The sequence below is a fragment of the Eschrichtius robustus genome, chromosome 14 (assembly GCF_028021215.1).
Source record: "Eschrichtius robustus isolate mEscRob2 chromosome 14, mEscRob2.pri, whole genome shotgun sequence".
Classification (NCBI taxonomy): domain Eukaryota; kingdom Metazoa; phylum Chordata; class Mammalia; order Artiodactyla; family Eschrichtiidae; genus Eschrichtius; species Eschrichtius robustus.
In genome coordinates, this window is record NC_090837.1 from 53,784,484 (window position 1) to 54,072,841 (window position 288,358).

Below are 288,358 nucleotides of genomic sequence, written 5' to 3' on the forward strand. Positions count from 1 at the left end.
ATTTTAACCACTATTTTTCCTGAAACTTTTTATTTTTTAAGTCAATTTCATTGTTTCATGTGTTTTCCTGGCTTTGTTCAATGACTTATAATTCTTTTTAAATATTATTTTGACACTATTGGTCTCTAGGCATCTTTTAAGTTAGCCTTTATTTCTGGGTCAATTTTTTTCCTTCTATTTCTTTTCTGAGTTCAACTGACTGTTTTTTCATTTCTTTCTCCTGCAGCTCTTTTTTTTTTTTTCCCTTTGGCTAATTTTTGTTCTTCAATTTGAATTTCTGATTCAAAGCAATTTCTCTCTCCCAAAATGTTTGCTTGAGCACATAACTTAATTTGAGTGTTGTCTTATGATTTCTTGTGATATATAGCTGTTTGTTCATGGAGACTTTCATCACTTGAGGTGTATTAAATCTCATTTTCTGATTTTTTAAATAATAATTCTACATGGCTTTATTAACTTCCTTTTCCTGTTCATTTATTTAGTATTAAAGTAGTTTAGAGGATTCCTTATTTTTGTTTGTTTGTTTGTTCAACTCTATCAAAGTCCATATTCTTTAATGGATTTCTGTGTGTGTATGTGTGTGTGTGTGTGTGGTGGGGGTGATGTGTGTGTCCTCTGATTTTATTTTATTTTATTTTATTTGGTTCTCTTGGTCTTACACGACCCTGAATTTCCCTTTTTTACATATTTTATTCTTCACCACTCAATTTCCAAAGTTACTCTCTCTTTCTGCTTGTTTTTAATCCCCCAGAAGTTAAGTATGTTGGACTGTAACTCAAGTCATATGCATTTTTAAGTCTCTTTCACAAAGACTGTTAGACCGTGTTCTGGTCTACCACAATTCTTTTTAATGTTTATTATTTTTACACATAGCATAGACTTAAGCTTTCTTGCATTGCTTTTATGTCAACATTATTCCCATGATTAGCTCTCTGTTCTCCTTTCCCCACAATTTTGCTGACCTGCACTCACTTGCCAAAAAAACCTTGCAGTAGGAAGTGAATGTGAGAGATTTTTTGCTGAGATTTGTTGCATTAAAAAAAAATAGTTATTTTGAAGTTAAGGTATTCTACATCTTCAAATTATCCTGAAGGTTTAAGGTTTTTCTGTATTGTTTTCAGCTATCCAGATTTCTCAAGTTATTAATTGGAAGGAAGTTTTGTCTTTGTATTCTCAAGGGTTCAGAAACACTACATTCCTTTGAGGCAGGCTTCTGTTTCTGCTTCCTTTGTGACAGTCATATCTCTATGCAGTCCTCTGAGTGTCCCGGTTGCCTTTCATGGGTGCCAGAGCTATCAATTTATGATGGAAGAGAGGACTCTGTCCCTAGAGATAGTGTGTGGCTTGATCTGCTCTTCCCTTTCCCAATGGCTTGTTTCAAAAGGTTTCATTGAATTTCTTTCATGTTGTGCTGCTTGGTTGTACAAAATATCGGCAACGTTTTATAGTAAGTAGCAAATAATTGTGTGCTTTGGTATTCATTGTATTACCATTAATCGTCATAAATTCACTGAGTGTATTCACACAAATAAGGAAGGTAATTCCAAAGACAGTTTTTTCATGAAACTTCGAATTTATTAATGTGTTTTCACCTTTAAAGACACATGCAAGGAGTTAAATCATGTTTTTCAATATCACCAACATCAAAAAGGCTTTTTGGAGTCTGTCAGTACACAGTTCTGCAAAGACCCATCTTTAGCAATTATAAAGGATGGGAAATTCACCTTTGGCACTCTCTTACTCCTTTATTTTGGAATCACTGGCATATCCCAAATTCTCATTCTGAACCACTTCTGATTATCCAGATTCACTGACCATCTTTGCCAACCGTTATGTTTAGGTGTGTACTCTATATTTCTCTCTCTTTTTAAAAACTTTAACATCAAACAAAAAACATTAATACCTCTTGGGGACATTCGTATGATTTTTTTTTTAACATCTTTATTGGAGTGTAATTGGATTCCAATGGTGTGTTAGTTTCTGCTGTATAACAAAGTGAATAAGCTATACATATACATATATCCCCATATCTCCTCCCTCTTGCGTCTCCCTCCTATCCTCCCTATCCCACCCCTCTAGGTGGACACAAAGCACCAAACTGATTTCCCTGAGCTATGTGGCTGCGTCCCAGTAGCTATATTAGAAAATACTTTGTCTTAACCCAAAACAAGTGCTAACAGTAGAAATTTGGGCACTCTTGTAAAATAATTGAGGGACTTTTATAAGAACACTTCAGTTCATTTCATTTGAAAAACTCTCTCTTTTACTCTTTATTTTTAGAAATATATCTTTAGAAACAGGAAACCTTCAAAGCCTGGTTTCACCATGTAGTATCTGTGTGTCTTTGACAAGGAAACTAACTTCTGAGCCTCATTGCCACTTCTATAAAATGAGAAGTAATATTGTCCTCTTGATGGATCATGTTGAGGTTAGGGCAAAGAGGATGTGACATTTTAAATTCTGATCCTCATCTTTAAAATAAGGATAAGATCAACGATGATTTGATGATCAAGTGAAAATGCATATGCAAAGCACCCTAAATTACTTGGCACATGAAAGCAACCCTATAAATGTTAGTTCTCCTTCCTTCCTTACTGATGGCCTATCCAACCAAATATTTTGAAACCAAGAGGCAATCCTAATTGGAAATGCATATATTTGATGTTTCAGGTATGTGTTTACTGGCATGTGTGTTTACTATAAAGGTAGAGGAGAAACCAGGACAGACAGTGGCTTCTTAAGGGGAATTTGCTCTTTTCTATTCCTACATGAATTCTCAGAGAGGAGATGGAATGCTGGAAGTAGAACACATAGAAATGGACCACAGAGCTTGGGCAGCACTGCAAACCCTTGATGATATCTGTTACATATGGCAAGGAAGGAATGGGATAAAATATTACTTGTGCCACTCTACCTAAACTTTCTTCAGTTGCTAAGTTGACTGAAGATCAGTTTCCCTCCACCCAGTGGAATCCTTCCACTGACGTCTCACCATGTAGATCATTCTTGTTTTTAGATTCTCTGTTGGTGGTTCAGCCTTCCATTGTGCTAATGTCTTCTTTACTATATATTTTAACACCTGGTGTGAGTTCTACCTTTTGGAGCCAAAATCAATCAATCAATCAATCATACAGCATTGCTCAGATGTTTTAGGGCAGGCATGCTGAAGGTCCAGTACACCATGTTCTACTGATACATCCAGGATTCCTCCATTCTTTTCTCACATCATAACATCATGCCATTTCATTTGTCCCTCTGTTTTTTCAGCTCTTCATCCTGCCTATACAATGGAACTGTCAGTTGAAATTTATGCTCCAAATATGCTCTGCCCAACAGACAAAGCAGTGTTTGGACTAATCAAGTCCATTATCTCTTAAACAGATATAACCTGAAAGCACTCTTGCTTTCTGGCAGATACAATAAGCATCAGTCAAGGAAATCCCCAAAACATATTTTATGTAAGTTGTTAAGTTTCCTCAAACCCATGCTTGCTGTCCAGACTGTCATTTCTACTTGATAAATATCATCTTATTAATTTGCTCCCATATTTTCAAATTTCATTTCATCATCCACCAATCGACTATCCTTCCTAGCTTCATATTAAATGCAAACTTTTTTTAAAGTTCCATTGATTTATTAAAAATATTTATTGAACAACTAATCTTAATAGATATCATAGTTAATAAGATGTTCATAGCTTCTATTTTCAAAAAGATTATATGCTACTGATGGATACATATGGGTTAATAAGCTAGACTTTTTTTTAATCTCTTAAGTGCTATACAGGGGAATTATATATCTGCTCTTCAAACAGGAAAGAAAGACACTTAAGGAGAGAGGGAATACTAAATACTGGTCTTTTACAAATGTTAATTTCTTGATTAAGGTGTGTGTAGTATCATTTGTAGGAAAGTGACTCATATAGAAAATACATACCTAAGTATTTAGGAGTAATGGAGCATCATACCTATAACATACTCTCACTTGGTTGAAAAATGACAATAATGTATACATATATGTACATATAAAGAGAACAATTAGAAAAAAATTACCAGTTGTGGAAGCTGGGATAAGAGTAGTTTTTCTTGCAGCATATCTGGTATGTTCTTGTTAATAAGTTTGAAATTATTTCAAAATAAGGGGTTAAATAAAAGATGGATAGTTGTTAGTCAGAGATGGGAAATGGAATTATGGTAGCATGCTGTGGCACACTTCATAGAGTCAAATGTCAAGAGCCCTGTGCTATTAAGCACACTTTTCATTGGATATTGATTTATATCACATATACATTACATTGTTCAAACAAAGGGAATCCTATGCCTGTGGGAATGTTAAAAGATTACGCTTCTTGATTTTTTTTAAGATAAAATGAGACAGTAACATGCTAGTACTTATATAGATGGAGAAATTGGTAAAGATCTAAAGTCAGTATTTCGGAACTCAGCTTTGAGGAGGAAGGTGGCCTTTCCTCTTCTAACATTGCAAAAATATAAAATCTCTCCTTCTCCCACTACCAACTTTAAATCCATTTCTCATAGGAGTCACAGAATGCTTAGTCATGCTCAGTCAGATCATCGGATGAATTGGCATGTTTCATTAGATGAAATAATTTTCAGGACACTTTTACAAAGTTGGAAACTTTGAAAGGTGTCTTAGAGTTTCTTGTCCTTCCAGTTTCCAATCCATTCTAACAAATAGACATCTGCACAAGGCATAAACTCTGGAGAGGGTAAAGTCGCCTGTGTTATTCTTATAGCTCCTACCCCAACACCTATGACCTCATGAAGCTGTAATGAATTCAGAATAAGGAGACACAGAGCCTAGGATTGATGTCATCAATGACTGTTTGGGTGACTATGTAAATCACTTCTCCTCTCAAAAGCTTTAGCTTCCCATCTGTAAAAGGAGGGTACTGAACTTGATTTTCCATCTCTGACATTTTATGGTTCTATGAGCATTTAGTGTTGTTGAATCCTTCTTGTTATGACAGTAATTAGTGGTTCCTTTCTGGATTACTTGGAGCATTTTTGAAAGGTTTATAGCTTATTCCTGATGTAGATAAATGTTTTTAGAATATTTGGTTTTGCCTTTCATGAATAAAAAGGTGATTGAACAAAGCATGCATTTATCATTCCATTTATTGCCCTGAAACAACAAGTGTAATTTATAAACCAATAATACTTTAGGGAGTGTTATACACGTGTATGAAAAGAATGTCTTAAATTAATGGGAGGCCAAGAAGACACTAATCCAGCATCCCCTGGAGGAGGAGGTAGGAACTCAACCAGAAAGGAAACTTAGATACATTTTATTAGATAATATAGGTGGTATTACTTTTACGGGAACACTAACAAAAGGAGAAAAAAGATCAATGACTCTGGGTTGGCCTCCTCCCTGTTTTCAAAGATGGATGAGAATGAGAGGGTCAGGCTATCATAATAGGTTCCAAGTGGAACCTGCAAATGCTGGAATATATACTAAAGGACACATCTAAAAGTCTAAAAATATTCACTCTTTATAAGCCATCCACAGAAACATGATTGATTTTGTTGTTGTTGTTAAGTTTAAGAAATTCCTGGTAAAGCTATAAGAATTAGTGAAAATCAGAAGAGCCTCACTTTACAACGACCATGACCCACAAGGGAGAACATCCTTTTAGAATTAATGGAATTAATGAGAACTATTTGATAACTGTTGTCTGTGATTATTAAATGGTTTACTTTGTAAACTTGTTATTTAGTGTGTAGCATCAGTAAAAGTGATTTCTTATTCAGAATGCCCTTCATTCTCACGTTGCACTAGCAAATCTCCAACATCTCACTCAAATGTGATTCATACTCCAAATTCCTTGCATTCTTAGTCTCAGTCACATAATTTTCCATGTTTATAGTCATAGCTAGAACTCAATTGTCTCTTACCTCTCTTATTTATCTAACATATAGCTAAAAATCTAAGAGGACACAAAATTAAATTTCTGAGGAAATAAAATAAATAGATGTCAGTAAGTTCATGCACTAAAGCTTTTATAAATGGTACAAAAGAGAACTATGTTATGATGTTTTGTAGGACCAATTTACTCTTAATTTACAAAACATACTAATGAGTTTGTAAAGATTAAATGAGTTAAAGTACATAAGGCACTTAGAAATTGCCTGGTACATAGTAAGCATTAAATAATAATAATTATTATTTATTTTCCATGCCAATAAAATCCTAACAATAACAAACTGAAAGGGAGAGAGGTGCTGCTATGAGTGGATACACTCAAAATTGAGATCAGTGACACTGTCAAGTAATGGAAAGAGCTAGCAACACAATCAAAATCAGACATAACAACTCAAAACAAAGCCATAATTATTCATTTGGTATAGATCCAAACACATCTCAGCAGGATCAGAGGCATCACTGTTATAGTACATTCCAGTAATAATAGCTATTAAAAACAATAACTTTGAGTCATCAGGAACAGTTGAAATAATATTCAATATCATCTGTCTAAGAAAGCATGCAAATCTGTAATAAAAATTTATAGACTCCTATCCAAGCCGGTTATGATATTAATGTTAACGTTTCACCAATAAATCCTCTGTAATCTAGAAAACCTACTTTCTAGACTTTTTGAATAATGTATATCTAGAGAGTAAAGGCTTATGTCAATTATGTTCATTAATCTTAGTAGTTTCTGGACATAGGTTTAGCTGCTCAAGGAGACATCCTATTTCTCAAGGACAAAAAGAGTATTTTTCTCAAAGTGCATGACATAAGAATGGGTATTTAATTGACATTTATTTCATATGTAACAAAATGGTGGATTCCTTTTTACATGTTTGGTGGTTGGAGACCATATTTAGGCTAAGAAAGAAAAGTATGTTCAGCATTCAATTCCTCTCTTTCTGTTTGCTGCAATAAAAACATCTCTTAGCTTCAGTTCACAAGAAGCAATGCCCAGAAGGGAATTCTAGTGAAAGAGTTTTGTTAAGAGTGGAATCTAAGATGAGGGCTATAAGACAAAGGATAGAGGAGGGGAAGAAAGCTAAGCAGGGATGCTCCTTTAGTGGAGATTGGCTCCAGCTTGATTCATGGCAAACCCTGGAACGTGACTGGCACCACAGAGTTGGTGCAGGAGAACTGGTTTATTCTGCCACCATGTCAGTAGGTCATTGTCTATTGAATGCAGCCTGGTGAGAGTGGAATTGGAGGATTACATCCAGATAAGGTTCCCAGGTGAGAAGTGGCTCCCGTTCAGTAGAGAGGCAAGTTAAAAAAAAAAAAAAAAAAAAAGGTGGAAGTTATGAGCAGTTACCAGTAGATACCACGGTTACTGGGAGATGAATATACTGAGAGATGAGTGTACTGTCAGTAAAGGAAATTTTGGTGGCGTAAAAACAGCAAATACTAAAATCCTCCTCTTGGATCACTCAGATTCACTTACTTCTCACGTTGAGTTCACATCAGCCAGGAAAACCTAATTCATGATTCTGATTGTTCATAATTTCAGAGAAAGATTTGCTGCTGTTGCTGGTTCTGAGCTCTAACAACGTCATCTTTTTTGCCCATCTAGACTCCGCACATCCTCAACCAGCACTTCTACTGGGCCAGGTGGGTTGTCTGGTGGGGCGATTCAGACCCTTACCCTAGAAGGATGTGACCCCCTGATACCTTGCCTTTCTCATGTTACAGTACCTATCCATTTATAGTGACAGGCACAGAGTACTGAAATACTGTCCAGTGGATCACTTGCATGCCATGCATGCTTCTCTTTTTCCCTTTATGCAGCAGCAGCCCACCCCCTCATGATGATTGGAGTCAAGTATTCCTTTTTATGCTTGCTGGTCTACTGACAGGAGAACAGTGGGCTTGAGATAACCACAGCTTTAAATTTAGTAATATTCTTAGTGCATTTCCTGATGGAAACACCTTGCCTTTGGACCCCAGGGCCCACTGTGGCACGGACTGAAAGCCCAATTTCCCAAAGTGGGTCACTGAAGGTCATATGAAGCAGCAGCACCTTACTTTCTCCCCTTGAATTCCAGACCAATACATTCCTCTATCAGGGACATAGTATTGTATAATTGCCATTGGTTTAAAGTGTATCCTGGAATATAATCTAATTTAAAAATAGGCAGAGAACCCAAATAGAAAGGTTTCCAAAGAAGACATACAGTTGGGCAACAGGCACATGAAAAGATGCTCAATGTGACTAATCATCAGGAAAATGAACATCAAAATCACAATATAACCTCACAACTGTTAAAATAGCTATTAACAAAAAGACAAGAAATAGCAAGTGTTGGCAAGGATGTGGGAACACTTATGTATTGTTGGTGGGAATGTAAGTTGGTACAGCCACTATGGATATGGAGATTCCTCAAAAAATTAAGAATAGAACTACCACACGAACCAAGAATTCCACTTCTGGGTATTTATTTAAAGAAAACAAAATTTGGAAAGATATATGCTCCTCAATGTTCATCACAACAATATTTATAATAGCAAAAATATGGAAGCAACCTAACTGCCTATTGACAGATAAATATATAAAGAAAATGCAAATATATATCTATATCTATCTATATCTATATCTATCTATCTATCTATCTATCTATCTATCTATCTATCTATCTATATCTCTTACGTCAAAACCTGAACAAACTTTTTGGCCAACCCAATATATATATGTGTGTGTGTGTGTGTGTGTGTGTGTGTATAAAATGTAATAATACTCACCATAAAAAAGAATGAAATCTTTCCATTTGTGACAATATGGATGGACCTAAAGGGTATTATGCTAAGTGAAATAAGTCAGACAAAGAAAGAGAAATATTGTATATTTTCGCTTATATGTGGAATTTAAAAAACAAAACAAATGGACAAATATGATAAAAGAGAAACAGACTCACAGATATCAGTTGCCAAAGGGAAAGGGTTTAGGGGGATGGGTGAAATAAGTGAAGGAGATTAAGAGGTTCAAACTACCAGTTATAAATTAAGTCACGGGGATGTGAGGTACAGCACAAGGAATATAGTCAATATTATTATAATAACTTTGTATCATGCATAATCTATAAAAATATCAACTCACTTGTGAAACTACACTTGAAACTAATACTATATTGTAAGTCAACCGTACTTCAATAAAAATAAATACATAAATAAATACATGCTCAGTTTCTATCAGGACACAGATACATACAAAGAACTGTTTTTCTAATGGTGTATAGCTCTCTGCTGCTGGTGGCATGGCTTTGATTCAGAATCCAAAGTTTTTCCTGTGATTCTATTTTTGGAGCTTGCCAGAGGCTTAACCAGGCATATTTCTCGACTGTGTATACCTCTAGTCATATGGGTCCTTCTGGCTATGGGTCATGTGGCTCAAGTGACAAATCTTTACAAAGTCTGGATCTACTACACAATTCTCTCTCACTCTCTACTCTGCTCAAGACTGGCAACCTTCCATGCAACTCACTAACAAGATCAGAGCAGGATACCAAGTGTGAAATGTGCTGCTTCCAGAACTCAAAGAGGACTGCCAAATATTGTGCTTATTTCTTGGTGGTAGAAGGTGCAAGTTGAAAGGTGCCAATACTTTGGAAGGGATGCTACAACATGTCCAATATTACTGCACCCCTAAACATGTCATTGATACATCAGGCCTCTCGGTAGGTTTTAGGTCCCACCATGTGGAATACATATGCTTTTTCAAAAAACTTAGCATATTTACTGTTTCATGCTCTTCTGGTTTAATTGACATTGTGTCATCGATACAGTGGACTACTGCATTGTTCTCCAGAAGGTCCAGACAGTCAAGTTCCCTCAGACTGTAAAAGAGAGCAGGACCATTTATATAGCTTTGGGGCAAAGTACACTATTGCCTTTCCCATCTGATTAGAAGCTTCTTCTTATCCTCTTCTGATGAGTATTGAAAAGAACAAAGTCATTATATTTCACTAGCCATCTTTGTAGAGACATTTGGTCCCATGTTGAGGCAAGGGCTAGACTTTGGTACTCCATTCACTTAGACATTGACTGCTGGTTGTACAGAGAAAAGTGAGTGTAACCTCTGAGACAAGGTGGCTCCCATTTAGACAAGGACACTTTCTAAGAGAAGGAGTAGTAGTGAGTTATTACCACAGAATATGGCAAGGGTACTAACAAGACCTACTACAATGTAGATACAGTAGTGGAAACATATGGTCTTCCATAGAGTTTTGGAGGCATTCCTTGAAAGTTGCTTTGGAGTATGCTCAAAGAAAGATTAAGTGAACATTAGAACCTGAAAAACCTCATACTCATTTTAGATTAGCACTTGCAGATTAATATGAAGCAGATAAATATGATTTGTAAAGTATTTACTAAAAGATCAATCAGTGTTACTAATAATTCATCTATTTTCTAGTTTTCATAGTTTTGATTTTTCATATGTAAAAAATACACAATTGTGCAGATACCAAAAATTGTTCATTCAACAAAAGTTTTTTGAGTACTTCCTATGTGACAAACACTGGTTTAGAGCTGAATTCTTAATCAATTTTCCCTTAATCATTTAGAAAATATGTTGACATTTAATAGTTATTTCTATGCATCATAAACAGTAAGTTATTTTAAAAATAATAAATGTCATAATTTTTATAATTTTTACTTTAGTATGAAAGTTTTATCTTGCAGTATATAGTGAGCTCTTTTAGACCTATCAGAGTAACAATCCTACAGGTATTCTAGTATAGTGGTTTCAACTCTCTTAAAGCACTTTGGCACTTGAGTTCACTAAATATGAATTAAGTACTTATTATATGGACCTCATGTCTTCAGCATTATGGGGGTTATAATCTAGTGATCTTATGGGAATTTAACATAACCAATGCAAAAGAGAATTAGGAAAAAATTAAGCATTTTCTGGGAAATTTGTGCGTGTGTGTATGTTAAAACTCAAAATACACTGTCATTAGTATGTATCTGCAAGCCTTAGGACATAGTAGATTTGTTGTTTAGGGATAGAACATAGAAATATTTGATATAATATCAAGGAGTTACTTAAAAACTATAATTTTTAACTTTTTTTTTTTTTGGATTGAGAAAAACAAAGCTCTCTCTTTGTTTTTTTTTTTTTTTTCCCCAGGAGTTTGTGTTATGCTGTTCCATTTTCAAACGTTGTACATAGGTTAGGCCACAGAAGAGGTAGCCCTCACTTGAAAGAAAAGCTGAATATATAAGTAGTATAATTATACATGTTGACTGAAACCAGACTCCAAAAAAATTACTGTGCAGTAAATATGTGTTTTAATTACATGAACCAAATATACTAGCCATAAGCCAAACCCTATATTTTTCGTATTAAGAATGTAGGTGAAGCAGGTGTTCTATAGTGTAGGGAGGGGTGGGGGCCCATCTGAGGAACACTGATGCAGACTGTCAAAGAAAAATGGGTTGTGAAGAAAATAAAAGAGACTTTAATGAGGTATTAAGGTCTAAATGGCATCAATGCTGACAGAATCCTGTCAGAGAAAGGTTTCAGTGGGCCTGAAAACATGGCAAGAAGTGATGGGCTTAAGCACATTTTTGTCTTCGGTAAAACTGCTATTAGAGTGGGACTTTTATTATTTTGTTGGGTGTTTGATCATCTCATTTCTATTATATATTTCTTCTTAACCAGATCATATATTTATCTATTCATGTATTACGAATGTTCTAATTCTTATGTTTAAATATATGTTAGAGAGGACAAATAGTTAGAATTTATATAGTCATATTTCATGTATAAATAGTCCATCATAGTTTGTATCTACTGGAAAAAATAAGCCTCTTCTATGTAAATCTAGCTCTCCAAGTTCTAGGCCACTCAGTACCATGTACTAGGACTCCAGGAATTAAGATTGCCACTGTGGCAGTAGAAACGCCAAGGAGCTGGTAATATTCTTGGAATCACAACAAAGACCCAGTATGGAAACATCACAAGCAGTGCCTGGGATGAGATTTACAAACAAAGAGTTTTGGAATTCAAGGTCCAAATACAAGTCCATGCAATGAGTGGTCACGATCTACAGCAGGCAGACTGTGTGGGTCCAGGACACCTGGGAGGAAATGCCAGGCACCTGGGCAGGAAAGGGACACAGGAGGAAAGCTTTGCTCCCTCCCACTCTTATGAGGGCTGGCCCAGCCACAGAGTCTGCTTCCTTGTAGAAGACTCTACCTTGGCTTTCATAGGTGTTTGACCCTTGGCAGATTTTAGAATTTCTCACAAGTGGTTCTGTATAAGGAAATTTTAAAAAGATAATGCTTCACTTCCTGTGTTCACCAAGTGAGTTAACTTTTTCATTAAGAGAAGTATAGTGACCTAATTTTTCATCTGTAAAGTACAGGTTTGCCTTGAACATTACTCAAAATGAGCATAATCCACCTTTGCTCAGAAAAAAAAAAACTGTGGGAATTTTAGTTATATAATATTATAAAATCATTAATGTGGCAACACCAAGTGTTAGTATGTGAGAATTCAGAGTAAGTGGAACTGTCAAACACTGATGGATGCATGCAAAATGGGTACAACCATTCTGGAAAAAAAAAATTTTCAGTGTTGTGATAGTACTTGTATGTGTCAACTTGACTGGGCTAAAGGATGCCCAGATAGCTAGTAAATATTATTTCTGGATGTGTCTGTGAGGATGATTCCAGAAGATATTAGCATTTGAATTGGTGAACTAAGTAAAAATATGGCCCTCCCCAGTGTGGATAGGCATCATCGAACCTGTTGAGGGCATGAGTGGATCAAAAAGGAAGAGGAAGTGTAAATTCTCTCTTTCTGTTTGAGTTGGGGCATCCATTCATTTTCTCTTACTCTTGGACATTGGTGGTCTTGGCTCTTGGGCCTTTGGACCAAGACTTACAGCACCATCCATACACCCCCACACCTCACACATCTCAGTTCTCAGGGCTTTGGACTAGGACTGAGTTTTACCACCACTGGCTTTCCTCCTTCTCCACCTTACAGATGGAATATCTTGGGACTAATCTTCCATAATCACATGAGCCAATTTCTGTAATTAATATATCTCTAGATAGATAGATAGACAATAGATAGATAATAGATAGATCGATACATAGATAGATAGATAAGTAAATAAATAGATATATATAGATAAACTATTATATATCAATAGTATATACAATTGACCCTTGAACAACATGGGGTGTTAGGGGCACTGACTGACCCCTGTCTTCCACTGCACACAGTTGAAAATCCTTGTATAACTTTACAGTTGGTCCGCCATATCCATGGTTCCACATCCGTGGATTCAACCAACCTTGAATTGTGTATCACTGTAGTACATATTTATTGAAAAAAAATATGGATATAAGTGGATTTGCACAGTTCAAACCCATGTTGTTCAAGGGTCAACTGTATACATTGATTTTTTTTCTCTAGTGAGTCCTAACAGAATGGCTAACAGAGTTAAACATATACTTATTCTATCTCTCAGAAATTTCTCTTATGGGTATTTATCCTATAGAACTGTGTATATGTTTCTACAAAAATGTTTCTATCAGTACAAGAATGTTCACAGCAGCACTACTCATAATATCCCCAAATGGAAACAACCCAAATGTTTACAAGGAGGGTTGAATAAACAAAATATGATGCATCTTACTATATAAAACTATGCAGTAATTAAAATGAAAAAAAACACTGATACATATAGTCATATAGATGAAGCTTAAAAATATTATGTTGAACAAAAGAATCCAGATACAAAAGATGATATACTGTAGGATCAATTTATTTATGTTCAAGAACTGACAACACCCTGTATAGTGATGGAAAGTAGAATAGTGATGATCTGGGAGTGGGTATAGATGAGGAAGGGGTATGCAGGAAGTTCCTGGGGAGCTGAGAATGTTCTATATCTCCATTTGGATGGTGGTTCTAATATTTATTTTGGCACGTCGTTGTGTGCAACAAATTATTCCTTAATGTAAACAAAATCATGCCTGCTTCCTTTGTCAGAGAAATCCACAGATCCTCAGTTCTTGGTTACCTCTCTTTTAGAGCAATTGTAGTAGGGTGATAGGGTAAGGAAAGGTGACATTTTAATACATGATAGATGTTTCTCAATGCCTTTGCCATCTCTCCTTTGCTATTTCATGATAGGCTTTCCATTTTCTTTATAATTTCAGGGCTCCTTTGAGGTTGTGGGTCTCAGGGTAACTAGTCTGTCTAGTTCAGGCTAAGGGTGTCAGGAGGTGTTTCAGACTGAAGGATTCATTCTCTTTTACATGGATTTGTCAAGGAAGGCTGTATGGACTGATGGAATGAGCCATACCGATACACAATGGTAAATATGGACCCCAAGGAGAGCTGTTACTTCCTTCAGGCTCATCTAAGCAGGTCTGAGGTAATTGCACCTCCCCAGTTTGATGTGTCTCGAGCAACCTGCATCCTCCATGGTCCTGCCACTGGGGTTTTGGATGATTTTCCTTTAACTGAAGTATAACCTACACACAGTAAGTGTACAGATCTTAAGTGCATAGCTAGAGGAATTTTCACTTATGTATATAACTGTGTAACCACCAGTCAGATCAAAACCTAGAACATCTAGAAATCCTCAGAAAATTCCCTTATTCTCCTTCCCAATCAGTGTCCTTCCTCTAAGGTAACCACTATTTTGACTTTTATCATCATAGATTAGTTTTGCTTTTGTCCTTGAATTTCTTATAAATGGTATTGTTCAGTATGTAATTGTTTGCCTCTGACTTTTTTTGAGATTTATCTATGTGCTTATGTGTATCAATAGTTTGTTCGTTTTTATTGCTGTGTAGCATTCCATTTTTAAAATATACCACAATCTGTTTCTCCAAAGACCTGTTTTATGTTTTATCTAGGATCGGCTATTACAAATAGTGCTTCAGTGAACATTCCTGCAAGTATCCAAATATTTCCAGATGGATTGCTTCCTTTTTAATATTGCTTTTCCTGCCCCTCTGATGATCTCTACCCCACACATCACACAATTGTTTTGTTCACGTTGCTCTCACATTCACTGATTCATTCATATTATCCTCCATTTATTTAGCTGTTTTATAAATATTTATGGGCACTTCTGTGTGTCTAGAACTCTGCTGGACACTGGAGATTCAAAATGAACATGTTACAACACACAGAGAATGCAAAATCTGGCAGGAAAACTGGACATGAAAACATATCTTACAAATATGTTACTATAAGAGTTACTAGGTAAGACTAAGATCGAGTATGTAGAATGGGGGAAAGAGTGGAAGGAATAGGGTGCAGGTCCTAGTTCTGAATCAGAGAAGACTCCACAGAGAGGGTAGAAGGAGGCAGAGATATTCCTTTTAGAGTTTCCACACAGAGGTGTGGAGACTGCTTAGCAAACAGCTTCATCCCCAGGAGCTCTCATCTTGCAGGTCAGAAACTACATTTTAAACAAAGAGATTTAGATGCAGGTGGCTGAGTACCATACACTGAAGCCAGCTTATGCCTTTATTCTCCATATCAACAACAGGATTTAATGTACAAAGTTAAGGACATGCAATAAAATCTTATAAAATCATGTTTAAATTCTTCTTTTAAATTGTATTTTTTTAGCATAAGCTTGGATTTGTAAACAAAATCTTCATATAAGAATGTATTTTCTATTTGACCCAAGTGTGTGAGTTAGAGCCAGTGCTGAGGGAACCTCTGTATTTAAATTTCATTACATAGAAATGCTCAGCCACCCATACTAAGGGATACAGGAAGAAAGGGACTGGGTGATTCTCAGTTTTCTACAAACATAGCCAGAGAAAAACTCTAAACTGACTTTCTGATGGGAGAGTAAACTTTGTTGTATAACTCCAATGTCAAAGAAAACAAAGCAACATGCATTTCTGTCTTTTTCTGATATTTTCACATGTAGGAAGAACAGCAAAGCTAAGACCAGTAAATAGAATTAATACATTGTTTTCCACTCTCCATGCTACCTCACTAATAAAAATTTTCTTCAGTTGATGGGATGAGGAAGTTAATTTCAGATCCAAGAATACAGACCTAGTCTATATTTGGGAAGAAAGACTTGGGACTACATTTTCTAGAGCAAGTGTTCTCGAAGAGTGACCCAGGCCAGCGACATTGTCATTGCCTGGATTCTTGTCAGAAACTCTAAGTGGAACACAGAACTCTGTTTTAAAAAGCTCTGCTAAAGTTTATGACCCAGTAAATCCAGTGCTATTACTAGTAATAGAGTATGAGTCCATAAAGGACACAAGGTGGTGTTGATTCCAAACAAGGGAACATGGGTGAAAATTAAACGTTTACTTTTGAAGGCATGAAATGGGAGGTACAAAAATAAATAAATAAATAAATAAATAAATAAATAAATAAATAAATAACTGCAAGTGACAGAAAACAAGATCAACAGAAAATTGTTATCTATATACTTTCTTCAAAGTTTTGTTTCCAAAAGCATCTAGCCCAATTAATGCTTGTATCTTGTTGGTGTTTTAATTAAAATAAAGTCAATTTTTATTACAAAATAAAGTATGTCCTCTATCTCAAATACATGATAGAAGACTACATTTTTTGGTAAGCCCTCAGAGTTCCTTCTCTTCTTATTTTCAAAATTGTATTTATACTTACTTATCAAATTAGCATAATCAGAAATGAAACAGTCCCTATTTCTCTTACTTAGGCATCCTTGCCCTTCCTCCTGCCCACTGCCTTATCTCACAATTAGCATGCACTGCAATTTCTGTCTGCAAATATTGTATCAAAATGATTGTTTTTCACATTAGTATCTTTCCTCCATAGGTATAATGCTTGAATTTCATGATAGTTACTTAGATTTAAATCCATGATGAGATGGTTTCAGTTCTTCCTGCTGGCCTCCTCTTACACAACCTCTTCAGTAGTTAGTTTTCTATGTTGAGTAATTGCTTGTGACTAAAATTTGTCTGTTCTCTCTCTCTCTTTTTTTCTTTTGAGGGGACAGGAAGGGGAATAAGAGTTTTTTAAGAAGTGTGTCTGAGGAGACTTTCAAGATGGAAGAGGAGTAAGACATGGACATCACCTTCCTCTCCACAAATACATCAGAAATACATCTACATGTGGAACAACTCCTGCAGAACACCTACTGAGTGCTGGCAGAAGACCTCAGACTTCCCAAAAGGCAAGAAACTCCCCACTTACCTGGGTAGGGCAAAAGAAAAAAGAAAAAAAACAAGACAAAAGAATAAGAATGGGACCTGCACCCCTGGGAGGGAGCTGTGAAGAAGAAAAATTTTCCACACAGTAGGAAACCCTTCACTGGTGGAGACAGGGGGTGAGTAGAGGGAAAGCTTTGGAGCCACAGAGGGGAGAGCAGCAAGAGGGATGCAGATGGCAAAGCAGAGAGATTCCCATACAGAGGATCGGTGCTGACCAGCACTCACCAGCCCGAGAGGCTTGTCAACTCACCCGCCAGGGCAGGTGGGGGCTGGGAGCTAGGGCTCGAGCTTTGGAGGTCAGATCCCATGCAGAGGACTGAGGTTGGCTGTGTGAACACAGCCTGAAGGGGGCTAGTGTGCCACAGCTAGCCTGGAAGGAGCCCAGGAAAAGGTCTGGACATGCCTAAGAGGCAAGAGACCATTGTTTCAGGGTGCGCGGGGAGAGGGGATTCAGAACACTGCCTAAACGAGTTCCAGAGACAGGTGCAAGTCGTGGCTATCAGCGCAGACGCCAGAGAGGGGAATGAAATGCTAAGGCTGCTGCTGCAGCCACCCAGAAGCCTGTGTGCAAGCACAGGTCACTATCCACACTGACCCTCCCAGGACCCTGTGCAACCCACCACTGCCCGGGTCCCATGATCCAGGGACAACTTCCCTGGGAGAACACATGGCGTGCCTCAGGCTGCTGCAACATCATGCCGGCCTCTGACGCCACAGACTCACCACGCATTCCGTAACTCTCTTGCCCACCCCCCTGCCTGAGTGAGCCAGAACCCCCTAATCAGCTGCTACTTTAACCCTGTCCTGTCCGAGTGAAGAACAGACACCCTCAGGTGACCTACACACAGAGGCAGGGCCAAATCCAAAGCTGAAACTGAAGAGCTGGGCGAAGAAAGAAGAAAAAGGGAAATTGCTCCCAGCAGCCTCAGGAGCAGCGGATAATAGCTCCAGAATCAACTGGATGTATCCTGCTTCTGTGGAATACGTGAATAGACAACAAATCATCCCAAAATTGAGGCAGTGGACTTTGGGAGCAACTGTAGACTTGGGGTTTGTTTTCTGCATCTAATTTGTTCCTGGCTTTATGTTTATCTTAGTTTAGTATTTAGAGTTTATTATCATTGATAGATTTGTTTATTGATTTGGTTGCTCTCTTCCTCCTTTCTTTTTTTTTTTTTTTTAATAGACGTATATTTTTTATTCCTTTTTCTCTTTTTGTGAGTGTGTATGTGTATGTTTTTTGTGTGATTTTGTCTGTATAACTTTGCTTTAACATTTCTCCTAGGGTTCTGTCTGTAAGTTTTGATTTTTTTGTGTGTAGTTTTTAGTACTTGTTATCATTGGTGGATTTGTGTTTTGGTTTGGCTGCTCTCTTCTTTCTTTCTTTTTTTTTTAATTATTAAAAAAAATTTTAATAACTATTATTTATATTTTATTTTAATTATTTTATTTTAATTTATTTTTTTCCTTTCTTTCTTTTATTTTCTCCATTTTCTTCTAAGCTGTGCGGCTGACAGGGTCTTGGTGCTCCGGCCAGGTGTCAGACCTGTGCCTCTGAGGTGGGAGAGCCAAGTTCAGGACATTGGTCCACCAGAGACCTCCTGGCTCCACATTATAACAAATGGTAATAGCTCTCCCAGAGATCTCTAAATCAATGCTAAGACCCAGCTCCACTCAACGACCAGCAAGCTACAGTGCTGTACATCCTATGCCAAACAACTAGTAAAACAGGAACACACCCTCACCCATTAGCAGAAAGGCTGCCTAAAATCATAAAAAGGTCACAGACACACCAAAACACAACACTGGACATGGTCCTTCCCACCAGAAAGACAAGATCCAGCCTCATCTACCAGAAAACAGGCACTAGTCCCCTCCACTAACAAGCCTAAACAACTCACTGAACAAACCTAAGCCACTGGGGAACGACACCAAAAATAATGGGAACTACGGACTTGCAGTCTGCAAAAAGGAGAGCCCAAACATAGTAAGTTAAGTGAAATTAGAAGACAGAAATATGCAGCAGAGGAAGGAGCAAAGTAAAAACCCACCAGACCAAAAAAATGAAAAGGAAATTGGCAACCTACCTGAAAAAGAATTCAGAGTAATGACAGTAAAGATGATCAAAATCTTTGAAACAGAATGGAGAAAATACAAGAAATGTTTAACAATCACCTTGAAGAATTAAAGACAAAACAAACAATGATGAACAACACAGTAAATGAAATTAAAAATTCTCTAGAAGGAATCAATAGCAGAATAATGGAGGCAGAAGAATGACCTGGAAGATAAAATAGTGGAAATAACTACTGCAGAGCAGAATAAAGAAAAAAAAAAGAATGCAAAGAATTGAGGACAGTCTTAGAGACCTCTGAGACAACATTAAACACACCAACAAAATGGGACCTAATGAAACTTAAAAGCTTTTGCACAGCAAAGGAAACCATAAACAAGACCAAAAGACAACCCTCAGAATGGGAGAAAATATTTGCAAATGAAGCAACTGACAAAGGATTAATCTCCAAGATTTACAAACAGCTCATGCAGCTCAATAACCAAAAAAACAAACAACCCAATCCAAAAATGGGCAGAAGACCTAAATAGACATTTCTCCAAAGAAGATATACAGATGGCCTACAGACACATGAAAGAATGCTCAACATCATTAATCATTAGAGAAATGCAAATCAAAACTACAATGAGATATCATCTCACACCGGTCAGAATGGCCATCATCAAAAAATCTAGAAACAATAAATGCTGGAGAGGGTGTGGAGAAAAGGGAACCCTCTTACACTGTCGGTGGGAATGTAAATTGATACAGCCACTATGGAGAACAGTATGGAGGTTCCTTAAAAAACTAAAAATAGAACTACCATATGACCCAGCAATCCCACTACTGGGCATATACGCTGAGAAAACCATAATTCAAAACGAGTCATGTACCAAAATGTTCATTGCAGCTCTATTTACAATAGCCAGGATATGGAAGCAACCTAAGTGTCCATCACCAGATGAATGGATATAGAAGATGTGGCACATATATACAATGGAATATTACTCAGCCATAAAAAGAAATGAAATGGAGGTATTTGTAGTGAGGTGGATGAAGTTAGAGTCTGTCATACAGAGTGAAGTAAGTCAGAAAGAGAAAAACAAATACAGTATGCTAACACATGTATATGGAATCTAAGAAAAAAAAAAAAAAAGGTAATGAAGAACCTAGTGACAAGACGGGAATAAAGACACAGACCTACTAGAGAATGGACTTGAGGATATGGGGAGGGGGAGGGGTGAGATGTGATAGGGTGAGAGAGTGGCATGGACATATATACACTACCAAATGTAAAATAGATAGCTAGTGGGAAGCAGCCGCATAGCACAGGGAGATCAACTCGGTGCTTTGTGACCACCTAGAGGGGTGGGATAGGGAGGGTGAGAGGGAGGGAGATGCAAGAGGGAAGAGATATGGGAACATATGTATATGCATAACTGATTCACTTTGTTATAAAGCAGAAACTAACAAACACAACATTGTAAAGCAATTATACTCCAATAAAGATGTTAAAAAAAAAAAAAAAAACCTTCATTCGAATTATAGGGGTCCCAGAAGAAGAAGAGGAAAAGAAAGGGACTGAAAAAAATATTTGAAGAGATTATAGATGAAAACTTCCCTAATATGGGAAAGGAAATAGTCAATCAACTCCAGGAAGCACAGCGAGTCCCATACAGCATAAATCCAAGGAGAAAGCTGCCAAGACATATATTAATCAAACTATCAAAAATTAAACACTAAGAAAAATATTAAAAGCAGCATGAGGAAAACAAGAAATAATGTACAAGGGAATCCCCTTAAGATTAACAGCTGATCTTTCAGCAGAAACTCTGCAAACCAGGAGGGAGTGGCAAGACATATTTAAAGTGATGAAAGGGGAAAACCTACAACTAAGATTACTCTACCAAACAAGGATCTCATTCAGATTTGACAGAAGAATAAAATCTTTACAGACAAGCAAAAGCTAAGAGAATGCAGCACCACCAAACAACCTTTACAACAAATGCTATGGAAACTTCTCTCGGAATGAAACACAAGAGAAGGAAAAGACCTACAATAACAAACTTAAAACAATTAAGAAAATGGTAATAGGAACATACATATTGATAATTACCTTAAATATAAATGGATTAAAAGCTCCAACGAAATGACATAGACTGGCTGAATGTATACAAAAACAAGACCTGCATACATGCTGTCTACAAGAGACCCACCTCAAACCTAAGAACACATACAGACTGAAAGGGAGGGGTTGGAAAAAGATATTCTTTCCAAAAAGAAATCAAAAGAAAGCTGGAGTAGCAATTCTCATATCAGACAAAATAGACTTTAAAACAAAGACTATTACAAGAGACAAAGAAGGACACTACATAATAATCAAGTGATCAATACAAGAAGAAGATATAACAACTGTAAATATTTATGCACCCAGCATAGGAGCACCTCAATACATAAGGCAAATGCTAACAGCCATAAAAGGGGAAATCGACAGTTACATAATCATAGTAGGGAAATTTAACACCCCACTTTCACCAATGGACAGATCATCCAAAATGAAAATAAATGAGGAAACACAAGCTTTAAAAGATACATTAAACAAGATGGACTTCATATTTATAGGACATTCCATCCAAAAGCAACAGAATGCACTTCCTTCTCAAGTGCTCATGGAACATTCTCCAGGATAGATCATATCTTGGGTCGCAAATCAAGCCTAGGTAAATGTAAGAAAGTAGAAATCATATCAAGTATCTTTCCGAATGCAATGCTATGAGACTAGATATCAGTTACAGGAAAAAATCTGTAAAAAATACAAACACATTGAGGCTAAACAAAACACTACTAAATAACTAAGAGATCACTGAAGAAATCAAAGAGGAAATCAAAAATCACATAGAAAACGAATGACAATGAAAACATGATGACCCAATACCAATGGAATGCAGCAAAAGCAGTTCTAAGAGGGAAGTTTTTAGCAATAAAATCCTACCTAAAGAAACAAGAAACATCTCAAATAAACAACTTAATTTACCCCTAAAATAATTATAGAAAGAAGAACAAAAAAACCCCAATGTTAGCAGAAGGAAAGAAATCATAAATATCAGAACAGAAATAAATGAAAAAGAAATGAAGGAAACAATAGCAAAGATCAATAAAACTAAAGCTGGTTCTTTACAAAGATAAACAAGATTGATAAACCATTAGCCAGACTCATCAAGAAAAAAAAGGAGTATATATAAATCCATGAAACTCGCTCACTTCGTCCCAGTTTATGCTTCCCCCTCCCTGTGTCCTCAAGTCCATTCTCTACATCTTATATATACTACCAAATGTAAAATAGCAAGCTATTGGTAAGAAGCCACATCACACAGGGAGATCAGCTTGGTGCTTTGTGTCCACATAGAGTGGTGGGATAGGGAGGGTGGAAAGAAAACTCAAGAGGGAGGGGATAAGGTGATATATGTGTACATATAACTGATTCACTTTGTGGTACAGCAGAAAGTAACACACCATTGTAAAGCAAATTTACTCCAATGAAGATGTTAAAAAAAAAAAAAAAAACTTAGTTGAGTCTACGGTGTATTACTGTATAAAATTCATCAAGCTGTATATTTTGAACTCCTGCAACTGATTGTAAGCAAATTAAACATGAATTTCAAAAGAAAAAAAAAAAGAAAAAAAAAGGGAGAAGGCTCAAATCAATAGAATTTGAAATGAAAAAGGAGAAGTAACAACTGACACTGCAGAAATATAAAGGATTATGAGAGATTATTACAAGCAACTATATACCAATAAAATGGACAACCTGGAAGAAATGGACAAACTCTTAGAAAAGCACAACCTTCCAAGACTGAAGCAGGAAGAGATAGAAAATATAAACGGACCAATCACAAGCAGTGAAAATGAAAATGTGATTAAGAAGCTTCAAATAAAAAAAAGCCCAGGTCCAGAGGGCTTCACAGGCGAATTCTATCAAACATTTAGAGAAGAGCTAACACCTATCCTTCTCAAACTCTTCCAAAATATAGCAAAAGGGGGAACACCCCAAAACTCATTCCACAAGGCCACTATAATCCTGATACCAAAACCAGAGAAACAAGTAACAGGAAAAGAAAACTACAGGCCAATATCACTGATGGACATAGATGCAAAAATCCTCAACCAAATACTAGGTAACAGAATCCAACAGCACACTAAAAGGATCATACACCATGATCAAGTGGGGTTTATCCCAGGAATGCAAGGATTCTTCAATATACACAAATCAATCAATGTGATAAGCCATATTAACAAATTGAAGGAGAAAAAACATGATCATCTCAATAGATACAGGAAAAGCTTTCTACAAAATTCAACACCCATTTATGATAAAACCCTTCCAGAAAGTAGGCATAGAGGAAACTTACCTCAACATAGTAAAGGCCATGTATGACAAGCCCACAGCCAACATCGTTCTCAAAGGTGAAAAACTGAAACCATTTCCACTAAGATCAGGAACAAGACAAGGTTGTCCACTCTCACCACTGTTATTCAGCATGGTTTTGGAAGTTTTAGCCACAGCTATCAGAGAAGGAAAAGAAATAAAAGGAATCCAAATCAGAAAGGAAGAAGTAATACTGTCACTGTTAGCAGATGACATGATACTATACATAGAGAATCCTGAAGACGCTACCAGAAAACTGCTAGAGCTAACCAATGAATTTGGTAAAATCACAGGATACAAAATTAATGCACAGAAATCTCTTGCATTCCTAGACAGATACAACAAAAATCTGAAAGAGAAATTAAGGAAACACTCCCATTTACCATTACAACAAAAAGAATGAAATACCTAGGGATAAACCTACCTAGGCAGACAAAAGACCTGTAGGCAGAAAACTATAAGACACTGATGAAAGAAATTAAAGATGACACAAACAGATGGAGAGATATACCATGTTCTTAGATTGGAAGAATCAACTTTGTGAAAATGACTATACTATACTACCTAAAGCAATCTACAGAATCAATGCAATCTCTATCAAACTACCAATGGCATTTTTCACAGAACTAGAACAAAAAAATTCACAATTTGTATGGAAACACAAAAGACCTTGAATAGCCCAAGCAATCATGAGAAAGAAAAACGGAGCTGGAGGAATCAGGCTCCCTGACTTCAGACTATGCTACAAAGGTACAGTAAGCAAGACAGTATGGTACTGGCACAAAAACAGAAATATAGATCAATGAAACAGGATAGACAGCCCAGAGATAAACCCACGCATATATGGTCACCTTATCTTTGATAAAGAAGGCAAAATATACAATGGAGAAAAGACAGCCTTCTCAATAAGTGGCCAGCCTTTTCAAAAACTGGACAGCTACATGGAAAAGAATGAAATTAGAACACTCCTTAACACCATACACAAAAATAAACTCAAAATAGATTAAAGACCTAAATGTAAGGCCAGACACTATAAAACTCTTAGAGGAAATCATAGGCAGAACCCTCTATTACATAAATCACAGCAAGATCCTTTTTGACCCACCTCCTAGAGAAATGGAAATAAAAACAAAAATAAATGAATGTGACCTAATGAAGCTTAAAAGTTTTTGCACAGCAAAGGAAAGCATAATCAAGGTGAAAAGACACCTCTCAGAATGGGAGAACATATTTGCAAATGAAGCAACTGACAAAGGCTTATCCTCCAGAATTTACAAGCAACTTCATGCAGCTCAGTATCACAAAAACAAACAACCCACTCTAAAAATGGGCAGAAGACCTAAATAAACATTTCTCCAAAGAAGATATACAGATTGGCAACAAACACATGAAAGAATGTTAAACATCACTAATCATTAGAGAAATGGAAATCAAAACTACCATGTGGTATCACCTCACACCAGTCAGAATGGCCATCATCAAAAAGTCTACAAACAATAAATGCTGAAGAGGGTGTGGAGAAAAGGAAGCCCTGTTGCATTGTTGGTGGGAATGTAAAATTGTTACAGCCACTATGGAGAATTGTATGTACATTCCTTAGAAACCTAAAACTAGAACTACCATACGACCCAGCAATCCCACTACTGGGCATTTTCCTTGAGAAAACCATAATTCAAAAGGAGTCATGTACCACAATGTTCATTGCAGCTCTATTTACAATAGCCAGGACATGGAAGCAACTTACGTGCCCATCGTCAGATGAATGGATAAAGAAGATGTGGCACATATATGCAATGGAATATTACTTAGCCATAAAAAGAAATGAAATTGAGTTTTTTGTAGTGATATGGATGGACCTAGAGACTGTCATGCAGAGTGAAGTAAGTTAGAAAGAGAAAATCAAATACCATATGCTAACACATGTATATGGAATCTTAAAAAAAAAAAAAAAAAAAAAAGGTTGTTCTGAAGAACCTACGGGCAGGACAGGAATAAAGACGCAGATGTAGAAAATGGACTTGAGCACATGGGGAGTGGGAAGGGTAAGCTGGGAAGATGTAAGAGAGTGATATGGACTTATATATACTACCAAATATAAAATAGATAGCTAGAGGGAAGCAGCCGCATAGTACAGGGAGATCAGCTTCGTGCTTTGTGACCACCTAGAGGAGTGGGATAGGGAGGGTGGGAGGGAGACGCAAGAGGGAGGAGATATGGGAATTTATGTATATGTATAGATGATTCACTTTGTTATAAACAGAAACTAACACACCATTGTAAAGCAATTATACTCCAATAAAGATGTTAAAAAAATAATTCCAACTCTTCCAACATAAATTTGAAAAAATAAATAAATAAATAAATAAATAAATAAACCACAAAAAGATGCCTGGCTTTCCCTCAGGTCACACTGTGATCGACTAAGTGGCACCTGTAACGAGGGACAACCCAGGTCAGACTTCACAGTGTTCGTGTTGCTCCCTTTACTACAATTAAAAATTATTCTACAAAGCTATGAAAGGCTATGGGAGACTGTAAAATGTGTTGGAGGACAAGAAAAAAAGTGTGTCTGTGTGACATGCTTCCAGATACTTTCTATCCTGAGCATATCTGTTGCTTTCAACCTAATATTCAAAATTTTGCACTTTAGATTTCTCTCTCTTTCCATATACGTATGTACGTAAGTATAAATCTATTTATCATCTATCATCTCTCTATCCACATACAGATAATTGGTAATTATATGCTATTCTATTGTTTACCAAATGTAAGTTTGTGTGCCCTATGCACAGTGAGACCAAACAAAGGGAAACTTGGAATTTAGAGCAAAGAAAACTTTATTGCAGGGCCAAGCAAAGAGAACGGATGGCTTGTGCTCCAAAAAAGTTCGCCAAAGGGTTTCAGCAAAACATTTTTAAAAGCAAGACAGAGGAGGAGGGCTGTAAGGTATGGGTATGTGATCAGCTCGTGCCTAATTCTCTGACTGGTTGATGCTGCGATAACAAGGTCGTTAACATTATCAATCCTTAGGTGCCAGAGGTCTGGGGGTTACTGCTCATGATCATTAGGTACTTAATTTTTTTCCATTTGGTGGTGAGTTTTAGCATAAAAAAAACTCGGGAAATGTGCATGAGATACTCTTGTCTGGGTACTGCAGAGAGGAACTCCAGCAGAGTATACAGAGCAAGTATCTGTCGCTAGAAGGACCAATAGGGTCCTGCTCGTTTACACTATGTCCTCATTATTAAACTGTACCTTTTTCCTGCTAAATTGTGAAGACCATGAGGTCAGGTAATGAGCCAGTTTTCACAGAAACTCCTCAAAGATTTCATCAACAAAGAGGAACAAAGACATTGACAGCAGGAAGGGGGCATGCAGCTCAGGAAGATGGAAGATATCGGACATGTTTCTTCACCAATGGAAATTTACTTTATCAGTAAAATAAGAGGCAAAGAGGAAATCACCTGTGTGATTTAGGGGAGAAGTATTGAAAATGAGTAAGAAAAAGGTGTGAATTAGCTGATAGGGGGGAATGGAGCACTGTTTCTTCTATACAATGAGATCTGCTTGATGTTAGTCTTCGCTGATTGACCTCAGCTTAACTAGAAGTTTTCCTTCAGCCACACTACTGCTTTCCTGGAGAGGAGAGGAGTTGGATTAAGCCAGGGTTGGGGTTGGGTCAGGAGATTATGACAGAGCAAGAAGGGATAAGGAAGTCAGGAATATGCAAGGAGTGATTATAACAATGTGCCCCTGGAATCAAGCTATAGAAGGGAGGAAGTGATAGAGAAAAAAGTAGTAGGTGCAAGAGGAAAAAAGTATCATTGGTTTTGAATTATTTGAATTATTTATAGTTGCAGGGAGAGTACTTGTGAAGTGAGCTGGGGAGATAGAAGGTGGTAAACAGAGGGATACAACACTGGAGAGTAGGACTGTGGATGAGGGTTGGGGAGGTGAGAGGGAGAAAATCACTGAGGGAGTGGAGTACTCAAAGAACAGAGAGGGTGAGAGAGTGCAGTCCATTCTTACAGCTTCATCTGTTGCTCTAGAGCTTTAACCAATCTCTTTTTTCCAAATGACACCTCTCTGTCTTTCTAGCACCTTGTGCCTCTGATACCTGGCTATGAACCTCACTCAATGTCTGGCTTTGGCAGCCAGCCCTGAACATCTCAGTGGAATGACCACTTTGCTCCTGTTGGTGGTCTTTTCTGACAAGCTCCCTAAGTCCTCAGTTAACTCCAAGATCAACCTCCAGGGACATTCAAGAACTTCTGGATCCTGTTGAAATATCCTTGGAATCTGCCATTGCTCTACTTAATTTTAAATGATCCCTCTGCAAAAGCGCCAGGCCATATAGAAGCCCCAAGGCTGACTGAGCTCTAGATGACATGCAGAGGAAACCTGTCTATCTTGGGCATTCTCCTCATCCCATCTAACACAGCTTCGTGAGAAGTCTCTAGGACCTGGGTCTCTGGGCCTACTTCTTGGTATATTAAAGGAGAAGAAAACAAATTTTGTTAATCCTTTAATCTTTCATAAAACCTTGCTTTAAAGATTATCTTTCATAAAGGAAGGTAAAAAAGTCATTCTTGAGAGAAAGCTTATTTATGGGATTCTTTGTCTTCTGGGAAATCACACCCACATTTTCCTAGTTCCATTAATCTTGAAGCTAAGTCTTAGAGATAAATAGAAATTAAAGGGTAAATTAAAATCCATTGGAGAATATTGACAAAACACTACCCTGTTTTATTAATTTTGAGACACCTTGGCATAATGGAAAGTGAACTGATGTCAAAATACATGAATGTTAGCTGGACTAAGAGAGTGACTTTCTGTGTGACCTTGAGTAATTGACTTCATTTCTCCCAGGTGCAGGTTCCTCATCTGGAAAATGAAGGTGTTGGCCTAGGTGAACTCTAAGGGACCTTCCAGCTCCTACAATCTAAACCCTCAAATAAGGCTCAGAGGCAAAGGTAATATCATGATCCATTGGTAAGTCAGGTTTTAAAAATATTTTCACTAATCTTAGCTTTTCTGTTATTCAAGGTCATTGGACAAAGAACACAATGTTCGTAAGACTTTTATGTTTTAGTTGCTCCAAAGAGAAGAGTAGATACATGTCTAATGGTTATTATTGATTCTGAAATAATATAGTCAAAAGCAAAATATGGCTAGAGTTCTTCAATGAAATATTGATAAATTGGCCTTTATTTATGCCCCCTTAATAATGGACACTAATTTGGATGAATCAAACAAATCTGAGCAGAAAAAAAGTAAAATATTTGGAGAGATCTTCTCTTACTATTTCTTAATTTTCTCCTTTCATCAACATATGATGCCAGACTAGAAACAAACAACTTATTTTTTCTTTTTTGTTCTTTGCAAAACAATGAAATGAACTTCTTCCATGCATCTAATTGTGCACTGACTCCATCTGCTGCATTAACAAAATCTTCAAGTAAGGCACTTATCTGTATAACTGTATACTGCAGCACATGGAAAATAATTCTCCATGATCAAAATGATACAAAGGAGAAACAAAGGAATTGAGATGCAATATCTGAGTTCCATTCAACCTTTGCCAACAGTAACTGTGTACTTAGGCAATTCACTCTAGGCCTTGGGTTCCTCCTGTGAGATTAACAAAGTCTGACTACAGTCCTTTCCCATGATATTTTATTATAGCAGCTCTAGCAGACTAATACAATGCCTAAGTCCTACGTGGGTGCAATTGTTATGTCATTTCTAAGGTCCCTATGGATTTGTGTTCTCTTATTATTTAGCAGAGTTTGTTCTGCTTGTGTCCAAAATTTTAACTGGCATTTAATTTCAGGAAAAGAGAGGTGGTAAATTAAGCTCAACTAGAAGGAGAATATAACCTGGAAGAGTTAAAAAAAAAAAAAAAGTCCACTCTTTTCCTGACCAAGTACCACTGAGATTAGGAAGAAACAATTAGGAATAGGTGTGGTCAGGTATGAACCCTAACCTTCCTGCTTAGGAGCTTTGAGATGAAAAGTGGGAGGATATGTGTTACTTAGGTAGAGGGAAAACACCTAAGACCGAGAAGATTTTAACTAAATTCTTTTAAGAACTTTAAGAGGAACCACCAGATAGGAACCTCCAGAACCAACATAAGACATTCATAATGCAATCAGGAGGATGAAATTGTGTGGACAGGGAGTGAGTAGCTAGTTTGCACCCTTGTCCTGCCCCAGCTCCCATGTAACATTCACACTAACTTGTAAGACAATGGTTAGGTCATAGGACCTTTTGTAGGGGTGGGGTGGGAAGAAGGATACTCAGGGAGACAAGATGAGGACAGGGGTGGGTGCCCCTGCAGCCTCTGGGTGGTCTGAGCTCTGACATGAAGGAATATTACAGGAGATTAGAAGATCTGAACACCAGCAAATGGCAAGGAGAAGCTATGTTAGCTGGAAAGAATTGCTGGTCCTTATTGGAACAAGAATGACAGAGCCAAAATATGTCATGTTTTGGTGTCTGCAAAGGCACAAGCAGAACCCACAGAAGTTGGGCTTCTCCCCACCAAGACCATGTGGCTTTATGCACATCTTCCCAGGCTCCACAGGAAAAGAACTGAGGCAGGGCTCTGAAAGATGTGGAATCCATCCAGAAACTGCTTTGCCTAAAGAGACTCCTAAAATTATGGAGTGGTGTTAAAATACTCAGATTCAAATAAACATTGTCCCCTCCCCCACCTCACCAGATGAGTGGGCTGACTGAGGAGGAGCACCACTGCAGTTTTAGAGGAAGTGAGGTGATGTATAGTCTTTGACTCTTCAGAGTCGTAGTGTGGTTGTCTTTGCAGATATGTGCCTATTTTATCACAGTACATCCAAATCTTCAGGCTGTTTCATGCTCATAATAGCACTTAGGGACTGATTTGTTTACACCTCTATTACAGGTTATGGAAAGACAAAAGGAAAGTGGGAGGTTGGAGTATCATGCCCATTTTTCAGGTAGGGACACAGAGACTTGATGAGTTTCTATAATCTACTCATGTTAACCCAGCTAGTAAGTAGTGAATTTGCAATGTGTGTTCATGTGGTAAGAATATCTATGGCAACACTGAGCACAGTTCCTGGACCAGGGCAAGCTCTCAGTACATGTGGGCTTCATCCAACTTCACCCCTAAGGTTTGGGTAATTCCATGCTGGTGACAATTTAATACAATTGTAATAGGTGAAATGCTCCCCAGAACCTGGTGGTGAACCCAGTTTAAGGCCGTGGCATCTGTAAGAAGAATAATGACACTCCACCTTTCCATTTTATGGAGATGTTATAGGAACAAAAGGATAAGACCAAGAATGTTAAACTATTTTAAACATAAAACACTTCAGAAATTATTGCTAATCATCAAGCTTTAATCATTTTACATTTAAACATCAGTTTTATTACATCATACATAAATCTAGATTTTCTTTTTCCTTTTCTTTCTTTTTTTTTTTTTTTTTTTTTTGCTTATTGTAGAACACACTGGCAATTTAGATAAAATTTAAAATTCTTCCCTTCATGCACATTTTGGCCAAGGTGAAGTCTATATGTTCATATATCAAATAGCTGGCTATATGTGCATGTAATTTTAGGGACCCTTAGAATGTTCTGTTTCTCCCCAAAGGTTTATATCCATTGATGCCTGATGTTCCTACAATTAAATATTTTCCTTTTATGATAAATACTCTGTCTATAAATTTGACTACCTAGAGTAGTCAAATTTATAGACAAAAAGTAGATTATTGCTAGAGGCTAAGAAAAGGGGGGAATGGGAAGTTATAGTTTAATGGGTACAGAGTTTCAGTTTTGAAAAATGGAAAGACTTCTGGAGATGGATAGTGGTGACGTTTGCACAACAATGTGAATGTACTTAATACTACTGAGCTGCACACTTAAAAATGCTCAAGATGGCAAGAAAAAAAAAAAAAAGTCATCCGAATTGCAAAGGCGGAAGTAAAACTGACACTATTTGCAGATGACACAATATTATATACAGAAAAACCTAGACTCCAAAAAACTGTTAAAACTAATAAAAAAATTCAGTAATGTTGCAGGATACAAAATCAATACACAAAAAAATCTGTTGTATTTCTATAAATTAATAATGAGTTAACAGAAAGAAAAATTAGTAAAATAATCTCATTAACAATTGCATCAAAAGAATAAAACACCTAGGAATAAATTTAATCAAGGAAGTGAAAGACCTGTGCATGGAAAACTAGAAGATATTGATAAAAGAAATCAGACACAAATAAATGAAAAGATATTCCGTGCTCATGATTAGAAGAATCATTGCTGTTAAAATGGCCATTCTACCTAAAGCAATCTACAGATTCAGTGCAATCCCTATCAAAATTTTAACTGGCATTTTTAATATAAATAGAACAAATATTTATTTGGCATTTTTCAAATAAATAGAACAAATAATCCTAAAACTTGTATGGAACCACAAAAGACCCCAAATAACCAAAGCAGTCCTGAGAAAAAAATAGCTGGAGGCATCATGCTCCCTGATTTCAAACTATATTACAAAACTATAGTAATTAAAACAGTAAGATATTGGCATAAATATAGACACATAAATCAATGGAACAAAATAGAGAGCCTCAAAATATTCCCATGCATATATGGTCAATTAATATATGACAAAGAAGCCAAGAAGTACAATGGATAAAGGACAGTCTCTTAAATACATGGTGTTGGGAAAACTGGACAGTCACACACAAAGGAATGAAACTGGACCACTATCTTACACATTACAAAAAATTAACTCAAAATGGATTAAAGACTTGAATGTAAGACCTAAAACCATAAAGTCCTAGAAGAAAACAGACAGTACACTCCTTGACATAGGTCTTGGTAATGATTTTTTTTTTAAACACAAATAAATACGTGGGACCATATCATACTAAAATGCTTCTGCACAGCAAAAGAAATTATCAACAAAATTTAAAGGCAACCTACTGAATGGGAGAAAATATTTGCAAATCATATATCTGATAAGGAGCTAATATCCAAAATACATAAAGAACTTACACAACTCAATAGCAAAAAAACAAACAAAAAAGAAACAAAAAAAAACAATCATTAAAAGATGGGCAGAAGATCTGAATATACATTTTTCCAAAGAAGACATAGAGGTGGGCAGTAGGTACATGAAAAGATGTTCAACATCACTAATCATCAGGGAAATGCAAATCAAAACCATAATGAGGTATCACTTCACACCTATTATCAAAAAGACAACAAATAACAAGTGTTCGTGAGGACGTGGAGAAAAGGGAACAATTTTGCACTGTTGGTGGGAATGAAAATTGGTTCAGGCACTATGGAAAACAGTATGGAGGTTCCTCAAAAAATTAAAAATACAATTACATCAATTCCACTTCTGGGTATATATTCAAATAAAATGAAAGCACTAACTCAAAAAGACATATGCACCCCAATGTTCATTGCAACATTATTTACAATAGCCAGGATATGGAAACAACCTAAGTGTCCATTCGTGGATAAATAAAGACATTGTTTTATATATATATATATATATATATACACACACACACATATATACATATATAAAAACATATATATGTGTACATATGTGTATATATAATGTACATATAATGTATATACATGTAATTATATAATTCAGTCATAAAAAGAGTGAAATCTTGTCATTTGTGATAATGTAGATGGATCTCAAGGGCATTATGCTAAATGAAATAAGTCAGGCAGAGAAAGACAAATACTGTATGATCTCTCATATGTGGAATCTGAAAAATAAAAAAAAAAAAACAACACAAAAATCAAAATCTCATAGATACAGAGAACAGATTAGTGGTTGCCAGAGACAGAAAGGGGGTGGGTGGGAGAAATGGGCAAAAGGGTCATACACTTATTAAATAGAAAAAACCCAACCCTCCACAACCACCTGATTTGAGTGTGCTGTATTTTCTCTGATAACATGAGATTTTAATAGTGTTCAAAAATGCTCTAACTAAATACGAATACTTTTAGTATTATAGAAGTATTATAAAAGTAACACTCAGGACTTCCCTGGTGGCACAGTGGTTAAGAATCCGCCTGCCAATGCAGGGGACATGGGTTCCATCCCTGGTCCAGGAAGATCCCACATGCCACGGAGTAACTAAGCCCACAACTACTGAGCCTGTGCTCTAGAGCCCATGAACAACAACAACTGAGCCCACGTGCCAAAATTACTGAAGCCCGCACGCCTAGAGCCCATGCTCCACAAAAAGAGAAGCCACTGCAGTGAGGAGCCCGCGCACCACAACAAAGAGTAGGCCCTGCTCGCGGCAACTAGAGAAAGCCCGTGTGCAGCAAAGACCCAATGCAGCCAAAAATAAATACATAAATAAATAAATTTAAAAAACAAAAAAAACATGTTTTTTAAAAAAAGTAATACCCAATTACTGCAGAAAATAGAAAACAAAGAAATGAGCAAAAATAAGAAAATCAGTTAATCAATCATATATTATACACCTAGAACCCTTATCAGTATTTTAAGATAAATGTTATTTATTAAACTATAACATCTATAAATAAAAGGAGAAAAAAAGGAATAATTACAAATTCATATATCCATAATCAAGAGATAGAAAACTGGTCTCCAGGGGCTGGAGATTTGGGGAAATGGGAAGAGATTGCTAAAAGGGTAAAACCTTTCAGCTATAAGACGTATAAGGTCTGAGGATTCAATGTTAAACATGATGAATATAGTTGACAACACTGTACTGAATAGTTGAAATTTGCTAAGAGAGTAGAACTTAAGTGTTCTCACCAAAAATGTATATATATGGTTGACGAGTAGGGTTGTGAGATATTTACGGTATGCATAGTGGTGATGTGATGTATGTAAGTATTGTAAAAGGATTTCTTACAGATGTGTTAATTAAGTATATGAGAAGAATCCTTTCACAATGTATATGTGTATTGGGTTGTTGCAATGTACACTTTGAATGTCTTACAATTCTATTTGTTGTTTAAAATAATGGTTAAAACAGTAAGTTTTATGTTATGTATTGTATTTACTTTATGTATGTATGTATGTATTTGGCCACAATTAAACATTTAAAAAGTTTTCTTTTGCCTTTTTCCCTTGCATTCTTGGAGCAGTGACATTTAGGTCTTATCAATCATTCACAACCTACATGTATGAATATAACCTTACACTGGGGCTGAAGAACCCAGGAGGTATTTATTGTATTTTCAGGGGGATGGAGGATGAGGTAAAGGGGAAAGACTTGAAGAAGGAGGAGAAAGGAGATTGGAGAATGTCACACAGAGGGAGAGAGGATATAGGACTGGGAAGCTCATGGCTGATCTGATTTTGTTACATTCACTCAACAAATACTTATTGCACATTTCAGATGTGCTGGGCACTCTTCTAGGCACTAGAAAAACACCAGTGAGTAAAACAGACATACATTCCTGCCTTGAGGAGCTTAGGTTCTACTAAGGGGAGACTGACAGAAGCAGGAGGATCTAGGTAGTGTGTTGAAGGTGATGAGAGAAGAAAAAGAGAAAGATAAGGAAGGAAGGTAGCACAGAGTGTGGTCAATGCAATCCCAAATAGAGAGGTCAGAGTAAGCCTCCCTGAGAAGGCAACATCTGGTTGAAGAACTGTGGAGAGTTTTTCTTATATTAGGTAAATTACTAAAATCAGGAGAATTGTCTATGGGATGAGGTTTAGCTATATTGTATCAGAGACTAACCCTGGTATTCATTTAAAACAACAGTAATATTACCACTCATCATTTATCCTGGGGAACCGGCAAGCTTTTCCACAAAGAGGTGTTAGTACTTCAAGTATGTTTACCTGGAGCCCACGAGCAGGGATTAGGCACTGGACTTCCAGGTCTTTCCCTCCAGAGCTGAAAAACTAAATCAGCAGAGGGAAAAAGGATGACCAGCCTCACTACTGCTTTGTGCAAGGTGCTGTTGTCAGACTTTAAAAATTAAAAGAAAATAAAAGCAAAGACAAATAATAGGGTGTCTAGCTGGTTAGGTGTCTGACACATTTGTCTGGGGCAGTGCTTTTCCTGCAGACAGACACTACGTGCAATTTTGTCTCAAGAGACATGGCCACGGGAACCCAGATGGCTGTGAACTGGGGACCCTGCAGCTTCAGGGCCTCAGTAGACAAAAGGCAGAATGGGTTTGGAGGGCGGCAGTGGGTGCAGATGAGCTCTGCTGCAGGCACAGGAGCCCAGGGTGGTGTCTGCCATCAGCCCCAAGCCTGGAAGTCTGCAGAGGACACAGGACAGAGCAGGGGGCCCAGCTGTGGCAGCAGCTGAAGGGGGCCGCCTCATGACCAGCAGCTCACAGAAGAGGTGCTCTCTCCACCAGCCTGTTGCCCGTTCTGGGCTCCTCATTACTAGCCACAAACAAACGAGAAATCAATATCCACATTAGCTTCATGCCACTGGAGTTCTGGAAAGCAATTTGGTTCCAGGAAATCTAAATGGTTTTGTGGCTGTGGGTGTCAGTTACAGAGTCATTGTAGAAAAAGACTAAGAGTGCAAGGGGTGGGTACTGATCAAATAAAGTCCAGGGGAATAAGAGTACCCAGTAAAGCAAATGTCAGCTTTATGTCAGTGTGGAAATGTGGGCCCTGAGCCTGCTTAGCTGTAAGAACTCAAGGGGGCTGCATTGAGACATGGACTTACAGGGGGAGGTGGGCTCGGACCAGAACAAGAGGGTCTGGCTGAAGTGTAGCATAGAGAATGAGGATTCCAGAGAAGGGGTGGGGAACAGAGGATGAGGGGCCAAAAATGAGAGAGAGAGAGTAGAGAGAGTGAGTGAGAGAAAGAAAGATTTTTATATTCTCAAAATTAGGAAAAATCAGAAATGACACTCCCCAAATTTTTCATAATGGTTCATTTTGGGGGTTGAGAGATTAGATGGACTGAAGGAAAATTTTTCATTTCTTACTTTATACAGTTCTAAAGGTAGTAGGAATGTGGGTAATTTTTGTTCAGTGTTTTTCATTGAAAGAAATGCACACATATAAACACATACGCACATACATATATACATACCTACATCTTCCTAATCATTAAATGGTGTGTTAGTTACATTCCTCAAATTTTAGCTAAAGGAGGCCTATACTTGTAGCTCAAAGTTTCGTTCCTATTTGTAAATCAAGCTTATCTCTCTCTCCAAATAAACACTATTAGAGGCATTTAACTGGCACGGGAAGGGTAGAATAGTAACAGGGTCAGAGGAGGCATCTAGGATCCTGTGCAATGCAGGAAGCAGAGAAGCCGTCAGGAAGGGAGAGACAGGAAGAGAGCAGAGAAGGAGAGAGAGTTAGGAGCACCTGAGACCAACGTGATTTTCTTCTCCACTCTTTTGAAGCCTAGTCACAGCTGCTAAAGACCAGTAACCCAACCTGAGGATAGAACGTGATGGCTTGTCTGGCTCCCACAGACCCATGTCCATCACTTAAAATGGCTTGTGGTGAGAGCCAAGTGGAGTTACCCAGTGAACACAGGGCTCCATAAACTTATCTTTATCGATCACCTAGTGTGTGCTTATTTCAGTGCAAGGCACTGCCTGGAAGTAAAAATAATAAAGAAGGAAATCCTTTCTCTTGTAGTTTCTTTATAAAAGGCATCCACATAGTATAACCGATGTCATGTTAGTAACTTGAAATCAGCCATAGTGGGAATGTTTATACCATGGAAATCGGCAAATACTACAAATCAGGGCTCCCAGACATAAGAAAGTTATAGAAAGTGTTAATAATACAGACTGAACTTAAAAGTATGTCATGTCTATAGCCATTACACTGTGAATAGCACAAAGAAATTGAGGAAACACTTCCAGTATTTTAAAACGATTATCTGAACAAAGAAGTCACTCACAACTCATCGACAAGCACATGAAGATCCATCATACGTCTTAGATGTTTCACCATTGTCCGACTTAATCATTACTGTAAAACAAGAGTGGCAAATTACAGCCTCTAGGCCAAATCCAGGCTGCCTCCATTTTTGGTACAGCCTGAGAATAATAATGGTTTTTATATTTTTAAGTAGTTGAAAATAAAGAAAAAACAAAAGGAATATTTCATGACACATGAAAATTACAGGAAGTTGAAAGTATCCTTACGTGAGGTTTTATTGGAACACCACTGTGTTCGTTTGTTTACATATTGTCTATGACTGCTTTCATGTTCAGTGGCAGAGTAGAGTAGTTGTGACAGGGACTGTGCCCAGCAAAGCTTAAAATATTTACCGTCTGGCTCTTTACAGAAAAAGTTTGCCAACCACTGCTATAAAATGAAAATATCAACCAAAATTCAAGTCAGAACTACATTTAGAGTCAGTTCTTAAACATTTACCGGGACACCACTGGGCCAGATGGTCAACAATCTGAGGATAGTAACACAGGTCTTAGGGGGAGCAGGGAGGAGAGAAGCATGCATGCTGATCGCAGGAACACCGGCCTCTCCTCCTATTTGGTACCAGCTGATGGCACCATCTTCCTCTCACCACCCTACACAACTCCACTTACCCTATTCCCCAAGCAGCACACGAAACCCCCAAGGCTTGGAGCCCGAAGTGCTCACTCATTGACTCAACATCAGGGATAAAGAGGCTGCAATCACTAAGCTCTTCTACCATGACTGGTAAGCACATCTGGATGGAAAGATTTGTTCCCATTTTTGTTCCATATTCCAAACGAAGGTGCTTTTTAGCTAGCAGAGGACTTAATATCCTGCTTCTCCATGTAACGATTTTCATCACTTATGCTTCTATTTTTCTTGGATTAATGATGACCACATTTGAACAGGAAAATGGGTAACCAATTAGCTTGAATTCTTTACAGTCAGGACTTGCTATGTGTCTAGATACACCTTTCTTAATCTTCCCTTTGAAACATGTTTTCTCATTTAGGCCAGAAGTAAATAGTACAAGTAACAGGGTTGTTTTCTCCCCCTTCTTCTTTTCTCTCCTTGAAAAATAATGCTGAAGGAATTGTTTTGCCATTGAAAATTAATGTAACCTATTATGTCCAGGAAATTTCTTCAATATATTACTTGCCAAGCCCCTTGGCCGTTGTGAAGAAAATAATTTTAATTCATCTCATTTTTCACCATTGAGTCAATGATTGTTTAACCCAAAATGCCATAGTGACTAAGTGCTCAAACCCCATGGTCTTTGGCTATTTTGAGGGGACTCAGCTATTACATCCACCAACCTGGGCCTTCGAAGCACCAAAATTGTCATATTAAAAGTGCTGCTGTCAACTTGCTTTTGCTTTTATTGTTTTTAATGTCTGCTTTTCCATTTTCTCTGCTATTTATAATGTTCTCTTTAAAAGTTCAAAAATAACATCTCTCTCCTTAGCCTGTTTGTTATTTTCCATTAGTGAGTGTTTCTTTTCCAGCTTCCGGCACCTTTCCCAGGGCACAGAGCAATGTCATCAGCTCGGATGAACTGACTGTTGTGACTATGATCCCCGGTGTGATTCCTATGCAGTTTTACCCAGGAGGACCAGGCCAGCAACCCAAAAGAATACAGAGCAATGGTGATCAAAAGAAAAGTCTGAATCATCCATAAGCATTGCTAGAAGATTCCACATCAAATAAAGTCCACTGTAATTTTCAGATCTTAAGGTGATACTACCGCATACTTATCTTTTCCATATTTAACTTCCTAGAGAAAAACAAATTTGCTATCACCTTACATTTTGTATCAGAGATTTTTTCTTCTTTGTGCTTTCCTGCCCATATTGTAGCAATAAGATTAAGACTCATTCTAGGTTCCTCAGAAAGCAGAGCCTGAGCCAAAGGCATGTGTGTGATGATGCTATATGGGGAGTATAGACCCAGGGAATAGAACGAAGGGATCAGGGCTAATAGAAGTAAGACACGGATAGAAAGAGTCAAATGTCAGGATGCATTATGAGATGGCCACAAATGTAGGTAACTGTTGGCTCAGTTCTATGAAGGTGTGTTTCAGGACTAACTCTTCGGGGTCAGAGATGGGGAAGAATTTTCTACGAGTCCCTAAACTTTTTTGGTCATAGTTCACTCCATGGGTTGTTAACCTAAATGCCCTGAACATCTGGGATATGCTTGCCTAGACTGCAAGCTGGGTGGATTCCTGTGGCTTCTAACACCATGTCCGGGTCCTGAGATACAGGCCTGAAGTCGGGTGATCAGATTGTATTAGCAGGAAACTTCTTGGAGCCAGTGGAACTGGCCACTGTAGTCGTGGATGGAGAAAAGAGATGCATGAGGCTGAGAGATTCTAAAATGGCGAATTAGAGGCATCTGATATAAGTACTTAAATTCAGGGCAGGTGTTTGTAGCCACATTTTATAAAGGAGAGACAGAGTTGCAGAGGATTGAAGCTGCTTGTCCGGAGACATGGTTATTGAGGGTTTACTGGCTCTAGCCTGTTCACGTTACATTAGGCTATAATGTGAGTCAGCAACTGTGCTTGATGGTGCCAGATCCCAAGCTTTTCCCTCCAACCTACAAAACGTTCCAGAACTGGGAGGAAGATCTTCCTCTGTCATTCTGAAAGCGAAGAGGAACTTTGTCTCCAAGTCACCCAAAGGCTACATGTGTTGGCCACAGCCTAGACAGGAATAAATCTATGCATCTATTATTCAAGATTCTTCTTAAACAATAAGAAATGAAGAAGTTTCTGTGGTTGGTTTGGAAAAGGTCATTTGCTCATTAAAGCCACTGGGGCACTACTGATAAATTGCTACTTGATTTCTGTACAATGTTTCTTTGTAGCTCAAATCTGCTTATAAGACTTTAAAAGGCCCATTTTATTCACTGGAAATGGATATTCAATCAGCCAACATTTTGTCAAGTACACTCTGTAGTGAAGGTATTAAGATGGGTGCTCTGGAAAATAACACGATACTAAAGCACAATCTTTCCCTTGGAGGGTTTTTAATCTAATGAGAAAACAAGGAACATAAAGCAGGACTGTTATTGACTGTAAGAAGTACTCTTGGTTGAGGTACAGAACTTGAATAGAGAGTAACTGACTCACACTCAAGAGTATAAAAGAAAGTTTGAGAAGAATATGACGTGTAAATCTGAACTTGAAGGATTAGTAGGTTTTCACCAGTAAGGGGGTGGTGAGGGATTAATATCACCCAAAACAAGGAGCTCTGGAACTGCATAAAAATATCTATCTAATGACAGATTAGAATATGGGGTGGCTGCAGAGGTAAAACAAAAAAGACTTATAAAGGGGAAAAAATAGCAAAAAAAAAAGCAAGTTGGAAGGTTTTTCTTGGATCAACCCAAGGAAAGCTTAAATGCCTGTTTGGTTTTGTTTGTTTGTTTTCTGTTATCATTGTCCAAAGCAAAACTTGGATTTTATATCGTTGAAAATGGGACAGGAATTATTCATGACATTTTAGAATGAGAGTAGGGGGAGGGTGTGAAAGATATCACCCAAGTACTTTTGTCTGATGCCTTTTAACCAACACAGGCTCTGAGAGGTAAAGCACATGGGAATGCGTCTAACTTCCTCCCAATCACCGGGAACATCTTACTCCGGGTTCCTTGTCCCCAAACCAGCATAGGTGCACCAGCTCCTTTCCATTAAACTTGACACTTCCTGCAGGGATGACTGGGTGACTCTCTCCTGGGCAGTAAGAACCCAAGGACCAGCCCTTTTTCTTAGCAATTTATGGAAAAAAGCCCAATTCAAACATAGATTTCCATACCCACTGCAGGTCTTTCCCATTTCACCATGAGAACTTGTGAACTGCTTTACCTCTGCCTGCTGTTGGGATTTTATCCCAAGGCAACCAGGCAAGCAGGTTGACCTATCCCTGCAGGGAGAGCTCTTTGCATGGACCACAGGAAAAAAAAAAAAAAAAAAAAAAAAGTTCTGCAAAATTTTATTAAAAATACAGCAAATGCTACAATCTTTTAAACTCATGAAAATGCTCACACCTGTAGGAACCTCAGCCAGCGCTAGTTTGCTATCCAGAGAAAAGTCAAGCCAATTCTTCTGCATATCACTAAGAGTTCCTCTCCCTTCATATTATTGGCCCTGCCATCCTTCTCTGTGTGTCTTTCAAAATTTCCACTTTCTGTGGTTCTTCCTTTCCACATTTTCCCACCTAATTCTCTTGAAATCTCCTTGCTTTGTAAGTAAACATTTCTACATTCTCAGCATCACCACAGAACTTTGCTTCTTCTTACTTCTCATTGTGATGAGATTGTCCCATTAGCTGTAATCTCCAAATATTCCTGGAGGTTCTGTTTCTTTTGCCCAAGGTTTGGGAAATGCTGCTCTGGATGAATCAAACCCCAAGCAGAGACTGTTCACTTTTACCTGCATCACAAGCCCTGCAAGGCCCCATGACAATGTCCTGACAGTATTCTTTTATTCTTATGCAAAACAATTCCTCTTTTGAGACTCCAGCCACATGACTAGCAACTTCTTCAATGTCCTCTGCAAAACTCAGGTATTCGTCAACATTCAGTGAAGACTTTAGAACCTGGTTCCAGGCTTCCTCGATACCCTATCTTATATTAGATTAAAAAATTAAAACACACATGTGGTAGATCCAGTGGATGTCTTTGCCTTCCCAGCTCTTTTTATGTCATAAACTCCAGGGTCCACCACATGAGATACATGTCTGCCTAATCACTCCTTTTAGATAAGCAAGTGTGGGTCATGATTTGTGAATAGTAGTGAGATATTAGTGAGAATCAGAATCTTGGGAAGAAGTTGATCAAAAAGATTAATGATACATGTTGTTTCAAAAACAACAATATGATAAAGTAAAAGAGACTCTTCCTACCCTGATAGTGATGGTTAGACAAAACTAAAAATTCCAGGTGAAACAAGAGAGGGAAAAGCACAACCTGAAAGAATTGTTAGAACTATTAGTGAAGGGACATTGATCCTGCAGCCTTGGGCTGGACTTACCCTTACAGTGTGAAAAGGAAGATGACAGAGACCACTTCAGAAATGTACTCCCACAGCTACACCTGGAACATTACCACTCTGAACAGCTCTGCCCCTGAGTTCTCACAGCCCAAGACTCCAGGTCCTGGTCACAACCCTCCAACTCTCTCTTTTGTCACTTACTCTCACTTTAATAGTGAGAATGAACCCAACCTCAACCCAATCCAAAGTCTCTCCCCAATCCTCATTTCCCCCATTCCTCTGGGCTTTATTTTTCATTTCCTTGCCTGTTAAGCCCAGAAACAATGAGGAATAACTTTAACCCATTTATTGCCAGCCCTTCAAGGGTTTCCTTTTCCTTCTGCAAAATCCAAATCTTGGGTCAATTCAACCATCTGCCTGCATTGGGGCTATTGAGAGCTGCTGAAGGAAACCATATTATTGTTCAAAAATTATAAGACTGTAACGAAGACAATTTGGGAGTGTGGGAGGGGACTATAAGTAAATTAACTACAGGTTACTCAAAGCATTTTCTGTCTCAAGAATCCAAGTTAGCCTCTCTGGGAATAAATACAGTGGAAGCTGGAAGGCAGGAGGTGGGACATGGAAAGTGGGAGGGAAGAGTTAAGAGTCAACAATCAACAACTCTGAGTCATAAAATCAGAAAGGCATTGAACATTTACAAGGAGATCTAGCCCTATAAAGAAAACAATGCCTCTTATTAAGCATATTATCTGCAACAAAGCAAAACAAATTTTCAAACATCTTATTGAAACTGCTGGGAAGGGAAATAATGAAAAGTTTCTATTGAGCAAGGGATAGAGAATGGAAATCAATAATACAGTGCCCATTATTACTAATTTAAGATGTATAGAATGCCACTGATATGACCTTTTATACTGCAATGTTGTTTTTCCTTTGTTATGGGGCAACACAGCACAGCTGGGAAACAGAAGAGCAGGGTGTTTGAAGGCCTGGGCTTTGCAGCTTGGGTTTAACGCTCAGCTCAGCCACTCATTAACTGTGTGAACGCTGGCAGGTTTCTAAATCCCTCTTTACCTAAGTGTTCTCACTTGAGAAGAACTTCTATTATTATTTCTCAGCATTTATATAGAGTTGACTATGAGTCATGTATGGTCTAAGGACTTTTACAAATTTTAACAGATTGAATTCTCAGAGTGGCCCTATTAATTCTATCAATAACTCCACTATTTCACAGATGAGGAAACTGAGGCATAAGAGATGAAATAACTTGCACAAGGTCACACAGCTAGAATGTAGCAGTGTCAAATTCCAAACCCCAGAAGTGTGACTCCAGTCTGCTCTCTGGTCCACCTGCATTCTTGGAGGGGAGGGTGTTACATGAGTTTACTACTCACTGACTGCAATCGGGCAGTGATGTGCCCCTCCCTCGTGCTCTTAACACCTTCAAGAAGGCTAATGAAGAGTGAAAGTTGCTTGCCACAGGCTGCCCTGGGACTCTAAGTGGAACCATCCTGTGATACTCTTCTGAGACATTTATTGGGGACATGACTGTGTGGGGGAGGTTGATGTGGTGGAAGATGTGGTATTATTTCATGTGTGATAAATACTGGACGTAGTTTTCATTGAGAAAAAGGAACAAATAGAGACTGAAGGACTTAACCAAGAGGCTAAGGGAGTAATTAATGGAGAAAAGTCCAGAGGAGGCAGAAAACATTGATGTAAGAATTTTAAAAATTAGGGCTCACCCTGTGGAGGTTTGAGAGCACCAAGGATTTGGAAAAATATAGATAAATTTGGAGAAGAATGGAAGGTAAATGGAATTATTTCACTACAATTGACCTTCATTACTCAGTAAATATTTGTTGAACCAATGAATACCTTTATGTATCTGAAAGGAAAGACTATGTCTTTTAACTTTTCAAGGATCCCGAACATAAATTTGACGCTTAATTAGTACCTTTGAATAAGGCTGCTGCTGCTTCCATAAATGGTCTCAGACTAAACAATTAATTTGGTTGATTCCTCTCAAAACCATACTGACCCACGATCTTTAAATATAGAATAATAGAGCTGGAAGCTATCCCTGGAGACGTCCTAATAAGGTCGGCACAAAAAAAGCAGTTGAGGTGAGGCATTTTGTTTGCAGACTGTTTTGTTTGTTCTGTAGCCTCTTGAGTTGCAAGATTTTAAAAGAGTTTCCACATTTAAAAAATGAAAGATTTCCTATGAAAATCTATACTACCAACCTTGTTGAGATGTTGATTTTTTTTTTTTTTTTTTTTCAGGAAAGGCTGGCCTGCATTCCTGAATGTCAGCAATTAGCTGGAGCTGAGGGGCCACTGCTCTTCCAGACAGGGTGGTTAGTCAGTTCTCAGAGCTCCTTTCAAATTCTACATGCTGCTGCTTGATCATTTCCCCCCTCTGTCCCAACCCTGTAGGCAGGTGAGTTTGTGGCACCCACCAGGAAACTGAGGCCCAGGCAAGTGAATGAAGCCACCCCATGTAATGAAGCTGGAACTCAGGTTTTCCTGCCCCATGTTATTATCACTCTCCACGGTAGCCTCATTACCCAATTTCCTTCTGCAATAAGATCCTAGAGTGGCAATTCTACTGGGCCTGACTGTGACATGGGGAAAGCAACGAAATGCAAACTAATCATAATCTAATAGGAAATCTTTGATTAAACAATGCATTAGTCAGTTCCACACTTAGATTACCATGATCAGTTCTGGTCATCACATTATAAAATAAAATATTGAAGCACTTGACAATGCAAAGAGAAAGAGATGAGCTTGATCTTCTGCTGTGATTATATTGTATTAATGACTTCCTATCATATTACTGGTTTCTGTAGCCTATTAGAGGAAATAAAATGTACTAATATAATGGGAAGGAAGCTAAGAGAGGAGCCATGTTACTTTTCTAGAGATTTTGAAAGGCAATAAAAAGCTCTATCTTTTTTTTTTTTTTTTTTTTTTTTTCTTGAAAAGAAGTAGTGCTTTCCTAGTCAGGGTGAAATGATTTATTAATCAATAAGACTGTAAATTAGGGAATTATTTATTCAACGGACTAGACAAAATTATATCACTCAAAAATTAAGCTGAACGAAAACAAAAACTAATAAAGAAGCTGGCATACTTTACCAATCGGACATTGTACCCAGGGTACAATTTCACACAATGACATAGTGTAGGGAGTAACATAGTTACCGAAGACACTAATTCTCTTCATAAAGAATTATGTTAATGAGCTATTGCAAGGATCCTTGGTATCACTCAAAATTTGCTGCTTTTCCAAGCTCATTGACTGTTGATGGGGTGGTGAAGTTAAAACGAGATTCAGATTCTTAACCCTTAGGTCTTTTGGCACAAAATATGACAAAATGAAGAGCTTTAAGCAAGCACTGGTCATTGGGCAGCTCTGGTATAATTATGCCCAGTTTACATGCTATTCCAAATACCATATTTGAGTTCAGGTCTTTGCAGATGCCAATTATCGATATCGTTAACTCCTCTCAGAGAAAGATGGACGTCATTTCACTTACTTTTGTGTTTCATTCCTGTCCTATCTCTTCCCTATATGTGAGGATATTAATAATTTCCGGTCCTTAAATTAAGTGGTGGGTTTATAAATGTTTATGTCTTATACTTAAAAACACATACAAAAGTTGCATACATACCTTTTATATATCAGGTGATATATAGTGAAACTTGGGGACTTTCAGTTTCAGCTCAGAGATGTAGAGAATGGGAAAGAGCATCACTCTCACACATGAAAAAAGAATAAAGAAAAGATCTGGATGAACTGCAAATGAATGACTTTTCCTAAACTCACCAGAGAACAGAATTCACAGACCAAATGGATATATATTATATAATATATATATATATATATATATATATATATATATATATATATATAATGTTTATGTGTCAGAAACCTCAATAATATTGATATCAATTCTCTCCAAGTCGATCTTTTGATTCAGTATTATCCCAATAAAACTTTCAGTGAGCTTTTCTGTAGAAATTGGAAAGCTGATTCTTAAATTCCTACAGAAATGTAAAAGACCTAGAACAGCCAAAAATATCTTTGAAAAGGAAGAGTACATGAAGATTAACACTACTTGCTTTCACGACTTATTCAAAACTCTAAGAAAGGAATATGATATTCGTACAATGATAGAAAAATAGATCAATGGAATAGAATAGTCAGTTCAGAAATATACCAATATAGAGAAAACTGAATTTCAATAAAAGTGCAAATGAAATTCACAAAGAATGAATGGTCTTTTCGCAAATCAGCCTACAATTGGGTGTCAATATGCAAAGCAAAATAAACTTTGATTCATACCTCCAACAAGACATAAAACTTTTAACTAAAAATAGATCATTGAAATCAATGTAGAACTTAAAATTATACAATGTCTAGATAAAAATTTAGGGCAAAATCTTTGTTACTTTGGTTAGGTGACTGTTTTTTTGATATGACACCTAAAGTAAGATCCATTAAAATAGAAAGATAAACTAGAATTTTTAAAAAAGTTTTTAATCTCTCTAAATATACTGGAAAGAAAACGAAAATCTAAACCACAGATTAGAAGAAAATATTTGTGAGCCATTTACATGAGAAATGATTTTTATCCAGAATGTATAACGAAAACCAAAATTCTCAAATATATATATAATATTTGAACAGACATTTATGATGTATGAGTGGCAAAAAAGCTTATGAAAATGATAAAAACTTCATTAAAAATTTAGCTACAATAAGACATCACTATATATCTGTTAGAATGGCCAGAATGTTGCAAAGACATAGAGAAATTAGAATTCACATACACTGGCCATGGTAATGTAATTTCGTAAAACCACTTTGGAGAGCAGTTAGACAAATTCTTGAAAAGTTAATCATACAAGTATCATATGATCCAGCCATTCTATTCCTAGGTATTTACAAAAGAGAAATGAATACATATGACCATGCAAAGACTTATAACAAGAGTATTCAAAGTAGTTTTATTTGAAATTTATTTGATATAGCCCTAAACTGGAAACAACTCAAATATCCATCAATAATTGAATGTAAAAATAAATTGTAGTATATCTATAAAACAGAATACTACTCAACAATAAAAATGAGTGAACCATTGATATGTGCAGCAAGACTTGATTATTTTCAAAATGATTATGCAAGAGTAAAAGAAGCCAGACCAAAAAGAAAAAAAAAAAAAAAAAAAGAGAGAGAGAGAGAGAACATGCTGTATGATTCAATTTATATAAATTACATAGAATTCAAATTAATCTATACTAACAGAAAGCAGATCAGTGATTGCCTGTGGATGACGGTTGGGAGGAGGGAAGAGTGGAAGTGATAGATTATAAACGGACAAGGGAAGTTTTGAAAGTGATGGATATGTTCATTATCTTGATTGTGGTGATGGTTTCCTAAGTATATACATACTTCAAAATGGTAAATGATATACTTTAAATATATACAGTTTACTCTATATAAATTATACCTCAGTAGTCTATTTTTAAAATTCGTTACCCCTGCTATCTCTGAGGATATCCTAAGAAATGGGAGAAAAATATATTATGTTATATAATATATTTATAAATATTATATATACATATATGTGTATACATATAATAAAGGATGATGATAAGGTTGATAAAAACAGCCTATGTAGGACCATTTGGGATTTGTTATTTGTTCCTGTTTCATTTCAATTCTGCCCTAGTGAGTCATAGCCTTGACACCCATTTTCTTGGAAAAAATAGACTCAGATTCTTCTGCTTTTTAAAGATTCTCTCAAAGTGGATGATATTGAAAGCTCTACCAAATATAAGAACTTATTGAAAGATGTCTGGTAACAGTATTATTGTAAAGGATTATTTTCCTCAGGCCTGCTGATGAAAATGTGGGGTAAGGATTCTTACCAATAACACTGATCATCAATAATAATAAAGTTAATGAGGGTGAGGCTGATAATGTTAATTATGCTTATAATGACAATAATAATAGTTCTAATTTATTGGAAAGCCAGACACTGTTTCTAAGCACTTCAAATATGCCATCTGATTTTTACCTTTATAAAACCTTATGTGATAATCACCATCCCCATTTTCAGATGAACAAATCACAGTACTGAGATTAACATCTTGTTGAGGGACACATGAAGAGTTTTTTGTGTCCTCAATGCCTAGTACATAGCAATTGTGTGTCAGTCAGGATACTGGCAGGAAAGAGATAACATATCCAAAGTGTTTAATTGAAGAAGAACTATTTATAGCCTTGTGGTCCAGGTTAAAGAAATGAACTAAGGAGAGTGGAACTTCTAGAGACTAGAAAATATGGGAAACTATTAGCTATCACAAATCCTGAAGGGGAGAAAGAGTCTTTCCAATGTCTAGAGAAAGCTTGGTGCCATAAGAGAAGGAACAGTTTTCCTCAATTAGGAGATGATTGGAAACACAATGTTCTCAAAATTGAGTTTGTACTTCCAGTGGAGGTGTGGGCAAGTTGACCTAATGTTGGTTAGATCTTCACTGTCATAAACTTCCAATGATTCCTTAGAAATGTTCATGACTTCTATAGAGGCTCAACAAGGTCATTTTCAGAATTAATGTTTAAAATTATTTATGATCCTGAATAAAGCATTTTAATAAAAGTTTAAACAAGGTTATTTGAACATAGATTTAAAGAGTTGAACACAGAATCAAACTTATTCTGTGCATAGCGAAAAGTGGATGGGATATAAAAGCACTTAATTGTGTCTTTAGTACATTTTCAAAAACTTATTTAAATGTCTGTTTGGAAGATATAATGTCAAGAATACATTGCAACCTCTTTCCCTTAGACTGCTTGTCCATTGACTGACTGGAAATGTAGCAATTCAAACCTCAACTATCATGAAAATCTTATGATACTTCATGGACATAACACTAAATTATTGAAATACATTCGAGAATATTTCTCCTTTTACCTGTAGGATAATTTTAGTAAGCTACATGTCTAGTTAGCTGAAATGCCTGAATTTCATTTATAACAATATTTCCATCATTGGTCATGGGCTTCCAGAGACCCAGGATTATGTTGGTTCTCAATTTGGACCCTGCTTTTCTGGGCAGAGATACCTGTGGCAGCTTTGATCACAATGATGTTGTCCTCAATGACCTCACTTCACTAGTGATACCAAATTGCTAATGAGAACAAGTTCAGAGCTTTTACACTCATTTCATCTTCTCTCTGGACTTTGATCATCTTTTTAGCCAAAGAGAACTCTTGGTAATAAGGATGACCATGTGTGAGTATGTATATATACCATTCATCAATGAATTTGTTCAACATGCATTTACTGAGTTTCTATTATTTTCAAGAAGAATTATAACATGGTACATTCACAATGGTGACTGTAGTATTTCATTTTGGAGGAAATTAGCAGTAGCAATATAATTGGAGCAGTGACGGATACCTTTGTGTAGGCTGACTTTTTATGGGGACAACAGAAATTATCCTAATCTCTGGAACAACTACTTTCTATTTATAATTAGCAGCACATCAATTAAGAGTAACTTTCCATTGTGACTTTGTCAATAATGCATTATGTAAAATATAAATAAATTAAAAAAATAATAATGTGGTCTGTATCATAGAGTCCAAGCTTCCCTCTAAGTACAGTTAAGTCAACCATACATCTGGGAAATGCCTGGATTTTCTGTAAACACACATTTTTGTGGGATTACAGTTCTCTTTAAACATCCTCTGTGTGGAAAATTCCCCAGCATGTGAATTTAATTACTAGTGCAATTTAGAGTGCAACATTTTTCTTCATGAAAATTGTGTTTGCAATTTTCCTATCTTTCTTGATGAAATTATGTTGAAAAAAATTAACCATTTCTGTATACCTCATATTCATCATCATAAATATCAGTTTGCTACAATGATCCAATAGAATAATGCTCCCAGTATGTGCTTTCCAAAGAAAAGTTTTAAATTATGTTTTTCCTGCTTCTGTTGTCTTCTCCCGTGCCCTTAGTTCTACTTTTTCTCCCTGTTATGTATCTCTATATGGGCATCCTGCCTGCACCATGTACCTTTTAATACACTCTGAATTTTTGGTGAAATAGAAAAAGCATGAGCTTTGGCATTGAACAGCATGACTGGTAAGAGAATGGCATTGAACAATTTGCTCAAATTCACTGAACTTCACTTTCCTCATTCTTTGAAGTTTCCTAAACTTTTTCACAATGAGCTTATTCATCAGTTAAATAGAGAAAATTATAAAACAAAAACTTATATCACAGGACATTTTTAAGGATAAAATGAGGTAATAAATATAAAGCATTTTACACATGCTTGTGACATGGTAAAAACTTAGTAAATGGTACTTGATATTATCATCACTGAGACAATGGACATAACTTCTTGGTATGTAGTAAGTGCTCAGTAACTATTAGTTCATTTTCTTTTCTCTAAGAAAGAATGGTTTCCCATCTGTGTATGTGGATCAACGTACATGGTCTTTGTGATTCTCTTTTCCTTACTGCTATGGGGCCATCCTTACTTATTTCTGGGTTCAGTTATGCTTCTATAGTTTATATGGCTGGATGTCTTCCTGTAAGGCAATGGTGCTACTATATTTTATAACTAGGGAAACCAAAGAATGTAATTATCTGTCTCACTTTCCACTGCAGGTCAAGATTTAGTTAATTGACTCCAGTTCATTTTGCCCAGGGCATCTCCTCTGAGACAGATACCATGGTCACTAGTATTAGCTGATAGGAACTGTGGTCCTATAGAGAGAAAAGAGGGATGAGACTCTCCCAGTCATAGAATTCCCAGTGACCACGAAACAGCCACTGGCTGGTAATAACTTCCTCTCCCCTCTGACTTGGAATGGATTGCAAGCACTGACCTAGAGGGGAAAGGCTTCATCTCCCAACATCAACCAATCTCATCTCATTGCAAGGGAAAGGCCCCTGGAGACGTGCTCCTATCCATCATGTGGAGAGCTTTGGCCAAAGTGCCCACTACATCACTGGCTTTAATAAAAAGTTGCTGGAGGCTGCAGTACTAGTGACAGATGTGAACTGCAGCATGGCTGGAGACTACGAATTCTCCCAAGGTGGAAGTATACTTGAGGAGGAAGAGGAAGAAAAGGAAAGAGAAGACAAAAAGAGGAGTGAAAAATGATAAGGTAACCACTTCACAATAGCCCTTAAAAGTGAATTTAATAAACTAAAATAGACTCTAAAGGGGAAGCCTTTAGTCTGAAAAGACAAAACCTGAGAAGAGAAATGAAAAACGAGTACAAAAGATATAATAAAGGAAGTAAATCATGAAATCATGAAACTTTTCTATTAAATCCAAGAATGCCAGAATTAAGGGAGCAATAGGTTACCCTAGAAATTTGAAATAAATAAACCCAGAAAAAATTTTGAAAAGAAGTAACCTTATGGAAATCATTATCACACAATTTTATCAATATAAAAATGTAAATATTCCTTAATGAATTTACAGAACTTCAAGGTCATGCACATATTAGGATTTGAAAAAAGTTTTATCAAGGGACTAATGACTCACCGATTAGCCAAACGTCCATAAAAAGTATACCCGTTACTATTTAAAGACTTGGTCATGTCTCAAGGGCTCAGTTTATAATGTTTTGCACCTCAATATTCCATTTTATTTCTGATTTAATCTCACTATATTCAATAATATGAATAACCCAGCAGTTTTCTCATGAAGTATATAAACTTGAAAACTAAGAATTCTTCCTAAGACACATCATGCATGTGTATATGCATGCACATAGATTCAAATAACTATGATGTATCCAAACTAAACACAAATATTGGATGTTATAATAGATGGGTCAGACAGGGCCCAGGATTGCACAGTGCTCAAAATCCTTTCTTTCCTGACACATCCTAAGATGAGAGTGGATCAGCATGGGTGTCAGAGGAGACATGGAAGACCTCAGATCCTGGACCCATGGACGTCCTCATGTAGAATGTTCTCACTGACTGATGGTGAAGTCATCCTCACCACATCCTCACCATACCTCATTTCCTTGAGCAATAATTCCACAGGGTCACTGGGACAAGAATCGTTACCTCTGCTTTTTTTTTTTTTTTTTTTTTCAAACATTTTGTATATACCATGTAGCAGGCAAAAGGGATACAAATAAAATTGTTCACAGTTATATTCTTAGCCCTAGAACTAGCATGGATGTTTTATTAATATGTATTAAATAAATAAAACAAAACCTGACTTTAAATACTATAAAATAATGTGAAATCTGGTTTAATTATAGTTGGTAAAACAATGCAACAAATATGAAAAAAACTTTTTTTTTTTTTTTTCTCTAACCTTTCTAAACTTCCTACTAAAGCCATACCTGCCCCGGTACCCCAAAGAATAACTAACAACTAAATATCTAGTCATGTCTGGTTTAATCAGTCTCTTTCAGATAAGGAAGGTCCAAGAGATAATGGACTTTTGTCTATTTCTTGTTGCAGAGAATGGGGCCTGTTATACTGTAGATGCTTGATACATGTTTCTTGAATGAATGAATTCATCAGTGAATAAATCAATGAATCAATAAATGAATATTAAAAAAAAAACTCAGTTTCTTTGGGAACTAAGCTCAGCTTTTATATATTTTTCTCTTCTTTTCATAACCCTCCCCTAGATGGCATCCAGGTGTATGGGATAGGGGTTCAAGCTTGTGTCGCAAGCGATGAAGTCTGTGCCCCAAACCTGGTCTGTTTGCTCAGTTAAGTAAGAGCTTCCTGATCTTATTTCATTGCTTTGGTGCAGTCTCAGCTCTGTCTTAGATGCAAACCACTCTAATTCCCAGATTAACCTTCACTCATATCCTAGTTCTGGCTACATACCCCTCATTTATGGTAGGTCCATTTTGCTTCTTGCATCAGCATCCTTCCATGTCTACTATAAGATGTGCAGGAAACTATGCATCCCTCTACATCATACTGAAGCCAAGAGAGTTTCAGGACATTAAATACTCCTTTCTCAGCCTAACCATGTTCTGACTACTTTTCATTTGTTGGGGCACTCCTGTACTGGCAAGACTCCTTGCACCATATTTTTCACCCTGAATTCCAAGTGAGGAGTGGGAACATAGCCTCCCCCCTTTCAGCTTTTCTTATAGATGCAAGATAATTGACAAAAAAAGAATCAGTCTCTAAAAGCCTAGCCCATGACAGCCAATTCACTGAAAGAAGAATTTGCCAAAAAGAAGAATTGATTTTAACAAACTATTACACACATATTTTATAATCTTTAACAAAGCTTTTGAATGGTACTTAGTATCTTCTCAAATGTTAAGAATCTTTAACACTCTGTCACCAACCCCTACATTTTTTAATTGAATCATGTTCAACTTAAAAAATTTTGATTCAATTAGATTTAAGTTTACTTAAGTACTTGATTTAAATATGAGTTAATGTTACCATTTAAATTCAAATTAATAAGAATAAATGTTAAAATTGAATTAAATTTAAAATACTTTGTTTCTAGTTAAAAATGGTTGCTGGTTTTTTTTGTTATTAATAAAAATGACAACAGATGAATTAAAAATGATGTAAACCCATATAAAGATGATGTGAGAGGAGATGATAACAGATGAGAGACATCATCAGTTCAAGTTAGGAAGCTGGAATTTGGAGGCTGGGTTGATATTCAGACAAGGTGCTAAAAATCCAGGCATCAGGTGAAAATCTGCTTCTTGAATGATGAAATCTCCCTGGTTTCTTCTTTCACTTGATTCTCAGAGTACTGGCAGACATCATTATCATCTCTTGACCAACATCAGGTATCAAGTTTTCCTCTTTGGAAAAATAAACACAGATACTGCCATTTGTGGGTTTCCAATAAAATGGACCATTTCCTGTCCAATAGCCTTAGAACAAGGCTCACAGTAAACAAAACCTTACCATCACCCCACACAGGACTTCCACAGCTTTTTAAAATCTTGCTCTTAAATATAAATATCTGTGTAAAAATGACATCAGAATTTTTTTTTTTAAAAGCTCTCCAACATAAATGAAAAGGAAAATAATTTAATTAAAAAGAAAATCACTGAGGAGCAATCAGAGTGGAGAAAACTTTCAAATATAAATTAATGTCTTATATGTCCCAGTAAATATCAAACACACCTGAAAAAATAAAGATATTTTTTGGGCGGAAACTTACAAGTTTAAAAAAATTACCTCCTAGAAAGAGGTTACTAGACGGTGTCCTTTTCCAAAATGACTGAGTAAATGAAGAAAGAGACAGACATGTCATCTATGGTAAGAGGATAACTTAGGTGAATGTAGGGAAAGGAATTTTGAACACAAACTTCAGCCCATTTTGGAGCAGAGAGCTCCAGAAGGGACGTTTGCAAGAAAAAAGAAAATAATTCAAAATTTAACTGATTGTTGTATTGACAGAGTAGTTCATGATGGACTCAACCGCCAAAAAATAATAACTATAAATTTTTGATAAAAAAGTGTAAAAAGCTATTTGAAGGTACCAGAGAGAGAATAAAAATAAGCAGAAACTATAGAGAAGTCAGTCCTAGAGAGATGTAAACTGTATCAGCTGAGATCTATTATATATGATGTTTCAACTGAAGGCACTCTCCAGTCCATGAAGGAGGCTTAAAGCTTGAGAAGACAAAGAACAAAGTTCAAAACTGAAAGTGCATCAGGAAAGTGAGAAGGAAATCGAACAGGGAGTCACAGAGAGAGAGGCACTAAATCCTTAGACAGGCCCTTAACTATGCTTATAAAGTGGAATTTCCAGAAAATCCAGCTAAAACTTAATACCTGGATGTTTGAAAGCTAAAAACTGAAACTTCAGCAGTGGCCTTCCACAGAGAGTAAAAATGGTTAAAGTTTGAGTCTAGCCAAGTTAGCTCTCTGAGAGAACAAGCAACACTCCTAAAGATTACAGAATCCAAAGTCTCTAAATATAACATTCATAAGGTCAAGCAGTTAATGAAACATACTGGACATACAAAAAAGAAAGAAAGAAAGAAAAAGAAAGAAAGAAAGAAAGAAAGAAAGAAAGAAAGAAAGAAAGAAAGAAAGAAAGAAAGAAAGAAAGAAAGAAAGAAAGAAAGAAAGGAAGGAAGGAAGAAAGAAAAAGAAAGAAAGAAAGAAAGAAAGAAAGAAAGAAAGAGAAAGAAAGAAAGAAAGAAAGAAAGAAAGAAAGAAAGAAAGAGACACACCCCATAGCACCAAAAAACAAAAAGTAAAAAAAATCCCAGCAAAAATTCTCCCCAGAGTCAGGGACAAAAGCAGTTGATAGAAATTCATCTCAGGATAGCCCATACAAATACTTTATAACACCTATTATAAATATATTCAAGTACTTAAAGTAAAATGGCCTCTTAATAAATGCATAGAAAACCTTGGAAACTATAAAAAAACAACTAAATAAATATTGTAAAGCTGAAAATTACAGTAAGTGAAAGGAAATCTCCAACAGAAGAGCTTAACAACAGATTAAGATTACAGAATAAATGGTCAGTGAAGTTGAAGCTAGATCAAAAAAAAATTATGTAAACCAAATAACATAGAGAAAATTATGATTTATAAATATATGAAATGGGAGTGGAAGCAGGAATGGATGTCCACTTCACCACTCTTATTCAGCATAGTGCTGGAAAGTTATAGCTAGGGCAATGAGAAAAAAGAAAAAAAAAAAGGACTATAACTAACAAAATACCCTTTAGAACTAATAAGCAATTTCATAAAGGTCACAAAATACAAGAAAAACACACAAAAATCAATTGTACTTCTATATACTAGTGATAAACATGTTGATATCAAAATGAAAAACACAGTATCATATACAGTTCTTAAAACAATACTTAGATGTAAATCAAACAAAAGAGGGACAAGACTTATATGTTGAAAACTTAAAAATGTTGATGAAAGAAATAAGAGATCTAAAATGTAGAGACATACCATGTTCATAGTATAGAAGATTCAACATAGAAAAGATACCAATTCTTCCCAAATTGATATACAAGTTTAATGCAATTCCTATCAAAATTCCAGAAAGATTTTTGTAGATGTAGGCAAGATAATTCTAAAATGTATATGGAAAAATGAAACAACTAGAATAGCTAAATCAACTTTGAAAAAGAAGGTTAAATTGGGAGGAATTAGTCTACCCACTTTCAATACTTACTATAGTAATCAAGGCAGTGTCATATTGATAAAGGGACTGACACATTGATCAATGGAACAGAATAGAGAACCCAGAAAAAGACTCACACAAATATGCCAAACTGAATTTTGACAAAGGTGCACATCAATTCAATAAGAAAAGATCGTTTTTTCAACACAATAATGTGTTCATCCCCCTTTTGTTGATATTTCTTTCTAATACAGTGTAGGCTATGTACAAGTTGGCAGTTGAGGAGTCATTGCCAGTGGAGATATTTCCTCAGGTGAAGATTAAAATTAGAAGAGTATAAAATGCCCATAAAATAATCCAGGATTTTGTGCCATGGATCTCTAAACTAAGCTTACATTTAGAGCCTACAGAAGTTAAACCACATCATCAAACAAGTATTTAAAAAGCAATACAAAATTGAAACAAATTAACAAGGCATGAACCTGGATACAAAGTTATAGTGCTTTGGGTTTTGTGAAGACCCAGTTTACTCCATGGCTCATAACTCATTCTCAGCTGTTTACAAACAAAGTTCTCATGACAAAAATCTCATAGTGTGTTTCATTATTTGTAAATGCCACTCCTGATCAAGAAAATTCAATAGTCTTTCATAGCCTTTTTCTAAGATCTAAGTCCTAGTATTCAGTATCCTTTTGTACAAATACCCTGAACTCATGCTTCAACTAAATCTCAGATTACCTTTTTTTTTTCATGGCTCACAAATTCAAATACTTAAAGGGAATAGACAGATAAAATAAGGGCAAGCGGAAATAATTCTGCATCTAGCCCTGATGGGATAACTGATAACATACTAACCCTCCTGCCATGAACAAATATAAAATTGGACGTAATTTATGTCAATAGTTTTCAGGGGGCTTCCCTCGTGGTGCAGTGGTTAAGAATCTGCCTGCCAATGCAGGGGACACGGGTTCGAGCCCTGGTCCGGGAAGATCCCATGTGCCGTGGAGCAGCTAAGCCCGTGTGCCACAACTACTGAGCCTGCACTCTAGAACCTGGGAGCCACAACTCCTGAAACCCGCGTGCCTACAGCCCGTGCTCCACAGCAAGAGAAGCCACTGCAATGAGAAGCCCTAACACCACAACGAAGAGTATTCCCCACTCGCCGCAATTAGAGAAAGCCTGCGTGCAGCAACGAAGACCCAACGCAGCTAAAAATAAAATAAATAAATAAATAAATAAATAAATAAATAAATTTATTTTAAAAAAAAATTAGTTTTCAGGAATTAGACAACAGACAGTACAACTCTAAAATTCCTGAGGGGAAGGAAGCTCACTAGGTTAGCCTCATAATCACTCCAGCTTTCTACCTTGTGAAAATATCCTGACTGTGATACAGGGACCTGCACAGAGTTCATAGGGAGCTGAAGAAGCAAAGACCACAGTTTAAGATTGCTGCAGTAACTAGGTCTGAGGGGCCATGACAAGGGAAAGAAGATAGATGCATGAGGGAGGGCAGACATTTAAGTGGAAGTTCTCTATAAATGTTTGACTGACGGCTGGACTGCACCTCTATAGGGAAGACTATGAGAGAAATTCCAGAGGCTGCTTTGGGTTTAACAGTGAACACAGGTATTTGAAGTCAAGAAATGCTGTCAGAATTAAGTCTGGCTTTTCTAGAATAGAGAAACATTTTTAATATCCTAGGCATCCAGCTGAGAATTGCAAATTCACACCTTAGGAGTAAATTCCATACACTACAGTAGAGCCTATTGTAGACTGTTCTATAGATTAAAACCAAACATAACATGACCCACAGAGGAGATTATTTGAAGGCATTGAGCCAGTAACTGAACTACCTGCTAGAAAAGAACACTTAGGATAAAGAAAACAAAATCGAGAGTCTCTAAATTGCATGTCATGGTATTCAGTATATGACAAAAATTATTAGATATGCAAAGAAACAAGAATATGTGGACTAGAGTTGAGAAAAAAATAAAGGCTGTCAGAGGATACCAATCCCAAGATGTCAGCTATCTCATACCTTGTATTTAGTAGACCATGACTTTAAAGTGTTATTAGAATGAGTATCTAAGACTTAAAGGTAAATTTGGTGATAATGAGTGGATAGACAAAAAATCTTACAAGAGAAATGGCAAATTTAAAAAGAACTACATGATAAAGCACAAAAATTGAAATGAAGAACTTAATCTATGGTATAATAGTTTGAAAATATCATAAAAATCAGCAAACTTAAAGACAGATCAATAGAATTATTCATTCTAAAAGTAAAGAAGAAAATATAAAAAAGTGAACAGAACTTTTTGAATGAGTGGTATATATTAAACAATCTAACATGCAATTGTAATCCCAAAAGGAAAAAAAAGAGAATGGAACAGAAAAAAAAAAAAAAAAAAAAATTATAGCTGAAATATTTCCAAATTTGATAAACATGTTGACTTCCACAACCGAGAGGTGGAGAGAAACCCAATCAGGATAAATGCAAAGAAAAATCACACCTAAGCCCATTATGGTCAAACTGCTGGAAACCAGCAAAAATCTTGACAGTAGGTATAGGGAAAAAAAGACTAATTACCCATAAGGAAAGAAAAAAAAAAAAGAATTCTGTTTTACTTTTTTATCAGAAATATCCAGGACAGCATCAAATAAAATTATATTTTAGAGAGATAAAAAAGAAAAGATAACTGTTCAGCCAGAATTCATTATCAGAAAAAATTGTTTTTAAAAACAAGAGTAAAATAAATATATTTTCAAGAAAAGAAAATCTGGGAAATTTGTTGCCAACTGCCATGCACTGCAGAAAAGGTGATGAATATTCTTTAAGCTGAAGGGAAATGATACCAAATGGAAGCTCTCACCTATAGGGGAAAAAGAAGAACACCAGAAATATGAGGTATGAAAATAGACACAAGTGATTTTCATTTTATTTCTCATAATTTCCTAAAAATACAACTAGTATGTAGACCAAGAATAATAATATTATAAGGTAAGGTTTATAACATGCAGAGGTAAATGAAATGACATCAAGAGCATAAAGAGCTCTTTGTAAAGTGGGGGGTAGGTAAATGGAAACATTTTGTAGTAATATTATTGAATTTGGGACAGGAGATGTCCCAAACGGAAAGTGTAAATTGGGAAGTGTTAAGTATGAAGTGGTACAATATTGACTATAAGTAGTTTTTATAAAATAACAATGCATATTTTTACCACTAGAATTTGGTTAAACAAACTACTGCCCACAGTCCAAGTTTGGCCTGCTTCTGTATGGTCCATGATAAAGGATTATACTATCAAAGTTAGTAAATTGTCAGAAAATAAACCAGCAAATAAACAAAAGACTCATCAGAGGCCATATGCAGTCCCCCAAATACTAAAATATTTACTATCTGACCCTTTGAAGAAAAAGTGTGCCAACTTCTGATCTAGAGTAACCAGTTAAAAATTCAATAGAGGAAAAAATTGAATATTAATACAAAATCAATAAATCATAAAGAATGAACCAAAAGTCAATTAAACAAAAAGAAGTTGGTATATGCAGAACAGATAGACAATAACAACAACAACAACAAAATCCAGAAGTGACAAATTGTCATAAAATCAAACATGTTGACAAGCATGTGAAATGCAACTGTACTAAACACGCTAATGAGAAGGCAGAAATGGTCACATTGGATAGAAATGCAAGACCCAATTACATGCTACCTACAAGAAACCTACTTTAAATGTAAAGCCCCAAATAGGTAAAAGTTAGGCACACATATTGTTAAAAAATAAAAGTTGAAAAAAATATATACAATGCAAATCGTGATCACAATAAAGTTGACATGGCCAAATTAATATCAGACAAAATAAAATAGAAGACAGATTATTAGTAGAGAGAAGGAGGGGATTTCATAATAATAAATGGAACAATTCATTAGAAAAAGGTAGCAATCACAAATGTATATGTACTTAAGAACAAAGCTTCAAAATGTATGAAGCAAAAACTGAGAGAACTAACAGGAGGAACGGTCACAATAATTGAACAGCTTAACACTTCTTCATCAGAAATTAGTAGAAAATACAGACAAAATATCAGTAAGAATATAGGAGATATTAACAATACTTTCAAACAAATTATGCTATTTGAGATTTATAAAACATCAGACACAACTACTACAGAATACATATACTTTTCAAGTGTACAGATAAATTCTCAAGATGTCATAATAGAATAAATAATTCAGCTATGTCGCTCTTTCCCCTGATTTTTTTGGTGGATATTTTCAAATATAGATAAGTGGAAAGAATAGTATAATAAGCCAACATATCTACCAGTTTGATTCTAGTTATTAACACTTGGCCATATTTGTGCTTTTCTCTTTCTCTTTATAAACAATGTTCAGGCATATTTCAGAAATCCTAACATTCTACCAATATATATTTCAGTATGCCTCACTTTCAAAAACTAAAGACAAAGACTTAGAGAACGAACATAAGGTTATCTGGGGGGAAGGATGGGGGAGGAGGGATAGTTAGGGATTGACATGAACACACTGCTATATTTAAAATGGATAACCAACAAGGACCTACTGTATAGCACAGGCAACTCTCTTCAATATTAGGTAACAACCTAAATGGGAAAAGGATTTGAAAAAGAATAGATACATGTCTATGTATAAGTGAATCACTTTGCTGTACACCTGAAACTAACCCAACATTGTTAATCACCTATACTCCAATATAAAATAAAAAAGGTAAAGAAAACAACATCAATAACAACAACAAAAAAAACTGAAGACATTCTCTTAAATAATTATAATACCACAACCACCTAACAAAATTGACAATATCCTCATATAGTCTAATATTCAGTTTGTATTTCAAATTTCTCCCATTGTCCCCCAAATCTTTTTATTTTTTCAGCTGTCTTTCTGAAAAATCAGAACAAATCAAGAGCCATTTGATCATCCAGATTTTAAAAAAGACCATGGTTTACATATATTTAAATCATCTAACATAACCCATTACATATGATATAAAAGAGAATCAAGATGAGACTTGAACCAAAGAGAAAGCAGAATTGATGGAAGGAGAGATAGGACCTAAAGAAGTGTTGATGGACTGTAAGCTTCTACAGGAAGATGCAGTTACCAGAGCCCTAAAATTCACAATTTGAAATAAGTCAACCACAAAACTGGGCTAAGAATAGAATCATTGACAAATAAATATTCCATGAAAGTGCCACCAAGGTTACATGTGTAACTGTTTTTCACTTTATTGTTTAGCATTTGAATCTTTCTGAATGAGGATAGACATTTTTATAGCACTTTCTGCTTAGCATTGGACATCTGAAGTGGCACATAACACACACACAAAAAAACACTTTTGGCTATAAATTGTGACTTGCAAAGCAAAATCTGCATAATAATAAATATCAAGGTTTCTCTCCGCCTGCCCCCATTTTCATTTTTCTATTTTGCTAGTGAAAAAATCAAATCATTCTGGGAATGCATTAGAAGTCAATGACAAAGTAATAGAAAATGCTGACATGTGGAAATCCCTTCAACAGCAAATGAATATAATTTCTAGTTTTCTGAGCCAGTTCTAATTTTAAGTCGGGTCTGGACAAGAGAGCTTCTGAGGACCCATTCTACCTGCAAGAACTTTTGATGTGGAGAAGGTACACTCAAGACGGCTGTTCTCTTACTCTCTGTACATCCCCTGCTTGACCAGTGCCCGCTTCACCTACACCATATGCACATGCCTGAAGTTCCTAAATAATTGCCCCAGGCCCCAGCTAGTGACTGTTCTTATCAAAGGGGCAGTGAGGGGCGTGCCTCTCTACTGGTTACCCTGGTAACTAATGAGCTCACCTGATGTCAATCCCCTTATTACTGCCCTTCCCCCTGTCCTTCCGCTGCACACATGAGGTGTCGTTCCAGAACCTTGCTTCAGATGTGTAAGGTCCCCCATCCATTAAACCATTGATGTCTCTGTTGCTGACTCTGGGCTCTTTCTTCAGTCTTGAAGCTGGACAAGCACAGGGCCTGCAGGCCTGCAGGGTGCAACCCAACAGGTATGAAAGCAGTTACCATGGCAATGATCTTGTTCAGTTTCCTCACTTGGAAATCTTGTCTCAGAGAAGAAAAATGGCAAGATCACATCAACACTTGGGATATAGTATAAATTAATGATTCGCTGATTTATTATGCAGGGCTGTTTTTGGATGCCATTTTTTTTTTTTTTTTTTTTTTTTTGGTTGCACCGTGTCTTAGTTGCAGCAGGCAGGCTCCTTATTTGCAGCTCTTGGCCTCCTTAGTTGCGGCTTGCCAGCTCCTTAGTTGTGGCACACCGGCTCCTTAGTTGTATCATGTGAACTCTTAGTTGCGGCATGCATGTGGGATCTAGTTCCCTGACCAGAGATAGAACCCAGGCCTCCTGCATTGGGAGAGAGGAGTCTTATCTACTGCACCAGCAGGGTTGAAGACAAGAATTGGACTCCAAGGTTGGACAAAGGTGTTGTTAAGCAAGTTCAAACCCAGAGCACTCTACACAAAGAAGCCTGTCAAAAACAAACTAGCTAGTCAACAGACCCAAAGAGTACTAACCTACCTCGTGAAACCGGAGTCACAATAATGACACTTTGACACTGGTGAGTGGGAAAATATAAAACAAGAATCTGTTCCAGCCTTCTGTGTAACCTCAGAGACCCCCAACAAAAACATCTCCTCCTAGGTAGAGAATAAAACTGCTTAAATACCTTGAAGAAGACAAATACCTTAAGAAAGATGGGAATAAGTATCCAGTCATATGTGATGGTAACTTCAGGACTAAACATAAACTTTCTCCAGTTGAATTCTAGGGAGCTGGGAATTGAGGCACAAACACTATTGACCCCAAAGAGACTAGAAAATGGTGTTGAAAGTGTCAGATGAGAAAACCAAAAATCTCAGTCTGCTAAATGTTTTCAAACCAACTTAGACACACAATACTCAGCTTTATTTATGCTGTTTTTGCTTTTGTTAAACAAAACATATATTTCATATGTGCACATTGACAGATGTGTATTGATTCTATTCTTTTTGAATTTTATTTTGTTTTATTTTTTATAAAGAAGGTTCTTATTAGTTATCTATTTTATACATATTAGTGTATATATGTGAATCTCAATCTCCAAATTCATCCCACCATCACCACACTCCCCCCTGCTCCCCCCCTTGGTGTCCATACATTTGTTCTCTATATCTGTGTCTCTACTTCTGCCTTGCAAATCAGTTCATCTGCACCATTTTTCTAGATTCCACATATATGTGTTAATATATTATATATGCTTTTCTCTTCCTGACTTATTTCACTCTGTATGACAATCTCTAGGTCCATCCACATCACCACAAATGACCCATTTTCATTCATTTTTATGGCTGAGTAATATTCCATTGTATATATGTACCACATCTTCTTCACCCATTTGTCTGTCGATGGGCATTTAGGTTGCTTCCATGACTTGGTTATTGCAAATAGTGCTGCAATGAACATGGGGGTGCATGTGTCTTTTTGGATTATGGTTTTCTCTGGGTATATGCTCAGTAGTGGGATTGCTGGGTCATATGGTAATTCTATTTTTAGTTTTTTAAGGCACCTCCTTACTGTTCTCCATAGTGGCTGTATCAATTTACATTCCCACCAACAGTGCAAGAGGGTTTCCTTTACTCCACACCCTCTCCAGCATTTGTTGTTTGTAGATTTTCTGATGATACCCATTCTAACTGGTCTGAGGTGATACCTCACTGAAGTTTTGATTTGAATTTTTCTAATACTTAGTGATGTTGAGCAGCTTTTCATGTTCCTCTTGGCCATCTGTATGTCTTCTTTGGAGAAATGTCTATTAAGGTCCTCTGCCCATTTTTTGATACTTTTTTTTTTTTTTTTTAATATTGAGCTGCATGGGCTGCTTATGTATTTGGGAGATTAATCCTTTGTCCATTGATTCATTTGAAAATATTTTCTCCCGTTCTAATGGTTGTCTTTTTGTCTTGTTTATAGTTTCCTTTGCTGTACAAAACTTTTAAGTTTCATTAGGTCCCATTTGTTTATTTTTGTTTTTACTTATTACTCTAGGAGGTGGGTCAAAAAAGATCTTGCTGTGATTTACATCAAAAAGTGTTCTTCCTATGTTTTCCTCTAAGAGTTTTATAGTGTCCAATCTTGCATTTAGGTCTTAATCATTTTGGAGTTTATTTTTGTGTATGGTATTTGGAAATGTTCTAATTCCATTCCTTTACATGCAGCTGTCCAGTTGTCCCAGCACCACTTACTGAAGACACTATATTTTCTCCATTGTATATCCTTGCCTCTTTTGTCATATATTAGTTGACCACAGGTACGTGGGTTTATCTCTGGGCTTTCTATCCTGTTCCATTGATCTATATTTCTGTTTTTGTGCCAGTACCATATCATCTTGATTACTGTTGCCTTGTAGTATACTCTGAAGTCAGGGAGTCTGATTCCTCCAGCTTTGTTTTTTTCCCTCAAGATTGCTTTAGGCTATTCTGGGTCTTTTGTATTTCCATACAAATTTTAAGATTTTTTTCTAGTTCTGTAAAAAAAGCCATTGGTAATTTGTTAGGTATTGCATTGAATTTTAGATTACTTTTGGTAGTATAGTCATACTCACAATATTGATTCTTCCAATCCAAGAACATGGTATATCTCTTGATCTGTTTGTGTCATCTTTGTTTTCTTTCATCAGTGTCTTATAGTTTTCTGAGTACAGTTCTTTTACCTGCTTTGGTAGGTTTATTCCTAGGTATTTTTTTCTTTTTGTTGCGGTGGTAAATGGGATTGTTTCCTTAATTTCTCTTTCTATATTTCATTGTTAGTGTATAGAAATGCAAGAGATTTCTGTGCATTAATTTTGTATCCTGCAAATCTACCTGCAGATTCATTTATCAATGAATCAATAATTCATTGATTAGCTCTAGTTTTCTGGTGGAATCTTTAGGATCATCTATGTATACTATCATGTCATCTGAAAACAGTGAGAGTATTACTTCTTTTCCAATTTGTATTCCTTTTATTTCTTTTTCTTCAATGATTGCTGTGGCAAGGACTTCCAAAACTATGTTGAATAAGAGTGGCGAGAGTGGACATCCTTGTCTTGTTTATGATCATAGGGGAAATGCTTTCAGTTTTTCACCATTGAGAATGATGTTTGCTGTGGGTGTGTGGTATATGGCCTTTATTATGCTGAGGTAGGTTCCCTCAATGCTCACTTTCTGGAAAATTTTTATCATAAATGGGTGTTGAATTTTGTCAAGAGCTTTTTCTGCATCTATTGAGATGATCATATGGTTTTTCTTCCTCAATATGTTAATTTGGTGTATCACATTGATTGATTTGCGTATATCAAAGAATCCTTGCATCCCTGGGATAATCCCACTTGATCATGGTGTATGATCCTTTTAATGTGTTGTTGGATTCTGTTTGCTAGTATTTTGTTGAGGATTTCTGCCTCTATGTTTATAAGTGATATTGGCCTGTAGTTTTCGTTTTTTGTGGCATCTTTTTCTCATTTTGGTATCAGGGTGCTGGTGGCCTCATAGAATGAGTTTGGGAGTGTTCCTACCTCTGCAAATTTTTGGAAGAGTTTGAGAAAGATGGGTGTTAGCTCTTCTCTAAATGTTTGATAGAATTCACCTGTGGAGCCATCTGGTCCTGGACTTGTGTTTGTTGGAAGATTTTTAATCACAGTTTCAATCTCATTTCTTGTGATTGGTCTGTTTATATCGTCTATTTCTTCCTGGTTCAGTCTTGGAAGTTTCTACCTTTCTACGAATTTGTCCATTGCTACCGGGTTGTCCGTTTTATTGGCATAGAGTTGCTTGTAGTAGTCTCTTATGATGCTTTGAATTTCTGCAGTGATCATTGTAACTTCTCCTTTTTCATTTCTAATTTTATTGATTTGAGTCCTCTCCCTCTTTTTCTTGATGAGTCTGGCTAAAGATTTATCAATTTTGTTTATCTTCTCAAAGAACCAGCTTTTAGTTTTATTGATCTTTGCTACTGTTTTCTTTGTTTCTATTTCATTTATTTATGCTGTGATTTTTATTTCTTTCCTTCTACTAACTTTGGGTTTTATTTGTTCTTCTTTCTCTAGTTCCTTTAGGTATAAGGTTAGATTGTTTATTTGAGATTTTTCTTGTTTCTTGCGGTACGACTGTATTGCTATAAACTTCCCTCTTAGAAATGCTCTTGGGGGACTGGGCAAGATGGTGGAAGAGTAAGAGGTGGGGATCACCTTCCTTCCCACAGATACATTAGAAATACATCTACATGTGGAACTGCTCCTACAGAACACCCACTGAACGCTGGCAAAAGACGTCAGACCCCCCAAAGGCAAGAAATTCCCCATGTACTTCGTACTTCGGTAGGGCAAAAGAAAAAAGAAATAACAGAGACAAAAGAATAGGGATGGGACCTGCACCAGTGGGAGGGAGCTGTGAAGGAGGAAAGGTTTCCACACAATAGGAAGCCCCTTTGCGGGTGGAGACTGCGAGTGGCAGAGGGGGAAAGCTTCCAATCCATGGAGGAGAGCACAGCCACAGGGGTGCAGAGGGCAAAGTGGAGAGATTCCCACACAGAGGATCAGTGCCGAGCAGCACTCACCAGCCCAAGAGGCTTGTCTGCTCACCCGCTGGGAAGGGCGGGGTCTGGGAGCTGAGGCTCGGACTTCAGTCAGATCTCAGGGAGAGGACTGGGGTTGGCGGTGTGAACACAACCTTAAAGGGTTCGTGCACCACGGCTAGCCGGGAGGGAGTCACGGAAAAGTCAGCAGCTGCTGAAGAAGCAAGAGACTTTTTCTTGCCTCTTGTTTCACGGTGCACAAGGAGAGGGGATTCAGAGCGCCCCCTAAATGAGCTCCAGAGATGGGCGCGAGCCGCGGCTATCAGTGTGGACCCCAGAGATGGGCATGAGATGCTAAGGCTGCTGCTGTTGTCACCAAGAAGCCTGTGAGTGAGCACAGGTCACTATCCGCACCTCCCCTCCTGGGAGCCTGTGCAGCCTGCCACTGCCAGGGTCTTGTGAGCCAGGGACAACTTCCCTGGGAGAACGCATGTTGCGCCTCAGGCTGCAGCAACGTCACGCTGGCTTCTGCCGCCACAGGCTCACTTGACATCTGTACCCCTGCCTCCCCCTGGCCTGAGTGAGCCAGAGCCCCCGAAGCAGCTGCTCCTTTAACCCCGTCCTGTCTGGGCGGGGAATAGACGCCCTCAGGCGACCTACACGCAGAGGTGGGTCCAAATCAAAGCTGAACCACAGGAGATGTACAAAGAAGAGAAAGGGAAATTTCTCCCAGCAGCCTCAGAAGCAGTGGATTAAAGCTCCACAAACAACTTGATGTACCTGCATCTGTTGAATAACTGAATAGACAATGAATCATCCCAAATTCAGGAGGTGGACTTTGGGAGCAGGGTATATTAATTTTTCCCCTTTTCCTTTTTTTGTGAGTGTATATGTGCATGCTTCTGGGTGAGATTTTGTCTGTATAGCTTTGTTTTCAACATTTGTCCTAGTGTTCGGTAGTCTGCATTTTTTTTTTTTTACTTAAAAAACTTTTTTTCTTAATAAATTTTTTCATAATAATTTTTCCTTTATTTTTTATTTTAAAAAATTAAAAAAAATTTATTAATAATTTTTTTCTTATTTTTTATTATAATAGCTTTATTTTATTTTATTTTATCCTCTTTCTTTCTTTCTATTTTTTCTCCCTTTTGTTCTGAGCCGTGTGTATGAAAGTCTCTTGGTGCTCCAGCCAGGCATCAGGGCTGTGCCTCTGAGGTGGGAGAGCCAACTTCACGACACTGGTCAACGAGAGACCCCCCAGCTCCATGTAATACCAAATGGCAAAAATCTCTCAGAGATCTCCATCTCAACATCAAGACCCAGCTTCACTCAATGACCAGCACGCTACAGTGCTGGACACCCTATGCCAAAAAACTAGCAAGACAGGAACACAGCCCCATCCATTAGCAGAGAGGCTGCCTAAAATCATAATAAGGCCACAGACACCCCAAAACACACCACCAGACGTGGGCATGCCCAACAGAAAGACAAGATCTAGCCTCATCCACCAGAACACAGGCACTAGTCCCCTCCACCAGGAAGCTTACACAAGCCACTTAAACCAACGTTAGCCACTGGGGACAGATACCCAAAACAACAGGAACTATGAACCTGCAGCCTGTGAAAAGGAGACCCCAAACACAGTAAGATAAGCAAAATAAGAAGACAGAAAAACACACAGCAGATGAAGTAGCAGGGTCAAAACACACCAGACCTAACAAATGAAGAGGAAATAGGCAGTCTACCTGAAAAAAAATTCAGAATAATGATAGTAAAGATGATCGAAAATCTTAGAAATAGAATAGACAAAATGCAAGAAACATTTAACAATGACGTAGAAGAACTAAAGAGGAACCAAGCGACAATGAAAAACACAATAAATGAAATTAAAAATACTCTAGATGGGAACAATAGCAGAATAACTGAGGCAGAAGAATGGGTAAGTGACCTGGAAGATAAAATTGTGGAAATAAGTACTGCAGAGCAGAATAAAGAAAAAATAATGAAAAGAAGTGAGGACAGTCTCAGAGACTTCTGGGACAACATTAAATGCACCAATATTCGAATTATAGGGGTATCAGAAGAAGAGAAAAAGAAAGGGACTGAGAAAATATTTGAAGAGATTATAGTTGAAAACTTCCCTAATATGGGAAAGGAAATAGCTAATCAAGTCCTGGAAGCACAGAGAGTCCCATACAGCATAAATCCAATGAGAAACAAGACAAGACACATATTAAGCAAACTATCAAAAATTATATATAAAGAAAACATATTAAAAGCAGCAAAGGAAAAACAACAAATAACACACAAGGGAATGCCCATAAGGTTAACAGCTGATCTTTCAGCAGAAACTCTTCAAGCCAGAAGGGTGTGGCAGGATATACTTAAAGTGATGAAGGAGAAAAACCTACAACCAAGATTACTCTACCCAGCAAGGATCTCATTCAGATTTGAGGGAGAAATTAAAACTTTACAGAGAAGCAAAAGCTGAGAGAGATCAGCACCACCAAACCAGCTTTACAACAAATGCTAAAGGAACTTCTGTAGGCAAGAAACACAAGAGAAGGAAAAGACCTACAATAACGAACCCAAAACATTTAAGAAAATGGGAATAGGAATATATATATCAAAAATTACCTTAAATGTAAATGGAATAAATGCTCCCACCAAAAGACAAAGACTGGCTGAATGGATGCAAAAACAAGACCCATATATATGCTGTCTACAAGAGACCCACTTCAGACCTAGGGACACATACAGACTGAAAGTGAGGGGATGGAAAAAGGTATTCCATGCAAATGGAAATCAAAAGAAACCTGGGATAGCAATTCCCATATCAGACAAAATAGACTTTAAAATAAAAACTATTACAAGAGAGAAAGAAGGACACTATATAATGATCAAGTGATCGATCCAAGAAGAAGGTGTAACAATTGTAAATATTTATGCACTCAACATAGGAGCATCTCAATACATACGGCAAATACTAACAGCCATAAAAGGGAAAATCGACAGTAACACAATCATAGTAGGGGACTTTAACACCCCACTTTCACCAATGGACAGATCATCCAAAATGAATATAAATAAGGAAACACAAGCTTTAACTGATACATTAAACAAGATGGACTTAATTGATATTTATAGGACATTCCACCCAAAAACAACAGAATACACATTTTTCTTAAGTGCTCATGGAACATTCTCCAGGATAGATCATATCTTGGGTCACAAATCAAGCCTTGGTAAATTTAAGAAAATTGAAATAATATCAAGTATCTTTTCTGACCACAAGGGTATGAGACTAGATATTAATTACAGGAAAAGATCTGTAAAAAACACAAACACATGGAGGCTACACAATACATTACTTAACAACGAAGTGATCACTGAAGAAATCAAAGGGGAAATCAAAAAATACCTAGAAACAAATGACAATGGAGACACGACAACCCAAAACATATGGGATGCAGCAAATCATTTGTAAGAGGGAAGTTTATAGCAATACAAGCCTACATCAATAAACAGGAAACATCTCGAATAAACAACTTAACCTTGCCCATAAAGCAATTAGAGAAAGAAGAAAAAAAAAGCCCCAAAGCTAGCAGAATGAAAGAAATCATAAAGATCAGATCAGAAATAAATGAAAAAGAAACGAAGGAGACAATAGCAAAGATCAATAAAACTAAAAGCTGGTTCTTTGAGAAGATAAACAAAATTGATAAACCATTAGCCAGACTCATCAAGAGAAAAAGGGAGAAGACTCAAATCAGTAGAATTAGAAATGAAAAAGGAGAAGTAACAACTGACACTGCAGAAATACAAACGATCATGAGAGATTACTACAAGCAACTCTATGCCAATAAAATAGAAGAAATGGATAAATTCTTAGAAATGCACAACCTGCCGAGACTGAACCACGAAGAAAGAGAAAATATAAACAGACCAATCACAAGCACTGAAATTGAAATTGTGATTAAAAATCTTCCAACAAACAAAAGCCCAGGGTCAGATGGCTTCACAGGAGAATCCTATGAAACATTTAGAGAAGAGCTAACACTTATCCTTCTCAAACTCTTCCAAAACACTGCACAGGAAGGAACACTCCCCAACTCATTCTACGAGGCCACCATCACCCTGATACCAAAACCAGACAAAGATGTCACAAACAAAGCAAACTATAGGCCAATATCCCTGATGAAGAAAGATGCAAAAATCCTCAACAAAATACTGGCAAACAGAATCCAAAAGCACATTAAAAGGATCATACACCATTATCACGTGAGGTTTATTCCAGAAATGCAAGGATTATTCAACATACGCAAAGCAATCTACATGATACATCATATTAACAAATTGAAGGAGAAAAACCATATGATCATCTCAATAGATGCAGAGAAAGCTTTCGACAAAATTCAACACCCATTTATGATAAAAGCTCTGCAGAAAGTAGGCATAGAGGGAACATTCCTCAACATAATAAAGGCCATATATGACAAACCCACAGCCAACATTGTCCTCAGTGGTGAAAAACTGAAACCATTTCCACTAAGATCAGGAACAAGACATGGTTGCACACTCTCACCACTATTATTCAACATAGTTTTGGAAGTGTTAGCCACAGCAATCAGAGAAGGAAAAGAAATCAAAGGAATCCAAATCGGAAAAGAAGAAGTAAAGATGTCACTCTTTGCAGATGACATTATACTATACATAGAGAATCCTAAAGATGCTACCAGAAAACTACTAGAGCTAATCAAAGAATTTGGTAAAGTAGCAGGATACAAAATTAATGCACAGAAATCTCTTGCATTCCTATACACTAAGGATGAAAAATCTGAAAGTGAAATCAAGAAAACACTCCCGTTTACCATTGCAACAAAAAGAATAAAATATCTAGGAATAAATTTACCTAAGGAGACAAAAGACCTGTATGCAGAAAATTATAAGACACTGATGAAAGAAATTAAAGATGATACAAATAGATGGAGAGATATACCATGTTCTTGGATTGGAAGAATCAACATTGTGAAAATGACCCTACTACCCAAAGCAATCTACAGATTCAATGCAATCCCTATCAAACTACCACTGGCATTTTTTTTTTTTTTTAGAAATTCACGTTCTTGTATTTTATTTATTTATTTATTTATTTATTTATTTATTTATTTATTTATGACTGTGTTGAGTCTTTATTTCTGTGCGAGGGCTTTCTCTAGTTGTGGCAAGTGGGGGCCACTCTTCATCGCAGTGCGCGGGCCTCTCACCATCGCGGCCTCTCTTGTTGCGGAGCGCAGGCTCCAGATGCGCAGGCTCAGTAATTGTGGCTCACGGGTCCAGTTGCTCCGTGGCATGTGGGATCTTCCCAGACCAGGGCTCGAACCCGTTTCCCCTGCATTGGCAGGCAGATTCTCAACCACTGCACCACCAGGGAAGCCCAACCACTGGCATTTTTCATAGAACTAGAACAAAAAATTTCACAATATGTATGGAAACACAAAAGACCCCGAATAGCCAAAAGAATCTTGAGAACGAAAAATGGAGCTGGAGGGATCAGGCTCCCTGACTTCAGACTATACTGCAAAGCTACAGTAATCAAGACGGTTTGGTACTGGCACAAAAACAGAAACACAGATCAACAGAACAGGATAGAAAGCCCAGAGATAAACCCACACACCTATGGTCACCTTATCTTTGATAAAGGAGACAAGAATATACAGTGGAGAAAAGACAGCGTCTTCAGTAAATGGTGTTGGGAAATCTGGACAGGTACATGTAAAAGTATGAAATTAGAACACTCCCTAGCACCATACACAAAAATAAACTCAAAATGGATTAAAGACCTAAATGTAAGGCCAGACACTATCAAACTCTTAGAGGAAAACATAGGCAGAACACTCTATGACATACATCACAGCAAGATTCTTTTTGACCCAGCTCCCAGAGAAATGGAAATAAGAACACAAATAAACAAATGGGACCTAATGAAACTTAAAAGCTTTTGCACAGCAAAGGAAACCATAAACAAGACCAAAAGACAACCCTTAGAATGGGAGAAAATATTTGCAAATGAAGCAACTGACAAAAGATTAATCTCCAAGATTTACAAGCAGCTCATGCAGCTCAATAACAAAAAAACGAACAACCCAATCCAAAAATGGGCAGAAGACCTAAATAGACATTTCTCCAAAGAAGATATACAGATTGCCAACAGACACATGAAAGAATGCTCAACATCATTAATCATTAGAGAAATGCAAATCAAAACTACAATGAGATATCATCTCACACTGGTCAGAATGGCCATCATCAAAAAATCTAGAAACAATAAATGCTGGAGAGGGTGTGGAGAAAAAGGAACCCTCTTGCACTGTTGGTGGGAATGTAAATTGATACAGCCACTATAGAGAACAGCATGGAGGTTCCTTATAAAACCAAAAATAGAACTACCATATGACCCAGCAATCCCACTACTGGGCGTATACCCTGAGAAAACCATAATTCAAAACGAGTCATGTACCAAAATGTTCATTGCAGCTCTATTTACAATAGCCAGGACATGGAAGCAACCTAAGTGTCCATCATTGGAGGAATGGATAAAGAAGAGGTGGCACATATATACAATGGAATATTACTCAGCCATAAAAAGAAACAAAATGGAGGTATTTGTAGTGAGGTGGATGAAGTTAGAGTCTGTCATACAGAGTGAAGTAAGTCAGAAAGAGAAAAACAAATAGGATATGCTGACACATATATGTGGAATCTAAGGGGAAAAAAAAGGCCATGAAGAACCTAGTGGCAAGATGGGAATAAAGACACAGACCTACTAGAGAATGGACTTGAGGATATGGGGAGGGGGAGGGGTGAGATGTGACAGGGTGAGAGAGGGGCATGGACATATATACACTACCAAATGTAAAATAGATAGCTAGTGGGAAGCAGCCGCATAGCACAGGGAGATCAGCTCGGTGCTTTGTGACCACCTAGAGGGGTGGGATAGGGAGCGTGGGAGGGAGGGATACGCAAGAGGGAAGAGATATGAGAACATATGTATATGTATAACTGACTCACTTTGTTATAAAGCAGAAACAAACACACCATTGTAAAGCAATTACACTCCAATAAAGTTGTTAAAAAAAAAAAAAAAGAAATGCTCTTGCTGCATCCCATAGGTTTTGGATCAGTGTGTTTTTGTTGCCATTTGTCTCTAGGTATTTTTCAATTTCCTCTTTGATTTATTCAGTGTTCTCTTCATTATTTAGTAACATATACTTTAGCCTCCATGTGTTTGTGTTTTTTTTTACTTTTTTCCCCCATAATTGATTTCTAATCTCATAGCTTTGTGGTCGGAAAAGATGCTTGATATGATTTCAATTTTCTTAAATTTCCCGAGGCTTTATTTGTGACCTGAGATGTGATCTATCCCGAAGAATGTTCCATGTGCACTTGAGAAGCAAGTGTAATGTTCTGTCTTTGGATGGAATGCCCTATAAATATCAATCAAGTCTAAAGGTTCTACTGTGTCATTTAAAGCTTGTGTTTCTTAATTTTCTGTCTGGATGACCTATCCATTGGTGTAAGTGAGGTGTTAACGTCCCCCACTATTATTGTGTTTCTGTCGAGTTCCTCTTTTATAGCTGTTAGCTTTTGCCTTATACACTGAGGATTCCTATGTTGGATGCATATACATTTATAATTGTTATATCTTCTTCTTGTATTGATCCTTTGATCATTATGTTGTGTCCTCCCTTGGTCCTGTAACATTCTTTAATTTAAAGTCTATTTTTTCTGATATGAGAATTGCTACTCCAGCTTTCTTTTGATTTCCATTTTTATGAAATAACTTTTTCCAGCCCATCAATTTCAGTCTGTATGTGTGCCTAGGTCTGAAGTGGGTCTCTTGTAGACAACATCTATATGGGCCTTTAATCAGCTTGACTGCTGATGGGTGGGGCTGAGTTCCCTCCCTGTTAGTTGTTTGGCCTGAGGCAACCCAGTACTGGAGGCTACAGGCTCTTTTGTGTGGCTAATGGTGGACTCTGACAGGGCTCATGCCAAGGAGTACCTTCTAGAACTTCTGCTACCAATGTCCTTGTCCCTGCCATGAGCCACAGCCACCCTCCACCTCTGCAGGAGACCCTCCAACACTAGCAGGTAGGTCGGGTTCAGTCTCCTATGGGGTCACTGCTCCTTCCCCCTGGCTCTTTATGCACACACTACTTTGTGTGTGCCCTCTAAATGTGGAGTCTCTGTTTCCCCTAGTCCTGTTGAAGTCCTGCAATCAAATCCCACTAGCCTTCAAAGTCTGATGGTCTGAGAATTCCCCCTCCCATTGCTGGACCCCAAGGTTGGGAAGCCTGACTTGGGACTCAGAACCTTCACTCCAGTGGGTGGACTTCTGTGGTATAATTGTTCTCCAGTTTGTGAGTCACCCACCCAGCAGTTATGAGATTTGTTTTTATTGTGATTGCACCCCTCTTACCATCTTATTGCAGCATCTCCTTTGTCTTTGGATGTAGGGTATCTTTTTTGGTGAGTTCCAGTGTCTTCCTGTAGATGATTGTTCAGCAGTTAGTTGTGATTTCGGTGCTCTTGCAAAAGGGAGTGAGCGCATGTCACTCTACTCTGCCATCTTGAACCAATCTCCTGTATTGATTCTCGTCTGTCTTATCAGGCAATCATGCTTTTCTGGATCACAATAAAGTGTGTTTATTTTACGAATAAGAACTGTAATTCACTAAATACCTACTAAAAATCATTCATTTATTAAATCCATTAATTTTACATACAAGAAAACCATTCAGAGCCTGAAACTCACTCATGTAAATTCCCATGCTTAGGTTTCTGTTTCCCACTGCATCACTGATCAATAAGGACAAATTAAAATATAGGACAGTGCATTAATATCAGTGAAAATTTACAAGTGAGAGTAGACAGCATTATATATCTGAGTAATTCCTGTGGGCATCACATTAATAAAATATATTATGTAATTCATGTTCCTTTTTACAAATATTTTTTTATTGAGGTAAAATTTTTTTACACTACCAGGCAGCAACTTTAAGTGTGAAATTCAATGAGTTTTGTTAAATGTATAAATCCATGCAACCACCACCACAATCAAGATAATAGAATACTTCCATCTTGGGCAAATCTTGCTTTGATTCTTAACACAACAGAGTAGTTTAACTTGTTCCTGCTCTTCACATGAATAAAATCACACATATCTATTCTGTTTTGTGTAGCTTCTTTTATTCAACATAATTTATTTAAGATTCATCCATGTTGTTGCAGGTATCAATAGTTTATTTTTCTTTTTTCTGCTGAGCAAATCCATTCATGAAAGCCTCAAATTCATTCATGAAAAAGAAAAAAAATAAGTGTTGTGAGTTAATGAGCTAAATGTCCATCTCGAAAATTAGAAAGAGAATAGGAAAACGACTTACATACATTTGAGCAAAATAGATAATAAAAATAATAACAAATTTATGAAATAGAAAGAAATCATAAAAAGACTGAATTAACAAAGCAAAAGTTGGTTCTTTGCAAAGACATAATTGACAAACTTCAAGGGGAAAAAAAAAGGCATAAAATAAATATCAGGACTGAAAAATTCACCACACATCCTGCTGACTATTAAACAATTAGGAAATTTTTTGAAAAAAAATTATGCCAAAATTCTTAGAAATCCAGTTAAAATGGGACAAATTTCTAGAAAAATAAGCAGCATATCTGAACAAAGAATAGTTATATGAATAGTCCTATGACCATTAAAACAATTGACCCAGTAATTAAAAATATTCTCCCAAAGAAAACTGTTGTCTACATGGCTTCACAAGTAGTTTCTAACAGACTTTTAAGAAAGAATTAATTCCAATTTTGCCTGCATTCTTCAGAATATAGAAAAAAAGGTTACACTTCCCAACAAATTATGTGAGTCTAGCATACCCTTGATAGCAAAACTGGACAGGAACAGTATAAAAGTGGAAAATTATATCAACATAGATGCAAAAATTCTAGGTTCATGTAACAAACTGAGTGTAGCAAGACAAAAATTGATTCTTATCATCACCAAGCTAGGTTTAACCAGGAAGCTAAGTGCGGTTTAACATTAAATAAGCAATCAAAGTTATTCCCTACATTAGCAGTTTATGGGAAAAAAGTAAAATAGCTACCTAAATATGTGAAAAAAATAAGTTTTAAATAAAATTCAATATTCAGTCATGCTTAAAATGCATAGAAAACTAGGACTAGAAGAGAAGGATGGGAACTAACATAATCTATTAACATGTAACCAAAAAAAAAAAAAAAAAATGCCGACTCCATAGTTTCTGGTAAAATGATGAAAGCTTTCCTCTTGAGTTTGAGGTTAAAAAAATCATGTCTATTTCTACCACTTTTATTCAACGCAAGTGTAGGTACACCCTAGCAAATACCTATGGTAGTACATTAGCAGATAGATTAGCTAGATGATGAAAGAAAGAAAAAGAAAGAGAGAAAGAAAGAAAGAAAGAAAGAAAGAAAGAAAGAAAGAAAGAAAGAAAGAAAGAAAGAAAGAAAGGAAGAAAGGAAGGAAGGAAGGAAGGAAGGAAGGAAGGAAGGAAGGAAGGAAGGAAGGAAGAAAGGAAGAAAGAAAGAAAGAAAGAAAGAAAGAAAGAAAGAAAGAAAGAAAGAAAGAAAGAAAGAAAGGAAGGAAGGAAGGAAGGAAGGAAGGAAGAGAGAGAGAAAGATGGTATAAAAATTGGATTCTGGAGTAAGAGGAAAATTGTCATTATTCACAAGGGATATTTATAGATGATATAATGTCATACATAGAAAATTCAAAAGAATCTATAGATGAACTACTGGGATTCATACAATAATATGGCATGGTTGCTACATACAAACTCAAAACACAAAAATCAATTTTATTTCTGAATATCAATGAAAATATTTGGAAAAATAAAATTAAATTGTATCTACTTATCTATATCTATACCTATATTTACATATGCCATTTTTATAGCTTAACAATTTAAATTACCTAGTAATAAGTCTAACAAAATGTGTGCAAGACTTCTCCTGAGAATACCTAAATATGAGATACACTAGCAAAAACCTAAATAAGTGGAGAAATATGATATGACCATGCATTAGAAGACTAATGCTATCCAGATGCTGATTTTCTTTAAATTCAATGCAATTCCTAATCAAAATTCCAATATGACTTTTTTGGAACAGAAAGGATTGATTTTGAAATTCATATGAAAAATGTGAAGGGCCAAGACATTCTGGGAGAATAATGTAGAAAGACTTGATGTATAGTAATTAAGACAGTGTGATATTAGTGTAGAGATAGATAATAGAGTATGCCCAGAAAAGACCCATGCACATATGGATTTTTGATTTTTGACAAAGTGACATGTGAGAACAATAGAAAGAGTAGTATTTTCAGTAAAAGTTGCTAGAAAAATTGAATATTTATATATGAAAAACTCAGAAATTCGATTTCAATTTCACACCAATAAAATATCACTACCTTATGGATTATAGACCTAACCATGGAAGATGTAACAATGAAGCTTTTAGGAAATGTTGTAAGAAATAACATAAGAAAATAAGAAAATAAATGTTCCAGAAAGTAACATAAGATATCTTCATGACTTCAGGATGAAAAAAATTGCATAAACAACATACCAAGAGCACTGAACTTGTAGAAAATTATTAATAAATTTTACTGCATTAAAGTATAGTTTTCCAAAAGGTACCTTTAGAAAGGACAAGCCACATAAATTAAAAGGATATTTACAATACATATAACTTACAAAGGTCTCATTCAAATATAAGAAGAATGCCTTCTTTTTAGGATAAAAAAAGAGATGGACAAACGAATACAAAAATGGGCAAAGACTTGAACAGACACTCTACGAAAGAAAAGATCTATTGATCAATAAATATTTTTAAAGCTGTTTCAACTTAATAATAAGGGAGTTCAATTTAAATCACAGTGAGATAACACTCTCTACCATCCAGATTGGCTACAATGAAGAAGTGTGAAAATGCCAAATGTTGACTAGAATATATTACAATGGGAAAGTCATACTCTGTTGGTAGGAGTGAAAATTACTATAACTTCTTTGGAAAACTATTTGTCAGTATCTATCCTGTGAATGAGTAATTCCACCCATAGGTGTAAACACTAGAATAACATCTATGAATGCACACCATGGTACATAAACAAGAATGTTCATAAAAGCAGTATTTTTTTAAAACAAATGCCTAACTTATGAGACTTAGTTGTGGATTAATTTTGAATATTTATTTATTTTTATATTTATTTTGGCTGCTCTGGGTCTTACTTGTGGCATGCGGGATCTTCGTTGCAGCATTTTTAGTTGCAGCATGTGGGACCTTAGTTGCAGCATGCAGGCTTCTTAGTTGCGGCATGTGAACTCTTAGTTGCAGCATGCATGCAGAATCTAATTCCCCAACCAGGGATTGAACCTGGACCCCCTGTAGTGGGAGCATGGAGTCTTACCCACTGGACCACTGAGGAAGTCCCCATAAGAACAGTATTTTTAACTTGAAGACAACAAAAGTGTTCATCAGTGGTATTATGAATAAATAAATTTGATATATTCATATAATGGAACACTATGCAGCAATAAAAAAGAATAAAGTACAGTTATATACAAGAATGAGTTCTAAAATTGTAATGCTGACTGACAGAAGTTAGACACAATGGAATACTTAACCTCTGAATACTTTTATAAAATACTACGTAAATTGGAAAACTAGACCATGCTTTTTTTTTCATACATGACTAAGTGATTAAAAAACAACAGCAATGAAGTGATTACAGTAAAAATCAGGGTAGTGTTTGTTTCAGGAGTTTTGCTGGCATTGTTTCCTCTCCTGAATTGCAGGGGAAAGGCTTGTTAGAGGAGAATATGCTTATAATATAATAGTGAACTGTACATTTGTGTTGTATGCATACTCTTTTTTATTTCACAACAGAAATAAAGGAATAAAAATACAGGAAACATATGGTATGCTATAGAATGACCTATTCCCATTCAAATAATTAACTGAAAAAAGGCAGCATTTTTTTTTTCTCTAGAACCATTTATCTTATAGCATTATCTTCCTTAATGACTTGAGATAAATGAGGCTCCTCTCTGTTGCATTTTCCTATAAACTATACATTCTTATAGATGTTGGGGAAAGAGAAGGGTTTTCATTTATTCTTGGATTTTATTTGAAAGTTAAGTTGCACATAAAGTAGTCAAGAGACATTTGCAAACTGATCTCAAAAGGTAGGTTATGATTCAGACCCTTGCAGCCTTGATGGTGTGTCTTTAATTAACAAAGCAGAAGCTCTAATGGAGAGGCCTCTGAGTGCCACTGCAGTTAATGGTCTGTTAGCATTTCATTTTAAAGGCCTGGGGATAGAGTGCTTAACCCAAGAAAGGGGGCTTGGAAAACAAATTAGAAAACACCAAATGATTAGGCTCCTTAAAAACAGTTCCATGTAAAACAAAAAATGCAAAATAAAAATAATAAAATAAAGGTTTTCACTTACTTGATTTGCACTAAGAAATACACCATCTTCTCTAATATCATGTTTCCCCCTGCCTAATATGGTCAGTTCTTCTTAAAAATAAAATCTCTAAAACACATCAGTTTCGGTAATACATAGTTATGTCAACACCTGATAATAAACCTCTTTGTATGAATGACATTTAATTTATTTTGAAGATTATTATCATCTTTTTGATCCAATAACATTTTATTACATCTGTATTTCAGTTTGCTCTTCTTTTTCAGTTTTAGAGATTTTAGTGGGTACAAAAAATTAAAGACCAGAAAACATGATTTCAGTGTAGAATAGCCAAGAGCTAAGCAACTTTCTCCAATGGAGTGTAATCAATCAAGAAAAAAGAAAACCTCACCAAAACAAAGATTTTGTTTGTTTGTTTTTTTCCTAGACAAATAGATCTTTCATAAGTGTGCATGTATGTGTGTGTTTAAGGATGAAGTAGCATCCCCAACAATAAGCCACATATTTCTTTAAAATAAAAACAGGGGAAGGGGTGGTGCTTTCCTAGAAAAAAAGTTCAAATTCTTCTCCTATTAAACACAGCTATCATCTAGCAACTACATATACCTGAATGTGTCTTTAGTGATGATACCACATTATGCCTTGGCCTTCTCTCCCTTCTTTAATCAATTGAGATTTAGATCAGCTAACAAGCCTGAAAAGACTGCCTGACAAGTCATTTTGACTCTTAATAATTAGAGGTTTCTCAGGCAATGTGGGTAATGGATGAGCATCTGCAGTCTCTGATTGTTAGTAATCTTTCAATAGAAAGATCTCAATTCTTAATTTTGAATCTCTGGGTTTAGGCCACTGGTACTCCCCATGTTTGCTTTCCATATGACATTCTTTAGTAGTTGGTAGTCTTTCTGAATGCCATAACTTGTCTCATTAAGCAAGAGACAGGACCCAAGAGAAGTTTTGCTTTTTTACTTTGCCTTCCGTAATTTGATGTGATGATCATAGAACTATTTTAGGTGAGTATATATCTGATTATAGACATATAGTAAACACTGCTTCATCCTATTGCCTTCCCCTACATAAATATTCTCTCTGTAGTGCCAAACCAGCTTATTCTATATTTGGTTTTGATAAGAAATACGAATTCCTTTAACGGAACTTTTTTTAGTTGTGTGTTTCATGCCTCACAACTGCACACATGGCGCCTTGCATGCAGCGGAAACTTGATGTCTATATGTTTGGTGTCATTAGATCTTTTCTTTATCACAATCCTATCTAAATAATCCAAAATGCAAGGTTTTGTGTTTTTGCTTGTTTTTTTTTTGTGTGTATTTTTCCCCCATTGGATTTGCTCTTTAGATTTTTTTTTTTTGATACAATGTCTTCTTTTTTCAATAATGTCTTAAGACAAACTGAGTCCTAGAAACTGAAGACTGAGGTACACAAAGACAGGGAGAGAGAGCAAACCATTAACCTTTGAGGCTGCTGTGAAATTTGCATTGTGGGTAGCTGGGGCAGAGGACCCCATGTTGCAGGGTGAAAAGCATTCTTTAGGGCTGAGGTATAAATCTCTAGCCTATGATGTGAAACCTATTGTGAACCCTTTATCATGGAACATCATCACAACACTGGGTGAAAAAACAACATTAAGAAAAAAAATCACAGCAAGGGATGCATATTTACATATTTTAATGAAAATAAATTATCTCTCCTGAAAGTAATTAATTGTCAAATTATTTAATTATGTGACAGTGTAAGGGGGAAACAGTGTTTGAGATTTTTCAGTAAATTCCAGTTTTAAGTAAACAGTTATTTGAGTCTGGGTTCTTTACTAGGCAACTCTTTACTAAAATCTCAGGATGTCAAGCCATTTTTTTCCAGTAGATGCTACACCCAAATGCAGCAATTATGTAATTAGAAAGAAATTGCTCTTGTGGATTTCTTTCAATTTAGAATAGGCATTTGGAAAGTGGTAGAGAAAGGAGATACAATAGAATTCCTGAGAAACATGGGCTTGACTTTGAAAAATTTATTCAAGCAAAAACTCTCATTGATTGCCATGTCAGTTTCTCAGCATGCCTGCAGAAAAATAAACATAGAAAAATAGAATCTAATATTTGGAAGGAAACCTACAGATTATCTAATCCAGCTCCCCACACAATGCAGAACATTTTTCCACTACAAGTCTGTCAGTGGGTCACCAATTTTTACTAACACAAAATGTGTAGTTTAGAATTCACCACCTTATAATTGTTGTGGGAGAGCTCTACCGGTCATGTTCTCCTTAAAATTTTGTCCATCAGATTAATTTCTGCTTTCTCAGAGCACAGGATGTGTCTAATTACTATTCCACCTTTAGTCCATCAAATATTTACACATGTTGTTTATTTTTGCCTTGCATGTCTTTTCTGATTCAGGCTCAACACTCCTGTTACTCTCAAGAACCCCAGATATAGCATGATTTGCCTACCAGCCACTGTTCTGGATGCTCTCATTAAAAGGAGCTTCAGTAGGTGAACATTCCCCTGAAGTTCAGTCTCCTAAACATAACAATATGTTCTAGAGTGGAAGTGGCACTATCATCACAACAGATCGGTTCATCAAGTGCTAAAAAATCAAGAATTCTCTTTCTTGTGCTCCTAAAATACATTTAGAATCAGCAAAGGATACTGATTAACCACAAGGATGCCACAGCCAAACTACTCACATAATCATATCAGTGCTATGACCTCAGACAAATTACTTGACCCCTCTCTGTCCGTTTCCTCATCAGTAAAATCAGAGTAATTATAGTACCTACATTGTAAGTTTGCCATGAAGATTAAATAAATTAATATTTGTAAAGTGCTTAGAAATATGGCTGGCACATAATAAATATTTTGCAAGTGTTTGTTGGTTCCCAAATGTGAGCCTGTACATTGAGGGTAAGGAGAGACAGAAGAAAGAGGCAGACCACACAGATGGGTAGGTGGCAGGTTTAGTAAGCAAGGGACCTTACATATGAGGCTTATCTTAGGCATCACAAGACGAGTAGATCTCAGCACCCACCCACCAGAATCTTAAGACTTTATATAGAAGACTTAACTGAGTCCAGGTTGTCTCAAAAACACGTTACCCTCTTAAGGCTGCATCCTTGAAAATGGTTTCCGCTGTGGGCAGAAATTACATTTCAAGGATGGAGTAGGGGTTGGGAGTGGTGAGGAACCTCCAATTACCTGGTGGTACCTGAGTGCCTCCGATTACTCATGGTCATGTCTTCTTGATGACCTCCTACAAGTGTTCGTTAAATAAATGGCTGAATCTAGGTCTTTACAGATATTAAATTTCTTAAGTTTGCTTTGGATCAGTTGTTGTAGGCTTCAGTTTTTCATACGTATTTGTTTAGTAGAGTGAGCCTTTTTGTCAAAAGAAATATCATGTGTCACCAATGTATAATAAATAAAAGATTTTCTGTGTGGCTGGGGTAAAAGCCCAAATGCCTAGCTGTAGCTGGAGTGAACCTCACTCCATACACACCATGGCAGCCTGGAAGGTATCTATGTAGATGTTGGGTTTTGAAAAAATGATGGAGATAGACTCTTTTAACCTATTGACATATTTTGGTCCTGAAATATTTTTCAATATGTGTAGTGATTGTTCCATTCTCCATAAATTTCATAAGCAGAAAGGTTTTAATTTACCCATAATTACAAAGATATGGTGAAAGAGGATAAGTTCGATGTATAAGACAGTGGCATCCCTGAAGTTTCCTTTCCTGCTGGCCATTAATTAACATTTTCATTTTGTGAATCACATAATACTACTATCATTCAGTTCACCTTCCTGCATTTTTCCCCAAACCATATTTTGACTTTGCCAAATGCCCCAAATCAAGATATATCCTATCTGTAGCACCCCCTGACCTGAATGCTTATTAATCCTCTCAAGAAAAAAAAGTAAAGCTTATAATGTTTTATTTGCACTTAATGCTGTCTCCTAGGAATCATTTCTTTTCTCTGTGCTGAGAACCCTTCTGGTCTTTCACACTTTTAAGAGATTTATCAATGATCTATATTCAAATAGAGAAAAAGGTAATAAATTTGGCATCATTACCTGCTAAAAATTGGCTTTGTAGTCTGAATATCAAGGACTTTTTTGATCTTTGTTTTAAACTGACATATTACCTGATCATCAAAAATTCTTATTGAAAATCAAAAGTGATTATTTAATAATGTTTCTAATTTTTTTCTCCCTAAATTTTAGATATCAAGGCCTGTACTAGTTTCCTAAGACTGCCATAACAAATTATCACAAACTTGATGGTTTAAAATGACACATATTTATTTTCTCACACCCTTGGGGGAAAGAACTTGGAAATCAAGGTGTTGGTGGAATAGAGCTTTCTCATAAGGCCCTAGGGAAGTGCCTGTTCTTTGCTTTTTCCAGCCTCTCGTGGCTCCAGGTCATTCTTAGCTTGTTGATGCGTCTTTCCAATCTCTGCCTTCATTTTCACATGGACTTCTCCTCTTATGTGTCCCTATAAAGACACTTATGGTTGGATTTAGAGCCCACCCAGGCCTAATCCAGGATGATCTTCTTATCTCACAATCCTTAAACTTAATTACATCTGCAAAGACCTCTTTTCCAAATAAGATAACATTCATGGATTCTGAGAATTAGAAAGTTACATATCTTTTTAGAGGCCACATTCAATCCACTACAAGGCCCAAAGACTTAAATTCATATATACTTGTTAATCCCCTTTATTATTTTTTTTTTCTTTTCTATCCAAGAAGGGTGGCTTGTTCAGAAAACAAGGTTGGAAGTTTAGAGAATGAAGATGAAAGTGGTGGTGAGGACATTTGAAACCATAATGGAAATGATGAAGGAAATAAAGCTGTTTCTTTTGGAAAAGAGAAGACTTAAGCAGGGTTGGGGTGGTGGTGTAATAGCTTGTAACAGCAAGGATGGTGTGTGGAAGATGGAATTGACTTCTATGTAGTTCCTAAGGGGTAGAATAAAAATTGATGGTCAGTGGTTACCAGAAGATAGATTATAGGCTCAATTCAAGACAAATGTTTCTAAAACAACTGTCTACAGTTGGGACGGATTGTCTCAAAAGATAGCAAATTACCTATTGCTGAGGTTATCCATATATAGCCACATATAAAAGTTATAAGATTAATTGCAACTTCTAAATGGTTTTTAAAATGATTCTTCTGTGATTTTAAAATCAGAATGCATATTAGAGCCACTGGGAATCTTTTTGAAATTTCACATGTTCTCTAAGTAAGAGTGGGGTCTGATCGTGTGTATTTAATAAGCTTCCCAGATTGATGGGTTCCAAAGTGTGATCCCAAACCAGATTGAGAGGCACTGGTTTATAATATCTTTAAAGTCCCTTCTAACCCTGAGATTTTGATTTCAAGAGATGGAAGGTAAGGACAAAGTATTTAATCAACAACAAATCTAAAATTGAATTGAAAATGTGAACAGAGATTCATGGGCACGATTGCTAGCAAATTCCACAGAGACTATATTGTTCTGTGTATTATTCCTCTAAGCCTGGATAATCATGTTCAATGATGTATATTCACTTTAAGAGGATTTTTCAAGTGTAAAATGTTCCTGAAAGGTTTAAACACCGTGAATGATCCCAAACTCATCGTCATGTCATGGGAGCAGGGGCCACTGAGAATACATCTGCAGAAGGAAAATTTTAAAAAGGGGTAAGTTCTTGGTGATTTGATGTAGATAAGATTGAGGTTATTATAGGAGGACTAACTACCTACTTTGGAGGAAAAAAAGACATTTTGTTATGGGCCAATATATGTGATTAACATCTGGGAAATAAACTTTGAAAAATGAATTTAAGTATTTACAGAAAGGGGAAAAGGAAGAACACAGATTTGAGAATTAGGTTCTGGAAGAATAGCAGGTGCAATCATTATCCTCTCAGTGAACATTTGGATATAGATGTAGCATGTCTATCATGGGGAACAACATGTGTTTGCTATTATGCTACATGTAGAATAACATGCATACTTTGGATGTAGAAAGTCTTTCAACTAGTAAACCAGCACATATTCATTGCATAGATCTTGGGTGAGCAATAATACCTTAAGATTCTTCTGCTTGCAAGGGATGAGAACATTAAAACCTCAAACTGATTTTAAAACAAAAGAAAAGAAAACAATTTATTTATTGATATATTGAGAACACAGCATTTAAGGTTTCAGGAAAAAGTTGATCTGACAGCTAATTGATGATGTACACAAGAAACAGTTTTTTTTGTTTTTGTTTTGTTTTTTGTCTTTGTTTTTCTTTGTTTGTTTTTCAGTCTCTCTGCTCTGATATCCATGGTGCTGGCTTTAGTTCAAGGCTGACACTCCTTGTGGTTGCATCAGAATTTCTTCTACCAAATGAAGCTACTTTCCTTCATGTTCATGTCAGTGGGAGAAAGAATTTGTCTTTCCCTTACTCATCTTAGGTCATGTGTTCATCCCTGAATTGATCACCACATCAAGGATTGGCTAAGGCTAATTAAGGCTAATGCTTGTAGTGAAGAGATGATATCAATCCCTCTCTAACGAACAGAAAAATTCCTTTCTAAAAGTAGAAGAAATGTGTGGATGTCAGGCAGGCAATGGGCAACGGAAAAGGGTCAGGTGAGAATTTGCTGTAAGTTTGGAATTTTTCCTGGAGATACACTATTGATAAGTTTTTGTTTGATTTTTATAAACACAAAGTTGTAAATTATATCTCTACCCATAAAATATTTTGATATTTGTCATCTTATTTTTACTTTCAAAATGAAAATTCAATAGACAAGCCAGAAAACCATTTAATAATTTATCAACATGTGAATTCCCAGAGCATACCTTTTAAACCCAGACATCACAATCTATGTATATGTGTAAAAGAGAATACAGTTTCTTTATAGTTAAAGATAAGGATGGTCACCTCAGAGAAGGTAACATGGAAGGACATCAGATATGAATGTAGGTTCAGACTCCATGTCTAAGCAAATCTGAGCCAAACACACAGCCTTCCTGAATCTTTAATTCACTTGTTCATTTAAATTATGAATTTCAGAAAGTATAACCATTCACTTTCCTCCTTGCCAGTTGAAACCATATGGCTCTTCTTTCAAGTATACCAAAAAAGTTCTTACTATCTTACTTTGGGACCTGAAACCTATTGGCTGGCATCTGAGAACCAAAAAAAAAAAAAAAAAAAAAAAAATGGGGGGCCAGAGGGTTCTGAATAAGAAGAGATGATTGTTGAGTCAGTCTCAGGGCAAGGACTTTCAGTAATACAAAGAATTTTCCCTGCATTACCACTTTTTTTACATTTGGTAGGTAGTCGTACCTACCAAAAAGACAATCAGCCACAACGTGGTTAGCCAGGCTAGCTGATACATTGATCTTCTTTCAAGAGATGGTCTTTACAAACTGGTTTATCTTTTATTTAGAGTGGAAGTTGAATGTTACCCAAAGCAAAGCAAAGCAGGAGATGGCTGCTAGCAGGCCCCACATCATGGGTTCAATCAGCAGAACAGGCTCCTGCAGATAATCAGAGCCACCCACTTTTTTTTTTTAAATTGGGGTATAATAGTTTTAAAATGTTGTGTTAGTTTCTGTTGTACAGTGAAGTGAATCAGCTATATGTATACATGTATCCCCTCCCTCTTGGAGCTCCCTCCCCTATTCCTATCCCACCCATCTAGGTCATCACAGAGCACCAAAGTGAGCTCCCTGCACTATACAGCAGGTTGCCACTAGCTATCTATTTTACATATGGTAGTGCATTTACGTCAAACCTAATCTCCCAATGCATCCCACTCGTGCCTTCCATCCCTGTGTCTACATGTCAGTTCTCTACATCTACCATTCTATTCCTGCCCTGCAAATAGTTTCATCTATAACATCTTTCTAGATTTCACATATATGTGTTAATATATGATATTTGTTTTTCTCTTTCTAAATTACTTCATTCTGTATGACAGACTCTAGGTCCATCCACATCTCTACAAATGACCTAATTTCATTATTTTTTATGGCTGAGTAATATTCCATTATATATATGTACCACATCTTCTTTATCCATTCATCTGTCAATGGACATTTAAGTTGTTTCCATGTCCTGGCTATTGTAAATCGTGCTGCAATGAATACAGAGGTACATGTGTCTTTTTGAATTATGGTTTTCTCAGGGTATATGCCCAGTAGTGGGATTGCTGGGTCATATGGTAGTTCTATATTTAGTTTTTAAAGGAACCTCCATACTGTTCTCCACAGTGGTTGTATCAACTTACATGCAAAAGGGATCCCTTTTCTATGCACTCTCTCCAGTATTTACTGTTCGTATATTTTTTGATGATGGCCATTCTGACCAGTGTGAGGTGATACCTCATTGTAGTTTTGATTTACATTTCTCTAATAATTAGTGCTGTTGAGCATCTTTTCATGTGCCTCTTGGCCATCTGTATGTCTTCTTTGCTGAAATGTCTATTTAGGTCTTCCACCCATTTTTTGATTAGGTGTTTTTTTTTTTTTTTTTTTATATTGAGCTGCATGAGCTGTTTGTATATTTTGGAGATTAATCCACTGTCTGTTGCTTCATTTCCAAACACTTTCTTCTGTTTGACGGTTGTCTTTTCATCTTGTTTATGATTTTCTTTGCTGTGCAAAAGCTTTTAAGTTTCATTAGGTCCCATTAGCTTATTTTTGTTTTTATTTTCATTACTCGAGACGGCGAGTCATAAAATATCTTGCTGTGATTTATATCAAAGAGTGTTTGTCCTATGTTTTCCTCTAAAAGTTTTATAGTGGCTGGTCTTACATTTAGGTTTTTAATCCATTTGGAGTTTATTTTTGTGTATGATGTTAAAAAGTGTTCTAATTTCATTCCTTTACATGTAGCTGTCCAGTTTTCCCAGCAGCATTTATTGAAGAGACTGTCTTTTCTCCATTGTATGTTCTTGACTCCTTTGTCATAAATTATGTGACCATATGTGCATGGGTTTATCTCTGGGCTTTCTTTCCTGTACCATTGATCTATATTTCTGTTTTTGTGCCAGTACCATACTGTCTTGATTACTGTGGCCTTGTAGTATTATTTAAAGTCAGGGAGCCTGATTCCTCCAGCTCCATTTTTCTTTCTCAAGATTGCTTTGGCTATTCGGGGTCTTTTTTGTTTCCATATAAATTGTAAAATTTTTTTATCTAATTCTGTGAAGAATGCCATTTGTAATTTGATAGGGATTGCATTGAACCTGTAGATTGCATTGACTAGTATAAACATTTTCACAATATTGATTCTTCCAATACAGGGCATGGTATATCTCTCGATCTGTTTGTGTCATCTTTGTTTTCTTTCATCAATGTTTTATAGTTTTCCAAGTACAGGTCTTTTGCCTCCTTAGGTAGGTCTATTCCAACGTATTTTATTCTTTTTGTTGCAGTGGTAAATGAGATTGTTTCCTTAATTTCTCTTTCTGATTTTTTGTTTATTAGTTGATAGGAATGCAAGAGATTTCTGTGCATTAATTTTGTATCCTGCAACCTTATCAAATTCATTGATTAGTTCTAGTAGTTTTCTGGTGGCATCTTTAGGATTTTCTATGTATAGTGTCATGTCATCTGCAAACAGAAACAGTTCTACTTCTTCTTTTCCAATTTGTATTATTTTTATTTCTTTTTCTTCTCTGATTGTCAAGCTAGGACTTCCAATACTATGTTGAATAAGATTGGTGAGACTGGACATCTTTGTCTCTTTCCTGATCTTATTTTAAAAGCTTTCAGCTTTGCACCATTGAGAATGATGTTTGCTGTGGGTTTGTCATATACGGCCTTTATTATGTTGAGATAAGTTCCCTCTGTGCCCATTTTCTGTAGAGTTTTTATCATAGTGTTGAATTTTGTGAAAATTTTTTTCTGCATCTATTGATATAATATGGTTTTTATTCCTTAATTGCTTAATATGGTGTATCACATTGATTAATTTGCGTATGTTGAACAATACTTGCATTCCTGGGATAAATCCCACCTGATCATGGTATATGATGCTTTTAACATGTTGTTGGACTCTGTTTGCTAGCATTTTGTTGAGGATTTTTGCATCTATGTTCATCAGTAATATTGGTCTGTAATTTTATTTTTTTGTGATATCTTTTTCTTGTTTTGGTATCAGGGTGATGGTGGTCTCCTAGAATGAATTTGGGAGTGTTCCTCCCTCTGCAATTTTTTGGAAGAGTTTGAGAAGGATAGGTGTTAGCTCTTCTCTAAATGTTTGGTAGAATTCGCCTGTGAAGCCTTCTGGTCCTGGAACTTTGTGTGTTGGAAGATTTTAAATTACAGTTTCAATTTCATTACCTGTGATTGGTCTGTTTATATTTTCTAATTCTTCCTGGTTCCATCTTGGAAAATTGTACCTTTTCAAGAGTTTGTTCATTTCTTCATAGTTGTCCATTTTATTGGCATATAGTTGTTTGTAGTAGTCTCTTGCAGTCCTTTGTATTTCTGTGGTGTCAGTTGTGATTTCTCTTTTTTAATTTCTAATTTTACTGATTTGGGTCCTATCCCTCTTTTTCTTGATGAGTCTGGCTAAAGGTTTATCAATTTTGTTTATCTTCTCAAAGAACCAACTTTTAGTTTTATTGATCTTTGCTATCATTTCCTTCATTTCTTTTTCATTTATTTCAGAATCTTCTCTCTATGATTTCTTTCCTTCTGCTAACCTTGGGTTTTCTCTGTTCTTTTTCTAGTAGCTTTAAGGGTAAGGTTAGATTGTTTATTTGAGATTGTTCTTGCTTCCTGAGATGAGCTTGAATTGCTATAAACTTCCCTAATAGAACTGCTTTTGCTGCATCCCATAGATTTTGGGTCATCATGTTTTCATTGTCATTTGTTTTATGTATTTTTTTATTTCTTCTTTGAGTTTTTCAGTGATCTCTTGGTTATTTTGTAGCACACTGTTTAGCCTCCATCTATCTGTGTTTTTTACAGTTTTCTTCCTGTAATTGATTTCTAATCTCATAGCATTGTGGTCAGAAAACATGCTTGATATGATTTCAATTTTCTTAAATTCTCTAAGTCTTGATTTGTGACCAGAGATGTGATCTATCCTGGAGCATGTCTCATGTGCCCTTGAGAAGAAAGTGTAATCTGCCACTTTCTGGTGGAATGTCCTATAAATATCAATTAAATCTATCTGGTCTATTGTGTCATTTAAAGCTTCTGTTTCCTTATTTATTTTCTGTCCGGATGATCTGTCCATTGGTGTAAGTGAGGTGTTGAAGTCCCCCACTATTATTGTGTTACTGTCAATTTCCTCTTTTATAGCTGTTAGCATTTGTCTTATGTATTGAGGTGCTCCTATGTTGGGTGCATATATATTTATAATTGTTTTATCTTCTTCTTGGATTGATCCCTTGATCATTATGTAGTGTCCTTCCTTGTCTCTTGTAACATTCTTTATTTTAAAGTATATATTACCTGATATGAGTATTGCTACTCCAGCTTTTTTTTGATTTCCTTTTGCATGGAATATCTATTTCCATCCCTACACTTTAGTCGGTATGTGTCTCTAGGTCTGAAGTGAGTCTCTTGTAGACAACATATATACGGGTCTTGTTTTTGTATCCATTCAGCCAGTCTATGTCTTTTGGTTGGAGCATTGAATCCATTTACATTCAAGGTGATTATTGATATGTATGTTCCTATTACCATTTTCTTAATTGTTTTGTGTTTGTTTTTTTGGTTTTATTCTTCTCTCATGTTTCCCGCTTAGAGAAGTTCCTTTAGTATTTGTTGTACAGCTGGTTTGGTGGTGCTGAATTATCTTAGATTTGCTTGTCTGATTTCTCCATTGAATTTGAATGAGATCTTTGCTGGGTAGAGTAATCTTGGTTGTAGGTTTTTCTCTTTCATCCCTTTAAGTATATCCTGCCACTCCCTTCTGGCCTGCAGACTTTCTGCTGAAAAATCAGCTGATAACCTTATGGGGCTTCCTTTGTATGTTATTTTTGCTTTTTCCTTGCTGCTTTTAATATTTTTTTCTTTGAATTTAATTTTTGTTAGTTTGATTAATATGTGTCTTGGTGTGTGTCTCCTAGGGCTTGTCCTGTATGGGACTCTCTGCACTTCCTGGACTTGGGTGACTATTTCCTTTCCCACGTTAGGGAATTTTTCCACTATAATCTCTTCAAATATTTTCTCAGACCCTTTCTTTTTCTCTTCTTCTTCTGGGACCCATATAATTTGAATGTTAGTGCCTTTAATATTGTCCCAGAAGTCTCTTATGCTGTTTTCATTTCTTTTCATTCTTTTTTCTTTATTCTGCTCCTCAGCAGTTATTTCCACCATTGTGTCTTCCAGCTCACTTATTTGTTCTTCTGCCTCAGTTATTCTGTTATTGACTTCTTCTAATGTATTTTTCATTTTAGTAATCGTGTTGTTCATCTCTCTTTGTTCTTTACTTCTTCTAGATCTTTGTTAAACATTTCTTGTATTTTCTCAATCTGTACCTCCATTCCATTTCTGAGATTCTGGATCACCTTTACTATCATTAATCTGAATTCTTTTTCAAGTAGGTTGCCTATTTTCTCCTCATTTATTTGGTCTTGTAAGGTTTTACCTTTCTCATTCATCTGTGACATATTTTTTTCTTGTCCCATTTTTTTTTTTTTTTGATTGGTGGGATTGTGTTCCTGTCCTAATGGTTGTTTGGCCTGAGGCTTCCTGCACTGGAGTTTGTAGGCTGTTGTGTAGAGCTTGGTCCTGGTGCTGAGATGAGGACCTCTGGGAGACCTCACTCTGATGAATATTCCCTGGGTTCTGTGGTTCTATGTTAGTACAGTTGTTCGGACTTGGAGCTCTCACTTCAGGAGCTCAGGCCTCACCAATATCCCACATGCCACGCAGGGTGGCCAAAAAAAAAAAAAAAGAAAAATAAGAAAAAAGGAAAATAGGAGAACAATAACAAAGAGTAAAAATTAAAATAAGATTAGAAAACTAAAAGATATGTTAGAAAGAATAAAAAGTAAAGATATAGATGAAACTACAGTCAGAAGTTAAAACAGACCACAATAATAAAAAAGAGGAGAAAAAAAAAAAAAAGAGCCAGAAAAGGTCTTGGCTGGGGTGGTGGGGCTTAGGCAGGGGTGCGGTTTAGGTGGTGGGTGGGGCCTATGTTAAGGACCCACAGGGCCAGAAAAGTCCCTGGGGGCATGGGGGATGGGGTTAAGGCTCAATGCAGCAGATGGAGCCCAGGAGTGCCTCTAGCCTTGGAGGGCAGAGGACCAGGTCCAGGACCCCAGCAGGCTCACTGGGCCCATGTAGGTGGGGAAATGCTAGGCGTGTTTCCCCCTAATCCTCCAATCCCAAAAGGCCTCTACCCATTGGCCTCTCTTCTTCTTCCCCCCTCCCTCCCTTCTATGCCCCTAGAGTCCATGCTGCTGGATTGGGCCCCTGAAGGCAGGGTACCAGTCCCAGAAGCCCAACAGGCTTCCTGCGGCTGAGTGGACAGAACTAATGCCTGCAGCACCTCCCCTGATCCCCCATCCCTGAAGGGTCCCACCCCATCTTCCTCTCCTCCTCTTTCCCTCTTCCTCACTCCCTCCTATGGCCCTAGGACCAATGTGGCCCAGATGGGGCCTCGGAGGGTGGGGGACCTGGCCTGGGGCCAACTGGGAAGCGGAGAGGCTAGTCACACTCCCTCCTAATCCTCTTAGCTCTTGAGGGTCCCTCCAGTTGTGGGAACCCCTCTCCCCTCCCAGCAATCCTTCAGGGGCACTGGTCCTGTCTGGCCTCCACTTTTCCTCCCCCATGTCCTACCTGGTCCTTCGGGGGGTTCCTCCCAGTCCCTTGGGTGTTGAGGTCCCCTACCAGCATCCAGCTGGTGCCCTAGTTTTGGGGAGACACGAACTCCATGTCATCCCCAACTGCCATCTTGACTTTGCCCACTGGTAAGATGTTTTTGTCATCTCATCTTTTTTAATGGGTGGGGCTGTATTCCTGTCTTACTCATTGTATGGCCTGAGGCATCCAACACAGTTGGGTAGAGCTGGGTCTTGGTGCTGAGATGACCTCCAGGAGGCCTCACTCCGATTAATATTCCCTGGGGTCTGAGGTTCTCTGTTAGTTCAGCAATTTGGACTCAGCGCTCCCATCACAGGATCTCAGGCCCGACCCCTGGCCTGGGAACCAAGACCCCACAAGCTGGGCAGCACAGCAAAAGAAAAGAAAAAAAAGGAGTGGTACAATAATGGAGAATAAATAATAAAATAAAAGTAGAAAGATAAAAATATATTAGGAAAAATAAAAATATAATTGAAACAACTACAAGGTAAAACAGAACCACAACAGAAAAAAGAAAGGAAAAAAAAAAAGGGAAAAGCCAAAAGGAGAAGAAAAATAACAAATTAGAAAAGTAAAAAATTTCTTAGAAAAAATAAAAATTTAAATAAATCAACAACAACAAGGTAAAATAGAACCACAACCTAAAAGAAGAAAGAAAAAAAAAGGCCACAAATGACCTTGGCTGTGGGGGGGTGGAACTTAGGCAGAAGGTGGAACTTAGGCAGGGGTGGGGTTTAGGATGGGGGGTGAGGTCTAGGTTGGGGGTGACATTTAAGCATGGGGTGGGACCTAAGCTTAGGCCCTCTGCAGTGGGGGAATGGCAGCACGGACTGAGGGGGTGTCGGAGTGTGGACTTCCAGAGTTTGGAGGTAAGGGCCTGGGTGAGGGTGTGTGGGCTGGGTTTATGCCCAGCGTGGTTGCAGGGGGTCTTAGAGTGTCATGTGTAAGGCAGGGCCCTGGATGGGGTTGTAGGGGTGGGGCTTAGGCTCTGCACTGCTGCAGGGAGCCTCCGAAGGTGGAGGATGAGGTCCGGGAGCCCAATAGGCTCCCTGGTGCCCAGGTAGGCAAAGGAAGTGCTGGCCAAACTCTCTTACATTCCTCTGCTCTCCTGAGGGTCTCCCCACCTCGCCACTGAACCCCTAACCATGGATGGTCCCCACCGGGTGTGGGAACTCCTCCCCTCCCACAGCTACCCCTCAGGGGCGCCAGTCCCATTTGTCTGGCCTTTACTTTTGCTCCCCCTTCCCTCCCTCCCACTCCCTCAGGACCCATGTGGCTGGAGGGGGCCTCGGTGGGCAGAGGATCTGGTGCGGGATCTCAGCAGGCTCCCCAGGGCCCAAGTGGTCAGGGGAAATGCTGCCCATGCTCCCTTCTGATCCTCTGCCCTCCCAACGGTCCCCCCCTTTCCCCTTCTGGGCATGGGAACACTTCCTCTCCCCCAACTGCCCCTCAGGGGAGCCAGTCATGTCTAACCTCCACTTCTCCTCCCCCCTCACTCCCCACCACATCCTACCCAGTCGCTGGGGGTTCCTCTCGTCCCCTTAGGTGTTCGTGGTCCCCTACCAGTGCCTGGTAGGTGTCCTAGTTGTGTGGAGACATGAACTCCGCATCCTCCTAGTCTGCAATCTTCCAGAGCCACCCACTTTGAAAGGCAGTCTAGACACCTGTAAGTATGAGAGCATGCTACAGAAGGGTCTCCCATTCATCGATACACTCTTAGGCTGCTTTTCAAAGTATCTTTTGGGATTGCATTCAGTCTTTTCCCTGGTAAATATAATTTTCTCTGTTGGTCACATTTATAGTGTTGATTTAGGGTCCTTTTAAACAGGCACTTGGGGCAAATGGCTCAATGACTGGCTCTTTAATCATCTTCTGCAGCTTGCAGTTTTCACCGTGCCTGCCTTGGCTTCCTGCCTTGGCTCTGAAACACATTCCTACTAACGTGAGCATGATTTATAGGTGATCTCTTGTTAATAGGAGAGAGAATGTGATGTAATTGAGAAGACCCTGGACTGAGGGTCAAAGGAGGTCAATTTGCTTCCAAACCTGCTACAAATTAGTTTTGTGGTTGTCAGATCAGGTATGGCACCTACTCTTGGCCTCAGCTTCCTTCTCTGTAAGGTGAGGAGGTTGGATGCGGGTTTAAGTCACCCATGAGCTCTAATTTTCATCTTCCCATTTATTTATGCCACCTCTGCTTATTCATCATGATATTCCCACTCCTATCCAAAGGCCATTCTTTCTCACCTGTTAAAAGAGATAAGGAAAGATTATGAATGCTTCACATCTTCCTACCTAACTCACAGACATTTTGTAAAAATAAGTGGCATATTTTAAAAAAACATATATGCTGAGTGATGAGAGCGAGTGTATGTGTGTTGTTTTTCTGATTATTTTCTTCCCTCTATTATTTCTATTTATTGGTTTTAAACTTGAAAAAAAAGCCTTTCTTTTCAGCAAGTGACCATTCTAAACACTCACATGTTTGTAGCTGCAGAGTTAAGTCCTTTGGTAGCAGGAGCTGAATAATTTGGGCAGAGTATCTGGTGTGACAATACCAATATTATAGCAATAACCACCTGTCAGTCTCAGTTTTAAAGGGAAATCAGTCATATAAAAGTGTTTTTTAAACACTACATTGTTTCTAAAGACAATTGTGAGGTGGTGTTATTAATTTATCTTCATGTGCATTATAATGAATATTCTGTAAAGGTAGGAATTATTATCTGTTCTATTGACTGTTGGGTCCCCAGCCTCTGGAACAGTCCCTGGATCATAGAACGGGTTCTACAAATATTGTTGAATGAAAGATGTCACTCAGTCTAGTTTAGAGAAGAGAATGAAGAGAGAGGTAAGTGGTTGTTAGGTCAGCTATTCTTGACCCCAGACTCCTTGCTCAGCTTTAGAGTGGCCAGGTTGAAGCTTACCTAACTATAACTAACACCTTCAATTATGGTGTACTCTCTGCTCTCTCCAGTTCTGAAATTTGTGTCCTTCCCATCTGCTTCCTCCCTAATGGGATGCCATGAACTTTTCTCCCCCTTTGCTGAATGATGTGCTATCTGATGTTGCTGATATATCAGAGATGTCCTCCATTACCAGCTGTTTACTTAACAAAGGTGCCCTTTGTTAAGAATTAGCAATTTGTGGAAGCATTAGATGAATAGTTGACTATTATAAACCATCAAGCTGACATGGAGTAGGAATGGAATGGAATTGACTTTGGCAAGGCCTAAGGAGAAGTTGGGGTAAGGAGAGGTACTTCTACCTTACTTCATACTAACTCTTCTGAAGACTAGAGACTTTGTTTAGAAAATCATAGGGATGTGGTATTCAGTATTGGGGGCTTAATTTGATCCTCAAGCTTTGAGAGCTCCAATCTGCACTGCACAGGCAGCGCTGTTGAGATAAGAATGTGGGATAGTGTCAAATACAGGTTCTTCCTTTATTTACAAAAATAATCCAGGCTTTTGGTGTTGTGTTTCAACTTTTTGTACTGTTTTTCAGAATCATAATGGATTCTATTAAAGGTATTTAAGGATAATTTAACTGTATATTTCCATCATAAGTCAAATCTCAATCTTCTAATTATGAACATAGTTTATAGTAACTTGTGTCACATACACATTTTTCCAGTACTTGCTCATGTGCCAACCCCTCAGCATTTGCCTCTCTCTGTCTTGTCTCCTTGATAATATTGATGGGTTGCATTTATCTTGACAGACATGAAGGAGAACATCAGCCTGAGTTCCATTCTTGGGTCTAAAATGTCAGACAGGCTCCCCAGCCCCTGAATCCTGACATACAGTGCTCCTACATGATTTCTATTCCTTGAGAGTCCTTCACAGGTAGCCAGGTCTAGAACTGGAGCTCAACTCTACATGCCTCAGCTCTCGTGAAGCCAGTCAGACTCAGCTCATGGCTCTTGGAGCCAGTGTGGTTCACTGGAAATAGGATCTAGTAGAATCCTAGATCTGTTGTTTCTCTACCTTACATTCCACGGCTTCCTCTAAGATTAGAGTCCTCCTGTGAATCCTGGCTGAGGGCTGGATTCTTTAGAATGCCAACCTGTTCCATCCAGCAGGTGGAAGTTCCATCCACTTCCTTGCAGTGAGTTAGGGAGTCAAGTGCTAGAGGTATAAGCCTGCATCCTGGAGCCATATCCATTAGGATTGGATTCTGCTTATCTGTTTCCTCCTGTGAGATCTTGATGAGTTACTCAAGGTCTCTGTCTAATTTCTTCATTTGTAAAATGATATGCTCACAGTCCCTCCTTCATAAATTTGTTGTGAGGGTTAAATGAAGATATCTAACACATGTATGTTGTCTATAGATATTAGTAATAAAACATTTCAGGAAGGAAGAGCTACCTTGTCCAAGGCTAGCAGCAGAAGGGAAATTCGTATAATCCTCGAGGAATATATGCTGGTTGAGGGATAATAAGTGATACATTATTATTTTTTGATGCATTATTTATTAGAGAGAAAGGTCCCCAAAAGGTATCTTCTCAATTACTATTTACTAAGATTGGAATTAACATTCTGCTTAATAGAGACTGTCTATAAGTAGATGGGAGAGCTAGTCTTTTAAACGACATATAATAAAATAAATTTAAGCAATTAAAATCTCCTGAGCATGCTTTAAACCTTTGATGGTTCTGCTATCAGTATATGATGTCCAAGTTACTTTGGGGTCATTATTATGAACATTTCACCCAACACCTTCTTCTACACATGACATGTGCTCAATAAGTATTTGTTGAGAGAGTGGCTAGATATGAATGGACATCAATAATCTTTGCATTATTGTAGATGGGTAAAGTGTTAGTAAAGAGAAAGTCAGATATTTCACTGCCTAGAATATTACCATTAAAAGCTTTTCAATCTCAAAGAATACCTTTTCTTTAGAGATGGTGAAGTGATTGCTTGGCATTACATGGCTGGACAAGGATATTAGGCTGCAAAGTAGGATTGTCAGATAAAATACAGATGCCCACTTAAATTTGAATTTCAGATAAACAATGAATAATTTTCAGGACAAGTATGTATCAATTATTTAATATTTTTTAGGATAAAAATATGTCCCAAATATTGAATATTTTAAACACGAGTATGTCCCAAATATTGAATGGGACATACTTATCTTAAAATGTTATTCATTGTTTATCTAAAAATCAAATTTAACTGAGCAACCTGTATTTTTATTGCTAAGTCTGGCAACCCGACTTCAAATTCCTATTGTTATTCTACACACAATTTCTGTGTGGCCTCCTTCTGTAATCTGATATATTTTGGGAGGTTTAGGGCACGTTGGGCAGCTAATTCTCTGAGATTTCATACCTCCTTCTGCTCCCCATGACTGAGAAAAACAAAATCTCTGCCATGTTTGTCTCCTGTCTTACTCTTCTTCACAGAGCTCTTCTGTTTTCTTAAAAATCTTCGACCCTTCTCCTAAATTCTAGTGCTGCAAGTTCAGTTGTCATCAGGATGACTCACTGTTACCTCAAACTCATCTCATTTGTAAGCCAAACTCTTCTTTTCTACAGTTCTTGTTCCTCCTCTAAGTTCCCTGGTTTTATAATGCAATAACCAATTTCCCAAATATCAGACTTGCAAAACACAGAATGACTGCAATCTCTTCCCACCCCTCCTCACTGCAGCCACATTCAATCAATGTCTTGGTTCTGTCATTCCTTTTCAAAACATTTCCTCAGCCCTTCCTTTACATTGCTAAGGACCCGAGCCTCAGAAGAGGCTCATATCACCTCATTTTCAGACCAAAGTGGCTGTTTCCTGATGGCCTTATCTCTCTCTCCTACAGGCAATTCTGCCAAACACATGCTTAGGTTAATGTCTCTAAAATACAAGACCTTCCAACAAAAGAAAGACAAATATCCCAATAGAAAATGAATAATGTTTATGCACAAACAATTGGAAGTAAAGAAATTACAAATGACTGAGAAATATATGAAAGGATGTTCAAATTCACTAATGATTCAGGCAAATGAAAATTAAACTAATAATGAGATATCATTATATGACCCGAAAAAAGAAATGAAAAGAAAAAAGAAAAAAAGCAGCTAATGCTGAGAAGGATGTAGGAAAAAGTGTCCTTTCATATGCAGCATGTAGAAATGTTGAATGGGTAGTTTTTGAAAGCAATTAGCACAATTCATCAAAACTAAAAATGCATATGTGTTTTGAAACCAGCAATGCCGCTCATAGAAATCTATCCAATATAAAGAGATCCACTAACACTTAAACACATATGCACAAAGGTATTTGCTGCAGAGGGCTTTGAAATAGAAAAGCAATCTAAGAAACAAACAAAAAATCCTTGAGAAAAAGAAATAAGTACCAAGGAATTAGAAATGGTTGAATAACTTATGGTCTATTTACACCATAGACTATTATGCAACCATTAGAAGAATAAATTAGTGTGTTGGCACTATAGGAGTTGATTAAGAGGGATTTCCATGAGTGAGAAAGGATGCAGAAATGTAGATAGATGACACTAATTTATAATAGTGACCCAACCCACTTATGTATTTGTATCTTTATAATGTATACTTGTCTGTATGCACACACATGCACATATACTCATATTCATATGTTCATATGAACATGAAAAACATGGAAAGGTGCATTCACAAAGTTGTTAATATGAGTAACCTTGGGAAGGGAGTCATGGGATCTGATGTGAATTGGCAAGAGCGGGAGAAAATGCCAAACATTAGTTTTGCATCCCCTGCCATAGCTTTTAATGGCCCCCCATTGTCTATAAAATAATAATAAATATTTAGCCTCCACTATCTGACCTCAGTCTGTCTTCCTGGCCTTGCATATTACTGTATCCTGTAAGAACTTTCCATCTCAACCAAAATGATCATTTTTACTGATTTCTCAATTCATCATAGGTTTTCTCCTGGCCCTGTCTTTTACTTAACCCCCATACTCACCCAAATAATTGCCCCCCTTCTTTTCAACTATCCCTTTAAGGGATCCCTCAAATTTCACTTGCTTTATGAAGTTTCCTACTCACTCTGGCCTTCTTTTTTATCCTTTTTGTAATAATCCTACTTCATCTTACACAGTGACCCTTCCTTCAAGATCTTTCTGATCATCCCACCAACTTGCCTGTGCAGAGAGCTTTCCACTGACCACCGAGCCTAGTGGACCTGCTCCAAGACACACCACCAAATGATGGAACCCAACTTTCTGAGCCCAAGGCTGTGTTCTTTTCATTAAACCATGCTTGCTATATTGTCTTCTTTTGTATGTGAAGAATGTCATCTGCTGCCTGTCTTTCAAAGACTGGTATTATCCTATTTTTGGACCTTGCTTTCTGTCTCTCGTTTCCTGATCTCTTAACCTTGCCTTTCTTCAGGAATGTAGTGTAGGCAGTTTACCAGGGCTCCTGTGAATTCTGATCTAGACCCCCAGATAAATTTAGGGGTTAAATATATCTCATTGCCATTAGTGAGGTCCTGTCTTCGGCTAGGCACCAAGCTCAGCACGTTATATGCAATAACAAGGCAAGCAGTGTTTCATGATTAGCCCTTTTACAGATGATATACAAAGATGAGGCAAATAGTTCTGGGTCCCACAGGTGAGTGGCGGAGCCAGAGCTCAGCTTGCAAAACCTGTGTTCCCTTTCACAACCTTCTGTTGGGCAGATCTACCTTCACCTTCAGAATCAGGACCTTGGACAGGGAACACCGGCAGCCTAGCACGAAAGGAAGAGCCATATCCAAGCAAAAGGAACACAGAACTCTTGGCAAATAGAGTCACAGCTGGCAGGAGTCCACACAGGAGCTAGGATGGGAGCCAGGAACCTGGGAATCATTATGGGAGGACTTCCTTTGGTCCTACAGGTGGTGTACTCTACAATTGGTTCAAGACCTACTTGACAATCCCTACATACATTTACCTTGTATGTATTTACCTCTTATCTCTAACTTCTCTTCATGCCTAAATCTTGACACAATCAAATCCGTTTCTGGATGTTACCTCTCCAGTTGCCTCCCAAGTCTAGTTGCTGCCTCCCTGAGTGACAGTAAACTCATCCTGGGAACTTTGAATTAGTTCACATCTGCCTGGTGCTTCAGATGTATTCAAGACTGTCAGCTCATCATTCAGGCAACTGAGTGAAAAATAACACCCTCAACTGGAAGGGGTACATCTCAACATATTTGGAGTGCACCCCTGACTTAACTCCTTTGGAATTTCAGAGAGGAAAACCCACAGTGGAGAGGTCCAGGTTTCCTCTCCCTTTCCCAGTAGGCACAGTCTCCATGAGCTGTGCTATTCACACATGCCCAGCTTGCTGCCATCAGGGATCAAAGGCAGTGTCAAAAGAGGCAGAAATAGCAGAAATCCAACTCTGATGCCTTTGCAACTTGCTGTCATTTAGCATTTCATTTCTACGAATTTCCCAGGGTGCATGAAGTAGTTGTGTGTATTTAAATTTTGACCCTTAGCTGCCATTGTCTCATTCCCTTTCTGAGTATCCAGAGATTCCCACTATTAGTCAAAGGGGATGCACATGGGGTAATAAGAAAGCAATCAACTCTGTAACCTGACCACATTGTCTTAAATAATTTCTGACTCAAAGTGACCATATCTCTACCCTTTTGCTGCCACTCCACTGCACCCTTCTCTCCTCAGCAATTCCTGCTTCCATTCTGGCCTGATGGGGTCAAAATATCATAAAATCACCCATTTAACATGAGTCCAATCCATTTTTTTTCTTGAAATATCAAAGCAGTCAGTGTACACTCAGAAACACTGCATATCAAGAGACTGGTTTCTCCGGTTCTCATTTGAAATTTCTGAGGTTCCTGCAACACTAGCTTAAAGTTTAGTCAGTTTGATGTTATGACTTTGAGTTTGACATTTAAGGCACTATGAAATAAACATCAATACAACGCTGGCTCTTGTTTCATTTGAACTATTCAGCCCTCTAGGGCAGACTTGGGCAAATTCAGAAATTTGAGTTTCACCGATTACTGAACTTTAAAGAAGGACTGAAGTTACGGATTAAGGGAGTCTGACTTTCAAAAAAAATGGCTTCTAACTTAAGTAAACAGCTCAGGCTCCTCATCAGCATTTCCTGAGCCATCTCTGGTTAAAAGTTGGCCCCACTGGAAGTCAGTCTACAGCCTGTCTCTATTCTTCCAGAATTACAGGTTGCCATGGTTACGGTGGCTTCTGGAAATGAACTTCATAATTGCTGCATATTGCATATAAACAGCTGGATTCCCTCTTTCAATTTCACTCTGAAACAATGAAGGCCCAAGAAAATGTCCTTGTATTTGAGTCATTGACATGCTAAAGATCATTATACCAGGAGCAAAGCATCATGGCATAGGGAATCTTGAGGAAATGATAAAATCAAATTCCCCAGATTCTATATATGTAGATGAATGTAAAATGCATATGTGTGATTCCACAGACACGGAATCAGGATACCTGAAAAAGCTGAAAGAATCCTCCCTTTCAAGAACCCATTAATCCAACTCCTGTTTTGCAGGGTTTGAAACAGAAACTCAGAGATTGAGAATTTTCTCTGCAATGTCTCACAGCAAGGCAGGTACAGAATGGGATTTACAGAACAACCTGACACTGTGAATACGGCTCTAGTTTGAGACTCAAAACCTGGGCTTAAGTTCTGGCTCTGCTACCAGTTAGCTGTGTGGCCTCCAAGTGTCATTTAATCTGGCACATCATTTATGTCTGTAAATTAAGGCAGTTGGTTAGAAAGTTTTTGGTGCCTGTCAGTGTTGTCTTTGTTTATCAATAGTGGTGCCTGAGAAGCCATGATTAGGGGCTGTCTCTACCCTAAATACCTACTATACTGGCCCCCATGGGTTCCTAAGATTCTCACACTGTATTTCCCTTAGGGAAACACACTGATTTGATTGTTAAAATCATACTGCTATGAAAGGGGTGCAATCTTAATAACTATCAATACCCTAGTTAATCACATAGAAACATTGAGGATGTGATGCACCAACAGGTAATAAGAAAAGGGGTTCTTTTTGGGGAGGAAGGTTGTTTGAAGGGAACAAATGTCCTGGGGTTTTTTTGGGAACCCAGCTCAACAGTGAGCATTCACCTGGTTGACAGAGTAGAAGGAGGATGCAAAGGGGATGCAAAAAAGAGATGAGCTCTTTCACAAAATTATAGTTTTGTTTTTTTTCCTCTGTGTCTTTCAATCCATTCATGTAGTTGTCTCTCTCTGTGAGAAAACCTCAAAATGGTGCCAAGGAAAGTTACACATAGACTAGCAATGCTGATAAGGTAATAATCAAAAACAAATAAGAACAGTTGACCACACACAGCTCTTAATAGAGAAGTATTTCTCTGTCCTACCTAGAGCTTGCATTGGTAACATCCTAGTTCTTCATGGAAGATCTCAGAGGTAAGCCTCCTTTCTCTCCAGGACTGTGCAGCCTGCCTCTCCCTCAGTCCTGTTAAGGTTTGATATTCCACAAGTTGAGCCATCTTTGGATTACAACCTGTAACAAAGAGAGGATTTTAAGCCTCCTCCTTGGAACTTGACTGACTTTTGAACTGGCCATGGTTTTCTAGGAGTTTTGAAAAGAGCAATATACAAGGCTGTGCAGCAACTGCTCTGGGTGCCTTTGTTCTCTATATAGAGGTCACAAAATACTTATTTTAAGAAAACAACAACAAACAAACAACAAAACAAACACACAAACTAATTTTTAAAAACCCTTCTCTAACTCCCAGGACTACAGCTGGGGCTAAGGAAGACCACTGGCAACCTCTCTACCACTCCTCAGCTGGAAACAATCCTCCTGGTAATCTGTAGACAATTGGGTATAGCCTGATCCACCTTTGATCCCTTCAAAAATGTTGCTTGTACACTGAAGTTCTTCCTAGATCCTTACTTGCTGTAGATCTTGTCCTCTGACTTGTTTTTCCTCTTTCCCCATCTATATGTTTCCTGCTGTCCCTGTCACTGATAATATCTTATCACCATCAAGGTCCCCCCACCCCAAACACCTTGCCTTTCCCCCTGGCCAAATATATCCTCCAAAACACAAGATGTTCTTTGAGTGGAACAACTAGGTCCTTCACATTTTGGGTTTCTTTCAAAGGACATAGCTCTCAATAGCTATTTGTTGATTTTTTTTTTTTTTGATAATTTGATATGCCCTAAAATTTTGATAGCCAGGGTGACTGAATACAAATCACTCATTCATCAATGTTTTGAGTGTCTACTATGTGTTAGAAATTTTCATAAATAATATCTTATTTCTTCAAACTTTTTTTTTTGATTTAGGAACAAAGATAAACCAAAAATGAGACATGAAGAGAAGATGGAAGATTCTGCTAACAGAAGAAGTTTGAATTTCTACCATTATTGTTTTAGACCCCAGGCTTACCAATTCTCTCTATATTTTTATTTCTGTACGTGTGTGGGAAAAGCCAGAGGGAAATTTCTGGGTTCGTTGAGGGAAAAATGGAGGTGTTGGAGATGTTAAAATAAGTTTTTCTGACCTCTATTTCCAAGGACCAAAAAGATATATGGATATAGAGCCTCTGGCTAAAACTGTTTTGCAGAGTTCATTTTAGGAAAATAAAGCTTGCCTCTGTTCAGAGACAAGTGAGAAGATTACTGAGTGGGGGTAGAAGTGGAGAGGAGTAGTATTAGCAGGTAGAACTTTCTGTGGCAGAACTCTGTACTTCCTTGTCTTATGTAATCCTTATCCACTCACCCAGGGCTGTCATTCCTGCCTCCGTGCCCTCAAGAACAAACGCAGCCAGTACAGTGACATTTTAATAATAATACTTTGTACTTATATAGCACCTGTCAGCCAGTGATCTCAAAGTACTTCCCCTGAGATTAACTCATTAATCCTCACAAGGATAAGTGACATTCCCAAGGTCACAGAAAAGTGAACATCAGGGGTGGGTGGAAGCCTTAAGTTCCCTGCTCACATCAAAACCCCAAAGGCTGTCCACCTGCCTGCCTTCCACAGAGTTACCTCTGACATAGCCCAGACTCACAAAGCCATCATGCCTTTGTAATTGCATGCATGGGTCTTCCATGGACAATTTTTGGTTCAATCAGTCTAATAATCAAATCACCTCTGTTTAGAAAACACCCTATCCATAGCTGGAAATGTAAACATTCTTGGGAAGGGGCAGAGAAGGCTGGAATATACCACCTTGTAGAATGTATTACCTTGTATCTTGGATTTGGTGGTTAGCTGCATAAAGCTCACTCAGCCCAGCAGAGCAAAGCAGGTAGGGAAGCCACCTTTGACTAGATCTGCCTAGCAAACAGCTTTATGAGCAGGCTGGCTAATAGTGAGGTTCAGCACTCAAAGTGATTACATCCTCGCTTTCCCATGGAAGTAAATAACAGCCAGTGCCAGGGGCTTAAGCTGGCACAGAAGGGATGCCCAGGGCAATAAGAACACAGAAATACAGAAATAGGAGCTTTGAACAGCTGTTGATCTTTGAACATTGGGACAACCCTGGAAAGAGTCTCTTTCTAGGAGGTGCAACCCAGGTCATCAAGCTGGGGTTCACAGGCTGAACCTCATTCCTACACAATGTCTGGATTACCACATAGGTGCCTGGAACAAAGAGTCATATATAAGAGCCTTGATTGAAGCTCATATTTGCAAGAATTGGGGGATATTGAATTTGAAATTCAAACAAATTGTGAAAGCAAAGGAAAAGAATTGGGAGCATATGTTTTGGCCTGTGTTTTGACAGTTTAGGATCATGGTTGCAGAAAGCTTACCTGAAAATACTAAGGACATCTTCTGGATCATGTTAACAGGGAAAGCGGTTACTGCATGGAAGGTCAGAGCATCTTCAGTATTTTCTGAATCACTGGGGACTGGCTCAAGAACCAATGCAGGAAAACAACTTTAGGTGGGGTGGAAGAAAAGACAGAGGTGGGAGACAGTCTCTCTCAGTCCTGTTGGATGTACAAATGGTATGTCCATGACTAGGTAATTAATACAGAGAAGTAAGTGCCAAGTAAGTGTTTTAAAAATAGGCTAAAATATTTTAGAAGAAATAAAAATCAACCAGAGTTAGTACTATCAGAAAAGTTCCACGGTGTGAGTAAAATTTAAAAAAGGTCCTCAAGACGGGTTGGCTGGATTAGAGGGAGTACACAAGAGTAAAATCATCATAATAATTGCTAAGTATTAAGCCCCTACTATGTGCTAGATACTTTATTATATATTCATTAGCTTCTGAATCCACACAACAACCTAATAAGGAATGAATGATTATACCCAGCTTAAAGTTGAGGAAGCAGCCTCAGAAAAATATTAAATAATTAAGTAAAGGTGACAGATTAAGGAAGCAGCAGAAATAATATTCAAATTCCTCTGTCCAATACCTATCTGGTGATCATGCCCCTATATTGTACCTTGTCTCTCTTACTAGGCAATGCTGCATAAACGTAAGAGGAAGGCCAGGTCCATGGCATGAGGTGGGACCCCTATAGCGGTGATTTATCAGGGACATACAGGAGAATGGAGACAATAAATCTAGAGGTGGGATTCGAGGCTATAGAGTTCACGGCCTTGAATGTCTAACCCAGGAGTTTGGATTCCATCCAGCAGACCTGGGGATCATGGAAATGTTACAAGGAAGGAAGTCTCCAGAGTGTTCTCATAGAAACATTGTATAGGAGCATCATGGACTGTGGCCAGGTAAGGAGAGTGCCCTGTGAGGGGTTATTGTAATTGTTCAGGCCTGGGGTGGCACTGCTCGGACCTTCAAGTACCCTTGGTGAGAAGAGATGGATGGAAGAATAATTTTAAAAGAACACTCAAGAGGATATTGTAGCTGTCAGGAGTCATCCTCTTGGACCAACGGAGGACCAGAATCATGAGAACCTCAAGTTGCCTGACTAGGTCCTTTAAGAGAACAAAGCAGCCTGAACACATGATGCTCAGTTTTCCTCTAGAGGACGTCTGAGAGCAATGACTGCAAGCCCTCCCTTCCTCGTCCTCCTCAGGACCAGACCCCCCCTCTGCGGTCAGGAATAGCTACCTTTATGCAACCATAAACTTCCCTGCTTTTACTTAAACATTAATTTCCTCTACTTAGAAGTTGGTCGATTAGGGAGCTTTAATATCATATTAAGTAGTGATTTGTAATCCAGACATCAGTGACTTCTCATAAAGAAGAGGCTGTAAGACTGCATGACCTCGAGGAATCTGCATGTGTCTGGAAGGACAGATTCAGATCTGAATTGACTGCAGGAGAGAAGGTAGATTTTAGGCAAAGAACTTGAGGTAGAATAGAGCTATGTGACATTTTCTCACCAAGAGACCTGTATACATCAATTGTCCTAATTCTATCTGGAATTGACAGCCCATTCTTTTTTTTTTTTTTTTTTTTTTTTTCATGGACTGTTATCCTGCTTATTTCTGTCCACTCCCTCTCTAGAGAGAGGGCAATATCATATAGAGGGGAACTGGAACTTGCCCACATTTCTGCTCTGTTTTCTCTGGGTTCTTGCAAAATAGAAACAACAAGAGCTGACAGGCTCAGGGGGTGTGTATGTGCTGTGTTCAATTCACTCCCCTCCATAGACCCCTTTGTCACAGGTTTAAACAAAGAACTAGTTAGCCATCATTTGCCAAGCATGGGGGCCATGGTGACTCTATGCCAGAGAAGATTGGGGTGAAGGATCTGTGACAGCTTTAGAGATGGTGGCAGTGATAGAGCCATAGGGCGCCAGTGGAGGGAGTCCATCTGAGTCCATGGTGGCTGTAGAGTTTATGTTGGTGTCCCAGCATGGGTCCAGGAGGAACTTGAACTCTGGGTGTTGAAGTCCTGCAACACCAGGCATTGGAATAACTCAGGAGCCCCACTGGTAATATATTATATTATTATATTGAAAACCTGTCTAGCTGCCAAAAGGTGGAACCTCTTTTTCTTCTTCTATAATCACTGTTCCTCAGTTTTTTCATATAGAATTGGCAAGCAGGTGGGGCAGTGTAAATGTCTGATGAACCACCCTTTATATTTTTCATGAGGAATTACTAGAAATAATGCTCCCCTCAATATAAACTGTCTAACTCCGGATAGACACAAAAGTTAGGAATTTCAAGCAGTTCTCAGGCCAATGGAAGATTAAAGAGGTGAGTGAAACCAGGAAACTCCTGCAAGATCATAGGATGCATGGTGCCAACCTCTGCCCTCTCCTTTCACAAAGAGTGCAGCTGACATTGAGGCTGTGGAGCTGTCACCAAAGCGTGCAATTGTCTCACTACAAGAGAGAGGAGCTGCACCCTGGGAAACTTCCCAGCGCCCCTGAGGCACAGAGACCCAGGATAACAGCGGGAGATGCACCCCCTGCTGGCTTTTATTGCATGCTAATGCAATGAAGCCACCAGTCTAAAGGCTGTCTGTGCATAGAAAAGGGATTTCTTTGTGTCTAGTTGGAAGTCCTTTGAAATTCCAGAGAGTAGAAATGAGTATGAGTGGTGCAGGAGGGAGGGAAAGAGGAGGAGGACATAAAGTAGAAAGGGAGGGTGAATGGGAGAGGGTAAAATAATAATTAGTGAGGGAAAAATGAGAAAAATTCAGAGTGCTGTCTGCTTTAATGAAGTATAACTTAAACAAAATGCAAGGTAAGGGACAAGCAGATACTTTTCATTGCATGTTACCAAAACATATCCCCGAGACGGGGGTTGCACGCAACAGGGAAGCCCAAGGTCACCCAACTTCTGAAGAATGAGAAATTGAGCTCAGGTACATCTCCAGAGTGTGTTTTTCCTTAGGGAAGTGTTGTCACTTACTGTTCTCCTTTCCTCTTTTCCAGAAGGGACAGAATCCTCCTAACGTAATGAGAAAGATTTCTGTGCTCCCTTCAGAATACCTTTCTTTCATAGTTGCGTCTAGTTCCAGGAGTGACTTTGCAGACACTGTTATCAAGTTAGTGGAAAGAACGGAAAAAAAGGAAGAAGGGAAGAGAGGATAAGGAAAAGAAGTAGGAAGAGAGGGATGGAGGGAAGGATGCAAGAGATGGAGGGAGGGAGAGAGGAAGGAAGGGAGAGAGGGAGGGAGGGAGGAAGGGAGGAAGGGAGGGAAGGAGGTAGGAAAGAAGGAGAAATGTCCCCCTCACACATCACATGCCATATGGTAGATGTGGTGCTAGTTCTACTCCTGGCAGTTTTATATAGACATACCTCATCCCCAGATCATACTTAAGCAGAGGCTACAGAGAAAGTTACATAACCTCATCCATGGGAGAGGAGGCTCCATATTTGATCCGTTCATTTTTTCTTTCTCGCTGGTCTTCTCCAGCTCCCAGACCCTGAGGCACACAGCTGGACTATTCTGCACCCCCACCACTGGGTCCTTCATCCCCTCCTCCAGCTGAGCATGGGGCCCTTCAAGCAGGAAGCAGAAGCTACATTACCTCTTTCTTTTGTAACCTCATGGGTAACATGATGAAGTGTTGAGAACACATAAGGTTTTCAATATACATCTGTGGAGTCATCATTTTCTCTAATGTGGATTAAAAAAAAAAACACACAACTCCATGTAATATCTAAGTTTTAGCTCTATCATAAAAAGAAGTGTCCCATTGCATAATCTTTGGAATGATTGGTGAAAAGTGTTCAGTGGCTTTTCACGGTGACATATCCCTCTTGTGTCAAATAGGATCAAAACCATTTGGTATCAGAGGAACAGAGCTGGGGCATGTGTGTAGGGACAGGGAGCCACCAACAAGCCCCTTTTCTCTTCATCAAAAACCCAAGTATATTTCCTGTGAATTCACAAAATCATTTTGCTGTATTTAAAATTCCAAATACTTTTCAAGCACTCACCTGGACCATCCACCTTGATATATGGGCCACAGGAAGGTGAGATATAAAAGAGGTTGATTGGAAACAGCTCTGGGTTGTAAGTTCTGCCACTAGTCTGGCTGTGTGATAGTAGACAAGTGTCATCCCTTATCTGTGCCTCAGTTTCTGTCTGCAAAACAAAGAAGTTGAACTTGAAAGAGGTAAAATCTAATAACTCCCAGCCTTAACAGCCTAGGTTTAAGCCTCTAACCTCACACTAGGAATTCTGTAGGAACTTCACTGCCTGGGCACTCCCAGCAGCTTTATGCATTAGCACCCATGATTTCTCTGACTCTCTTAAAGCTATCTTGTCTTACACAAGATTTTAATCCTAATGTCCAACAAAGTCAAAGAGAGTCAGCTTCTAAAATGAAAAGATTAATGTTGCTATGGATAGGAGAGAAACCAGAGGGAGATTGTTACACGAGCATAAGAATTCTATCTTGTAGGATTTTTTTTTTCTTCACAGCAAATAAGGTTTATGGATTGCAAGGAGGACTCTGTTGCATTAAAATTAGTCTTTTTTACAGTATTTTCCCATTTAAGCCTCACATGGGCAGCCTGCTGGATTGGACCTGGAAAGGCAGACTCACTAGTTTTCAATTTAGTTTGTTAATAGCCTGCCTTTCATAAAAGCATCAGGCACAGTCACACCAATCCCTAGATCAATAAGATGATACAGCAATGCCTCACAGAAATGATATTTTTGAAATAAATATATACCATTTCAGCCAGGCCTGTTTGACATCAAATTTATATACTCAATAAGAAAGCACAATTAATGGTCCAAAACTGTATTTTCCTTCACCTATTTCACATTTCAAGAAGCACAGGATTTCTTAAGAAAAAAATAATAAAAGAAGGAAAGAAAAAGGACAAAAAAAGTATTCCTTTCATAAATGGAATGAAGGTATTAAAAAACAATGCTGGCTTGTTGCTGCCTCCCCTCAGCCCATCTATCTTTCCTCCAATCTCATTTCTCTCTTGGTCCTGGTCTTTGCACAGATGTTTCCTCTTTAGAGAAAATGTCCTTGACGACCCATGTAAAATAGCACCCCTTCCTGCCCCTTTATCCTGCTCTTCATAACATTTCTTACAGTATATATTTATCATCACCCCTCTGCCCAACAAATGTAAGCTCCCTAGGATCAGGAGCTTTGTTCTTTTGTTCAATACTCTAACCCCAGTCCCCAGAAAAGTGCCTGACTTCTGGTAAGTGTCCAAAGGAAATCTGTGAATAAATGAATGAATGAATGGATGGATGGATGAATAACTACCCCATTTCCTCTCCAAGGTGTATGGATCATATCCATACAGTAAAATAGATATAGAGAACATACAAACCTTCCCCTTACTAAACCAATCAATCAGTAAGGGTGTATTATTTTTTATAACATTTCCATCTGGTGTATTGTGTGTGTGTGTGTGTGTGTGTGTGTGTGTGTGTGTTTAGTATGTACACATGTTAGGAGATTATTCTATGTTATTATAAATAATGTAAGATAATAACAAAGCTATACTAATTGGGGAATACTACCAATATTATCGGGCTTACCTGTATCCCTTCTTTGTGTCCCCACTTGCTAAGGAAAACTTTATCCTTACCTTCATAGGTTTTCTATTTTCCTACCCCTTTAATGCTTACATCCATTTATACCAGCCTAAACTGTAGCAAAAGTGGAGGGAAAAAAATGTTATGAAAAGTTGCTATGAGTTACTAGTGGGGAACTCTTTCATGGTCTTTGAAAAATCTAATGAAAGACAGAAACTACATTTTAACTCTTTTAAAATGACTCTTGGTTGCTGAGTTGTGTTTCACTGAGTCCAACACATGTTAAGGCTGTATTGCATGGGACCACAGGCTACACTTGGGTTTGGTTTGATGATCTCTGCATGAGACTTGTACTTGTTAAGGTACCCTCTCCAGCTGTAACTCAGGCAGAATCATCTTCCTAGACTAGTACCAAGAGTGCATTTCATGAGTGCCTAGGCCTATTGTACTTGTATTGTCAAGAAGTTTGAGTTGACCCAACCAAAGTCATCATTGTTTTTGGACTGCAAAAACTAAGGAAAATTACAAAGATTTCAGACTACAATAATAACTGAATTCCAAATTTGGGGAAAAATATGGACAGAAATAAATGTTTTAAGTAAGAATCAACCTTGCATGCTCTTAATCAGATAAAGGTGTTGAAAAATTCCCTTAACAATATTTGAACAGGATATTAAGTATTTTGTTCTAACTTCTACAGACATCTATTTTCTGAAGAAATCAGTCATTTGGGGGCAAAGAGAAGAGAACAGTGTCAAGTTGAATCAGATCCATGAAGAGCTTAACTGGCATGAGCACAGGCTATGAGGGTCTTGGCTCTGTCCTGCCTGAGACTAAAACCAGCATTGGAACTTCTTGTTCAAGCTATTTGATTAAAAAAAAAAAAAAAGAATCTTATGGTATCTGAAGCCTACCTTTCCCATGTGCCCTTTCCACGTACCACCGAGAAGTTACTGTGCTCATAACTGAAGGAAAAGGACTGTTAATCATGTTTAGAGCATGCCACTGAAACAGTAGCAGAATAAACAGCTATAGAGGCTGAAAATCGATGGCATCTAAGGGAGAATTTAAAGGACCAGTATCTGTCTACTTTGTTGCAGGACATTCTGCCAAACTGTGGTGCAAAGAAAATGAAGTATATACGATGGTCTCTTCCTTTCAGCAGAGATAAACTATAGGCAAACAAATGCACCATAAGTCAATGTGGACCACTCAACCAGGATTATGGGAAACCAGGGTGTTTGGTCAAGTAAGCTACAGATAAAGATGCATCTGAGCCAGACTTTGAAATGTGTCATTTCCCCAGGTCTTTATGAGAATAACCACATAAATAGAATAATGCTGATTTTTCTAAACACTGGTTCACCATGGAACATCAGTTTAATTCATTAGTAATCAGTAGTTACTCTCATTGTGTATATATGCTGTGCTAAGCAAGGTATTACATCTAATCATTACAACTTCCCTATAGACGTAATGGGCATTATTATTGCTGTTTTTTTTTTACAGATTAGGAAACTGAGGCATAGGGAGGTTAATAACTTGTTCATAGTCCCAGAGGTTAAGGATCCAAGGCTCCAACCATAGTCTATCTGATGCCAAAGTCATTGGACTCAATCCTGCATTAATAAAAGCTGAATCTCACTGTACATTTGTCATGAGCCAGCAGCCGTTCTAAGCACTGTGTGAGTGCAATTCACTTAACACTTACAACACTGTAGGGAAAATGCAATTATTTCTCATTTTACGTATAAAGAAACAAGAAAAGAGAGATCAAGATATTTGTCCAAAGTCACACAGCTAGAATGTTACAGAGCTGGGATACAACCCTGGTAGTTGATTTGAGAGTCAAGTTCATAAGCCATACACCCTAATGCCTCTCAAGTTTCACATTATGCAAAATGTTCTACATGCATCTACTGTATTCTACCCCACAGTGTGGTTTTAAGGTATGGAGATGGTGTTGACATTTAAACCCTGATTAATCTTTCACCATTCATCTGACTAGTTATTTTAATTTTTACGTACAACCAGAACAAGCTACCTTGACTTGGGAAAGTATACAGAGAATTATCAGAGAGATGTGGAAGGTCCCATTGGCTCAAAAAACTTCTCTACAGATCCCAGTCAGGTTTTTAAATTTCCAATGTGTTGGTGGTAAGAAGAGAGACCTTTATCAGAGGTAAAACTCAGAGTTATGGTTAGATTGAATGACTTTCCTTTGAAAGAATGGACCAGAGGACTGAGCAGTCAGGATGGGTTGAGGAGAATGAGGGACACTAAAGGTAAAATTTGCAATGGGCCGCTTCGGTACTCAGCAGGCAACACTCGGGACACTAAACTCTATGGAAGGAAAGGGCATCTGCAGAAAGAAGAAAGAATCTCTGGTGGGAAAATAGATGGGAAAGGATAGAAATCCTCAATGGTCTCTGCATCATTTCCTGTGATCTGAACTTTGTCTGAGGAAACATGGCCAAGTCCCATAAGGCAATGGAGGAATACCAGCCTCAATGCAGCCACATCCCCATATTTGTAACAGGTACAGACTTAGAGAGAGACCAGTGTTGTGTAAAACATGAGGTTCAGAAAAGAGAATGATATTGGTCAGTATCAATGGCCAATCTTTAGCATGAGGGTAAATCTCTCCTTTCCCTCTGTGTGGGCTTATCTGTTGTAACCGCCTCTCCTCCACATGTACTGCTTAGTCAGGGGATATGACTATGAGGTTACATTTTGTCAATAATGAGTTGAGTGTTTAGGGGAACATACTTTACCTCCTGGGCCATCGTATCTTTACTTGTGTGCTATTGTCATAGCTATTATTAGACAAACATAAATTATGGGTGCCATATATACACAGTGTGCTTTCTACTCTGGCTCAAATAGCACCCTAAGCAACACCATGAGGTGAATATTCTGTTTTCAATATGTATTTTTAATGAGGTATAATTGATTTATATTAGTTGCAGATATACAACATAGTGATTCAGAATTTTTATAGATTATACTCCATTTAAAATGATTATAAAATATTAACTATATTACCTATGCTGTATCATAAATAATTGGAGCTTATTTATTTTATACACAGGAGTTTGACCTCTTCATCTCCTAGCCCTAACTTGTCCTTCCCTTTTCCCTATCCCCATTGGTAACCGCAAGTTTGTTTTCTGTATTTGTGAGACTGTTTCTGCTTTGTTATATTCAGTTGTTTGTTTTATTTTTTAGATCCCACATATAAATGATAATGAACAATATTTGTCTTTTTGTGTCTGACTTATTTCATTAAGCATCATACCCTCCGAGTCCATCCATGTTGTTGCAAATTGCAAGATTTCATTCTTTTCTATGACTGAATAGTATCACATTGTGTATATATGTAGCACATCTTCTTTATCCATTCACCTATCAATGGGCACCTAGGTTGTTTCCATATCCTGGTTATTGTAAATAATGCTGCTATGAACACTGGGGTGCATGTATCTTTTCAAATTAGGGTTTTCATTTTCTTCAGATATATGCCCAGAAGTGGAATTGTGTGATCATATCATAGTTCTATTTTTAGTTTTGTTTGTTTGTTTGTTTGTTTGTTTTTAATGGCTGCATTAGGTCTTAGTTGCAGCATGCAGGACCTTCACTGAGGCATGTGAGATTTTCGTTGCAGCAAGCAGGCTTCTCTCTAGTTGTGGTGTGCAGGTTTTCTCTCTCTAGTTGTGGCACACAGGCTCCAGAGTGTGTGGGCTCTGTAGTTTGCAGCACACGGGCTCTAGTTGAGGTGTGCGAGCTCAGTAGTTGTGGTGCATGGGCTTAGTTGCCCTGAGGCATGTGGGATCTTAATTCCCTAACCAAGGATGGAACCTGCGTCCTCTGCATTAGAAGGCAGATTCATCACCACTGGACTATGAGGGAAGTCCCCTATTTTTAGTTTTTTGAGGAAAGTCCATACTGTTCTCCATAGTGGCTGCACCAACTTACATTCCCACCAACAGCGTACGGGGTTCCCTTTTCTCCACATTCTCACCAACATTTGTTATTTGTGGCCTTTTTGATAATAGCCAATCTCACAGGTGTGAGGCAATATCTCATTATTATTTTGATTTGCCTTTTCCTGATGATTAGTGATGCTGAGCATTCTTTCATGTGCCTCTTGGCCATCTGTATGTCTTCTTTGGAAAAATGTCTCTTCAGGTCTTCTGCCCATTTTTAATTGGGTTGTTTGTTTTTTTGATATGAAGTTGTATGAGCTGTTTATATATTTTTGATATTAACTCATCGGTCATATCATTTTCAAATGTCTTCTTCCATTAAGTAGGTTGTCTTTTCATTTTGTAGATGGTTTCCTTTGCTGTGCAAAGGCTTTTAAGGTTAATTAGGTCCCATTTGTTTATTTTTGCTTTTGTTTCCTTTGCTTTAGGAGACAGATGGAAAAATATTGCTATGATAGACATCAAAGAGTGTTCTGCCTATGTTCTCTTCTAGGAGTTTTATAGTTTCCAGTCTTACATTTAAGTCTTTAATAAATTTTGAATTTATTTGTGTATATCATGTGAGAAATTTTTCTAATGTCATTCTTTTACATGTAACTGTTCAGTTTTCCTAGCATTACTGATTGAAGAGACTGTTTTTTCTCCATTGTACATTCTTTCTTCCTTTGTTGTAGATTAATTGCCCATAAGTATGTGGGTTTATTTCTGGGCTTCCTATTCTGCTCCATTAATCTATGTGTTTGTTTTTGTACCAGTACCATAGTGTATTGATTACTGTACCTTTGTAGTATAATCTGAAGTCAGAGAGCATAATACCTCAAGCTCTGTTTTTTTCTCAAGTTTGCTTTGGGTATTCGGGGTCTTTTGTGTTCTCAAACAAATTTTAGGTTTGTTTGTTCTAGTTCTGTGAAAAATGTCATTAGTATTTTGACAGGTGAAGTGAATGTCCTTAATCCCAATTTATGGGTGAAAAATTGGGCAGTCAGACACCCTGTAACTTAGTAATAGTTAGAAAGCTTGTGGGGACCAAGCCAAGATTTGATCTCAGTTCTGTTTGATTCCAGAAATGATGCATTTCACCACTGCTGCCTTCCTGTTTTCTTATATCATGCCTAATCTTTTGTTATGAAAATAAAAATCTAAATAAATAATTAAACTTTATTCCTTTTCAAAAGAATATTTCAGGCAGCAGTATGCTGGGGACCTCAGGTTTTGATACAGATGGGGAGTCAGAAAGGGTGTCCATCTTATACCTATTAAACAGACTCGAACAATTTCTAGTCCATGGGCCCATATGCCTGACTGTTCTCAACACCCGAAGTTTTGATTGTGTCTCTGATTTTGTTTGCTGATAGTTCAAGTGTGACTACTTTCTGGCCTGGAGATGTGAATGCAAGGATGGTGGAGTGGGTTTAGGGAGAAATGTAATTTAATTTAAATTGTATTTTTGAGCAAACAAGACACTTGGATATCATTCTGTATGTACTGGAATATGCCCCTCAGCATATTCATCCAGGCATACTTAAACCTAAAATTCCCCACATCCTGAGGCTTCACTTGCAGTAAACAGCATTAAAATTTGGATGGAGGATGCAAATCTGAGATTTGTGAGTCCTGAGTTTTTATTGGAAGACAACAGAGGCCACAGATCAATTCAGAATGAATGGCATGTCCTCTGCACGATGATGTCTGTGAACTAGGAAAAAAAAAATCAATAGGTCAGCTCATCCACTGACCACAGAAACTTACCTGCCAACCCATTGCAGTAGACCCAGGAAATGCAGAGAAATCTATAACAAAAAGGAAATATAAAGTAATGCTGGCTTTAATTATGAAAAAGTGTTCAAAATCATGAAATAATGTTGATCACCATTTATTCATAAAAAAGTTGGTCGTGAGTCAGTTTTGTGGACAAGATGCTGAAAATTCAGTCATAAAGACTCTGCATCCATTTCGTCTGTGGAAATAGAGTTTACCAGTGGTTATAGGCCTTTACTCAAAAGCTGCATCTGACATATCTATATTAGGTTTCCTGACTCCTCACCCAATTCAGCCAAATTAACCATCTGTCTTCTTGGATAAGAGGAATCTTCTCAGTAAAGATCATTGTTCCCAAGTCATTTATTCCAAACACAGTCACTTGAAACCAGGGTTTAGTGCAATCACCCTAAAGATTAAGGTTCTTTTTTATGAACACCTAGCACACAGGCCACAGATGCTACAAAGCCTCCAGGGGTTGCACATCATGCTCTCATTGACCTGTACTGTTTTCCTGCAGGCTACTGATATGTGATTTGTGTGAGTTCACACCAGCATGGAAAAGTTAATCCACAAACTGTCCAGCATGGGATTTTTCAGGTTACCGTTTTAGGAAAATGCTGCTTGTTTCATCAAGACTGAAACCTTGCCAAAGTCTCAGCCTCACCACTTTCTTGCTGGTTTCATCATTCAATAGTTCCTGCCAACATCTTTACAATACTTTACCCTCCTCAAATGACTTTATCTAATTCCATCCACAAAATAATCCCTCCCCTCCATTACTATTTTTCTCACTTTAGAGTTGAAGAAACAGATTTAAATATTCAGGAAGTGGTCCAGACAGAAAGATACAGCAGAGTTAAAGTTAAACCAAGATTTCATGGCAGTGGACTCTGTCTTCCATCCTCCCTTACCCCTGCCTGGGGCCCCTGACTTAAACCCGACATCCAGAACTCCCTTCATTTCCATTACTCCTCCCTGTGATATTGCTTCCAGAATGCATTATGCAGGCATTCCCCACTGCCACCCGCCTCCCCGCCCAGTCTTATATGCTTCCCCCTTAGGGCTCTGTTTAAATATATCAACCGACTACTTTCTTTTGGTCTCTACTTCTCAGTGTAGAAGGCTTTTCAACTAACTTTCAGAACCAATAAACAATAATCTCATTCACAGCACAGTGAAACTGATAATATCTGAAAGTATATGACCTTTCAGAATATTTGGATTTTGAGATAAAATTAATTGAAGAGTCCAAGAAATTAATTTCCAATAATGAAATTTTAGACATGATAACTAGATTGGGATTGTTTATTGCTTGACTTTATGCACACCAAGCTTTTTCAAGAACTTACATCTACCAAACCTTTTCTTCAGGTCTACATTTCCTTTAGGGTTATTTTAACTAAAATTGAAGTTGGAAAACTGATTATGGAATGATCTGGTACAAGGAGAAAGAGTGACTTCTGGAAGCATCTTTGACCTCCAAATCTTTCTTACACTACCTATTATACAGCTTAAAATTCCACAGCCATTTATTCCTTTAGGTTATGCATTTCTCTACCCATATATCTCTTTAAAAGTGGAAAACGGTCTGAGGGCAGACTTCATTAAGCTATTTTCAATGTCTAATACTTCGTGGTAAATGAGATAATTAGATACTTTTTTCAATCAGAAGAATAGCCATAGCACATGCCTGACAAATGATAAGTACTCAGTGACTGTAACTATCATCATTTTATTATCAAGTGAATGTGGACAAAGTATCACATCTGCATTTGGGGTCACTATTAATGTAGAGGTATCATTGGATGTGTGTTTCCTTACTGATTAGTGCTTTGTTTGACTGTGTAATCAAGGACAAAATATTTAATAACTCTGAGCCTCAATTTCCCTATTTAAAAATGGCATTCATAATTTCTACCTCATTGGTGATTGTAAAGATTAAGTGAAATGAAAATAAGTGGGTGTAGTGAAGTATACATTGATCTCACATGTAAGGTATCCATTACAAATAAAGGCATCCTCGATGGATGCAACTGTTTTTACACCTGAGTGCCAGAAATAACATAAGCCCAACTTCCCCTGAGCTCCCTGAGCCTTCTGGTCCTATTCAGCCCAGGGGCTCATTGCAAGATCACTGTGCCCAACAGCTTGTCCTGGATGGAGATAGTCCTCAAACTACAGGTTCTGTCAGAGACAGCTAACTTGTAAGGTTCTAGATCTTTCATGGTCAAGATTCAAAAAACACTTTTCGGAAATAATTGGGGGAAGGTGTCTGAGACCTCTATAGGTTGAAGAGACTGATATCTTGGAGTTTTAAAAAATTTGTACATCCTGCCCCCCCATCCCCCCCATCCCCTTTCACAGCATTGCTCAGAGTGGTTCTGTCTCCAGGCCGGCAGATCCAAGACAACATGCCCCATAGACTGCATTCGTCCACACCTTGGGTGAGTAATTGTCAATCTGAGACCCATCTCTGTAGTCTGATTGACATAACTGTGACCAGATCTTAGGCAGCCCCACCTGGAGTCCTTGGTGAGACCTCCAAAGTCATATAAACCCCACCAGGGAGAGGGGCCTTTCAGAAATGTTACTTACACTGTCTCAATGCCATTTCTTTGCTGTGCTGTTATTGATCATTTATAGTTTTAACAAAATTGTTTGTATTTGAGGTATAAATCATGATTTAATATACATATACATAGTGAAATAATTTCTTAGTCAAACTACTTAATATATCTATCTCATCTCATAGTTACCATTTTGTGTGTGTGTGTATGTGTGGTGAGAACACCTGAAATCTATTCTGTTAACAAATTTCCAGGGTTCAATACAATATTAATAACTCTACTCATTGTGCTGTACATTAGATTGCTAGACTTTTTTATCCTATAAAACTGCGACTTTGTAATTTTTGGCCAACATCTCCCCTTTGCTCCACCTCCCTATGTCTGGTAACCACAATTCTACTCTCTGCTTCTATATATGCATCCCCGTAGTGATAAAGTGTGAGAGGCAGCCTTCTAGACATTCTTGAACACTATAAATAGCTGGAAATACCATATTTGGCACTTATTTGGTCACTGAATTGGATAATTGGATAGTCTTGATCTACGTGCATGGTATCTCTACGTAATCTCTTGAGCTAACTTTCTGGGATATTTTAAACTGTTTGCTACAACAAACACATTGGGGTGAACACCTGGGGTAGAATTTCTGTCTCATGTACTTTCCATCAGTGGCATCCACATAATGCTGAATATGGTGTCAGAAATTCGACAGTTGGAACCCCCTTTGTCTATCAAACTATTCCATAATCTGGGGGGTTAATGCTTGATTACCATGGGCTTTATCATGTTTCAATATTTCACTCTGTCCTAATACATGTATTCTGAACAAAGTAACACAAGAGCAACAAAAACAAAATAAAAGTTGAAGTGGATATGTTTGGACCTTAGAGACATGTGTAATGTCCCTGAAACCAGATTCCTACCTAGAATACTGTCTCCATGTGTCAGAATTGAAGCCTCTTTCACTGTTCTGAGAGATACCATGGGAAAAGACCAACTCCAAAGAGTTTTCAAAATTGGTTCCAGTGAAAGTCTACTATTCCATTTAGAGATGGAAAAAAAAATTCCCCAATTTTTGAGTCTTACAAGTACACTAGCAGGAGTGAGGTATCTAGTGGCAATGTGTCTAGAACCTACTTCCCTCTTCAGAATGTGCCTCAGATACTTAAACGAATGTGGGGAACCCTGGTTCCCCTCATCCCAGGGACAAAATGCCAGAAGGAAGTATTTGGGATGTTCTCAACTCTAATAACACCTTCCCTGCCAAGCCGAGAAGGGTCTGAGATGAGCACTTGTAGCCATAAGTGGACAAAAAGTATAATCATACTTTGTGCTTGAGGCCTCTTTCATTTTTCAGGGTTCCAAACTCCCTGCTCTAATATGACATCTCCTTATTTCCATCTACATTCTTCATATCTGGATGCTGCCTTTTTGCCTCACCTCTTGAATAGAACTTTCTTCTGGATTTCTTGATTAGCTTCAGATATCATTATCGCCCCTCCCTGCTGTCACATGGATTGCTCTTGACACTGCACTCCATGTCCATAAACCAGGTTCACTGGTCATCCCTACCTCCAAAAGCCCTCCTACAACCTTAGCCTGAACCAGCTCTCAAGCAGGAGTATTTGGATAATTTTAAGGTAACCACATAACTCCATCTCAAAATCTCATACTCCCTACTCACCATATTCTTAAATGTTTGCTTTTATATTCCTATGACTTTGCCTGAAGTTTCTGATTGCTTTTGAAATAGACACACCCTTGAAGAAGGTAAATTTTACACTTTATCAAACATGTTCATCTCCATACAAATGAAATGTTCACATCTTTTTAAAAGGTGGTAGAAGGGAGAGGTAGGGTAAAAGAATGTGAATCCTAACCTCCAGACTGTAGTTGGGGTAGAAAAACCTGTCTGTGAGGAAGCAATAAAACCTTTGCTCCTGAAGATGTAAGTTGCCACCCTCTCAATGTTGTGAAGTACTGGCCCCAGTGTAGCATTTTTCTCCATGAACTACAACCCGCCTGTAACAAAAGTTTCTGATAGGCACTCACCCCTATTTGGGTCTAGGCTGTAAATATTGTCCCATACCCAAAAACTGATGCCTGAACTTTACAATGCACATATTGAATAAATATATTTTGATAAATAAACTTGCAAGCTGCTATATGCATTGCATGTAAACTTTTTTTAAGCAAAGATTTCAATTTTTAGACTGTAAAATATGATTATTGCTCTATTTATCTTGATGTACCTCTATGAAAATGTGACTGCTGTGATTGGAAAGTCATGCCATATAACTAAAATTAGGTACTTTATTTGGAATTTTAAGATATCTCCTGCCCAATATGTATAACCATAACTACCTTGAAAAATTAGTTGTTTTTTGCATAAATATTTGCAAGTGCTCTGGCTATAATCCTGAAGTGGTTTGTATGCATGGTGAGAGAGGAGGAGCTGGTCACTGATTTAAAAACAGGGTTCAAAAATTCAAGTTAGGATGAGGAGGGGCACCTTCAAGATGGCAGTGGAATAAGACATGGAGATCAACTTCCTCCAGACAAATACAACAAAACTACATCTACATGTGGAACAACTCCTACAGAACACCTACTGAACACTGACAGAAGACCTCACTTCCCAAAAGGGAAGAAGCTCCCCACATACCTGGGTAGGGCAAAAGAAAAAAGGAAAAACAAAGACGAAAGAACAGGGATGGGACCTGTACCTCGTGGAGGGAGCTGTGAAGGAGGAAAACTTTCCACACACTAGGAAGCGCCTTCACTGCTGGAGACAAGGGGTGGTGGAGGGGGAAGCTTCAGAACCATGGAGGAGAGTGCAGCAACAGGTGTGCAAAGGGCAAAGTGGAGAGATTCCCACACAGAGCATTGGTGCCAACCAGCACTCACCAGCCTGAGAGGCTTGTCTGCTCACCCACTGGGGCAGGTGGGGGCTGAGAGCTGAGGTTCGGTCTTTGGAGGTCAGATCCCAGGAATAAGACTGGGGTTGGCTGCGTGAACACAGCCTGAAGGGGGCTAGTGCATCACAGCTAGCTGGAAGGGAGTCTGGGAAAAACTCTGGATCTGTCTATGAGGCAAGAGACCATTGTTTCAGGGTGCATAAGAAGAGGGGATTCAGAGCACTGCCTAAACAAGTTCCAGAGAGGGGCGTGAGCTGCAGTTATCAGTGCAGACACAGAGACGGGCATGAAATGCAAAGGCTGCTGCAACAGACACCAAGAAGCCTGTGTGCAAGCACAGGTCACTATCCGCACCTCCCCTCCAGGGAGCCTGTGCAGCCCGCCACTGCCAGGGTCCTGTGATACAGGGACAATTTCCCTGGGAGAACACATGGCACACTGCAGCCTGTTGCAAAGTCATGCCGGCCTCTGCCACTGCAGGCTTGCCGCACAACTGGTACCCCTCCCTCCCCCTAGCCTGAGTGAGAGAGAGCCCACTACTCAGCTCCTCGTTTAAACTGTCTGGGTGGGGAAGAGTTGCCCTCAGACAACCTACATGCAGAGGTGGGGCCAAATCCAAAGCTGAACCCCAGGAGCTGTGTGAACACAGAAGAGAAAGAGAAATTTCTCCCAGTACCCTCAGGAGCAGAGGATTAAATCTCCACAATCAATTTGATGTACCCTGCCTCTGTGGAATACCTGAATAAACAATGAATCACCCCAAAATTGAGGCAGTGGTCGTTGGGAGCAAATGTAAACTTGGGGTTTGCTTTCTGCATCTAATTTGTTTTTGGCTTTATGTTTTTTGTAGTTTAGTATTTAGAGATTATTATCATTGGTAGATATGTTTATTGATTTGGTAACCCTCTTCCTTTTATATGTATATATATATATATATATATATATATATATATATATATATATATATATAGTTATATATATATAGTTATATATATATATAGTTATATATATATAGTTTATATATATATATATATATATAATTTACTTTTTCTCTGTTTTGAGTGTGTATGTGAATACTTCGTTGTGTGACTTTGTCTGTACAGCTTTGCTTTTGCCATTTGTCCTTGGGTTCTGACTGTCCACTTCTTTTTTTTTTTTTTGCTTTGTTTTGTTTTTAGTATAGAGTTTAGCACTTGTTATCTTTGATAGATTAGTCTTTGGTTGGGTTGCTCTCTTCTTTCTTTCTCTCTTTTTCTTATTACTTTTTAATTTTTTTATATTTAACAATATTTTTTCTATTCTAATAACTTTATTTTATTTATTTCTTTTCTTTCTTTTTTCTCTTTCTTTCTTTCGTTCCTTCTTTTCCTTCTGAGCCATGTGACTGACAAGGTCTTGGTGCTCCAGCTGGGGGTCAGGCCTGAGCCTGTTAGGTGGGAGAGTGGAGTTCAGGACATTGGTTCACCAGAGACTTCACAGCCCCATTTAATATCAAGAGGTGAAAGCTCTCTCAGAAATCTCTATCTTAATGCAAAGACCCAGCTCCACTCAAAGGCCAGCAAGCTACGGTGCTGGACACCCTATGCCAAACAACTAGCAATAAAGGAACACAAAACCACCCATTAGGAGAGAGGCTGCCGAAACTCATAATAAGTTCACAGACATGCCAAAAACACCACCAGACGTGGTCCTGCCCACCAGAAAGACAAGGTCCAACTTCATCCACCGGAACACAAGCACCAGTCCCCTCCACCAGGAAACCTACATAATCCACTGAACCAATCTTACCCACTGAGAGCAGACACCAAAAACAACGGGAACTATGAACCTGCAGCTTGCAAAACAGAGACCCCAAACACAGAAAGTTAAGCAAAATGAGAAGACAGAGAAATACACAGTAGATGAAGGAGCCAGTTAAAAATCCACTAGACGAAACAAATGATGAGGAAATAGCCAGTCTACCTGAAAAACAATTCAGAGAAATGAGAGTAAAGATACCCAAAATCTTGGAAATAGAATGGAGAAAATACAAGAAATATTTAACAAGGACCCAGAAGAACTAAAGAGCAAACAAACAATGATGAACAACATAATAAATGAAATTAAAAATCCTCAAAACATTTAACAAGGACCTAGAAGAACTAAAGATCAAACAAAAAATGATGAACAACACAATAATGAAATTAAAATTCTCTAGAAGGCATTAGTAGCAGAATAATTGAGGCATAAGAATGGATAAGTGACCTGGAAGATAAAATATTGGAAATAACTACCATAGATTAGAAAAATGAAAGAAGAATGAAAAGAATAGAGGACAATCTCAGAAACCTCTGGGACAACATTAAATATGCCACCATTCGAATTACAGGGGTCCCAGAAGAAGAAGAGAGAGAAAAAAAAAAAAAAAAAAAGGAATGAGAAAATATTTGAAGAGATTATAATTGAAAACTTCCTTAATATGGAGAAGGAAAGGGTCAATCAAGTCCAGAAAGTGCAGAGAGTCCCTTACAGGATAAATCAAGGAGAAACATGCCAAGACACATATTAATCAAACTATCAAAAATTAAAGACAAAGAAAAAATATTAAAACAATAAGGGAAAAGCAACTATTAACATACAAGGGACCAGAGGGCAGACAGCAGAAGCAAGAACGACAATCCTGCAGCCTGTGGAACAAAAACCACATTCACAGAAAGATAGAAAAGATGAAAAGGCAGAGCGCTATGTACCAGATGAAGGAACAAGATAAAACCCCAGAAAAACAACTAAATTAAATGGAGATAAACAATCTTCCAGAAAAACAATTCAGAATAATGATAGGGAAGATGATCCAGGACCTCGGAAAAAGAATGGAGTCAAAGATCGAGAAGATGCAAGAAATGTTTAACAAAGATATAGAAGAATAAAAGAACAAAAAAACACAGATGAACAATACGAAAACTGAAATGAAAAATACACTAGAAGGAGTCAATAGCAGAATAACGGAGGCAGAAGAACGGATAAGTGACCTGGAAGACAGAATGGTGGAATTCACTGCTGCAGGGCAGAATAAAGAAAAAAGAATGAAAAGAAATGAAGACAGTCTAAAAGACCGCTGGGAAAACAATAAACTCAACAACATGTGCATTATAGGGGTCCCAGAAGCAGAAGAGAGAGACAAAGGACCAGAGAAAATATTTGAAGAGATGATACTCGAAAATTTCCCTCACTTGGGAAAGGAAATAGCCACCCAAGTCCAGGAAGCGCAGAGAGTTCCATACAGGATAAACCCAAGGAGAAACATGCTGAGACACATAGTAATCAAATAGGCAAAAATTAAAGACAAAGAAAAATTATTGAAAGCAGCAAGGGATAAAATGACAAATAACATACGAGGGAACTCCCATAAGGTTAACAGCTGATTTCTCAGCAGAACCTCTACAAGCCAGAAGGGAGGAGCAGGATATATTTAAAGTGATGAAAGGGAAGAACCTACAACCAAGATACTCTACCCGGCAAGGATCTCATTCAAACTCGATGGAGAAATCAAAAGTTTTTCAGACAAGCAAAAGCTAAGAGAATTCCGGTCCAACAAACCAGCTCTACAACAAATGCTAAAGGAACTTCTCTAGGTGGGAAACACAAGAGAAGAAAAGGACCTACAAAAAAAAAACCCAAACAATTAAGAAAATGGTAGGAGGAACATACGTATTGATAATTCCCTTAAACGTGAATGGATTAAATGTTCCAACCAAAAGACACAGACTGACTGAATGGATACAAAAACAAGACCCATATATATGCTGTCAACAAGAGACCCACTTCAGACCTAGGGACACATACAGACTGAAAGTGAGGGGGTGGAAGAAGATATTCCATTCAAATGGAAATCAAAAGAAAGCTGGAGTAGCAATACTCATATCAGATAAAATAGACTTTAAAATAAAGAATGTTACAAGAGACAGGGAAGGACATTATGTAATGATCAAGGGATCAATCCAAGAAGAAGATATAACAATTATAAATATATATGCACCCAACATAGGAGCAACTCAATATATAAGGCAACTGCTAACAACTCTAAAAGAGGAAATTGACAGTAACACAATAATAGTCGGGGACTTTAACACCTCACTTACACCAATGGACAGATAATACAAACAGAAAATTAATAAGAAAACAGAAACACTAAATGACACAAAAGGCCAGATAGATTTAATTGATATTTATAGGACATTCCATCCCAAAACAGCAGATTACACTTTCTTAATTGCACACGGAACATTCTTCATGATAGATCACATCTTGGGTCACAAATCAAGCCTCAGTAAATTTAAGAAAATTGAAATCATATCAAGCATCTTTTCTAAACACAATGCTATGAGATGAGAAATCAATTACAGGGAAAAAAACGTAAAATACACAAACACATGGAAGCTAAACAATACGTTACTGAATAACCAAGAGATCAGTGAAGAAATCAAAGAGGAAATCAAAAAATACCCTAGAGACAAATGACAATGAAAACACGACCATGCAAAACTGATGGGATGCAGCAAAAGCAGTTCTAAGAGGGAAGATTATAGCAATAAAAGCCTACATCAAGAAACAAGAAAAATCTCAAATTGACAATCTAGGAGGAGCTTCAAGATGGTGGAAGAGTAAGATGCAGAGATCACCTTCCTCCCTACAAATACATCAGAAATACATCTACATGTGGAACAACTCCTACAGAACACCTAATGAACACTGGCAGAAGACCTCAGACCTACCAAAAGGCAAGAAACTCCCCACTTACCAGAGAAGGGTAAAAGAAAGAAGAAAAATCAGAGACAAAGAATAGGGATGGGACCTGCACCAGTGCGAGGGAGCTGTGAAGGAGGAAATGTTTCCACACACTAGGAAGCCCCTTCACAGGTGGAGACTGCTGCTGGCAGACAACAGGAGCTTCAGAGCCATGGAGGAGAGCACAGCATCAGAGGTGCATAGGGCAATGCAGAGAGATTCCTGCATAGAGGATTAGTGCCAACCAGCACTCACCAGCCCGAGAGGCTCCTCTGCTCACACTCCAGGACGGGTGGGGGCTGGGAGCTGAGGCTCGGGCTTAGGTAGGGTCCCAGGGAGAGGACTGGGGTTGGCAGCTTGAACACAGCCTGAAGAGGGCTAGTGCGCCACAGCTAGCTGGGAGGGAGTCCGGGAAAATGTCTGGAGCTACCGAAGAGACAAGAGACATTTTCTTGCCTCTTTGTTCCCTGGTGCACGAGGAGAGGGGATTAAGAGTGCCGCTTAAAGGAGCTCCAGAGACGGGTGTGAGCCACGGCTGTCAGCGAGGACACCAGTGACGGAAATGGGATGCTAAGGCTGCTACTGCAGACACCAAGAATCCTGTGTGCAAGCACAGGTCACTATCCACACCTTCCCTCCCGGGAGCCTGTGCAGCCCGCCATTGCGAGGGTCCCATGATCCAAGGACAACTTCCCTGGGAGAACGCACGGTGGGCCTCAGGCTGGTGCAACTTCACCACAGGCTCGACCCACAATCGTACCCTTCCCTCCCCTCGGCCTGAGTGAGCCAAAACCCCCGAATCAGCTGCTCCTTTAATCCCGTCCTGTCTGAGTGAAGAACAGATGCCCTCAGGTGACCTACACGCAGAGGCGGGTCCAAATCCAAAGCTGAACCCTGGGAGCTGTGCGAACAGAGAAGAGAAAGGGAAATTTCTTCCAGCAGCCTCAGGAGCAGTGGATTGAATCTCCACAATCAACTTGATGTACCCTGTATCTGTGGAATACCTGAATAGACAACGAATCATCCCAAATTGAGGAGGTGGACTTTGGGAGCAACGATATATATATATTTTCCTTTTTTCTCTTTGTGTGATTGTGTATCTGTATGCTTCTATGTGTGATTTTCTCTGTATAGCTTTGCTTTCACCATTTGTCCTAGGGTTCTGTCAGTCTCTTTTTTTTTTTTTTTACTTACTTAAAATTTTTTTTTTCATAAAATTTTTTTTTTATATTTTATGTTAATTATTTTATTTTATTTTACTTTATTTTATCTTCTTCTTTCTTTCTTTCTTTCTTTCCTCTCTTTTATTCTGAGCCATGTGGAGGACAGGTTCTTCGTGCTCCAGCCAGGCGTCAGGGCTGTGCCACTGATGTAGGAGAGCCAAGTTTAGCACACTGGTCCACAAGAGACCTCCCAGCTCCATGTAATATCAAACGGTGAAAATCTCCCAGAGATCTCCATCTCAGTGCCAAGACCCAGCTCCACTCAACGACCAGCAAGCAACAGTACAGGACACCCTATGCCAAACAACTAGCAAGACAGGAACACAACCCCATCCATTAGCACAAAGGCTGCCTAAAATCATAATAAGGCCACAGATACCTAAAAACACACCATCAGATGTGGGATTGCCCACCAGAAAGACAAGATCCAGTGTCATCCACCAGAACACAGACACTAGTCCCCTCCACCAGGAAATCTATACAACCCATTGAACCAAACTTAGTCACTGGGGACAGACACCAAAAACAATGGAAACTACGAACCTGCAGCCTGCAAAAAGGAGATCCCATACATAGTAAGTTAAGCAAAATGTGAAGACAGAGAAACACACAGCAGATGAAGGAGCAAGGCAAAAATCCACCAGATGTAACAAATGAAGAAGAAATAGGCAGTCTACCTGAAAAAGAATTCAGAATAATGACAGTAAAGATGATCCAAAATCCTGGAAATAGAATGGAGAAAATAAAAGAAACGTTTTACAAAGACCTAGAAGAGGTAAAGAGCAAACAAACAGAGATGAACAACACAATAAATGAAATTAAAAATTCTCTACAAGGGACCAATAGCAGAAAAACTGAGGCAGAAGAGTGGATAAGTTACCTGGAAGATAAAATAGTGGAAATAACTACTGTTGACCAGAATAAAGAAAAAAGAAAGAAAAGAACTGAGAACATTCTCAGATACCTCTGGGACAACATTAAATGCTCCAACATTCATGTTATAGGGATCTCAGAAGAAGAAGAGAAAAAGAAAGGGACTGAGAAAATATTTGAAGAGATGATATTTGAAAACTTCCCTAATATGGGAGAGGAAATTCCAGGAAGCACAAAGAGTCCCATAAAGTATAAATCCAAGGAGAAACATGCCAAGACACATATTAATCAAATTCTCAAAAATTAAATACAAAGAACAAATATTAAAAGCAGCAAGGGAAAAACAACAAGTAACACATAAAGGAATCCCCATAAGGGTAACAGCTGATCTTTCAAATGAAACTCTGTAAGTCAGAACGGAGTGCCAGGACATATTTAAAGTGATGAAAGACAAAAACCTACAACCAAGATTACTCTACCCAGCAAGGAAATCATTCAGATTTGATGGAGAAATTAAAAGCTTTACAGACAAGCAAAAGCTAAGAGAATTCAGCACCACAAAACCAGCTTTACAACAAATGCTGAGGGAACTTCTCTAAGCAGGAAACACAAGAGAAGGAAAAGACTTACAATAATAAACCCAAAACAATTACAAAAATGGTAATAGGAACATACATATAGATAACTACCTTAAATGTAAATGGCTTAAATGCTCTAATGAAAAGACGTAGACTGGCTGAATGGATACAAAAACAAGACCCATATATATGCTGTCTACAAGAGACCCACTTCAAACCTAGGGACACATAGAATGAAAGTGAGGGGAAGGAAAAAGATATTCCATGCAAATGGAAATCAGAAGAAAACTACAGTAGCAATTCTCATATCAGAAAAAAAAGACTTTATAACAAAGACTATTACAAGAGGCAAAGAAGGACACTAAATAATGATCAAGGGATCATTCCAAGAAGAAGATATAACAATTTTAAATATTTATGCACCCAACATTGGAGAACCTCAACACATAAGGCAAATACTAAGAGCCATAAAAGGGGAAATCGGCAGTAACACAATCATAGTAGGGGACTTTAACACCGCAGTTTCACCAATGGACAGATCATCCAAAATGAAAATAAATAAGGTAACACAAGCTTTAAATGATACATTGAACAAGATGGACTTAATTGATATTTATAGCACATTCCATCCAAAAACAACAGAATACACATTGCTCTCAAGTGCTCATGGAACATTCTCCAGGATAGATCATACCTTGGGTCATAAAACAAGCTTAAGTAAATTTAAGAAAATTGAAATCAAATCAAATATCTTTTCCAACCACAATGCTATGAGACAAGATAACAATTACAGGAAAAACTCTGTAAGAAATACAAACACATGGAGCCTAAACAACACACTACTCAATAACCAAGAGATCAGTGAAGATATCAAAGAGGAAATCAAAAAATACCTAGAAACAAATGACAATGAAAACACAACGATCCAAAACCTATGGGATGCAGCAATAGAAGTTTAAAAGGGAAGTTTATAGCCATACAAGCCTACCTTAAGAAACAAGAAACATCTCAAACAAACAACCTAAGGGTACATCTAAAGCAAGAAAGAAGAACAAAAAAACCCCAAAGTTAGCAGAAGGAAAGAAATCATAAAGATCAGATCAGAAATAAATGAAAAAGAAATGAAGGAAATGATAGAAAAGATCAATAAAACTAAAAGCTGGTTCGTTGAGAAGATAAACAAAATTGATAAATCATTAGCCAGATTTATCAAGAAAAAAAGGGAGAATACTCAAATCAATAGAATTAGAAATGAAAAACGAGAAGTAACAACTGACACTGCAGAAATACAAAGGATCATGAGAGATTACTACAAGCAAGTATAAGCCAATAAAATGGACAACCAGGAAGAAATGGACAAATTATTAGAAATGCACAACATGCCGAGACTGAACCAGGAAGAAACAGAAAATATGAACAGACCAATCCGAAGCACTGAAATTGAAACTGTGATTAAAAATCTTCCAACAAACAAAAGCCCAGGACCAGATGGCTTCACAGGTGAATTCTATCAAACATTTAGAGAAGAGCTAACACCTATCCTCCTCAAACTTTTCCAGAATATAGCAGAGGGAAGAACATTCCTAAACTCATTCTACGAGGCCACCATCACTGTGATACCAAAAACAGACAAAGATGTCACAAAGAAAGAAAACTACAGGCCAATATCACTGACGAATATAGATGCAAAAATCCTCAACAAAATACTAACAAACAGAATCCAACAGCTCATTAAAAGCATCATACGCCATGATCAAGTGGGATTTATCCCAGGAATGAAAGGATTCTTCAATATATGCAGTCAATCAATGTGATACACAATAGTAACAAATTGAAGGAGGAAAATCATATGATCATCTCAATAGATGCAGAAAAAGCTTTTGAAGAAATTCAACACCAATTGATGATAAACACCTTTCAGAGAGAGGAAGGGACAAGATGGCGGAAGAGTAAGACGTGGAGATCACCTTCCTTCCCACAGATACATTAGAAATACATCTACACATGGAACTGCTCATACATAACACCCACTGAACACTGGTAGAAGACGTCAGACCTCCCAAAAGGCAAGAAACTGCCCATGTACTTGGGTACGGCAAAAGAAAAAAGAAATAACAGAGACAAAAGAATAGGGACGGGACCTGCACCAGTGGGAGGGAGCTGTGAAGGAGGAAAGGTTTCCACACACTAGGCAGCCCCTTCGCAGGCAGAGACTGCGGGTGGCAGAGGGGGGAAGCTTCGGATCCACGGAGGAGAGCACAGCCACAGGGGTGCAGAGGGCAAAGTGGAGAGATTCCCGCACGGAGGATCGGTGCCGAGCAGCACTCACCAGCCTGAGAGGCTTGTCTGCTCACCCACCGGGAAGGGTGGGGGCTGGGAGCTGAGGCTCGGGCTTCAGTCAGATCGCAGGGAGAAGACTGGGGTTGGCAGCGTGAACACAGCCTGAAGGGGATAGCGCACCACAGCTAGCTAGGAGGGAGTCTGGGAAAATGTCTGCAGCTGCCGAAGAGGCAAGAGACTTTTTCTTGCCTCTTTGTTTCACGGTGTGCAAGTAGGGGGGATTCAGAGCACCGCCTAAACAAGCTCCAGAGACGGGCGCGAGCCGCGGCTATCAGCGCAGACCACAGAGACGGGCATGAGACGCTAAGGCTGCTGCTGCTGCCACCAAGAAGCCTGTGTGCGAGCACAGGTCACTATCCATACCACCCCTCCCGGGAGCCTGTGCAGCCCACCACTGCCAGGCTCCCATGATCCATGGACAACTTCCCCGGGAGAACACAGGGACCGCATCAGGCTGGTGCAACTTCATGCTGGCCTCTGCTGCCACAGGCTTGCACCGCATCCGTACCCTTCCTTCCCCGGGGTCTGAGTGAGCCAGAGCCCCCAAAGCAGCTGCTCCTTTAACCCCGTCCTGTGTGAGCGAAGAACAGACGCCCTCAGGTGACCTACACGCAGAGGCGGGTCCAAATGCAAAGCTGAACCCCAGGAGTTGTACGAACAAAGAAGAGAAAGAGAAATTTCTCCCAGCAGCCTCAGAAGCAGCGGATTAAAGCTCCACAAACAACTTGATGTACCTGCATCTGTTGAATACATGAATAAACAACGAGTCATCCCAAATTCAGGAGGTGGACTTTGGGACCAGGATATATTAATTTTTCCCCTTTTCCTCTCTCTGGGAGTGTATATGTGTATGCTTCTGGGTGAGATTTTTTCTGTATAGCTTTGCTTTCACCATTTTTCCTAGTGTTCGGTCTGTCCTTTTTTTTTTTTTTTTTTTGGAAATAAAAATTTTTTTTCTTAATAAATTTCTTCTTAATAATTTTTTTCTTATTATTTATTTTTAAAAATAAAAAAAATTCTTACTATGTTTTTTCTTAATAATTTTTTTCTTATTTTTATTATAAAAAATTAATAAATTTATTTTAAAAAATTAAAAAAATTTTCTTAATAAATTTTTACTTAATAATTTTTTTCTTATTTTTTATTATAATAGTTTATTTTATTTTATTTTATTTTATTTTATCCTATTTCTTTCTTTCTTTCTATTTTTTCTCCCTTTTATTCTGAGCCGTGTTGATGAAAGGCTCTTGGTGTTCCACCCAGGCATCAGGGCTGTGCCTCTGAAGTGGGAGAACCAACTTCAGGACACTGGTCCACAAGAGACCTCCCAGCTCCACGTAATACCAAACGGCAAAAATCTCTCAGAGATCTCCATCTCAACATCAAGACCCAGGTTCACTCAATGACCAGCAAGCTACAGTGCTGGACACCCTATGCCAAACAACTAGCAAGACAGGAACACAGCCCCATTCATTAGCAGAGAGGCTGCCTAAAACCATAATAAGTCCACAGACACCCCAAAACACACCACCACACGTGGAGGTGCCCACCAGAAAGACAAGATCCAGCCTCATCCACCAGAACACAGGCACTAGTCCCCTCCACCAGGAAGCCTACACAACCCACTGAACCAACCTTAGCCACTGGGGACAGATACCAAAAACAACAATAACTACGAACCTGCAACCTGTGAAAAGGAGACCCCAAACACAGTAAGATAAGCAAAATGAGATGACAGAAAAACACACAGCAGATGAAGGAGCAGGGTCAAAACACACCAGACCTAACAAATGAAGAGGAAATAGGGAGTCTGCCTGAAAAAGTATTCAGAATAATGATAGTAAAGGTGATCCAAAATCTTGGAAATAGAATAGACAAAATGCAAGAAACATTTAACAAGGACGTAGAAGAACTAAAGAGGAACCAAGCAACGATGAAAAACACAATAAATGAAATTAAAAATGCTCTAGAAGGGATCAATAGCAGAATAAATGAGGCAGAAGAACGGGTAAGTGACCTGCAAGATAAAATAGTGGAAATAAGTATTTCAGAGCAGAATAAAGAAAAAAGAATGAAAAGAACTGAGGACAGTCTCAGAGACCTCTGGGACAACATTAAATGCGCCAACATTCGAATTATAGGGGTATCAGAAGAAGAAGAGAAAAAGAAAAGGACTGAGAAAATATTTGAAGAGATTATACTTGAAAACTTCCCTAATATGGGAAAGGAAATAGTTAATCAAGTCCTGGAAGCACAGAGAGTCCCATACAGGATAAATCCAAGGAGAAACACGCCAAGACACATATTAATCAAACTGTCAAAAATTAAATATAAAGAAAACATATTAAAAACAGCAAGGGAAAAACAACAAATAACACACAAGGGAATCCCCATAAGGTTAACATCTGAACTTTCAGCAGGAACTCTGCAAGCCAGAAGGGAGTGTCAGGACATACTTAAAGTGATGAAGGAGAAAAACCTACAACCAAAGTTACTCTACCCAGCAAGGATCTCATTCAGATTTGATGGAGAAATTAAAATCTTTACAGACAAGCAAAAGCTGAGAGAGTTCAGCACCACCAAACCAGCTTTACAACAAATGCTAAAGGAACTTCTCTAGGCAAGAAACACAAGAGAAGGAAAACACCTACAGTAACAAACCCAAAACATTTAAGAAAATGGGAATAGGAACATACATATCGATAACTACCTTAAATGTAAATGGAATAAATGCTCCCACCAAAAGACACAGACTGGCTGAATGGATACAAAAACAAGACCTATATATATGCTGTCTACAAGAGACCCACTTCAGACCTAGGGACACATACAGACTGAAAGTGAGGGGATGGAAAAAGATATTCCATGCAAATGGAAATCAAAAGAAAGCTGGAGTAGCAATTCTCATATCATACAAAATAGACTTTAAAATAAAGACTATTACAAGAGACAAAGAAGGACACTATATAATGAACAAGGGATCGATCCAAGAAGAAGGTATAACAATTGTAAATATTTATGCACCCAACATAGGAGCACCTCAATACATAAGGAAAATACTAACAACCATAAAAGGGGAAATCGACAGTATCACAATCATAGTAGGAGAATTTAACATCCCACTTTCACCAATGGACAGATCACCCAAAATGAAAATACATAAGAAAACACAAGCTTTAACTGATACATTAAATAAGATGGACTTAATTGATATATATATAGGACATCCATCCAAAAACAACAGAGTACACATTTTTCTCAAGTGCTCATGGAACATTCTCCAGGATAGATCATATCTTGGGTCACAAATCAAGCCTTGGTAAATTTAAGAATATTGAAATCGTATCAAGTATCTTTTCTGACCACAACGGTATGAGAATAGACATCAATTACAGGAAAAGATCTGTAAAAAATACAAACACATGGAGGCTACACAATACACTACTTAACAACGAAGTGATCACTGAAGAAATCAAAGGGGAAATTAAAAAATACCTAGAAACAAATGGCAATGGAAACATGACGGCTCAAAACCTATGGGATGCAGCAAAAAGCAGTTCTAAGAGGGAAGTTTATAGCAATAGAACCCTACATCAAGAAACAGAAAACATCTCGAATAAACAACTTAACCTTGCCCCTAAAGCAGTTAGAGAAAGAAAAACAAAAATACCCCAAAGCCAGCAGAAGGAAAGAAATCATAAAGATCAGATCAGAAATAAATTAAAAAGAAATGAAGGAGACAATAACAAAGATCAATGAAACTAAAAGCTGGTTCTTTGAGAAGATAAACAAAATTGATAAACCATTAGCCAGACTCATCAAGAGAAAAAGGGAGAAGACTCAAATGAATAGAATTAGAAATGAAAAAGGAGAAGTAACAACTGACACTGCAGAAATACAAACGATCATGAGAGATTACTACAAGCAACTCTATGCGAATAAAATGGACAACCTGGAAGAAATGGACAAATTCTTAGAAATTCACAACTGCTGAGACTGAACCAGGAAGGTATAGAAAATATGAACACACCAATCACAAGCACTGAAATTGAAACTGTGATTAAAAATCTTCCAACAAACCAAAACTCAGGACCAGATGGCTTCACAGGTGAATTCTATCAAACATTTAGAGAAGAGCTAACACCTATCCTTCTCAAACTCTTCCAAAATATTGCAGAGGGAGGAACACTCCCCAACTCATTCTACAAGGCCACCTTCACCCTGATACCAAAAACAAGCAAAGATGTCACAAAGAAAGAAAACTACAGGCGAATATCACTGATGAACATAGATGCAAAAATCCTCAACAAAATACTAGCAAACAGAATCCAACAGCACATTAAAAGGATCATACAACATGATCAAGTGGGGTTTATCCCAGGAATGCAAGGATTCTTCAATATACGTAAATCAATCAACGTGATACACCATATTAATAAACTAAAGGAGAAAAACCATATGATCATCTCAAGAGATGCAGAGGAAGCTTTCGACAAAATTCAACACCCATATATGATAAAAGCTCTGTAGAAAGTAGGCATAGAGGGAACTTTCCTCAACATAATAAAGGCCATATATGACAAACCCACAGCCAACATTGTCCTCAATGGTGAAAAATTGAAACCATTTCCACTAAGACCAGGAACAAGACAAGGTTTCCCACTCTCACCACTATTATTCAACATAGTTTTGGAAGTGTTAGCCACAGCAATCAGAGAAGACAAAGAAATAAAAGGAATCCAAATCGGAAAAGAGGAAGTAAAGCTGTCACTGTTTGCAAATAAAATGATACTATACATAGGGAATCCTAATGATGCTGACAGAAAACTACTAGAGCTAATCAATGAATTTGATAACGTAGCAGAATACAAAATTAATGCACAGAAATCTCTTGCATTCCTGTACACTAATGATGAAAAATCTGAAAGTGAAATTAAGAAAACACTCCCGTTTACCTTTGCAACAGAAAGAATAAAATATTTAGGAATATACGTACCTAAGGAGACAAAAGACCTGTATTCAGAAAATTATAAGACACTGTTGAAAGAAATCAAAGTTGATACAAATAGATGGAGAGATATACCATGTTCTTGAATTGGAAGAATCAACATTGTGAAAATGACTCTACTACCCAAAGCAATCTACAGATTCAATGCAATCCTTATCAAAATACCACTGGCATTTTTCACAGAAGTAGAACAAAAAATTTCACAATTTGTATGGAAACACAAAAGACCCCGAATAGCCAAAGCAATCTTGAGAAAGAAAAATGGAGCTGGAGGAATCAGGCTCCCTGACTTCAGAATATACAACACTACAAAGCTACAGTAATCAAGACAGTTTGGTACTGGCAGAAAAACAGAAACATACATCAATGGAAAAGGATAGAAAGCCCAGAGATAAACCCACTTACATATGGTCAGCTTATCTTTCATAAAGGAGGCAAGATTATACAGTGGAGAAAAGACAGCCTCTTCAATAAGTGATGCTGGGATAACTGGAAAGGTACATGTAAAAGTATGAACTTAGAACACTCCCTAACACCATACACAAAAATAAACTCAAAATGGATTAAAGACCTAAGTGTAAGGCCAGACACTATCAAACTCTTAGAGGAAAACATAGGCAGAACACTCTATGACATAAATCACAGCAAGATCCTTTTTGACCCAGCTCCTAGAGAAATGGAAATAAAAACACAAATAAACAAATGGGACCTAATGAAACTTAAAAGCTTTTGCACAGCAAAGGAAACCATAAACAAGACAAAAAGACAACCCTCAGAATGGGATAAAATATTTGCAAATGAAGCAACTGACAAAGGATAAATCTCCAAGATTTACAAGCAGCTCATGCAGCTCAATAACAAAAGACATATAGCCCAATCCAAAAATGGGCAGAATTCCTAAATAAACATTTCTCCAAAGAAGATATACAGATTGCCAACAAACACATGAAAGAATGCTCAACATCATTAATCATTAGAGAAATGCAAATCAAAACTACAATGAGATACCATCTCACACTGGTCAATATGGCCATCATCAAAAAATCTAGAAACAATAAATGCTGGAGAGTGTGTGGAGAAAAGGGAACACTCTTGCACTGTTGGTGCGAATGTAAATTGACAAAGCCACTATGGAGGACAGTATGGAGGTTCCTTAAAAAACTAAAAATAGAACTACCATAAGACCCAGCAATCCCACTACTGGGCATATACCCTGAGAAAACCATAATTCAAAAAGAGTCATGTACCAAAATGTTCATTGCAGCTCTATTTACAATAGCCAGGACATGGAAGTAACCTAAGTGCCCTTCATCGGATGAATTGATAAAGAAGATGTGGCACATATATACAATGGAATATTACTCAGCCATAAAAAGAAACGAAATGGAGGTATTTGTAGTGAGGTGGATGGAGTTAGTGTTTGTCATACAGAATGAAGTAAGTCAGAAAGAGAAAAACAAATACAGTATGCTAACACATATATATGGAATCTAAGGGGAAAAAAAAGTCATGAAGAACCTAGTGGCAAGAAGGGAATAAAGACACAGACCTACTAGAGAATGGACTTGAAGATATGGGGAGGGGGAAGGGTAAGATGTGACAGGGTGAGAGAGTGGCATGGACATATACACACTACCAAATGTAAAATAGATAGCTAGTAGGGAGCAGTCGCATAGCACAGGGAGATCAGCTCAGTGCTTTGTGACCATCTAGAAGGGTGGGATACGGAGGGAGGGAGGGAGGGAAATTCAAGAGGGAAGAGATATGGGAATATATGTATATGTATAACTGATTCACTTTGTTATAAAGCAGAAACAAACACACCAATGTAAAGCAATTATACTCCAATAAAGATGATAAAAAAAAAAAACCTTCCAGAAAGTAGGCATAGAGGGAACTTTCCTTAACATAATAAAAGCCATATATGACAAACCCACAGAAAACATCGTTCTCAAAGGTGAAAAACTGAAACCATTTGCACTAAGATCAGGAACAAGACAATGTTGCCGACTCTCACCACTATTATTCAGCATAGTTTTGGAAGTGTTAGCCACAGTAATCAGAGAGGAAAAAGAAATTAAAGTAATCCCAATCGGAAAAAGAAGAATTAAAGCTGTCACTGTTTGCAGATGAAATGATACTATACATGGAGAATCCTAAGGATGCTACCAGAAAACTAGTAGAGCTAATCAATGAGTCTGGTAAAGTAGCAGGATACAAAATTGATGCCCAGAAATCTTTTGCATTCTTATACACTAATCATGAAAAATCTAAAAGTGAAATTAAGAAATACTCCCATTTACCATTGCAACAAAAAGAATAAAACATCTAGGAATAAACCTACCTAAGGAGACAAAAGACATGTATGCAGAAAATTATAAGACACTGATGAAAGAAATGACAGATGACACAAATAGTTGGAGAGATGTACCATGTTCTTGGATTGCAAGAATCAACTTTGTGAAATTGACCTTACTACCCAAAGCAATCTACAGATTCAATGCAATCCCTAGCAAACTACCACTGGCATTTTTCACAGAACTAGAACAAAAAATTTCACAATTTGTATGTAAACACAAAAGACCACGAATAGCCAAAGAAATCTTGAGAAAGAAAAACAGAGCTGGAGGAATCAGGATCCCTGACTTCAGATTATACTACAAAGCTACAGTAATCAAGACAATATGGTAGTGACACAAAAACAGAAATATACATCAATGGAATAGGATAGAAAGGCCAGAGGTAATCCCATGCACATATGGTCACCTTATCTTTGATAAAGGAGGCAGGAATATACAGTGGAGAAAAGACAGCCTCTTCTATGTGTGTTGCTGGGATAACTGGACAGCTACATGTAAAACAATCAAATTAGAAGACTCCCTAACACCATACACAAAAGTAAACTCAGAAGGTATTAAAGACCTAAATGTAAGGCCAGACACTATAAAATTCTGAACGGAAAACTTAGGCAGAACACTCTATGAAATAAAGCACAGCAATATACTTTTTGACCCATCCCCTAGAGAAATGAAAATAAAAACACAAATAAACAAATGGGACCTAATGAAACTTCAAAGGCTTTGCACAGCAAAGGAAACCATAAACAAGATGAAAAGACAACCCTCAGAATGAGAGAAAATATTTGTAAATGAAGCAACTGACAAAGGATTAATCTCCAAAATTTACATGCAGCTCATGCAGCTCAATATCAAAAAAACAAACAAGCCAATCCAAAAATAAGCAGAAGGCCTAAATAGACATTTCTCCAAAGAAGATATACAGATTTCCAACAGACACATGAAAGAATCCTCAACATCATTAATCATTAGAGAAATGCAAATCAAAACTACAATGAGATATCATCTCACACCGGTCAGAATGGCCATCATCAAAAAATCTACAAACAATAAATGCTGGAGAGGGTGTGGAAAAAAAGGAACCCTCTTACACTGTTGGTGGGAATGTAAATTGATACAGCCACTATGGAGAACAGTATGGAGGTTCCTTACAAAACTAAAAATAGAACTACCATACGACCCAGCAATCCCACTACTGGGCATATAACCTGAGAAAACCATAATTCAAAAAGAGTCATGTACCAAAATGTTTATTGCAGCTCTATTTACAATAGCCAGGACATGGAAGCAACTTAAGTGTCCATCAACTGATTAATGGATAAAGAAGATGTGGCACATATATACAATGGGATATTACTCAGTCATAAAAAGGAATGAAATTGAGTTATTTGTAGTGAGGTGGATGGACATAGAGAGTGTCATACAGACTGAAGTAAGTCAGAAAGAGAAAAACAAAAACGTATGCTAACACATATATATGGAATCTAAAAAAAAAAATAAAAAGGAAAAATAAAATGGTCAGAAGAACCTAGGGGCAAAACTCGAATAAAGATTCAGACCTACTAGAGAATGGACTTGAGCATACGGGGAGGGGGAAATGGTAGAGAGTGCATACACATATGTACACTACCAAACATAAAATAGATAGCTATTGGGAAGCAGCCGCATAGCACAGGGAGATCAGCTCGGTGCTTTGTGACTACCTAGAGGCGTGTGATAGGGAGGGTGGGAGGGAGATGAAAGAGGGAAGAGATATGGGGACATATGTATATGTATAACTGATTCACTTTGTTATAATGCAGAAACTGACACACCATTGTAAAGCAATTATAGTCTTAGAAAGATGTTAAAATTAAAAAAACTAAAAAAAAAAAAAAATCTAATCTTACACCTAAAGTACCTATAGAAAGAAGGACAAACGAAATCCAAAGTTAGCAGAAGGAAAGAAATCATACAGAACAGAGCAGAAGTAAATGAAATAGAACAAAGAAAACAATAGCAAAGATCAATCAAACTGAAAGCTGGTTCTTTGAGAAGACAAACAAAAGTTATAAACCATTAGCCAGACTCATCAAGAAAAAGAAGGAGAGAACTGAATTCAATAAAATTAGAAATGAAAAAGGAGACATTACAACAGACACTGCAGAATTACAAAGCATCCTAAGAGACTACTACAAGCAACTCTATTCCAATAAAATGGACAACCTGGAAGAATTGGACAAATTCTTAGAAAGGTATAACCTTCCAAGACTGAACCAGGAAGAAATAGAATATATGAACAGACAAATCACAAGTAATGAAAGTGAAACTGTGATTAAAAATCTTACAACAAACAGAAGTCCAGGAAGAGATGGATTCACAGGTGAATTCTTTCAAACATTTAGAGAAGAGCTAACACCCATCTTCTCAAACTCTTCCAAAAAACTGCAGAGGAAGGAACACTCCCAAACTCGTTCTATGAGTCCAGCATAACCCTGAAAGCAAAACCAGACAAAGATACTACAAGAAAAGAAAACTACAGACCAGTATCACTGATGAATATAGATGCAAAAATCCACAACAAAATACTCGCAAACAGAATCCAACAACACATTAAAAGGATCATACACTATGATCAAGTGGGATTTACCACAGAGATGCAAGGATTCTTCAATATATGCAAATCAAACAATGTGATACACCCTATTAAGAAACTGAAAACTGAAAACCATATCATCATCTCAATAGATGCATAAAAAGCTCTTGACAAAATTCAACACCCATTTATGATAAAAACTCTCCAGGACGTGGGCATAGAGGGAATCTACTTCAACATAATAAAGGCCATAAACGAAAAACACACAGAAAACATCATTCTCAATGGTGAAAAACTGAAAGCATTTCCTCTAATATTAGGAACAAGAAAAGCATGTCCACTCCCACCACTATTATTCAACATAGTTTTGGAAGTCTTAGCCATGGCAATCAGAGAAGAAAAAGAAATAAAAGGAATACAAATTGGAAAAGAAGAAGTAAAACTGTCACTGTTTGCAGATGACATAATTCTATACATAGAGAATCCTAAAGATGCCACCAGAAAAATACTAGAGCTAATCAATGAACTTGGTAAAGTTGCAGGATACAAAATCAATGCACAGAAATCTCTTGCATTCCTATACACTAATGATGAAAAATCTGAAAGAGAAATTAAGGAAACACTCTCATTTACCACTGCAACAAAAAGAATAAAATACTTAGGAACAAACCTACCTAGGGAGACAAAAGACCTGTATTCAGAAAAGTATAAGACACTGATGAAAGAAATTAAAGATGATATCAACATATGGAGAGATATACCATGTTTTTGGATTTGGAAGAATCAATATTGTGAAAATGAGTATTCTACCCAAAGCAATCTACAGATTCAGTGCAATCCCTATCAAATTACCAGTACCGTTTTTTATGGAACTAGAACAAAAAATCTTAAAATTTGTATGGAGACACAAAAGAGCCTGAATAGCAAAAGCGGTGTTGAGGGAAAATAATGGAGTTGGAGGAATCAGACTCCCTGACTTCAGACTATACTACAAAGTTACTTTAATCGAGACAATATGGTACTGGCACAAAAACAGAAATATAGATCAATGGAGCAGGATAGAAAGCCCAGACATAAACCCACGCACCTATGGTCAACTAATCTATGAAAAAGGAGGGAAGGATATACAATGGAGAAAAGACAGTCTCTTCAATAATTGGTGCTGGGAAAACTGGACAGCTAAGTGTAAAAGAATGAAATTAGAACATTCCCTAACACCATACACAAAAATAAACTCAAAATGGATTAGAGACCTAATTGTAAGAACAGACACTATAAAGCTCTTACAGGAAAACATAGGAAGAACAGTCTTTGACATAAATCACAGCAAGATCTTTTTTGATCCCCCTCTTAGAGTAATGGAAATAAGAACAAAAATAAACAAATGGAACCTAATGAAAGTTAAAAGCTTTTGCAAAGCAAAGGAAACTGCAAACAAGACGAAAAGACAACCCTTAGAATGGGAGAAAATATTTGCAAATGAATCAAGGGACAAAGGATTCACCTCCAAAATATATAAACAGCTCATACAGCTCAATATTAAAAAAATGAAAATTCAATCAAAGAAAGGGCAGAAGACCTAATTAGACATTTCTCTTAAGAAGACATAAAGATGGCCAAGAAGCACATGAAAAGCTGCTCAACATCAATAATTAATAGAGAAATGCAATTCAAATGTACAATGAGGTATCACCTCACACCATTTAGAATGGGCATCATCAGAAAATGTACAAACAACAAATGCAGGAGAGGGTGTGGGGAAAAGGGAATCCTCCTGCACTGTTCGTGAGCTTATAAATTTATACAGCCCCTATGCAGAACAGTATGGAGGTCCCTTAAAGAACTAAAAATAGAATTACCATATGACCCAGCAATCCCACTACTGGGCATATACCCAGAGAAAACCATAATTCAAAAAGACACATACACCCCAATGTTCATTGCAGCATTATTTGCAATAGCCAGGTCATGGAAACAACCTAATTGTCCATCGAAAGACAAATGGATAAAGAATATGTGGCCCATATATACAATGGAATATTACTCAGCCATAAAAACGAAAGAAATTAGATCCTTTGTTGAGACGTGGATAGATCTAGAGACTATCATACAGAGTGAAGTTAAGCCTGAAAGAGAAAAACAAATATCGTATATTAACACATATATGTGGAAACTAGAAAATGGTACAGATGACCCTGTTCACCGAGTAGAAACTGAGACACAAAAGTAGAGAAAAAAACATATGGACAACAAGGGTGGAAAGCATTGGGAGGTGGAGGTTGTGGTGTGATGATTTGGGAGATTGGGATTGACATGTATACACTGATGTGTATAAAATAGATGACTAATAATAAAAATAAATAAATAAAAAATAAACATTAAAATAAAAAAAAAAATATACAAGGGAAGACCCATAAGGTTAACAGCTGATTTTTCAGCACAGACCCTGCAAGGAAGTAGGGAGTGGCAGGACATATTTAAAGTGATGACAGGGAAAATCCTACAACAAAGATTCCTCTTCCCAGCAAGGATCTCATTCAGATTTGACAGAGAAATTAAAACCTTTAGAGATAAAGAAAAGCTAAGAGAGTTCAGCACCACCAAACCAGCTGCACAACAAATGCTAAAGGGACTTCTCTGGGCAGGAAACACAAGAGAAGGAAAAGACTTACAATAACAAACCCAAAGCAATTAAGAAAATGGTAATAGGAACATACATATCGATAACTACCTTAAATGTTAATGGATTAAATACTCTAACCAAAAGACATAGAATTGCTGAATGGATATAAAAACAAGAGCCATACATATGATGTCTACAAGAGACCCACTTCAGACCTAGGGACACATACAGACTGAAAGTGAGGGGATGGAAAAAGATAATCTATGCAAATGGAAATCAAAAGAAAGCTGGAGTAGCAATTCTCATATCAAAAATGATAAACTTTAAAATAAAGAGTGTTACAAGAGACAAGGAAGGACACTACATAATGATCAAGGGATCAATCGAAGAAGAAGATATAACAATTGTAAATATTTATGCACCCAACATAGGAGCAGCTCAATACATAAGGCAAGTGCTAACAGCCATAAAAGGGGAAATTGACAGTAACACAGTATTAGTGGGGGAATTTAACACCTCATTTTCACCAATGGACAGATCATCCAAAATGAAAATAAAGAAGGAAACACAAGCTTTAAATGGTACATTAAACAAGATGGACTTAATTGTTATTTATAGGACATTCCATCCAAAACAGATGATTACACTTTCTTCTCAAATGCTTATGGAACATTCTCCAGGGTAGACCATATCTTGGTTCACAAATAAAGCCTTGATAAATTTAAGAAAATTGAAATCATATCAAGTATCTTTTCCAAACACAATGCTATGAGGCTAGATATCAATTACAGGAAAAAATCTGTAAAAAAGATAAACACATGGAGGCTAGACAATACACTACTTAATAACCAAGAAATCAGTGAAGAAATCAAAGAGAAAATCAAAAAATACCTAAAGACAAATGACAAAGAAAACATGAACAGCCAAAACCTATGCGAGACAGAAAAAGCAGTTCTAAGAGACGGTTATAGCAGTACAATCCTACCTTCAGAAAAATAAACATCTCAAATAATCCATCTAATATTACACCTAAAGCAATTAACAAAATAAGAATAAAATAACCCAAAGTTAGCAGAAGGAATGAAATCATAAAGATCAGATCAGAAATAAATGAAAAAGAAATGAAGGAAACAATACCAAAGATCAATAAAACTAAAAAATGGTCCTTTGAGAAGATAAAAAAAAAAATTGATAAACAGTTAGCCAGACTCATCAAGAAAAGAAGGGAGAAGACTCAAATCAATAGAATTAGAAATGAAAAAGAAGAAATAACAACTGACACTGAAGAAATACAAAGGATTGTGAGAGATTACTACAAGCAACAATAAGGCAGTAAAATGGACAAACTGGAAGATATCGAAGAATTCTTAGAAAAACACAGCCTTCTGTGACTGAACCAGGAAGAAATAAAAAATGTAAACAGACCAATCACAAGCACTGAAATTGAAACTGTGATTAAAAATCTTCCAACAAACAAAAGCCTAGGATCAGATGGCTTCACAGGCAAATTCTATCAAACATTTAGAGAAGAGCTAACACCGATCCTTCTCAAACTCTTCCAAAATATAGCAGAGAGAGGGACACTCCCCAACTCATTCTACAAGGCCACAATCACCCTGATACCAAAACCAGACAAAGATTTCACCAAGAAAGAAAACTACAGGCCAATATCACTGATGAACATAAATGCAAAATCCTCAACAAAATACTAGCAATCAGAACCCAACAGCACATTAAAAGGATCATACACCATGTTCAAATGGGGTTTATCCCAGGAATGCAAGGATTATTTAATATATGCAAATCAATCTATGTGATAAGCCATATTAACAAATTAAAGGAGAAAACCATATGATCATCTCAATATATGAAGAAAAAGCTTTGGACAAATTCAACACCCGTTTATGAAAACAACCCTGCAGAATGTAGGCATAAAGGGAACTTACCTCAACATAATAAAGGCCATATATGAATAACCCACAGCCCACATCATTCTCAATGGTGAAAAACTGAAACCATTTCCACTAAGATCAGGAACAAGACAAGGTTGCCCACTCTCACCATTATTCAACATATTTTGGAAGTTTTAGCCACAGCAATCAGAGAAGAAAAAGAAATAAATGGAATCCAAATCGGAAAAGAAGAAGTAAAACGGTTACTGTTTGTAGATTACATGATACTCTACATAGAGAATCCTAAAGATACTACCAGAAAACCAGAGCTAATCAATGAATTTGGTAAATAGCAGGATACAAAATTAATGAACAGAAATCTCTTGCCTTCCTATACACTAATGATGAAAAATCTGAAAGAGAAATTAAGGAAACACTCCCATTTACCATTGCAACAAAAAGAATAAAATACCTAGGAATTAACTTACCTAAGGAGACAAAAGTCCTGTATGCAGAAAACTGTACGACACTGATGAAAGAAATTAAAGATAATACAAACAGATGGAGAAATATACCATGTTTTGGATTGCAAGAATCGACATTATGAAAATGACTATACTACCTACAGCAATCTACAGATTCAATGCAATCCCTATGAAACTACCAATGGCATTTTTCACAGAACTAGAATAAAAAATTTCACAATTTGTATGGAAACACAAAAGGCCCCGAATATCCAAAGCAATATTGAGAAAGAAAAACAGAGCTGGAGGATTCAGGCTCCCACACTTCAGATTATACTACAAAGCTACTGTAATCAAGAGCGTATGGTACTGGCACTGAGACATAAATATAGATCAATGGAACAGGATAGAAAGCCCAGAGATAAACCCACACACATATGGTCACCTTATCTTTCTTTGATAAAGGAGGCAAGAGTATACAATGGAGAAAAGACAGCCTCTTCAATAAGTAGTGCTGGGAAAACTGGCAGCTACATATAAGATAATGAAATTAGAACACTCCCTAACACCATACACAAAAATAAACTCAAAATGGATTAAAGACCTAAATATAAGGCCAGACACTATAAAACTCTTAGAGGAAAACATAGGCAGAATACTCCATGACATAAATCACAGCAAGATCCTTTTTGACCCACCTCCTAGAGAAATGGAAATTAAACCAAAAATAAACAAATGGGCCCTAATGAAACTAAAAGCTTTTGCACAGCAAAGGAAACCCTAAACAAGATGAAAGTCAACCCTCAGAATGGGAGAAAATATTTGCAAGTGAAGCAACTGACAAAGGATTAATCTCCAGAATATACAACCAGCACATGGAGCTCAATATCAGAAAAACAAACAACCCAATTAAAAAACGGGCAGAAGACCTAAATAGACATTTCTCCAAAGAAGATATACAGATTGCCAACAAACACATCAAAGGATGCTCAACATGAATAATCATTACAGAAATGAAAATCAAAACTACAATGAGGTACCACCTCACACCGTCCAGAATGCCCATCATCAAAAAATGTACAAATAATAAATTATGGAGAGGGTGTGGAGAAAAGGGAACCCTCTTGCACTGTTGGTGGGAATATAAATTGATGCAGCCACTATGGAGAACAGTATGGATGTTCCTCAAAGTTTAAAAAGAGAACTACCATACAACCCAGAAATCCCACTACAGGGCATATACCCTTAGAAAACCATAATTCAAAGGGCCGTGTACCACAATGTTCATTGCATCTCTGGCTAGGACATGGAAGCAACCTAAGTGTTCATCGACAGATGAATGGATAAAGAAGATGTGGCACATCTATACAATGGAATATTACTCAGCCATAAAAAGAAACGAAATTGCGTTATTTGTAGTGAGGTGGATGGACCTAGGGACTGTTATACAGAGTGAAGTAAGTCAGAAAGAGAAAAACCAATACTGTATGCTAACACATATATATGGATTCCAAAAAACCAAACAAATGAACAAACAAACAAACAGTTTTGAATAACCTAGGGGTAGGACAGGAATAAAGACGCAGACATAGAGAATGGACTTGAGGACACGTGGAGGAGGAAGGATAAGCTGGGACGAAGTGAGAGAGTGGCATGGACTTATATATACTACCAAATATAAAATAGATAGGTAGTGGGAAGCGGCCGCATAGCACAGGGAAATCGCTCAGTGCTTTGTGTCGACCTAGATGGGTGGGATAGAGAGTGTGGGAGGGAGACGCAAGATGGAGGAGATATGGGGGATATATGTATATGTATAGCTGATTAACTTTGTTATACAGCAGAAAGTAACACACCTTTGGAAAGCAATTATACTCCAATAAAGGTGTTTAAAAAAAAAGAAAAAATGGATTTGTGTTGGCCAATGTAGGTCAAGGAAGCTAATAAGGAGAGTCCTGGATGGTATGGAGCAACAATGCCAGCAAACATCAACCACAGTTACCAAGTCTGCCCAGACTATTGGGAAAACAACACAAAGCAAAACAAACAAAAAAACCCTACTTGTATTTTTTAAGTATGATGGAAAAATATATTATTTTTTAAAAAAAAATTTTTTGGCCATGCCACTCAGCTCTCAGGATCTTATTTCTCCCACCAGGGATTGAAACCGGGCCCCAGCAGTGAGAACGCTGAGTCCTAACCACTGCACAGTCAGGGAATTCCCCAAAATTTTTTCTTTAAGGACCAGATTGTAAATATTTTAGGCTTTGCAAGCCAGATCTAATTTTTGTTGCAAATAGTTCTTTTATTTTTCTTGTACTTAAAAAAACAAAAACAAAAATCCACTTTAAAAACCTAAAAGCCATTCTTATCTCATGGGCCATAGTTTGATTACTCTAGCTCTAGAGCAAAGCTTTCAAGCACATTTAAACAGTAGAAAACTTCTATTCAAGAGAGATCTTATGTCAACTGCAGTAATCAAAATCAACCCAAGTGAAATGGCTGGCAGTTTGTTGGTGGTCCCAGGACGCTGACTATTCTGCTTTTTCTTCTAGATTCCAGATATCCCTGGGGTAACTATACAGAGTATAAGAGCTCTTGGGAATACAGCTTAAATAGTTGGATATCTGTGCCACAGAGAATGCCAAGGACTTTCGGCAAAGTAACAAAAAATATGCAATTATCAAAAAAGCTCAGACCTTACATCAACAAGAAAGAAAGAACTTAACAGGTTGACAGTGACCATCTGCACATTTTTCCTATGGTACTACCATGTTCAGTCACCTAAGTAAAAACTTAATTCTTTATCTTTTACCTGCACCATGTCTTGGACAGAAATACCTTTACAATTTACTCGTTTCCTTCCTGCCCCAGTTCTAACAGAGAGAGTGTACTTTTATCTCTTTCCACCAGAATAACTGTGCAAGTCTCTTAACTCGTTCCCTCACATGCTCCTTTTACACTCTCCACTCTCTGGCCTTAGCCAGCCCACCTCAGAGAGGCTAAGTTTTGTAATTACATTGCTTTGATTTTGTCTCTTCATTTTCTCAGTGACCCGAATCCAATTCAATTTATTTAGTCATTGATCAGATATTTATAATGCCCAGTATTCAATGTGCTGGAGACTGCAGGATCCACAGATATATGTTAGAATCTCTGCCTTTTCTTAGAAGAGATAAGACAGTGACAAAATACCTGTGATAGAAGGTGGAATACGACAAGAGTCATTTGAGTAGCATGAGCAAAGTTCAATAAAGTAGCTACAGAAAATTTCTGGCTGGTGAGATTGGGAAAGACTTGAGAAAGCATTTAAGATTTACTAGAAAGTCATTACATGATGAGGAAACTGGTGGGACATTGTGATAGAGAGAAAGGCAAAAGCAGAGGAAGTCAGGTAGGAAATCACACAGATGATTCAGGAAATTATAGTCATATAACTTTAGTAGTTGAGTGATGGAATGAACTTCGAGAATGAGTTAAGCCAAGTTTGTGGAAGGGCTGGATTCTCGACCGTGTTGTTTAAACTGTATTCAGTAGACTTTGGAGGAGAGTTAATGTTTTTTGAAATCCATATGCCCTATGCCCTATTATTAGGTGAACGTATGTTTGGTTTACTTAGCCATGATGTAGTGAAAGGGCTTTACACTGAAAATTAGGGAACTCATAGATTCAAATTTCTGTTATAGCTACTTTTATTTAATCTTTCTAGATTATCAGTAAATCAAAGGGAAATGAAGAAAATGATCCTTTCCATTTATATTTTAAATGTATGTGTGAACAATGAAGTGCTGATGCTATATACAAAGTTAGGAAAGAGTTTTGAAAGGTGGAAAGAAAGGTTGGCTGTGGAACTTCCAAGAACAGATGAGATACAGTGGGGTTTTTTTTGGTAAAATTGGAAAATAAGAAAATATATGTCTTTAACCTTTCAACCTAATATGGCAGATCAAGTTTCCCTGCTCTTCTCACATTAGATCATGAAATCCTTGGGGAAAGAAGAGTATTTTCTTTGATTCCTGTTTGTATTCTAAGCACACAGCAGAAAGCCTGGCTCATAACAACCACTCAGTAAATGTTGCTTGAATGAATGATCCCTACAAACTCCATCACAGCCTCCATTCTAGAGGAAAATCTGTAAGCAAATGCATGTTAATGAATAAATGATTATCCTTATATTAAAATGAATTTCCCATATAAGAAATAAATATGGAATAGACCATTGCCAAAGTCCAGTTTTAATGGCAGCACACATAGAAGAGGAGGAGTATTTAGAAGGGCTTCAAGTTCTCTGCAGCTGAGTTACAATTGACTACTTCCTGCTTTTTCTCCATTTGGGACCCCTAGATTCCTACCTGAAAGCCTAGCTTTTTCAAGTACAACTGTCTTTAACTGAATTTACTCTGTCTTCCTTTGTCATATGGCAAGAAAAGGCCCTATGGAGAACCCCTGAGTGAGTCAGATCCTCTAGATAATCCCAATTTTTTCTAGATTGTGAGGAACACGTTGTGATACCATCCTCCAATGAATGTCACCAAGCTCTAAGTCAGTGCCCTTATTACTTAGGCTCCCTGTCTGAAAAAAAAAAAAAAAAAATACCTATTCTTTCACATGGAAATCCTTCCACAGCTGAACATTCATTTTGCTGTATTGAGCTGTATTTATGTTAAATTCCCTTCCTTCCACATCTAGGAGATTTGACATGCCTTGTGTTCATGGTTTCCAACCTGGCTTCTCTGATTACTTGATCACTGCACGCAGCTTAGACAAAATGAATGCAATTGGTCAAGGTGGTCACATATCTATTTAAAGTTGAGATGTCATGATAGTGCAATTTTAGTTATCTGAGGTATCTGAAATGTCTGTAGTCAAATATATCTTTTGCATTGAAGTTAAGTGTACTAATTTTACTTCCACTTGAGCATGGTACCCATTCTCCACCCTACATTCTGAAACATTCAAAAAAGTTTTGGAGAGAAGACAGCAAGAATACAAAAATTGCAATAAATGCAAATACCATTAGGGATTTAATCCAAATATACCAACCTGTATATGGTGACAAAACATTACCACAACACTGTGAACTAGTGGAAAACCTTGTTTATGTTGCATATTTCACTTACTAAAAAAATATTAAAGAGGTAGACTAACCAGTACTTTTTGTTTGCAGTAACATAAATTCAACTCAAAGAACAACAAGCCAAAGGTTTTGGAAAGTAAACATTGCATCACATAACTGGGAGATACAGTAGAGTGTTGTGTCAGGCCCTGCTGACTAGGTTGCTCAAATAGCATCATCATCCATGTATTCTTCTCCAGTTCTTTGATAACTTCTTTCCACACAATGGACATGATGGTTTTCAGAACCAGATCCCAGCTGAAAGATAACATTTCCTGGATGGGTGTATTCATTTCGTATTGTTGCTATAACAAATTATAATGAACTTGATGACTTAACACAAATTTATTACCTTACGGTTCTGAAGGTCAAACATCTGAAATAGCTCTCCTGGGTCTAAAATCAAGTTGTCTGCCAGGTTTCATTCCTTTTGGGAGACTTTAAGAATTCAATTTCTTGCCTTTTCCTGCTTCTAGAGACTACCTGCATTTGTTGGCTCGTGGACCTACACTCAATCTTCAAAGGTAGCAATCACATCACTCTGTGCTTTCATTGTCACATCCTCTCTAACTTTCCTGCCTCTCTCTTTCATTTATAAGAATGCTTGTGATTACATTAGACCTACACACATAATCGAGGTTAATCTTCCCATCTCCAGATCTTCAACTTAATTCTATCTGCAAAGTCCCTTTTGCCATGTAAGGTAGACTATCCACAGGTTCTGGAGATTGGAATGTGGACATATTTAGGAGGGCATTATTCTGCCTACGATAACAGGTTTGGCAAAAAAAAAAAAAAAAGTCCTTGGAGAGTGGAGAGAGCAAAATGAATAAAGGGAATCAACTCTATGGTGACAGATGGAAACGAAACTTTTGGTGGTGAGCACACTGTAGTGTATACAGAAGTCAAAATATAATGTTGTGCCTATGACATGATATACTGTTATAAACCAATTATGCCTCGATAAATAAATTTTAAAAAAAAGTCTAGGGGGGATTATGAGTAATCGGGCTTCTGTGATGTGCTTATGTCCAACCAATCTCTGTGCCTAGGAGGACTGTATACTCTGATTGGCTAGCCTGAGTCATATGCGACCAAGTCCCATGGTGAGGGTGCAGGGATGATGGTTTTTAGCTTTGATCGTTCTACACGGAATGGTTTCACTGTGGGAAAAAAAGAGAATTTCTTATTAGAGTAGGGCAAATAGATGCTGGAAAAAGAAAACAATCACTGACATCCACTGCACAGGCAGATAAATGGGCATATTTGCCCAGTTCCCAACCCTTGTAAGAAGGATACCATTAAGTTAAGAATTAGCTTAACTTTTAACATTTAAGAATTCTCTTTTTAAAATATAAATATCAAAGTTTGGGTGGGGATAAATATTCATGTTAAGCCACACATCCATGTGAAATCGTGTATCAAAATCTTATTCTTTATGCTGGCATTGGCTAAAGTAATAGTTACTTTGAGGGAGACAGTTAGAATATCTCAAAATGAGAGGTTCCAAAGAAGGCATAAAGGGAAGGTAGAAAACATGGAGTGTGTACTTAGCTCCTCACAACCTGATCATGCGCCAGCTCTGACTCTTCTTTTGCCAACATGTAAACGGACCCTTGGTAAATGCACCCATCTCATAAATGAGGTCTTACCTTCCCCGTTCATCCACTCTCCTATGCCTTCCTTAGCATCTTGCCAATCTCAGAACTCTTCAGAGCGTTTTGTTCAAAACTCCCATCCCTTATTCCTGCAAGATGGCAAGACCTGCTCTGTCCCAGAGCTCCAGAGGAAAAGCAATTGTGCATGGGCAGAGCCACCCCTCCACTGGCAGCCACTCTTCTGCATTTGGGCATTAATTCATAATCAAACATTGATGAATCATGCTATTTTACTGAAAAGCACTGTCCTTAAGTCAACCATCTAATCTAAGGGAAGAAATTAAACTTTAAACCAACATAAACACATTACAAGTCATTAGTGTAATTAAAAAGGAATGTATAATTAAAACATTTGTGTATTTTAGCTCAAATTCATCTGTGGTCGGAAATTTTAATGAACTGTTCATCAAAGAAGTCTCGGGAGTCTGGGGATAAGTTTAGCATAACAAGAAACTGAATGTTTTCTTCCCTCTGTTTCAGAAGCCCCATTCCCTCTGGTTTCTAAAAAGCAACCTGTCATTCGTTCAACCAAACTAATAATGATTCTAAGTGGTTATGATTGCTTCCGTGTTTTAAACTGATGTTATCTTTTTATCCCTTAAGAATCATGTTTTTCATAATTACTTCTCTTTTGTCCTTTCCGTAAGACAAATGATTTTGTAATTAGCGATGAAGGAAGGAGTCGTCACTCAAAGACATCTGTCAAGTTGTCAGGAAGGATGTCTCCCTGTAGCTATATTTAAACTTTCTGTTTAATAGCCTCTTGCTTTATTTCTCCAGAACATCTCTGCAGAATCATGCCCAGGATCCCCTAATGATCAGGTTCTATAAAACATCGACCAATTAGACTGTAAGAAATATCGCCCCCCAGAACGTCCTTCTCCCTCCTAACACTCCCTTCCAGGGTCTCCCCACCCACCCGGACCTTCCCTCCGCACGTTCTGTGGTCTCTAGAGTTAGGCTTTAGCAGGTGAGAAGGTGAAATGGCAGTGTGTCAACAATTAGGCTAACATTTTCCCCAACTTCAGCTTTTCGTTGTAACAATGCTCTACTATGAATGAATGGCAAGCTATTGTGAGAAACAGAATACTTTCCCCTTGGAGGGAGCCCAGCCATACCAGTGCTGTGTATTTCCCGTGCACCCTACAGAAAAATGACGTGCTCGCTCACATCTTTGCTGTTCTTCTGTAGCAAAGAACAGCCTCCCAGTGACTCCTAAAGCCTCATTCCTTAGGAACAGAATCCAGACTGACAGAAATATCCTGTGGAACGCTGAGGACGATGGGGAGCCCATCTTATCATAGGATTCAAGATTACTGCTGATCTCCAATTCCAACGCCATTCTGTCAACAGCTAACACCCTAAATCTCACAGAAATCTCAAGCTGCTCTAATCACTCACTCTCTTTATTTTTCCATAGCCTGTTTAACTCATGACTCTGGTTCTTCATAAGAGAAAGGTAGACACAGGGAGTACTGTGATTGCCCAAGAGCCACATAGAAGTACCAGACAGATCCAGGGACAGCAGAACTTAGTGAACTGCAGTCTGATACTGACTTTTCACCTGGCCCTAGCAGAGACACAGAGACAGCTGAGCACCTTGAGTTCCTTCCATGTCTTAGGAGAAGTCTCGGTATACTTATCCTTCCTTTTGAACATCCTTCCAGTTTCCCCCTCCTTCAAAACACCCATACTCCTGGCTGGGGTCCCAGGGGCCTGTTAAGCTTTCAAATGCCCTGAAAATTATCAAGATAAAGTGGAAAAACTATCGCTTAATGTATTTTTCCTCACAAGGTTAGTTGCATTTAACAGCAAACTCTTGAAGATCAAAAAGGCAATATGAGATTACCAAAAAAAAAGGTATTATGAGGTAGAATTACAGGCTTCAGAGAGATCAGGGTATCAAAGCTTCTGTCTTCTGATAGGGTAGATAGACTGGTCCTGGATCCTTTCTTGTCGCATCCCGTGGTGACTGCTTACTCTTCCTGCCCAAGTGCAGTGCAGGAGCAGAGTGCAAGATGTAGGCAGAAATGTGACACACACAGTGGGTGGGATGCTAAGGACAATAATTTAAATCAGTGTGTTTACTTTTCTGGTTAGTTTCCCAATGGATTCCTCACGGAGTTCATGGATCATGATTATAGTTAAGATGAAATAAAATCATAAAATGTCACTAAGCTTGCAGTTCTCTTTTTCTATTCCAAATGCCACTCCTCCTGTATGGCTATTTCAATGTCACTTCACTCTTGTTTCATCCTTTGTAAAACCATTCTTCACATCAATGTCAGACCTAAATACTAGTTGCAGCATTACCTTGTCTTTCTGCTGTCAAGAGGCTGAAAGGGCTCCCTGACACCTAAGGGTTAATGCATGGCTTCATGTCACCTGCCCTCACCCCATCCATCCTGGATGCTCATCATTTCTCGACAGTGGTCTTTCTGAGCTCATTAAATTGGGCACCTCCCTTTGCTCCATCCACCTCACCTGAATTCCTATTGGCTCAAGTTTGTTGGCACTATTTCAGAAAGTAGAAATATGGAGAAGATCTGAAAATACCATGTAGCTGCCTTCTGGCCCTCATCTCTCCACTTCTGGAGTTCTTTCACATGAGAGAAATAAAACTCTATCTTGTTTAAGCCACTGTTACATCTGTTGTTGATTATCAGCAACTGAATGCAATTCTTAACCAGATTCATGGGAACAACTATTTTTACCTGTAACACGTTTATTACTAATATTGAACAGGTGATACCTGCTTAATTATTTGGTTTACTTATTCATTTGTTTGAGATGTTGCATCGAATATTCTGAAATTCTGAAACTATTTAATTCACGTGATGAAACCATCCTTTGTGCCCTTACTTGGAAGGTACCATCCCTCCAACACCTCCAAGGTTCATCCTCGGGCTCTCCTTCCCCTGCCCCAGCAGTGCCCTACCTGCTAAGTATTTAAAGGGGAAAATCTTACAAACATGCAATCATATCACCTTCCCATGATTTCACTTGCCTCTAGTCAGTAATTAATATAATTTTGTGTGGTTACCAACGCTTTATGTGAACTTGCAAACATATAGAGGCACAGCTTGAGTGCAGAAAGGTAACCCCAAAAAAACTTTTTCTGAAATTTTTTTCAGGCTATAGAAGCTTAAAAGTTGTGGGTGGAATTAATGAGTGAATAACAGAGTCATAGTCAGTAAAAATTCTATATTTAAAAACATAGAACAAGGACAGATAAGACACTGTAAGAGCATGAATAGGTGAAAAGACTGACATGAAGAAGCTCCATAGTTTCACATACGTTTACATGATGTGAACTGAGGATTTTTTAATGTTATGATTAAAATTTAATGATTTTATTTGGAAAAATTATAGTGTCACCTTTGGTCTTTATTACTCTCTTTCATTGAAGCAATATTTATTGGTATGTTGGGGGTTACTAGTATTTGTATTCAAAAAGTTTATGTTTTAGGTGAAAAGAGAAGATATTGAGCATAGACAGAATTGGGGGTGGGGATACCACAAAATAGAGCAAGGATTTTGACCTCCAAGAAAGAGAAGTGATGAGAACAAAGATATCATGATTGCAGGGAGAGGCACATGAAATCTACACCCTAGGGAGAAAGCTGAGAGTTAGAAAAATGTCAGATGAGTTTGTGAGATGTAAGAGAAGTTGCAGACATTCCTCAAAAAATTAAAAATAGATCTAACACACAACCAAGCAATTCCACTTCTGGATACATACCCAAAGGAAATGAAGACAGGAGTTCAGTGAGATATATGCACTCCCATGTTTATTGCAGCATTATTTACAATAGGCAACATAAGGAAACAACCCAAATGCCTACCAATGGATGAATGGATAAAAAAGACATATACACAATGAGATATTATTCAGCCATGAGAAAGGAGTCTATCCTGCCATACAGCACATATCCTGTAATGTGCTCAGGGTCCATCCTGCAATAACATGGATGGACCCTGAGCACATTAAACTAACCAAAATAAGTCAGACAGAGAACTATATGATATTACTTTAATATGGAATCTAAAAAAGTCAAACCTGTAAAAAAAGAAACAAACAAACAGAGAGTAAAACAGTGATCATGAGGGGTGGGAGGATAAGACTGATGATGTTTAAGCATCCAGACTTGTAATGAGTACATAATAAGCCATAGAGATCTAATGTACAGTATATCAAATATAGACAATACTATTGCAATAAGTAAGTAATGTGATAAATATCTTTAGAGCAGCAACAATATCATAATATATAAATGTATCAAAGTAACACACTGTACACCTTAAATTTACAAAATGTTACATGCCAAATTTATCCAATTAAAAAGAGAGAGAGAGTGAAGAAAAGACCCATGCCTCATTTCCCTGCTAGATTCTCAGACTATGTGTCAGTGAGAAAACACTGGAGAGAAATAGCCACAGTCAGCCTCATTGTGACATAGAAGCCAAAGAAAACTTTTCATGACCCAAAAGTGTGGTGTTGGTGTTGCCTATGTGTCACTTGTTTTCAAAGAGGATCATTAAACAAAATGGAAAGACAGGCCAATAGAGGCCAGATCATCTCAGTGGCAACCTATTTGGACCGATGATCAAGGACTAGATGTATCCTTGCCTGTAACACACTGGCACCCTCTTGAACTGAGACAGCCCTTGGGGAAAAGGGAAACTTCATCATCTTCATTTTACAAAAAACAAAGCGGTCCAAATAACTTTCTATACAGGTCCTTTCTCATGTGTAGAAAGGGGAAGACCATGAAGAACAAGGCTATGGAATTCATTTTAGGGATGCCAAAAAATGATAATTTCAAGTAATGCATCCAGCATTGATGTGCAAAAGCCCATCATGAATGATCCTTTAGTTTGGGAATGATCCTTACAAGGCTTTTCTCCTAAGTGAGAACACCTCTGGGGCAAGTAATACATTGTGTAGAACATTTTAATATGAAGATCCTCATTAGGTCACCATTTGGAGAGGCTGGTAAGATTTTAGAAAAAATGAGATTTTAGAAATAGGTAAAGAGATTGAGGCCTTACCCTAAGATGACAGTGGAGTCAATCATACATGATGCTCCTTGTTTATAAGTCCAGAATCAAGGTTAGAATTGCTTTTGCATGTATTTTGTTAACATCTTTGTCCACAGGTCCTACTTATACCTTAGTATCCCCCAATTTCTCCTGCAAAAAGTGAGACCAATGCATTACACACTCACTCACACATTCATTCATGCACTCACACACATATTCCCACTCACACATACACTAAATTTTGTGGTTTCCCCTGGGATTACTAAATGTTAGACTTCAATGAAATGAGTATCCCATGGTTTAGATGCCAGGTCCATAGGCCTTTCGTGATAATCTTATATAATCTTTGATTTTACTGAAGATGATATCATGGACCTATTTGAGATGCTTTATTGTTCATGGCCAGATCAATTACTTTTTAGTATGAGCATAAAAAAGGAAGAGGGAAAAAAAGAAATAAGAAAAAATGAAAAGAAATCTAAAGGTAATCAATAAGACAGTTTTCACATTAAATACAAGAAAAATGTTTCTAACCATTTCAGCTGTTCAACAGAAGTTTTACCTCTCAAATGGGTCAATGTCCTATCATTCTACAAACACTGGTGACATCATAAATGCTCTATTAAAGAGACCCTCTTAAAGATCCTCAGCTGGGTACAAGGACTATGAACTTCTTGGGACTTTTTCTAGCTTCATGATTTTACCCTTCTACTATCCCATGTGAGGAACACTTCCTGATGAAAAGCTTCTGCAGGCATTACCAGCTCTGCCGCTCCCTTGAAATTTACATATTTTCTGGGCATGCATGTTCTCAGGCACACACATTCACACCGAGGCTTTCAAAAATTGTTGATGTTAGCAAGATGGGTATTTAGGTGAACTGCTTCTGTCAGAGTAAATATTTTCAAGATGTCTCCAGTGACCATGTTTTTCACTAGGGTTTCCAGTTACATTTGGTATAATTAATCCTAACATTGTAATCTTATTCAGAAAAATAGAGTATCAGAGGATGCTGGTACATAACTCTTCTGGCTATGAAGATACTACTCCAGAGATTAGGAAGCAAACATGATGGCTACTATTGTCTTTGCAATGACTCTTGAAAATATGTTAATAAATATTGGGTTTCACAATCCCCAGGCAAATAAATATTTAATTATAACAATGGATATTTACCTAAAAAACCTGGATTGAATCTCATGTATTATGATTTGAGAAATTACACATATAATAATTTAACCCTTAAACATCTACCACAATACACTGCATTAGGGTCTGGAATACAACCATTTAAATCCTACCCTGATTTCCAGTTAAACATGGTGAATTAAACGCACACATTTATCTTTTATTCCCTCTTTTTTAAGAAAATAAATTTATTTATTTATTGTTGGCTGTGTTGGGTCTTTGTTGCTGTGTGCAGGCTTTCTCTACCTGCGGTGAGTGGGGACTACTATTTGTTGCGGCGTGTGTGGGCTTCTTATTGAGGTGGCTTCTCTTGTTGCAGAGCACAAGCTCTAGGCATGTGGGCTTCAGTAGCTGTGGCATGCAGCCTCAGTCGATGTGGCTCAGGGGCTCAGTAGACGTGGCTTGCAGGCTCTAGAGTGCAGGCTCAGTAGTTATGGCGCTCAGGTTTAGTTGCTCCGTTGCGTGTGGGATCTTCCTGGACCAGGGCTCTAACCTGTGTCCCCTGCATTGGCAGGCAGATTCCCAACCACTACACCACCGGGGAAGCCACTCTTATTCCCTTTTGAAACTCCTCTATAGTGGGACATCAGAAGAGGCAAATGATAATAATAATATAGAGACAAGAGCTGATGAAAGATGCCAACAAAACTTGAGAAATTGGAATGTAGCCAAGAGTGAATTAACTGTCTGAGCACCTCAGAGGAGCCTGAAAAGTGCGTACTTGCAAAAAAATAGCCAAATATTGGCAAAATGACTCATGGAAGAGACCTGGGAATGTTTAAGATTTAGAGACACCAGCACCTTGGATGAAAGTGCCAGGTAGGACTTAAAATTGGAGGGTAGGTTGGAAGTATTTATAGGAGGAATTACCAACCTAAATGCCAGTCCTTACCTTGTGTAACCAGGAAACTCAGTGTACCAATGGATGCAGAAGACTGGAGGTTTGTTTTCTGGAGCAATGCGACCATAAAATCTTTGCTCTTAGGCAAAGTAGCCTTAGCTAAATGTCAAGGTGAAAGGCCTGTATTAGAAACAGATTATTCATGAAAGCATACTTAGTAAACTAATCATATCCTACCGTACTCTTCCTTATCATCTTCCAGAATGCTGGAAAATTGAGCTTTTGCCTCTCAAGTCAATATCTGAATGACTCAGGAGACAGTCTGGCCGAGATGAACAAGCTGTCACCCCCTGATTAACCTAGAGTGGCACCCACAATTAGACATCCCTGCTCATGAGCACAGAAATCAGATCAGTTTTTAGTGCCTCACTCTTAATTATGAATATATCACAAGTCATCACCAGATGGTTGTAGAAGGCCTCAAAAATAAGGACAAAAGAGAGATAAAAGCAAAGGGATAAAAAAGACCAGAAGAAACAGAGATAGTGTAAGGAGCAAAAGAAAACTTCCAAAATTCTAAAATGTTTCAGAGAAGAGAGTGAAGACATTGAATCTGTGAAATGAAATTGGTTGCTTCACAAAAGGAACATTCCAAGAAAAAGAAAGGGCTTTTGAAAATTAAAAATGTAGAGCAGAATTTTAAAAGTTCAACCCAAGCAAAAGATAAAGAAAACTTTTAAAAAGCAGAACAAGATGACAAAGACAACGTAAAAGAGAGAAGATTTAAAAAGCTAGAACATCTGTAGAAGGTTACAGGGCAAGAGTAAGAGGAGTTAGAGAAATGGAGATGGACAAAACAGAATTATTGTTATTATCATAGAAATAATGCAAGGGGACTCCACAGATCTAAAGGACATATTTCCATATTATAAAAAAAGAGACCACTAAATAACATGTAAAATATCAGCAAAGTATGTCCTTGTGAGCCTCCAGAATTTGGGGGCTAAAGAGAAGATCCTAATTTTCCATAGACAAAAAGGAAGGGATTTGGAAACAGAATCCCATCTCATTTTTTTTTTTTTAATAAATTTATTTATTTTATTTATTTATTTTTGGCTGTTTTGGGTCTTTGTTGTTGCACGTGGGCTTTCTCTAGTTGTGGCGAGCGGGGGCTACTCTTCATTGTAGTGCACGTGCTTCTCATTGCAGTGGCTTCTCTTGTTGTGGACCACGGGTTCGAGGCACGTGGGCTTCAGTAGTTGTGGCTCACGGGCTCTAGAGCACAGGCTCAGTAGTTGTGGCGCACAGGCTTAGTTGCTCCGTGGCATGTGGGAATCTTCCCTGACCAGGGATAGAACCCGTGTCCCCTGCGTTGGCAGGCAGATTCTTAACCACTGCACCACCAGGGAAGCCCCCCATCTCATTTTTAAAGAGGATATATTTAAGAATAAAAGGAAATGGAGAAAATCTTTAAATTCACAAAGATAAACTTCTGATTAGAATTGAATATCTAGCCAAACAATCAAGCATAAGGAAAAATAAAGATGTATTCAGACATTTTGAGTTCTTAAGAATGTATCTACCATTAACTCTTTCAGAAAGCTACTATAAAAGATTTTCAATTTAAACAGGAAAGATGGAGACACATGATTCCAGAAATGGGGCTTCAACAGAGAAAGAGGAAATGGAATTCTCTGAATGATGGTAATGGGAAATCCTAACACCATAGATGTGTCTAGAGTGTACCCAGCCTACACTGAAGCAAGGGCAAGGAGGGATGCAGGATAGATATGTCCAAAGGAAAAAAAGTGAAAAGAAGTGAAACCAATGACACTAGTAACTATATGACACTAGTGATTATATTTAGAGATAAATTTGTGTTCTATCAGAAAGATAGGGGGTTAATTAGAAAACTAAACAAAAAAAAAAAAAATAGAGACAATTATTAACTTCAGAGAAAACAAAAAGTTGGGCAATAATTATGTTGTAATCATGTTCAAGATTACATAGTCCATAGTAATTTTAACAAACTAATTGTATATAAGGGGGCTATGGGGTTACCATCATCCTGCCACATAGAGTTGAAAATACTCTATTCAATCACTTTATGTGTACTGTGCTCTCATTACAAACTGTGTGTGTGTGTGTGTGTGTGTGTGTGTGTGTGTGCGCGCTGCTTGTCTTTCCACCTAAGCCAGGAGCTCTTTGGGAAAAAAAGGGTATCTTCTGTTTCTCTATATCCCCACAGTGGTGGGCTTATGCCTCAGTAAAAAAAAAACAACAACAACAAAAAAAGTAAAACACTGAGCAAATCTTTGCACAACTAACATCTAGGTAGAAGGGGAAAAAAACCTAGAGTTAATACATAAGGGGACCAAATAATCACCACAGACAAGATATTTGCAGTAATAATGTGAGTATGAAAACTGGTTGTTTCCTGGGTTCTAAAAAAGTGCTGGTCATTGTTCTTAAGTGCTTTATATGCTTTAACTCATTTAAGTGTCAAAACAAATTCACAATATGTGAAAATAATCTAGAACAAAAAAAGAGTGGATATATGTATATGTGTAACTGATTCACTTTGCTGGACACATGAAACTAACAAAACACTGTAAATCAACTATACTCCAATAAAAATTTAAAGGAAAAACAAATTTACAAGTTGAATACCATTATGATTTCCATTTTACAGGAGAGAAAACTGAGTCACAGTGAGGTTGAATGTGACAAGGCCAAATGAGACAGGATGTATGCTCCTTCTTGTCCAGCCAGACCATGTGTCTTGAATTTCACTGGTGACACTCTCCAGAATGTTCTTATTTGTCTCCACGTCTGTTTCCACTTCAGAACCTAGACTCTGAGGACAGGCACTTTCTCGCACACTTTCCTTCAACTCAGACATTTCTAAGTGGAGCATCTTGTATGGAGCGAGCACTCAGCACTTACGCATGAGCTGAACAGAAAGCTGTGATGGATGAGGAGGCCTACTGCGTGGCCTCCGATGGAACACAGAATGGCACAGTCATGGGAGATTAGGGCAGACATGGCTCCATATACCACCGACTATTAAATGATCATTAATAACTGTTCCAAAATGCAAATGCTAGTCAAAATGTTTTATGTGATGTAGGAGAAGACATATTTGGAATATTTTAAAACTATTTTCAAATATGAAATCAAAACAGTGTTTATACATATCTTTTTGTATTAATTTGTATTTCTAATACATTATCTTTTGGAGATTTGAATCAGTGTAATTTAGGATGGTTTTAACATATATTTTTATTCTTTTTGATGCAGTGGTAAATGGGATTGTTTTCTTAATTTCTCTTTCTGTTATTTGAAGTAAGTCAGAGAAAGGCAAATAACATATGATATCGCTATATGTGGAATCTAAAAAATGATACAAATGAACTTATTTACAAAACAGAAATAGACTTACAGACATAGAAAAGAAACTTACGGCTCCCAAAGGGGAAGGGGTGGAGGTATAAATTAGGGAGTTTTGGATTAAAATATACACACTACTATATATGGAATAGATAACAAATAAGGATCTACTGTATAGCAGAGGGAACTATATGCAATATTTTGTAATAATCTATAATGGAAAAAACGTTTAAAAAGAATATATATATGTATATATATACACATATATATGTATATGTATAACTGGATCACTTTGCTGTACACCTGAAACCAACACAACATTGTGAATCAACTATATTTCAATAAAATTTTTTAAAAAACATGTATTTTCAAAATAGGTACAACAAATAAGATGGTTTTGGTTAAGTTTCAAAAGATAATATATTGAAGCAAAATGACTTTACTTCAACATTTCACATGATTTTGTTAATTTCTCACTTTGCCACATATGTAAAAAGTTGAGGAAATACAGATTTCTTAAAGAGATGGGCCAGATACTGGTTTTCTTAACTGAAGGCAGCAAAGTGATGCTGCATGGCCAAAATCTCTAGTTTGTTAAATTCTGATTAAATAGTGTTTCTGTTTTTGTTATGTTTTGCTTGTTTTTCTGTATCAGAACTTCACAAGCTTAACCTAAAATGCATGTTTTTATTAATGTCTTTACCAAGCTGGGGGACTTTTGAATCATCGTCTGAGTTTTAGTCCCTCAGGTGTAAGGCATTTCAGTCTGAAAGGACTTCTGAGCCCTACACTGTGTGTGTGTGTTAATTAGAGTTGATTTCCTGATCTTTGCTATCAGTTTCCTCTGCTCTACAATTTGAGATACAGCAAGGCTAAACCAATCCTCAAAGTTCTCTGGAGACCATTTCTAGTTGCATTACTGATTTATTTTCATTTTGACCAGATGGCTCCAGGTTCCTATGACTGTACGGGAGTCCTTTTGATTACCCTATTTATCCCTCCCAGTGCTCAATTTAAGGGTCAAATCTCGTGTAACACATTTGCTAGCAAGATAAACCATTCAAGCCCACTGCTGCTTGGACACCATACTTCTGACATATGCTCTGTGCCTCATTACACACCAAAGTTATTAGATTTAGTACATGTTTTTATAAATTCCATAACAAAAACAGGCAGGGTTTTCATGAGTTTGCTGATTTTTGGAACATTCAGCCAATGGAAGGTCATGAGCCAGTAGAACTTTGCAGAATGGAGGGTGGTCTGTGGGTCCCCCAAGGCTCCCTCACAGAAGCCTTCCTTACGTTTATGGAGGTGGCCATGAAAAAGATGAGCAGAACAATTTTAATGAAACCAATAAAAATGCAAAAGAATATTTAATGTTTAAAGAAACAATAAATCAAAACTGACAACTGAAATGAAATATTTCACCATGAGATTGAGGAAATCAATTCATCCAAAGGGCACACTTGGCTTCTGTTAAAAAAACAAAAACAAAAAACTCCCCATATACTTACACAATAAAAGCTATCATATCAGGCAAAGCTAAATAAGCTATAGTTAATAGATTTTAAAACCTTGAAAAACATGCATGAGGCCAGACAATACAGAGTCTCATTGTATTTGGATGCACATACACACACCACAACATCTATAATCCAAGAAACATAAATTACTATAATTAGGACCCTCTCTAAGTGAGGGTTAGGACATCAAAAATTTTCCATTTTTCAAGATACTCTATGGGCTCAAGATTGCCTAAGTGTCAGATTATTTATTTTGATTACTAAATCATTTTCCTTTAAGACTTCTCATGTAATGAAAAATATAAGTGCATCCTGAAAACAGAAATAGTAACCTTGGCTTCTATCCTCAGGAAGAAAACAAAGAGAATTGTGCTTTAGGCCCATCTCATCAAGCTTATGTAGAGTGACCCTGGGGAAAATTAAATTTAACAAGCAGTATTCCTGTCTCGTAAGGGCTCACAAGTCAATGAGAAATTGTCACCTGCACTAGAACTTATAATACAATGCAGTTTATAGCAAGGGCTATAGCAGAGGTTAAAACGTGCACTAAGAATGAGCCCATGCATCTTAGGATGATTTTAAGAGGAGTTGTGACTTGATATAGACTTTGAAGGATGAGAAAGAAGACAGCAAGTTGATGTAATTTTGGTAACAGAGAAGAGAGTAGAATAATTTCAATAGTGCAATTTGGGTAGTTCTGGTTCAAGATGGTGATATAGCAAGATCCTCACCTCACCTCCTTCCATGGACATACTGAACTTACAGCTATATATGGAACAATTTCCTCTAGGAAAAAAACCCAAAAAACAAAAAACTAAAAACTAAAACCTGGCAGAGGGACCCCTTCATATAGGGCAATCAAAGAGGGTAGGAAAGGCTGAGACAAAATTTGGCTATAAACCTCACCCCCAGCATAGTGGTCCACAATTGAGAGGGAATGCAAAACCTGGAGCCCAAGGGAAAGAAGTGTTTGGTCACTAGACACTCCATCTTTTAAAACTGATACCTGAGAGACAAGTCTCCAAAATATCTAGCTTTGAAAACCAATGGGGCTCATGCCCAAGAGACCAGAGGGGCTGTGGTGAAGTGAGGAATGGCTCATAAAGGTCCTGCACACAGATTCACTTTCTCCAGGGCCCAGTGAAGATGTAGCCCTTTGGAAAGTGCCCAGAATTTATGTGAAAGAGATTTATTTCCTAATTTTGAAGCATTGGTCCAAGGGGTAGGGGCCCACTGAGATATTCTCTGTGGACAAAGGCTGAGGGGTGCCACCATCCTTCTCTACCTCTGCCTTGCTAAAGCCAGCTAACAACTAACATCATGTGTTATTTTCCCCACTTTTTCTTTTTTACTTATTTCCTTTTCTTTCTTTTTTCTCATCAAGTTTCTTTCTCCTTTTCTTTCTCTCTCTCTCTCTTTTTTTTTTGTTTTTGTTTTTGTTTTGTTCTCATCAGGCTCTATGTATGTATTTATACTACCTCTCTCCAAAGTGCCAGTATCTGCTGGAGTGAAGTTTCCACACACATCTGGTGCCCTGTTATTTTACATCTGGTGACCTGGTTTTTATGGCTGCTGTACAAGGGACACCCCAAAATCACCTGGCTTTGGAGGTCAGAAGGACTTGTGTTCCTGAGTCCTGTAGGGCTGCAACACTCAGAGACTCAGTACTTGGCAGACTGCCACTCCCAGGGCACTTCACAAATAGCAGACTAAAACACACACCAGTCTTTCTGTGTCTAGGAGCTTTAGCCTGAGGGGCTAGCTTCTGGTTGGCACACTTATAAGGGTCTACAGAGCTTCTCTCAGGGAATAGAGGACAGTGAATGCAATCTTTGTACTCTCCCTCTACCTCTTTCCAGCTTGCCAGCATCTTCCAGAAAGGAGCTTATAAACTTCTTCAGTGCCCAGATTGCTGCCACTGCTGCCAGGGGACACCTCTACATTGTCTGACTTTGGTGGATAGAGGGGCTTATGGTCCTGGGTTTCACAGGACTGTAACCAATGGAGAAAGAGTTTTTAAACAACTACCACCCTGAAAGCACAGCAAAGGGTAACAGACCCAGAAGCTCAATCTTTCTGTGAAAGAGGTCTAGTAGCTTATAACTATACCTGTAGCCTGAGGGGCTGGCTTCTGATTAAACACACATCTAAGGGCTGACTGTAAACCTTTCCTGAGACCTAGGAGGGCAGGTGCTATATTTGCACTCTCTTTCCGCTGCAGTCCAGAACATAAGTATATCTTGGAGGGGAGCTCCCATATGTGTCTGGTGTCCCCGTTTTTTATATCTGGTGCCCTGGTTTTTATGGTCAACACCTAGAGGATACCCCTTGATTGCCAGGCTCTGGTGGTCAGGGGACTTGAGTTCTACAGGACTGTAATAATTGGAGATACAGTCCTTGGCAGGCCACCAGCCCCAGGGCACTGCACAGGCAGAAGATTCAAGCACATACCCAGTCTTTCTGTGAAAAAGGCTTACTAGCTAGTCCTGGAGTTTTGGACTTAGGGGCAGACATCAGGTTTGGCACACATCTAGAGGTTATGGAGGTGCTCTCAGGGAACATAGGTCAGGAGACCATCTTTGCACTCTCCCTCTGCCTCTCTAGAACTCAGCAGGATCTCTAAGGAATGAACTTATACACTTGCTTGTAGCCCTGATTTTTGTGACTCCTGCCCAAAAGACATCTCCAGATTGCCTGACTCTAGGTGTCAGTGAGGCTTATGCTTGCAGTCCCACAGAACTGTATATATTTGTATTCTTTTAAAGCTTTTGCCTGAGGATCTGATAGATAGATTTTTTTCCAGACAAGCAAAAGCTAAAAGGGTTTGTCACCACTAACCTGACCTTATAAGAAATGTTAAAGGGAATTATTTAAGCTGAAAGGCAGGACGTTAATTAGTAACAGGAAAACATATGAAAGCATAAATCTCATGGTAAATATATAGTAAAGGTAGTGAGTAAAAAATTAAGACCCATCTATATGCTGCTTACAAGAGACACACTTCAGACATAAAACATACACAGACCGAAGGTGAGGTAGTAGAGAAAGTTATTGCATGCAAATTGAAACCAAAAGAAGGCTAGGTAGCTATACTTAGACAAAATAGACTTGAAAACAAAGATTGTAATAAGAGACAAAGAAAAGCATTACATAATGATAAAAGGGCCAATCTAGTAAGAGGATATAACATTTGTAAATGTTTATGCACCCAACATAGGAGCACCTAAATACATTAACCGATCTAAAGAGAGAAAGAGACAGCAATACAATAATAGCAGCTAATACCCCACTTACATCAATGGCTAGATCATTCAGACATAAAATTAATAGGGAAACAACTTAAATGACACATTAGTCAAATGGACTTAACAGATATATACAGAACATTTCATCCAAAAGCAATGAAATACACATTCTTCTCAAGAGCACATGGAACATTCTCCAGGATAGATGATATGTCAGGCCACAAAACACATCTTAATAAATTTAAATGAGTGAAACCACATCAAGCATCTTTTCCAACCACAATGTTATGAAACTAGAAATAATATCAAGAATAAAACTGGAAAATTCACAAATATGTGGAGGTTAAACAACATGCCACTGAACACCCAATGAGTCAACAAAGAAATCAAAGGCAAAATTTAAAAAAAATTGATACAAATGAAAATGGAAATACAGTATACCAAAACTTATGGGATGCAGCAAAAACAGTTCTAAGAGGGAGGTTTATAGTAATAAATGCCTACTTCAAGAAACAAGAAGAATCTTAAATAAACGAGCTAACTTTACATCTCAAGGAACTAGAAAAAGTAGAAGAAGCAAAACCCAAAGTTAGTAGAAGGAAAGAAATAACAGAGATCAGAGTGAAAAAAAAAAATGAACTAGACACTAAAAGGACAATAGAAAAAACCAATAAAACCAAGAATGAGTTATTTGACAAGATAGACAAAATTGACAAAACTTTAGCTAGACTCACTGAAAAAAAAAAAAGAGATAATTCAAATAAATAAAATCAGAAATGAAAAAAGAGTTATTACCTTTGAAGCCACAGAAATACAAAGGATCATAAGAGATGACTATAAATGATTGTATGCCAACAAATTGGACAACCTAAAAAAATGGATAAATTTCTAGAAATATATATTCTTCCAAGACTGAATCATAAATGAATAGAAAATCTCTACTAGTAAGGATATTGAATCAGCAATTTAAAACCTCCTAATAAACAAATGTCCAGGACACACAGCTTCACTGGTGAATTCTACCAACTATTCAAAAAAGAATTCATAACAATCCTTTTCAAACTCTTACAAAAATAGGAGAAGAGGGAACACTTCTAAATGTATTTTATGAGGCCAGCATTACTGTGACACCAAAACTGGACAAGAACACCACGAGAAAAGAAAATTACAGACCAATATCTCTGGTGAATATAGATACAAAAATGCTCAACAAAATATTAGCAAGAAGAATTCAACAATAAATTAAAAGGTTCATATGTCATGATCAAGTGGAATTTATTGCAGGATGTAAGGATGATTCAACAGTCACAAATAAATGTATGTAATAAACTACCTTAACAAAATAAAGGGAAATAAATCATATAATGAGGTCAACAGATGCAGAGAAAGCATTTGACAAAATTCAACATCGATTTTTGATAAAAACTCTCAACAGAGTGGGTATAGAGGGAACATACCTCAACATAATAAAGACCATATATTACAAGCCCACAGGTACATCATAATCAGTGGTAAAAGCTGAAAGCTTTTCCTCTAAGATTAAGAATAAGAAATGGATGCCCACTCTCAACACTTTTATTCAAAATAAATTTGGGAGTGCTGGCCAGAACAATTAGGCAAGAAAAAGAAAGAAAAGGCATCCAAATTGGAAAGAAAGATGTAAAACTGTCACTATTTGCAGATAGCATGATATTATGTGTAGAAAAACCTAAAGACGCTACCAAAAAACTGTTAGAACTAATAAATTCAGTAAAGTTGTTGGATAAAAAATAGAGAAATCTGTTGTATTTATATACATGAATAACAAACTATTAGAAAGAGAAATGTAAAAAAAAAAAAAAAACCTCCCACTTACAACTATATCATAAAAAATCCTAGGAATAAATTTAACTAAGCAGATGAGAGACCTGTACACTGAAAACTATAAGATATTGGTGAAAGAAATTGAAGAAGACACAAATAAATGGAAATATAGTCCATGCTCATGGATTGGAAGAGTTAATATTGTTAAAATATCCCTACTACCCAAAGCAGTCTACAGATTCAATACAATCCTTATCAAAATCAGTCTACAGATTCAATACAATCCTTATCAAAATTCAATGCCTTTTAAAAAATAGAGATAGAAAAAACAATCCTAAAATTTGTATGGAATCACAAAAGACTGCAAATAGCCAAAGCAACCTTGAGAAAGAATAGCAAAGCTAGAGGTCTCATGCTCCGTGATTTCAAATTATATTACAAAGCTATAGTAATCAAAACAGTATTGTATTGGCAAAAAAACAGACACATAGATCAATGGAACAGAACAGAGAGCCCAGATATATAAACCCAGATATATATGGTCAATTAATTTATGACATAGGAACCAAAAACATACAACAGGGAAAAGACAGTTTCTCCCATAAATAGTGTTGAGAAAACTGGACCATCACATGCAAAAGAGTGAAATGACCACTATCTTACAGTAGACACAAAATTACTTCAAAATGGATTAAAGACCTGCCTATAAAACCTGAAGCCATAAAACTCCTAGAAGAAAACATAGGTGGTAAGCTCCCTGACGTAGCTCTTAGCAATTTGTTTTGTTTTGTTTTGTTTTGTTTTTTTTTTGATTTGACATCAAAAGCAAAAACAAAAACAAACAACTGGAACAACATCAAACTAAAAAGCTCTGCACAGAAAAGAAAAGCATCAACAAAATGAAAAGGCAACCTACTGCATAGGAGAAAATATTTGCAAATTATATGTCAGATAAGGAGTTAATATCCAAAATATATAAAGAACTCATGCAACTCCATAGCAAAATAATAATAATAATAATAATAATAAACAAATTTTTTAAAATGGTAGAGGTTCTGAATAGACATTTTTCCAAAGGAGAAGGCCAACCAGTACATTAAAAAATGCTCAATATCACTAATCATCAGGGAAATGCAAGTCAAAAACCATGAGATATCACTTCACACCTCTTAAAATGGCTATTATAAAAAAGACAAGAAATAAAATTGTTGGCAAGGATGTGGAGAAAAGGGAACCCTGTGCATTGCTGGTGAGAATGTAAATTGGTACAGCCACTATGGAAAACAGTATGAATGTTCCTCAAAAAATTAAAAATAGAACTACTATAAGATTCTTCAATCCCACTTCTGGGTATTGTCCAAAGAAAACAAAAATACTAATTTGAAAGATATATGTTCATTGAAGAATTATTTGCAATAGCCAAGAAATGGAAACAACCTAAGTGTCCACTGGCAATGAATGAGTAAAGAAAATGTGGTATGCTTATACAATGGAATATTACTCAGCCATACAAAACAATGAAATCTTACCATTTGTGACAACATGGATGGAACTTGAGGGCATTATGCTAAGTGAAATAATTCAGATAGAGGGAGACAAATACTGTATGATCTCACTTATATGTGTAATTTAAAACAAAACAAAACAAAAACAAGCTCATAGATACAGAGAACAGATTGGTGGTTGCCAGAGGTGGGGAGTGGGGGTTGGGTAAAATGATGAAGGTAATCAAAAGATACAGACTTCACGTTATAAAATAAGTAAGTCATGGGTGTATAATATACAACATGGTGGCTACAGCTAATAATATTGTAGTGCATATTCAAAAGTTGCTAAGAGAGTAAATCTTAACATTTCTTATCATAAGAAAGAAAGTTTATGATTGTGGATGGTGACCAGTGTTAACTAGACTCAAATGGTGATCACTTTGCAATATATACCAATGTCAAATCATTACTTTTTATATACCTGTAATTAATATAATTTCAATTGTATCTCGATTAAAAAATAAAATTAAAAAACAGTGCAATGGGATAAATATAGAAGAAAGTTAGTGCAAGGAATATATGAGAGACAGAGAATGTGTATGCAGGAGGTGATGTGCAAACATAGAGGATAGAGGAGTATGATCCACAATAGATAATAACAGAACAAATGAAAATGGCTTTATATGGGCTGCTCAGTCTTGTCACTATGCCAGGTGGTTGTTATACATTTTCACATTTAATCTTTTTTGCAGCTCTTCATGGCAAGTATTAACTTCTTTTTAAGATGAAGATACTGAGGTACTGCAATGTTATATTTGTTGCTCAATGTCCCAGAGTTTGTGAGTGGCAAAGCCAAGATTCCAAACTTCTGTGTGACTCTGTGACAGGGGACACTGCAGAACTGTGTACTGGTGCCAGATAGGAACTAGTAGGAAGCTTCTGACTGACCAGGCAGCTCATCCACTGCTTACTGTGCTACTCCCCACTCAAGAATTCTCTCTCATCCCCCCACCTGCAATGCCCTTGTGCTCATCCCCAAACCGTTCAGTACTACTGTTACCATAACACCACCATGATGCATCCAACCTTCAGTGACTGACTTAACTATAGTAATTTCAGTTCCAGTTCAATACTCCATCACTTCCTTGGATTATTCTGGGAAAGTTGTTTCATGTGTGTGCAATATTTTTCCACCTCCCCTTTTTTAATCTTCCACAGAATTAACTCCTCTGTGCTAATCAATGGATCGATTATGTTTTTCCTTAAGATTCTACTCAGCCCCACACCAAATGCGTGCCCAACTCTGTGTTGAGTGCAACCAATTCCTGGAACACAGGTTTCTGCATGTGAGCCAGATGTGGATCCTGGAATATATAAAACCTCAATTATTTCTCACAGGTGTGACCTAGGAGATGTTGGAGAATCTGACCAGAGTCATACAATGTCAGTGCTGAGAAGGGAGGGTTAAGATTTGAGCATGAGTTTGTCATTCTCTAGAACAAAGATCTTCTCCTGTGTGGTCCTGTCTCACTTGGTATCTGTTTCCACTAGATCACTACTCTAATAGGCTTTTCTTGAACCTTGTGAACTTTCCTTAATGTCTGTACAAATAAGTGAGCATTTCTTTCAATGGTCTTTAATTTAAGTGCATAAAGAGGCACTGATTTCAGGATAACACGAACTGAACACTGACATGGATGACACTCAATTCTATCAAATACTTGAAATGAGGGGGGACCATATACATAAATGTTGTAAATGCCTGATGCACTTTGCTTCATAAAAACAAATTTTAACCATTTTATAGTACACTTTTCAAGAGTATACATATTTTGCATTTTAATAGCAGTTGTAGAATATACTTGAAAATAAATTTTTATAGACACCAATTTTTGCACTGTGAAGCAATATGTTTGTTCATTGTTTTTTGGGTTTTTTTTTTGGTTTGTTTCTTCCTTCAGTTACATGTCAGCTGTCACATACCCTTCTGTCATCAGACATATATCTAAGAGCCCACTTCTAGGTCACTGCTTCTAATTCCTGTGGGAAGAGATGTTAGAAAAGCAGGCTTGTTAATGAAATCACAATGCCTGAATGAGGCCCAGGGGGATAAAATGTATAGGTTTAGTGCTTGGGATTTGTCACAGCTGTTTTAGGAGCTTAAAGCCTTTTTATGACATCTTCTTTGTCCAAGTCTTTGATTCAGTTTGCTGCATCTGATAGCTTGGATAGATATTATGGCAAATATAAATTCTGTGTAGAATCTCTTGCAAGGTCTTTGTTTAGAGACCGCAAAAAAGGGACACACAATGATTTTGATTCTTAAACCCATAAACTAATTCTGGAGAGAAAAAACACATTATAGATACATTACCCATGAAGCAGGTAAGCATCAAAAAAGATGTTATGACAAAATAAATATGGAACCAATGTTCCTTTGAAGAAGAGACAGGTATGGTCTGGAACAGACACTCGCTGCTGGGCAAAACTGTAGGGAAGTCACACACAGCGTGGTTAATAAGTCAGATGGGTTTGCTTTCTAACCAGCAGGAGATGCAATGATTTATTTCCTAGCAAGGGAGAAGGTTAGGTTTTCGATTCACTGGGTCTTCAGTGCACAGAGTTCCCTGGTGTCCACGTGGACTCAGAATGTCTTTTGGATTCTTATCAGCTGCTCCTAATTTCGACCCGTGACTGTCAGCTTTTTCATAGAACAAGGGTCTCTCTGAAGTCACTCCTTATGCAGTTTTGTGAAAAAATTGGACAGCTTAGACACACACAAATAGGGGAGGAATAAAGAGAAAGAGAGAGAGGGAGATGAGAAAGTGCGTAGATTTTATTTTTCTGCAGTTAGTCTTTATTTTCTAAATAACCTTGTACTCCTTTTCAATTTCCCCTCAGAACCGTTTTTCCTCTGCTCGCTCCCTTTTTCTTCATTATTTTAATGGCTACATCTTTGCTCTGATGTGTCAATGGGAGTGGAAAATCCTGTGAAGCCCGGGCTTAATGAAACGCCAGCTGGAACAGAGGGATAAAGTTTCTTTGGAACAGCTTCAAAGGGATGCAGGCTGGCGAGCTCTGGGACAATGGCGCCTGGGCCTGAGGACAGGGACAGCCGGGCCAGCTGGCCCAGCCTGGCCCTAACGAGGCGTGAAGGGATGAGGACCCACGTCACTAAGCAGTGGGGGGTTCAGGATGAGGGATTTAAAATGTACACACACACACACACACACATACACACAGGTTGTGTCCTTATATTTCACAAGAAATGGTGTTCTCAGGAAATGAGGGGCCAAAATGTGACTCCTGTGGGGAGAAGCTCAAAAGCTAATTTTGCTCAAAAGCTTTGGCTTTCTGAATGCTGCCAGGCACCTCCCCTTTCCACCCCCACCCCCACCCCCACCCCCATTTTGGCATAAATTTTACATTTCTTTTTGTAAGATAATTACCACGGAAATCTTAGTTTTGATAGAACTTGAGAAAGATTTATGAAAACTCATTGGTCATTTCTGGTCAGGTGGCATTTCTTTTTTTCTTTTTCGTGAACATAGCAGGTAAAGTGACTTGGAAATAGGCTATAAATCTAGAAAGCTCAAATGTCACATCTGGTTGTCGGCCCCATTTAGATCTTGGCTTCTGGAGGACCTTGTACTTTGAATGGCATCAAATATTATCAGCTGCAGTTTTCACTTTGCAAGTGATGTTTAGGAAACAACAAGGGACCTTAGCCTCTACCTGGTTTATTTATGTGTATTAATATGCTTTGTATAAAACCTACTGCCTCACCTCTGGTATTTTGCTATTGAGGATACTTGATCAATTATATCGACCCTCTCCTTTTATTAAGTTAACTTTCAGAATTCTTAAAACTGTGGAGATGGGTGGTTAGGTCTTTGCAAACTGAGTCCTTCAAAAGCTGAGATACTTCAAGTCCAGAACAAACTTAGAAAATATCATTTCACCCATTTCTCTTGCTTATGAGAACTGACAAACAGGATTTGAGATGTTTTATGTTCCAAACAACAAATATTTATGGAGAAATCAAGCTTTATATAGTCCCTCCTCCTCATGGCCTAGAAAAAATGAAATATGATGGGCCTTTGTTCAGTTCAGTTCCATACACAGATATAAAGCACCCACCATTTGCAGCTATTGAGCTACCCGACAAGGAATAAACCCTTCTAGAAGATTGCCCGGCCTTCAGGAGACTTTCCTATGGGCAAGAGAAACAGGGTCTACATATGAACTTGCATTTTTGTTGGCCAAAAACAACAGAATAGCAGAAATTTCATATGGTCAAATCTAATATTAGGATAAATTCTAAAAAAAGAAATGTAGTTGATCCTTGAATGACACAGGTTTGAACTGTGCATATACACTTACACATGGATTTTTTTTCAGTAGTAAATACTACAGTACTGCACCATCCACAGTTGGTTAACTAGGAGGATGCAGAACCTCTGATATGGAGGAACCATGGATACTGAGGGCAGACTGTAAATGTATACTCAGATTTTCAACAGTGTGGGGATTAGTGTCCCTAAACTGCACATTGTGCAAGGGTCAGCTGTATGTATAGAATTATGTAGACTTTGGCCAAGACTTTCTAAAGGAGATGACATTTGAGGTTGATTGGTATATAGAGAGGAAAGTGTATTCCAGAGGAAATTAAATAAACAAAAGCCTAAAGGCAAGAAGTGACCCAGTCGGTGAGGAGAACTACAAAAAAAAAAAAAAAAACAACAGTATAATGGTTTAAAATAATTCGAGGAGGCAGAGTGTCTGGGGATGATGACAGAGAGGTCAGCAGGCCAAGAGCAAGGAGGATTTTGAGTGTCTGGCTTGGGCTTGATTCTGTAGGTGGTGGGGAAGCAAGGGAGCATTTTGATGACTGGAGGGATCAGCTAAGTAGAGCATGTTGGAGACATGATTCTGGCTCATCTGTGGATGATAGATTTGCAGGGGGTGGTCATCCTCCATTTACTCCCTTTCACACACACATTCTCTGTACTTCTGTGTCCTGCACTGACCACTATGGCTTGTACAGCCCAGGCCCCTTGTCATCTCAATGTCAGTAGGGGCTCATCAGTGGAAGACATTGGCAAGAGACTGAGATCAGAGGGAGGGGTAGTTTGTTTTATTTATACCACCCAGTCTCTCTACACGTTCCCACACATTTATCAGTGTTTGTACTCCTCTAAGGACATGGCAACTATCAGGCAGCCCCTCTTCTATGGAGCCAGCTTTTTGGCATGAGACTCCTTCAGGGGTGGTCTTGACTTTCTGCTCTTGCTAGTTTGGGTCTTTCACTGAGTCTTTTTGGCTTTGTTAGCCAATTCCTCACCTCTGAGAATGGTCTCTTTATTAAACTCCCTTAAAATAAAACCTTGAGCTTAGCAACTCAGTTTTCGCCAGAACTTTGATAGAAGGTCAACAATGGAGACAGCAACTTTAATTGGGAGAAAGGTATGATAGTCCAATGTAGAAAAATGGGGGGCTAGAATGTACCATATGCATTCTAGAAGAATGTGGGATGTAAAAATTAGTGACTGATTAGAATAGTTATTCTAAGACCTATCAATAGGAGGTCAAATTTTAGAAGGTCAGTACAAAGAGGTCTCAAGGGGCAGAGGTCTATGCTCAAGAAGTCACAGGGCAGGGGCTATAGTGCCAAGGTAAGTGTCGATCCTAAGGCAGGAATAGTTTGGTTCTAGTCTTGTCTACTTCAAAGACTTACAGTGCTGAGTATTATAAAGCACTAAACTTGGGTGAAGTCTAACATATAATTGTAATAATTACTGAATATTCTTTGGGTATTTTTATGCCTAGATTAGTTTTGCTCATACATAGAAGTAAATCAGAGGCCTGCAAGTGGACAAGAGATGGTATAATTCTGAACTCTGTTTTAACTAGAGCCATTCTTTCATTTAAGACCTTATTTCTCTTCAAAATGCTCAGTCATGTATCTCTGTCTACCCATTCGCAACACTTCTGTTATTTGCCCTTTAGGAGCAGAAAATAACACCAACTATCCTATACCATTTTGTCATTGTCGCTGAAGCAGCATTGACTTCTAGTGGCATCTATGGGGTGGATGCTTCTCCTGAGTGATCGTGATGAAGCCATTTGGCAATGCACCTAGGAGGAAACAGGTTGGTCCAAGACAAAAATCAAACAGAAAAATTAGAGGTAAATATTCGAATATAGCTCTCATCCAACTCTTCTTTTATTTATTTATTTATTTATTATTAACATCTTTATTGGAATATAATTGCTTTACAGTGGTGTGTTGTTTTGCTGTATAACAAAGTGAATCAGCTACATGTATACATATATCCCCATATCCCTTCCCTCTTGCATCTCCCTCCCACCCTCCCTGTCCTACCCCTCTAGATGGTCACAAAGCACCGAGCTGATCTCCCTGTGCTATGCAGCTGCTTCCCACTAGCTATCTATTTTACATTTGGGAGTGTATATATGTCCATGCCGCTCTCTCACTTCGTCTCAGGTTATCCTTCCCCCTCCCTGTGTCCTCAAGTCCATTCTCTACATCTGTGTCTTTATTCGTGTCCTGCCCGTAGGTTCTTCAGAACCATTTTTGCTTTAGATTCCATATCTATGTGTTAGCATATGGTATTTGTTTTTCTGTTTCAGACTTAATTCACTCAGTATGACAGTCTCTAAGTCCATTCACCTCACTACAAATAACTCAATTTATTTTCTATTTATGGCTGAGTAATATTCCATTGTATATATGTGCCATATCCTCTTTATCCATTCATCTGTCAATGGACACTTAGGTTGCTTGCATGTCCTGGATATTGTAAACAGACAGGCAATGAACATTGTGGTACATGACACTTTTTGAATTATGGTTTTCTCACGGTATATGCCCAGTAGTGGGATTGCTGGGCCATATTGTAGTTCTGTTTTTAGCTTTTTAAGGAACCTCCATACTGTTCTCCCTAGTGGGTGCATCTATTTACATTCCCACCAACAGTGCAAGAGGGTTCCCTTTTCTCCACACCCTCTCCAGGATTTATTGTTTGTAGACCTTTTGATGATCGCCATTCTGACTGGTGTGAGGTGATACCTCATTGTAGTTTTGATTTGCATTTCTCTAATGATTAGTGATCTTGGGCATCCTTTCATGTGTTTGTTGACAATCTGTATATCTTCTTTGGAGAAATGTCTATTGAGGTCTTCTGCCCATTTTTGGATTGGGTTCTTTGTTGTTTTGATATTGAGCTACATGAGCTGCTTGTATATCTTGGAGATTAATCCTTTGTCAGTTGCTTCGTTTGCAAATGTTTTCTCCCATTCTGAGGGTTGTCTTTTCATCTTGTTTATAGTTTCCTTTGCTGTGCAAAAGCTTTTAAGTTTCATTAGGTCCCATTGGTTTATTTTTGTTTTTATTCCCATTTCTCTAGGAGGTGGGTCAAAAAGGATCTTGCTGTGATTTATGTCATAGAGTGCTCTACCTATGTTTTCCTCTAACAGTTTTACAGTGTCTGGCCTTACATTCATGTCTTTAATCCATTTTGAGTTTATTTTTGTGTATGGTGTTAGGGAGTGTTCTAATTTCATTATTTTACAGATAGCTGTCCAGTTTTCCAAGCACCACTTATTAAAGAGGCTGCCTTTTCTCCATTGTATATTCTTGCCTCCTTTATCAAAGATAAGGTGACCATATGTGTGTGGATTTATCTCTGGGCTTTCTATCCTGTTCCATTGATCTATATGTCTGCTTTTGTTCCAACACCATACTCTCTTGATTACTGTAGCTTTGTAATATAGTCTGAACCCGGGAACCTGATTCCTCCACCTCCATTTTTCTTTCTCAAGACTGCTTTGGCTCTTCCAGGTCCTTTGTATTTCCATACAAATTGTGAAAATTTTTGTTCTAGTTCTGTGAAAAATGCCATTGGTAGTTTGATAGCTATTACATTGAATCCGTAGATTGCTTTGGGTAGTGTAGTCATTTTCAGAATGTTGATTCTCCCAATGCAAGAACATAGTATATCTCTCCATGTGTTTGTATCATCTTTAATTTCTTTCATCAGTGTCTTATAGTTTTCTGCATACAGGCCTTTGTCTCCTTGGTAGATTTATTCATAGGTATTTTATTCTTTTTGCTGCAATGGTAAATGAGAGCGTTTCCTTAATTTCTCTTCCAGAATTTTCATCACATTAGTGTACAGGAATGCAAGAGATTTCTGTGCATTAATTTTGTATTCTGCTACTTTACCAAATTCATTGATTAGTTCTAGTAGTTTTCTCATTGCATTTTTAGGATTCTCTATGTATAGTATCATGCCATCTGCAAACAGCGACAGTTTTACTTCCTCTTTTCTGATTTGGATTCCTTTTATTTCTTTTTCTTCTCTGAATGCTTTGGCTAAAATGATGTTGGCTGTGGGTTGGTCATATATGGCCTTTATTATGTTGAGGTAAGTTTCCTCTCTGCATACTTTCTGGAGGTTTTTTTATCATAAATGGGTGTTGAATTTTATCAAAAGCTTTTTCTGCATCTATTGAGATGATCATTGATTTTTATCCTTCAGTTTACTAATATCGTTTATCACATGGTTTGATTTGCATATACTGAAGAATCCTTGCATTCCTGGGATAAAGCCCACTTGAACACGTTGTATGATCCTTTTAATGTGCTGTTGGGTTCTGTTTGCTAGTATTTTGTTGAGGATTTTTGCACTTATGTTCATCAGTGATATTGGCCTGTAGTTTTCTTTCTCGGTGACATCTTTGTCTGGTTTAAGTATCAGGATGATGGTGGCCTTGTAGAATGAGTTTGGGAGCATTCCTCTCTCTGCTATATTTTGGAAGAGTTTGAGAAGGATAGGTGTCAGCTCTTCTCTAAATGTTCGATAGAATTCTCCTTTGAAGCCATCTGGTCCTGGGCTTTTGTTTGTTGGAAGATTTTTAATCACAGTTTCAATTTCATTACTTGTGATTGGTCTGTTTATATTTTCTATTTCTTCGTGGTTCAGTCTCGGAAGGTTGTGCTTTTCTAAGAATGCTGTCCAATTCTTCCAGGGTATCCACTTTTTTGGCATAGAGTTGCTTGTAGTAATCTCTCATGATCCTTTGTATTTCTGCAGTGTCAGTTGTTACTTCTCCTTTTTCATTTCTAATTCTATTGATTTGAGTCTTCTCCCTTTTTTTCTTGATGAGTGTGGCTAATAGTTTATCAATTTTGTTTATCTTCTCAAAGAACCAGCTTTTAGTTTTATTGATCTTTGCTATTGTTTCCTTCATTTCCTTCTCATTTATTTCTGTTCTGATATTTATGATTTCTTTCCTTTTAGTAACTTTGGGTTTTTTTGTTCTTTTTATAATTATTTTAGGTGTAAATTATGTTGTTTATTTGAGATGTTACTTGTTTCTTTAAGTAGGATTGTATTGCTAAAAACTTCCCTCTTAGAACTGCTTTTGCTGCATTCCATAGGTATCAGTCATTGTGTTTTCATTGTCACTCGTTTCTAAGTATTTTTTGATTTCCTCTTTGATTTCTTCAGTGATCTCTTCGTTATATAGTAGTGTTTTGTTTAGCCTCAGTGTGTTTGTATTTTTTACAGATTTTTTTCCTGTAATTTATAACTAGTCTCATAACGTTGCCATTGGAAAAGATGCTTGATATGATTTCAATTTTCTTAAATTTACCTAGGCTTGATTTGTGACCCAAGATATGATCTATCCTGGAGAATGTTCCATGAGCACTTGAGAAGAAAGTGCATTCTGTTGTTTTTGGATGGAATGTCCTATAAATATCAATTATGTCCATCTTTTTTAATGTATCATTTAAAGCTTGTGTTTCCTTATTTATTTTCATTTTGCTTGGTATGTCCAGTGGTGAAAGCGGGCTGTTAAAGTCCCCTACTCTGATTGTGTTACTGTCAATTTCCCCCTTCATGGCTGTTAGCATTTGCCTTTTGTATTGTGGTGCTCCTATGTTGGGTACATAAATATTTACAATTGTGATATCTTCGTCTTGGACTGATCCCATGATCATTATGTCTGTCCTTCTTTGTCTCTTCTAATAGTCTTTGTTTTACTGTCTATTTTGTCTGATATGAGGAGTGCTACTCCAGCTTTCTTTTGATTTCCATTTGCATGGGCTATCTTTTTCCATCCGATCTCTTTCAGTCTGTATGTGTCCTTAGATCTGAAGTGGGTCTCTTGTTGACAGCATATGTACAGGTCTTGTTTTTGTATTCATTCAGCCAGTCTATGTCTTTTGGTTGGAGCATTTAATTCATTTACATTTAAGGTAGTTATCAATATGTATGTTCCTACTACCATTTTCTTAATTGTTTGGGGTTTGTTATTGTAGGTGTTTTCCTTCTCTTGTGTTTCTTGCCTAGAGAAGTTCCTTTAGCATTTGTTGTAAAGCTGGTTTGGTGGTGCTGAATTCTGTTAGCTTTTGCTTGTCTGTAAAGGTTTTAATTTCTCTGTCAAATCTGGATGGGATTCTTGCTGGATAGAGTAATCTTGGCTGTAGGTTTTTACCCTTCATCACTTTAAATATGTTCAGCCACAGCCTTCTGGCTTGCAGTGTTTCTGCTGAAAGGTCAGCTTTTAACTTAATGGGGATTCCCTTGTATGTTAATTGTTGCTTTTCCCTTGCTGCTTTTAGTATTTTTTTGTGTGTGTTTAATTATTGATAGTTTAATTAATATGTGTCTTGACATGTTTCTCTTTGAATTTATACTGTACGTGACTCTCTGTGCGTCCTGGTCTTGATTGACTATTTCCTTTCCCATAATAGGGAAGTTTTCAACTGTAATCTCTTCATATATTTTCTCAGTCCCTTTCTTGTTCTTTCTTCTTCTGGGACACCTATAATTCGAATTTATAGGTGTGTTTATTGTTGTCCCAGAGGTCTCTGAGACTGTCCTCAATTATTTTCATTCTTTTTTCTTTATTCTGTTGTGTGGTAGTTATTTCCACTATTTTATCTTCCAGGTCACTTATCCGTTCTTCTGCCTCAGTTACTCTGTTTTTGATCCCTTCTAAAGAATTTTTAATTTTATTTATTGTGTTGTTCATGATTGTTTGTTTGCTCTTTAGTTCTTCTAGGTCCTTGTTAAACATTTCTTTTATTTTCTCCATTCTATTTCTAAGATTTTGGATCATCTTTACTATCATTGCTGTGAATTCTTTTTCAGGTAGACTGCCTATTTCCTCTTCATTTGTTTTTTTCTGGTGGGTTTTTACCTTGCTCTTTCATCTGCTGTGTATTTCTCTGTCTTCTTATTTTGCTTAAGTTACAGCATTTGGGGTCTGCTTTTCACATCTACAATTTCATAGTTCCCTTTGTTTTTGTTGTCTGCCCCCAGTGGATAAGGTTTGTTCAGTGGGCTGTATAGGCTTCCTGGTAGAGGGGACTGGTGCCTGTGTTCTGGTGGATGAGGCTGGTTATTGTCTTTCTGGTGGGTAGGACCGTGTCCAGTGGTGTGTTTTGTGGTGTCTGTGAACTTATTATGATTTTTGGCAGCCTCTCTGCTAATGAGTGAGGTTGCTTTCCTGTCTTGTTGGTTGTTTGGTATGGAGTGTCCAGCACTGTAGCTTGCTGGTCGTTGAGTGGAGCTGGGTCTTAGGTTTGAGATGGAGGTATCTGAGAGTTATTTCACTGTTTGCTATTATGTGGGGCCAGGAGGTCTTTGGTAAACCAATGTCCTGAACTCCACTCTCCCATCTAAGAGGCTCAGGCCTGACACCTGTCTGGAGCACCAGGACCCTGTCAGCCATATGGCTCAGAAGAAAAGTGAGAAAAGAAAGAAAGAAAGAAAGAAAGAAAGAAAGAAAGAAAGAAAGAAAGAAAGAAAGAAAGAAAGAATAAAATAAAATAATGTTATTAAATTAAAAAATATTATTAAAAATAAAAAATTTAAAAGTCATAAAAAAAGAAAGAAAGAAAGAAGAGAACAACCAAACCATTAAACAAATCCACCAATGTTAACAAACGCTAAAAACTATACTAAAAACAAATAATAATAATAAATGGACAGACAGAATCCTAAGACAAATGGTAAAAACAAAGCTACAGTCAAAATCACACAAAGAAGCATACACATACACACTCACAAAAAGAGAAAAAGGAAACAATATATATATACTATATATATAAAAAAAGGAAGAGAGCAGCCAAATCAATGAACAAATCTACCAATGATTATAAGCTCTAAATACTAAGCTAAGGTAAACATAAAACCATAAACAAATTAGACACAGAAATAAAACCCCAAGTCTATCGTTGCTCCCAAAGTCCACCACCTCAATTTTGGGATGATTTGTTGTCTATTCAGGTATTTCCCAACGCAAGTACCTCAAGTTGGTTGTGGAGATTTAATCCACTGCTCCTGAGGCTGCTGGGAGAAATTTCCCTTTCTCTTTGTTCACACAGCTCCTGGGGTTCAGCTTTGGATTTGGCCCTGCCTCTGCATGTAGGTCGCCTGAGGACATCTGTTCCATGCCCAGACAAGACGGGGTTAAAGTAGCAGTTGATTAAGCGGCTCTGGCTCACTTAGTCCGGGGAAAGGGAGGGGTACAGAATTCGTGGTGAGCCTGCGGCAGCAGAGGCTGACATGATGTTGCAACAGCCTGAGGCGTTCCATGTGTTCTCCTGGGGAGGTTGTCCCTGGATCGCTGGACACTGGCAGTGGTGGGCTTCACAGGCTCCTGAGAGGCGATTTGTGGATAGTCACCTGTGCTTGCACACAGGCTTCTTGTTGGCTGTAGCAGCAGCTTTAGCGTTTCATGTCAGTCTCTGGTGTCCCCACTGATAGCCGCAGTTCGCACCCGTCTCTGGAGCTTGTTTAGGCAGTGCTCTGAATCCCCTCTCCTCACACACTCCAAAACAATGGTCTATTGACTCTTAGGCATTTCCAGACTTTTTCCCGGACTACCTCCTGGCTAGCTGTGGTGCACTAGCCCCCTTCAGGCTGTATTCACGCAGCCAACCCCAGTCCTCTCTCTGGGATCTGACCTCCGAAGCCCGAGTCTCAGCTCTCAGCTCACTCGCCCCGTTGGGTAAGCAGACAAACCTCTCAGGCTGGTGAGTCCTGGCCGGCACTGATTATCTGTGTGGGAATCGCTCCACTTTGCCCTCTGCACCGCTGTTGCTGCACTCTCCTCCGTGGGCCTGAAGCTTCCCCCCGCCCACCCCCCCGACCCCCTGTCTCTGCCAGTGAAGGGGCTTCCTAGTGTGTGGAAACTTTTCCTCTTTCATAGCTCCCTTACCGAGCTGCAGGTCCCATCCCTATTCTTTTGTCTCTGTTTTTTCTTTGTTCTTTTGCCCTACCCAGGTAAGTGGAGAGTTTCTTGCCTTTGGGGAGTCTGAAGTCTTCTGCCAGAGTTTGGTAGGTGTTCTGTAGGTATTGTTCCACATGTAGATGCACTTTTGGTGTATCTGTGGGGAGGATGGTGATCTCTATGTATTACTCCTCTACCATCTTGAATGTCCTCCCCCAACTCTTCTTTAATCAGGTACATTTAATTTACAGGGCAATTAATATTTGTATAATCAACCAGGCATCAACTTGTCCTTACTACTCTTTGTGAAGCTTCCACCATATTGGTGAAGCAACATTCAAAAAATAATCAGATACTTAAAGGATCTCTACTCATAAGTGCACTCTTTTCTTACCTTAGCTGTGGGTGCTTTTGTAGAAGTCTGTGGTCCATTGCTGTGTGCTGAGGCCCTCCTCTGCCTGTGTCCAAGGTTAGGAGTCTCTGCTCAAGGCCAGAGCACCCAAGGACAGTTTCCTTCAAGTTGTCACTATAGAAACAGTTGCTTACACTTGGTCAAAGGTGCCATAAGCTGGCATGTCCTGCTAAGTCCAAAATACCTTGTGGTCCACTTAAGGCCTTACACTATGTCCAAAGAAATAAGAGTCAATTTCACAACTCTAAAACCTACCTAGTTTAATATAGGCTTTCTCAAAATTCAAGATCAAAATGACCTGTAGACCCATTCAAAGCTGAGTCCCAAAACTATACATCTGGCCTCATCAGAATTCTCATCAGGTACACGATTATTTTCTCTACCAGATCCAGTCTTTTGTTCCTCAATATTGCGAGGCAATGCACAAAGATTTTGAGATTCTGAACTTACTTCACTGGAAGTGCAGCAACCCCTTTTCTACTACTGCCTTAACTGATAAGTCCAAAAGATGTTTCATGCTACCTTGTGTGTATATTTCCACCACTGTAATTGGCATCATTTGTTTGATCATGATGCCATAGATATTATTGTTCCTACAATAAAACAAGGAGACCACAGTAAGGATGTTAGGAAAATCTAAGTTCTGGTGTGAAGAGAAGGCTTGTGCATGATTCCATTTATCAGGACACCTGCTAGTAAACTCTGCTGGTAAAGCTGCTGGTGACAAGACAGTTGTCATCTCTCAGAAGAGCTGAAGGTTCATCAGCAATCACTAATAATGATACTTACATCTTGCTGAGAGATATTTATGCAAAAGCGATTTTGCAATTGCTGGAATTAAAACTGATTGAATTTTAGAATCAGATTCCAGCCTTTATTTCTGGGCTAATTTTTATAGATAGAGGTGTATGAGAACATGGTGTCACCAAGCTTGATGGACATTCATTCCTTCCTCACTGGGGGATCACCACTTAGAGTTTTCAGAGGACATTGCCAATCCACATTTCCATTGCTTCCTTTAATTTTGATGTAAATGCATGCCTACTTACTGAAAAATTCACACTGTGTATTTTATTTTCTTTACTTCCGGTTTTAGGGAATGGATGCTCATGATAGGAGCCTTATCTTTCTTCCTAGATAAAAAGGCAGGTATGGAGATATTTTCTAGGTCTGTTATCTTAGTAGCCTCAACTATTTTGGGAAGTCCTTAAGAAGGGATTATTGAAACTGAATTCAGCACACTGAAACATCTCAGAGGCACTTGAGGATGTATTTGAACAATAAAGATATTTAAACCATGTAGCAGAAGAGATTAATCACAATGAAATAATAAGCATAACATAATTATGAAGGTTCCCCAAATGCCATAACAACATGTGATTAAATGATTCCTCATGTAACAAAGCAGCTACATATGTGGACTTTCAGGACTTCAGTCAGGATCTCTTTGGCTGTTTCATGGCATCTAACAGAAAGCTAAGCCCAACCATAAGAATCACACTTGCATACACAATTGCTCAATCCATATTAGGTGAGGGTGTTATGGATTCCCTAGAACACATCTATAAATCGTCCCCTGCCTGGGAGTCTGTTGAACCCAGATTAAGATATTTAACATTGCTAGGATTCTTCATGGCTCCAAATACTAGGAAGCTTTGATCCTTCCATTCAGTATTATTCTCAGCTTTGGCTGTAAATACTCTTTCACACTTATTATCTCCTAAACTCCATCGTGAAACTTCTCCTGTCAGGAAGATAGCCTAGTTTGCTCCAGTACACTGGTTCATTTTCACCTGCAGACCTTGCCCATGCTGCCATCCCTCACTGATCCATTCACACATGTTTATAGTACCTCAACAAGGTAGCTGGCCCTGGGATACATCAATGAACATGACAGACCAAAAACCCTGTCCTCACGGAGGTTGCAGTCTACTTTACAGAAATGATGACTCCTTCTCCTTGCCCTCCTCTGTCCTACCAATTTGTCAGGCCAAGGTAGAGTTCCACCTCTTCTTGAAAGCTAAATTTCTTTTCTCTGAAGTTTTGCATTTTCTAAAATGTGTACCACATGTTTGGTCTTCAATGAGCAACAATTTCATTGAGTGTGAGCTTACCTGTATGTAGTTATCACATCTACTTATTTTGATGCACCCCCCTAAATTCTCATGATCCTGCTGTATTTCTTGCCCTCTCTATAGAGCTTACTCAGGACACTTTGATTGATTGATGATCATACATGCTATCCTTCCCTAAAATAACCATCAGAGAAACCTCTTAAGAAAAATCTTGCTTTTGTAAGGCACTTTAACTTTTGTATTAACATTTATTATCCTTGTACATTCTCATATAATCTTTTCACTTATAAGGGAAGTAGGGAAAGGGGTATTGTTCCAGTTTTAAATGTAGGAAAGTTAAGGGAAATTCAGGGACTTGCTCAAAGTCACAGAGCAAATTAGTCCTTAAACTAAGAGTAGATTCAAATTATCTTGGGTCCTATCTTGTGCTTAGTTCCTTCCACATTCCAAAGGGCTCCAGTATTATGAAACAACCTGCCATGAAGTGCAATCACATTTTAGGTAGAACAAAATGTGGTGTTCAAGAGCTTTCAATTACTTGTGAATGGGTGGGAGACATACAGCTATGATTGAAATCTACAGGTCATTCAAAGACTCACATTTATTTCAGCATCCTCCTCCACAAAATTGAGACATATAGCTTAATATAACCTACTCCTTCCTCTTCTCTGTGATATTATATTTAGGTTTGTAGAGGACAATTCCAATCCCACTGCCCATAGTTACAGATCCTACCTTTAAGGAGTAGCTTGTTATGTGATCTTGAGCATGATCTTGAACTTACATATATGGACTTCAAATTATCTAAAGGGAAAATAGGGCTAATAACTTGTTCTCTAATGGCTCATGAAATATGAGGTTATACTGAGAATGTATGGCGTCATATTTGTCAACATAAAGGTAAACACACTATATAAACAAAAGCTCCAAGCCAAGACCCAGTCCCAAAACAAGGGTTATTTTCGACTACCAAAGCACATATGAATTTTCTTCCTTTTCGAGATTCACAGGGTTCATAACATTCATTCCATGGAACTGGTGCTTAAATACAGCCTTCTACTAATCACAGTCTTGTCTTCTTCCCTTAATAGAAAGATTATAGTAATTCATTCATAGAGTCCCTCAACATTTTCAAAGTGGTTTCATTTACATGATCTCACTGGGTTCTAAATGAAACTGATTAGTGTTAGTCCAACTGGATACTACAGTTTCCATTCTTCATGGGTAGTTGTGATTTGCCCTGTCAGTTAGTGCAAAATTAGGATGGGAATCCTAGTCCTTCATACTCTTGGTATTGATCTTTCTCCAGGGCTGCACCTCACTAATTCTTAAGGAAAATGCACTCCAATGGGAGCCTAAGATGTGTATTTGTCTTTCTACAGCACAGAACCATGCTCATAGAAGGAATTTCAAAACGCATGATTGAATGGATGAATTTATGAATCCCAATATCATCATTTGTCATTTGATAAAACAAAAACAAAAACAAAAAACAAACCAAAAAAACCACAACTTTAACCTCTTTTATTTGTTTGTTTCCCAACAATCTATTATCTGGTTTACCTAAGTGCAAAGAAATTGTTTAAGACAGGAGAATATGTGACATTTAGGTAATGGACATGTTAAAAATTCTTTATATGTTATCAATTCATTATTGTACTGGCTTCAGACTATGATTTTCTATACCCAAAAGGGAAGAAATGTGTGATTTTAAAGGTTATTATTTCTATTTAAAGCATAGATGTGTTTAAGCAGCTGTAATAGTTTTCTGTAATGTGTTGAGAGGAGGGGTAGCCTGGATACCTGGAGGCTGTCTCTCAGCTTCAGGACTGAGAGCTGTGTGACATTTGTCAAACCAATTGACCTCTCTGTGTTTGAGAGTTTCCATGTTTTGAGGAGGTTAAAATAATACTTGTTTTCTATAGCTGTCTATACCCACAAAGTGAAAGGCATGACCTAGGGGAGCTAAGGCAATTATTCAGATGATTCAGGCCAAAATCAATCCTGCCATGAAATAAAAGGAAAAAAGTATGTATTTGAACCTCAGCTGTCCAGATTGCCTGTCGACATCAATCAAATTCAAAGAATAAATGGTTCAACCCTTTGCTTCCCTTTGCCTGTGTTATGAAAGCACCTTTAGGGGCATTTTAGCTTATTAAGACCAATGAGTGAATCATTAATGGCTTCAGGCCACTTAACAGACAACAAAGAATACTTAAAACACAAGGAGGCTCTAGATTACTGGAAGGCTTGGGTGTTAAAGGATACTTGTCTCCCAAAATCACCTTCAAAATCAGTATCAAAGAAGAAGGGGAGAAAAAAAGAAACCCAGATTTGGTTTTGTGTGCAGTATGTGCTAGACATTGTGAGGGGGTGTTTCATTCATCTTACTTCATTCAGTCTTTACAATGACAGTATTTGGTAGGGAGTCACAGAAGAGGAAATTGAGTCTCAAGAGAGTGAAGATCCCCCAATCACACAAATAACAGCTGGCACTCTGGGGTTCGAACCCTCATTCCAAGTCCATGAGCTGAGCTATCCAGCATACCACACTTGCCCCCAGGAAATTCCTCATAAGTTTCAATAAAATTCAGTAAACATCAGTGAGTCCCTACAGAGTGCCAAACATGATGCCAGGAGCTGAACACAGTAATGTGAATTAACCATGGTCCTACTATCATGGATTTTACCTGCACAAGTGAGAGTGACAAACATTAGTCTGACAGTAATGCAGCCTGAGTCATCTGTGTGGAAGTGCAGAAAAGGGACTGTCACAGGCTCCCAGAAGCACCTCTAAGGGACATAGTAGGAAAATATTGTTCCCTGGGCCCAAAATAACCATCAAGAGCCTATTAGAATAGGCACAAATATCTATGCAGAGTTGTTAGAGGATGATGGAGCTAGTTTTCCCTCTCTCTTTAAAGTTCTTGTTGGTAGTAGAGTTTACTGGTTAAGAAAATGTATACATAGTTACCAGATTCTCCTAAAAAGTATTAACCAGCTACTAGTAGAACCCAAGATGGCATGTAATTATACTCACTAACCCAAGTACAGAATGTTGATATGTATAAACTTGACTTGTTTAACTAACAAACTGACCATTCAGATAACCTGGCCTTATGAGAATCCAATCAATGGAAAGGAAAGCTAGATATGCTCTGTAACCTTAGTTTAAATAAGACTCCTGACACAGGGAGCAGACTGGCTAAGGATTGTGAAATAAATCAGAAAAAGATCTGCACCAGATCTTGGCCAGGATAAGTTATAAAACTCTCAGTGCTCTGTTACGTGAATACAAACAGAAAGGACATTTTACTGGACAATGATAAAACTTGGTTGTAGATGAGGAGAAACTAATTGGTGATATTCCAGTTGGACAGACAGGCAAAGGAGTTCATAAAGTCCTCCCCTCCATGTTGAAAACTAGAGTGGTAACAAAGCACTTAGACCAGATCCATGCTCCCCAAAGGCCCCAAGCTAAGAACTACAATCAGAGGAGACAGATGCTCAACATGCAATGCTGCAGCCAGGAAAGAGGCTAATGAGATTCCAGGCCACTTGTCCACAGGGCCAACCATCACAGTGTCACCAGGCAGGGAGGTTGCTGTCCCTCTTATAACCATTCTTCTGAAACCGCATGTGTGACATGACATCTGATTCTCAGCAGCTTAATAGTGACACTTTCTACTTTGTCTAGCCAGACTGCAGCAGGGGGACAGGGTACTGATTAAGTGGCTGGAAGGAGATGCCTTCTTGAAAGTCTGCAGAGGGTTTGTGTGTGGGACAGGAAGCCATGGTTACAGGAGCCACGGGGAGGAGGACACATACATGAGAGCTCTGTAACATGAACGTGGGTTATTGCGTTGGATTGACGAGGGTGAGGTAGATTTCTGAATTTGGCCATGCCGATGCTGTCCAAGTTTCACGAAGTGACCCCACCTAAAATAAGAGCAAAATATAGATCTTGTCTCCCTTCCTTCCGGGAGAAGTGAATTTGTCTGGCATTTAATTTAATGTTTTAACAAAAACAAACAAAAGAATAAGCAAATAAAATGTATATAAGCAAAAATGTACATATACTTGTTTCTACTTGGTTGATGAAAGGAGCACATGGTTTTGTCAGGGCCAAGAGATGGTGAAAGGAAAACATAGCAGATTAGGACAGAGAAAATGTGGGGATTCATCACAACCTTGGGACTACTCACTATGGATTAGGGACAAGTTTCTTAATCCTCTGGATTCTCAGTCCCATGATCTGTCTTGTGAGCAACATTCACCCTTAAGCGGAGGGTCAAATGAAATAATGGATATTGAATTGATTAAAATTTACAAATATTATATGCAAATAAAACATCTGTGATTAAAACATTTTCCTTCATTGTTTTGCTGGTTAATAGGGTTCAAGAGAAGAAATCATTCAGGAACATTGGAGAGAGTCAGTGATAACAATAAATACACAGTCCTCACAGATACAGTGCCAATTCTGTTCTTAAAAGGATGATTTGAAATCTTCCATACTTATTAAAAATGAGGTTAAAATCATGAAAAGTTGGAGAGGGCCTGTTGATATGCCCAGTGTTCACTGGTTATTTAACAAGCCTGCTTAACTAGCCATCTGAACTAGTTAAAATCATTCTCTTTCAAAATTGCCAAGAGGTCTTATTCATGCTCAGAGAGATATAGATGGTATTGCACGTACAGTTGCACAGGCTGTGCATTACACAACTTTGCTGCCACATTCACATAGAATTCAATGAGAATGATATCTCCTAGAGTTGTATAATGAAGAGACCCTAATTCTGGGAATAACTCTAGAAGCCTGTATTCAAACCAAGTCATATTGAAAATCAGTTTCTCATAGGTCAGATCATTTTTGGTTTCTTCCAAATCCAACAAATGTGAAAAGTAGTTTACTACAAATTGTTTTGCTTTGGAAGAGAGCTACTTTCATCCTCCTACGGAATAACTTCTTTCTGTGCCTGTCTCTGTAACATGGGGTTGGAAAAAATGACTAATATGTAGAAATTCAAGCATGTGGCAAAGAGGTGAGGGATTACTTTGAGGGGATGTCTTGCATACTAAAAATAGACACCTAATTCTCCTTCTCACAGGGTTGCCCTGCAGTATAAAGGAAACCATTTCTAATTTTCAGCTTTAAAAAGATGATTTCAAGGGAATGAGAGTGTTTCATTTTCCTTCAATGGAAAGGAAAGGAATGATGCCAAGCCGAAGGCTGATGGTACACATTTTGGCGTTATATACATTATTCTTAGTGAATGAGATGCTTCCCAAAATGCAAATAAAAATATATTTATTTGCAAACCTATGGTTACCAAAGGGGAAATGGCGGGGGGGGGGAGGGATAAATTAGGAGTTTGGGATTAAAATATACATGTTATTATATATAAAATAGATAACCAATAAGGACCTACTGTAGCCCAGGGAACTCTACTCAATATCTTGTAATAACATATAATGGAAGAGAATGTAAAAACAAGAATATATATATATATATATATATATATATATATATATATATATATATATATATATATATACACATATATAGCTGAATCACTTTGTTGTATACTTGAAACTAACACATTGTAAATCAACTATATTTCAATAAAAATTTAAAAATAAAAAACAAAAAAAATATTTTTTTTTCTTGTATATACCTGTCAGTATATATTCTTAATTAAGCATTTATTAGGAAGTGTTTTATAGGCTGAGATTTTCCCCCATCCTGATCCCTCTCTTCCTTAAGCTTCCTCTATCCTCCACAGTTGAGAAGGGGATGGCTGGATGCTATCTAATGATTTCCCCCTGTGCTACCCAAGCCTCTTTTCTCTGGCCATTGCCAGTCATTCATTTTTAGGGCGCCAACTTGGTCATGTTGTTCTTTAAGTTCGATTGGAGCCTTGGGAGGCAACAACAATGGTGGCCTCTTTTTTTCTCTACAAAAATGTCTCTCCAGAGAATGAATGATAGTCTCCATGTAGTTTTCAAAAAAAAAAAGTGAGTGAGTTTGATTTGTGATACTTAAGGAATTAACAATATTTTTATAAGACTTTTTGGTCATATATTTTAGTAAATAAGTTCATTCCCCAAGGACTTCAGTTCTTTTGTGTGTGTTTCTTGTGTTGTTTAATTATTGTTATATTCTCTTACTTGATATTTTGCCTTTACTTTAAGTTTTTATTTTCTCTCTTATGTTCGGATCTTCTCTATTCTTTAAGTTATATCACCCTGCTAATTTGTAAAATACGTTCGTGTCCATGTAGGACTTGGGAATGGGCTATAGGAAAACAGTAAGGGTCAATTCTCTTTCTCTGTGAGCCACTGAGTGTTGAAACTGCTAGAAGCCTGGGAATTCAAGAAATGCTGTGTTCACTTGAGCTATATTTCTTTTCTTCACTACAGAGTTTATGATGTCAAATGGGAAAAGAACTAGCTTCATCTTTTGAGACTTTAGTTGATTGTTGGTAATAATAGTTTATAAAAAGTTTACTTTCCATTAGATGCCATTTTGAACAGATTTGTACATTTTTCTGTGACTGTAATAGCTTAGTGGAAGGGAAGATCAACTCCATATAAGATGAGGGATATAAAATCAGCAGCTTAGTCATGAAACTGAGAGCTAATGTAGTAGAATATACAGAAATTTACTTTGCAAACAATTTTGAGGAAACCAATAATTCTGCCTAGAGAGTTCAATCTTCTACCCATTTTCTTCCTCTCTTCTCATCCCCATCTGAGGTTTGTTCCCTAGGTCCTCAGTCTATTGACTGTATAGCTATGGCCAGCCTTAATTGAAGATATTAAAATAGGAACCTATGAGCTACCTTGTTCATTGTCCATCTCCATCACTATTGCTACTGTCATTTCTTCATGGGGGACAATGAGACAGTTATGGCTCCATTATTTTGCTCAATATGGATATCATAGATTTTTCTCCTTTCTTGACCAAACTACTCACAAATTATATCCCTGTGGTCACAATGGGGATGAGCCAACAAGGATATATTTATCAGCACAAATGTCTTACCTTATGTCTGCATTTAAAGCAACTAAGCTTGATAGAATCACTCACTAAAAGGAGTGGATTTTACTGTATGTAAGTTATAGCTCAAATCAGTAAGTACATTTTTCTTTTCAATAAATGTTATTAGAGGATCTACTATTTGCTAAGATCTGGGTTCACCTGTCATGGAATGAGTGTCCAGCTTTGCTCTTCTGTGCGTTTATACTTTATCCCTAATTACTAGGTGTTTCTGAAAGTAATTGTTGATACAGTGACAGAAATAATATTACTTTCCACTATTCATAAGCATGAAGTTGAGGCAATCATATTTTAGGTCTACCTTCAATCTGACCTTTATCAATAAGCTTTCCCTGGCCAGACTTTCCAAATAATTCTTCAAAGAGGAGGAGATGGTTTATATTTTGGCAGCAGCTCCTAGTTAGAAGAGTGATTTCTCACATTATAACTTAATTATCTCTACTTTTCCGATGAGGAAAGTCAAGTCTGGAAAGGTTAAAAAGCTTGTTTCACTGCACACAATGAGGTAGTAACTCAAAGCTAGGAACCCAAACTCAGGGCTGCTGACTTGACTGTTCTTTCTACCACATTACATCACCGCACTGATGCCCTCTCTTCATTTGATTTAGTCTGAGGTGCTTGAGGACAGCGGTATATCTTTTTCTATCACCAGTGGACCGTTATGTCTGGAAGTCCTCATAGTAGTAGTTTCCTCCCAACTTACAGTTTGATCTGAATATGAAACAATGGCATGAGGTCCAAGGAGGGGCAGCTGATTATGAATATGAGCATCTCCACCCAAAAGATATGTGAATACAAATGTCTCCACACACTTTATCCATTTCTCCTGAACTTTCTCTTATCTCTTGCTCAGCTTCTTCAAATCAAACTTTCTCTCCAGAGCACCCTTACCTATCCCTATAAATGTTTCCTCTTTTAAGACCCTCTTCTGGAAGTCTTCCAGTCTACTCAAACACTCATGTCCCCCATTAACAAAAATCTCTCTTCCTCTGATAAATTATCTCTAATGAAATCATATTATTGTATCCTGCTTTCTTTTTGACCTCCCATTTATCTTTTAGTCATTCATTGTTTGCTATTTATTTAATGCACAGATTTGTGCTGTCATTAATATCAAGGGTTATATATTTTTCTGCTCTTTATACACAATTATACTCAAATACTTTTTCATAACCTGATTGGTTATATCTCACTTAGATTCCCCTTTTGTATTGTTCTGTGAAACTTAAAGCTAAATATTTATTTTTAAAGAAATTTCTGCTCAACCGTAAACAACTGTGTCCTAAATATCAGTTTTCTTGTTCATAAAACCTACTGAGTATCACTGAGTGGGTCCTAAGGGCCATGCACTGAATGTTTACCAGCATATCTGGAGTCAGATATTAATCCATTGATTCCACAAATCCATATTGACCTCCAAGTTTGTGAAGACTCTGTGCTGAGCCCTGCTGTTATGAAAGATTCAATCCTGCAGAAATACAAGATGTGGCTTAAAAACACTTGGGATAAATTTTGACCAAATGATGTATAATCTTTCTCACCAAAGCCTTCACCTCTGCATGCAATCTTTGTATGTGCAAAGACCACAAATATAATATTTAAATGACCATATCCATTTCTATTTCTTTCCTTTTCTTAAATGCACTTAAAATAACTTAAAGTATGCTGGAATAATGATAAAATCAAGGGCAAAACCACCTAAAGTTTCATTTTAAAAGCATGGGGTGTCCCTCTGCTCTCCTCACCAACTCACTTTCATTCCAAACAACATAGTCTGATGGTCCTTAAATATAAATGTTCACATCCCTAAGGAACAGGAGGAGGCAGAGAGGCAGCAGAAGGGGAAGTACGCGGAGAAAGGCATTGGTACCCTAAGGGATAATTTTTATCTCAAGAGAACTGACCTTTTAGAGAAAGCAAATTGAATTATCTTTCTCATCCTTTACTTTTGCTGTGACATCATTAAAATGCATGTTAAATACCAACACTCTTGTTGTTTTGTATTCATAACCTTAAACTAAAATTAATCAGTTGTCACAAGGACTTAATACATTTGTTAATGGTTCCTAGACAAAGATCTGCATTGTATACACCCTTGAGAAAAACAACAGAGGAGAATTAACTGGTGGACATTGAACATTCTTTTCTCCTGTTCAGAAAATAGCAGTCTCTTCATTCTGTTCTCTGTTTGTTGAACTAGCACTTCTTTGATGTTTGACATGACGTTTATTGCCTCAAAAGGAGGAAACACTATTTTGTCTAAGTCTAATTAATATAAATTAGATCCTACAAAGTTTAATAAATACATTAATTTAGATAACCAGCATTTATTAAGCTATGATTTGGAGCTCAGATTCTTACCATGGATTTGTTATTCAACACATATTCACTGAGAACTTGAAGAACTGGTGAAAATTTATTTATGAATAACTTAAAGTCATTGTCTTTACAAAACTCATAGTCTTGTCAGGCAAAAGATAAGTAAACAGGTAACAGACAACACCATGTTTCAAGTGCTCTAAAAAGGATAATCATATTCCCAAAAAAGGAGGTTTGGGAGACAAAGTGAGGGCTTCTCAAGGGGGTCATCAAAGCTAGATGTTGCATAGACCTGAGAAAAATATTTTTAAAGAAGAGCAAGACAAAAGGAAGAAAAACAAAATTAGTGCATCCTTTTAGTGCTCCACATGAAAAATGATGTGATGTGGTCTGTATGAAGGTAGTGAAGTTGCGGGTAGGAAGAAGATGTTGCAATCAACCCATGTTAAGGAGCAAGAAGAATCAAAGTGATCAGCTGTATGATCAGATACAAAAGGCATTCAGGTTCGAGAAACATGTAGCCTCCACCCTCCAGGACTTTATATTCTGTTTGAGAAACAAGTTGGAAATGTAAACCTTAAGTATTTTTAAGCAATTTAATGTTACAGAAGTAGCTGAACTTTGTAATTAGCAAATATTCTGCAACGTTATTTATTAGCCATATGACTGGCAATAATTACTTTCTACATTATGACCACTAATGTATGGAAAATATGTCATATTAAGAGATAATCTAAAAATACTAGTGAATACTGCTGTAAAATAACTAGTACCATATTAGGAAAATAACACTAATTTTATGTTAAACAGTTGAAGCAAAATGTTTAATTAATTTAAGACATTTTTCTTTTATAAGTCTCTGAGGAAGAAATGAATCATTTCATTGTGCAATTAGGGAATTGAACAGACATAGTTGTTTCAGAATATCTTTAGGCAATGGATTACTCACATCTCTAGATCAATATTTGATCCCTATTCATCAATCAGTTCTTTCTCCTATCTGACCATGATCCCTGTAATTTATTTAAGCCCTTTTGCTTTTACTGAGTCTGCTCAGATTCCTTTTTGCTCTACCAACTGTAGTTATTCTCTCAGTAGGGAGTGGCTTATCAGTACGATATCATGCATTCTTGCTATGCTGGGACTATGGTTATTTTCCTTTGTTTCCATAGCTTTATTTGAAGAACATGCTAGCATATTTCCTTAATACTTGCATATGTTTTCTAAATATACCTCAGCTAGACACTGTTATATATAGGGGGGAAATAACAACTATCTTTACTATTTTTCTGAAGTTTTTATTTCTCCTTCTAATTCTGAATTTTCTCTCAGAGAAATTGATATGAATGTTTGTTCCATGCAACACATAAGCATGAGACATTTCCAGTGATGTTGCTAAGTATTCTCAGTATACAGAAATGCCTGTCCTCATGTTCTAGATGAGACCTGGAGCAAAAGGAAGGTCCTGACCCACCCACATCACATAGCCCTTAGATGCCCATATTCAAATCACCAAACCATTAGAACATGCCTAGCCTTGGATAATTGGAAGTTTATACACACACACACACACACACACACACATATATTATTTAGAATGTCTCAGTCATTTCCTTCAGGGGAGACCTTCAGCCAGCTCACATTTTCTATATTTTCTGTTCTCTTCTCAAACGTACTCCCAGGAAGGGATCTCATCTAACTGAGTTATGTATTTCAGACAGTGTACTACAACTTTCTGGGAGGTTTTATTTTAAGCTTTCTTTGCATTTGTGAGATGGAAGGTGTTGTTCCACATTAAGAAATGCAGGCGCTAACGAGCAGGTCATGGAGCTCATTGGGGGAATAGTAGGGGTCCTCCCCAGAGCACTTTAAATGCTGCCATGGAGCCACAGTCTATTCTGCCTCTATATAAAGCAACTGTACATCTGAATAATGACTCAGTTCTTTCCTCCAGCTGTTGATGTTGATGACCCACAGAGTCTGAATTTAGAATCCGATGCCAACTCTGAGGCTCCATCCTTTGCAGCAGATAACATGAATACAGCGTCTGACACTGTGTGGTCAGATCTGGACTGATAATCTGGATTTTGGCCTACTGATTGCTGGGAGACCTTCGTCAGCTACTCTGAGCTTCTGTACCTTTTTCTGTAGAATGAAGAGTGCAGTCTATTTCATAGGGTTGTTATAAGGATCAAATAAGTATATGTGTGAAATTCCCAGCCTAGCACAGTGCCCAGACTGTACAGCCTTATTAAATGTTCTTTCCACCTGACTTCTTTCTAAATCAAAATCTGTGAGTTTTGCACATGCCATTCTTCTTCCGGTCCAGAGTTTTAGTCTCTAACGCATGGAACAATACTTGGTCAGGGGGAGTAGGGTATGTAAAATAAAGTTATTATTGGTCACTGAAATATATGACAAATTCAACATGCCACAGACTCTAGTAACCTGTAATTTAGATACAGTAGTGACCAATTCCTGGGCTGCCCAAAGGAGAGGCACTTATTCAGATACTTACATGTATGAAACATCCAGCATAAATGTTTACTAGTGCATTCACAGCTGTATATTTATAAAGCTTCAATGGCTGCCATGAATCCCTAAGGTCATCCGGTCTACCTCCCTGGCTCTAAGCAAAGCAGTGTGCTCAGACCAATCTCCAGTCTGGATTGCACATGATAGAAGGATGGACTATGATGCATTGCATCTGTGAATCTGTCTACCTTTTCACATAGAGGTATATATAAACTCAGCCCTATAAATATCATCTCGGAAAGGTAGGCCCAAAAGTAAAATTGGAAGTACAGGAATTGCATGCATTCAGGAACAATAACCGCCAGTTATCACAATGTTAAGCAACGTCAAGGACTTTTCTCTTCGGCCAGAAGATTCCTTGAAATGGCTTAGGATAAACTATTATCAACACTAACTTCTTTTCCATACATTATAACTATAAAATTAAGTGGAACGATAAAAGCCATCATGAGGTTTCATTTGAATTTTATATATGTAAGGGTGTATTTTGTATAGGATTAACAAATGAAAAAGATTCACAGGTAAAAAGGAATGGTTGAATTATCAAATGCAAAGTGCGCGTGTATTGAAGGTGAAGACATAATAACAAAAAGTCCTGCTCTTTTACTTCCCTAATTCTATGTCTATCTGCAAGGCTGTGTGTGTGTGTGTATGCACAAGTATGTGCCACAGTAGCCACCTATTCACAACCACCATCCTGTAAACATGTGCTTTTAAGTTCACCTACCTCACTGGAATAAAATTATTTAAATTATTCAGCATCTAAAAGCACTAAAATGCACATGGGCCCAGTTGGCAGTTATTTTATGCCTATTAGACCCTGCAGCCCACAATAAAGAAGGAGGGAGCTGGGCTTCTTCCAACATCACAATGACACACTCTTCACACATCAAAAGTTATACATCAGAGGCATTTGATGTTTATGGGATCCTGTTTGCTTGATGTCACTTTGGCAGCTCAGCTCTGAGGTTCCTTTGAAGAGAGAAGGGATGGAACGTGTAGAAATGTTGAGAGTAAATTCCACCCTTCCTCCTCAGCAAAGTTAAAGGGTATGATTTCCAAAATGACTTCATCTGAAATTTAGATAACATTTGCCTCTTCCTATCCCTCTGTGAGACCTCTGTCCAGAGGTAGGGGAATATTCACAGAATCTCTTGTTTTATTTCTTGCATGGGGCTCCGAATAACACTTGACCTGAGCATGCTCATGTTTAATGACATTTTCTGGAGGCAAATTTGCATTGGTAATAACTAGGATATGGATCTGTTATGCAGTTTGCTATTCTCTCTCACCCAATGACAGATTTCCAAAATCTCACCGAGAAATAAAGTTTGGAAGGATTGGGGTAGGGGCTGTGTAATCCAGATTTCTCTGCATTTCTCCTTGTGTAAAACAAAGGGTACTTGAATTCCTTTAGAGTTTATAACCTTGGGCATTGAATATATTAAGGTCCAGTGCATGTGTGTGGTGTGTACACACAGTAGATATGGTGAATGTTTGAGTATTTACTATCATGTAGTCATTGATACATTGCAAAGAGTCAAATTCATCATTCCTACAAGTAATATATTTATACAAATTGGATAGAGTACAGAGAAGAGCCACAAAAATGATCGAGGGGATGAAGACCCTAACATACAAAGCAAGATTAAAAATACGTAGTGTGTGTAGTTCCATGAAGCTGCTGCCAAGGAGCTATGGTATCACAGCCTCTGCATTAGGGCTGTAAACCCCAAAGTAGAATTTTCAGGCTAGTGAAAGGGGCATTACTGAGAAGGAATTGAGCAGAAAGGAGTTGTCTACATACCAGAGAAAAAAGTCTGTTAGAGTAGAAGCTATTAGGCAGCAGAATAATCTCCCCAGGGAGAGAGTGGAGTCTGTGACCCCATTACAGGAGACATAAAAGCCTGGCGGGATGGTCCAGTTCCCCAGTATGCTATAGTGAGGGACTCCTCCCAGGCCCTTGGAGACTCTAAGGGGCTGGAGGATGAAGTGTTATTCCTCCATTTCTTACCATTTATGGTTCCAGTTTGGTGCTGATAGAATACTGAAGGCAGGATGCCCCAGCTACCTGGATCTGACACTAAGGTTAGATTTTATAATTCTCTGATACATATTTAGGTATTATCATCAGACTCTCTTTTCCTAAACCTTTGATATATTTAAATGAAATAAAACCTCTAGGTTGCTTTGGAAACAGCATCATTTGATGCATACTTTAATCTGGAAGCATTTCCCCAAATATTTTTTAAAATGTGCATGTATGTCCTGTGGGGAGTCGAGTAGAAAATGAACCTATTTGAACTACAATTCATCTCAAAGTTAACTGTTTTTATGCAGCCTATGTTCTGTGTGTGCGTGCCAAATCAGCAGCCATGCTAATGGAATATTAATATATTCTTACTAGGCAGACAGATCAAGTTTTGAAAGGAAACAAAAAAATAAAATAAAGAGAAAAGAACAAACGAAAGAAATTGGAGTCAGTTGGGCTGTGGGGTCGCAGCCACAACCCCCAGGGGAAGGACAGGGGGAAAGAGAGTCAGTGCTTTCTCTTTATCTTGTGAGCAATTACTGACAATTTGTTCTGGCCAGTAAAACTTCTGATATTATCATGGTTGCTGAGTAATTTATCATCAAAGTTTAATGTGAAAACAGGTGACTGTGTAATCACCAATCTAGGAACAGAAATAGAATCGTTATTATTTCTGCCTGAAGAGAGAGATTTTTTTTTTTTTTTTTCTGTCAATTGACTTAACGGCCAAAAGGCTGTTCATCATATCACCATGAATTATAAAACCTCTATTAAATATTCATAAAAGTTTTGAAATGAATGTGTGATAGAGATGAAAGCTGGGCTAATTTAAAAACCTACCAGACCTGTCTTAATTACAGAGGTAAAATGAGATATAAAAATTATAGCAGCAAGGAAAAAAAAAAAAAACCTTGAAACAGTTGATTCCATACATTATAGAAAATGCCTTTGTAAACCAGCAAACACAATGGCAGAGCTCACAGGACAGCACAGATTTCCATCTCCCTTAAAACATTACTGAGATGGAGTTGGCAATGTCTTTCTTCCACAGGAAATAGAAAAGAAACATCTTTGGGACTTTAGGCCAAATGATTTGTGCTCACTTGCCAAAATGTAAGTAAAAATACCCACTGTAAAAACACGTCCTTTTGCACCTGTTCAAGTACTTAGAAAAAAAATTGTGTGAAGCTGAATAGATGTCAGGATGTGATCAAAAGAAATCCAATGAAAATTTCCTCTAATTTTTCATACTACAATTATGTGGATTTCATGGACTTGTGAAAGTAACACATGATCTCTTTGTTTTGTTTTGGTTTGGTTTTAAGCTTGGGTTATTATAATCTCTTCTGCCTTCTTAAGAGGGACAATCTCCATAGGGTAGTCTGGTCCTAGAAGAATCAAGCAGAACCCAGGATATATTCACGTTCCCAAATAACCTCAAACATAATTTGCTAAGCAAAGAATTTCCTATTCCTTTCCAAATACGTATAACAGAAATGCAGTTATAACTTTGATCTTCCATCTTTAGGCAAATATCAAATGACATTAAGGGCTATAGTATTTGTGAATTGGTCATTAGTATATAATCTGTGTATTTCTCAAGGTGATCCTGTGCTTTCAAATATTTTTTAACTGAACACAGGTGTTCTGATGGGCATAAAGAGGAGAAAAGAAAAGGATGCTTTCAGGGACATAAGTCTGTGTTACATTATGATGGACTGTTAGACTAAAGGGCAGGTACCACCTGGCTTGACCTTCAATGAGGTACTTCACCTTGCTGAGTCCCAGCACAAACATCTGTAAAAGGAGGGGATTAATTTGGTGGTAGCTAAAGACCAATCCAACTCTAAAATTCTGTGAGTCTACAATTATAAATAGGATGATAAGATGCTCTCTGTCTCTTAGGCTGTCACCTGGGAGAACGAATTCCAGTTTTAATTTCCTTTTTGGTGATAGGAAATCTGAAGACAGGCAAGGTTAAATGACCCACCCGGAGGCCCAGAGCAATTTGTGATGGAATCACAGCCTCAATCACAGCCCTGGTTCCTGGTTTCCAGTTTCAATTAGCTTATTGAAAACAAGTATTTTATGCTGTTTGTTAGCATCTTATTGGCTTATTCATATTGACGTTCTGGATGATACCATTGATTCGGTGGAAATGTTCTATTTTTTAAATATTTCATAAATATATATTGTCTCTTAAATGAAATTATAGGCTCCTAGCATACATGTAAGATGTATATGACTCTTTGCGCTTATTTGATGTTATTTAATGCCCTATTACCACAAATAATTTGGAAAAGTTTAAGTCAAGAAAACAGGAACCATATCAGTAAAATTCAAGGAGGAAATTTTGGACTGGGAAGTTACTGAGAAGCATCTTCAAATGAACAAATGGTAAAAATATATGTACTTACCTTTCCTCAATCTTTCTTCCCTTTTTCTCTTCCTCACTTTTTACTTTCACTTAGTTTAGTCCGTCAATTTATTTTTCCTATCTAATTTCTTTCTGATTAGTCTTCCAGTAGCCTTCCTGAGGATTGCTTAAATGCATCAGATTATTTCTCTATCTATTTTTTTTGAGGTTTATTTTTTATTTTTTTGTCTTTTTCTAACATCTCTATTACAGTATAATTGCTTTACAATGGTGGGTCAGTTTCTGCTTTATAACAAAGTGAATCAGTCATACATATACATATGTCCCCATATCTCTTCCCTCTTGCATCTCCCTCCCTCCCACCCTCCCTATCCCACCCCTCTAGGTGGTCACAAAGCACCGAGCTGATCTCCCTGTGCTATGTGGCTGCTTCCGACTAGCTATCTATTTTACGTTTGGTAGTGTATATATGTCCATGCCACTCTTTCACTTTGTCCCAGCTTACCCTTCCCCCTCCTGTATCCTCTAATCCATTCTCTAGGAAAGGTCTGCATCTGTATTTTCATCTTGCCCGTAGGTTCTTCTGATGATTTTCTTCCTTTTTTTTTTTTTTTTTTCTTTTTTTAGATTCCATATATATGTGTTAGCATACGGTATTTGTTTTTCTCTTTCTGACTTACTTCATTCTGTATGACAGTCTCTAAGTCCATCCACCTCACTACAAATTCATTTCTCAATTACTCAATTTCATTTCCTTTTATGGCTGAGTAGTATTCCATTGTATATATGTGCCACATCTTCTTTATCCATTCATCTGTCGATGGACACTTAGGTTGCGTCCATGTCCTGGCTATTGTAAATAGAGCTGCAATGAACATTTTGGTACATGACTCTTTTTGAATTATGGTTTTCTCAGGGTATATGCCCAGTAGTGGGATTGCTGGGTCGTATGGTAGTTCTATTTTTAGTTTTGTAAGGAACCTCCATACTGTTCTCCATAGTGGCTGTATCAATTTACATTCCCACCAACAGTGCAAAAGTGTTCCCTTTTCTCCACACCCTCTCCAGCATTTATTGTTTGTAGATATTTTGATGATGGCCATTCTGACCGGTGTGAGATGATATCTCATTGCAATTTTGATTTGCATTTCTCTAATGAATAATGATGTTGAGCATTCTTTCATGTGTTTGATGGCAATCTGTATAACTTCACAGGAGAAATGTCTATTTAGGTCTTCTGCCCATTTTTGGATTGGGTTGTTTGTTTTTTTGGTTATTGAGCTGCATGAGCTGCTTGTAAATATTGGAGATTAATCCTTTGTCAGTTGCTTCATTTGCAAATATTTTCTCCCATTCTGAGGGTTGTCTTTTCATCTTGTTTATGCTTTCCTTTGCTGTTCAAAAGCTTTTAAGTTTCCTTAGGTCCCACTTGTTTATTTTTGTTCTTATTTCCATTTCTCTAGGAGGTGTGTCAAAAAGGATCTTGCTGTGATTTATGTCATAGAGTGTTCTGCTATATTTTTCTCTAAGAGTTTTATAGTGTCTGGCCCTACATTTAGGTCTTTAATTCATTTTGAGTTTACTTTTGTGCATGGTTTTAGGGAGTGCTCGAATTTCATTCTTTTACATGTAGCTGTCCAGTTTTCCCTAAAACACTTATGGAGAGGCTGCCTTTTTTCCACTCTATATTCTTGCCTCCTTTATCAAAAATAAGGTGACCACATGTGCATTGGTTTATCTCTGGGCTTTCTATCCTGTTCTAATGATCTATATTTCTGTTTTGTGCCGGTACCATAGTGCCTTGATTACTGTAGCTTTGTAGTATAGTCTGGAGCCATGGAGCCTGATTCCTCCAGCTCCGTTTTTCTTTCTCAAGATTGCTTTGGCTATTAGGGGTCTTTTGTGTTTCCATACAAATTGTGAAATATTTTGTTCTAGCTCTGTGAAAAGTGCCAGTCGTAGTTTGATAGGGATTGCACTGAATCTGTAGATTGCTTTGGGTAGCGTAGTCATTTTCACAATGTTGATTATTCCAATCAAAGAACATGGTATATCTCTCCATTTGTTTGTATCATTTTTAATTTTTTTCACCAGTGTCTTATAATTGTCTGCATACATGTCTTCATGTCTTTTGTCTCCTTAGGTAGGTTTATTCCTAGATATTTTATTCATTTTGCTGCTATGGTAAATGGGAGTGTTTTCTTAATTTCACTTTCAGAATTTCATCATTAGTGTATAGGAATGCAAGAGATTTCTGTGCATTAATTTTATATCTTGCTACTTTATCAAATTCATTGATTAGATCTAGTAGTTTTCTGGTAGCATCTTTAGGATTCTCTATGTATAGTATCATGTCATCTGCGAACAGTGAGAGCTTTATTTCTTCTTTCCCAATTTGGATTCCTTTTATTTCTGTTTCTTCTCTGATTGCTGTGGTCAAAACTTCCAAAATATGTTGAATAATCGTGAGAGTGGGCAATCTTGTCTTTTTCCTGATCTTAGTTGAAATGGTTTCAGTTTTTCACCATTGAGAACGATGTGGGCTGTGGGTTTGTCATATATGGCCTTTATTATATTGAGGTAAGTTCCCTCTATGCCTAGTTTCTGGAGTGTTTTTTATCATAATTTGGTATTGAATTTTGTTGAAAGCTCTCTCTGTATCTATTGAGAGGTTCATATGGTTTTTCTCCTTCAATTTGTCAATATGGTGTATCTCATTGATTGATTTGCATATATTGAAGAATCCTTGCATTCCTGGGATAAACCTCAATTGATCATAGTGTATGATACTTTTAATGTGCTGTTGGATTCTGTTTGCTAGTATTTTGTTGAGGATTTTTGCATCTATGTTCAGGGTTATTGGACTGTAGTTTTCTTTCTTTGTGACATCTTTGTCTGGTTTTGGTATCAGGGTGATGGTGGCCTTGTAGAATGAGTTTGGGAGTATTCTTCCCTCTGCTATATTTTGGAAGAGTTTGAGAAGGATAGGTGTTAGCTCTTCTCTAAATGTTTGGTAGAATTCGCCTGTCAAGCCATCTGATCCTGGGCTTTGGTTTGTTGGAAGATTTTTAATCACAGTTTCAATTTCAGTGCTTGTGATTGGTCTGTTCATATTTTCTATTTCTTCCTGTTTTAGTCTCAGAAGGTTGTGCATTTCTAAGAATTTGTCCATTTCTTCCAGGTTGTCCATTTTATTGGCATATAGTTGCTTCTATAATCTCTCATGATCCTTTGTATTTCTGCAGTGTCAGTTGTTACTTCTCCTTTTTCATTTCTAATTCTATTGATTTGAGTCTTCTCCCTTTTTTTCTTGATGAGTCTGGCTAATGGTTTATCAATTTTGTTTATCTTCTCAAACAACCAACTTTTAGTTTTATTGATCTTTGCTCTTATTTCCTTCATTTCTTTTTCATTTATTTATGAACTAATCTTTATGATTTCTTTCCTTCTATTAACTTTGGGGCTTTTTTGTCTTCTCTCTCTAATTGCTTTAGGTGTAAGGTTAGGTTTTTTATTTGACATGTTTCTTGTTTCTTAAGGTAGGATTGTATTGCTATAAACTTCCCTCTTAGAACTGCTTTTGCTGCATCCCATAGGTTTTGGGTCATCGTGTTTTCATTGTCATTTGTCTCTAGGTAGTTTTTGACTTCCTCTTTGACTTCTTCCGTGATCTCTCGGTTATTAAGTAGTGTATTGTTTAGCCTCCATGTGTTTTTATTTTTTATCGATTTTCCCTATAATTGATATCTAGTCTCATAGCGTTGTGGTTGGAAAAAAATACTTGATACCATATCAATTTTCTTAAATTTAGCAAGGCTTGATTTGTGACCCAAGATATAATCTATCCTGGAGAATGTTCCATGAGCACTTGAGAAGAAAGTGTATTCTGTTGTTTTTGGATGGAATGTCCTATAAATATCAACTAAGTCCATCTTGTTTAATGTATCATTTAAAGCTTGTGTTTCCTTATTTATTTTCATTTTGGATGATCTGCCCATTGGTTAAAGTGAGGTGTTAAAGTCCCCTGCTATGATTGTGTTACTGTCGATTTCCCGTTTTATGGTTGTTAGTATTTGCCTTATGTATTGAGGTGCTCCTATGTCGGGTGCAGAAATATTTACAATTGTTATATATTCTTCCTGGATTGATCATTATGTAGTGTCCTTCTTTTTCTCTTGTAAAAGTCTTTGTTTTAAAGTCTATTTTCTCTGATATGGGAATTGCTACTCCAGCTTTCTTTTGATATCCATTTGCATGGAATATCTTTTTCCATCCCCTCTCTTTCAGTCTGCATGTGTCCCTAGGTGTGAAGTGGGTCTCTTTTAGACAGCATGTACACAGGTCTTGTTTTTGTATCCATTCAGCCAGTCTATGTCTTTTGGTAGCAGCCAGTCTATGTCTTTTGGTAGTCTATGTCTTTTGGTAGCAGCATTTAATCCTTTTAATTATCTATATGTATGTTTTTATTACCATTTTCTTAATTGTTTTGTGTTTGTTTTTGGAGTTATTTTCCTTCTCTTGTGTTTCCTGCCTAGAGAAGTCCCTTTAGCATTTGTTGTAAAGCTGGTTTGGTTGTGCTGCATTCTCTTAGTTTTGCTTGTCTGTAAAGCTTTTAATTTCTCTGTCAAATCTGGATGGGATCCTTGCTGGATAGATTAATCTTGGTTGTAGGTTTTTCCTTTTCATCACTTTAAATATGTCTTGCCACTCCCTTCTGGCTTGCAGAGTTTCTGCTGAAAAATCAGCTGTTAACCTTATCGGGATTCCTTTGTGTGCTATTTGTTCTTTTTCCATTGCTGCTTCTAATATTTTTGTTTGTATTTAATTTTTGATAGTTTGATTAATATGCTTCTTGTCGTGTTTCTCCTGGATTTATCCTGTATGGGACACTCTTTGCTTCCTGGACTTGATTAACTTTTTCCTTTCTCATATTAGGGAAGTTTTCAACTATAATCTCTTCTAATATTTTCTCAGTCCCTTTCTTTTTCTCTTCTTCTTCTGGGACCCCTATTATTCGAATTTTGTTGCATTTAATGTTGTCCCAGAGGTCTCTGAGACTGTCCTCAATTATTTTCATTCTTTTTTCTTTATTCTGTTGTGTGGTAGTTATTTCCACTATTTTATCTTCCAGGTCACTTATCCGTTCTTCTGCGTCTGTTATTCTGCTATTGATCCCTTGTAGAGAACTTTTCATTTCATTTATTGTGTTGTTCATCACTGTTTGTTTGCTCTTTAGTTCTTCTAGGTCCTCGTTAAACTTTTCTTGTATTTTCTCCATTCTATTTCCAAGATTTTGGATCAACTTAACTATCATTATTCTGAATTGTTTTTCAAGTAGACTGCCTATTTCCTCTTCATTTGTTAGGCCTGCTGGGATTTAACCTTGCTCCTTCATCTGCTGTGTGTTTCTCTGTCTTCTCATTTTGTTTAACTTACTGTGTTTGGGGCCTCCTTTTCACAGGCTGCAGGTTTGTAGTCCTGTTATTTTTGCTGTCTGCCCCCAGTGTGTAAGGTTGGTTCAGTGGGTTGTGTAGGCTTCCTTGTAGAGGGGACTAGTGCCTGTGTTCTGGTGGATGAACCTGGATCTTGTCTTTCTGCTGGGCAGGTTCATGTCTGCTCGTGTGTTTTGGGGTGTCTGTGGCCTTATTATGATTTTAGGCAGCCTCTCTGCTAATGGGTGGTGTTGTGTTCCTCTCTTGCCAGTTGTTTGGCATAGGGTGTCCAACAATGTAGCTTGCTGGTCGTTGAGTGGACCTGGGTCTTGGTGCTGTGATGGAGATCTCTGAAGATTTTCGCCATTTGATATTATGTGGAGCTGGGAAGTCTCTTGTGGACCAATGTCCTGAACTTGGCTCTCCTACCTTAGAGGCACAGCCCTGAAGCCTGGCTGGGGCACCTAGAGCCTGTCACCCACATGGTTCAGAATAGAAGGGAGAAAAAAAAAAGCAAGAGAATGAAGATTAAATCAAATAAAATAAATGCAGTAAAGTAAAAAATTAAAAAAATTATTAAAAACAATTTTTTAAACGTAATAAATAAAAAAAGAAAGAAATAAGAGAGCAACCAAACCAAAAATCAAATCCACCAATGATAACAAGTGCTAAAAACTGTACTAAAAAAAAAAAAAAAAAGAAGAAACGGACAGACAGAACCCTATGACAAATGATAAAAGCAAAGCTACACAGACAAAATCACACACAGAAGCATACACATACACACTCACAAAAAGGAAAAAAGGGAAAAAAAAAATATATATATATATCATTGCTACCAAAGTCCACCTCCTCAGTTTGGGATGATTCATTGTCTATTCAGGTATTCCACAGTGGCAGGGTACATCAAGTTGATTGTGGAAATTTAATTCGCTGCCCCTGAGGCTGCTGGGAGAAATTTCCCTTTCTCTTATTTGTTCACACAACTTCTGTGGTTCAGGTATGGATTTGGCCCCACCTCTGCGTGTAGGTCTCCTGAGGGCATCTGTTTACGCCCAGTCAGGACTGGGTTAAAGGAGCAGCTGATTCGGGGGCTCTGGCTCACTCAGGTTGGGGACGTGGAGGGGTACGGAGTGTGGGACGAGCCTGCGCCGGCAGAGGCCGGAGTGACGTTGCACCCGATTGAGGTGCGCCTTGTGTTCTCCCAGGGAAGTTGTCCCTGGATCACGGGACCCTGGCAGTGGCGGGCTGCACAGGCTCCCAGGAGTGGAAGTGTGGATAGTGACCTGCGCTTGCACACAGGATTCTTGGTGGCTGCAGTAGCAGTCTTACCGTCTCATGCTTGTCTCTGGGGTCCGCGCTGGTAGCCACGACTCGTGCCCATCTCTGTAGCTCCTTTAAGCGGCACTCTGAATCCCCTCTCCTCGTGCACCAGGAAACAAAGAGGGAAGAAAAAGTCTCTTGCCTCTTCCGCAGCTCCAGACTTTTTCCTGGACTCCCTCTCGGCTAGCTGTGGCACACTAGCCCCCTTCAGGGGTGTTCACACAGCCAACCCTAGTCCTCTCCCTGGGGTCTGACCTCCAAAGCCCGAGCCTCAGCTCCCAGCCCCTGCCCCCCCCAGCGGGTGAGCAGACAAGCCTCTCGGGCTGGTGAGTGCTGCTCGGCACTGATCCTCTGTGCGGGAACCTCTCTTCTTTGTCCTCTGCACCCCTCTTGCTGTGCTCTCCTCCGAGGGTCTGAAGCTTCCCCACTCCGCCACCTGCAGTCTCCTCCCATGAAGGCCTTCCTACTGTGTGGAAACCTTCCCTCCTTCACAGCTCCCTCCCACTGGTGCAGGTCCCATCCCTATTTTGTCTCTGTTTTTTCTTTTTTCTTTTGCCCTACCCAGGTACGTGGGGAGTTTCTTGCCTTTTGGGAGGTCTGAGGTCTTCTGCCAGCATTCATTAGGTGTTCTATAGGAGTTGTTCCACATGTAGATGTATTTCTGATGTATTTGTGTGGAGGAAGGTGATCTCCACGTCTTACTCTTCTGCCATCTTGAAACTCCTCCCTCTGGTAATTCATTTTTATTATTTCTTCTCTGTGGAGAAGGAAAATTCTAGATAATGCCCTTCTTGTAATAGTTCTTTCTGCACTTGAAAACATAGGTTGTGCCTATATGTAAAAAACACATTTAGCAGCTGGTTCCTAATCATGTTTAAAATAATGACAGCTTTTCTATATATATATATATATTTTTTTTTTCTGCAAAACAACTTTTGAGAAAGCAATCTCTGATCATGTAAAGATTTGACTTGTTATTTAAATAACTTCTTCTAAATGTCTATTTTAAATTATTCAGTAATGTTAGTTTGTCATCTCTGAGACAATCCTTTATTTTGTCCACAAATTTCTAAAACATGTATAATCAGCAGGTTTCCCTCTCCCTGCAAAAAGCAGTTGTAGGGTGTACTTTGGAACACTAGCTTGGGTCATGTTATTACAGAAATGATGACACTTCACTGAGGGCTCAGAACAGTAGGAAGTCAGAATTTATGGGCACTCATTTAAATACCTATTCTATACTTTGAGGTCTTTTTTCAGCACACCTGATGGTTTACAGCCCAGCATCAGCTCAGATGGCACCTACCAGTTCCAGGGAAGAAAGGGCAGATGTTGAGATAATTTGCTGTGTATCCATACTGTGCTATGTGCTTGGATACAATGAATTGTATAAGCTGCACAACCACCATATTGGTACACCATGTACAAGGTGAAGAAGCTGAGATGTGAGAGTTCCAATGACTTGTCCAAGGTCACACAGGCACTAAAGAAGATAATATTTTTTTAGACTCTTTGACTATTACCTTTTTTTAACACTAACCCCAAATTACTCTTGCTATGATTTTTTCCTATTATTTTTTCACCTATACGTATTTTTTTATTGAGATATAGTTGACATACAAAATTATGTTAGTTTCCCATGTACTACATTGGGATTTGACATTTGCATACATTATGAAATGGTCACCATGGTAAGTCATCTGTCCCTATATGAAGTTGTTACAGTATTATTGTCCATGTTCTCTATGCTGTGTATTACATCTCTATGACTTATTATGTAACTGGAGGTTTGTACCTGAATCCCCTTCACTTATTTCCACCCACACCCCAACTCCCATTTAGGGAGGTAATATTTCATTTATTCACCTTCATACCTCTAGTTGCCATCTATTCTTACCTTATGATTTTACCTTGTATTTCATAGAGACATTAGACATTTTTTGGGCAGGAATTTTCAGGTGCCCAAGTTCAAAGCCACCACCCAGGTGCAATTAAGTAAGCTCATGCTTATTGACTGTTATGCTGGATGACTGGTGCTCCCTTGAACCCATGACTTAATCCAGATATTGCCTCATTTTTCTGCCCCCTTAAAATAAAACTACTCACCTTTTCTATATTCTTTGTAACAGATTCCTCACTCCTCAATCTGTCTTCAACTATTCCAATTGAACTCCATCTTTCCCTTCACCCAAAGTCAGCTAGTCAATGTCAGTAACCCACTACATCGTGCCAAATTCAAGGACCACATCTATGTTCTTATTTAAAATTTTAGCAGCCTTTTATGTGGCTGCCCACATCTTTCTTCTTGGAACAATTTTATTTTTTGTGACCTTGTGACATCATATTCTCCTGGACACTTTCCTGCTCCACTGGCAACCACTGCTAGCTCCCATTCATTTGTTCCTTATTTTTCACCTGACCTCTAAGTGCTGGAGTGCTCCAGGGATACATCCCAGGCCCACTTCTCTTTTTAAAATTTTAATTTTTATTTCTAGTGAAACATGAGCCTTTAAAAAGCTCAGATTATACTAAAAAACACAAGTAAAAGTAACACTTCCTCTCCCATGCTTCCCCAACTACCAGCTCCACTCCCTGGAGGCAACTACTTTTAATTCATAACAGTTTCTTCTGGTAATTACTTCCATATTTCTTAAAATACTCATTTTGAAACTTTTTGATTTGGCACATTTATATGTATTTATATTTCCTTCATAAAAGGCAGGTATTTCACCCTCTTAATGTCTTTATTCACCTCCTCTCATTCTCAAAAAAAGTTATATAAAATTTTTGATTATTTTATTCTTGTTTAATTCATTATCATTATTAAGTTGTGCTGTACCACGTAGTATACTGTATTCTATATTGTTTTGTATATCATTGTTTTTTCTAGTGCTGTTCACCCCTAATATTTTTTTCATTTTCTTAGTTTTCTATATTCTTAGAGCTACATTTGAAGCCCTTCTCCTTGTTAATGCTTGTGTCTGCACTAGTAGGAAATACAATAGCGGGGTTTCACACTTCATACAATTTTATCCCCAACTCATTATGAAGTTATAATTCTCTTCACAATAGCAGTTGCTTTTTGTATGACAATTTAGACAAGAAAGAAATACTTGTCATAAGCGATCTCAGCTCAAGAGGACTGGGCAGAATGGACATATATGGTCCATATATCATGAGAGTACAAGATTCAGACTATCAATATTTTCTTTATAAAGCCTACATGAAAGTGATGCCATCCGTATTTGGATAACTATATGTTTACAGTTCTCTTTATAATAAGGTTGAGATAAAAACATACATGTGAAAGCTTTCAAAGAGTCTTTTTGGTTGTGATGGCAATAATGATAATGGTCTTGGACAAGATGAGGAATACAGGAATTTAGTATTACCACAAGAGGCAGTGAAGGACGCTTGCCTGACTTTGACCCTCAGTTTTCAGTTTAATGTATAGACTCAGGTAATTTGGATAAAGAAAAAAAATACATGAATATATGTATAGTTATCTGAGCAGAAATAAATTGAACCATGGTGTATTCCAGAGAGAAGAACAATGAGATCAGTGCCCAGAGGAATGTACCCTTATTGTGCATTTATTTTGTTGGAAAAAAAAAATAACAACGGTCTATCAGAGCCCCTCCTCCTGCCCTTGCTCCACCAGCACTATTCTTGCCAGCAACCCAGAACAGAGCACTAAGTCGGTATATTTAGTTGTGTTGTAAAGAGGACCAAAAAAGTGAGATGATATTTTAGAGGGATTATTGGTATCTTTGTAACTTGTTATTTTTTTCTGAATAAGTTTTAATATGTATTTGTAAACCAGAGCTTTCTGGGAACACTAGCTTGTGTTATTACATATTTATATGTACTATAAATTACAGAGATCATTAACAGCTATTATAAAATGTAAATGTATATAAGCAATGCCCTCTGCCTAATAATCAATTTTATATGGTTCCCCTGTACCTCTCTGTGGCCTGATTTAAGCAGAACCAAGCAGAGCTGCTGTAATGTGGGTGAAATATTTTATCAAGAGCTGGGAATGGTCCAGGGACACTGGAATTCATGACCCAGGAGGCTGGGAAGAGGATGGACTATTCAAGCACAGAATTTTGAACTCTCCACCCCACTCCCTTTTACACTACCCCTTGTTATGACCAACTTTATTGTTTCTTGGTTAAAGAGAGACCATTCTTTTTGTCTCTGGTGTGGTATTGAGCAAAGAGTAGAGGCATTCCTGTTACTACCATAACTTGACACCAAGCAAGAAATATAAACTCTGAAAAAGAACATTATGCTCAGACATGTTCAGAGTGGATTGTAATTCACTGTAATAACTTGAAATTCACCAAACACGCATGAGTTTTATAGTCAAATTCTCTGTGCTAGAGTGTGGGTTGGAGAGGGAGAGGTGCTGAATACTGTGGAAAGACTAAAGGGGAGTCAGACAATCCCAGCCCCCAATTCACTCCCATAAAAATGATGAGAAATGACAAACACACATGAAATAGTAGGAAAAACCACACCAGTTTATATTACCAAGTGCTGAATGAATAGTATTCTCCAAAGAGAGGGATGATGAGGGCAGGGTTAGCTGAGTTGAGAGTGTCAAGAAGAGGAAGAAAAGAATGACTTATGAGACAGAGAATGATGGTAGCTAGGTCTTGCAGATGGAGGGGTGGAGGAGAAGCATTCCAGCCAGAGGGATCTAGAAACAAAAACTTAAGCAGAGAGTAGAAGCAATACTTGGAGAAGAGATGAAAGCAGAGTTTGAACACAGTGGAAAAAGCAATAGGAAGTAAGGAGTCACACATCAGATGGAGAACAATTAAACGGCATGTCAAAGTTTGGATTTTAGTTCATAGGTGCTAGCAAGGAACTAGAAGAAGGTTACCTGGCAGGCCCTACCTGGCTTGTGTCTATCAAGGATCCATGGGAAGTGACCTGTCCGCTGTGGTCACCATACCTAGAACTCACCCTATACCACTGCCCTTGACTTGCAGTCCATGGATCCATGGATGATGTGAGTGAGAAGGCTTGGGAGTGTCAGATGATAAAATGAATGTGGAGTGAGCATGTCTGCTTTTCTGAGAGGATAGAAACAGTCCTTATATTTCAGGGATGTGGATAAGAAAACATTCACACTAGTTTTGGGGCATCCGAAGAAACCTTTTTCATTTCCAATGCCACTCCTGACTCCCTAAACTTAACTTTTTCTCTGTTCATAGATTTTCTTAAGAGCAAAAATTATCCTTTGATGAAGAGTTGGCAATGCCAAAGGTCTCTTTGTGAGAAAAAAAAAAAAAAAATCACTCCGTGAGTACATTTGTTTTTGTATTGCTACCCTTTCATTCTTTAAAAAGTGAAGCAAAGTAAAAGGCTTTCCTTTCCAGAGTTCACTTGGTCATATATAGCAATCAGCTAGCTATTGTTCATTGAGTACCCATTAGCTGCACTGCATTGGGTCAGGCACTTTGGAAGAACATATAAAAACTCTATCTCTACCTTCCAGTACCTTACTAATTCTTGGAAAGCTGAGACTATTAATTTATATTATTAATGTTGTGGTATCTTTCAGAAAGTGTATACATTAGAGGAGGTGCTATCAGAGTTTGTAGAAAGGAAAGAGATCCTTTTCGTTTGTGGACGTCAGAAAAAGAAGCATAAAAATGATTTTGAAGATGGATGCTAAAGGTTGTGTGATGGGTTAAACTTAGGAGGATTGGATTCCAGGCATCAGGCACAGGAGGTGCAAAGAGATGTGGTGAGAATGAGCACTGAGTATGCTGGCCCAGGTAGAGTGGATGTGTTATTTGATTAGGGATGGGAACTAATTACATGGTGGTAGCTTCCATTTTTTAAGTACTTAGTATTGCCAAGCCTTGTGATTTATGCTTTTAATATGTTGTCAATTAATTTCCCAATAAATATATTAATTAAAAAGTAATAATGTTAAGGCTATCACATCTTTAGATACTCCTGTTCCAGTCCTAAATAGGCTCTTATTTGTACTGGACATGCATGTAGCCTCCTGCCGAGATGAGTAGCCTAAACTGATCAGGATATCACATCCTCTACTTTTCGAAAGTTCACCACTTCATTTTTGCAAAAGACCTACAAGAGTACCTGATTTCACTAGCTGATATAAATCAGAATAGGATTTTCACTTTTATGACAAAAAATAAGATGAAAAGTGAAAATAGCATTCAGCTTTGGTTTGCAGTGAGCCATTATACATGCAGGGGGCAACCCGAGCACAGGGAGTGGTACCACCAAGCCTCTTCCCTGGAACTACACCCAGCATCTCAGCATCAGTCCTCCATAACTTTGAACTACATCTGTGAGCATCTGTGCTGGATTTATTTTGTACCTGCATTAGCAAGATGTGTCACAAAGTAATTGCTTCTTCCCTTTACACCATTTCAGCTTATGAAAGGTTTCATGGGAACACTCTACTTTCAGAAAGCAGGGGAAGCCTGTACTCCCTTTTCACCCTTGCCAGTAATTGGTTTGATGATGCAAAGGCCTAAGCTAATTTGAATCAATAATAAGAAGGAGGTCACATTTGGAAGCTTCCAGCAAAAAATGTTTTGCTGTCAGAGGAAAACAAGAGACACTTGCCTCTCTTTTCTAGAGGACAAGAATGGGAATGTATGCTGCTTGGTGATGAGAGAGGAAGCCAGTGTGTGGTTAAAACCCATACATATCAGGGAGATGTATCAGAGCACAGAAAAAGGGAACAGAGCTCTAGTTATAGCAAGCATGCAACATACACCAAACTACCTTTCAGGTACCAGTGTTACTCATGATTTAAGGCTATAAGAGCCAGATCCCTGAAAGCTGAAGCTAAAAACATTCTAACACATAATTTAATTCTCATGGCAACCCGAAGAGGCACAGACTAACATAATCCCCCACTTTACCCATTAAGAAAGAGATTGAAAAACTCACCTAAAGGCATGCAACCAATAAATGTTGCAGCCAGGGTTTTAACCAAGAGCCTTTGAATCCAGAAGACAGACTCTTATTCCCTGTACTCTCCTGCCTCAGGAGGTATGTATATTGTGTGCTTCTGGAGATGAGAAAGTAGAGGTCCAACTTTCACCTATCAACTATAAAACAAGCTGTGTCAAAGCTCACGATCTTAGGCTGGACTTCTAGACTGCCTCTAACAAAGGAGGTCACCATCATGATCTCAGTAATGATGATAGCTGATATTACAGAGATTTTACAATGTGCCAGGCATTGATCTAAGCACTATGTAATGGCTGACTTATTTAGTCTTCTGCAAAACCTTAGAAGGTATTTCTTATTATTATCTCCAACTTAGAAATCAATATACTGAGGCAGAGCAAAATTAATTCCTGCATTCATCAGTATAGAGAACAACTATACCCTGAACACTGTACCCAGAGTTTGTTAGGTGTGATCTTAAATTGTCTCCAGTCTAACGTCAATGAAAAAATGTTATGAGTATTTTTCAGATGAAGCACCAAGTTCAGTAACTTGCAGGAGAACATACAGCTCATAAATGCGAGAGATATTCAGCCTCGTCTGTCTGTCCTCCATCACTGCCTCAAGTTTTCATTGATAAGGAGCATGAAGTGTGGGAATCTTGCAAGCCTGGGCTTTGGCCACCTGGATCCTATGCCTTGGAGAAAGCCCCACTTCCCTTGCTCACCTGGGACAGCAAGCACTCTGAGCTGTAGAAAGTGCCTCTGCCCCAGCCCTGCTGATCCTTACTTGTCTGGAGATCCCTGAAGGCCTGGCTCTCAGATAGCCCTGGGCATGAGCCTCAGTTTTAATCAAGTTCGAATGTAGGGAAAGAGGCGTTCCTGGTGGTATTGCTATATTTCTTTGTGGCCACAGTTTACACACAGAATCACAATGGAGCAAGGCAACATTTCTGAAGATGGAAGAAAAAGAGGTCAGTGGAATTTCTTCTGCATTTCCAAAGGTCTGTGCCTTGGGCAAGTTTTATTCTGGTGCTCATCTAATCCATGCGAGCTCACCTTCTCTGTGGATGTGCTCTGGCAGGTGAGCAGCCAATATTTGCTTTGACATGACTAGGTTTCCCAGTGAGCAGAGTTGTTTAGTGCAGCAAAAGAAATCTGTTATGCCAACCCCACGCTGATACTGTTTCCCATCCATAAAGCTTTCCAGCCTGGCAAGATCTGGGAGATGAACTTCAAAAATTACCTGATGTGACTTATAAAGTTGAAATGTGCATCACTCTGTGATCTTAATTTTTCTTTGATGCTTTTGGAGGATTTCACTTAAAAAGGAAGATTATATCTTAAAGAGTAGAATCCTTGAGTATTAGCACTGGAAAGGACCTTAGAGATGATTCAGCCTTTCACTCTAGATACAGACAAAATGAATCTCAGAGAAGTGAAATATCTTGTTTGAAGTCACACAGGCTATTTTAATCAGACTCAAGTGAAGACTCGAGGTTTAGCCATTGGTCATCCTCCTTTTAATGACATTATTTGTACTTGTTTTTGTTTCACAAATAATTATGTCTATAAGCCAAATAACCTCTTGTTTGTTCACTGCATAATATGAGGAGCTCAGGTAGCATGTGAAAGATAATGCACTGCAGGAGGAAACTGAGGCAGAAAAAGGGCAAACGGTAACAATAGGGTATACACAAGGGAAATGTAGTCAAATGAAATTTTTTTCTCTCTCTCCTTTATAAGAATCATCTCAATTATTTATAAATTACATATTCTGAAGTTTTAACAATAAAAATATAATCAAATATACTAATAATCATAAACACTATGTATTAAAAATCAAACTTTCACTTATACCTACTTAATTTTGTTAAACTAACAAGGTAACTATCTTGGATATCTCATGTGCTTATCAAAGCTTATTAGAGGTCAGTGTTTAGCCAGAAGGTTGAGGAGGTACAGGATGATATAAGCTATTAGCTAGAAGAGAAAAAAACAAAAACAAAAACAAAACTGAAGTAGTAGTGGGAAGCCTAACACTTGTAAAGGAGTCCAATACAGGACCAAATTACCCTAAAGTAAAACTGTTCATCTCATGGAGTATGTGGGGACAGCCAGCCCCTTCCTCTATAACAGACCCTGAGGGTATTTTATCATTACACAAAAACTCATGTTTGTAACATCAAGCATGCATCACTAAGAGTCAAACTGTGATGTTTTGGTTAAAAAAAATAAAAGAGAAAAAAGTGAGGGCTATTTAAAGGCATCAGGGCATTAATTTTAAAAACTCTCAATTTTTTTTTTTTCAGATTGCTGAACTTTTGGTTACTGTTGCAACTGAAGTAACACAAAATACTGTTGAGCGCTCAGAGAAATCAGAGGACTGGAGAAGAGAGTGTCTGATGAGAATCTTTCTCTCTTGTATATCTGAGACAATGTGACAAGACTGTTTATTGGTTAAATTTAAGAAAGAACATAGTTAATTTTCTTAGGTACCTTTTACCTTTTCCTTCAGTGCCCCGTCCTGTCCCCACCTGTCCCCACCTTAAATCCCCTTCTCTGCCCATTATGTCAACACTCTGACTTGCCAAAGAAAGTGGTAGGGATTTGTGAACACTGGTTTAGAAAGACCCCTCTAAAATTAAAAAAAAAAAAACAAAACCAAATGAGAATCTCTGATCTCTGCGAGAGATTTCCATTTTTCTACTGCAAGACCCCAAAGAAACATCACATTCCTTATTCTGAAAAAGTGTGAGTGCATAGCTCAAGTGAATGTAAATTAAATATTCGTCATTTTATTACTTACTATGTGAAATATTGGGTTGGCCAAAATGTTAATTCATTTTTTTTTTTTTCCATAAGATGGCTCTAGTAGTGCTTATTTGTCATGAACTTCACTCGAAACAATTTTGTTAGATGTATTGTGACAGCTGTCATATCAGTGTGCATTTAAAAAAAAAAAAACTTAACAAAATTGGTGAATTTTTGTGTGGCCATTTTAATATTGAAGATGGGTTAAAAAAAAAAAAAAACAAAACAAAAGCAACGTTTTTGGCATATTATGCTTTATGTTTTCAAGAAAGGTAAAAACACAACTGAAATGCAAAATAAGATTTGTGTAGTGTATGGAGAGGGTGCTGTGGCTGATCAAACGTGTCAAAAGTGTTTTGCAAAGTTTCATGCTGGAGATTTCTCACTGGATAATGCTCCATGGTCAGGTAGACCAGTTGAAGTTGACAGTGATCAAATTGAGATATTAAATGAAGTCAATCAACGTTATACCTCACGGGAGATTGCCAACATACTCAAAGTATCCAAATCAAGTGCTGAAAATCATTTGCACCAGCTTTCTTATGTTAATCGCTTTGTGTTTGTGTTTCACATAAGTTAAGAGAAAAAAAAAACCCTTCTTGACCATATTTCTGCATGCGATTCTCTACTGAAACATAATAAAAACGTTCCATTTTTAAAATAAACTGTGATAGGCGATCAAAAGTACATGCTGCACAATAATGCAGAAAAGAAGAAATCGTGGGGCAAGCAAAACGAACCACCACCAACCACACCAAAGGCTGGTCTTCACCCAAAGAAGGTGATGTTGTGTATACCCAAAGAAGGTGGGATTGGATGGGAGTCCACTCTTATGAGCTCCTTCCAGAAAACCGAACGATTAATTCCAACAAGTATTAGACCAACTGAAAGCAGCACTCCACGAAATCCATCCGGAATTAGTCAACAGAAAGTGCATAATCTTCCATCAGGATAATGCAAGACCACATGTTTCTTTAATGACCAGGCAAAACTGTTACAGATTGGCTGGGAAGTTTTGATTCATCTTTTGTATTCACCAGACATTGCACCTTCAGATTTCCATTTATTTCAGTCTTTACAAAATTCTCTTAATGGAAAAAAAATTTCAATTCCCTGGAAGACTGTAAAGGCACCTGGAACAGTGCTTTGTTCAAAATGATAAAACGTTTTGGGAAGGTGGAATTATGAAATTGCCAGAAAAATGGCAGAAGGTAGTGGAACAAAATGGTGAATATGTTGTTCAGTAAACTTCTTGGTGAAAATAAAAAATGTGTCTTTTATTTTTACTTAAAAACTGAAGGAACTTTGTGGTCAACCCAATGCAATGATGTCCTATTGGTAAAATATTAAACCTGTAAAGTTTGCATTGGATTCTCTTGGAATTTCTTGAAGTTACCTCCCCAACAGAGTTATGTAATTTTCTTAACCTCAGTCTTAATTTTTGAAGGTAGAGAGGCAATAGTCTTTAGTTTTCTGAAGTTCCTACAGAGGACATAAGCTCATGAAGGCATTCAATTGCTCCAATTCAGGCCAATATCTAAAGTTTAGCATTTTTTTCTGATAAAAGCTTAAGGCTTTAAGAAGATTCTGGGAAGATGGTGGAATAAGAAGCATCAGAAATCTGTCTCATCACTTACACAATTGCACAGGCAACATCTGTCTGATGTAATTACTTTGGAAATCTGGAACCTATTGAAGCCTTCCAACTTCCAGGGGAAACTTCCTGTGGTTAATTGTGGTTATTTTTAATCAATTTAAACTGTTAGTTCAGAAGCAACTACCCATTCCCCACCCCCAGCCCATGGCAGGCAGCTGTGCATGTGTTCCTGGAGCAGCTTACCCACAGCTTACAGGAGCCAGGATGGTCAATAAGAAACTGTCCTGCAAATATCAGGGATTTGTGTTCTGATGACTGGTTGATGCTTCTGATCACAGAGGTACAGATAGAGAAACAGGCAGCCATTGTTACACTCATCCCCACTGTTGCAATCTCCTCCTCCTTGGACTGAAGCAATTTCAAGGGGATTTAAAGAGCTGGCACCTTTTCCCCTCCTTCATTTTTCTCTTTTTCCCCTTTTTGGGAGCTAGACATTGAAGAATGGAACATTCAAAAACAACCACATATATGAGGAAAGTTAGGCAGTACTTCAAATATGCAAGGGAAGGTGTGGGCTCAGAAAAGACCCGAGAAGACTTTAAATTTACACCCCAAGCCAATCCTCTGTATGGAGACAGCCTACGACCATAAAAACAAATAAAACAAACCAAACCAAACAACAAATACTGGGGAAGGGGGAGAATATGATTACCAGAGTTACCATATTATTAGATTTAATTTCTCAGCTTTCAACAGAAAAAAATACAAGACATACAAAAGAAATAGGGAATTATGGCCCATTTGAAGGACAAAAAACAACAACAACAGAAAATGTCCCTGAGAAAGACCAAATGGTGGATCTATCAGATAATGTCTTTAAAACATATCTTAAAGATGCTCACAGAACTAAAGTAAGATATGGAAAAGTCAAAAAATGATGTGTAAACAAAGTAGAAATATTAATAAAGAGACAGAAAACCTAAAAAGAAACCAGAAAGAAATTCTAGTGCTAAAAAAATACAATAACTGAAATGAAAAAAAAAAAAAAATCACTAGAGGGAGACAAAAGTGGATTCAAGCAAGCAGAAGAAGATATCAGTGAACTTAAAGATATGACATTTGAAATTATTGAGCCTGAGGAGCTGAAAAAAAAAAAAAAAAGATGGAAGAAAAATGAACACAGAAAAAGGCACTTAGGCGATGCCATCAAATGGTCCAATATATTCATGGGAATCCAGAAGGAGAACAGAGAGAGAAAGGGGCAGAGAGATTTTTGAAGAAATAATTGCTGAAATTTTCCTAAGTTGGAATGACAAATAAAAATATCTAAATATTTAATGAACTCCAAGTAGGATTACCTCAAAGAGATCCACACTGAGCCATATTATAATTAAACTTTGGAAAGCCGAAGACGAAGAGACAATCTTGAAAGCAGCAAGGGAGAAGTGACTAATCACATGCAATGGATCCCCAATAAGATTATCAGCAGATTTCTCACCAGAAACATTGGAGGCCAGAAGAGAGTGGACTGATATATTTAAAATGTTAAAAGAAATAAATTGTCAATCCTACATATAAAAATACTGTCCTTCAAAGGTGAGGGATAAATTAAGACATTTCCAGGTAAACAAAAGCTAAGGGAGTTTGTTACCTCTAGACCTGTCCTATAAGGAAAGCTAAAGGAAGTCTAGCAGGTTAAGATGAAAGGACATTAGAAAGCAACTCAAAGTCACTTGAAAAATTTTTAAAAATCTTAGTAAAGATAAATAGATGCACAACTATAAAAGCCAGTATTATTGTAACAACGGTTTGTAAATCCACTTTTTGCTTTCTACATGATCTAAGGGACTAATATGCTCTTTTAAAAGCACAATTATTAGTCTAAAAGTTAATATTATTGTAACTGGGCCTGTAAATTCACATTCTGTTTTCTACATGACTTAAAAGACATATATTAAACAACAATTACTAGTTAATGCTTTTTGGACACACGATGTATAAAAATGTAATTTTTTGATGTCAATAAGTAAAATGGTTGCAAGGAGATAGTAATGAAGGAAATGTTAGACCAAAAGCTATATGGCTTTTTGTATACAAAACAAATAATAGTAAAGTAACATAAGTAAGTTTCTTCTTATCAGTAATTATTTTTTTTTTACTTTTTTATTTTTTTAAACATCTTTATTGAAGTATAATTGCTTTACAATGCTGTGTTAGTTTCTGCTTTATAACAAACTGAATCAGTTATACATATACATATGTTCCCATATCTCTTCCCTCTTGCATCTCCCTCCCTCCCACCCTCCCCATCCCACCCGTCTAGGTGGTCACAAAGCACCGAGCTGATCTCCCTGTGCTTTGCAGCTGCTTCCCACTAGCTATCTATTTTACATTTAGAAGTGTATATATGTCCATGACACTCTCTCACCCTGTCACATCTCACCCCTCCCCCTCCCCATATCCTGAAGTCCATTCTCTAGTAGCTCTGTGTCTTTATTCCCATCTTGCCACTAGGTTCTTCATGGCCTTTTTTTTTTGCCTTAGATTCCACATATATGTGTTAGCATATCCTATTTGTTTTTCTCTTCTGACTTACTTCACTCTGTATGACAGACTCTAACTTCATCCACCTCACTACAAATACCTCCATTTCGTTTCTTTTTATGGCTGAGTAATATTCCATTGTATATATGTGCCACCTCTTCTTTATCCATTCCTCCAATGATGGACACTTAGGTTGCTTCCATGTCCTGGCTATTGTAAATAGAGCTGCAATGAACATTTTGGTACATGACTCTTTTTGAACTATGGTTTTCTCAGGGTATATGCCCAGTAGTGGGATTGCTGGGTCGTATGGTAGTTCTATTTGTAGTTTTTTAAGGAACCTCCATACTGTTCTCCATAGTGGCTGTATCAATTTACATTCCCACCAAAAGTGCAAGAGTGTTCCCTTTCCTCCACACCCTCTCCAGCATTTATTGTTTCTAGATTTTTTGATGATGGCCATTCTGACCAGTGTGAGATGATATCTCATTGTAGTTTTGATTTGCATTTCTCTAATGATTAATGATGTTGAGCATTCTTTCATGTGTCTGTTAGCCATCTGTATATCTTCTTTGGAGAAATGTCTATTTAGGTCTTCTGCCCATTTTTGGATTGGGTTGTTCGTTTTTTTGTTATTGAACTGCATGAGCTGCTTGTAAATCTTTGAGATTAATCCTTTGTCAGTTGCTTCATTTGCAAATATTTTCTCCCATTCTGAGGGATATCTTCTGGTCTTGTTTATGGTTTCCTTTGCTGTGCAAAAGGTTTTAAGTTTCATTAGGTCCCATTTGTTTATTTGTGTTTTGTTTCCATTTCTCTAGGAGCTGGGTCAAAAAGAATCTTGCTGTGATTTATGTCATAGAGTGTTCTGCCTATGTTTTCCTCTAAGAGTTTGATAGTGCCTGGCCTTACACTTAGGTCTTTAATCCATTTTGAGTTTATTTTTGTGCATGGTGTTAGGGAGTGTTCTAATTTCATACTTTTACATGTATCTGTCCAATTTTCCCAGCACCACTTATTGAAGAGGCTGTCTTTTCTCCACTGTATATGCTTGCCTCCTTTATCAAAGATAAGGTGACCATATGTGCGTGGGTTTATCTCTGGGCTTTCTATCCTGTTCCATTGATCTATATTTCTGTTTTTGTGCCAGTACCAAACTGTCTTGTTTACTGTAGCTTTGTAATACAGTCTGAAGTCAGGGAGCCTGATTCCACCAACTCCATTTTTCTTTCTCAAGATTGCTTTGGCTATTCGGGGTCTTTTGTGTTTCCATACAAATTGTGAAATTTTTTGTTCTAGTTCTGTGAAAAATGCCAGTGATAGTTTGATAGAGATTGCATTGAATCTGTAGATTGCTTTGGGTAGTAGGGTCATTTTCACAATGCTGATTCTTCCAATCCAAGAACATGGTATATCTCTCCATCTATTTGTATCGTCTTTAATTTCTTTCATCAGTGTCTTATAATTTTCTGCATACAGGTCTTTTGTCTCCTTAGGTAGGTTTATTCCTAGATATTTTATTCTTTTTGTTGCAGTGGTAAACGGGAGTGTTTTCTTAATTTCACTTTCAGATTTTTCATCATTAGTGTATAGAAATGCAAGAGATTTCTGTGCATTAATTTTGTATCCTGCTACTCTACCAAATTCATTGATTAGCTCTAGGAGTTTTCTGGTAGCATCTTTAGGATTCTCTATGTATAGTATCATGTCATCTGTAAACAGTGACAGCTTTACTTCCTCTTTTCAGATTTGGATTCCTTTTCTTTCTTTTTCTTCTCTGATTGCTGTGGCTAACACTTCCAAAACTATGTTGAATAATAGTGGTGAGAGTGGGCAACCTTGTATTGTTCCTGATCTTAGTGGAAATGGTTTCAGTTTTTCACCATTGAGGACAATGTTGGCTGTGGGTTTGTCATATATGGCCTTTATTATGTTGAGGAAAGTTCCCGCTATACTTACTTTCTGCAGGGATTTTATCATAAATGGGTGTTGAATTTTGTCAAAAGCTTTCTCTGCATCTATTGAGATGATCATATGGTTTTTCTCCTTCAGTTTGTTAATATGGTGTATCACGTTGATTGATTTGAGTATATTGAAGAATCCTTGCATTCCTGGGATAAACCCCACTTGATCATGGTGTGTGATCCTTTTAATGTGCTGTTGGATTCTGTTTGCTAGTATTTTGTTGAGGATTTTTGCATCTATGTTCATCAGTGATATTGGCCTTTAGTTTTCTTTCTTTGTGAGATCTTTGTCTGGTTTTGGTATCAGGGTGATGGTGGCCTCGTAGAATGAGTTTGGGAGTGTTCCTCCCTGTGCAATATTTTGGAAGAGTTTGAGAAGGATAGGTGTTAGCTCTTCTCTAAATGTTTGATAGAATTCACCTGTGAAGCCATCTGGTCCTGGGCTTTTGTTTGTTAGAAGGTTTTTAATCACAGTTTCAATTTCAGTGCTTGTGATTGGTCTGTTCATATTTTCTATTTCTTCCTGGTTCAGTCTGGGCAGGTTGTACATTTCTAAGAACCTGTCCATTTCTTCCAGATCGTCCATTTTATTGGCATAGAGTTGTTTGTAGTAATTTCTCATGATCTTTTGTATTTCTGCAGTGTCAGTGGTTATTTCTCCTTTTTCATTTCTAATTCTATTGATTTGAGTCTTCTCCCTTTTTCTCTTGATGAGTGTGCCTAATGGTTTATCAATTATGTTTATCTTCTCAAAGAACCAGCTTTTAGTTTCATTGATTTTTGCTATTGTTCTCTTCATTTCTTTTACATTTATTTCTGATCTGATCTTTATGATTTCTTTCCTTCTGCTAGCTTTGGGTTTTTTTTTTTTTTTTTTTTCTTCTTTCTCTAATTGCTTTAGGTGCAAGGTTAGGTTTTTTATTCACGATGTTTCCTGTTTCTTGAGGTAGGCTTGTATTGCTATAAACTTCCCTCTTAGCACTGCTTTTTCTGCATCCCATAGGTTTTGGGTCGTCGTGTCTCCATTGTCATTTGTTTCTAGGTATTTTTTGATTTCCCCTTTGATTTCTTCAGTGATCACTTCGTTATTAAGTAGTGTATTGTGTAGCCTCCATGTGTTTGTATTTTTTACAGATCTTTTCCTGTAATTGATATCTAGCCTCATAGCCTTGTGGTCAGAAAAGATATTTGATATGATTTCAATTTTCTTAAATTTACCAAGGCTTGATTTGTGACCCAAGATATGATCTGTCCTGGAGAATGTTCCATGAGCACTTGAGAAAAATGTGTATTCTGTTGTTTTTGGGTGGAATGTCCTATAAATATCAATTAAGTCCATCTTGTTTAATGTATCATTTAAAGCTTGTGTTTCCTTATTTATTTTCATTTTGGATGATCTGTCCATTGGTGAAAGAGGGGTGTTAAAGTCCTCTACTATGATTGTGTTGCTGTCGATTTCCCCTTTTATGGCTGTTAGTATTTGTCTTATGTATTGTGGTGCTCCTATGTTGGGTGCATAAATATTTACAATTGTTGTACCTTTCTCTTGGATGAATCCCTTGATCATTATATAGTGTTCTTCTTTGTCTCTTGTAATAGTCTTTATTTTAAAGTCTATTTTGTCTGATATGAGAATTGCTACTCCAGCTTTCTTTTGATTTCCATTTGCATGGAGTATCTTTTTCCATCCCCTCACTTTCTGTCTGTATATGTCTGTATGTCTGAAGTGGGTCTCTTGTAGACAGCATATATACGGGTTTTGTTTTTGTATCCAATCAGCCAGTCTGTGTCTTTTCGTGGGAGCATTTAATCCATTTACATTTAAGGTAATTATCAATATGTATGTTCCTATTCCCATTTTTTTAAATGTTTTGGGTTTGTTACTGTAGGTGTTTTCCTTCTCTTGTGTTTCTTGCCTAGAGAAGTTCCTTTAGCACTTGTTGTAAAGCTGGTTTGGTGGTGCTGAACTCTCTCAGCTTTTGCTTGTCTGTAAAGTTTTAATTTCTCGGTCAAATCTGAATGAGATCCTTGCTGGGTAGAGTAATCTTGGTTGTAGGTTTTTCTCCTTCATCACTTTAAGTATATCCTGCCACTCCCTTCTGGCTTGCAGTGTTTCTGCTGAAAGATCAGCTGTTAACCTTATGGGGATTCCCTTGTGTGTTATTTGTTGTTTTTCCCTTGCTGCTTTTAATATGTTTTCTTTATATTTAATTTTTGACAGTTTGATTAATATGTGTCTTGGCGTGTTTCTCCTTGGATTTATCCTGTATGGGACTCTCTGTGCTTCCAGGACTTGATTAACTATTTCCTTTCCCATATTAAGGAAGTTTTCAACTATAATCTCTTCAAATATTTTCTCAGTCCCTTTCTTTTTCTCTTCTTCTTCTGGGACCCCTATAATTCAAATGTTGTTACGTTTAATGCTGTCCCAGAGGTCTCTGAGACTGTCCTCAGTCCTTTTCATTCTTTTTTCTTTATCCTGCTCTGCAGTAGTTATTTCCACCATTTTATCTTCCAGGTCACTTATCCGTTCTTCTGCCTCAGTTTTTCTGCTATTGATCCCATCTAGAGTATTTTTAATTTCATTTATTGTGTTTTTCATCGTTGCTTCGTTCCTCTTTAGTTCTTCTACATCCTTGTTAAATGTTTCTTGCATTTTGTCTATTGTATTTCCAAGATTTTGGATCATCCTTACTATCATTATTCTGAATTCTTTTTCAGGTAGACTACCTATTTCCTCTTCATTTGTTAGGTCTGGTGTGTTTTGACCCTGCTCCTTCATCTGCTGTGTGTTTTTCTGTCGTCTCATTTTTCTTATCTTACTGTGTTTGGGGTCTCCTTTTCACAGGCTGCAGGTTCGTAGTTCCCGTTGTTATTGGTATCTGTCCCCAGTGGCTAAGGTTGGTTTAGTGGGTTGTGTAGGCTTCCTGGTGGAGGGAAGTAGTGCCTGTGTTCTGGTGGATGAGGCTGGATCTTGTCTTTCTGGTGGGCACGTCCACGTCTGGTGGTGTATTTTGGGGTGTCTGTGGCCTTATTATGATTTTAGGCAGCCTCTCTGCTAATGGATGGGGCTGTGTTCCTGTCTTGCTAGTTGTTTGGCATAGGGTGTCCAGCACTGTAGCTTGCTGGTCGTTGAGTGAAGCTGGGTCTTGATGTTGAGATGGAGATCTCTGAGAGATTTTTGCCGTTTGGTATTACGTGGAGCTGGGAGGTCTCTTGTGGACCAGTGTCCTGAAGTTGGTTCTCCCACCTCAGAGGCACAGCCCTGATGCCTGGCTGGAGCACCAAGAGCCTTTCATCCACACGGCTCAGAGTAAAAGGGAGAAAAAATAGAAAGAAAGAAAGAAAGAAAGAAAGAGGATATAATATAGTGAAGTAAAATAAAGCTATTATAAAGCAAAGCTATACAGACAGAATCTCACCATGAAGCATATACATATACACTCACAAAAAAAGGAAAAAGGGAAAAATTAATATATCCTGCTCCCAAAGTCCACCTCCTGAATTTGGGATGATTCATTGTCTATTCAGGTATTCAACAGATGCAGCCCCATCAAGTTGTTTGTGGAGATTTAATCCGCTGCTTCTGAGGCTGCTGTGAGACATTTCCCCTTCTCTTCCCTGTTCACACAGCTCCTGGGGTTCAGCTTTGGATTTGGACCCGCCTCTGCGTGTAGGTCACCTGAGGGCGTCTGTTCCCCGCCCAGACAAAACGTGGTTAAAGGAGCAGCTGCTTCGGGGGCGCTGGCTCACTCAGGCCGCGGGGAGGGAGGGGTACGGAGGAGGCGGGGCGAGCCTGCGGCAGCAGAGGCCGGCATGACGTTGCACCAGCCTGAGGCACGCCGTGCCTTCTCCCGGGAAAGTTGTCCCCGCATCACGGGACCCTGGCAGTGGAGGGCTGCACCGGCTCCCCGAAGGGGCGGTATGGAGAGTGACCTGTGCTCGCTCACAGGCTTTTTGGTGGCAGCAGCAGCAGCCTTAGCATCTCACACCCGTCTCTGGGGCCCGCACTGATCGCCGTGGCTCACGCCCGTCTCTGGAGTTAGTTTAGGCGGCGCTCTGAATCCCCTCTCCTTGCGAGCCGCGAAACAAAGAGGCAAGAAAAAATCTCTTGCCTCTTCGGCAGCTACAGACTTTTTTCCAGTCTCCCTCCCAGCCAGCTGTGGTGCGCTAACCCCTTCAGGCTGTGTTCATGCTGCCAACCCCAGTCCTCTCCCTGCCATCCTACCGAAGCCCAAGCCTCAGCTCCCAGCCCCGCCCGCCCCGGCAGGTGAGCAGACAAACCTCTCGGGCTCCTGAGTGCTGCTTGGCGCCGAGCCTCTGTGTGGGAATCTCCGTTTTTCCCTCTGCGCCCCTGTTGCTGTGGGATCCACGCTGATCGCTGCGGCTCGTGCCCGTCTCTGGAGTTCGTTTAGGCGGCGCTCTGAATCCCCTCTCCTCACGCACCAGGAAACAAAGAGGGAAGAAAAAGTCTCTTACCTCTTCGGCAGCTGCAGACTTTTTCCCAGACTCCCTCCTGGCTAGCTGTGGTGCACTAACCCCTTCAGGCTGTGTTCACGCCGCCAGCCCCAGTCCTCTCCCTGCGATCCGACCGAAGCCGAGCCTCAGCTCCCAGCCCCGCCTGCCCCGGCGGGTGAGCAGACAAGCCTCTCAGGCTGGTAAGTGCTGGTAGGCGCCGAGCCTCTGTGCGGGAGTCTCTCCGCTTTGCCCTCCGCACCCCTGTGGCTGTGCTCTTCTCCGTGGCTCCGAGCTCCCCCCTCTGCCACTTGCAGTCTCTGCCCGCAAAGGGGCTTCCTAGCGTGTGGAAACCTTTCCTCCTTCACAGCTCCATCCCACTGGTGCAGGTCCCGTCCCTATTCTTTTGTCTCTGTTATTTCTTTTTTCTTTTGCCCTACGCAAGTACATGGGGAGTTTCTTGCCTTTTGGGAGGTCTGACTTTTTCTGCCAGCGTTCAGTGGGTGTTCTGTAGGAGTAGTTCCACGTGTAGATGTATTTCTAATGTATCTGTGGGAAGGAAGGTGATCTCCGCATCTTACTCTTCTGCCATCTTCTCTACCTCCCCACAGTAATTACTTTAAATGTAAATGGTTTAAACTATTCAATCTGACAGAGATTGTCAGAAGAGATTGAAAAAAAAAAATAAAGATCCAACTCTATGTTGTTTACAATAGACTTGGTTTAGATAGAAAGATACAAATAATTTGAAAATTAAAGGATGGAAAAGTGACTCTAAACAAATAACAACCAAAAGAGAGCTGGGGTTGGCTTTAATAATTTAACAATAGGCTTTAAATCAAAAGAGATTTTAAGAGACAAAGAATAACCTTATATATTAATAAAATGTTTAATACATCAAGAATATATAACAATTATAAATATTTATGTACCTAATCCCAAAATATATGAAGCACCAAAATATAAGGCCATCAAAATATATGAAACAAAAATTGACATGATTTAAGGAGAAACATAATTCTACAATAACAATTGGGTAATTCAATACTCCCCTCTCAATAATGGATTTAACAATCAGAAGATAAGTAAGGAAACAGAGGACTCAATCAATCAAAAAATTAACCTGATCTAATAGAAATATATAAAGAAGACTTTACCCAAAAACTGAATATACATTCATCTTAAGATAACATGGAACATTTTCTGGAATATACAATATGGTATGTCACAGATTAAATAAAACTCTTAGATGATTACATACTGCAAATTCTTCATGATGTTGGATTTTACAATGATTTCTTGGATATGACACCAAAAACACAGACAACAACAACAATAACAAAATAGACAAAATGAACTTCATGGAAATTAAAAGCTTTTTGTATCTAAGGAATTATCATTATACTGAAAAGGCAACACATGGAATGGAGAAAGCATTTGCAAATAATACATCTAATAAGGACTAGTATACAGAATATATAGAGAACTTCTAAAACTCAATAACAACAACAACAAAGACCAAAATATGAATGAAAAATGGGCAAAAAACTTAAGTAGACATTTCTCCAAATAAGATGGAAAATGACCAATAAGCACTTAAAAAGATACCCATCACTTATCATTAGGGTAATGCAAATAAAAACCACAATTAGATTCCACCCTACACCCATTAAGATGGCTACTATCTAAAAAATAAAATAAAATAAGAAGTGTTGGTGAGAATGTTGAGAAATTTGGTGGAAATGCAAAATGGTACTGCTGCTGTGGTAAACAGTATGATGGTTCCTCGAAAAATTAAAATTACCATATGATACAGTAATTACGCTTCTGAATATATACCCCAAACAACTGAAAGCAGGGTCTCGAAGACATACTTTACACCAATATTTATAGCAGCGTTATTCACAATAGCTAAATCATGGAAGCAACATAAATGCCCATCGACAGATGAATGGATAAGCAAAGACTGGTATATACATACAATGGGATGTTATTCAGCCTTAAAAAAGAAGGAAATTTTGACACAGGCCACTACATGGATGAACTTTGAGGACATTACACTAAGTTAAATAAGCCAGTCACGAAAATACAAATACGGTATGATTCCGCTTATATGCTTTTGTAAATAAAGTTTTGCTAGAACACAGACACACCCATGCATTTATATATTGCTTGTGGTTGCTTTTGTACTAAAACCAGCGTTGAGTAACTGCCACAGAGATATTTCCCCCACACCCTTAAAATATTTGCTATCTGTCCCTTTACAGAAAAAGTTTGCAACTCTGATTTGGAGAATAACTTCAGTAAAGACTTGAAAAGCCTTAGGGAAGAGGTGAAAAATAAGATAGGTATTTAAAGATTGGCAGTATGGAAAGGAAAAAGGAAGAAAAAGAGAGCATGCCTAAAGAAGGAAGCAATGTGAATGAAGACATGGGATGAAAAATAAGTATGGAGTGGAGATTTCTGGAGGAGAGGGAGAAGATTTCTATTGGACAGGAGAGGTGCAGAGTGGACAACTGGCATGAGGCCAGACCATGGAGAACCCCGAGACAGGCAGAAAAATATCAACTATACAGGTGAGAAATAAAAGCTGTGGAAAGATTTGGGGGGTATGGGAATGGCATGAGCAAAGTCATGTTTAAGAAGTTTATGATTTCCTTAAATACGTCTGGGACAGGAAGTGGGATATGGAGTTGGAGGCCACTCTGATGGCTCAAAATGGTGATTGCTGCAGGCTTGGAGGTCTTTTCCATGTAAGTTTTACATCTGTTCTGAGTCTCCCTGATACAATACTAGTGTACTGTGGACTGCCAGGTAGAATAGGAAGTCAAGCAGAAAGGGAAAACTCTGCTACATGACAAGAGACAATCCCTGGGGTCCTCTACCTTATAATTTTTAAAGGAATATTATTTACCATTAATTGAGTATTTACAGTGAGATAGGAATTTGCTTTTGCCTTTAGTCTTACAATTTTTTTTTCCCTTTTATATGAGAAAAACGAGGCTTAGAAACTACGGATCTTCCCAACTACCCAAAGGTCACAGGCCAGCAGGGTGGAAACTTCCAACTAGATGGATCAGATCTCCGAACCACCATGCTGCCTTGGCAGCCTATTGAGGACTGCACATTCCTTCTTTACTAGACTGGAGGGACTTGTGACTTCTTTTCCAAATCCTCAACTTAATGATGAGAAGACAGTAGTCTAGAGAAGGGGAAAGGCAAACTAATTTGCCATCATTTGCTCGTTTGCAATTTCTTGGCAGCTATTTCTCTTGCAGCTCTGTGTTCCATGGTCTGGGTTTGGGGTGGTTGGTCCTGAACTAAGAGGCCATTTCTGTGACCTTGTGGGAACTTACCCTGTAATTGTTGGTTAATTGTCTCCAGAGAGAGTCATTTGGAGGAGATAAAATCATCAACATTTGACCATGTCTGACGTGAAATTCCTTTTAGAACAGATTAGTAAAGGAGGAGGAGGGGGAATGAAAGAATAAAAGAAAATAGTTTACTGTAGAAAGAGAGAAGCTGTCTCTCACATGATGGCGTTGACCTCAAGCCAGCTCTTAAGGGAGTGGAGAGAATAAATTACTGGGATATGATTTTAGATGTGATATCCCAGTTGAGACAGGAAGTCTTTGAAATTAGAAGGTCATTTGTGTGGTTAACAATGTTGCCTCAGCCCCAGTACTGCTTTCGCCTGAGCCACAGTAGAGAAAATCATCCAAATAAGCGTGGGTTATTATTTTTTTTTTAAAGGAATGCTGAAGAGCATTTACTTAGTCCTTAGTGTGTAGCAGGCAATCGGGAATATCTTTCATCTAAATGAAAAATTGGAAACATAACTTTTATGCCTAGACACTATCAGGGAAATCAAGATATTAATATACAGGCTGAGAGAAAATGAATTCTCTCCTTTTATTTAATAGCTGAAGTTAGGATTTTTTTTTCCATTGGAAAAGTAAGGCAAATACCATTTATGTTGGCTAATTGTAAGCTTTGTGACCTGATGACTCATATGTTTCTATTGCATTTCAGAGCACCTAGCATTGTGCTGGGATATAAAAAGTGCTTTGAAATATCAGCACTTAGTTAGTTGGTTTATAAGCTTGACTCTTTAAGACTGTTGGTTAAACCAAGGGATATTTATAAAGTTCCCCTTATGGAAAAGTGTCTTCTCCATGTGTTTTTGTTAAGGAAGTTCAAACACATTTTAAACAAATACGAGCTGTGCTGAGATGGAAAAATATTGGACCAGATCCTCAAATCCCAAATCTTTCAGCGGCCACCTGAAGCCTATACTTGAGAGTGCGAGATGATAGGCAAATTTAATTCTTGTTTACGTCTTTAAGGCTCTGCATTAACAGCCTACTAGGCTCTCCTTGGCTCCTCCATGTATGTTACTTCTGGTGCAGAAGAAAAGCAAAAAAGGATGACAAAATGAAAACCACTCCAAGAGGAAAAGGTAGAGCAGAGTTGGCATGACACACTGGCCATTGATGTAATGGCTCTCACAGGAGAGAGGCTGCTCCAGAATATTGTGACTGTACCAGATTCATGGAAGCATCCAGAGAGGCACAATCCTGGGGAAAAAAAAAAAAAAAAAACTGCTTATTTAAGTGAAAGAAATCTCTTCAATATTTTACTTTGTCACACTGAAATCTCAGCCCCAACACTCCAATATTCCACCAGGGATATTGGCATAATATCCCTCTTCCTCAGTGAATGAAGGGGGCGCATTCAGAGTTGAAATTGAGAAGATGATACTGAACTTAGAGATGACTTGCAGAAAATTCTTCATGTGATGGGACATGCATCTGTTTACAAACTTCAATGACCTTTACATATCAAAGAGTCTCCCAGTCTTCACATAGCCAATTTTGAGCACTGGGGCAGCACTGCTCTGAACTACTCAGACTTTCTCACTTGGCAATGAATTTGACTAGGAGTACACTAGTGTGCAATGAGGTTGTGACTAAGTATTGTATATGAGTACAAAGGAAAAGAAGGACTCAAAAAAAGAAAAATAAGAAAGGAAGAAAGAAAAAGAAGGACTCACCCACTGGTGTCCTGGAAAAGCATACAGGTAAATGGCTCAAAACTTCAGACTACAGACACACAGGGCCAAGCCTGAAAGGAAAAAGGAGATGAATACATGTTATTCATTTATACAATTACATGGCTGAAGAGCTAATTCAACTCAGAGCCACTAAAAAATTCAATGGATCGTCTACCCTTTAGGTCATGACTGGAGATCTAGTTCAGCAATCATCAGGAAGAAGTTTTGTTTTTTGTTTTTTTTTTTTTTTTATATATATAGGAAAAGGACATGATTCCACATCTCTTACACCTGAGACTGTGATATGAGCAGTGGAGATGGGGAGGGGATGGTCTCCCACCACCAAATTTTAATTCACATGATTCACATGCTTCATAGCGTTTCTACCAAGTGTGGTAGAGCATCTTAAAGCCTGACCCTCTGTGCTTTGTTATCTCTATGGTGAATGAGCTTGGAATCTGTGTTTTGTTTTAGGAACATCTGGGTGTAAACCCAGTTTTACTGCTTCCCCACTGTATAGCTTTGGACCAGTTTCTTATCCTTTCTGAACTTAAGTATTCTCATGTGTCAAGTGAGACTATTATAATACCTAATATTAGGGCTGTGGGTGTGAAAATGAAATAGATTTAGTTAATTAGATAAAGATGGCATTTAGTGTATGTTAATTCTTTCCTTTTAATACCTTGGTAGGATAAGAAGCAGGTGGTAGAGTGGCAAAATGTTTGATTTGGTGTCAGAAGACCTTGATGTTACAGACAGGAGCTAACTTGGGTGTGGTCTTGCAGAAAGCAGGGAGCCTCTCTGTGCCTCAGTCTCCTAGCTAAAAAAAGAGAGGACTCATTTTAAAAAGAACATGTTAATATCTTCAGGAAGGTACATGTCACACAAAGCTCTGAGGGAGGCAGCACAGAAAAGAGTTGCTGGGAAGGAAGGAGGTATCTTTCAAAATCTATCTGAAATTTTTGCTAAGATCAGGCCTTTATCTCATGGATTTTGAAAAAAAATGTATATATACATATTTACATATATATATATATATATATATATATACATTTTTTTTTCATGGAGAACATAGCTTATTAACAATGTGACTACAAACTGTAAATAATCTGAACAAATGTTTCTTAATATCAAGGATAATGATAATGTCTACCATTTATGAGTGCATATCATGACCAAAACTGAGTTGCTGCTTCATACAAAGCATTTCTTTTCTACCTGAAGAGCCTGCAGTAGGGTGTGGAAATCAACTGCAGATTGGTTAAATTTAAGGTCCCACGAATCAGAAATAGTGTAAACGGAATTTCAAACCAGGTCTCTTTGGCTGTAATTGGAGTCTCCCCAAAACCAAGGCATTTCTTGTACCCAAATTGATGTTGGACTTTCAATTTGATACTGTCAAGAGACAACACCTATTCAGTTCCTTCAGCCAGAATTTAAATCTTTCTTGGTATTCCTCTTCAGTTTACTCCCAGAAACACACCTCTCATTCCTTTTTTCCTAACTTTTGATTTCACACTTATCTATCACACTTGATTCTAATTATCATTTTAATTGTGCAATACCAAAACCACTTTCAAAGGATACACTTTTGCCATGATTGAGAATAGTTGAAACCATGTGCTTTGGGTTTTGAAGGCAATTCTCAAAAGTGGTTCCAGAAATGCTTAGATGACTAAAATATTAGTATGACCTCCTAAGTTGACTGTTTTGACTATGAAATGACCTTTTTAAAAATGCATTTAAAAAATTTAGCCTCAGGACATCATTAAATTCCTTGCCATTCCCACTCCTGATAATCCATAACTAAAGTGTAGGAGCTCTATATTAGTGAGACAGAAACACCAACAGAGAGGCGAAGAACATATGGAGTCTATCCCATCTCTTATGCTACTTTTCTGAGTTACTTGCCCAGGGATCAATGGTTTCAAACAGTAGCCTGTTTTTCTTCTAGGGAATCTGATCCAGAACCCCCATGTTCAGAACAGATAAATCTATTGCTGCATGTGTAACTGAGGGACCTGGAGCTTGACCTGTTAGTCTTTTTCTAGTTGTGAGAGGCAGACCAAAGAGAATGCTCATGGTACCCAGAAGGTTGTGGATACAGTTTTAAAACACTGCTGAAATCACTCATGGATTTTTGATTGAAGATTCCTTGTGTACCATATTGTTTTGTGCTGGTCTCAGCCTATCGATCACCAATGTTGAAGCTAAACTGGACCTTGTAGTTCTTATGATGATTGCAAGACACACTTCAGTGATAACCATTTGAAAACTTAAAAAAAAAAAAAAAAAGATTTATTACTTACAAAGCTTGGAAATTACATAGAACACCTGGGGCCACACAGAGAGGTCACCATTAGAGACAGAGAGAGAGTACATAGGCCTGGGGTTCTTCTTTTATTGGGGTCCAGGGTGGGGGCCTAGGATTTCATGGACTTACCCTTTATTGGTAAATTTAAAACATAAGAGCAGAAATTTAAAGCATAGGAAAACAAAAAACAAGTTACTGAAATGGTCAGTTATGGAAATCTGCCAAGATCTCTACAACAAAGGAACCTCAACTGGGGGTGCCTGGCTCTTTGTTTCTTCCTGTATCTGGCCATGTATTTATTGAGATAGTCCTGTTTGAAGTGGATGCCAGCCTCCTCGGCAATCAATGTTTATGTCAGGAACTTGCATTACAGAAAAGAAAACAACAACAACAAAACAACAAATGTCAGGGCTTATATTACACATATCCTAAACTGTTAGACTTCAGTTTCCTCACTCAAAATGAAGTGGCTGGACCAAATGGCTTATCTCTAAGAGCTCTTCTAATTCTATTAATTTGGATCCCAGTTTTCACCAATGACCCTAAACAGAAAATGAGATGAGAAATTTTTAGAAATGGGCTTTATTTCATTAAGAGTGTGCTGATGGGCATATTCTGTGGAAGTTGGGATTCAGGAAACACTTTTTTCTGCACTTTCTCCATCTAAGGGTCTTCAGAAGAATCTGTCATTGCATTTTACTGATATTGAATGTCTCAACGTCTGTACACATTTCCTGTCTTGGCTCATCCATCCACTGACATCAAACATTGCAATTTCTACCAGGTCACAAAATGCATCCAAACATATGGTCAATAATACAACTAATTCAACAAATATTTCTTGAGCAAATTGCATGTTTAAGAGCTAAAAGAAAAGGTTCTGTTAACATCTTGACTGTTAACCTTCTCGATGACCTAGAACACTGTAGCACCAGTATTTTATTTTAAATGACCTGATTTGGAGAGATGAGCCTTAAAGTATTTTCTGGCTCTAAAATTTTATTAATCTCTTCACTATACTAAGTGGAGAAGTATATACAGAGTAACTTCTCTACCCCAAAGAGATGTGGTAAATCAGATTGAAAAAGCTAATTAGGGTTCCTTTATAGAAGGTCTTGCATACTGATATAGGACATTTTAACTTTGCTTCTTGCCAATGGAGAGTCCATGAAGCCTTTTAAATAAGACAATACTACTGATAAAAAAATTTTAGATGGAATACTATGAAATCCTGAGGGAGACAGAGTAAGAGAATATTAATACTATGGTACTAACCAGGGAACTCTTCTTGGTAGAAGGGGAAGTTGGGCAGACTTGTGAAGAAAAGATGGAATAACTTATTACATTTCACCTTTGCACAGTTTCAACAGATTGATTTGTTCGTATCTTGTTAATATCATAGCATTGAGTACTATTTACCAATTTATAGTTGAAAGCATAAAATGCTGAGAAAGAAGTACATTTTTGTTTCTTATTTATATTTTTTAAATATTTATTTCTTAAATATCTTCCAAAAGAAGGCAGTGTCTTTAGTATACCCACACCAGCCTTGTTTTCATAAAAGAAAGGGAATATTTAAAGACAAAATTCTCTAAGTTCTATGGGAATCAATAAATTTTGAAAGATAAAATTAAACAATCTGGTTAGAAGTTTTATGAATAGGAGTGAATTTTTATTGAGGACTTCTAAGTACATATTAAAGTTTCACTTTTTATTACCTACTCTCATGCCATTTCTTTGCCTCTTTTCTCATGTGTAAAGTTGCAATAATGGTAGTACTGACTTCATTGATTCATGAAGATTAAGTACAATAAACATTGAAAATTAATCAGAACAAATTAAATATAAGAAAACAAACATTTTCTAAACTTTTGATCACTCAAATTCATCTTAGGGTTTCACCACTTAAAACTGTTACCTATTTAATATTTCAGTCCTCAGTTCCCTCATCTGTAAAAATACAACACAAATAGCAGCTCCTACTTGGGATAGTTGTGGGGAATAATGAAATGAGATCACAAACATAAAAAGGAAACAGTGGCTGACACCTGTTTAGCCCTCCATAGCTCATAGCAGTCACTGTATCTATAACTTATACACATTAAAATTCAAGTTGGTTAAAGGGAACAGGTAACAGTCAAGCTCTGATTCACTTTAGATGACCTTGGGTCATAGAAAAAGAAATACTATTACTGGCAACAAAAACGACCTTAGTGCTGGATTATTTAAGAAATACAGAGGCAACAGAGGCTAAAAATACATTTTAAGTATATCATCAGTGCTTTGTCAGAAAGGAAATACATTTAGATAGATAGATGGATAGATCGAACAGTAGATCGATCGATCAATAGATACTCATACAGTGTACATTTGACAGACTGCTCCAAATCATTTTACAATATTTTCTAGCATACTCTGTCTTTTTTCCTCAGGAATGAAAAAATAAAAAAAAGATTTCTCTAATCATCAAAGTAGTACGTGTTAAGGACGACAATTTGGAGAACAGAATAATGTATAAAAGATGAGTTTGATAATTGCTTAGAAACTTCCTATCAAGAAGTAAAAAGACTGTTATATTACCATATTTCCTTCCAGTCTTTTTTATGGTTTCATTAGCTGAATTCATACTTCCTATGAAATGTTATATCCCTATTTTTACTTAAAAGCATATTTTGAACGCATTCTGACTTTATGGAAATTGTAAAAAAATATTAAATAGCTATACAATTCCCCTCATATTACCCCCAAATTTCAAGAATCTAAGTAATAGATGTCTTTTTTCACATGAATTTTGTTCTCCAAGGGTTAAGGAGTTGGGGAGTTAACTAAAGAAGAATTTGTTGAGCACCAGATGAGGGTCCTTGTATTGTACTAGCCTTATGGGATGGAGAAATACAGAGTATTTGGAGAAAATACAAATTCTGCTAAATACAAAGGATCAGAGTTTGGAATTTATGGTTGAGGTGCTTAAATGGAGGGAAGAAAGGAGGAAAGAAGGGAGACATGAGGGAGGAAGAGAGGAGTAGGGGAGAAGGAAAAGCAAAGACCCATAAAACAATGATATTCAAGCTGTGGGTTGTGATCTATTGGCAGTCATGATCAGCATTTATAAAGAAAATGAAAATGGATAGAAGAGAAAACATTAGAGAACATTGCATATAATACTGGTAAATATTGTTTATAAAATTTGTTTCAGTTATTCACTCTGTCATAATAGAAAATGTATTCTGACTGTGGATCTTGGTAGGGAAATGTTTAAAAAGCACTGTGCTAGAGTACTAAAACTTTAGTCATCTTATAGTTACTATTGTCTATTAAGCCTATTCCTTAATTTTATAGAAACTTAAGATCCAGAGTAGAAAAATTATTTGTTCAAGGTGACAGGACACATGGGATCACAGTCTGATTCCTCTCTGCTGCCCTTTTCACACTATACCAAATATTAAGTTGTGGATTTTATTTTTCTTCTGTCAAACTCACAATTTGTTCCATATCCAGCCCTTGTTCAGTTCCCTTTCAGATTGTTTTTAGTTTTAGTGCAAGCCTGATGACTACTTGGAGCCATTTATATCTTGTTTGTCACACTGAATGGAGGACTTTGACAAAGCCATGGTGTGGAGACAGAACTAAAATTACAGTTCTTGATTCAATGGCATTTGCATTTCTAAACTTACAGTGTTTTATAATCTTGTTGTAAATATAGTCAATGTCAAATTGTATGGTGATTATACAAATAAACACTCTATGTGCCAACAGAACATTCTCAGGTATTATGTCTTTAAGTTAAAATTTATCGAAATAAAATGAGCGGGGGCAGGGAGGGAGGTATAGAAGTACAATGCTGTTTGCATTCTTCAGTAGCCTTGCTCAATAAGTACTGAGTTTTGATCGATTGATACAGTGTCATATTTGACTAAAGAGGTGGGGAAGTTGCTACTGTCGCTTTGTGCTGGATGGCAGCAGAATGCACTATTGATTTTGTATGTTGGATGGGTTGTCAGTATATAGTGCATTGTTGATTTTGACTTTTATAGCCAACATGTTTCCTTTAATTGGATCATTTGTAAAAGAGAGGAGGAGACCTGTTCTCCTTTGACAGTGACTGATTACAATCATTTCATGTTTGTCAATATTTGATAAACCCACTGTTATCCAACAACATGGCTGCCTTTATGCATTTGTTCATTCTGGTTCCACTTCTCTATTTACCATAGAATCACTGCAACTGATCTGCCCCAATTTTCACTAACAATTTACAGCTATATTTACTTTTTCAGCAACAGACACTCAATATTAAGTTTGCCAAAGTCCCTTCTGAAAATAACAACCAGTACACTCCCCAACAGTTGCTTTGGTTTTCAGCTCCTACTGATTCCCTTCCCTTTGGTAAGTGTTACAAACTGTAAATTTATGCAGTGTATTACAAATATCCACCATGAATCTGTAGTTGTCATACATTTTGAACTATTAGATCACAAGAACTGCTAGAGGATAGATTAATTCATTGCCATTAATCATCTTTGCCCTTTCATATTGACATTATTCCATACCTGTGGACCATAGCCTGAATCATGGAGACCATGATTCTTAGAACTTTTCAGTTGTTCCCAGAAAGCAAAAAATGTTATATATAATAAAAACGAATTGTTGACTGGTGTTTCAATTGTATCCTAGATGTCCATTTATTTGACAGTTGTTAATTTTATCTTTTGTTCTCTAGAGTCCTCTAGTTTCTTCCCAGAAGGAGAGAAAGATTACTGATTTGGTTGCTCTTCTTGTTCTTCTATGAAATAAACAAGAATCTTTCTAACCCCTGTTTTCACCTTGGTTCCTTAGACTCAGAATTAGAACTGTTTCTGAGGAAGGTTAACAGATGTTTTTTTAGGAAGAGGAATCTTAGTGGAAGGAGACTAGACTGCAGTTAGCAGATCTGAATCACAGTCCTCTGAACCTTAGGCATATCATTCAAGTTATCTGTTCCAGAATTTATTCACCTATAAATTATGAAGGGTTAGATGACTTTGCAGATTCCTTCTACAATTCCTTACAATTCCATGGTTCTTATTTCCCAAACTTCAGTGCTCTAAGACAGAAGCTTGTAAGGCAACCTATGTCTTTTTCAGAAAGAGACAGCCTAAAATAGGTAGAAGATTCAGAGAAGGTGAGGTATTTTACTGTTCACTCTCTGAACAAATGTTGCCAGACTGCTTTCTAGATGTTCTCCAAGTAATGATGGATGATGATACTGTTATACTTTTTTTTTTTCTGTATTCTACAAATCATATGCTTTGTTGACAGATTTTTCTATTTGTGCCAAGAATGAGTGTTTCTGAAATGAATTCTTTTTAATTAGAGGATGCTGACAACACATAGTCAAATATAACACATTGGTTATTTGCAGGTTCAAACATTCACTGTAACCTCATTAACATGAAAAAACACAATACAACTGGAATTAGTGAAATTTGGAGGAAGATATTCTTGGCTGTATGAAAAATAAAATTAAAATGCTGCTTTGTAGGCATTTCTCACTTAACATTAGATACAAGGAGATACTGTCATTTATTTAGAATATTTGGAAACCTAGTGTAATAATATTAAAAATTATATGAACTCAGGATTTGAGATGCATTGTAACCATTGTCATATTTAAGAGCTAAATCAACTTTACTAAAGATAGATTTAAGTGTGAACTGAGTGTGGCAGCAAATTTAAAGTAGTTTTATTTGTTTTTTCGAATCATTACTTTCGACTGTGCTCTGTCAAATTTCTCTTCTCATCTCTTAAAGACTTGAGGCAGCTCCTGGAGTTAACAGGGCACTTTTTGGTAGATAAATCTCAGCCCTTTGCATTAGAAACCTCAGTGATGGTGAGTGGGGCCTGCTCTTTAACACGTCCTCCACTTCTGCCTCCTACATTTCTCCTCTGGTGAGTTGATTCCTGGGAAATTGGTGGAAGAGATCAAGTATTCCTTACTTAATTGCAAAACTGTAGAGGGACTCTGTGTGGTAGGCATTCAAGTCGTGGCTTAGAGGGACGCATGGCATGTTCTACAGGAGATGAGTTTTGTGATGTGGAGAATGTCTTCTATGGTTGGACTTCTCATCATTTCCTCTCAGTCTGAATCCTCGGTAATATACAAAGTATTTTACCATTGGGGCATCCTCCAGTATCAGAGGCACGTTTTGAGTGAGATATATGCAAATCATTACAAGCTTTCCCGTGTTTGAAGTATTCAGTTGTCCCAAGAGAAATTAATTTATATGCCTTTGTCACTTCAATGATATGAATGCACAGATTCCCCCTCTCTTTGTCCACAGATTCTCTCTAATTCTTTTTCTCTTGATCAAAAAGCCCAAGGTCAGATCAGTAAGAATGATGCCTTAGCAAATGTTTAACCAGGAAATGAGAGTCAGTTTTCTGGTAGATATCACCTACCTCTACAAAGAATTGGTTATTGAAGAACTCCCTACCCAACAGAGAAAGAAAAGAAAAAGTCATATCATTCGCTCCCAAGATTGACGTCTCATCATTAAGTAAATTTCACTGAATTATTCAGTTTTCCTTTAGATAGCTGAAGTTCTGTAGAAGAGAACTGGGTTCTACAAAAATATACATTACATGTGACTTATTTTCGAATTGTGTGTACTTGGGACTTGTTTTCAGCTTTGTGACTTTGATTTTCATCTAATATGAGTGGAAAATCCATTCAATATAATTCAACATAACCTGGATTTGTACTGTATCAAGAGAATCTGAATGTATTAAAAACTTCTGTTTGTTCTTGATATGGCAAAACCAATGAATAATATGAGATTTGAACTATTTGACAATATCAGGAATACACCCATTATTTGATTATGTGCTGGTAGTTTCACCCACTATTACTTTGGATTAGTGCAAATGTTAAGGCAGTGAAAAAAACCAAATGACAGCTCAATATTATAATAAAAATAGGAGTCTCCCATCCACACTTTGCAGACAGCTGCCTTAAACATTGTCGTAACCACAACTGGCCAGGTCAGGCAAACCTAAAGATTAGCAACCAGAGCATCCAATTTTTCAAAGTTATATTTAACATACTACTTATGGTTGGATTGGTTGAAGAAAACAAAATCAGATGTTACGTCAATGTCTAACACTCTATGGTCCCCATGTTGTACTGCAAACTCTTAGGGAGAGAACAGTCAAAGGTATCCAAAAGAAGTACAAGAAATAGTTCCGACATTTCAGAGGGCATAGGCTTATCAAAATATTCCCAGTAGCATATACGACAAAGTTTACTAAGAAATGTTACAGAAGGTGTATATCATAGTCATTTAGGCTAAGGAGAGAGAGTGTGAACAGGTATAAGTCATGAAAGTCCAGTGCGTGGGTAAAATAGTACCAATTAAAGAGAGAGGAAATCATTCCCAAGCACACTGGTTTCTACAACTGGGCCACACTTCACTTACCGCTATTAGATCTGTAAGGGACAAATCAGCCAAAACGTGGTATTCAGAATGCAAGGCAAGCGGGGAATTCTCTCTAGCCTCATTGTGCAGTGTTGTTGGCTTTATTTTTCCCCTTCCTCTTTTTTTTCTGCTTTTAAGGGTTTCAGTCATTTTTATTCATTTCAACAGCAGGTGTGAAATAGTAGGCTGTCATCTGCCTTTTTGTAGTGCTGCAGGCCAAAATTATAAATGGGTTGACATTAATGGCAGTCCAGAATTTAGTGCTGTATTAGTAGATGGTATTGAAAATGTTTTGATATGACAGATGAAATGCCTGCCGCTGAAACTTCAGTTAGACTTTAGCTGGCTACATCTGGCAGGGATTTTTTTTAAAATACTTTGCTGTTGGTGTACAGTTTTTCAGGCATTTCTTCATCTTTATACTCCATTCTTCATTCTCTCTTTTCTCTGATGTTGAATTTTCTTTATCATTTTTTTCCTTGCCTTCAATATTTGGCATGATTAAGAGCTAATGAAAATTTTAAATAATCTCACTTAACTAGAAAGAGAAGGGCTTGAATAAGAAGAACTCAAACTCCTTATCTTTTGTCAGACCTCCTCAGGAAGAAAATGCCCAAGGCATTCAGATATCGTCCACAGTATAAGTACCCATCCTACTCTACACCACCCCACACAGACTCTCTCTCTCTCTCTCTCCTGCTCTGTCTGTCTGTCTGTCTGTCTATCTCTCTCTCTCTCACACACACACACAGTCTGGTTAAAACCATGTTCTATGTTTAAATAAGTTCATAAAATGCTAGTTAAAGAAAGATGAATGCATTTCTTTTCCAAAAAACTCCTCAGTCTTTGAAGAGTGATCTTCAATGTATGTTTTCTTTTGGTCACTGCAGTCCCTAGGTTGTCACTTCTTAGGGTCTCTTAACTAATTTTACTTATGCATGTTAGAGCAGACAAATGTTGACCTTAACTACTTTATGGGAAAGACTCTCTTCCCCATATCACCTTTCTCAAGAGTTTCAGAGATAAAAATACTTCTTTTTTTTATTTTTCTCTCCTTGTGAACTCCATTCTTATTCACACACAGTTTTCTCAATTGTATCAGGTGGACTCAAGTGCAAATTTCCTATTATCTAAGTTTTTAGAAACTTCAATTTGGAAGAGTCATAGTATTGATCTCATTTCTAAAAATTGAAGAAGGCAACCCATGCTATCCTTAAAAATAAGAAATATCTTTGCTTTTGCTTTTCTAAATGTCCCTTTAAAAGTTCACTCCATTGTTCCTCTTGAAAATATATGAGTGCTTACTTTTTCCCAGATGGTCAACAGGAGATATCTTTATATGCAAAATTTATCAATACTTTAAATATTCCTAAATTTCAGTATATAAAACTTTTGGAAATTATTCAGAAAATCTCACTGTTTATATTCAATATAGATACGTCGCATGAAATAGAATGAGACTTTATTTTAGAGGAGCAGAAAATATAATGTGGAGGTCAGAAAAGAAAGCCAACACTTACCCCGTTGAGAGTGGGGTCTGTAGACAGGGAGAGGAGGATGAGGTGCTATGAAAATATCAGGTAGTACATGACCTGATAAAATAAAGAACAAAGATCTATGTGTAGTGTTGTGACTGAACACTACAGTACTGATGAAGAGTTAGGTTATTTTGCCTGTGAAAGGAGTAAAGAATTCATGGGGATGGAATTTGGGTTGGGTCCTAAGAATGAATAGATATGGTCTGGGTGTAGCAGGACATTTCAGAGAGCAGAAAGAGCTGAAATAAAATGAAACTCAGAGACATGAAGATATGTATGTTTTGAGAATTTTAAGGAATCCACTTAGGGTAAAATATCATGTACACCAGTAGAATTGGGTTGAGCTAGGGAGTCCCAATCCAACAAGTTGGATTCAGGTCACAATGTGAAGGCAATGGATTGCTAAGGGGATTGTACCTTAATCTGCAGGTGGAGTTAAACCAAAACAAGTATGGAAGCAAGCAGATCTCATGTTCATATACATGTATGACTCAGGGGTCCTCATATGGAAACAATAAAAAGCAAATTGAGAAAACTTATTAGAGGAAGAGCAGGAGGATGAAGTTTTGGAGATGATTGTAAAGGTTAAATTGACTTACTTGTGATTAGGATAGCTCTGTTAAATTGCATCATATTCTCTTTTGTCTTGAGACATTTTCCTGAAACGTCCCTATATTTAATATGTAGGTTTTATGCAATTTTAGTTCTAATGTGATATATTCATGTTGGATATTTAGGAAGGCTTGCATGAATCTCAGCAACATATTGGGGTCCATGGTGTCAGAAACATCTTGTACATCTCAGAATTTTCCAGGGCAGATGGTTTATGTCATAAGTAACTAAAACACCGTAAGACAAAGGTAAAAATAGCTGGATGACCTCTTGAGAATAAACATCTCGGAATTGAGAATGAACATCATCTTTGGCATGCATATTGTTTGTGAGAATTATATAATATTCTCTCCAATTATCATGGAGTGGAGAAGTGCAAAACTGGAGGAAGGAAGGAAATGAACTAATGTTGCAACGGAAAAAATTTCAACTTATCTAAGATCAAAATGTGTGTTACGAAGATGAACATCTTGCAGTTAATTAAATTTTCTGTGAATCTGAAAGCCAGGCTAGTTTCAGTGATCCTTGATGTCACACCTAATAGAGGAGAATCAGTGTATTACTGTTTTAAGGAGGAAAAGTTTGGAGGCAATAAAGACAGATAAGAGACCAAAGGTTGTGAGATCAGTTGGAATTTTTGCACAAGTCATCATCTTCTTCTGCTAAGTTACTTGACAATTGTTTCTTAGTCAGTGATGATGTGTTGTTATTGGCATTTCTTTGAACTTTGGGGAACTGGAATTTGTAGGAAATTATAACACAATATGGAGAGCGTATGTTCAGTGAATATTCAGAGGGCTATGGAAAAATAATGGAAAGACTGACTGCTTTGCATCATTCTCAAGCCTTCACGGAAAATATGACATTTATACTGAGTTTTAAAATAATAATTGAGTTTTCTAGGTGGACAAAGGGAGGGATGGTGCATTTCTTGAAGTTTTAATGTGGTATGTTCTAAGGGGACATGGCGACTATGGGACAGCCAAGCAAGGAAATCTATGTAAGGGTCATGCCATGATTTGCGTGTCTGCCAATACAAAGACTTAGAATGTTTCTCTGGAAGCCATATAATGACCTAGTAGGTTCTAACTACTGATGTGACATGGAAGCAAATTTTGTATAGAAGGTGGAACAGTTGTACATGATTATAGGAACACAACTGTTTGATAGACACAAATATACATGTAGCCCCATCGTTTACCTGGTGGAAACTTCTCCCATTTCAGACATACTACTAGGTAAAACAATAAGACATTAACAGAACAAATCAATCCTGATGCCAATTTTCATAGTCTATGTGTTCTTCAGTGGAAAATCATGATTTTAGAATATCTCTTTAAAATATACATAGCAATCTTCCCATACATTAAATTTGATTAAATTGAACACATTTTTATTGAGTGTGTAACTATATGATGGGCACTGTGCTGCATACACACAGCCTTTCCCACCAAGGAGCTTCAATGTATTGGTGCAACCAGGTGAGTGATCAGGAAATCTTCAACCTAGTATAGTAAGAGCTGAAATGAGGGTAAGCAAAGGGAACCCCAGGGAGTAGTGTGTATCCCTGTTTTCTTTACTTTTTTGGTGGGTAAAGGGGGATGGCATAAGTGAGACTTGCTACAGGAAGTGTTATCCTAAAGGTCGGCAACATTACTATATTAAAATTAAACTTAAAAGGTATATTAGTTTGCTGGGGCTGTCAAAACAAATACTATAGATTGGGTGCCTTAAAAAATAAAAATGTATTTTCTCACACTTCTAGAGTCTGAAAATCCAAAATCAAGATGACCACAGGTTTGTTTTCTCCTAAAAGTCCTTTCATTTTGGCTTGCAGATAATTGCCTTCTCATTGTGTCCTCACATGGGTTTTTCTCTGTACAGTCCTGGTGTCTCCTTTTCCTCCTATAAGGACATCAGTCATACTGGATTAGATCCCAACCTATATGACTTTATTTAACCTTAATTAACCCCTTAAATACCATATCTCCAAATACAATCACATTGGCAGTTAGGGCTTCAAAATATGAATTTCTTGGGAACACAATGTAGTACGTAAGAAAAGGAATCAGATATTTTTGTTTTTAGATCACATTTCACTAAAGTTTAGCTAAATGCTGGGTAGCTAAGTTGATAAACTCATTCAAGGCAAAGTTGTTTACAAGCAACAAAATTTTAATCTGTAACTTCTCCCAGAAGTATTTTCTAAATAATGGGGTTCTTCAAAAACTGATGTCTAATGTGAAAGTTCTCAGTTTTAGGACAAACTAAGGCAGGAGGCAAGTTAAGGTAATAGATAGATTCTGATGATGCCCAAATCACACCCACCATATGAGCAATCACCTTCATAGTCTGTTCAAAGGGCCAGTTCTGCAATACTGTGCTGTCTGGAAAAAAAGAATGCTGCAGTGCATGGACTCTATGTTTCCCTTCTTATGTGGTGTCATTACTGCCTGCACACTATGTATTCACTTTTGAATTGGAGAAACACATACACAAAATACAGAAAAACACAAACAAGAGCTGAAGACAGATACTCTGTGCTTCCTTTCTTGGTGTTGGGTTGTTACACACTCACAGAAAATGGCCCTTGGCTAAAGAGCTGGGTGAAGGGCTGGTTAGGCCTGGGTGGAAAGTTCTGTTTAAGAAGAAGAGTAGAGAGATAGAACCAGGGTCCCTCATCTGTTCGTGGATGGCAGTGGTCCCTGGACTTCTCCTGGGGAGTCCTTGAAATTCCGGGAATCTGCTCAGGGTGTCCCACAGAGGCTCCCTAGTTTGTTTCAGCCATAGCAGCATTGTTTCCATTGACCTACCAGCTGGGTTTCTGGGTGTGATTTTATTTCAACAAAGACCAATGCCTTTTCAATCATAGGTTATAAAAACCAGGTTCTCAGGAACTGTGGATTAATGGAGTTAAGCAAATCCACAGATGTTGGAGGTATGTTCAGAGAATTATGCAAGGGAACAAGTAGAAAGAGGAGGGCCCATGGATGACCCCACCCCTCCTCTGGTGATTTAAAATCTATCAATCAACCAGTAGCACTTAGTACCCACATTCTTTGACATCACACCTCATCTCCAGAACCTCAGAGTCTGTGGTATAACACTTAAACACTGATCACCCACAGACTGTTTAGTCCCCAGTAAGAATCTTGCCTTCCCCATCAGACATAGTTTTCTGTGGTGCAGGAGTCTTATGTTTCTTTTGTTAGCATCCCCATTGGGCATAATATTGTACCAGACATGTGGAAATCCATTCATATATCCAGGCATTTAACATGTATTTATCAGGCATCTACCATTGCCAGGCACTCTTTTAGACTCTGGTTTTACACAGTTGAATAAAATGTCCAAATTTCCCACTCCCATGAACTTTAACAGAAATGCTTGACTAGTTGATATATGAGATTTCCTGTGTGATAACTCAGTGGTGTATTCATAAGATCTAAAGATTTCAATTTATAGTTAAGAAATTAAATGAAAGATCGCAACAGATTCACTTTCTGATGTTTGCACAAATCAAACTCCTACTTTCTTTCCTTTAGTACATGACACAACTACAGGGCCTCCCAGGGGCAGAACGAATCCATCACAAGGGACTTGGAGTTATGTTGGAAAGAATTCTGACCAAAGAGATTTATGAGGCAGTATCGTCACTGCTCAGGGGAAGGGAGGGTAGTGCTATAGCTTAAGATGTTTAAAACCTGGCTGCAAGTGGTTGGGAATCTGCCTGCCAGTGCAGGGGACACGGGTTCGAGCCCTGGTCTGGGAGGATCCCACATGCTGCGGAGCGGCTGGGCCTGTGAGCCACAATTGCTGAGCCTGCGCGTCTGGAGCCTGTGCTCCACAACAAGAGAGGCCGTGATGGTGAGAGGTCTGCACACCACAATGAGGAGTGGCCCCCGCTCGCCACAACTGGAGAGGGCCCTCGCACAGAAACGAAGACCCAACACAGCTAAAAAATAAATAAATAAAATTAAAAAAAAAAAAAAAAAACCTGGCTGCAAGAGAAGCAGGAAATTGTGCCATGGGGAACAATTCCCTGCCAGGTTCTGAGGGATGGAAAAATGTCTTAATGGCACTTTCATTGTCTTAATTTAGGTGTTTTTGTTTGTTTGTTTGTTTGTTTTTTGTGGTAAGCAGACATCTTCTATAATTCCCTTTGTAAATAGACTCATGTGATATAGATGTGCCTTTCTCTAATGTGACTTATACAAACCACTATTGATGCCTCACAAGGAACTGGAAATTCATGATTAAGTGATAAAATGGGCTAGATAGGCTAACTTGAAAATCATTTCTTTACCCAAGTCCTGGGTCAAATTATGCTCAACTCCAGAGGCCAAGAAACATTATGGGGCTTTAGACACTCAAAGGCTCGTAGGACCAAAAAATTGGAAGGGAAGCAGGTGATCTATTTGAACTTTTGACATTAAATGTCAGTAGGCTGGTGGTTTTCATTAAAACACCTATGAATGGAAATAAGTTGTTAGGAATGGAAAAATTGTACATATTGCAAGTTCCTTGGGCATCTGACTCCAGTCTTTCCTTCTAACATTATATTCCTAATGTGCTTTCTCCATTCTGTCAGAATGCTCACCTGTGCTTCTATCACACAATTCATATCCCAAATAGTAGTTCATACTTACAGCTAAGGTGCCCTCAGAAATCCTCAGCTAGGCTATCCTGAGATTAAGACTAAATCCCTCCTCATTCAGAGAAAAACAGAACTAAAAAAAAACAAAAAACAAAAAAAAAAAACTAAACAAGGAACATAAACAAAGAACTTTCCTAGCCAAGGAGACCAAGACTATTGTTTGTTCTTTTGAATTCCAACGAAATGCATTGTGTGTTCCATTCTTTGGGGTTTAGAAGGAATTGCTTTGTATTGTAGACCGTCTTTTGCTTGTGGACCTACTGTGACCAATTCCTGTGTCTCCCTGCTGCATCCAGCATAGTAGAGGCTTGATAAAAACTTAGTGGATTATAGGGACAAAGTTATTTTTAATGCTGGATAAACTGACTTAAATATAAAGCAATCTGGGTGACCGTGGGTTGATCTATCAAATCTTCCAGGGAAGCTACATTTCTACGCAATCTAAATTGCTCCAGATCATAGAAGAAGACAACGTTATTTAGCTCATTTTCTGTAGCTGGCATAAACTTGACACCATGATTCGTAAAGAGCATGCATGTATGCAAACACATATTCTTGCACACACACATTACAGAATAACCACACCTATAATAAGGCTGTAAAAATGGTGAGCACAATTTTAACAAATTAAATTCTGTGTTATGTCAAAAGAATGGTACATCAACGCCAAATAAAATTTACTCCAGGTGTGAAAGATGGGCTCACCATTAGGAAAGCAATAAATATAATGTATCCCATCAAAAGGTCAAAAGAGAGGAAAAAATGACTTATTTATTAGATGCTAACTTGCATTTCATAAAGTTCGAATCTGTTTGTTATTAAAATAAAAAGACTAAAGTGAAAATAAACTTTCGAATGAGCTAGGAATATGGATAAAAACTTGTTTTCCATACTGACTATGTTACCTTATTTGACTACACAGCTCAGAGGTATTCCTGGTCAGTTCTGGGAGGAAATAGAGATGCCTGCTACCACTGTTATTATTCAACAAGTTTCTGAAGTTCTGATGAAATAAGATAATAAAAACATAGATATATAAATATTGTAAAGAGACTGACAAAATACTATAACTTACAGATTATAAGATTTACTCCAAAACTCCAAACTCCAAAAACTCAGTGAATCGAAGGAAAAATTAGTCTGAGTTAACACTGAAATATGGCAAGGTTTATAGTTACAAAATAAGTAGAGAACTATAAAGCTTTCCTATAGAGCAGCAATAACAACTTGGAACATGTATAGAAAAAAAAAAGATTATATATTTGCCACAGCAACCAAAATAAAAAATATCAAGAAGTAAGCAAAAATGTATTAGTCAAAGAAGTCTCTAAAACTCTACCTAGATATATCTATTTATACATCTACATGTATACATGTGTTTGTGTGTAAGTGTATGTGTAGAGGTGTGTGTGTATATGAGTAAATAAATAAATAAATAAGGGAATGTTCTATGACTCTGGATGGAAAGATAAAATATTGTGAAAATATTTATTATTTGGAATTAAACTAACTTTAGTACAATTTCAATAAGTTGTCCAAAGGTTTAATTGAAATAAAAAAAAAAGAAAACTATACTACATTTCTTCTAAGAAAATTAAATGACTGAGTAACTCATTTTTGAAAAAAAAGAAAGGTTCCATCAGGGATTCCCTTTTTTATTATATTTTACAGATTTAGAAATTAAAATAGTGTGGTGTTGGTACAGAAATAAACAGATATATCAATGAAAATAAGAAAGTCTAGAAACCAGCCACATTTCATATGAAATTTAATATATGATATAGAAGTTATCTTTAAAATGTGGGAATATATTTTTTAATAAATACAGATAGAAAATGCAAAATATTGAATTATTCTTCACATATTGTATTGAAATGAATAAAATCATTTAAATACAGACACATTTTTAAATTTCAAATAATAGAAGAAATATTAGTGAATATTCACATAACTTTAAGGTTTGGAAGTGTTTTTAATATGATACTAACATGAAAAAAGGAAATCAAACAGGAAATATTGTTAGATTTTCACCAAATAAAATTTTACATCTGCAGAGAAAAAGAAAACAACTTCAGAAGGATATAAATAAAATAATATAAATATTTTCAATATGTACAATGATCATAGGATTAACATTTCTTTTTCTGTAAAGCATGTTTTCTAAGCAAAAGAAAAAGAGAAAAATGGGGTATGGATGTCAATAGGTAGTTCATTAAAGAACATAAAAAGCAGTCAACTATCTGAAGTATATAACAATTTACCTCGGAACTTCCACTTCTATGATTTTTTTCTGAGAGAATACAGATGCATGAAGCTGTACTCACAGGCGATGTAAATTTAGGACAGCATTGTTTGTATTAGGAAACAGCTAAGGAAAACATGAATTCTATAATGAAGAGCACATTAAACAAATGATGGGTCTCCTGCCATGGATTAAGAATTATATTTTAGATTGAAAATTAATTATACGGAAGTTTTCAATGATATATTATTGAGTAAAAGTGCAGGTAGCAGAACAATCTGTGTAATAATAGATTATATACATCATCTGTGTAATTATATATATATATATATATATATATATATATATACATATGTTTTTAAAATATTATTGTTAATAATATTAACAGTGGCTAGATCTTTGTGGAATTACTGGAATTATGGATGCTCTCTCTTTTTTATTTATTTGTACTGTTAACTTATTATAGTGTTTGAAAACATATATTAGTTGTATAAGATATATTTACTTCTCCTTAGAAAAGTAGTCCTTGACAAAGTGTTGAGAACAAAGAATATTCTATCTCTTGTCACAGTTTCCAAATCCCATCTCTAAACCACCATTTTCCTCCTCCAGTCTAATTCCATGTAAGATTCCTAAGGCTTAACCCTGACCCCACACGTATTCTGATCCCCAACCCAAGTCCCAAATGGTTCTGCTACCCACAGCCATTATGGTATCTCTAAATATAACCTACCCCAAAATGTGTACTATTAGCTAAAAGAAGTAGATGTAGCCACACAAGCTAATCTTCATTATTCTAGAAATTATTTAGAACATGGTTTTTACTCATAAGAGAAAAAGGTCAGTTCTTTTATCTTTAAATTACAAAGTATACTTTGCATTACAATTAAGGGATTCTAGACAAACTATCCATCCAGATGATAGGCACAGTGCCCAGGCCCAACTATACATTTAGAAGTTCATGAAATATGGGAGGAGATCATAGAAAGGATGTGACCACCAGCTGACCCATGAGCTGGACAAGGCAGTAGAAAGCTCCTCCCCCCCCCCCACCCCCGGCTCTCTTTGGAATGTAGGTTCCACCCACCATCATTCCCACACTAGGAGATGTTTCAAAGACACAGTCTAAAGAGATTAAGGTGTTGTGAGACCATCTGGACTGAATACATTATTTAACCTTTTAAGGCCTCTCTATAAACTTTTCAGGTTCTTGTGGTGGGTGCTGAGATCCCAAGACAAGCCTCCTATGTAAGTTCTCTTGCTTATTATTAACACCAACATAGAATGACTGCCTCTTTCTTTGTTCTCTCCTTGCCCTTCCTGTCTGGTGCCAAATTGTGAACCAATATGAAAATGTTTCCATTGTAATTTGTTTTAAAATCAGAAGAAAAAAAAAAAAAAAAACAAATATAATAACGATGAATAGCAACGTTCCATTGTAAATCCAGCCCTGATTATATTTGTCTTTATACTAACACAGTCATAAAATATTTTGTTTTGATAGAGGGGCCTGTGAAGGAAAATGCCTAGGTCCCTCAACATCAAAATGCAGTCCTGAGTGATTCTCAGTCTGAATAAAGCACACAGCTTCCAGAGAACTTCCCAGCTATCTGAAGACCAAAGCATGTCACAACTTCCAGAAGATTCAATAGCTACTCCTTTGGCAGACCTGAATAATTGATTCCTGCACGCTTTCCACTGGAGATCAGCCTCAGAATCCTTCCCAGGACTTACTGTCACAGCCAGTAACAACCTCAGCTTCTATGCTACAAAGCAGGGTTTTCAGCTGGCCTATTGTAAGCCATTAGTGGTGGAAGTTAATTTAGTAGATCTTAAATGGATTTAAAATATCACAATATGACTCTAATGAGAAAAAGGTTTGTTTAGTTTTGCTTTTGTTCATTGTTATTATTGTTTTGGTGATGGCTACTTAAGGCTTTTGAGAACTCAGAGGTTTTGGGTTGAATAGAAGGAGTTGAAAAATCAGGAAGAGTAAATACTTATCTAATGAAGTATATATAAGGTATAATTTCATGCAAAAAATAAGGCTTGACTACTAAAGGCCAAATATCAGGCAATAGCTTCAAAGTTAATATTTTGGAAGTGGGAGGTGTCTAAAAGAAAAAAAAAAAAAAGGCATAAATTGTCCGGTAAAGGTACAAACTTTGGTCAAAAGAGGAGTGTGTGTGTTTCTTTGTGTTTACATGCTGGCTCTCATGTAAAACGTATTTCATGGCCATGGTCAAACAAAGTTCTAAACCATTGCCAAAGCACTATCAAGAGAAAACCCCATTCAATCTCAGGCCTTTTTCCTGCCCAAAGGAAGAAAAGGCAGGCAAGGGACGTGGGGTAGAAGAGGAAAGATAAACGACAAATGTCAGGGCTTTTTCTGAGCAAAATATCCTCTTAAAAAAAAAAAAAAAATAATCTAATGACATTTTTCTTGAGAACAAAACCAAAGCAGACCCTGAAATGGCACTGACATTGGTGGCCCAAGTGTCCCCTACTGTTTTCTATTAAGCCTGAAAGAAGAGGAATAAAAGCTCCATGAGAGACTTCAGTTTCACTATGTTCCCTGCAGACTAAAAAGCAATGGTAAGTGGCGTCAAGGTCTTTAAAGAAATCTGAACAATCACAACAGCTTCCAGAATGTTTACTTTGAAGGAAGAAACGTGTATTTTTCTCCACATGAAAACAACAACAAAAAGAGGCTTCGTTCCCAAATCTGAGTGCACAGATGAGAAAGTGTGGGAAATGGGCTTGGGAGACCTTGCTTCTTCTTGTCCAGGGCCCCTTGGGAGGATTGTGTTGGTAGTGAAACAGGTAAGCCCTCATCTTCTCTGCAAACACCTGCCTTGTTTCACACCAGCTCCCACGTTACACATAAATGCTTAATAGGTGTACGTGTATGTTTTTAATTCACCTATTTGAAATACACCCGTGATAATCTCTTTGGAATTCCTGTTCTTGTTTTATAGTTTTTGTTCGTAAGATAATGTAGTTTCCAGATTGTAAACTCCCAGAGAGGTGAGGCTAGTTATGGCTGGCTCTCTTCAGTGAATGACACTATAATGTGGAGGCCCAAGAAATAGTATTGAATAAATTAATGAATGAGAATTCCATTGAAAACCATACCAAGAATTCTTATAGACTCTAATGACTTATGTTGGTTAATTACAGTTAAACTCTCTCCAGGTCTCATTTTCCTGAATAAAATGGTATGTAATATTTGATAATCTCTAGTCTCTCTATCCTGTAGAATGTGATGAGTCTCACTCTATACCACATGGAAACATTTGACGTTCCTATATGATTGGGGTAAAGTAATCCCTAATACATTTGAACTTGACTGTCATTTATTTCCAAAACCTGTTCCCTGGACAGGTTTTATCAATATCACCTGGAATACATGTTACAGTGAGGACAGAGACTGCATTTGGCAGCCTGGAGTATTGTAAAAATAAATTGCTAATGAATGTATTTGGAAACACATGTAGGGAAATCCTAGGCAGCAATGGATCTGGGGAAAGAATGGAAGCACGGGAAAGGGGGGTTTAAGGGTTTAAAATAAACATGTCTGGTTCTCTAAGGTGCAATTAATTTACTGTCATACACTAAAGGAATGGGGAGGTGGGTCCATGGTAGGACTGGGGGTGTGTTGTCCCTGTGTCTAGTTTGACAAAGTTCTCTGTTATTTAGGACAGTCCAAGGAATAAATTCCTGAGTGTTCGAGAAAAATCACAGGCTTTAGAGTCAGACTGGTTATCTGTATATAGCCTATCCAGCCTCATCTACATGGTCAGTATTTTAATACAGACCTTACAAAGTTATAGTGAGAATTCTATTAAGCCATCTATGAAAAACGTGTATCAGATAGTCGATGCTCCAGCTTTAGTGTCTATATCCATGAACTACTAACGTCATTCATTTATTTATGTACTTAGATACACTATCAATATTAAAAATTAAAATAATATAAATTATATCTAAAACTTAGAGCTCTACACAATTTTCTAAACATCATTTTCATAATTCCCTGGGAGTTAGAGATATTATCATACTCATATTATGGACACGGGGATTGGAACATTGATAGGTAATATAACTTTTCCAGTATTATCTAGATGTACATCTCACAGCTTACAGTGTGCTGATTTCAGCAGGACATGAAGATGTATAAACAAAAGCTTCAATTTTTAAGATTCTTTTAGGCCAGATGTAAGATATACACCTATTACTGATTTAAAGTAATATTAATAAGTTCCAAGGGTTACAAATAGGAAGATATAAAAATTCTGGGAAGGAAGAGTCATTTTCAAATGCAGTAATAGGAAAGATTTCAAGAAAGAGGAACCTTTTAAATTTAGCCTTGAAAGATATGAGTGTCTGGTAGGTAAATATGCAAGAAGGTCCATGTAAGGAAAGGGCACAAGAATAATGTGGTGTAAATGGAAAAGCACAGAATATGATGGGAGAGAAATAAAATAAACCCAAAGTAGGAAATGTGTAGGCAACAAGGTGAGGAAAAGGCAAATGACTGACATTTAGTAGATACCCAGTAAATTTTTGTGAAGGGAATACAAAGTTAGTTTAAGGCTAGTTAAGAAAGCCTTGAATATCAGGCCAGGGTTTGGACTTTCTTGACAGGTACTAAGTAACTATTTCAGACTCTGGGGTCAGAAATAACAGGCTGAGTACACACTGCAGTTTGAAAGCAGTTTCAGAATATCCCCAAAAGCAGAAAGACAGGGCCGATGATAAATCAGAAAGCAATTGTAATATTACAGGCAAAGGTAAGGTTCAGAAACACAATGGCACCATAGATCCTGGAGAGAAAAGAATGGAAGGTGAGAAAGATTTTTCTCACATTTAGCATATGACCTTCTTCATATATAGAGGCAAACCCACACACCTCATCTGTAGTCTCTTATCATCGGACCATACGTATTCACCCAAGAAGGCAAATATATTCTTCTCCAGGGGAAGAGGACCAATGCACACCATTTATTTTTTATTTTCCCATTAATTTTAATTACAGAAATGGAGTATATTATGCTACCTTGAAAACTGCATATCATGAATGCGTGCTGAGAACCCTCTCAAACTGCATTTCAAACAATTCAATTTCTAAGGTCTTAAAGGAGATACCAAGAAAGTGACACAGTATAGTTGACATCAATGCATTTTAATATTTTTCTTAAAACTCTCCCCTCTAATAAATGATATTTTTTGAATCCTTTAAATAAATTCTTTTGGGGTTTGTGTCCTAGGGGAAACCTTGGTTAGCTAGAAGACAAGAGACTGAAAGCACCAGGCCTTACCATCAGCTTTCCAATCTTCCTCAGTGTTTGCAAAAGTGTTGGGCGATTCTGAACCAATATTTTAGTGGTTTCCAGCTGTCGTCAGCTGGGAAATGTGTTGTTCAACTTCCCTTTCCTGTTCCTGAACTCCTTGTCCTGCAGCACAGATTCCTCCAGCACAGACAGAAAATACAAAATGTATAAGTCTTGGTAATCATACAGAGGAAGGGCTTCATTTGCATACCTTTCATAATTCAATTTAATTTTTTTTTTGTCAAGAGTTCTGAATGCTTTGTGTTTGCTTTAATCAGAATGTTGACATTTACACTGAAGCCAATTTCTCTTCTTCTCCTCCGTGTTTTGTTTAACCACGACAAGTGACAGCAAACTGGAAAGAACAGACTTTTTAAATTGGCTCCTTGCCCAGAATGCATCATTTCTCTTGTAGCTTTTCCCCCTTCCTATGCATCGCAAGAGGAAATGTGAAAACATACTCTGCGAACACAAGAGTGAGGTGTTAGTGCTTTTAGATAAAGATTTGTGTTGTATTTTAAAACTAGATTGCTGTACAGTTTCAAGCTATTAGCAGGAGCCTATTATGCCATGGCTCTGGGTCCTTGGAGAGATATGCTTAGTATATTTCAGTAATTCAAAGCAAATAGAAAACTGTATATGAAAATATTTAATGGTGAAGCATCAACTGCTGAAAACTGCAAGAAGCAATAAGCAAGCATGGCACCTGCTGTTAACTCTTTCCAACAATATTTTCTCTGATCTTTCCCTGTCATGCCCCAAATGGTGGAGGGGAGCACCAATGTGGAAACAAACGTGCAGATATTAGGAATTCACAAAAGCCTCAGCCCAGCAAACACCCTGCCCTCTTCAGCAGAATATGCTATTGTTGGGTTTCATGCTTGATGTCAAGCAGTTCTATGAGAATGTAGCTTATATTTGATATAGAATTTGTCCTTACATTTGATTCAACGGTTTAAACCAAAAAGAAGTTTGCAAATGGCTTTTATCAAAAACAGAAGAAAAATATAGCATCAAAGACCCACCTGATGAAAATAAAATGTGTTCCTTCATGGAATTTAATTCTGCATCAGCAAAGGGAAAGTAAATAGGAAAAGATTGTGTTTCAAATAAACCGGATGCTGAAATAATAGATTCCTCTGATAGAACATAATTTGAGGAGTCACTGTACCCACCTCCACTCACCTTCAGGCAAGAATTCTTTCAATAAAACCTTAAAATTATGTCTTCTTTCTGTGCATCAGAAATCTGAACTAAACAAATAAATTTCAGAGAATTATATGAAGGGAATCAGAAGAAAGATCTAATGAGAGAGTGATGCATTCTTCCTGATCTTTCTTTTGCTTCACTAATGTGGGATCCCACACCATGGTCATCAGAAAGTACTGTCAGGCAGAAAACCAGTCACCTTGTCAGTGATCTTTAAATTTTGGATCAGGATTTGTTACTGTGAGTTCATTTTTAGTTGTTCATGAACTACATTTTGTTAACTATAAAAGCATATAATTTAATAAAAAACAGAAGATTTTTATCTTAGTAAGCCAAGCATTTTCGCATGCAACTATTTTTTTTTCAATTATATATGTGTATGTGTATGTGTGTGTGATTTAGAACGTGATATAAAAAATATTTCATAGTGTTGGTCAGCAGAGAAAAATTTTCAAAAACATTAAAAATGTAAATGTACCCTATTATACCTGATCTGTTCACATGCTATTGTGTCTCAAAATTTATCATTGCAACTTGTTGAAAATGCAAGTTAATCCAAGAGAGGGGGTCTATTCCTGAAAACTAAACATGAGTTTACCAAATACTTCTCTTGCCATCAGAAGCCCCTGGAAAAATATTATAGCCCTTGATCCTTTAGCAAAGAGATGAAGCAGACTCAGGCATATACAAAAGAAGAACTACCTTTTTATTAAAGACCAAAAAAAAAAGGAAGAATATTAACATGGAGGACAGACCAGAAAGGGAAGGTAACAGAAAGTAAAAGAAAATCATCACAAATGTCACCAGTTGCAGACAAGGAATCCATTAATATCTATGAAAGGGCTGTGAGGATAGAAAGACTGGAAAGAGAGAAGCCACAGTCAATTTAGAAACCTAGGATTTTGAGAAATTATTTGGGGCTAAGAGTGGAGTGTATTAGTTTCCTAGTGCTGTCAAAACAAAGTACCACAAACTGGGTAGCTTAAAACAAGAGAAATTTATTCTTTCACAGTTTTGGAGAATAGAAGTAAAAAATCAAGGTGTCAGCAGGATTATACTCTCACTGAATTTGACAGTGAAGAATCCATTCCATGCCTTTCTCATAGTTTCTGGTACTCCTGGCATCCTTGGCTTATAGATGCATCACTCTGATCTCTGCCTCCATTTTTACATGGCATTGTTCCTGTGTGTCCCTGTGTCTTTGTCTATTCTCCTTTTTTTTATAAGGACACTAGTCTTATTGGATTAAGGCCCACCCTAATGGCTTTATTTTTGACAGCTGCAAAGACCCTATTTCCAAATAAAGTCACATTCAAAGGTACCAGGGATTAAGATATCAACATACTTTTTTGAGGGGACACAATTTAACCCATAACAGGGGAGTTGATTAAAATGTTTTCATACCAAAACATTTTCTGAGATGATAATGAAGAGGAGGAGAAGCAGGAGGGGTTGAGTGAGTTGTATATTTGCAATGAAAATTATCTGTCAACACAAAAGCCATACCCAAGGCTGTGAAAAACAAAAGGTATTCTGGGAATTGAAGTCTAGGTAATGCAAACCCAGAACATGTAAGGCTGGATGTAATATTTTAAATACAATGCTTGAAATCATCTGACTACTTACAAGGAAGTTAACAGTTATGGGGATAAGGTCTCAAAGAAGAGAAAAACCCAGAGAGATGAAACTGACATTTGATGCTACTTTTCTGCTCAGCATATCTGCCAATTCTAGAAGAGGAGTTGGAAGGCTGAGAGGGTTAAAAATTGAAATTGGTTTATAATAGTTGCACAGAGCTAAAGAAAATTAAAATTCAAAGCCTACCATTGGCAGCACTGGTAACTTCCATGGGCCAAGACATTCAGTTGGGTTCCCAAGATACAACCTAAGAATAGGAAGTACATACCATATAATTTGTGGGTATTATATCTCTTGATGTCTGGTTATATTCAGGTAATATAATATAAGATCATTTGACTACCACCTGCCAGAAGCAAATATAACACACCATGGAAGAAGAAAATCGAATCTGTGGTTTCAATTATTTTAAAATTTTATAGGCATAACATACAACACTAAATGGAAAATAACCATGTATGAAAGAGTGCAAGAAAATGTGACTGGAAAAAAAGGGAAAAATATACAATAGAAGAAAAACCATAAATGTTCAATACAATGGAGTTATGACACATAAACTTTAAAATGGTTAAACATAGTATGTTCAAAGAAATAAAAGACAAGATGAAGAATTTAGGTAGAAAAAAGAAACCATAAAAAGAAAAAATATTTTAGTTAAAAGAAATAAAAACAAAATTAAATACTCTATAGATGGAAGATAGATTAAAGAACTAGATAAGAAGAAAATACTCAGAGACACAGCAATATGAAATATTTTCATAAAAAGGTAAAAAACATTAAAGATATAGATAACATAGAAAAAATCTACCAAAAGTAAAATTTGGGACCCAGAGAAGAAAGGATAGAAAATTAAAACAAGCAAAAACAAGTTGGAAGAGATAATGGTTCAGAATGTTCCAAATTGATGAAAAGATGAAAAAAATCATTACACATATTCTAAAAGTACAACAAACACTAAGCTGTAATAATTAAACAAAATCCTACTTAGATACATTATAGTAAAGTGACTTAAAGCCAAGCATAAATAGAGAATCTCAAAAGCCGCAAGGGTGGTGGAAAGGATAGATTTCCCTCAAAAGAGCAACAATAAACAATAAGATTAGAAGAACAATGGAAGCCAGGAAGAAAAATGGAGCATGTCATCAAAGAATTAAAAACAGAAGTGCAAATTAGAGTTAAACCAAAACATCCTTCAAGAATGCATTATATCTGAATGCAATAAATATCCTGTATGAGATAAAGATTTCCTAACTGGACTAGTAGAAAGCACACTGAAGTTTGCTGTTCTACAAAATACACACTTGCAATATAAATATGAAAATATTAAAAATAAAACTGAAAAATTATAGCATGCAAATATTAAGAACAGAAATGTTATAACTATAGTTCCTTGTAGACAAAGTAATTTTTAGCATTATCAGAGATAAAGAAAGACCTTTATAATGATAAAGTGTCAGTCAAGGAAAATAGTTTGAGATTCTATATTTTATGTACCTATAATTATATATATAATCATAATAAAATAATGTATATTTACATATATATATATAGACAGAGAAAGAGAGAATTAACATACCAAATCACAGTAATTTAAAGAACAAATGACAAAAATATCAGAAAATTCAGAATAGAAATTTTAAAAGAATATTGACAAATTCCCTAATGGTCATTTGGACATTTATAAAATACAATAACTGCAGAATAAAAAATATTTTTAAACACAATGGAAAAAGATTAATTAAAATTAACCATACACTATGTGGCAAAGTGAGTCTCAACAATAGTCAAAGGATTACAGTCAGACAAAATTTATTCTATGACCACAGTGCAATTAAGGTGGAAATTTAAAAATAAATTGTTAGAATACATGTATAAATAAATCTTCATTTAATGGAAGTTTAGTAATATATTTCAAAGAAACTTAAAATCAAAGATGAAATCACCATGGTATTTAGAAAATACCTTCAACTGAATAATAATGACAATTGGATGTATCAAAATTCATGAGATGCATTTCAACTATGATTAGAAGAAATCTATAGAATTCAGTTACTGTGTTTGAAAGGAAAAAAATGGCTAAAGTCCAATAATTTAAGCACTTATCTTATGAAGTTAGAAAAATTAAGGTGAGAAAATATAGAATGAAGCAAATATTAAAAATAAAATGAGGATTAATAAAATAGAAAACAGACGTAAAATAGAACCAACAAAGATAAAAGGTAATTATTTTAAAATGATCTTAATAAAAATTATTTAAATGAAAAAGTAAATTTTTAGAAATTAAAATTATTTAAAAATAAAATTTCAATTTAGTATAATAAATTGAGAGAAAAAGAGTATGCAAATTCTGCTGTCAGATACAAAAAACCTATGACTACAAATTCTACAGAAATCAAAAAGATCATAAAAAGATATAATGGACTACTTTAAACAAATTTTAAAAATTAGAATAATTAATACTCAGAGAACCAACAAATTAAAACATTCAGAAAATATAGTCTTATAAGCATTAAAATAATGGAATCTAATTTAAAATCTTTTAAAAAGAAAAACCTAGACCTAATGGACTTCACCTTAAATTCTACCAAATATTTAAAATAGAAATAGTATCAATCTTACAAAAGATTAGTCCAAAGGGAAGACTTCTGGTATGAAGAAGTAAGGAGTTTGGCAAATCCTTACCCAAATAAGCATTGATAAAAACAGATAGACTTTTTAGAAATCAGCCATATTTTAGAAATCAAACAAAGGCATACTGCAAACTGAGAAATGTGTATTCAAGAGAAATAAGAGACAGCAGACAGAAGAAGCAAGAAGAACTACAATCCTGCAGCCTGTGAAACAAAAACCACATTCACAGAAAGATAGACAAGATGAAAACGGAGAGGGCTATGTACTAGATGAAGGAACAAGATAAAACACCAGAAAAACAACTAAGTGAAGTGGAGATAGGCAACCTTCCAGAAAAAGAATTCAAAATAATGATAGTGAAGATGATCCAGGACCTTGGAAAAAGACTGGAGGCCAAGATCGAGAAGATGCAATAAATGTTTAACAAAGACCTAGAAGAATTAAAGAACAAACAAACAGAGATGAACAATAAAATAACTGAAATGAAAACTACACTAGATGGAATCAATAACAGAATAACGGAGACAGAAGAATGGATAAGTGACCTGGAAGACAGGATGGTGGAATTCACTGCTGCAGAACACAATAAGGAAAAAAGAATGACAAGAAATTAAGACAGCCTAAGAGATCTCTGGGACAATATTAAACACAACAACATTCGCATTATAGGGGTCCCAGAAGGAGAAGAGAGAGAGAAAGAACCCGAGAAAATATTTGAAGAGAGTATAGTCGAAAACTTCCCTAACATGGGAAAGGAAACAGCCACCCAAGTCCAGAAAGCACAGCGAGTCCCATACAAGATAAACACAGGGAGAAACACGCTGAGACACATAGTACTCAAACAGGCAAAAATTAAAGGAAAATAAAAATTATTGAAAGCAGCAAGGGAAAAATGACAAATAATATACAAGGGAACTCCCATAAGGTTAACAGCTGATTTCTCAGCAGAAACTCTACAAGCCAGAAGGGAGTGGAATGATACACTTAAAGTGATGAAAGGGAAGAACGTACAACCAAGATTACTCTAACCAACAAGGATCTCATTCAGATTCGATGGAGAAATCAAAAGCTTTACAGACAAGCAAACGCTAAGAGAATTCAGGTCCACGAAACCAGCTCTACAACAAATGCTAAAGGAACTTCTCTAAGTGGGAAACACAAGAGAGGAAAAGGACCTACAAAAACAAACCCAGAACAATTAAGAAAATGGTCATAGGAACATACATATCAATAATTACCTTAGAAGTGAATGGATTAAATGCACCAACCAAAAGACACAGCCTTGCTGGATGGATACAAAAACAAGACGCATCTATATGCTGTCAAGAAGAGACCTACCTCAGACCTAGGGACACATACAGACTGAAAGTGAGGGGATGGAAAAAGATATTCCATGCAAATGGAAATCAAAAGAAAGCTGGAGTAGCAATACTCGTATCCGATAAAATAGACTTTAAAATAAAGAATGTTACAAGAGACAAGGAAGGACACCACATAATAATCAAGGGATCAATCCAAGAAGAAGATATAACAATTATAAATATATATGCACCCAACATAGGAGCACCTCAATACAGAAGGCAAATGTTAACAGCTATAAAAAGGAAATCAACAGTAACACATTAATAGCTGGAGACTTTAACACCTCACTTACACCAATGGAAAGATCATCCAAAATGATATTAATAAGGAAATAAAAGCTTTAAATGACACAATAGACCAGATAGATTTAATTGATATTTATAAGACATTCCATCCAAAAACAGCAGATTACACTTTCTTCTCAAGTGTGCACGGAACATTCTCCAGGATAGATCACATCTTGGGTCACAAATCAAGCCTCAGTAAACTTAAGAAAATTGAAATCATATCAAGCATCTTTTCTGGCCACAACACTATGATATTAGAAATAAATTACAGGGGAAAAAAACCCGTAAAAAACAAAAACACATGGAAGCTAAACAATACGTTCCTAAATAACCAAGGGATCACTGAAGAAATCAAAAAATACCTAGAGACAAGGACAATGAAAACACTATGAACCAAAACCTATGGGATGCAGCAAAAGCAGTTCTAAGAGGGAAGTTTATAGCTATACAAACCTACCTCAAGAAAAAAGAAAAATCTCAAATAAACAATCTAACCTTACACCTAAAGGAACTAGAGAAAGAAGAACAAACAAAACCCAAAGTTAGCAGAAGGAAAGAAATCATAAAGATCAGAGCAGAAATAAATGAAATAAAAACAAACAAAACAATAGCAAAGATCAATAAAACTAAAAGCTGGTTCTTTGAGAAGATAAACAGAATTAATAAACCATTAGCCAGACTCATCAAGAAAAAGAGGGAGAGGACTCAAATCAATAAAATTAGAAATGAAAAAGGAGAAGTTACAACAGACACTGCAGAAATACACAGCATCCTAAGAGACTGCTACAAGCAACTCTAAGCCAATAAAATGGACAACCTGGAAGAAATGAGCAAATTCTTGCAAAGGTATACCTTTCCAAGACTGAACCAGAAAGAAAGAGAATATGTGAACAGACCAATCACAAGTAATGAAATTGAAACTGTGATTAAAAATCTTCCAACAAACAAAAGTCCAGGATCAGATGGATCCACAGGTGTATTCTATCAAACATTTAGAGAAGAGTTCACATCCATCCTTCTCAAACACTTCCAAAAATTTGCAGAGGAAGGAACACTCCCAAACTCATTCTATGAGGCCACCATCACCCTGATACCAAAACCAGACAAAGATACTACAAAAAAAGAAAATTACAGAGCAATATAAGTGATGAATATAGATGCAAAAATCCTCAACAAAATACTAGCAAACAAAATGCAACAACACATTAAAAGGATCATACACCATGCTCTAGTGGGATTTAACCCAGGGATGCAAGGATTCTTCAATATATGCAAATCAAACAATGTGATACACCATATTAACAAACTGAAGAAGAAAAACCATATGATCATCTTAATAGATGCAGAAAAAGCTTTTGACAAAATTCAACACCCATTTATGATAAAAACTCTCCAGAAAGTGGGCATAGAGGGGACTTACCTCAACACAATAAAGGCCATATATGATAAACCCACAGCAAACATCATTCTCAATGGTGAAAAACTGAATGCATTTCCTCTAAGGTCAGGAATAAGACAAGGATGTACACTCTCACCTCTATTACTCAACATAGTTTTGGAAGTCCTAGCCACAGCAATCAGAGAAGAAAAAGAAATAAAAAGAATACAAATTGGAAAAGAAGTAAAACTGTCACTGTCTGCAGATGACATGATACTATACATAGAGAATCCTAAAGATGCCACCAGAAACTACTAGAGCTAATCAATGAATTTGGTAAAGTTGCAGGATACAAAATTAATGCACATAAATCTCTTGCATTCCTATACACTAATGACGAAAAATCTGAAAGAGAAATTAAGGAAACACTCCCATTTACCATTGAAAAAAAAGAATAAAATACCTAGGAATAAACCTACCTAGGGAGACAAAATAGCTCTATGCAGAAAACTATAAGCCACTGATGAAAGAAATTAAAGATGATATCAACAGATGGAGAGATATACCATATTCTTGGATTGCAAGAATCAATATTGTGAAAATGACTATACTACCCAAAGCAATCTACAGGTTCAATGCAATCCCTATCATATTACCAATGGCATGTTTTACAGAACTAGCACAAATAATCTTAAAATTTGTATGGAGACACAAAAGAACCCGAATAGCCTAAGCAGTCTTGAGGGAAAAAAACGGAGCTGGAGGAATCAGACTTCCTGACTTCACACTATATTACAAAGCTACAGTAATCAAGACAATATGGTACTGGCATGAAAACAGAAACATAGATCAATGGAACAAGATAGAAAGCCCAGATATAAACCCATGCACCTATGGTCAACTAATCTATGACAAAGGAGGCAAGGATATTCAATGGAGAAAAGACAGTCTCTTCAATAAGTGATGCTGGGAAAACTGGACAGCTACATGTAAAAGAATGAAATTAGAATACTCCCTAACACCATACACAAAAATAAACTGAAAATGGTTTAGAGACCTAAATGTAATACCCGACACTATAAAACTCTTAGAGGAAAACATAGGAAGAACATTCTTTGACATAAATCACAGCAAGATCTTTTTTGATCCACCTCCTAGAGTAATGGAAATAAAAATACAAATAAACAAATGGGACCTAATGAAACTTAAAAGCTTTTGCACAGCAAAGGAAACCATAAACAAGACGAAAAGACAGCCCTCAGAATGGGAGAAAATATTTGCAAATGAATCAACAGACAAAGGATTAATCTCCAAAATATATAAACAGCTCATTCAGCTCAATATTAAAGAAACAAACAACCTAATCCAGAAATGGGCAGAAGACCTAAATAGACATTTCACCAAAGAAGACATACAGATGGCCAAGAAGCACATGAAAAGCTGCTCAACATCACTAATTATTAGAGAAATGCAAATCAAAACTACAATGAGGTATCACCTCACACCAGTTAGAATGGGCATTATCTGAAAATCTACAAACAACGAATGCTGGAGAGGGTGTGGAGAAAAGGGAACCCTCTTGCACTGTTGGTGGGAATGTAAATTGATCCAGCCACTCTGGAGAACAATACGGAGGTTCCTTAAAAAACTAAAAATAGAATTACCACATGACCCAGCAATCCCACTACTGGGCATACACCCAGAGAAAATCATAATTCAAAAAGACACATGCACTTCAATGTTCATTGCAGCACTATTTACAATAGCCAGATCATGGAAGCAACCTAATTGCCCATTGACAGACCAATGGATAAAGAAGATGTTGTACGTATATACAATGGAACATTATTCAGCCATAAAAAAGAAAGAAATTGAATCATTTTTTGAGACGTGGATGGATCTAGAGACTGTCATACAGAGTGAAGTGGGTCAGAAAAAGAAAAACAAATATCGTATATTAACGCATGTATGTGGAACCTAGAGAAATGGTACAGATGAACCAGTTTGCAGGACAGAAGTTGAGACACAGATTTAGAGAACAAACGTATGTACACCAAGGTGGGAAAACCGTGGGGGGGGGGGCGGTGGGAATGGTGGTGTGATGAATTGGGCCATTGGTTTTGACATGTGTACACTGATGTGTATAAAATTGATGATTAATAAGAACCTGCTGTATAAAAAAAAAGAAAAAAAAAGAGAAGTAGGAGTGCCTGGTGTTTCAGCTGAAGGTTACTTTCTTCTACCAACTCCATCAGGATGGAAATTCAACTATGAAAGAGAAAGCTATGAAAACCAGTCACTTCCCTGCTCAAGGAGGCTAACATGATTTAAAGCAGAATGAAGAATCCGAATCCCATGGTCATTGTTGAAAACAAAGTTAGTCTCAGTGTCAAAGGAATGGAGAAGACCAATGTCTTTGTATGTATCCTGAAGTTATGATACTGGTTGGGACAAGTAACACAATGGTAAGTTAGCTGGAATTTTACCATTGAGTTCTAAGGATAGAAATAACCATAAATGCCTTTGAAAAACTCCGTTATAGTTCTGACAGTCTGGAAAGCTGTATTCCCATGCAAACCTGCAAAGTGCTCAGAAAAAGCTGAAGAAGGACTTCACTATTGATATGGTGGTAACAAAGCTGGGGAAGAGGAAGCATTCTATAATAATGTGATTTGATCTGTCTTTTAGTGGGCTTCTGGTCTTGAACTATGATTCTCACATCTTTTGTTTCCCCCCTTAGGTGAGACAGAAAGGCTAAAAGTGCCTGGGATTGTGCAATTTCTCTTCATTCATTCCATGTAAGGTTTGATGAAATATTATATCTTGCTGTGTAGGCCTTTGCTGTGGAGAATTATCTGGGCTTAATTCAAAAATGGTTATTTTTCTTGGGTATATTTCAAAATGTTTTTTCCCTTCCCCTAGCAAAACAGGTGGAGCTTTTTCTCTGGTCTTCATCCTGAGAAACTGATGGGCTTCCTGGAGGTAAAACCCATTAAAGTATGGGGGCTTCCCAATAGACTGAATCCCTAGGATCTTTTAACTCTTAAGCTAGTCCACACTTAACCTCCAGGAATTTGCTGAAGTTGACATTTAAATATTCCCACCATTACTGGCTCTGGCAGCTTCTGCTTCAGCAAAGGTGATCTATATCTTTTCATTTGCCTGTGTCTCCACTCTTCACTGTTTGTCTCTTTCTCCTATGACCTCAATTCTCTGATGAATCTTTTAAAAGTCATTATTTTTCAGTTTTCTCAGCTTTTTTTCTTTTTTAAAAAATAAATATATTTATTTATTTTTGGCTGTGTTGGGTCTTCATTGCTACGCATGGGCTTTCTCCAATTGTGGCGAGGGGGGGCTACTCTTTGTTGTGGTACACAGGCTTCTCATTGCAGTGGCTTCTCTTGTTGCAGAGCACGGGCTCTAGGCACACGGGCTTCAGTAGTTGTGGCATGTGGGCTCAGTAGTTGCAGCTCGTGGGCTCCAGAGCACAGGCTCAGTAGTTGTGGCACATGGGCTTCGTTGCTCCGCGGCATGTGGGATCTTCCCAGACCAGGGCTTGAATGCATGTCCCCTGCATTGGCAGGTGGACTCCTTACCACTGCACCACCAGGGAAGTCCTCTCAGTTTTTTTCTTGTGTTGAAGTGACGACTTGTAAGCTGTCTACATGTTGAACTAGAAACTGGGAGCCTGTATAGCTTTTTAATGATTGTTGTAGATATTATATTTTAATATATTATACTATATATTATGTTACATATTACATTGTATTAATATATAACATCAGATCTTACTGGTGTCATTTTATAAATTTGACTGAAGTATATAAAACTTAACTCCCTTTATGTTCTTTTATACATGTCCATTTATAATTGTCTTAAATATGTCCTCTAAATGCATTTAGAACCACATTGGACAGTGTTATAATATTTACTTTAACCGTTAAACAAAATTTAGAAAACTCAATAGGAGTAGGAAAGCCTATTGCATTTACTCATAATTTTGCTTACAGTATTCTTTTTCTGTTCTGATATTCTAAGTTTTCCTCTTTTATTATTTCCTCTCCTTTTGAGAAGTTCCTTTAGCTACTATTTTAGAAAAGGTCTTCTTGTGATCAGCTGTCTTAATTTTCATTTATCTGAGAGTGCTTTGAATTTTTCTTAATTCCTGAAAGATATTTCAATGGATATAAGATATAGGGTTTACAAAACTTTTCTTTTGGGGCTTAAAAATTGTTACATTACTTCCTTTTGATCTCTATGATTTCTTATGAGAAATCCACTTTCATATGTATTACCTTTCTTCTATGGGTAAGATGTCATGTATCTCTGGATAATTTTATGATTTTTTAAAATATTTCTTTAATTTTCAGAAGTTTACTCTTGGTGTATCTTGTGTCTTATGTCCTTGGGATTATCCCATGAGATTCACTGACCTTTTTAATCTGTAAGTTTATGTGTCTTGCCAAATTTATGAAAATACCAGATATTATTTCTCCAAATGCTTTTTCAGCCATGCCCTATTTCTCCTCCACTTCCAGAACTCTGATTAAACAAATGTTAAAACTTTTGTTGTAATTTCACAGGTCTTGGAATCTCTGTTCATTTCTCTTTCAGTCTATTTTATTTCTGTCTTCTTATTAAGTAATTTTATTGTTCTACCCTCTCATTTAATTACTTCCCCTCTCTCCTAAATTCCACTATTAAGTTCATCCATTGAGCTTATTTTGTTTTTGTATTTTTCAGTTCTAAAATTTCCACTTGCTTCTTCATTCTATCTCCTGTTTATTTGCTGACAATTTCTATTTCTTTATTGAGATTTCTACTTTCATTTGTTTCAAGTGTGTTTGTAATTGCTTATTGAATATTTAAAAATAATGGCTACTTTAAAATCTTTATCAGATTATTCTTTTTTTATTTTTCTAAAATTTTTTTTTTATATTGGAGTAGAGTTGATTTACAATGTTGTTTTAGTTTCAGGTGCACAGCAAAGTGACTCAGTTATGCATATACATATATCTACTCTTATTCAAATTCTTTTCCCATTTAGGTTTTTACAGAATACTGAATAGAGTTCTCTGTGCTATACAGTAGGTCCTTGTTTATTTTCTATTTTATATATAGTGGTGTGTACACATTAATTCCGAACTCTTAATTTATCCATCCTCCCTGCCCTGATCTTTCCCCTTTGGCAACCATAAATTTGTTTTCTAAATCTGTGAGTCTGTTTTGGTTTTGTAAAAAGTTCACTTGTATCATTTTTTAGATTCCACATATAAGTGACATAGTATGACATTTGTCTTTCTCTAACTTACTTCACTTAGTATGATAATCTCTAGGTCTTTCTATGTTGCTGCAAATGGCATTATTTCATTCTTTTTTATTGCTGAGCAATATCCCATTGTATATATGTACCACATCTGGTTGCTTCCATGTCTTGGCTATTGTAAACAGTGCTGTAATGAACATTGTGTCTTTGGCCCATTTTTTAACTGGGTTGTTTGTTTCCTTATTGTTGCATTTTTAGAGTTCTTTATATATTTTGAATAACAGTCCTTTATCAGGTGTATCTTCTGCAAATATTTTCTCCCAGTCTGTGGTTTGTCTTTGAATTCTCTTGATATTGTATTTTGACACCACTGGAGCAGGGAAGGCTGGTGCTGCCTTGTTCCTCCCAGATGGAGATTAAATCGATTCCCCATTCACCCTACATTGACAACTGAGGGAGAGGGCTCCTTAGTACTGACTGCTGGGCAGGTTGGGATTTCCAGTCCCCATGTGGTCTCCACTGATAATGCATGTAGAGGTGGGTGTGGCCTTGGTATTGCTCAGTAATGGTGAATGGCTGAACTCCCTGCCATGCCTCCTTTGACTTCATCTCCTCATAGAAGGAAAGGGACACATTATTCATGCTGAATGGAGGTGAATTCCAGCCTTCTCATGTGGTCTTCACTGACATTTTTGGCAAGGATGTCATTACCAGCCAGTGAGATGAAAACCCAAACTCCTTACTTGATCTCCTCTGACACCACCCCAATAGGAGCTTTGTCTTGCTTCATTACAGTCTCATGAGATTGGAAATGCAGGTTTCCCTCTCAGCCTTTGCTGACCTGGGTAGGGGTTCAGCAACAGTTTTTTCTATGGTGCTTGGCTGGAATAGAGGAATTACCATATAAAAATTTTCTTTCTTGCTAGGCGTCCCTTTTCTTTGTCTTTTGGCTAGAGAGGGCATACTTTTGTTAGGAATTTTGTTTTGTTTTATTTATACTTGTCTGTGTTTCTGATTTATTAGCTTCCTTTCAGTTCCAAGTCTGGATATATGAGGCAAAAATAGAAAACCCAGGGGACTCACCATTTTATTGTTACTCAAGTTCTGAGGTCCTTAGTTAATGTCTTATTCTCTCCACATTTCAGAACCATCTTATGTTCACTGTACTTAAAAGACCCAAAGTTATTAGTAATACTTAGCAGGAGTAAGATGGAAAAATCTGCCTACTGCATATACTCAATCTTTTGAAAGTATATATTCTCCTAGTCCTTTTTGTTTGTTTCCTCAAATAAACAAAACTTGTACCTATCTCAAGGAATTCTACTTTATCCTTCCTCTGCCTGAAACTCTCTTTTCTATATCTTTATAAGGATGACCAGCTTAAATATTACCTTCCTAGATGACCATACCAGCAAAGCAATCTAATTTTCTCCTCTACAATGCCATTCTCTACTACATTGCATTGTTTATTTTTTCATAGTGATTGACCTGATTCTTTCTTGTTAGATTTCTTTTTTATTTTTTTATTCTGTGCCTATTTCTTGTCACTGGAATATAACATCCATGGAAGCAGAAACCTGGTCTACCTCAGTAACTACCATCTCTACATATTTCCAGAAGAGTCCTTGGCCCCAGAGTAAGCATTCAAAAAAAAATGTGTTGTATTTGAATAAATAATACAATTGTTTTCATCTTACATTTTCCTGGTTTAGTCCCTCATTACCCAGAATAAGAAATGTATGTCATCATATTGATAATAGGAGCTCTTCTTTGCCTTTCTTGATAATCCAAATCTACTGGCAAGCAGGAGCAAATACCTGAGTAACAGGCTTAAGGCTTTGTGGTTACATCCTGAGGATAATTAACTCTCCTCGGCCAGCTGTGACCCTTGCTGGGAGTCAGCCTGTGCCCAACATGATGACAGAATTAGTCCCAAATGAGGCCACTACACTTGAGGCTCTGTAGTGACTCCTGATATTCTAATGAACCTTAGGTTGTGCCAAATATGAAAACCAAGACAGAATTTAGGGACCAATTGATTCCTAGAGAGCATATCCTATAGTCCCTCTAGCCAGTTTGAATGATTCACAGCAGTGATAATACAGCCCTTTCAGATTTCCTTGCTTTTTTTTTCTTTTCTTTCCTTTCATATTTCTTCATGTCTGGGTTCAATAAATAGAAACTTAGTGTCTCAGTTTTAGACTTTTCTCACCCTTCAAAGTACAAATACTTCAGGGAAGAGGAACAGCTGGTCAGTCATTTTGATCTTAATGTAATGAGTTTATTAGAGCCAGTCTGGAGAGGGAATTCTGATGCAGTGCCTACTATCCCCTGAACACGCCTATCTTTTGAACCTTGTCAGTCCTGGAAAATTTCCCCAAAGGAGAATTTCTCATACATGCAGCAATGCAATGACTCTAGCACATGCTGATGGAAGACATAGCATGGAAAATGAGTAACTGGATCTCAGAAGAAACTGCCACTATGGAAAATTAAGTTATTTAGGGAGAGGTATAGGAAACCCAAATTTTAATCTCATTGGATTTCACATAATAAACGGTCAATATGTCCAATGAAAATCCTGCTTAAAATCTTATCATTTTAGAGAGTAGAATCATATTTGTAAACATGATATTAAAAGCTATAAATAAAATAAAATTGGACAATGCAATTGAGAATGACAAAATAAGAGGAGAAATTAAATTGTTTACACTGGAATGGCCACCCAAAATGGTGACATTTGAACTGAGTTTCAAGGCCATTCCCACCAAGATGGGGGAAGGAGAGTTATAGGCAGAGAAAATAGCAAATAGAAATCTTTAATGTAGAAACCAGTTTAGTTTATTTAAGGCATAAAAAGAAAGACAAAATTATTTAGTGTAGGACTTTTTAGAGTTGTATGAGCTTTAAACTATATTTTCCAAAAATAATAAGTACAAAATGAATATTTGGAGGGATAACAGAAAAGAAATACTTAGGGGAGGAGCTTCAAGATGGCGGAAGAGTAAGACGTGAAGATCACCTTCCTCCCCACAAATACATCAGAAATACATCTACATAGGGAACAACTTCTACAGAACACCTACTGAACGCTGGCAGAAGACCTCAGACTTCCCAAAAGACAAGAAACTCCCCACGTACCTGGGTAGGGCAAAAGAAAAAAGAAAAAACAGAGACAAAAGAATAGGGACGGGACCTGCACCAGTGGGAGGGAGCTGTGAAGAAGGAAAGGTTTCCACACACTAGGAAGCTCCTTCACAGGCGGAGACTGCAGGTGGTGGAAGGGGGAAGGTTTGGAGTCACGGAGGAGAGCGCAGCAACAGGGTTGCAGAGGGCAAAGCAGAGAGATTCCCGCATGGAGGATCAGTGCCGACCAGCACTCACCAGCCCGAGAGGCTTCTCTGCTCATCCGCTGGGACGGGTGGGGGCTGGGAGCTGAGGCTTGGGATTCAGTCAGATCCCACGGAGAGGACAGGGGTTTGCTGTGTGAACACAGCCTGAAGGGGGCTAGTGTACCACAGCTAGCTGGGATGGAGTCCAGAAAAATGTCTGGAGCTGCTGAAGAGACAAGAGACTTTTTCTTGCCTCTTTGTTTCCTGGTGCGTGAGGAGAGGGGATTGAGAGAGCCGCTTAAAGGAGCTCCAGAGAAGGGCACAAGGCGTGGCTATCACCGCAGACCCCAGAGACGGGCATGACATGCTGAGGCTGCTGCTGCAGCCACCAAGAAGCCTGTGTTCAAGCACAGGTCACTATCCACAGCTACCCTCCTGGGAGCCTGTGAAGCTCGCCACTGCCAGGGTCCCGTGATCCAGGGACAACTTCCCCGAGAGAACGCATGGCGTGCCACAGGCTGGTGCAATGTCACGCTGGCCTCTACAGCCGCAGGCTCATCCCACATCCGTACCCCTCCATCCCCACGACCTGAGTGAGCCAGAGCCCCTGAATCAGCTGCTCCTTTGACCCCGTTCTGTCTGAGCGAAGAACAGATGCCCTCAGGCGACCTACATGGAGAGGCAGGCTCAAATCCAAAGCTGAACCCCAGGAGCTGTGCGAACAAAGAAGAGAAAGGGAAATTTCTACCAGCGGCCTAAGGAGCAGCGGATTAAATCTCCACAATCAACTTGATGTACCCTGCATCTGTGGAATACCTGAATAGACAACGAATCATCCCATATTGAGGAGGTGGACTTTGGGAACAATTATATATATATAAATATTTTACCCTTTTTCTCTTTTTGTGAGTGTGTATGTGTATGCTTCTGTGTGTGATTATGTCTGTATAGCTTTGCTTTTACCATTTGTCCTAGGGTTCTGTATGTCCTTTTATTTTTTTTTTATTACTTAAAATTTCTTTTTCTTAATAATTATTTTTTATTTTAATAACTATTTAATTTAATTTAATTTTATCTTCTTTCTTTCTTTCTTTCTTTTTTTTCTCCCTTTTATTCTGAACCGTGTGGAGGACAGGCTCTTGGTGCTCCAGCCAGGCATCAGGGCTGTGCCAGTGAGGTGGGAGAGCCAAGTTCAGGACACTGGTCCACAAGAGTCCTCCCAGCTCCATGTATTATCAAACAGTGAAAATCTCCCAGAGATCTCCATCTCAACGCCAAGACCCAGCTCCAGTCAATGACCTGCAATCTACAGTGCAGGACACCCTATGCCAAACAACCAGCAAGACAGGAACACAAACACATTAGCAGGGAGGTTGCCTAAAATCATAATAAGGCCACAGACACCTCAAAACACACCAGCAGACGTGGATCTGCCCACCAGAAAGACAAGATCCAGCCCATCAACCAGAACACAGGCACTAGTCCCCTCCACAAGGAAGCCTACACAATGCACTGAACAAAACTTAGCCACTGGGGACAGACACCAAAAACAACAGAAACTACCAACCTGCAGCCTGTGAAAAGGAGACCCCAAACACAGTAAGTTAAGCAAAATGAGAAGACAGAGAAGCACACAGCAGATGAAGGAGTAAGGCAAAACCCCACCGGACCTAACAAATGAAGAGGAAATAGGCAGTCTACCTGAAAAACAATTCACAAAAATGATAGTAAAGATGATCCAAAATCTTGGAAAAAGAATGGAGAAACTACAAGAAACATTTTAAAAGGACGTAGAAGAACTAAAGAGCAAACAAACAGAGATGAACAACACAATAAATGAAATTCAAAATTCTCTAGAAGGGATCAATAGCAGAATAACTGAAGCAGAAGAACAGATAAGTGACCTGGCAGATAAAATACTGGAAATAACTACCGCAGAGCAGGATAAAGAATAAACAATGAAAAGACTGAGGACAGTCTCAGAGACCTCTGGGACAACATTAAATGCACCAACATTCTACTTATATGGGTCCCAGAAGAAGAATAGAAAAAGAAAGTGACTGAGAAAATATTTGAAGAGATTATAGTTGAAAACTTCCCTAATATGGGAAAGGAAATAGTTAATCAAGTTCTGGAAGCACAGAGAGTCCCATACAGCATAAATCCAAGGAGAAACACGCCAAGACACATATTAATCAAACTATCAAAAAATAAATACAAAGAACAAATATTAAAAGCAGCAAGGGAAAAACAACAAGTAACACATAAGGCAACCCCCATAAGGTTAACAGCTGATCTTTCAGCAGAAATTCTGCAAGCTAGAAGGGAGTGGAAGGAAATATGTAAAATGATGAAAGAGAAAAACCTACAAACAAATTACTCTCCCCAGCAAGGATCTCATTCAGATTTGATGGAGAAATTAAAAGCTTTACAAACAAGCAAAAGTTAACAGAATTCAGCACCAGTAAACCAGCTTTACCACAAATGCTAAAGGAACTTCTCTAGGCAGGAAACACAAGAGAAGGAAAAGACCTACAATAACAAACCCAAAACAATTAAGAAAATAGTAAGAGGAACATACATATTGATAATTGCCTTAAATGTAAATGGGCTAAGTGCACCAACCAAAAGACACAGACTGACTGAATGGATACAAAAACAAGACCCGTATATATGCTGTCTACAAGAGACCCACTTCAGACCTAGGGACACATACAGACTGAAAGTGAGAGGTTGGATAAAGATACTCCATGCAAATGGAAATCAAAAGAAAGCTGGAGTAACAATTCTCATATCAGACAAAATAGACTTTGAAACAAAGAGTATTACAAGAGACAAAGAAGGACACTACATAATGATCAAGGGATCAATCCAAGAAGAAGATATAACAATTGTAAATATTTATGCACCCAAGATAGGAGCACCTCAATATATAAGGCAAATACTAACAGCCATAAAAGGGAAAATCGACAGTAATACAATCATAGCAGGGAACTTAAACACACCACTTTAACCAATGGGCAGATCATCCAAAACGAAAATAAATAAAGAAACACAAGCTTTAAATGATACATTAAACAAGATGGACTTAATTGATATTTATAGGACATTCCATCCAAAAACAACAGAATACACATTCTTCTCAAGTGCTGATGGAACATTCCCCAGGATAGATCATATCTCGGGTCACAAACCAAGCCTTGGTAAATTTAAAAAAAATTGAAATTGTATCAAGTATCTTTTCCAACCACAATGCTATGAGACTAGATATCAATTACAGGAAAAAATCTGTAAGAAATACAAACACATGGAGGCTAAACAACACACTACTTAATAACCAAAAGATCACTGAAGAAACCAAAGAGGAAATCAAAAAATACCTAGAAGCAAATGACAATGAAACCATGATGACCCAAAACCTATGGGAGGCAGCAATAGCAGTTCTAACAGGGAAGTTTATAGCAATACAAGCCTACCTTAAGAAACAAGAAACATCTCAAATAAACAACCTAACCTTACAGCTAAAGCAATTAGAGAAAGAAGAACAAAAAATCACCAAAGTTAGCAGAAGGTATGAAATCATAAAGATCAGATCAGAAATAAATAAAAAAGAAATGAAGGAAACAATAGCAAAGATCAATAAAACTAAAAGCTGGTTCTTTGAGAAGATAAACAAAATTGATAAACCATTAGGCAGACTTATCAAGAAAAAAAGGGAGAAGATTCAAATCAATAGAAGTAGAAATGAAAAAGGAGAAGTAACAAGTGACACTGCAGAAATACAAAGGATCATGAGAGATTACTACAAGCAACTGTATGCCAATAAAATGGACAACCTGGAAGAAATGGACAGATTCTTAGAAAAGCACAACCTTCTGAGACTGAACCAGGAAGAAATAGAAAACATGAACAGACCAATCACAAGAACTGAAACTGAAACTCTGATTAAAAATCTTCCAACAAACAAAAGCCCAAGACCAGACGGCTTCACAGGCGAATTCTATCAAACATTTTGAGAATAGCTAACAATTATCCTTCTCAAACTCTTCCAAAATATAGCAGAGGGAGGAACACCCCCAAACTCATTCTATGGGGCCACCATCACCCTGGTACCAAAACCAGACAAAGATGTCACAAAGAAAGAAAACTGCAGGCCAATATCACTGATGAACATAGATGCAAAAATCCTCAACAAAGTTCTAGCAAACAGGGTTTCCCTGGTGGTGCAGTGGTTGAGAATCTGCCTGCCAATACAGGGGACATGGGTTTGAGGCCTGGTCTGGGAAGATCCCACATGCAGCAGAGCAACTAGACCCGTGAGCCACAACTACTGCGCCTGCACATCTGGAGCTTGTGCTCTGCAACAAGAGCGGCCACGACAGTGAGAGGCCCGCACACACTGATGAAGAGTAGTCCCCGCTCACCGCAAATAGAGAAAGACCTTGCACAGAAACGAAGACCCAACACAGCCAAATATAAACAAACAAATAAATAAATAAATAAATAAAGTAAATTAAAAAAAAAAAGTACTAGCAAACAGAATCCAACAGCACCTTAAAAGGATCATAAGCTATAATCAAGTGGGGTTTATCCCATGAATGCAAGGATTCTTCAATATACACAAATCAATCAACTTGATACACCATAGTTACAAATTTAAGGAGAAAAACCAAATGATCATCTAAATAGATGCAGAGAAAATTTTTGACAAAATTCTACACCCATTTATGATAAAAACCCTCCAGAAAGTAGGCATAGAGGGAACTTCCCTCAACATAATAAAGTCCATATATGACAAACCCACAGACAATCTCGTCCTCAATGATGAAAAAACTGAAACCATTTCAACTAAGATCAGGAACAAGACAAAGTTGCCTACTCTCACCACTATTATTCAACATAGTTTTGGAAGTGTTAGCCACAGCAATCAGAGAAGAAAAAGAAATAAAATGAATCCAAATTGGAAAAGAAGAAGTAAAGCTGTCACTGTTTGCACATGACATGATACTGTACATACAGAATCCTAAAGATGCTACCAGAAAACTGTAGAGCTAATCAATGAATTTGGTAAAGTTGCAGGATACAAAATTAATGCACAGAAATCTCTTGCATTCCTATACACTAATGATGAAAAATCTGAAAGTGAAATCAAGAAAACACTCCCGTTTACCATTGCAACAAAAGAATAAAATATCTAGGAATAAACTTACCTAAGGAGACAAAAGACCTGTATGCAGAAAATTATAAGACGCTGATGAAAGAAATTAAAGATGAGACAAATAGATGCAGAGATATACCATGTTCTTGGATTGGAAGTTTCAACATTGTGAAAATGACTCTACTACCCAAAGCAATCTACAGATTCAATGCAATCCCTATCAAACGACCACTGGCATTTTTCACAGAACAAGATCAAAAAATTTCACAATTTGTACGGAAACACAAAAACCCCGAATAGCCAAAGCAATCTTGAGAAAGAAAAACCGAGCTGGAAGAATCAGGCTGCCACACTTCAGATGTACTACAAAGCTACAATAATTAAGACAGTATGGTACTGGCACAAAAACAGAAATATAGATCAATGGAACAGGGTAGAAAGCCTAGAGATAAACCCACACTCATATGGTCACCTTATCGTTGATAAAGGAGGCAAGCATATACAGTGGAGAAAAGACAGTCTCTTCAATAAGTGGTTGTGGGAAAACTGGACAGCAACATGTAAAAGAATGAAATTAGAACACTCCCTAACACCATACACAAAAATAAACTCAAAATGGATTCAAGACCTAAATGTAAGGCCAGAAACCATCAAACTCTTAGAGGAAAACATAGGCAGAACACTCTTTGACATAAATCACAGCAAGGTCCTTTTTGACCCACCTCCTAGAGTAATGGAAATAATAACAAAAGTAAACAATGGGACTTATTGAAACAAGGCTTTTTCACAGCAAAGGAAACCATAAACACGACAAAAATACAGCCCTCAGAATGGGAGAAAATATTTTCAAATGAAGCGACTGACAAAGGATTAATCTCCAAAACATACAAGCAACTCATGCAGCTCAATATCAATAAAACAAACAAGCCAATCCAAAAATGGGCAGAAGACCTAAATAGACATTTCTCCAAAGAAGACATATAGATTGCCAACAAACACATGAAAGAATGCTCAACATCATTAATCATTAGAGAAATGCAAATCAAAACTACAATGAGGTATCATCTCACACTGGTCAGAATGGCCATCATCAAAAAATCTAGAAACAATAAATGCTGGAGAGAGTGTGGAGAAAAGGGAACCCTCTTGCACTGTTGGTGGGAATGTAAATTGATACAGCCACTATGGAGAACAGTATGGAGGTTCCTTAAAAATCTAAAAACAGAACTACTATATGACCCAGCAATCCCACTACTGGGCATATACCCTGAGAAAACCATAAATCAAAAAGAGTCATGTGCCACAATGCTCACTGCAGCTCTATTTACAATAGCCAGGACATGGAAGCAACCTAAGTGTCCATGCACAGATGAATGGATAAAGAAGATGTGTCACATATATACAATGGAATATTACTCAGCCATAAAAAGGAATGAGACTGAGTTATTTGTAGTGAGGTGAATGGACCTAGAGACTGTCATATAGAGTGAAGTAAGTCAGAAATAGAAATACAAATACCGTATGCTAACACATATATACAGAATCTAAAAAAAAAAGAAAAAAAAAGAAAATGGTCAGAAAAACCTAGGGGCACGACGGGAATAAAAATGCAGACCTACTAGAGAGTAGACTTGAGGATACAGGGAGGGGAAGGGTAAGCTGGGACAAAATGAGAGAGTGGCATGGACATATATGCACTACCAAACATAAAATAGATAGCTAGTGGGAAGCAGCTGCATAGCACAGGGAGATCAGCTCGGTGCTTTGTGACCATCTAGAGGGGTAGGACAGGGAGGGTGGGAGGGAGGGAGATGCGAGAGGGAAGAGATATGGGGATATATGTATATGTATAACTGATTAACTTTGTTATAAAGCAGAAACTGACACACCATTGTAAAGTAATTATACTCTAATAAAGATGTTAAAAAAAAAAATAAAAGAAATAACTTAGGAATAAAATCATGATTATAAGAAGCTCCAACTTGGGGTTTTGTAAATGTCATTTTTGATATGAACATTACAAATTTCTGAGCTTAAAAATAATTATTTTTCCCCCGTAAAAAAAAAATATATATATATATATATATATGTATAATTATTATTATTTTTTAAATAACTCTTGAACAGAAAATCCAGAATGATAGCTGAGTTCAGGAGCCATATCTAGAAACTTGGAACAGAATATAGAACTCAGCTTTAATCAATAAAAATAAGCAAACCCAACTTTTGTGGAGAAGAAATTACGAATAAAAATAACCTTGATTTAAAATTAACCCCTTTCTTCTTATTTTTAAATCTTATTCCCTAGATAGGGGAACAGCTAAATGCTTTTCACCATTCTCTTATGTTGGAACTCTATCACAGTTGCAAACCATAGATGACTTTCATTATCACAGCAGTATGAAAACTAGCCTGCCTCCATGCCTTTTGATGGGATACCAGCATGTAACTATGTGAGACACTTGAGTTTATGAGGAAGCAGATAAGATAACAATGTGAAAATTTCTCAGTAATTAGTCTGACCAATTGACAGATGGTCACTGAAATATTTAAGCATCCCTTACTATTTGCCTAATATGGAAGAGGGCATGAGCAGGTAAAATCATAAATGCCATTTGTCTGACTGTCTGATGGAGCTTTTCATCTGAATAGAAATATTGAGGTTCAAAAAATGGCAAGTTTTGCATAGACAGAGACATACTTCTACAAATATTATTACTGTAAGATCTATGTTAGGAACTAGATAGTAACATCAGAATAAGACTCATGTTTCTCCCCCATCTCCCTCTCCACCAAAGAGTCTGGGTGGGCAGATCAGTCCAGCCTGAGCCTAAAGATAAACCAAGCATCTTGTAAGTTCTACTATAGGGTGCAAAAACAGGGTATCCAACAGACTGCTCAAAGGAAGTTCAGGGAGGTCCTCTCCAACCAGTTGTCACATCATGAGGTCTATGGTAGGTACTGGGAGCCAGCAAGTAGAGCCCAGAGATTGAGGACCAGGGAAGTGATTCAAAATTGATGGACCACAGAAGAGTAAGGCCAATGCCAGGCAATCATTCCTTCCTCAGAGATTTGTCATGATGCACTAAATAGATCATAATGTACAATATAGGAGATAAACTCCTATCCTTTCTTCTCTCATCCAAGCTTTTCTCTGTCCCTCCGCTCATACATAACATATTCTGAGAGGTTGCCAGAAATGGCATAAAGGGGAGAAATTATTTCTAATGAAAACATTCAGTCCGCACCAAGTCCTAAAGTAGCCAAAGTATTTTTCTTCATTCAGTAGGACTTCCATAAAGTACTCAGATTCCTGAAGATAGGGTAGAGGGATA